Source organism: Calypte anna, chromosome 5A (genome assembly GCF_003957555.1).
Source record: "Calypte anna isolate BGI_N300 chromosome 5A, bCalAnn1_v1.p, whole genome shotgun sequence".
Taxonomy (NCBI): Eukaryota; Metazoa; Chordata; class Aves; order Apodiformes; family Trochilidae; genus Calypte; species Calypte anna.
Window position 1 is genome coordinate 2,793,711 of NC_044251.1, and position 287,575 is coordinate 3,081,285.

Sequence of the window (287,575 nt, forward strand, 5' to 3'; positions counted from 1 at the left end):
GCAATACTTTACTGATGGTTTTTGGATATCAAAACTGCCCAGTTCCAGTGAGTGAGTAGGAGGAGTGAGATTTTTATCTCACCTAAACATATCAAAGGCATGTGGAATCATTTTAATCAAGTTTCTCAATATACTTTTGAAGGCAGAAATCCTCCTCCATGTATGTCGTCATCAGAATAGTGCCTTAAGTAAAAATAAAGTCTCCCCCACCCTGATCAGCTGGTGTCATCTCTCTGACTGATTTTGCACCTCATTCTCAGGAATTGAAATTCAGATTCAGATTGAAGGTTTCTCTTGCTTACAAATGGATGATTCAAAAATGTTCATACTTTTTTCTTTAACCTATATTCCCTGCCACCTTCTGCAGGAGTGCATTCTCAGGCAGTCCTTTTTTTCTGTCTTTTGTGATTTTTTTTTTTTTAACTTTACACATGAAGTGTATCACATATGTGTTGTGTGTATACTTTGATGTGTTGTACGTATAAATATGGAAATGAAATGGCAACATATGAATATGAAATGCAGGGTTTTATTTTTGTTTTTTAAATTCCAGACAGTTGCTCTAAATTAGTGGCAGGCCAGTAAGTATCTAGCTAAAGCTGACTTCTTCAGAGACCAAAATCCATTGCCATGGGGAAAGAAGTGACACTTTCCATCCACAGTGCATCTTCTTGTGTGCAACAATTATTGAGTTTAGGTCTAGTGTGTAACTGGAATTTGTCTTGGACTTCTTGCTCTCTTCTTTGATTGGCAGGATTAGGCCTGTGGAGATTTTTGTAGCTAATGGAATATTGGTTTTTTAAATTAGAGAAAAGACAAAGGAAAACAAGCTGGAAGGCAAGAGCCAGGGAAAATCCCCAACTATAGATCTGACACTATACTGCTTTATTTGTTAACTTGCTCTGTTTTTTAATTCTGAATATTTATTTTCTCATGTGACATCTGGCCAATATTTTGCAACACCTCTAGCAAATTGTTCAGTATTTCCCCATCTTGTTACGTTCAAAGTGTTTAAATGATGATGAACACCCAAAGGTGGTAAAAGAATATTTTTCCCTTGCAACAATATTGAATGCCCCATTAGTCATCCATTTCTGTAATGCTGGATTAGCAGAAGGTGACAAAAAAAAAATAAAAATGAAGCAATTGTGGGGTATTGGATGCTGCCACCTACAACCTATTGCATACAGTTGTCTGAACATCATGTTGGGGAAACCAGTTCTAGCAATGGGGTAATTTAGATGAATTTGAGTGCCTCAGATCAGCAGGGTATTTATATTTGCTTCACTTTGTTTTAATTGAGACACAGATACAAGATTATGTACATGAAAATGTGCACAAAGTAGATGGAGAGCAGAAGAGAACGTCTTCCTTTTTACTTGTTGTTGCTCAGAGCTTTAAGAGATGCTGTGTGTTCCTTGAGTAACACAGTCTCTCTGGTCTTGAAAAAGCAGAGTCTAATTAGCATGTATATGAAGATCACTACCAGTTCTAAATGGTTTACATTGTGATTTACATTAAACTGTGACATCAGGAAATGTGATTCCTGAAAAGGGGAGTATATGGCTCTTTAGGTAACTTCACCCATGAATTTATTCACTGCATGCTTGATGTTGTATTTGAAATTCTCCTTGAAATAATAAGGAAAAATGTGAAAACCCCAACAAAATACTTCAAATACCTTTGAAGTAGTAATCTTTTTGAGATCATAATCCTGGAGACACATTTCTCCCTCTAGGAAGCCAGTGGGACAAACTGCAAAATAACAATTTGTTTTGAAGCAGATTGTGCAGACACCACTGAAGAAGCCATCAACAGGTAAAATTTTCTCTGTGATGAGAAGGTTTTACTGTTCTGGGATGTTATAAGCATTCAGTATTTAGTTGTAGCATTAATTTACTACATGGATAAAAGACTGTTGATATTGCACTTCTTGACTTGCACAAAGCTTTTTAGAGACTCTGTTCCAAAGCCTTCTTGTGTGGCTTGGACAAGACAGAAAGTGTCAGCTACAAAACCTGGTTGTTGTCATGAACAGGAGAGGAGGAATTCTTTAGGAGCCTGTTTTGGGTATGGCATTGATGACATTATTTTGACAAAGGGAAAACATAACCTGAACATTCAGCAATCAAGATGCACTGACTTGGAATACTCTTCTCAATTGTGATGTTATCTTATTTATGGAGCTTAAAAGGGATGTGGGTGTGAAAATGTAAAGTCAGGGAGTCTGGTGCTGATATGAAGCACCTGGGATGGTATAAATGTATAAAGGTCTATCTGTCTGCTGGGACAAGTTGGGGAAGTGGAGCTGTTTTGAAAATGTTTTACAGATATATTTAATGAAAGCAAATTCCCACCTTAAATTTTAATAATGGAACTTTTGAAGGGAAGCATTTTTCTTTCAAAATCTGAAAAGACTGGTTTTGGGAGAGTGCAAATAAGTGATTATCAGCTGTTGCTTCACCACCTAAATTTATTCAGTTTAGAACAGATTTAAAGTAGTCAAGAGAGAATTTTGGTGACACATTATGTCTTTGAGGTAGAGATGTTTATGCTCATTGGAAATATCTTTTGGTCTGTCTTTCTAGGAGTGTTTCAGATACTGCAGGCTCCTACTTCTGAGCCATTTTCCTTTGCTCCTATATCTATTGAGAAGGCTGTGCAACATGTGACTACAGAGAGAGCAGCAAGTGAAGTGCTTTTGATGAAAGCCACCAGGTAGGACCACTGCACCTATTGAATAAAACCTTCTGAACAGTTGTCACATGTGCATTGCATGGACATCAACAGAGAATGAGTGTGTAAAAAGAGGATTTTACTCTGGCAATATTCCTTGGACAACACCACCTCTCTCCTCTGCACAATGGCTGTGATTCTGGACTCCATGGCACACATTTAGGTGGCATCCACTGCAGTTTGCGCAGTTACTTTCTTAACCTGCATCAAGTGAATTATTCACCAATATGATTCACCAGTTATTTACCCCTCCACCACCCTGCAGTATGGAGGTGGCAGTGTAGAGGATGCTCTGAGCTCTGTGATTTAGTCTTGAGGACTTTGCTTGGGGGTTAGAGCTGTTGTGTAAATGCAAAACCTTTTGTTAGCAGTGGTATTTCCAAGAATGCAATCCCTAGTTAGAAAAGGGGTTCACTTGCCACCCAAAACATCACAGTAGGTAGAAGAGAAATGGCTTTTCATTCCGCTGACTCAGTTGAGGTGCTCTAATAGGCTGCAGGAAGCAGGGAGGAGACTGCTTAATGACTGGAAATTACAAAGGGGTGGGGCAGGAGAGCCTGGTCATAAAATCCCTATTCCTCCACCCCTAATCTGCATGAGGAGTTCCTGTCCGTCGTACCACTCAGTATCCTTTGAACATTGGACTTATATGCAACTGGGGCTGCAATGGGATCAAATTTAAGTTCAAATGAGGTAAGAAAAAGAAGCCAATATCCAATATCAAGGTTAAAGTAGATAAAGTTGTGTGATTGGTCACAGAGGACAACAGGTTGTTTGAGGTGTATGGAGACCATGGAAAGCGAGTTTGCTTGGATCTTGTGGCTGTAAGCATGGTTTCCTAGTCTAGCCTTTTGTAGAACCTTATGGTATGTCTGCATTTTCAGACTATGGTTTAGGACTGTCACCATTCCTTATTGTGGTTCCTTAAACAAATCTTTATGTCAAGGACATAGGAAGCTGGCCCAGAGTTGATGGGTTTTGGTGGCTGCTAAAACACATGATGAGGGCGGCTCACGAGCACAGCTCTCAGTCTGGCTTTGAGTGTGAGATGTTTTTTGAAAGCCAGTCTGAAATAAGAGTTTAAAATGCAGTTTAGTTTTCTTAACCTTACCTTGTGTTGTTTTTCCTAGACTTTTACGGGCACCTCAGCACCAGCGGTGAGAACGGTAGGTAGTCATTAGCTGGTCCTTCATTAAATGCTCCCCAGTGATGAATGTAGAGCACTGGAAAAAATGTGAGGAATTCAATGGCTTGGAGGGAAACTACTGCAATATTTACTGAGCACTGTGAAGCTGAGCTGGGACTTCAGCTTTGTAGCTGAAAAATTGCCTGGGCTTTCAGGGATCTCTAAATCAGTCTGGCTTCTGTTGGTGTCTGATGCTCATGGTGCTGTGAGCAGGTGTTGCACTGTATCTGGGCTGGTTTGTATTCCATCTGTATTGATTTTTTAATTCTTCCAATTTTTTTGTGTGCTCTGGTTTCTTTGGATGAGACACTCCCTTGTCTTAGACATTATTCCTTCGTTGGAAGACTTGGTTTAAGCAGGTCTTTTGGTTATTCTCAGTGCTCTGATATTCCTTGTAGTCCTTTTTTGCTCTGGAACAACCTGTTGTAGAGCTTGCAATTCTCTGTTTAACCATGATGTTTAGAAACACAGTGTAGAACAGGTGAAACTGTGGAATAAATGTGTTCAGCCTCCTGACAAGCCCAATCTCATCAGCTTGGTAGGAGGGGGAGCAGTGCCCAAACTTTTCTGAATGTGAAAAAAGAGCAAGAAGGTGGTGTGGTAGGTCTGAACTGAGGGTGAATTCTTTGGACAGGCAAATGAAAAGCTTCCAGGACAATTAGCCAGCATTCATGTTGACAGGTACAAGCATAAAGGAAAATCTATCAGATAAGATGCTATGAGCCACTGAATGTGAACAATGACAGTGGCAGCAGGATGGGACTTTCTTCAGATGCTGGCAATGAGTTTGTGGCTGCCAATATCTGTTGCAATTCTCAGGAAATCTGTAGGTGGAAAGATGGTCTCTTGTCCCTGCTTCAGAGATGTGCAGTTTCCCAGCTGGTTTGTTTTGGGCTTTGGATCCAAATGGAGGACTGCAGTGATAGAGATTCTCCCAGGTGTTGGTAATTTTGGTCTCCCTCATGAAGGTTTGCTGCTACTGATACTATCTGATGCCTGATTGTGCCTAAGAGCCTCTTACAGTCTCTATTCAAAGTCTCCTAAAGCAAAGACTTTGCAGAATTTCTTAAAAAAAGTTGCTTTTAAAGTGATATTTAGTCCTCTGTGTACAGTCTGACAGCCTTAAAGAAGGATGCTAGGATCACAGTTGTTACTTTTAGTCCTGAAAGCAAAGCCTCTGCTCAGAGGCTAAAGCTGGGGTTTTGTGTTTGTTTGTTGTTTCTTTGTTTGTTTGCTTTTCTTTTTCTTTGCTTGAATTCTTAATGCTTTATACATTGTCAGTAGGTTTTTAGGTGTGAGGCCTGTATAGTTCAGTACAGGTGGCTTTAGATTGTGCCTCTTGTCTTTAGAGAATTTACTGTGGCAGAACTTACCTGAATGTAGTACATACAGTTTAGAGTAGGATCCAGATCCCCTTCTTTCTGCCCTGAATCTTTGATTCTTACAGAGCCAAAAATCAGCAGGAACCTGATGACTTTGCTACAAATTTTGATATCTGTGATGATAAATATATAACCACTCTGTATCTGAATTAGGTTTTGCCACTTAATGGCTCAGTTAGGGAAACCAGTTTTCATTATCAGTTTCAGTGCAGCCCATGGGGTGTATGTGAAATATTTAATGAGAAAATCTTGATGGTGCCCTTAAGGTGACAGGCAACAATGTAGTTGTTTTTAGATTACTCAAATGACTGCATTATATGAAAATAATATAGGCTATAGTCTTGAGGAAGAACTATGGAAGTGCTTGGCTTGGTTTCTCATCTAAGATTTGGGTTTATTCTGATGTTAAACTCCAGCTGTGAAGCTGCAAAGAGGAAGAGAAGAAAACTTGCATGAAAGTGGCAGGCTTTTGGAAGAAAAAGGTCTTCCATCACTGCTGCTCCCCTTGTTTTTATTTTGGAATAACCCTACTGACTTAGTAAGACCTGGCTATAGGATATTTTAAAATGGAAGGAATATGGAATACTAGGAAAAGTGTTTCTTATGCATTTGACCTTGCCTGAGGTGGCAGACATAGTAATGGAATGAAATCCTGCCTGCCCTTGAGGCTTCAGAACACTTTGAAGTTAAAAGGTGCCACATACCTGACCCGGGTCAGAAGCAAGGCAGTGATCTGTGTTTTAAAGTCCTGCCACTGTTTCTGACTGGGCTGAGTGGTTTCTTTGTTGGTCTTCATAGTTTTTAGAGTAGTGCTGAGATTTCTGTTCCTTGGTGAAGAGAATGCTAGGGGAAGAGTGCTCTGCTCTGAAGACCACACTGTTTGACTTTGGTTGTTGCCTTTTTGATGTGCAACTTGGGAAATGGTGTAGGTGTTTCGCTCAAGTCTCAACAACGACAAAAAAAAATCCTATAAAAGCTTTTAAAGCTTGGAATTTTACTGAAATAGAGCAGCCTTAGAGCCTGGTTATGCAACTCTATGGTCTCATGGGTCAGCACTCGCCTGTGTGAACACTCCCATGGAATTCCCTGGCACTAGATATGTATGGATTGCACAAGTGTGCCACAGGATTTAATTGAACTTTTATCTGACGTAGGCTAATGTCACCAAGGCCTGTGTTTGCAATCTTAAGTATTTAAGTAGTTACAAGAGTGATAATTAAAATGCCTGACTTGTGTTTCCGGTTTATGAAATAACAATCCTGGCTCAGACAAAATAAATACAGAAGCTGAAAGTCCAAGGGTAGGTAACAGCTGACCTGGGAGTCTTCTGGCCTCAGAATTTACCCAGCCACATGGACATCATCACATTAAGGGGAAAGATGTGGAAGTCGTGGTCTGTCACTAGCAGGTTATCCCATTTGAGATGTGCCCCTTGGTAGTTTTTCTGTCTGAATTTCAATCACTGACAGCTACACTTGACAAAGCCTTCAGGCACCTAAAAATCAGGATCTATAAAGTCTGACTTCCATCTCTCTACTCAGGGAATGGGTTCTACAACCTGTGAAGCCCTGAGCATAGATTTAATGTGTTTGGAAAATTATGCACACCAGGATGGGAATTGTAACAACTGAGCTGGTCACTGCATCAATTCCAGCTCTCAGGTACAGCTGAGCACAGAAACAGAGATCCTATTTCATAGAATCATAGAATTGGCTGGGTTGGAAGGGACCTCAGAGATCATCGAGTCCAACCCTTGAACCACCGTTGCAGTTGCTAGACCATGGCACTGAGTGCCACATCCAGTCTCTTTTGAAATATCTCCAGACACGGAGAATCCACTACTTCCCTGGGCAGCCCATTCCAATGGCTGATCACCCTCTCCAGAAAGAAATTCTTTCTAATCTCCAACCTAAACCTCCCCTGGCACAACTTGAGACCCTGCCCTCTTGTCTTGTTGAAAGTCGTCTGGCAAAAGAGCCCAACCCCCCCTGGCTCCAACCTCCTTTCAGGGAGTTGTAGAGAGTGATGAGGTCTCCCCTGAGCCTCCTCTTCTCCAGGCTGAACACCCCCAGCTCTCTCAGGCTCTCCTCATAGGATCTGTGCTGGATCCCTTCACCAGCCTCCTTGCCCTCCTTTGGACCTGCTCCAGGACCTCGATATCCTTCCTGAACTGAGGGGCCCAGAACTGGACACAGGACTCAAGCTGTGGCCTCACCAGGGCTGAGCACAGGGGCAGAATCCCTTCCCTGGACCTGCTGGCCACGCTGTTCCTGATACAGGCCAGGATGCCATTGGCCTTCTTGGCCACCTGGGCACACTGCTGGCTCATGTTCAGCTTCCTGGCAATCCAGACTCCCAGGTCCCTTTCTGCCTGGCTGCTCTCCAACCACTCTGTCCCCAGCCTGTAGCGCTGCTTGGGGTTGTTGTGGCCAAAGTGCAGGACCCGGCACTTGGCCACTTGAGATGCACAAAGCAGAGGTTTAGATGTTAGAGCAAAGGTTATTCCTTTAAAGGAAAAGTTATTCCTTTAAAATTATGTCCAGGCCAGTGGTTGTTGCACTGCTCTGGGACAGGGAACTTCTGCTCCAGTCTATTCTTCTGAATTCAAGGATTGCAAGCACCATCCTTCCCAGGTAGAGAAATTCCTCACCTCTTCTGCTGAAATAACACTGCTGAGAATGAAACATTTAGGATTTACTCTGTAGGAAAGCAGTGACCAAGCATAAATAGAGCACACATGTCAGTAGATTTGGCAGGGAGGGACAAGCCTTAGCTCTTGGTCCGTGTGCCAAGGAGTGCTTCTGTGTTTTACCCTTTTACCCTGTATTTTGCCCTGTTTTACCCTGGTTTTACCCTGTGTTTTACTGTGTTTTACAGTTCTATTTCATGTATATAGAAAAGTAGTTCTGGCAGTTCAACTATGTAGTCTGGGCATGGTGTCTCTTGGTTGCTTTTGATTGAGGACTGCAATTTTCAATTTTATTTTCCCCTAAATAATTTTTTTTTCTTCTTTTTTGGCATCTGTCCAAGTTCTCCTTTGTGGCCATATGTGGGATAATGGAGCAGGTAGAGGTGTGAAAATGTCCTACAGCTGGCAATTCATGTTCTTGCAATCTGTGCACCATAAAGATGTGCCCTGTGCTTGAGTCTGGGCAGGTAAAGATAATGCAGAACTCTCAGGCCGTTGCTGGCACCAAGGGAAGTGCAAGAGGATTTGCTGGGGGTTACAGAGGCTGTTCCTTGGAGACTGTTCTTAATTTCTGCTACATTTTCAGAGGTGCTGAAGTTTTCACTGGTGAGGACAAGCACCTGCTTCATTACATTTTGTTAGTGTCCAATGTCACATCATGGTCCCTGTTGCTTTTACCACTTGGTCAAAGCATTGTGGAACACAATGGAAAGACAAATGGTTGAGCAAAACGTATAAAATGGAGGATGGAAATAGTAACAAGGTAAATTTCATTAGCCAGCATCAGTACTTTTGCTACTTATGATCAATATTGGCACTGGATATGCAAAGTAATAAAACCCCATGTGGTTGTGCTAGGACACTGCATTAACTTTACCAGGGTATGGTGTGTCTGTGAATGCAGGACTGAGAGGATTTATGGATAGAGTTAATATCTGTTCTTATCAACTGGCATATAGAAAAGGATTAGAAAAGTTTTGGGCACAAAACACCCGTTTCAGTTCTAAACCAGAATTGGTTGACTCAGAGCTAAATGCCAGACTTAGCAAGTGTTGAGCCAAACAGTATCTATACATACCTGGGTCTTACAGGGAAGGATGGTACCTATGAAACAGAGGAGATGCTGATGTGGGGAAAGGAGAAAAAGATGTTAAACAGTTATCTCCAAGGTGAAGCAGAGAAAGAGTTAATTTATAGCCTGAGGAATATGAAACTGTGTTAGTACAAGCCATGGAAGTTATGATGTATTATAGAATTGATATTTATAGAATTGATATTTATAGAATTTATAATTATTTCTGAGCCTACCACGCCTGATGTATGATGGAGTTGTGAGTTTATTCTACATATCATCTCTGGAAGGAGTTTTGTAGCTTTCTGTTGGGGTACAGGGATGGAGATCAGAGTTGTTATGAGAAGTATCTCCTCACTACATTTCTGTCTTTTAAGCTGTGTGTGGGAGCTTGAGCTGGTGCAGGAGATTTTGCTGGTGCATGGTGGTTGCTAAGCTGTACTTGCACAGCTGCTGGAGCAGTGTTGGGTGTCCCAGAGACTGTTCTATTGTAGGGTATGGTGTGTAAGAGGCAAGGACACCTGAGTGTGTGCTTTGTAAGGGTGTTTATTATGGTGACAGTGGAACAGAGTTAGAAAGAAGTCATCTTTTTCCAAACTGAACTCTCAGCACCTTCTTCTCAATTTATGTGTGGTTTTGAAATCATAGAATCATAGAATCCTAGGGGCTAGAAGGGACCTCGAAAGATCATCTAGTCCAACCCCCCCTGCCAGAGCAGGGCCACCTAGAGTACATCGTGCAGGAACGTGTCCAGGCGGGTTTTGAATGTCTCCAGTGAAGGAGACTCCACGACCCCCCTGGGCAGCCTGTTCCAGGGCTCTGTCACCCTTACAGGAAAAAATTTTTCCGGATATTCAACTTGAACCTCCTGTGCTCCAATTTACACCCATTACCCCTTGTCCTATCACTGGTCACCATTGAGAAGAGCCTAACTCCATCTCCTTGACACTCACCCCTTACATATTTGAAAACATTGATGAGGTCACCCCTCAGTCTCCTTTTCTCCAAACTAAAGAGACCCAGCTCCCTCAGCCTTTCCTCATAAGGGAGATGTTCCACTCCCTTAATCATCTTAGTAGCTCTGCGCTGGACTCTTTCAAGCACTTCCCTGTCCTTCTTGAACTGAGGGGCAAATCTGTTACTTCAACTTCAGACCTGGAAGAGGGTTCTGTGCCAAAAATTTCTGGTTTTTTCCAACTCTTCCAGTAACCTTGATAAATAATACTGGCTCAACTTCAAAACCTTTGTTTCATTTACATCCTTAGAAATTTAAGGTTACAGTAGTCTGTGACTAGAGGCTATAATATTAATATAATCTTTTTGTTTGTTTGTTTTTTGTTTTTTTTTTTAATTTGGAACTGTCATGCAGAGACCAGTATCTCCTTTCAACTTGCTTACTGTAAAAATACTGCGGGTGAGGAATGCCCGGAAGGCAGACGTGCGTAAGTACTTCTATTTTTGGATTTTCCTTACAGCTCTTTAAAGTAAAAAAAAAAAATACTTGGTCAGTGTTATATTTATTAAATTGTGTATATTTATTAATTGTGTAGTTGTTGGAAGTTTGCACAAATTATTGTGACACTGAAGGGTTGCTTTCTGCTCTGTAGTGTAAAGAGGCTAACTCAAGCCTCAGGCAAGGTGATGCATTGGATCTTCTGCTTTCATACCTCCCTATATGAGACGCTTTCCTACCCTTGTGACATCAGACTTAGCTGCTGAATTGAGGGCTCATTTTTAAATGATGAAAATCCTTGTACCTTAAGTAAGAAACCTGATTATTCCCTAAGAATTTCTAGGTGGAAGGAAGGAGAGGGCTGGTGATACAAATCTGTAGTAGGGAAGCCTCTGAAAACAGCAGAAATACAAGCAGACACATTCTGTTAATTCTGCAGAATATATAAATATTTATAAATATGCCTGGGTGTTTATTTAAGCTACAGAAAAGAGCAATTTAAAAGTCAGAAAAAGTTAAACAAAGCACTACCGTGGGTTTTAAAGGAGTTTAAATGAGGGACAGTGAGAGGAAGCAAGAAAAAGATACCTAGAAGAGAGACTACAATAGAAAAAATGTCATTGCCCAATCACAGAACAAGAGTTAGCAGTGGGAAGAGCCCAAGACAAGATCTCTTCAGTAGGGAAGTTTACAGAGTCTGGTGATATCCAACTATGGAAGCCCTGTAATGATTCCCTCTCTCTGCCTCTGCAAACTGGTGAGCATCAGCTTGAACCCCACTGTGGCAGCAAATTTAAAATGAAAATCCTTGGTGGGAGAATGAGACTAGCAATAGGTGGAGAGAATGATTTGTTCACTAAATGGTTCTGACTCACCCAGGGAAGGATTGGTTTAATTCTGAATTTTCCAGGTCATTGAAGATCTTCCACACAGATTCTGTTCCATGCCCTGTTCTGTTCTGTTCCATGTGGGTCCTCAGTAGCCCACCCTCCTTGGTGGGCTGAGACTTGTTCAGGTCCCTTTCAAAATGCAGTTATGCCACTGAATTACTTTGGTGGGGGAACATGAGTGATGAAGCATCTGTTCAGAGATGTCAGACAGCTTGAAATAAAGACAGAGAATAAGAAAATCCAAATCTGAAAACCAGAAGAATAAAACAGAAAGATGTAAAACTAAGAGGAAAAATCCACAATATGCCCCCTAAAACCTTGCTGAACATGGCTCATAATTAATTTTCTTCAGATACACTCAGAACTGCATGCACATTGCAACAGCACCAAGGCCAGGTTGGATGGGGCTTTGAGCAACCTGCTCTCTGGTGGGATGTGTCCCTGCCCATGATAGTGGGGTGGGAACTGGGTGATCTTTATGGTCCCTTCCAAACCATTCTGTGGTTCAAATATATTTTCCAAGGAAACTAGATGCAAATTTTAGTTAATCTATGTATTTTGAGATGTGAACTAGAGTGATGCATCCAGAGTGGAGGGAAAACTTATTTGAGGTTGGATTTTGTGGTTTCTGGCAGGAGGGATGTGGTTGGAACATAAGGAAGTTCTGCTTAGCCACAGTTACTGAGTGGTTCCCTGACAGTAATCTCTCAATCTCTGTTGCACTTGTGGGATTCTGGGTTACTTCTGTTGCCTTCTGCAATGCCATACTACTGTGCTTATTTCTCTTTTTTCTTTTATTTTCCAACATTAAAAACATTTAGTTTCCAACATTGTAAAATTTGCTATGATTTAATGAATACCTTGTATCATAACATTTTTTACTCTAGAATGATCAAACCACTTTGTTTTATGATTTATGTCATTTTTAAAGGTTCATTAGACAAAACGAGAGCACCTTGTAAGATGTAAGGCTCTGGTTTTATGTACAGAAGCACAGACTTTGTGGGACTATAGTTGTGTGCATGACAATTTATTTAACAAAACCCAGATGCCTGAATGCCTAAGTGGTGATTTGTGTCAACCAAATACATGATCTGACCAGGCAGTCACTTCAATTGCATCTGCAAACCTGCAAGCACAATTGCCTGTGCAGTTTTTACTCCTGCAGCTCACCTGATTATCATAGAATCATAGAATTGGCTGGGTTGGAAGGGACCTCAGAGATCATCGAGTCCAACCCTTGAACCACCGTTGCGCTTGCTAGACCATGGCACTGAGTGCCACATCCAGTCTTTTTTTAAATATCTCCAGGGACGGAGAATCCACTACTTCCCTGGGCAGCCCATGCCAATGTCTGATCACTCTTTCCGTAAAGAAATTCTTTCTAATATCTAACCTAAACTTCCCCTGGCACAACTTAAGTCCATGCCCTCTTGTCTTGTTGAAAGTCGTTTGGTAAAAGAGCCCAACCCCCACCTGGCTCCAACCTCCTTTCAGGGAGTTGTAGAGAGCGATGAGGTCTCCCCTGAGCCGCCTCTTCTTTAGGCTGAACAACCCCAGTTCTCTCAGCCTCTCCTCGTAGGGTCTATGCTCGAGTCCCTTCACCAGCCTGGTTGCCCTCCTTTGGACCTGCTCCAGGACCTCGATATCCTTCCTGAACTGGGGGGCCCAGAACTGGACTGGGGGGCCCAGAACTGGAAATTATGTTTCAATTCATTGTGGCTGTCCCCAGGAATGAATTGCTCACAGTCACTCCTTCCCAAGGTGAATTGTGTGGTTTTTCTTCATGAAGCCTGTTGGCATGCCTGCCACATCAGATTTTTTTATTACTTTGTATTCTGGTCTTAAGAAGAGATGAATATCATGTCTTTATTGGCTTGAGTTGTCCTGAATTCAGAACTTGGGCATTCCAAGGATTTGTTTAAACATGGCTGACAAGAGAGATTGGAAAACTTTTCAGCCAAGAGATTTTTCTCAGCAGCAAATATGTTTTCTGAAGGAATTCAAGTTACTGGGGAAAACTTGTTTATTCATTGTCTACAGTGAGAAGGATTTTTCAGGCAGTCTTTGTATTTTCTGAGGCATTAAAAGGGCAATCGTTTCAGTTAGTTTTGCTTGAAACCTCAGTATTTTTAGCTATGGGGAAATATCCCTTTTCTACCTGTTTGTAATGATGAGAGTATGCTTTTTGTTGCAATTCTGAGTTAGCATTTGTTTCTTCCACTTTAGCTTTCCTGTTTTTCTGATTAAGCACTGGTTTTACCTATGTCTGCCTGTGAGTTTTTTGTTTCATAGTTTCTGATTAGCAAAGTGTTTGTGTTTAATTTACTGAAGTGAACCTTTTTTAATTGGTCTTTGATTCTCATGTTCCCATTTACTTTACCAGTGGAATAAGCAGACTTTAAAGGTATTTCTCCTTACTGTTGTTCCAGAGCAAGACAGTTTGAATAGATCTGGGTATGGGCCTGAAAATCTAGACTGTGTTTTGAACACTGATTGCATTGTGGGATCTTGGGCAAGTCATTCAAATTTTCTCAGTGTTCTTGCTTAATCCTGACGTTGCTGTAATTCACTGTAATTCACTGCTGTGTCTCAAGCCCTTTGAAAATGGAAGCTATGGCATTAATCACCATTAACCATTTACCTTTTCATCTGCCTACACTTGTGCCTCTGCTGAACATCTGATCAATCATGCTGCTCTGATGAGGTTTGGCTGAGGCCACTTGCTCCTTCCCCCAGTCATTATCAAGGTTTTGCTGTTTGTGATAGCACAGTTAAGAAGATGGCAAAGGAACAGCTTGGGAAACTTTGAATCTGTAGTTGTTTCTGAAAGATAGAGGAAATACTTCAAGAAAATTGTACTTAATATGATGTAATAACACAGTTACAGGTTTTGAGGATGCTGCAGGTGTCGACTATGAGTTGAATTATTTGGCCTCTTCTGACTCACAGGTTCACTTGCAAGAACCAGAGGACTGGTTAAGCATTGCTAATGTGAAGCAGGGAGACTGCACATGGCATTGCTTGTAGGAGAGAAAGGCAATCAGTGACTGTATCAAATTTCTCCAAGTCTCAGTCCCTGGCAGATCTTCCTCCAAACATTGGGGGTTCAAGATATAGAATGAACTGTTGCCTTTGATGATGCTCGTGGTTTCCTTGCCCAGACATGAGTGATAGCATGATTTGTCCAGTCTGAAGATAGATTAGCAGTAAGGAATATAGTGAAAAGTAAGTTAACCAAGTCCTGAAACTGACTGTTTTCCTATAAGGCTTACTGAGAAAGACACAGCTTCAGAAAATGTTATTCAATATATGAATGAATATGAAATTGGCACATTCTGGTTTGTGATAAGGAAATCAAACTTTTCAGCTTGATGGGGGAGCACTTTTTGGAAAAAAAATATATTGTTCTTCATTTCAGTCAGCATTTGGATAAGGCTTTCAATCAGTGAAGGTACAAAAAAAGGGGAGGAAATGCTAGATAAGAAATCTCTGCAGCTCAGATTGAAGGTTGTGAGGTGTATTGTCTGAGCAACAGAGGAGCCATCCTAGAACTGATGTGTGTGTGCATGGCAGAGGGTTTGCTGGTACAGATTCTACTGTTTGGACAGCATTCCCCTGCCCATTCCATTTGGATAATCATCCATATAATCTAACCACAGCACGGATAGATGTGCACTGACTGCATGTGAAGTGCAATGGATTTGAAATACAGCATAGTGCTTTAAAAGAAAAGTCTGACTGAAAGTTGTAAGGGAGAAATGAGCATGGCAAATGTGTGAGGATCTTCCTGTTCTGCTGTGAGTGCTTCATTGTGTTATTCACTCCTCATCCTGTATATTTTTGGAAGAAATCCCCTACCATGTTACCTTTGTCTTATTATGTTTAGATGTACATAGTACAGTAATTCTTTCTCTGGCTACTTTATCACTCTGCTCATCTTCTCCTTTCCCAGTCACCCTTTCAGACTGCTATGTGACATTGTGGTTACCTACTGCCTCAACTGAGAAGGTTCGGACCAGAACCATCAGGAACTCCAAAAACCCTGTTTGGAATGAAGCTTTCTGCTATAAGGTCGACCGCCGAGTCAAGGTAGTGAAAATAAATTGTTTTCACCATTTACTCACAGAATCAGAGAAAGTCAGGGGTTGGAAGGGACCTCAAAAGATCATCAAGTCCAGTCCCCCCTGCCAGAGCAGGGTCACCTACAGCAGGTCACACAGGAACCCATCCAGGTGGGCTTTGGATGTCTCCAGGGAAGGAGACTCCACAACCTCCCTGGGCAGCCTGTGCCAGGGCTCTGTCACCCTCACACTGAAAAAATTCTTCCTAATATTTATATGGAACCCCCTATGCTCCAGTTTATAACCACTGCCCCTTGTCCTGTTGTTGGTCACCCCTGAGAAAAGCTTTACTCTGTCCTCCTGGCACTCTCCCCTTACATATTGCTTACAGATTTATTATCTGCAGATAGTCAGTTGATTGTGCAAACCTACAATAAATCAATAACTGTCTATCTAGTTCCCAGACACTGGAGGTGTTAAAGATTTTGGGGAAAAAAAAAACTTTGTTGCTTACATCCTGCTTGGTATTGTGCTTTTCCAGCTGCTTGTTACTTAAACATGTACTATATTGAAGCACTGAGAAGCAATTAAATGACCTGCAGAACATGACCCGTTCCCCATTTTGACGTACAGAAGTGAGACCCAAGACAAAGGTCACATAAAAATAAGATCAGTTGGTTCTAGTTACTGTGGACAGGAAATCCTTTAAACATTTTTATGTGCCTGTAAAAGGCAAAGACCATAAAATAAATGTAAAACCATTTAATACAGTTATCTATGACAAATTCATGGATGTTCTGCATGACTTGATTTCATTCCCTGAGGCAGACAAACCTACTTCTTTGTGTATCTAGAGTTATCAGCAATATGAAGTGATATGCTCCCAAATCTCTTCCTCTTTTCTGTTTCTCTTTTTCCTTTTCCCTTCTGGCCCTAATGATGGACTGGGGAGGGAGAAAAACCCAGCATTGAGATCTTTCCTGCCTTATGGAGCTCTTAGCTACAGAACTAAGTCCACAATGCTCTTCATCTCTTTTTGCAGAATGTGCTGGAGCTGAAGGTCTGTGATGAAGACACAGTCACCAGGGATGATGAACTCTGCACAGTTCTCTTTGACATAGATAAACTCACTGTAGGTCGTACTGTTCGAGTGAAGTTTCAGCTGAATCCACAGGTGAGCAATGGAACTGCTGAGAACAAACTCTTCCATCTAAAGAAAGCCTTTTACAGTGTTTCATTATAGGTAAAAATCTTAAAATCCCTTTGGATTGATCCCTTTGGATGATATCTTTCGTTAAAGACAGATCTCAATGCTAAAAATCTACTAGAACTAGTTAGCCAGTGCCTTAATTCTGAAGTTTTCTGGTGTGTTTGTTGGTATAAGTTTTGTATTTTCAGCAACTTTAAACTGTAATAATATTACAGTAACTCATTCTTTTTGTGTTGGAAATAAAAAACTGAAAAATGGCTGTTTTAGTAGAGTAGCAATTCTTATTTAAATGGCATTTAGATTTCAAAACCCTAGATTTTTAAGTTTCTTAAAATTCAGTATTTTCAGTTGGCACTGCAGGGTTTTTTTTCAAATTATTCTTATGTTGTGTGAATTTTCCAAAGTGTTATTCTAAATACATATTTTACTATTTTTACTAAATGTAATGGATAGGATGAAATCCATGAAGAAAAAATATGTAATATCCCTGTATTTATTTTTCCACTCTCTTCAGGCACGTGAGGAGCTGGAGGTGGAGTTCACATTGCAGAACACGTGAGTAGAATCCTAAATTCTATATAAGCTGTTGTATTTAGTACCAAAATAGTCTCAAAACATGGTTCATACATGACAGTGCTTCTTAAACCTACAGTCTCTGAAAGCAGTATCTAGATATTTTCAGTCAAAATGAGAATTTCAGAATGTATATATTCACATTTTAAATATCTCAGATGTCATATTTGCCCTATTTGACTGCTGCATCTTGGGCACTGATTTCTTCCTGTGTGAGTACAATTCCAATATTCAGGAAGTTTTCACCCTTAGAAGGATTGTCAAGCCTAAATGTCTTATGACCACCCCCTTCTTGGGGAATCTGACTCTACAAATCCACAGCATGACAAAATGCTCTCTCATAAGTTGATTTGTTCAGCTCACCTGACTACACCTGCTGAGCTGTGATACTCTTGAGTGTTGTTTCTGGCAAGAGAGGAACTAAATATTTAATATACTGTATGAAGAAGGGAGCTAAGATCACTGTGGGAGGCTGAGGAACAAGGAAAACTGGTGTAACAGAGTGAGCTTCACTGGGTAGTCTCAGAAGGTGTTGGTGGAGTTTGGCTGTTCAGGAGAAGTGCTTGCATCATCTGTGAAGAAATCTCAGAGCCTCTCTCTCTAACTGGGGAAGGGATATGATCCAGGATCCTGTGTGTTATAGCTTGTGCCCATAATATGCTTTATCACTCTGTAGAGTTTACTTCAAAGGATTTCTGTTACCAGTTTGGTAACAGAACGTTATTGGTCTGACAGTGTTGTTAAAGTAATTTTAGAGAGGAAAAGGTGCCTTCTCAGGGCATTCAGGGCCCTTTAGGAGGCCTGTCAGGAGATGTTGTTGGAGATTTTGAATAATGTGTTTATTCCTGATAGAAGGGGAAACTGGGACTTGCTGGAGAAAGGGCAGTATCTCAGTTTTATGATGGGAGAAGAAAAGATCTCTGTGTTCACAACCAAAAAAAAACCAACCAACAAACCATCAGAGATAAAGCAGTCCCAGAATCATCTCCAATTCTAACTCATGGAAACTCAGGAGGGCAGATTGTGTGTTCTTTACTGGGCACAAGACTGACTGAAGGCCCAGCAGCAGCAGCAGACAAAGGGTTCCTATCACAGCTGAGGAGTGTCATGAATCAGTAATAGCCATGAGGAAGGGAGCTCTGGTATATGTTCCAAATGGTCTCCCTTCTTCTGCAAGTCAGGGGATGGCTTGTGGAGCTGGTACAGAGAATCATACCCTAGGTAATCCTCTTGTTTGGTGTGGGATAGTCAGGCAGGTTGTTATCTACTGGGGTGTTTTGCATGAGTAGATTTGTACGTGGTGATGGAGGCTGGAATTCATCTTGGAGAATGTGGCACTGGTTCTGTGTCAAACTCTTCTCTTGGACCTTGCAGGCAGTTGCTTTTTCCTGGATACATGTTCAACAGATCAATTCAGAAATTTAGCAGTTTCTGCACGTGCTGTCTGAGTAAGAATTCTACAGGTTGGAAGATGATGGTTGGGGCTATAGAAATAAAAATGACCCTTAGCAGCCCCAAGGAAGAGTGTTAAAAAAAGAATCATGGTCATGGCTCAGTTGCCACAGCATCAACACATCTGATCCACTTTTTTCATTCCTTGTGTAGTACCTGGGTGACCAATGTAATCGTTGTGGTCTGAAGAATTTCACACACAAAGGGAAGAAACTTCTGTGTCATAAATCAGGCAGGGAGGGGATGTCCCTGTGAGGTGCCAGCAAGCCTGGAAAAAGGGAAGACACTTCTCAGGGAAAATGGACGTTTTTTTGGAAGGCAGATGGAGATTTTTCTTACTATTCCTCATTTTCATTCATGAATACATGTTGTAGTCAATGCTGTTCTGGCCATCAGATGAGCCTGGAATAAAGGTGTTAGCACATGGAACTTGGTTAAATATTGTGATCTTGGTAGGATGTTGGGGTTGTTTTTTTTGCCCTCAACAGAGAAAAGTGTGATATTAGGAGTAAGTAATGAAAGGGTTTGTGCATTAAAATTGGATACAATGCACCACACTACAGATGATAAACTGAAGAGCCCCGACAAGGTTGGAAATACTGAACTGAAGCAGCTGAGATGGGTCACCAGAAAGCTATTGATCAAACCAGTATCTCCTGTGTTGAACAAGTTTAGCAGGTTTTGGCAAGGGTTTTTAGCATTACTGGATGGGAGAGGTGTGGACAGGGATGAGAGGGAATGTTCAGAGGGGGAGAACCAACCACAGTGGTAACAAGAAGTACAACTGGCCATGGGGGGCAGTTTCTACAAATCTGGTGTGATGGGAACAATGAGAACACTTTTTGGGGGTAAATATGGAAGTTTATCTCTGAAGTTAATTATTTCCACTGACACATTTTGTCTGACACTATTTATCTGAAGTAGTTTTTCATTCCTTCTCTATCTTCATTCCAGACTTTTACCAATTGCGAGATTTCCCTGTTGTTTCTTTCCAGAATTTCAGATGAATAATATCACATATGAAGTGCAACCCCAGGCCAAGAAAGTTTCCTGGTTTGCACCTACACTAGTGGCTTTGTCACTTCTGTTTTCATTTGCTTTCTGACTACAGTCCAAAAACTTTGCTTTTTGACTAAAGTCTGGTTTGCTACTTTGACAAAAAAACACAGTAAAAAATTCCTTTGCAATACACTGGAGGGGTGTATGAAATTGATTCCCACATTCATTCTCGTGGTCTTTTCTTTAAAATGGAAGAAAACCTTTTTTTGGTAGCTTGGTTTCCACTACTGGAAGATGAATACCCTCTCCAGTTTTGTCTCACTCTCACACCAACCACTGCAGTACCTCCAAGCGCTCTCCTCTCTGCTGCTGCTGCTGCTGCCTGTGGCGGGCACTGAGAGCCAAACCTTTGAGCCTAATGACACAGAGAGGAAGGCATGCTCCTTCCTCCAAGAGCCTTGTTTTTCACCAGCAACTGAGCCAAGGGATTGCAAACGCCTGCCCAGTGTTTTATGGGCCTGTAACACGAGCCCAGCTGGGATGGGAGCTGCTGCCCTCGAGCAGCGGTGACAGAAAAGGTAAGGTCGTTGTCCACAGGTTGCTGACTTGCCCTACTTCAGTGCTTTTCTTGTTGTTTTCTGGTGATTATCAACGGTAATGTGGGGTTTCTTCCTTGTGTTTCCACTGCTAGGGTGCAGCATGAGAATGAGCCTCTCCGGGTTGCTGCAGGGCCAGAGTCCCGCTGGACCAGGTGGCTTCGCTCGCTCAACATCCCCCTCCCCTCTGACTTCTAACGAAGCCCATGCCTGAATACTGAGGGGCACAAAGACTTCTGATGATCTAAAAGGTACTTTGAGTTTTCAAGGAGAGGTCTGAGGGCCCTGGGGGTGTTTGCTGGGTCTGCTGATCTTCTTTTTGGCCTCTTTCTCTCTTTCAGATGTCCTCTCTTGAAGAGTTGCATCTCAAACGAGTCTTGGAAGAATGAAGGACCACTCTCACACAAGCTTTCTTTTCATCTCCCTTTCCCTTTTCTTCTTCTTCAAATGTGAAAGATGATGTTTAAAACAAAGCCCACTTGAGACAAATAAGTGTAAATAGGTGTACAAAAAATGTATAAAAGCTAAGTATAAATTATTGAACTATGGCAAAATCATGATTTTTAGAAAATAAAAGTCTTTTTTTCTTTCTGTAGTTCTGCTGTGTTGTTTTGAGAAATTTGCCCCATGTTTGAGGGGACCAGCAGACCATGCTGGCCTTTTGGTTTGGGCACTGCTGAGGAAATTCTCAGAGCAGTCTGAATCTGCATCCACCTGGGGCCAAATATGTGTTTGTATTTGTGTGGCAGGAAGTCACAGGGCTTGAAGGAGCACTGAAGGCAAAAGTTTTAGAGTCAAGAAAGAAACCAGCCAAAGCACCTTTGAGGTGAATAACATTCTCTTTATTGAACTAGTGCCCATCCCCCATACTTCTTTTGGGAGATTGGGAAGCTCAGAAAAGTAACTTTACATTATGTGGAAGCTACTAAAAGCAGGGGAAGCTGGATCAGAAATGAAAGAACTAAAATCCTGTAGATAGGTTTCAAAAAAGCCAGATTCTCTTGTGGAATGAAGCACAGTACTCTACTCTAAATGCTAACTGTATTTATGAGAATTTGTGTGGCTGTAACTTCCTATACAATATTGCCTATTTCATTATAAGTCAGGCATGATCAGAAAAGGACGAGGTGGCAGTGTGATGCTTCCTGCACTCAAAGTCCACTGCAGTCTTAGGCAGCCCTTCAGAAGACAGTGAAGAAGGATGCCCAGGATGCTGTCTTTCTCTGCCAGAGTCCATAATATGCTCCCAGTTCTCACAGTAGAACTACATTAAAAAAGGCTATAGGCCACAAACTGTGATGGATGGGAGAGTTAGTATGTGTAACACAGGCTAATGTCTGGTTGGTTGTTGGGGAACCCACCAGCCAGTCCTGGGAAGATAGGCATCTCCAAAGATAGGCAAATTATGTTTTTAATGCTCCAAAGGTAGGCAAAATACTCAAAAGAACTGAGTATCAAGTGTATACTCAAACTTGAGTAGTAAGAGCTCTTCTGCACCCAGCTCAGCTGTATTTCTAGCCACAGCTTATCTCCAAAGCTGGTGTCTTTGCTCTTCTTAAAACAAATTAGAGACCACCAGGTTAAAAAAAAATAAAAATAAAAAAATCTTGTGTGGATTCTTCCACCCTAGCTGAAGGTCTTGCTTTGCCCCCCCCATCAGCCTAACTTTATACTTTATTGATACCAATACTTCAAATAATGCTACAGTCTTACTGTATATTTACTTCTATGAAGAGATCTTTTCCCATCTTTCCATCTTCATTTCACTAGGTTATGCAGGCTGAGGTCTTTTAATCTCTACCATGCTCTTTCTCTGCTTTCTTTAATTTTTTTAATAAAGTATTTGAGGGTAGTGACACTGCATGCTACATAACATTACAGCTATTTGATGTCAAAACAGTAATTAAGCACAAAATTTGTGTCTGAATAAAAACCTGAGTGGTGTGTAAACCCATTTCCCTGCATGCAGATAGAAACACTGATTGGTTTTTACCCATTCCTGACCAGTGTTCTTTGAACTCTTTTAAAATATTCTTTCAAAAAAAAAGATCCTACAGAATTCTTAAGTAAAATTCTCGTGTGTGTTTACTCTGAAACCTAACAGTTGTGATAAACCTTCTCTTAAAATACATGTAATTTGTCTGATTTTAAAGGGTAAGATATTGCCTGGTTTCAGCTGAGGTGTAATGCACATCTCAACTGGGTACCTATGTGAGAGTAGAGTGTGTAATCCATAGCTTGAAGTCTGAAGAAACTGTCTGCAGCAGTTATAGATGTGTTTCTATACATCTGTGTTATATATGTGTGTGCATTTCCTTTGGACTAATCTGGGTTGCGGAGTTACTCTTTGAGTTTACATCTGCAATTTAATGAAATAGATATCCTTATTAAGATATCCTAACAAGATATCCTTAATGAGCCACTGCCTGATTGTTCTGAGGGAAAAATATTTAATATTTATTGGTGTCTGAAGTACACGAACCCACTTCTGCCCCTAGGTGGGTAAGTGGAAACACATCTACACAAACTAAAATCATGGGGGTCTTGCAAATCATTTTATAAAGGTGAGTTCAGTTTCTTCCACTGTCATGGTAACTTCTGGAAAGCTGGAAATCTAGATGAGTGTATTGTTTTGGGGTTTTTTAGCAGAAAACTGTGGGTTGAGCTGTCTAATGCTCAAAACAATTAAAATGGATGCAACAGCTTCCAGCTCTCCTCAAACTCAGTTTGCTACAGATCACCCAAAATCATCACATGGTTAACTAAAGCAAGTATGAAAAACTACAGGAATAAAAGCCAATCTTCATATCCTATTGGTGGTGGATGGAAAAAACTTGCAACTCATGTCATCATCTAGAACTATGCTTGAAAAGAGCTTTAAAATATTGTTGAGTGAGAATGATGAAGTCAGAAATATCAAAGTTGTTGGGGCAAAATGAGTAGGGTGTTAACTCATTGACTTAAATATCTATCTGAGTTGTCCCACCCATAACATTTTACTTTCCCTTTTATTTTTCAGCCTGGATTATCCTGATAGCATTATTACCAATGGAGTATTAGTGGTAATGTATATTTCCTACAATCTTTTCCTTGTCTGCATAACAAGTCTTCATGTTTTCCACTCTGGAAGCTTTGAGCTGTGTCCCAAAGCCAGTACCATCAGCCACACTGTCCTACTGAGAAAAAGGATCTGTTGTTGGCACTATGTATCCCTGTTTTCCTATCATTGTGCCATCTGCTGCCAAGGCCTCTTGTGAAGTTGTTGTCAGCATGCATGTGCCACCTGCTTTCTTCTATAAACTTGAATTTCTTACCCATTATCTCCACATTACACCCAGGAATATCAGGGGTTAATGAAGAAAGTGATAAATACTTGAGGCCCACATCTCAGCAAACCTCTTATTTTCAATAGGTCTCATCTTCTTAACTGTCCCTCCGAGTTCAAGCAGCTCATGAATTATTCCTCTTTCAAACTTAGGAAAAATCCCTGGTCACCATTGCCCTCATGTTATCTGAAGGCCCAGTAATTGATAATAATTTTGTTGCTCATTAAAACAAGTGGAGGAGGGGGCTGAGAACAGTCTGAGTCACTTGCAATGACATTTGCACTTTTCCCCCTCTCTTGCTACAGGCACGGGAGGTTTCCTGTGTGGAGGTCAGAGTGGATATGGGGAAGCTGAAGCAGCAATCCACAAGTGAGGTTATTGCTTCATTAACCTATTGTTTTTGTGTTGTGATTCAGTTGTTGGAGCAGATGTTGAAAAATTAATAATCTGTTAGGCATGTGGCTCTGGCTGTGTCACATAATCCTTAGCTTCACCAGGACCCACCTTGCAGAAAGATTGTATCTGTCAAAATTCAGATTAGGCTGATTTTCTGAGGCAAATTTTTAGATTTATGCAAGCATAGAGCATATAGACCAAAATACAGAACTTAGGAAAAACAGCCTCTTTCTTTATTGCTTCTTCATCATGAAAATTATCAACTAAGTTGGAGCTTCTTTTAGAATTATCTTATTAAATTAATATGTAGAAATCTTCTGTATGTTTAATTTGGATTTGAGTATGTACAGTGTTTAGGGTTCTGAAAGAGATTTTTTGGGCTTGCTGAGCAAAAATAGTAAGCTTTTAAGTTTTAATGTAAAGTTTAATGTAAAGGGTTCTGCATAAAATGTGAACCACCACCAAATCAGGCCTTTGACTGTAAGTTGTAGCTCTAGTAAACATCTAGTAAATGTGGCAAGACTCTTCATTAGTCTTTGAGTTCATTCAAACAAGCAGCAGATTGTGTGCAGATAGTCCTGGGGCAAAACTCAAGAAAGCTGCAGCTGTTTTGAGACCATGAATGGAAAATTGACATTTAGGAAAAAAATTCTAGAAAAGGCTGGGTTGCATTATAGGAAGTTTCAGACCAAAATGTAACATAAGGAGGAGAGTTTAGTGACCTAAAATTCTGTATCTCTTGGCCCTGCTCTTACAGAAGAGTATACATTCTTTTCTGAAATGTAAAGCCTGTTCTGGGTAAGGAACACAACCTTGGAGTCACTGGGTTGTTTCAGTGCTGGTGACATGAGAATGCTTGGCAAGTAGTCTGCTTGATTTTTGAGTTTGAATCATTTGCTTATTGTAGCAGACACAACATACAATAAAAGGTACACAAGGAACCAGCACAAGCTGACATCAAATAGATGATGCTGTCATTTAATGTGAGTAATCCAAAAATGCCTTTAAACTGATAGTCCTTTAAATCTAAATCTTGAGTTGGTCTATTCATTCAGAGCACCTACCAGGTAACATGCTAGAGGACTTAAAAAATATTAAAATATTAATATTTCTCTATATTAATGAATTATATAGATCCAACAAGGTGGTTTATATCAGTTTTCAATATCTTTTGGCCAACCAAAGTCTACGTAATCATAGTGATGGAAGCAGAATTGGACAAAAAATGTGTGAGGAGTAGAAGATGATTTTATGTCTGTTTGCTGGGAATAGTAAAAATTCTCTTTCTTCCCTGCCTCTGTGTTTAGACCAGGAGCTTACATTTACAGTGAAAGGATCCCATGAAGGAAGCCAGAAGATTTTGCTGGATTCTGAGCCCAGCGTGAAGATCCTGGTATTTCACTGTGTCATCAATAACCAGACAAGACTGGATATCATGTTACCAGAAGAGGTTTGTTCTCTTTCTGAATATTGCCATTAATCTCAGTGAAATGAAAAGAAATTAATGTAACAAGTGAACTGAACTAGTGCTCTCAGAAGAAATTCTAGAGATGAGTTTTCATGTGCTTGTCCCTACCACTTTTGACATTGTTTCAGCTGGCAGATGAAAACCAAACAGAGAACCCTGCAGTCCTTTCATTCCCACTGAATTCACTGCCTCTGCAGAAGGAAATAATAGTAGAGGAGGTGAGTGCTGTGACCCTTTTGAAGTAAATATTTTCAAAATGTGCTTAATATTGTCTGTCTAGAAGTAATTACCAGGTGAACAAGATAACTGTGTAAAATTGTAAAGCTATTCATAGAAAATGTTGAAAAGATTAAGATTGTCATGGTCACTTATAAGGAATGCAGGGGTTAACAAAAATTATAAGAATATGAAAATCATTGTGAACCTGCATCCTATAATTAGAATTAAGTGTTTCAAGGAACAGAAATGACTGTCACATGCACATGCATTCCAAAGTTTCTTTTTGGGTATTGGGGTGATTCCAGAATGGTTAGTAATTGAAAACCCCAAATAATCTGGAATTAGACCTTAATTCAGATTTTAGCTTGTCAAAATACTGATATTGAGAGTAATTTTGTATGTATTTTTTTTCTTATCTTTTAATAAGTAACGTGTCCCATTCTTTTTGCTTCTTTTAAGTGTGTGCACACAGTGAGCTGGTGAATATGCAAGCTCGTGGCACACTGCTCTGAGCAGACAGGCTTGTTAGGTAAGGGAGAGTTTGATTCCAGAGCAGGGAGTGAGACTGCTGCTAATTATCCCAAAATAATGTCCTTAGCCATGTGAATTATCACTTCACAACCTCCTCTCTTACCAAACCAGTGTTGCCTGAGCTGGAGGGAAAGAAATGTTTAAAATGTGTGGTGGTAATTAGCTTTTATTTTCTGGATTTCTAGGGTCATTCCTTTCAATTGTGCTTGACAGCAAGAAAATGGTAAGATAGCTTCTTTTTGTCCTCTCATCCAGGATTACTGTAAACTGGTTATCTAGGTTTTTTTCTGTGATAGGTGGAGAGATGAACATGTGTTGTGTGAGTGCTTTGTCCTGCACTCACGTGGTACCCAAGGTAAGAGCAAGCCTGCTGCAGTTACAGGATCATGCAGTTCACTATGAGTTTATGAGCCTCAGTAGGTTTCTTCAGGGTAAATTACCTTGTTTTATGACTGTTCAGAGACACCAGTAAAGCCTCACAATTGATAAGGTGCAATGAGGCTTTAGGATACAGCTGAAAAATTGATAAGGTTTGCAGCGTCTTTATCACTGGGTGATGCACAGGAGGGAATCAAGCTGGGTTTTCAGAGTCTGTGTAAATGAAGTTTAGGGCACTGGAAGAACATCTACCTTGCTCAATCTCAGCCTGTAACAAAATATGTTGAAATATGAATCTAACAGATACTTATTTGTAGAGAGAGCAAGAGAAATTTTAATCAACCTATAAACAAGTTGTTTGGTTTTACACGGTCAACCAATTTGACCTTATTCTGTTTCACACTGTGATACACCAGGTTTTCTGGAGAATAGAAATTACTGACATTAACTCCTGAAACATTCATATTTGCAAAATATTGGTGAAAGCAATGTTCAGGGTAGAGTTTGCAGCCACCAGAGGGTGATGTGACTCAGGAGATTTGGTCAATCTTGACTGCTCTTCTCAGTAACTAGTGAATTTGTGTTGCTGAAGGAATGGTCAGCTGCCATTTCATTAGTTTTGTACCTTTTTCCCTGCAAATGTTTTTTTTTGGCTTATGCTTCACATCTCTCAAGGGAGAAAATACAGTGTGATTGCCTGTGTGGAAGAAATTATGGGTGGTTATTGTTAAATATTTGCAGGATGAAGCTTAAAAATGCTTCTCTAGAAATCTGTTCAGTGCACAGATGAAAGGCTGGATTTCAGGGGACAGAGGCTGAGCAAGGGGGTGTTGCTTCAGGACTTGCTTTGCAGTTCAAGCTTCATCACACAGCTGATTAGGACCCCCACTTGAAATGCTGCTAATGAGCTGTCAAAATCTGAGAACAGGTGGTGGTGGGTGGCATCACTTGAGTTTTCCAGATGTCAAGGTGACAAAAAAGATTGAATACAGACAAAATTGCTCCTGTAGTTGCCCCTCTTGATCTTTGCCTGGCTTGTGTCTTGTCTTTGTGCTTGCCTCTGCAAGAATTCTAAAGCATCTTGGAAACTCCTCTTCTTCCTCACTTGTAGTGAGGCAATAGAAATGCTCCTTTTCCTTCTGTTCCTTGATCAATGTGCAGACTTGGAAACAGCTTGTTTTACAGATGGTATGTGGAGTTCACTGACTACCTGCCCTAAAGGTCTTGAAATCGGGTGTAAGTAACAGGTTTGTTGGTTTGTCTGCTTGTTTATTCCAGTTTAGGAGATCTGGATGTGCGCCTGGGGTTTGGCCTGTGCAGAGAAGAGCAGGAATTTCTGTGGAAAAGGAAGAAATACGTTGCTGCTGCTCTGAAAAAGATTCTTCATTTGGAGGAGGATCTGAAAGAGCACGAGGCAAGCCAATACAGTGTCTGGTAGCAACTCCTCTCTGGAGATTTGGCTTATACAAAACCACAAATTAAAAACCCAGCTTAATTAATTCTGTTGTTCTGGGGCAGGCCTGGCCACCTAGGGCAGGGAAAGATGGGCAAGGGAAGCAGTAGCTGGTTCATGCAGCAGAGCAGGGAAAGCAGGATAAAGCCTTTATATCCCCCAGAACTTCTCAACATCTCAGCTCAAACCATTCCTGTGTATCTGTGATCTTCTTGATATTGCTCATGCATCATGGGAGGAAATTTTTCAGTGGTCAGACATGGAAGAGCTGGGAGGTGCTGCCTGGGAAATAGTGTTCCTTAACTCAGGAACAGAGGCAAGGTGGTGGTCAGGGCCATTTGTAAAGGCTTTTGAGGAAGGGAAGCAAAAATGTTCATACAGATATCTGAATAAAAAATACTGTGGGTATTTTTTGCAACAGAAAATGTGCATTATTGGGAAAATTGACCCCTAGAATAAAAAGATCAAGCTGAAAAAGAGTGAATCTTAAAGCACTGTTGGTTAAAAGTGTAGCTTTATCATTTTAGCCCTTGCTCCTGCCTCTGTAATTCAGTTGTAAGTTTTATAAGTTTGTACACATGGCAGGGTTGTTGAACATAGCAATAGCAAGAATCCTTTTTAACTGACAATGAAAATAAATAGTGCTGTGGATAGGGTTCTGATTAAAAAAAAAAAATAAAAAATTGTATTTCAGAGCAGAGAATAATGTAGGAAATACAGTTGTCAAGAAAGCTGGGAAGCAAATCTTCACATAGCTGGGTTACAGTTTCCTGACATGTAGAAAAGTGGTTGAGGTGATAAGACTAAAATGGTAAGACCAAAGCTGGTTGTTTTTAAAGATTTGATTACTCTCATGCTCCTATTAATGTAGTTAATTTCCTGCCTACCTGTTTACTGGTTGTGCTGGTTTGGGCAGGGAAAAAGAAAACTGGCTGAAAAAAGATTATCAGTAGAATTTTTTGATTCATTATGGAAAAAGTTCTAAAATGGAACCCCCAAAATATAACTTTATGAAATTATTCTAATTGTAGTTAAGATAAACAGGTTTTTCCTCACTATTATCCTGAAAAATTCCCTAACTTTTAATTTCTCACTGAGTTTAAGGTAGGAATAAGATCTTTTTTTTTTTTTTGGTGCTTTTAATTTCATAGAATAGGATAAATACTTTCTTCAAGCTCTCTTCATTGCCTTAAGAACAGCAGATTGCTTGATGTAATTAGAAACTAATACTTCAGAGGGATAAGTAGACATTTTCCATAGGGCATGTAAGCACATGACAAGATGGTAATGGAAGCAAAGGGTGTACTAAATCATGAAAAGATTTAGAGAAGAATAAATGTCTTTTCTGATTGTGGGGTTAGGGGGAAGTCCTATGATAGTTATGTTTCAGGACACAAAGTAATTAGTGGCCTGAGGGCAGGAAGGCTTTGGTTATGGTGAGGTCTGGCTGATGAGGGGGTTCTGCACCTTCCTCTGGGACACTGCTCGTTGTTAGGGGCAGAATCACAGATCCCTCATCTGCTCCGACATGGCAAATCCTGAGTGTTCTCTGACTGCTTCTAATAATACACTTTGAGAAGGATTCCAAGGTGATGACGTTGATTTCCAGCTGCATGTTAAGTAAACAGCCTCCCACCCACCCCATCTGAGTGCATAGGGCATAAGCCTTGCCTCTCCCATCAGCTGGGTGGTGGCAACAGAAGCCTTTTGCAATGTCACATCCTTTTTGCACCAAGTGACATCGCTCCTTGCATCAGTGTCAGTGCCCTGTTATCTGATTTTTGCAGTGAGGAGGAGTCCTTGTCTCTAATTCCTGCCTGGCTCTGTTGTACAGGTGCCAGTGGTGGCCATCACGACAACCGGGGGAGGGACGAGGTCGCTGACAGCGATGTACGGCAGCCTGCTGGGTCTCCAGAAACTCAATCTCTTGGACTGCTTTTCCTACATTGGTGGTTTATCGGGTACCACATGGTGAGAATGACCCAAACAAGGTTTATGTTTACGTTCTCTTTGCTTAACACTGCTGGGTGTTTGTACAGCTCCCTCAGCTTACGTGGCACTCAGTAAATCAAAAGCGTTCCCATTTTCCCCACAATCTCCTCTGTGTCCACCCAAAGCAAAGAAACAGCACACTGAATAAGAGATCACCTTCATCACCTTCATCAGCTGCTTTTGTCTCCACATTGACATAGTCTGTGCCTGATACTTTCATCAAATGCTCTATTACCTTTTAATATTTTATCAGTTATACCTTAGACTGAATGCAATGAATTTGTCTTTAGACTGGAAATTGAAGAAAGCTGGGAAGAAGAATTTATGCCTGCCATTTGCTGGTTATTCTCACTTCCATTTTGGATTTAGAGTGCATCTCCCTCTGGTAAAAGATGTATTTGGGGCTAGTGGAATTAATGCTGTGAAAGACAGTCCAACAAATGATGCCAAGTTACTGACTTTGGAGAAACTGCAGCTATGGTTGCTCACTATTTAGTGCTCTCTCTTCTCCCAGGAAGCATATTGCAGATGATAAATTATTTAATCATGTGGGCTCCAGGTAGCTCCACTCTTCTACACTTGATTGGAAGTGAAGGGTTTGGGTTTGGGTTTGGGTTTTTTTGCATTGAACTGTGTCAGTCTGGTACGTGAGTCCAAATCTCAATGGCACATTTCTCCTAGTATTTGCCAAAATTATTTAAATTCTCTGTATATGTTTGTGGAGATCTGGGTGTGTCTGTGTTAAGATTTCAAGGAGACTGATAGGAGTAGTCATATCAGGACCTGCCCAAGACACAAGAACTGCCCAGTTTTCTTGCTGGTAGGAGCCAGAAACTGATAGTGGCAACAAATATGAGAGTAGAGAGAACTGGTGGTGACTCTTCCCTAGAATACCTTCCAAGACATGGATTTTCTGAAGACATCTGGAGCCTTAGTATTTAATAGCCTTGAGCAGATTTTTTTTTTTTCCCCTTAAATTTCTCAGACCATTTTTGAGCCAACATAAACTTTTGTCATCAAAACAAGGAAAGCTCAGAGGTTTTGTTTACTCCTGAGATGAGAATAATTCAGATGTGTTTAATTTTCAGTTGTGAACCCCATATGAATTAAGTAACAGGCAAACAGGTTGCACAGACGTTCTTTGAAGCCAAATCACAGTGTTAGTTCTCTTTCATTATTTTCTTCTGACATTTCTTCAGGACAATGGGAAACTTGTATGAAGATGCTAATTGGTCCCAAAAGTATCTGGAGGATGCAATCAAGGAAGCTCGCAAACAAGTAACCAAATCCAAGATCTGCTGTTTTTCTTTGGATTGTCTTAAGTACTATTACAATGATCTGACAGAGAGGACTAAAGAAGGACATAAAACTTCTTTCATAGACCTTTGGGGGCTTGTCATTGAATCCATGCTACATGATAAGGTATTACTCCCTTTTTCCAGAAACCTGACGAACTTATATAGCTATAAAGAAGAAAATAAATCCTGGGATGCCATTCAGTACTACTAACACAAATAATTAGTGGTTGATTAAATCCTGTATATTCAGATCCATTAGTAAAACACTACTCTTGCTTTAAAGAGGGGCTGACCTTGAACTGAAGGAGCCACAGCATTGCAGGCAATGTTCGTTCTTCTTAAACAAAAATCCTGAGCAAAATATACTGTGAAATATAAAGTAGTCACTTTAGACTTGAAATATTCTGTCTAGAAGAGGCACTTAAAAGTTTGTAGTCATTTACTTCACTAGCATAAATGAATATGGTGACTTAGTTATAGACAGCATATGGAGATGATTCAAATAACAGGAAAGATCATTCTCTAAATGTGCTATCAGGTTTAAAGAAACAGTAATTGAAATGTTGGTACTTTGAAAGTAGTATTGTTTATGTTCTTGTTTATGTTTATATAGTGAAGTTTTAAACTGTCATGTGCAATAGAATACATTCTTGCAGATGTATATACTTGGGGAATATGATATATTAATAATATAATATAAACATGATAAACTCTGTCCTTGAGATACAGCCAAGGAAAACACCCTATCTTTAATTTAGCCACATAATTCTTCCTAGGAATGTTATTTTTTTTCTTTCCTTGATGAATCTGCAATCAACCTCTCCATATCTGAAAATCTGAGAACCCATATAGGGTGTAGCTGCTTCGTGTGGGATATTGCTGAGTTTGGAATATCCTATGGCATATACCTTTGCACAGTCCAGTGAGCTGAGGATGGGAAGGAGAACCTGGATAAAGCTCCTAATTCACACTATATTATTTGTTTTTCACTTCCATTAACCTTTTTTTTTTAATCAAAACCAGAAAGATGAGCATAGACTGACAGACCAACGCCAGGCTGTGAAAAATGGTCAGAATCCATTGCCCATCTATGTGGCCATCAACCTCAAGTCCAACTATAGTGCTCAGGCATTCAGAGGTAATGCTGATGATCTAGATTTCTAAACTAATTTTATAATTTAAGTAATTTGAACTAATACAAAAAACACAGAATCAGCTTTAATAATACAATAGTCCTTTCATTGTAATAGCAAAAAAATCCCCACCTTTTGAAATGTCACAGAATAGTGACTAACACTTAAAAAAAAATCCAAGCATATTTCATTTTTAGAATTTAAGTAGGATATGTTGCCAGAAGAAAAAAATATATTTATACCACTGAACATGCCAAACATACAATTGATCCTCATCACAAGAATCTTGTAACAAAAACTGTAACAAATGATCATTCTGTATGATCTTCTTTTGAACAGTTAAAGGGAGAACTTTCGATTTTTGGGTCCAGTGGCAGGAAAATCACTTTTATTTTCTCACAGTGTTTGTTTAATATGAGCAGCTGAGTACATGACACCAGGCTCTTTGCCACTGGTGCCCTTAAGAGGGAACAAGTTCTACCTGAGCAACACATACTTTTGGGTAAAATTATCTGCACAGAATGCTTCTGCTTTTGTTCAGACCAGGGCACTTCCACTGGAAATTGCTGTGTTCAATGATGTGTGTTCTCCCGGGGCAGTGGTGCCGTGAACTAGATGGTGTCTTCCTCGTGATCTGTTCCTGCTCTCTAATACTCCTCTGTTTAGCAGCAGTTAAGACATTTTTGCCTTCTCCTGACCTGTCTGCTCTCACCACAGAGTGGGTGGAGTTCACTCCCTATGAAGTCAGTCTCCCGAAATACGGAGCGTCTATTCGGGCGGAATGTTTTGGGAGTGAATTCTTTATGGGAAGGCTGGTGAAGAGGCTCTCAGAGACTCGCATCTGCTACATGCAAGGTGATTATTGCCTGGAGGGAAAGGTTACCTACCCGAGAGGCAGCTGGCATCAGTGAGCACATGGTCTGTGGTGAACAGCCTTGAGTAGACACCAGCAAACAGGTTGGACAAGTGTGGGCTTGCATTAGAGAGGAAATATCTGGGGAGTATGCCCACAAAGATAGCCATCCAAAACAGAAAGGAAGTATCCAAGGGCAAGGACAGAAGGTATGTATCAATTAAAATTCTTCCAGGACTGCTCCATCACTCAGTTTCTATTCCCTCTTTCACATTTCAGGCATGTGGAGTAGTATCTTTTCCATAGATGCAATGTATGTTTGGAATCTGGCTACTGATTCAGAGGACTTCTGGTTTAGATGGACCAGAGACAGAGTAAAAGATATTGGTGAGATGCCTGTTTTGTTTTTACCACCAGTGTATATTGCTTAAATTCTGTTCAGAGATCTAATGCCTAAAGAAAGAGTTGCTGTTGAAGTCATTGAGAGAGAGAAGGGAAGCAAAGCAGATATGTGACCTAGGGAATTTTTCTGCTTGATTTAGAGGGACTAAACTGTGCTTCTTTGGCCTTTTTCTAGAGCACATCCAGACACTAAAGCGGTCTGCAGCAAACATGTAAAAATATTGTATTAAGAACAAATATTAAGATCATTAAGTTAGGAGTGGATTCTCCGTGTCTGGAGATATTTAGAAAGAGACTGGATGTGGCACTCAGTGCCATGGTCTAGCAACCACAACAGTGGATCAAGGGTTGGACTTGATGATCTCTGAGGTCCCTTCCAACCCAGCCAATTCTATGATTCTATGATTCTATATGGTCCTGCTTGGACACTGATACTGTCAGTGGAGGAAACACCTCTTGCAGCAGGGGGCTGCTTTCTCCACTAAAGTGCCCATGGAGAAAGTTTGCTCTTGCTGTTAATTGCACAGGGAAGCTGTGCTGACTTTTCCCATGCTTCCTGAGAGAGTCCTGTTAAAACGCCTGTGGTCCCTTTCTGTGTGATTTAGGACTCAGCTGTCCCCTGCACCACACAGGGCATCACTCAAGGAAGCCAAGGGTGGGGGTTGGTCCTTACTGCCTGCAGGTTGCTGTCATTAGTAATTTATAGTTTGATTTGGTGGCACAGATCTCAAGGGATCACGACTATGTTTGATTTACCATTGGGGCAGAACATGGTGACAACTCTGGTTATGAGTTACTCCATTAAAAAAAAATAATTGATCGTTTTGTAAAGCTGTCCTAAACTCCAAACTTCTTTCCTTCTCACAGCTGAAGAACCCTTTCTGTCCATGAATCCCTATGAGGTGGACACCTGCCTGTTCACTCCCTCCAGTGTCTTCTCCTCTGCTCTACGAGATGTCCTCACGGGGCGCCCGACCATTGCTCAATATCCCAATTTTATCAGAGGCTTCCAGATGCACAGCAAATACCTGGAGAGTGAAGGATTTTCTACCTGGAAAGGCACAGTAACACAGAGTGTTTTTCAGTAACACTTTGAGGAGGTTTAGGCTTAGGAATCTATTTAGGATTTCCAGTAAAGAGGAAGAGATGTGACTGACTTCATCTGAAATTCTCCTTCTCCTTTCCCCAAATAGAAGACTTGGAAGCCAGATTTGAAACCTTTTTTTTGTTTGCTTTGTTTCCTTTTTTTTTTTCCTTTTATCTTTTTTTTCTTTCTTCTTTTTCTTCTTATTTTTTCTTTCTTCTTTCTTCTTTTTTCTTTTTTCTTCTTTCTTTTTTGTTTTTTTCTTTCTTTTTTCTTCTTTTTCTTTTTTCTTTTTCTTTTTACTTTTTTCTATTTTCTTTTTCTCCTTTTCTCCTTTTTCTCCTTTTTCTCCTTTTTCTCCTTTTTCTCCTTTTTCTCCTTTTCCTCCTTTTCCTCCTTTCCTCCTTTTCCTCCTTTTCCTCCTTTTCCTCCTTTTCCTCCTTCTCCTCCTTCTCCTTCTCCTCCTTCTCCTCCTTCTCCTCCTTCTCCTCCTTCTCCTCCTTCTCCTCCTTCTCCTCCTTCTCCTCCTTTTCCTCCTTTTCCTCCTTTTCCTCCTTTTCCTCCTTCTCCTCCTTCTCCTCCTTCTCCTCCTTCTCCTCCTTCTCCTCCTTCTCCTCCTTCTCCTCCTTTTCCTCCTTTTCCTTTTCCTCCTTTTCCTTTCCTCCTTTTTCTCCTTCTCCTCCTTTTCCTCCTTTTCCTCCTTTTCCTCCTTTTCCTCCTTTTCCTCCTTTTCCTCCTTTTCCTCCTTTTCCTCCTTTTCCTCCTTTTCCTCCTTTTCCTCCTTTTCCTCCTTTTCCTCCTTTTCCTCCTTTCCTCCTTTCCTCCTTTTCCTCCTTTTTCTCCTTTTTCTCCTTTTTCGCCTTTTTCGCCTTTTCCTCCTTTTCCTCCTTTTCCTCCTTTTCCTCCTTTTCCTCCTTTTCCTCCTTTTCCTCCTTTTTCTCCTTTTTCTCCTTTTTCTCCTTTTTCTCCTTTTCTCCTTTTCTCCTTTTTCTCCTTTTCCTCCTTTTCCTCCTTCTCCTCCTTCTCCTCCTTTTCCTCCTTTTCCTCCTTTTCCTCCTTTTCCTCCTTTTCCTCTTTTTCCTCCTTTCCTCCTTTTCCTCCTTTTCCTCCTTTTTCTCCTTTTTCTCCTTTTTCGCCTTTTTCTCCTTTTCCTCCTTTTCCTCCTTTTCCTCCTTTTCCTCCTTTTCCTCCTTTTCCTCCTTTTCCTCCTTTTCCTCCTTTTCCTCCTTTTCCTCCTTTTCCTCCTTTTTCTCCTTTTTCTCCTTTTCCTCCTTTTCCTCCTTTTCCTCCTTTTCCTCCTTTTCCTTTCCTCCTTTTTCTTTTTCTCCTTTTCCTCCTTTTTCTCCTTTTTCCTTTTTTTCCCTCTTTTTTTTTGTTTACTTTTTTCTATTTTTTTTTTTTTTTTTTTCTTTTTTTTTTGTGTGTGGGGTGGAGGTGGGGTCTGAGCAGTGAAATTAAATTTTGTTGTGTTCCAGTGGGCAAGGTGAGCTCAGCCTGAGGAGGCAAGAGAAATCTCCCCTTTAGGCCTAAAGCTGCTTGAGCTGTACAGGAATGAAAGAAGGGAAAAGCTGCAGTGTGCCATTTGCTTCTGGAAATCAGTGGTGCAGATCTCCATTCTTCCCTATTAACTTTCTGCAGAGGAGCAGTCAGTCTTGTTTATTTTAATTTGTATTTCAGACACAGTGATAGACTCCTTTCCAAATAAATTAATGGAAACAGCAGATGGTGACCTCTCCCTGGTTGATACTGGGTTCTTCATCAACACCAGCTACCCACCACTTCTGAGGTCTCAGAGGGAGGTGGATGTCATCCTGCATTTAAATTACAGTGGAGGGTCCCAAACACTGGTAAGAAAAGGCAAAGCAGAGATGATGATGGAAGAGCAGTAGATGTGGTTTATCTTGATTTCAGTAAAGCATTTGACACCGTCTCTCACAGCATCCTTGTAGATAAGTTGACCAAGTATGGGTTTGGTGATCAGGTAGTGAGGTGGATCAGGAACTGGTTGAAAGGAAGGAGTCAGAGAGTTGTAGTCAATGGGGCAGAATCTGGTTGGAGGTGTGTGACTAGTGGAGTCCCTCAGGGGTCGGTACTGGGACCGGTGTTGTTCAATATCTTCATCAATGACTTGGATGAGGGTATAGAGTGTACCCTCAGCAAGTTTGCTGATGACACTAAGCTGGGAGGAGTGGCTGACACACCAGAAGGCTGTGCTGCCATTCAGAGAGACTTAGACAGGCTGGAGAGTTAGGCAGAGAGAAACATGATGAAATTCAACAAGGGGAAGTGTAGAGTTTTGCATTTGGGGAAGAACAACCCGATGTCCCAGTATAGGTTGGGGGCTGACCTGCTGGGGAACAGTGTAGGTGAAAGAGACCTGGGGGTCCTGGTAGACAAGAAGATGACCATGAGCCAGCAATGTGCCCTTGTGGCCAAGAAGGCCAATGGCATCCTGGGGTGCATTAGAAAGGGTGTGGTTAGTAGGTCAAGAGAGGTTCTCCTCCCCCTCTATTCTGCATTGGTGAGGCCACACCTGGAGTATTGTGTCCAGTTCTGGGCCCCTCAGTTCAAGAAGGACAGGGAAGTGCTTGAAAGAGTCCAGCGCAGAGCTACTAAGATGATTAAGGGAGTGGAACATCTCCCTTATGAGGAAAGGCTGAGGGAGCTGGGTCTCTTTAGTTTGGAGAAAAGGAGACTGAGGGGTGAGCTCATCAATGTTTTCAAATATGTAAGGGGTGAGTGTCAGGGAGATGGAGTTAGGCTCTTCTCAGTGGTGACCAGTGATAGGACAAGGGGTAATGGGTGTAAATTGGAGCACAGGAGGTTCAAGTTGAATATCCAGAAAAATTGTTTTCCTGTAAGGGTGACAGAGCCCTGGAACAGGCTGCCCAGGGGGGTCGTGGAGTCTCCTTCACTGGAGACATTCAAAACCCGCCTGGACACGTTCCTATGCGAAGTGCTCTAGGTGGCCCTGCTCTGGCAGGGGGGGTTGGACTAGATGATCTTTCGAGGTCCCTTCCAACCCCTAGGATTCTGTGATTCTGTGTGATTCTGTGATTCCTTTCATGAAGGAAAGTGATCTCTAGCACCAGCTAACTTTCCAATACTCTTAGGGGAAAATCTAACTTATAAATGATACAACAGTAAATTATTAGGTGATTTATCTCTCAGTAACTAAGAAGAATATTAGCAGACAGTGATGGATGTAGGTATTTCAAAATCATCCAGGTCTTCACTGCAGTGGGTTTTGAAGAGGTGACTGAGGAATGTTCTGGAGCTGCTCTGATACTGTGCTTGGTTATTCTTGAACTGAACAAGTTTCAGAGGAAATTGAAAGTCCTGACAGTATTTTAACAGATTTAGTGGGAAAACCTGGGTGTCTCTGGGCCTGTTTATTTCATATTAAACTTAGGGAAATACACTTTCTGATGCCAGACTTATTTAATCATGAAAAATAATAAAGCTAGTGTTTCATACATAATGACAATAATATCAAAATAATCCTGGGTTTATAGTAACTATAGTTGTTAGAGGTTTTTTTTGTTTATTGTTTCTATATGAGAGCATGAGATGTGTTAATAACTGTTAATAGGGAGTCATTCTCAAACCAATCCCAAACTATGCAGAGGACAGAAAAACTGGGGAAGTGGGAAATAACGAAGAAGCCAAGACAATGACACTGAACAGTCTGGGCCAATCTGTTCTTTCTCCATTCTTGCTGTTTCTGTGCCTTTCCCTTCTGAATTTTTTTCACTGGAAAGGTAAAATTGTTGCTCTGGCTTTTGGCTCCATTTGCAAGCTGAAAGAAAGTGACTGTTTTCTAGTTTTTACCTAAAGTAAGGCAGAAAATAAGATAAACAGCAATGGTTTTTTTGGTATGGTTATGGCTGAAACCTGATGTCCACTTAGAGGGAGAGCCAAGCTGTAGAATATCCATGTTAGCTGCTGAAGTTTAAAATTATCCATTTATCTGCATCTTCTTTGAGTTTTGGTTGTTTGTATTAATCTTATTTTTATTCTTTCATCCAGCCTCTGGATCAGATTGCAAAATACATCTCAGGGCAAGGAATCCCCTTTCCCAAAATTGAGATAAGTGAGGAAGATAGGGAAAATTTGAAGGAGTGCTATGTGTTTGAGGATGCTGACAATCCACAGACTCCAACAGTGCTCTTTTTCCCCCTGGTAAATGACACCTTCAAGAAATATAAAGCTCCTGGTGAGTCCTCTGTGGCTGGTAGCCTTAATAAAAAGTCACTTGGCTAGTGTGTCCTCCCTATTTCATACCTAATCTGTTATCTCTGACCTTCTTTCCAATGTTTTTAGTCCCATCACTGTCCAAAATATGGTCTGTGTCATTATGTGTGAACTGTGAGAATTCAAGAAGCTTTGGTAACATATTTAATATTAAAATGAGCATTTAATCCACAGGATTTACTAGAGATAATATGAAGTTAAAACTCCCAGACTGCATATAGAGAGTGTGGCATTTCCTCAGCACAAGCTTTTATGCTCTATAAATACACACTTGTTAGGCATCCCTGCTGGCAAACAAAGATGGAAACAAAACCTTCTGGAGGTTTTGGTGGTAGCCCATTCATCTGGGTTTTGTTTACATGGTTAAAAGGAGTCTCCCAGGTTGAAGACCTAGTAGATAGAGACCTTGGGTTTTGGTATGAATTACATCTCTCTGAGTGCTGTAATTTCCCCTGAACTTTCAATGGGAGGGTTGTTGTTTCATCCGGTACAAGAGTGTTCTGGTTTCCTTTTCCTTGCACTTTTGTAGTTTGGAAAAAAAGGACTTAATGTTGCCCAACAAGAGCTGCTGATAGTCAGTGTTGTTCTCATTCCTAGCTGCTTGGGTTTGTATCATTTTTGGTTGGAGGCTTGATGAAGAATACAGTGCTACTGGAGTACTTCAAAGTCCCTCTGAGAAATCATGTTTCCCTCCAAATCCCCCTTTTCTACTTATAATTACTGAGATGAGCCACATATCACAATAAAACCCAATTGGTGTCTCCTTGTGGTTTGTCCCTCAGGTGTGGAAAGAACTCCTGAAAAGATGGCTGAAGGCAAAGTTGATGTCTCCAGTATCCTCTCCCCATTTACAACGAGGGAGGTGTGTTTCAGCGAAGAGAATTTTGACAAACTGGTGAAACTGACTGATTACAATGTCCTGAACAATGAGAAGCTGATAATTGAGGCCTTACGCTTGGCAGTGGCACGGAGGAAGCAGAGGAACCATCAGGCAGCACCTCCCACCTTTAACCATCCCCGTAGTATTTTTTGAGTTGTCTGTTCCCTGGTGTGATTTGATGGTGATTTGATCAAGGTGGTTGATGTTTGGCAGTGTCCCTTGGTATTTATGCTTTACAGTGTAAACTGCATCATCCTGAGAACACACTGGACTCCAATTAATCTTATTTAAGTGACCATTCAGACAAATATACTGGAATTTACCTGTGGTTTAATCCAAAACAAACTTCAAAGCAGCAAATTTGTGTTTAGTTTTGTTACTTTATGATTTGATATCTATATTCTGGATAAGTTAATTTAGTGTTGTGTAAGATATTAATGAATCATTGTCACACATTAAAATGTGAATCAAACCTGTATTTATATGTTTCTTTCCTGTCTGGCTGAGCAGCAATCTCTTGAACTGGAATTTTTCTGGTAAATAGCTAATTCATTGTGTTGGTCTTGCCTATCTTAATTATTAAGGGTGGCAGCTGGTCACAAGTGGAGTCTCCCAGGGTTTGATATTGGGCCTGATGCTGTTTAACATCTTCATAAGTGACCTGGATCTTGGGATCAAGAACACCCCGATGAAGTTCACTGATGACACCAAGATGGGTGGAAAGGTTGACACCCCAGAAGGGAAAGCCACCCTCCAGCATGACTTAGACTGGAGGAGTGGCCAACCAGAAACTTTATGAAATTCAGTGTGGAGAAGTGTATGTCTTGGAACACATAAGAGGAGTGCAGTTCAGATCCACTTTGTGAGAGAGCAGCTTTGTGGAAAGAGACCTGGGGGGGGTCTTGGTGGATAACAGGCCCAAGGTGAGCAAACAGTGTGCTGTGGCATCAAAGAAAGCCAACAGGATGCTGGGTGCATCAACAAGGGCATCACCAGCAGAGATAAAGAAGTCATCATCCCACTCTGCTCTGTGCTTGTCAGACCACACCTGCAGTATTGTGTTCAGTTCTGGTCCCTGCTGTACAAAAAGGATGTGCACAGGCTGGAGAGGGTCCAGAGAAAGACTATGAGGATGATCAGAGGACTGGAGCTGCTGCCACATGAGGAGAGGCTGAGAAAACTGGGTTTGTTCAGCTTTGAGAAGGCTTAGGAGAGACCTTGTTACAGTGTTCCAGTACTTAAAGGAGGCTACAAGGAAGATGGAGACTCCCTGTTTACAAGGAGTCACATGGACAAGACAGGGGGCAACAGGCACAAATTGCTCCTGGAGAGATTCTGTTTGAACACAAGAGGACAATTTTTCACTGTGAGGACATTCAGACGTTGGAATGGTCTCCCAGAGGAAGTGGTGGATTTCCCCATTTTGGAAAGTTTTAAGTCTGAGTTCAACAGGGTGCTGAGACATCTCATATTGCCAATAATATTAGAAGTGTTGGACCAGATGATCCTTGAGGTCCCTTCCAATCTGACATTCTGTGATTCTATTGGCCCACTGAAGGCTGTAATCTCTGATTTGATTATCTGTCCACTATTTACTTAGTGGGCTTTCTTCCCTGATCTTTGAGAAATAATTTTTTTAAGTCACTATCAGTGTTGTAAAAAATCTATACAGTTTTCACCATCAATAAAAAAATACCCCTGAGTTAGCTCATCTTTGTTTCAGCATCAAATGAATCCTCTGAACTGATATTCAAAAAAACACCCGTGTTCAGCATAAGTAGTAGCCCTGTTGCCTAATTTTCCTGTCATTTCCTCTTGGAGCTGCTGCTGACTGTCATGTGTTGCTCATCTTCACCTGCCTTGACTGTTCCTGAAGGGATTACTTTGGAATTTCTGCAAGGTAAGGTAAGATGGGAAGTGGCTGGCAGCTGTTTGCATGGAGCATGGCAATGCAGGAGGGCTTTTTTGGGCTCAGGTACAGCCAGATTTGCAGGTGCTGCCCTGAGAGAGTGGTTCCTCATCAAGAATCCCAGAAGTCTTCTGGGAAAGGTTGCTTCCAAACCCTCCCTTCTTACAGCTCTGCAATCAGTGGATCCCAAGCTCAGTCTCTCATGCCAGGAACCCTGCTCTGTGCATCCTTCATCCAGGATCCATCTGAGCTGGTGCCAGAAGCTGGGGAGATGCTTGGGATTGCTGTCCTTTTGAAAATAGAAGGCTCCTACTCTGTCTGCAATGAACTTCAGACTGAGTCACCAGGGCAGAACTGGAGTTGAGATCAGAGTTGTGATTATGCTCAGAACTGCCAAATTTATTTGCATGGAACGAAGTTCAAGGAATTGGGAGAAAAAGATTTCTCTGCTGTGGAAAACGGAGCTGGTGGGGACATCTTAGGGCAATTTGGGTGATGCAAGAGGAAGGGTGGACGTGTTTTTTACCTATGAGCATGTTCTTTGTGTTCCTTCACCTGAAAGACTTGGAAGGGCTTGGTATAGCCCTGTTTCCAGGTATAGGATTGCATGCTTAGATATTAGATATTTAGATTTTATTTAGATTTTTATGCTCCTCTCTGTCTGTGGCAGCTGCAGTTCTGGTTTAGCTCTAGAACAGGAGAACATCAGCTCATGGGATCCCTCTGTGTCTTTCCCAGAGATATCTTGGGATTTACTCCTATGCTTTCCAGACCTTTTTTACTGGAAATGTAGTAGCAGGATGGAAACAGTTTCAGTCTTTTTTATAGAGGATATTTACTCAACAACAGGACAGAAAAAAAAGAAGATAGGTGCATGACACAACCTGAGCCTAATTAACTTCTAACCATGACTAATTACTGTACGGATGCTTTGTTGCATCCCAAGCCAGCATTAGGGTCTCTTTGCACTGTGTCCTTCTGGCTATGAAACCTGTCTATCTCTCTGCAAGGGCATTCCTCCTACTTTCAATTCCCTCTGAATCTCTTTCCTTCAGCTTCCCCAGTATTTCAGGTTTCTGAAACAGGGTGTTTTGGGTTTGTTTTTTTTCCAGGTCACTGTTAAAAACTTGCAGTAGGCTTAAAACTGAGCTGTTTGTGATCTCCTCAGGAGTATTTCCCTTTGAGGGTACCTTCTTCTGACTACTGCATTGTGATATGTTGGTTATCCATCCTTAATCTGTTTAATGTCTGGGTGATGTTTTGTTTTGTCCAGTTATCTTAGAATGTCCTTAGATGCCAAATATTCTCTGAAATTTAAGTCATACAAAGTCTGTGAAGTTCTTGACTATCAGTCAGTTCTTACCTCATCACAAAATGAAATGCAATTTTTGAGTTTCATTTTTCTGTTTAATTTCATAGTAGCAATGATTTTTTTTTTTTTGAAGAGTCTTCCATTTTGTTACCTCTTGTGTACTGAATCTGAGTATGTATTCACTGAGACTGGGACCACCTTACAGGATGCTGGCAGTGCCCTGCACAGTGAGGCCTCATAAATGTGAGTCATGAAGAATAGTGTGAGAACATTAAGAATAATCAACATTAATTTCAACATTAATTCTACTCTCCTAAATATATCCTCTTAGAGGTTATTTGCCTAAGTACCTTACTTCAGGTGCACGAAGTAAAAATAAATAAATGAGAAAGTGAGCAAGCTTTTAAAGCTTTGCCTTCAAAATGGAAACTTAAGAGTTTCAACAGGTGGTTGGGGAATTATTTCCTGCAGTATTTGGCCTGCACTAATGGTTTGATAGGTGAGATAGGAAGAAAAAAATTCTTTCCAATGTGTCTTTAAGCACAGACACACCTACTACCTTCAGGCAATGAAATGCTATAAAAAAGTGTGGGGTTTTTTTGTGCTTTTGTTTGATTGGGTTTTGGGGTTTTTTTGTGTGTTTTTTTGTTTGTTTGGTTTGGTTTGGTTTGTTTGGTTTGGTTTGGTTTGGTTTGGTTTTTTTAATACACTACAGACTGTTAGGATGTGCTTGGCCACAGAAGTCCTTGTTGCCCACTCCTGGGCAGACAGATGTACCCTGGCTGGTGCCAGTCACCTCCATGCAAGGAGCACTCTGACCTTCTCAAGAAGTCAGGAGGATGCTCTAAAACTATTAAAAAAAAAAAAAAAATCTGCTCAGTGACCCTAAGAGTGAAGAGAAGATCCCTTTCAGATCTCTGTCCCTCTGACTCCAGCTGTAGAGTCCATCCTTCTGCAGTGCTGAGGCCTGGGTGTCTGCAGCACTCCCTGGGGCAGCCAGAAGGAGGAGGAAGAGGAAGAGGAGAAGAAGGAGGAGGAGGAGGAGAAGAAAGAGGAGGAGGAGGAGAAGGAGGAGTTGGAGATTGCTCAAGTGGTGGTGTTGGGTGAGGCACTGAGTCAGGCACTAAAACACCTTCCTGCTCCCTGTGACTTAAAGCAGGCGAAGCTGCCTGGCCAAGGCTCCTCTGTCCCCATCCACCACCACCTTGCACAGCTGGCTTGGACGTGGAGAAGGCCACCATGGGGCTGCTCTGCAGTAAGGCACAGGTAAGAAAAGGAAAGAGGAGGCCCTGTTATGAGCTGTGAAGGCAGAAACTTGGTGGCAGATAGGCTGTAGGAGGTGGTGTTCCTGTATCCTGTGTTCCACCTCCTGTATCTTCAGCTCCGAGCTTTCTTCACCAGCGCTGATGCTGGGAGCAAAGCTGGGCTTTTGCTTGGGGTTTGTGCCTAATTTTTGTTTTGGCCTTCAGGAATCTAAGGGCTTCACTGCTGTGTTAATTCACCTATTTTAAAAATCCCCAATTAAAAAAAAAAATCAAACACATGCAAAAAAAACCCAACCCAACAACCAACCAAAAAGAACCCAAATCTTTCTGTGCTGCCCTTTGCTTCCATCCAATTGGGTTAGGCAAAAAAAAAAAACAAACTACTAAGGAAAAATAAGGGGGTATCACTAGATAACTGATATTACATGAGGTCTTAAATACAGCTCTTTTAAAAATTGTGGGAGTTTTTGGGCATAAAGGGATTAGTGGTGGCACAGTTTGATCTATGTATTTGTCACAGTGATAAGCCCTGTACTATGGGTTGTGTGTATGAACTATTTCTTATGTGTGTGTTGCATCATTACATATTTTTTTTTCCTCTTTCTTTTTTATTCTTCTTATTTTTTTCATTTGTTTACAATTACATTTGGGTTTTTTGAAATATTTTGGTTGGTGCTGGTGGGAGGTTTTTTGACGTTTAGAACTTTAAAAGTGCAGTTTCTCCTCGTTTTATTTCTTCTAAAAAGACAATTATCTAGGGAAAAAAATACCTTTAGACCCCATACATCCTGTGAAGTACCATGTTTGTCTGAACCTTCCTTGGAATGAGGGGGGATGACAAAATCAAACCTCTTTCCTGGCAAGTTGGTTAAATGTCTTTTGATAACCACTTAGGCTTAGGTGGTTTCCCAAGATTTCCATTGATATTTTCTTGTCACCTTTCCTTAAAGGCTCTGAATTAGTCAGAGAGAAATAATTACAGGGCTGTCATTTTCACTCCCCACTTCTGGAAAGTTTGGGCCAGGTCTCTGGAAGATGCTTTTCAGGTCCTCATGGTTTGAGAACCAGCACTCTTCTGTGCCAAACCTAACAATGGAGTTCCAGATCTATAAACCAGCTGACAAAGAGCATCATTACACCATGATATCCTTACTAATTCCTGCCCTGGTGGATTGTCTGCAATTTGTTGTGAAATAGAGTGGATATATATGACAGCCTTTGAATCTGCACACACTGAGATGTGTGTCAGCTGTATTAGTAACACAGCAAATAACTCACTTCCATGATTTCTCTGTGATAGGGTTGTAAGAGTCAGACACCTCAAGCTGAGGGTTACCATAGAATGGAAAATGGAGAACATCAGTTCTACACCTGGCTGTAGGTTTTCTGGGAAGAAGTAGAAGTCAATTCATAAAGAACCTTGGTTCAAAAAAATGTTTGGATGGTCGGAATTGCACCACTTGCTGTTATCTCTGACTGTGCTTCTGGTTTTTTCTCTCTGCATGCTCATCTCACACATTTGGTGTGCTGTTCAATAGACAGAATCCTCTCCATGCAACTTGCTCACTGTAAAAGTCATCCGGATGAAAAATGCCAGGAAAGCAGATTTGTGTGAGTATCTGTGCTATCCCCCTGCACCATCCTCATCCTTGTAGAACTACTCAGAGCATAATCAAGTGTCACAAACATGACAGAGTGTTTATAACAGGAGAGAGAAGATGCTTGACTATGGTGTGCCAAAGATGAGGTAGCATAGAAAATATAATATTTTTTGGGGTCTTTGCCAGCCTGCTGAAGTCTAGTAACCAGGTCTAGTTCAGAAGATGTTGGCACAGGATGAATAAAATGTTTCATAGCCTAATCAGAAAAAAGATTTTTATTCACAGGGAAGGCTGAAGTAAGAAGTTTAGATGGAACACTTCTTTCCATGGTTTCTTCTTACAGTAATGTCTGCCCCGTGCATGCCTAGGCCTGACACAGAGTATTTTATGTGGGCTCAGGACTGGATACTTGACATCTCTCCTGGACTGTCAAATTAGCAACAGCCATGTTTCAAAACTCATTTGAGGGCCCACACTGTTTGCTTTTTCTATTCTAACTTAGTTTTATTCAGTGTCCAGGAATTACAGTCACATAAAAGTCTTTTCATCATCCATAACTGCAAAGCACTAGGAAAAAAAGGTGTGAATCACAATCACTTCCAATCTGAGGCTGATTGTCTTCCATATATTCATTTACACAAATAAGAAGAGCTGAATCAAAAAAGTCTCTATAGGAACCAGATCAAGTTAAATTAGGTTCAGTTGGTTATCCAAGACAAGATATTTGTTTGAGTCTTTCCACAGTGGATTGCTTTGAGTTCTGCTACAGTTTCTCTAGGGACCAAAGGTTTACAAAGAAGTGTTTCTCAGTCCAGTTTCTGTTGAAGTAGGGTATTTTCTTGTTGCTGTATGCATGGGAAAGAAGAGTCTGTATGAACCTTCCCACTAAAGTGAGAAAAGAAGAGCTGAAGTTCCTTTATAGGCTGGAGAGAAATCCCTTGGTACAGCTAAAACCTATTTGAAGGTACAAATGTGCACCCTGAAATGAAAGAAAGAGATGTGGATCCCTTAGATATCTCTCCATATAATCATGTTCTATGGAACTATCTGCATGATAATGACCTTACCAAACTTCCTCTCCACATTTTTCTCATCTAGATCAATGTGGTTTTTTGTTTTGTTTTGTTGGGGCTTTTTTTTTGGTGTGTGTGTGTCTTGAAACTTTTTTTTTCTTTATTCTTTTTTTTTTTTTTTTAAGGCAGTTTCCTATGGCTTGATACTATCTCCTCTAATACTAGAAAGTTTCTAGGACAAGGGGCAGGTGCTGCCATGCTCAGGAACTTCTGCTTCCCAGTCCAACAGCCCCTAAAGATGCTTGAGGGAGCAGCTGGAATGTCAGAGTGCAGCTCAGGCTCCAGAATAGCAGGAGGGGCACTCCATGGGTTCACTAGGCTGGGGCTGTTCTGTCCTACACTGTGAAACATATATTGCATCTTGCTTGCAAAGCAAAATGAGACATCCACCACCAGCATTGCCCAGGTATTACCTGTCTGAAATGGCAGCATCATTTAAAATACCAAGGGAAATAAAAATAAATAAATAAAATAAATAAAATAAATAAAACAGGAACAATATTTGAAAAAAGTGAGTGCTTTGCTTTTCAGGTACTTCCATCATGTAGGAAAAGAACATCATTCCAATCATGGCACTGCCTTCCTTCTGATTCATTGTTGAATCTAGTTTTGATCAACAGCTCTTTAATTCCAGTAATATTAGATTTTTGCCAAGTATAAAATTTCTTTGTTGTGTTTAGAAAAAGAGCCATTAAACCATTTCAGATGCAGTTTTCTGTGCATCCAGAATTATAGAATATATATTCCTGTATTTCAATGACACTTTCTTTATCATATAAAACATCCCTATTTTTCAAATGTTTTCCTAATTTAATTTAAACTCTGCTTCAACTCACTGGCAATGTAAAAGCTATTGCAGATTCCATGTCAGTACCTGGATGTGTCTTTCCCTGAGAAGCCACAGAATGTGAGGCTTAAGATGAAATTCAGCCACTTGCTCAAAATTTTGCTGGTTTGTGTAGAACTGGGGGAATATCACACAGAATCACAGAATCCTTGGGGTTGGAAGGGACCTCGAAAGATCATCTAGTCCAACCCCCCCTGCCAGAGCAGGGCCACCTAGAGCACTTCGCATAGGAACGTGTCCAGGCGGGTTTTGAATGTCTCCAGTGAAGGAGACTCCACGACCCCCCTGGGCAGCCTGTTCCAGGGCTCTGTCACCCTTACAGGAAAACAATTCCTCCGGATATTCAACTTGAACCTCCTATGCTCCAATTTACACCCATTACCCCTTGTCCTATCACTGGTCACCACTGAGAAGAGCCTAACTCCATCTCCCTGACACTCACCCCTTACATATTTGAAAACATTGATGAGGTCACCCCTCAGTCTCCTTTTCTCCAAACTAAAGAGACCCAGCTCCCTCAGCCTTTCCTCATAAGGGAGATGTTCCACTCCCTTAATCATCTTAGTAGCTCTGCGCTGGACTCTTTCAAGCACTTCCCTGCACTGTTTTGCTTGACAGAGCCATAGGAAACCCAGAAGTATGTGGCTGTCCATCACCAGAGATGTAAATTTCTTTACAGTACTGTTCTCCTAACACTGAATTTTTTTCCTTTGCCCAGCTCTGCTTCTGCCACTTTCCTTTAACAAATGTCACTAGATAAAACAAATTGGCAAGTGGCACTAATTCCTCTGTCACCTTATATATTTTTAACCTTTTAAATCAGCTCTTTCTATCTCATGCCAGTTGTGCCCACCCCGTTTTTTTCACAAGTGAATCCCAGTTTTTTTATTTTCTCCTTTCTAGGTCCCTTCTTGCATTTGGTTTCTGTGGAGTTTTGGCATCCCTGTTAAATGCTCATCTAGTGTTTAGAGGGTCTGCCAACCTGATGCTGCAGGTTATTGGTCTGTCTCCTCCATTCTCCAGGTAATGGAGATGGAAAAAACTAATCCATAACAATAGAGTCTCAAAACCACACTAACACCTCCCCCAGAATAGATAATGCAAGACTTGAATGGAAGCTCAGTGCATAATGTAGTATTTTGACCTAAGGCAACTTAAATTGTTTCATTATGCTTTTTAAATTCTGAATCATTTTAATGCACCCTTGCACTGTTCTCTCTCTTCTTCCCACTGATCCATCAGTGTGTAAATTAGATGAATAGTTTCCACTTGTGTATCACTGAATAGCTGATACCATTGATAGGACTTGTGAATTTAGTGCCTTGTTTGCCTCCTCCACATTCCCCCTTCCCACTGAGCACACCCACTTCCCCATCAGCCTCATTTGGGCTCTTGATATCCATGGACTAGTGAACCTTTGCCAGTTCCCAGATCTGGGTGTGTGTTCCATCTGCATCCTGACTCCCTGATGGGGTGAGCCTTGGATGTGCACCAACCCAACCCACCCTTAAAACCAGAGCTTTATCTGCAGAGAATTTCCAATTTTCAAGCTCAGCCTCTCAGAGCCCTTGGGCAACCACCATGGCTCCAATACAAACAGAAGGACGTGTGGTTCAGCTTGGGAATTCCCCACAGCAGGAGATCATGGATACCAAAAGTTTATGTGGGTTCCAGGCAGAGTCTGAGTATTTTCACAGAGGAAAAAGCCAGTGAATGTTGAGTTAGGAAGTCTTTGAATCTTATATTGTGAGATCTGAAAGAGCATCTTCCCCTCGTATACCCTTCCTTAGACACCCACTACCAGATGTGGGGCATATTCTCCTCTTGCACTGGTGTCCATCCCCAATGCATCCAAAGATCCTTCCCAAAAAAAGATAAGAGGGCCTAAAGTACAAAATATTGGAGAGAAACTAATTGTTAAGTGGAATTAACAAATGAAAAAAGAAGATAAAATAGTGTGCTAAACTTTAACAAAAAATTTAAAAATGTAACTGGATGGGAAACGGAGCTGACCAATTTTAAGTCATCGTTCCCCACTTCCTAAAATCATCCAGGAGTCCTCAGTGGATGCTGTCTGTGGGCCCTGGACTAAATGAACCTTGACTAGTGTAGAGTTAAAAATATTCTTCAGCATTTCCTTAGTAGGAAAACGGTATTTTTTTAAGCTTTTGCAGATTTATTTCCTTTTTTAATTTAAGTTAGACTTGCTGAGTTTGGCAACTTCAAATTTTGGGATTTTTTAATATATGACATATTTCAGGTACAATATTTTATAACATGTTTTATGTTTTTATAAGCTTTTTTTTTTACAGCATTGCAGTAACAGTTCGGACAGATACGAAATCAATTCATGGGAAAGCCCTTGAGATCCTGAAAAGAAATATAGCCAGTGAAATTCATTAGTGTTTGAGGAACTATGGTCCCATGTGATCCTTTTTTCAGGAAGCCCCAGACTTCCTCTGGTGTGATGTTCTTGAGCTGCTGTTATTGTTTCATTGTTATTTATTACTTACTTCACCATTTTAGCAGTTGCAGTTATGTACCAAGTGCCTATTGTTCCAGATGCAGCTTGAAATCTTATTATAAAATAAGAGGATGTGGACTGATAAAGCCTGAAAAGGGGAGAAAATGGGGGTGAGAGGGGAAGTAAAGGTTATTAAGCAACATTTTAGCAAAGTTTTTTGGTTTTTTTCTTATGGAGGGTTGTAAACGGGACAACGTGGTATTTGTAGGGTGCTCCACCTAATGTAATGAGAGGAGTGGGAGAAAGTGGGAAAGCTTCTTACTGAAGTTATTAATCTTGAATGCTCCCTGGAGGCAGGAACCGACCTCCCAGGGCTGAAGGAGAATTCTGATAATTTGGTTGTGAAGGGCCTTGAGAAGGAAGATGTTTACTTTCACAGGATTAATCCAGGTTCTCATTTAGAAAAGAATATAAAAAGTTCCTGTGCTCTAAATGAGCCAATATTCTGCACTCCAGAAACAGCAATGCCTGCCTGTCCATCTACCCTCAGCCAGACCTCTGCTCAGCTCCATGGTGTAGGAGAAAGAAGGAAAAAGCTTTTCTCACCCCGTGGTGGTAGTTTATATTTTGTAACATGGATGGAGCTGACTGAGGGGAGACATGATGAGGATCTGGGCAAAGTGTGTTTGAGACCACGGTCTTAGTTTGGATCCTTTTAGCATAATAAAACTGTGGTCTAACAGTCATGAAAAAAAATCTCCACCCTAGAAATAGCCTCAATGTGAGCACTTCATAGAATCATAGAATGGGCTGAGTTGGAAGGGACCTCAGAGATCATCAAGTCCAACCCTTGATCCACTCCCACTGCAGTTCCCAGCCCATGGCACTGAGTGCCACATCCAGTCTCTTTTGAAATATCTCCAGACACGGAGAATCCACTACTTCCCTGGGCAGCCCATTCCAGTGCTTGATCACCCTCTCCAGAAAGAAATTCTTTCTAATACCCAACCTAAACCTCCCCTGGCACAACTTAAGATCGTGCCCTCTTGTCTTGCTAGCTCTTGTCTTGCACTTAAGATATCCCAGGGTGAGGAGGATATCCAGGTTTCTGCCCATGTTATGTGTGGGTCGGAGATGGGTCTGCCAGCATCCAAAAAGGAGATAGAATGAAAACCTAAATCTGTTTGGTGTAGCCCTGTTTGAATTTGAGTTGTCTGTGAGATAAGTGAGATTTTAGCTCAAGTCAGAAGAGCTGGTGCCCTGCTCTCCTCTGGGATGCAGCATAGTGACATAGAGGCTGTGACGTTCCTGAGAATGGGTCATGTTGCTGTAATGCTTTCTAATGCCAAAGCACAATTAAGATCCAGTCCTGCTGCTCTCCTGGAAGATAATTAGAACCTTAGTGTAATAACTGGACCATGAGACCACGTTGTCATAAACACCTGTAGCCACACCTAGGTTGGCCAGGATATTGCCCCACAGTGATACCATGGCATATTTAGTGGCTGCTCACGTGTCATAGCCCAGGAGAGGGACAGAGCTGCTGTGAAGCTCCTCTGTGTGTGCCACACATGAGCAGAATCCCTGTGGTTAGGTTTACATCCCAGGGTAATGATTTGCTGGCACATGACTGGCAATGGGAGCCTCATCCATCTATGTGGAGAGGCACATGATACAAGGCAATGGGATACTGCTATTGTATTGCTGTTGTGTTGTTGTTGTTGTTATTATTATTATTATTATTATTATTATTATTATTATTATTGATTGGTTTGGGTACAAGATAAGTTCCAGTTCTCATGGTTTCTTGTGCCTGGAGCTAGTCAGGCAGAATAGGGGCCTGAGGTAGCTGAGATGTTCCTGAGTGTTTTAAATGCCTCTCTTGTAAAGCCTGGAAAATATTTCATAGACAAGAGGCAATTAAGTTTCAGAGGTCACCTCTGAAGGAGAAAAAGCATCACCAAACACATTTTTCAGATCATTTAGTGGCTCTGTGAGAAGTTCTTCAGAAAAAGTCTGAGGTCTGCTGTCTGGCAAGTAGTTATTTCTTAAAGAGGTACAAACCAGAGCAGTAGCAAGCAGTGATCACTTGCAGGGAAAAAAAAAAAAATGGATGGAATTTCAAAGTAATACTTTGCTCTTCATAACAGACGTAGTCAGAGTGGGTGTTGATATTTGGGAAATGCCAATGAGATAAACACTGGGTCACTCACAAGTTCTGGACTCAAGTCCTTCTGATTCTTCTAGTGGGGACAAGAACTGCCAGCAGTCTGGGCTAATAACAATCTCAGCTTCCCAAGAGCCAAAAATTTGCATACACACAAAAATTTTCTGCATACACACACGTTTAGGAGTGATTAGAACTGTTATAAACTTGTGTCATTTCTATGTATTTTGATTTCTATTGCTTTTTTAGAATTTCTATGTCATTGTGTATACCACAGCCTTCATCATATGCCTTCATCAGTCACTTACTTTTATTTATTTTAAAATTTTTTAATTTAGATAAATAAATATAATAATTTATATAAATTATAATATATAAAATATATAATTATATAATTACATATTTATATAAATTATTATATTTTGTATAATGATATAATATAAAATAATTTTTATTTATTTTTTATTTAGAGTTATTCAATCAAAGATAACTTAAATCTCAGGGAAAAAAAAAAAAAAAGGCTGTATTTGTTGCTTATTCAGTTACAAAGTGTGCTATAAGACTGAATGAATTACTCTGTTCCCTAAAGTCAGGTTTCATGGTAACACTAAATCATAGAATCATTCAGATTGGAAAAGACCTCAAAGATCAAGTACAACCATCAGCCCAGCACTAGACATGTCCCAAAGTGCCACATCTACACATTTTAAATGGGACAAAACCAAGCGTAGTCATCTGAAGGTGTGTCTGCTATGCAATGGCAGGAACACTCAAGTAGGTGTTGTTACAAATAGAGGAAATATGATGTTAATGATGGGATTAGTAATTATGGGCAATCCTCACCCATGCTATCTCTGGTGCTTGTGTGGGTTTTTGTCCCTAACCAGCAGATCATGTTCTGTTGGGTGATCATCCCTTGCTTTTGAGTGGGGGTCCACAGGATTGCTAATCTCAAATTAGGTTCATATTTGCCTTCTATTTCTTATTAACTACAAAACAAGGTATTTGCAAGCAGATTGTTTTGACCCCAGGGTGAAAGTGTTTGTTGCTGGTGTAGAGCACTGCAGATTGCTGCTAACCCCTGTTTCGGACTAAAGCCTTGATCCTGAACATCCCTCACTTAAGATGGAGCCCATGTGGGAAGCCAAACTTGACAGCTGGCTTCTTTATCTGGGAAAGGGAAAGTAGGTACTATATCTGCCCTCCCTACATCTGGACACATTACCTCAGTCTTTTCTAAGTCCTGTGTCACCAGGCCCCTGCCCCATTCAGCAGTGGGTCCATGTACTCCCTGGTCTTCCTGGTGCTGCTAACAGACTTGTAAATGACTTGACCACGTCCAGTGTCCATGCTGGAGAAGGGGAAGCCTGTGAGCAGTCCTCCCCTGAGGCAGAAACAACCTGTGAAGAACTGACCACCACCCCTTCTCCCCATCCCCTGCTGGAGGGGAGGAGGGAGAGAAATGGGGACCAACGTAATTTGGTTCTGAGACCAAAGAGGGATGGGGTAGGTATTTAAGATGGGGGTTTGTTTTCTCTTTGTCCTGCTTTGATTTGATTGGTGATAAATTCTTATTATTTCTATTTCTTATTAACTACAAAACAAGGTATTTGCAAGCAGATTGTTTTGACCCCAGGGTGAAAGTGCTTGTTGCTGGTGTAGAGCACTGCAGATTGCTGCTAACCCCTGTTTCGGACTAAAGCCTTGATCCTGAACATCCCTCACTTAAGATGGAGCCCATGTGGGAAGCCAAACTTGACAGCTGGCTTCTTTACATGGGAAAGGGAAAGTAGGTACTAAATCTACCCTCCCTACATCTGGACACATTGCAGTTCATGGCTGAACTGCATGACCTGAACACACCTCTGACTGAAACAGCAAGACTGAAGAAATGCAATCCTGTGCAAAGCAGCAATGTCACCTTGCTCTGTGCTGGGCAGCACAGACAAGCTTTCACCTGTCCATCAGCTGTTGCAAAACCCCTTATTCCTCTCTGGCTGAGGCACAGAGATGCAGGTGAAAACAGGGGTGTAAAGCAATATTTTTTACACAGCTTTACTGGCAAAAACTCTTCCTCAGGACAGCTGCTTCTGAAACCAAATGTTACACCATCAGACTGCTCAACATTTCCAAACCTTTCTAATACGTGTTCATTTTAATCCACTTCAGAGAGGATTAAATGCCATTCATCTTCTCCACAGACGACTGATTTATTTTTCTTGAAATATTTTTTTCTTTAAAAGCTCTGTTGTTGGCCTTGAAGTCTGATATAATATATAGATAGTCTGGCTGTGCATCTCTTTGAAAAGAGAGATGCAATTTAACTGTGTATTTTGAATCTTTATTGTTTTTCTAGCAATTAAAAGTAGTAGTTCCCAAGAAGAGCACTCTGCCAGGCTTTCACAGAGAACAAAGTAAGCTGGTTGTCGGGCACTGGCTCGATGGCACCTGGCCTGCTTTCTGCATGTTGTCCTGCGAGCAGATCTTAAACATTCATACAGCTCAACTACTTAAGGAGTAGTAGATGTCTTTCCTTAGTCATTGCTTTGATGTTTTCCCTCTCTTCCACAGTATCCCAGTCAGACCTCTACGTGAGCCTGAGCCTCCCAACAGCCTCGGTGCAGCATTTCCGCACCCAAACGGTCCAGAACACCAAGAACCCCACGTGGAATGAAACTTTCCACTTCACAGTTCAGAGTCAGGTTAAGGTAGGACTGGTCACTATCCCCAGCAGGTACTCTCCCCAGATATCCAACTTACCCCATAGCACTTCCATGCTGTGGGTCTCTATTTAGTTATCAGCTTCATCCGAGGAGCTTATGGCCTCACTGACACCAGGAACACCACTCATGGCTCAGATTCAGCAGCCTCTGCCAGCAGAGAAATTTTCTTCTTTTTCCCCGAGTTCAACGAGCACCTCTGGTACCAGCGGGAGAAGCCGCGGCTGTGCCAGGGTCCCGTCCACTACGACCCCAGGCAGAGAGTGCACTGCCTGCCCCCGGGGGAGGGCACAGGGATGACCTGAGACCCCCGGGTAGGGCGTGCTGAGCTGCACCACTGGGTGGGGCAGCCGATGAGGGGAGGGAGAAGCACTGTGTGTGGGTGTTCTTGACTTCCCAAGGGGCAGAGCTGCAGCTTGAGGGGGGGGTCTGGCCATGCAGTGTCCCTCGTGTTGGGGTGTGAGTGGTGCAGGTGGGTTCAGCAGAGGCTTGGGCGGAGAGGGGGCTGCTAGTTCTAGTTGGCTGTGCTGGTGGTGGGCCTTGGGTCCTGAATGTCTTCTCTGTTCCTTCAGGGAAACGAGAGGGGAAGAATAATGTGAATCTCTCTAGTGGTAAGCAGGGAACTTGCTGCATGTGAGAAGAAAATTCTTAACTGAAAGGGTTGTCAGGCCCTGGCCTCAGCTGCCCTGGGGGGTGGTTGAATCACTGTCCCTGGAGGGGTTTACACATTGTAGATCTGGTGCTAAGGGACCTGGGTCAGCACTGGACTCTGCAGAGCTGGGTTAACTGTCATACTCAATGACCTGAAAAGGTATTTTCTAACCAAAAGGATTGTCATTCTGCAGATCCCGTCCCTGCTCCCCTGGGCCCAAGCTGAGAATTGAGGTGTGCTCAGCTGTGGGTCACAATTCACACAGTCAGGAGCCATGTTTCCTGACCAGCCTGCAGCACAAGTTGTCAGGGAGGTTTCAGAAGGGTATGGACTGCTCCAGTGCCTGCCAAGTATCTGCTGTTCAGTGCCTGGGGCACAATATCAGTGTGTGAATGGAACCGTCACAAAAACCCCAGAGGAACTGGTTGGAAAATGACTATGGGGGTTCTGTGAGGAGCTCTTGACACTGAGACTTGTAACAAAACACTGCCACCTCAAAGACCTCGGGTACAGAGGAGGAGCCACAACAATGATCAGGGGGCTGGAGCAGCTCTGCTCTGGAGCCAGGCTGAGAGAGTTGGGGGTGTTGAGGCTGGAGAAGAGAAGGCTGCAACGGGGAGACCTTAGAACACCTTCCAGTGCCTGAAGGGGCTCCAGGAAAGCTGGGGAGGGACTTGGGACAAGGGCCTGGAGGGATGGGACCCTCCGAGGGGAAGGGTTTTAAATTAGAGAAAACTAGATTTAGATTGGATGTTAGGAAAAAATTCTTTGCCATGAGGGTAGTGGGAAAATGAAATGGGTTGCCCAGGGAGGTGTTTGAGGCTTCATCCCTGGGATGTGCAGGGTGGGGCTTTAAAAGGCTCTGAGTGACCTGGTCCAGTTGAGGGTGTCCCTGGTTGGACTAGATGACCTGTAGAGGTCCCTTCCAACCCAGATTATGGTTATGGTAAGACTGAATCTTCCTGCAGAGTCAGATGTCCCAAACATGCAGCTGCAGCATTTCTATTTCACTCTTGCCTTTGTTTTCGGCTTTGAATTTCTTCACCTGATTCCTGTAGCTAAGCCAAAACATCTGTGGCATCTTCTGTTTGCTAAACCTGATGCTCTCTCTTTTTCTTTTGATTCCAGAACATTCTGGAGCTGAAAGTTTGTGATGAGGACAATGTGACTCAAGATGACCATCTCCTCACTGTCTTCTTTGATGTTTCCAAAATCCAGCTTGGGGAAAACATTAAGCTGTGTTTTCAGCTGAATCCTCAGGTATGGATAAAACTCAAGGACAAAGCTGAGGGGATGTGGTCAGGTGAGAATGTAGTTAGCTCATCTTTCCTGTCACATGTCACATATGGAAGCCTTTCTTACTGTCCATTAAGCCGCCTGAGTATGTCTGTTTGTTCCAGGGGCTGACACTTTGTGCTATTTCTGTAATTACTGTAGATTTTGGGTGCTGCTTTGACAGGCAGAGTTAGTACACATTACTGAACTTGATTGTCTCATTGCAGTGCTTGATGTCAAAATACTGAGAGTTTACCACAGCAGTTTTGGGTGTCCTTTTGCAGCTGGAATTGGTGGCTCTGAGCTGTCCATTATTTTCTGCTAATATAAAAGGAGTGATCTGCAGCCATAAGCTGCCAAGACAATTTTCATTTAGTAAGTTTTTCAGCAGGTCTTGATTTCACAAGGTGGAGACAACTTTTTACTGAAGTTTTAAGCACAGTGTTGGTGCTCTAAGTGGTTAACTTCAGTGAGTGCTGGTTTGATTTGATCCCCGTTTTGGAGATGCTGTCTCTTCCTTATACAGGAGGAGGAAATTACAAAATATGAAGATGAAGACTGAGTACACAGTGAGTCTACATGAACAGACACTCCAGAACATCCTGGACTTCCTATGTCCAAGTCTGCCACTCTATAATTCTGCCACCAGGCCCATCTGCAGAGGCTGTGGGTGAGGGCTGGGAGAGGGGCAGGGTGATTGGGGAGCACTAAATCCAACCCTGCTCAGGCTAAGGATCAGTCAAGAGCAATTAGAGCCTGAGGAAGCCACAACTGCAAAAAAGTGCAGCCAAGAGGCCCTGGAGTATGAATTATATTTGGCCTGCAAGGTCTGAAGTAGGAGTCTGCTAAAATAATGGATATGATGTTAGAAGTAGGTGACACTAGAAGTACAGCAGATACAACATGAAGAAAATAAAAAATGTTGCATGCTCAGTAATGAAAGGTGGGCACTGGATCATGGAGTCCCCTGAAGAGCACGAATCCCTGTAGGGCATCTCTTCACAGGAAAATCAGTCACCTGCAAGTGACTGCATTCGTTTTCTTCCACAGGGAAAAGAGGAGCTGGAGGTGGAATTCACAATGGAGAGCAGGTGTGTAAGGCCAAATAGGTGGAAAATCATCAACTGATCCTTGTAGCCCCAGAACATGCTCATGATCTGAATACAGCAGAGGGGAACTTGAGTTGTGCAGCAAGTGCTTATGTAGGGCATGGAACAGAGAAGGGGTGCAGGACAGTGTAGGATAGGTGTGCACCCACACTGAGCATCCAAACACATGGAGAAGGTGCCACAGATGTTGATGGCAGCATGGAGATTCCCTGATGGCTGCTGCTCACTGGGCTGCAAGGGGCATTCTGCACAGGAGGAACTTTTAAGTTTCAAACCCTTTTTGCTCCTTCCTGTGAGATCCCAGGTGTTTGCTTTCTCAGTGTGAAAATGATGCTTGTGTTTTGTTTTAGATGTTGGAATAGATTAAAAATACTTTTTTTCATGTGTTTCTAAGTTGACTGTACAGCTTACAGAGAGAATGGGCATGTAAACCAATTCTAGTGGCGTTAGTTGATTTTTAAGGTAAATGTCAATATTTTCCCTCTTTTTCTGTTGGATGATGGATGAATTCACTGTTTTTTCAGCTCTGATCCCAGAGGTTTGAAGTGAGGAGTACAGGGCAATGGTGTAATTGTGCTATGCCTGTGTAAATTTGCTTCAGTGTGTCAGAAAATGATGCTGTCTGATAGAGTGAGGTGTTCCTCTGTGTATAAAGTTCAGACTCAAGCCTGTGAGAAGCAAATTGGCCTGAAAGTCCAGCTTGGATGCTTCTGCTGTCTGCCCATGATGCCTGTCCAAAGGCAGACTTTTGAAGATAAAGAACTAATGATTAAAGGTGATGGACAGTGCTGGTTTTGAACTGATTGGTTTCCATTTTGTCTTTTAGTCCGGATCCTCCCGAAATCATCACTACTAATGGAGTTTTAGTGGTAATTTTTATTCCATAATTCTTTCCCTGCCATTAGCAAAGCTTCTTGCAAAGCTGTTACTTAAGGTACTGAGCAGTACTCCACATGGGGGCATGGAGGGATGAGCTGAGATGCAGGCTGCACCTGATGTCTGTCTTGGCTTTCCTACATGGTCCCTGTTGGTGGGAAGATGCTGCAAAAGCTGTGAGCTGCTGCCAGCATTAACCTCTGCCCAAACCCAGCTCAGGGGGACAGCATCCCTCCTTCTGCCCAGGAAGAGGGGACTGAGCACCCAGTCCAAGGGACATTCCCCTGCAGTCAGTCCTCCCCCAGGCCCCTGCAGGGCTGCAGGTGGGGATGAGCAGCCCCCTCCTCTTTCCTCACCTCTCCATGTTCTCTCAATTCCCATATGGAAGCCAAATGCCACCTCCCTATACCTGGTAGGGGTTTTGCAGGCTGGCACTGTCCCCCAAGGTTTATGCCCCAAGCCTCCTCACCCCACACTTGTCCAAGGCAGAACTGGGCTGACAGTGAACACCTTCTTCTCTTTCCCTGGTTGTCTCTTACAGTCTCGTGAAGTTGCCTGTTTGGAAGTGCAGGTGAATGGTGGGAGGCTGAGGAGGGACAATACAGGTGAGCTGACTTACAGAGCAACTCTGGGTGCCAGTTTGTGGCTAAAGCACTCAGTTTTCTGTGCTTAAACATCCTGGTTTGAAGGATAATATAATATATATTATATATATATATATATATCTCCTCTATAATAATATCATGTCAGATGCTTAGAATTTCCCCAAGTATTTGTGCAGAGAAATGATTTTATTCATTTAGTTACTTAGTTCTAAACTGGAGTTAATTCCTACTCTTTCTGGATTCAGAGACAAAGAAAATTAGCAGAATGAGGACTAGGCTTCTTATCAGTTTAACTTCTTAAAATCTATTTGGACGTAACAATATGAAATATGCCACTAGGTGAAACACAAGACACTTGGTATAATAACAAACACATTTGTTGCACATTTTAAGCAGCATATCACTACCATGTTGAGTCCATGTTCATGGACCTGTGTATCATCCACACAATTTTTCAAACATCTCACTCTGACATCTCCTGATGGCCCCGATCCAACTGTTTCAAGCACGAGGATGATCCAGCTGAGCTCAGTGGTCACAGTGAAGAAGTTTGCTAGATGTGGCTGAAAATGCTTGAGTAGCATAATTCTTTTGAAAGCTGATTATATCCCTTTGAGTGTGGATTTACTGAGTATATTTCACCTTGAACCTAGGATGAGTCCATCCTATATAAAGACTATTTTTCAATTACTTGAAGAGGCATATCTGAGCCTTATTATAGGGAGGCCAAAACCCACTGGATGTCATTTTCTCAAATGTTATAAAGTGTTTCAAAAGAAATATTACACATTGAAGTTAAAGGGAAAGGGGATAGAGGGACTGAGATTTTACTAGTTTCAAAGAGAACTATGCTCTCCTACAGAAAAAGAAAAGCTTCTCCCAAGAGTCTGCAATTTTCAAAATACATTACTATTATTGTATCAGACTACTATTTTAGTGCCATGTACTGTCTTACCACTGAAGTACTTGGCAAATTTCAGACTTTCAGGAGAGAGCACTTTTTTTCCCCACCAAAACCCATTAGCATCTGTGAACCATTATCTAATGAGTAGGGAGGTATTCTCAACAATCACTGTATATATGGGAGTGCAGTAGTACTATAGCAGCGCTTACTGTATGGCACGATTTGTAGACGAGCTCTGAAGTTGAAACCCAAAAGCTTGAAGGGTTCTGTTAATTTAAGGTTCTAAAGGGTTCTAATAATCTATCCTATAATCCAGGTATCAAAATTCAATGCTTAAGAAAAACATGTATGGCTGTGCAAACAAATTATCCACATTTTTTTTGAAGAGCTTAAACCTGAAACTCCCTTGTTTCAGAAAGGAAGTTTGCGTTGACTGTGGATGGGTCATTTGAAGGAACCCAAACCCACACACTGAGCTCCTGCATCTGTCCAACCTCCCCAGCTAGGTTCCACTACATCAAGTACAATCAGTCAGCTCTCACCGTGGCTCTGCCACAGCGGAGGACGCTCAGCAGGGTATGTGATCCCCTCTAATGTGAAGCTGGTTCTTTGCTGTCTATTTCCTTGGGGACCTCTAAGACCTCTCAGTGTGTGTGCAGATCTGTGTATGCAGGGAATCAGTAGGTGCATGTATGTCACTGAGGTAGGGGACACTGCTTTAATCTTTTTTTCCTTAGTTTTTGAGTAGTACATAACTGTCTGTCTTTTTTTTACTCTCTTTTTCCAGTCTCTATCGGGTCAAAATGAAATAAATATGGATGAGTCTGTGACTCTGCCTCTGAACTTGCTTCCTATACAAGAGAAAATAACCATAGCAGAGGTAAGAACAAGTTTTTCTCAAAAAACCAGCCCAGCTCATGTTCACTTTGGTACATGATGAAGAGTCTTGCATGTCAGTGATTCAGTTCCTGTCAGACATGCCATGTGTTACAGTGTAATGTGTGAATTACAGTCACTCTGCAATTATGCAAAATTTTGTTTTTCTTTTGTTCCGCATGTGGTCCCAGGCATGCCTTTCAACCCTGTTCTGAGTTTAAAGTAATTTCCTCAGGACATATCAAATGCATTTATCAACATGGCATGCGAGCTAACAGTAGTGGGGATGACAATTAAAACATTTGCAAAGGGAAAGCCTGAAGCAGATGATAAACCAAAGAACATCCCATCCATATGCCTGTGGTTCAGATACTGAGCTTTTTCAGTGACTTTCCTGGAAAACTGAGGTGTTCACCTATGAAAAGCTGAGGGGCCCTAAGCCCACCTGGCTCGGGTGGATGGTCCTCTTGTGTTCAGCCCTGTACAGTCTATTTGGACCATACTAGAGCCTGTTATATCTCTCACAACCCAGACTAGGGCTGGCAACATTCTGCCCCTGAATTGTGACAGCAAAGAGTAAAATTCAGCCTGTAGATGGAATGGGGGAGGAAGGCACAGGATTAATGACCTGAGCATGCTTACACTCTTTGTATTGCGATTTTCAGGACAGGACAATTGACTTGTACACAAAGGCAAATGAATGGTAAGTGTGTCTCCAGCAAGACCTGATCCTGTCACTGGAAGACATTTGCACCTACACAAAGCTCATTTGAAATCAACAGGGGTCCATACAGGCTGGGTTGTAAGCAGAGGTGTGTTCATCTTGCGGTTGCAGGCTTTTGTTTGCCAGGCTCTCCTTTTACAGTGCAGGCTTTTGTTTGCCAGGTTCTCCTTTTACAGTGCTGGAAAATTAAATCATGGGTCCCCTTTTCTTCAAGTTTCCAAGCTGTTTGTGCAGCTCTGTAAGCAGAGCTAGATATGTGTGCACTGTTATGCCCACAGATGGAGACAGCAGCTCCACAAAGAAATTATATTTCTGTATTATACAAACAAAATAACAGCAAGGCAATGGCAGCTTTTTCCCTGCAGGGCCTGTTGGCAGCAGTTACAGACCTGTCTGGCAGGGACTACTGAAACTTGAACAGTGAATTATATGGGCAAATAAAGCCAGAAGTGTGTTGTAGGAATCTTGTTTCCATACCAGGACCACCACGTTATATCCTGCTCTGCCTTCCCATTTGCATTCTTGTCAGCAACTACAGCAATTAGCAGAGGCCTGTTTGTGGTCTTGCTCTTTCTCAATAGTTAATTACATGATACTGCCCACAAGCTGGCCTGTAACCACAGACAAGTATGGCTGGAGCTGACAACTGTGAATAATAATACAAGAATATTTGTACCCTGGTCTCAGGACTCAGGGTATGTGTTTCAGGCCAAGAAGCCTTGACACCCGCCTGGGGTTTGACCTGTGCATTGATGAGCAGAATTTCCTGCAGAACAGGAAGAAAGTGGTTGCTGCTGCACTGAAGGAGGTTCTTCATCTAGGCGAAGATCTGCAAGACCATGAGGTGATGAGGAAAAGCATTGGTGCACAATTTTTCTCTCTCCTTTCCCTCAAGCCTGGATTTCTCCCCTCCATCTGGATGAGGAGAGAGGAGCTGTGGGAGCAGGTCCAGCACACTGTCTGCCCTGTCAGGGTCACCTCAGCCAGAGAGCTCAGCAGTCTATCTGGATGAGCAAAGTCTCTAATTCCACTTGGCTTTCAAGTAAATCATTTGAAGGGGTTTAAAACCAATGAGTTTGCTCCACGGTTCTCAAAAATCCTTCTCAAAGTGTCAGGATCTTCTTGTATACCCCACAGGTCTGCCCAGCAACTTGTGTTATTTATAACCCATGGAGGGATGTTTATTTATCTCTAATCCATGTTTTATTTTGCTATCTTGTGGATGTTGCTTTTGCATCTCTGTCATCTTTTGTCATGGTGTCCCAGTTTACACCCAGTGGGTACAAACCCAGCCTCTGCTCACCAACCCCCCTTACACACTGTGGGACAGGGGGGAGAAACCCACTGAAGGGCTCTTTAATCCGGACAAGAACAGGGACGTTTACACTCTGCAGCTACAGTAACAGGCAAACCCAGACAGACTCAATTGGGGAAGAAAAAGTTCCTAATTTAATCTCCCAGGAGCAGAGTAAACATGAGCAAATCTTAGTACCTTCCCCACAGCCCTCCCATCTTCCCCATCCCCAAACTGCTTCACTCCTGCTTTCCCCTCAGCAGCAAAGGAGGTAGGGAATGGGGATTTGGGGTCAGTTCACCACACGGTGTTTCTGCCTCTCCTTCAGTCTCAGAAGGGAATTCTTCCCTTGCTCCAACGCGGGGTCCCTCTGAGGGGACAGAGTCCTTCAGGAACCCCTGGGACATGAGTCCCTCCCATGGGGTGCACTCCCTCAGGAACTGCTCCATCCCGAGCTGCCCACAGAGTCACGGCTGCTGCGGGAACAGTCACCTCCCCTGCCATGGGCTCCTCCATGGCTGCAGAGCCACATCTGCCCCTCTCTGCCATCCTGCACAGGCTGCAGCTCCACATCTGCCCATCTGTGACACTTCAGGGGCTACAAATCCACTTTTACCCTACTGTGCTCCTTCAGGGACTGCTCCACCGCGCTCCTCCATGGCTGCAGGGGCACAGCCTCCATCTCACCATTGGCTGGGGTGGAACCTTTGCTCGAGCACCTTTTCCCCTCCTTCTTCACTGACCTTGGTGTCTTCTCTTTGGCCTTGCTCTTTCACTTCATCCTCTACTCTGCTCTGAGGGTCCTTTTAAAAATTATTTTTTCAGTTTTGTTTCCCTTTTCTGGAATGTGTTACTCACAGAGGCACATCCAGCTTCCCACATCTGCTGGGCCTTGGGCAAGGACAGAATTTGAGCCAGGGGAGCTTCCAGCAGCTTCTCCCAGGAGCCACCCCTGTGGCCCCCCCAATTCCTGGCAGAAGCCCCTTCAGTAGCTGCAAATCCAGGTCCATGGGTTGCAGGGCACAGCTGCCATCTCATCATGGGGTGTGGGGAAATCTTTTCTTGAGCACCTTCTCCCTCTCTTTCCTCATTGACTTTGGTGTCTTTGCTCTGGAATTCCTGTTACCTCTTCCTCCCTTCTGCTCTGCAGGTCTTTTTTTTTTTCCAGTTTTGTTTACCCTTTTTTGAATATGTTTCTTACAGAGTTGCACCTATCTTCCCATATTTGCTTGGCTTTGGGCAGAGGTGGGGCAGGGATTGGAACTGGGGGAGCTTTCAGCAGCTTCTCACAGGAGACACCCCTGTGGCCCCTCCTGCTTCCAAACACCGTGGCACTTACCCAAGACACATGGATGTGCCTTAATAACATTTATACACATATGTTTTCCATATTTTTTTTTTTCTTGCTGAACAGGTGCCTATAGTGGCTGTGACCACAACGGGATGTGGGATAAGAGCACTGACTGCCATGTATGGCAGCATTTTGGGTCTTCAAAAGTTGCGTCTTCTGGATTGCATTTCGTACATCAGTGGCTCATCTGGCACAACTTGGTGAGGAGTCATTTTGATACTGTTGTTTGGATTTTGTTCTGTCAAGCAAAACTGATGCTTTGTCTAGGCTTGACATTTCTGCAAGGGTAAAAGGGGTTTGTTGAGTTATTACTTCCATCTTTGGTCTATGAAAGCCAGAGTCACCCACAAAGGTCTGTTGTGCATGACACATTTAGTGTCACTGAAATAACTTAGCCAGAACCAGAAAAGGAGACTTTACTGGAAGTCCAAACATCCTTAATCTGATGCAAAATGATCCGTTATGGTTATTTAATGTAGGAGAGAAACAACATAGAGAGTTGTAGCTGCTTGTGTTGGATCACAGATCAAGTGATTTTTGACTTTTGCCTTTAGACTTCCATTTCTGCTCAAAGCTCAGAGGAGAGTAACCTTAAGATAAAACACCACTTGCCCAAAGCTATGTGAAGTGTATTTCAAAAGTGTCTTCTTCATTTCTTTTCTTTTCACTTTCCATCATGTTTCTTGTCTGCAGGACAATGACAAAACTGTATGAAGATGCTGAGTGGTCACGTAACGATCTTGGAGAAATAATTATCGAAGCTCGGAAGCAAGCAGCCAAGTGCAAGAAGGGGGCTTTTTCCTTAAGAAGTCTGAGAAATTATTACAGAGAGCTGAGCCAAAGGACCCAAGCAGGACATAAAACATCTTTTATTGATCTCTGGGGGCTCATGATTGAATCCATGTTAAATGATGGGGTAATGTCTACATATATCTTTTTTTTTCAAAAATTTGGTGACTTGATATTTATGACCATTAACAAGACATTAAAACCTTAGGAAGAAACACCAGGCCTATAGCACTGAACTTGGAATGTAGGTAGAAGACCACTTATATACTTTAAATACTTGGATTCAAAGCATGTATCTACACTGAAACACAAAGTCACAGAAATGCTGGGACTGTCTCTAAGGGAACCAGCATGCTAGTTATCTTGATAGCTGTCCAAGAAATTTTTGAGGTTCTTAGGTGCTTTTTATGGTCCATTTATGTCTACACTGCTACAATATTTACATAAGCTGCAGTCATACCTTGAATGCACCAGGTCTACCCCATGTGTAGTTACTGCACTTTACTGATGAGAAAGATCCAAAGCTCCTGAGACATCTTAGCTACAGAAATTGTGATTTTGCAGGTGCATTTCAGCTGCTTTGGATTTTATTTCTCATGGCCTCCTGTTCCTAATTTTGATGTAATGGCATAAACAAAACTTTCAGTGTGATCTAGCAGACTGATGATGGCTGGAGGAAAAGTTATTTTATTTTAGATCCTGTAAGCTTGGTATATATTTTGTCTAGGTCAAACAGATAAAATGAAACACGCTCATTTCATATCCTATTTCAGAATGTGCATAGGAGAATTAGCTAGGATTTAATTTAGATTAAGAATACTAAAAATCTCCATTTTATGTATAAGATAAATTGTTAGCATTGGACAGCTCATGCATTTTTCTTGGTGCATGTGAACTTTAAATTTAAACTTTGAAAAGTTAAAAAAAAATATTGTTTAGATGGGTCATTAACATGCTGCCTTCAAGAACTTAAATGTTCAACATATGAAGTATGTGCTAACAGCTCAATTACCCAGATCTAACTGTCACTATTTTTTTTCACTTACTTATAGCAATGTAAGGTTAGAATAGCACCTGAAGTAACTCATTACTATCATTGTATAGTGACTGTGGAACACTGCTGCTTGTCTTAAATATTATTCCTTATCCCATGGTTTTGCTTCCCTTTGTTATTAAAGCATATGGAAATAATTTTACAAGGAAATTCTGGAAAATTACATCCCATATTCAGACTTTATAAGCTGATGTCTATAAGGAACTAATTATCAGCTGGTTTTGTTTGGTTTATTTTTCCCTCCCATATCCAGAAATGCCACCACAGACTTTCTGATCAACGTCGATCAGTGAATCGGGGTCAGAACCCACTGCCCATCTACCTTGCCCTCAATGTCAAGGACAAAGTTGCCACCAAGGATTTTAGAGGTAATGTTTCAATTCTGACAAAGACCTATATTTTTAGCCAGGGAGACAAACCATGGGGATAGTGTGAATAATGATGAATTGTTTTAAATTCTCACTGCAAGCCAGGAGAAGACCTGTTCAAAGATGTAAAGAGTAACTGGGCAGCCACAGGTCAGACAGCAAGAGTTCAGTATATTGTAAGACCTCCTGGTATGTAAGTGTGAGTGGTCAGATATTAACTTCAGACTAACAATGCATTATAGAGCTGTGGCACTGTCTCAGAAACACAATGAATTCTTAAGGAATGTTATTCACTGGAGTTTTGAATTTCCTTAAGGTGTGTTTTTCATGGTTGATTAAAGGCAATTGAAATAGCAGACAACCACTGTTCTTGTCCACTACCCTTAAAAAACTTTCCACTAGCTAGATGGAAAGGAAAGGAAAGGAAAGGAAAGGAAAGGAAAGGAAAGGAAAGGAAAGGAAAGGGAAGGGAAGGGAAGGGAAGGGAAGGGAAGGAAAGGAAAGGAAAGGAAAGGAAAGGAAAGGAAAGGAAAGGAAAGGAAAGGAAAGGAAAGGAAAGGAAAGGAAAGGAAAGGAAAGGAAAGGAAAGGAAAGGAAAGGAAAAGGAAAAGGAAAAGGAAAGGAAAAGGAAAAGGAAAGGAAAAGGAAAAGGAAAGGAAAAGGAAAGGAAAGGGAAAAGGAAAAAGGGAAGGAGAAAGGAAAGGAAAGGGAAAAGGAAAGGAAAGGGAAAAGGGAAGGGAAGGAAAAGAAGAAAAGAAAAGAGAAAAGAAAAAAGAAAGAAAAAGAAAAGAAAAGAAAAGAAAAGAAAAGAAAAGAAAAGAAAAGAAAAGAAAAGAAAAGAAAAGAAAAGAAAAGAAAAGAGAACAGAGCCTAATGTGCAGGCAGTGTGACAGCTGGTTCAGTGGCAGCTGTCAGCAGGGTTTGCTTAGTACAGGTGCTAAGCCAGCTTGCCTGCGAGGGCAAAGAAAAGTTTATTCCATGTCTGTTGACTTGACTGTTTTTTAGTATGGAATCTAACATTGCTGGTGTGTGTGTTGGCAGAGTGGGTGGAGTTCACCCCCTATGAGGTGGGGTTCCTGAAGTACGGAGCCTTCATCCGTTCAGAGAATTTTGGAAGTGAGTTCTTCATGGGTCGCCTGATGAAGAAGCTCCCTGAGTCCCGGATCTGCTTCATGCAAGGTGACTCCCCAGCCTAGGGGACAGACAAGATTTTATTAAATAGACTCATGATTCTGGAAAGTAGTCCTTAGAAACCTGTTCTGCATGTGGCAGCAGAGGTACTGGGTCAGTCAGATGAAATCCAAGCCTGTCTCCTGAGACTCTCTCAAACGAGGTTTTATAATTTCATAGAATCATAGACTGGCTAGGGCTGGAAGGGATCATTTAGTTCCAAACCCCCTGCTATGGGCAGGGACATCTACCACTAGGTTGCTAAAGGCCCCATCCAGCCTGGCCTTGAACACTTCAATGCAGGGGGCATCCACAACTTCACTGGGCAACTTGTTCCACTGTCGAGCCACCCTCAAAGTAAAGATTTTCCTCCTAATATCTAATCTAAATCTCCCCTCCTCAGGTTTTAAACCATTGCCCCTTAAAATTAAACTAAAATGACAAATATGTTGTGATGAACCCCTGCTTTTGTGATGAACCCACTATTTCTTATAGCTTAGAAAACATTTTGAAAGTTTGAAATCCATGCCACTTTGTGGAAGTTGAATGAAATGCTGAGCAGAAATTAATAGGGGAAGAAAGAGGGGAAATTGTGGAAGAAAGAGAGGAATATAATTGAAAATATTTCTTCATCAAAGGAAAAAGGAAAGAAAATGAGGAAAACGGCAATGTAAAATTAAAAAAAAAAGAACATATCCCAAAAACTAAAAAAAACCAAACAAACCTGTTCCAGGTAAAACATGGCAGAAGGGGAATTGTTTTGAAATTCCTTCTGAAATAAGGTTGCCTTCTGAATCAGCTATACTATTGAAATAGATGTATGGACTTCTGCAAACAAATTGATAAAAACACTATAAAGTTAGAGAAGAGCTGCAGAAGGAGCAGAAAGCAGTTTTCAAAAGAGCTTCCTCTGTGCGTTTACCTCAGCACTACTCACAATATCTCTCCCACATCCTAGGAATGTGGAGTAGTATCTTCTCCAAAAACCTCTTGGATGCCTGGCATGCAGCTGACAATTCAGAGGACTTCTGGCACAGGTGGACTCAAGACAGAGTGACCGAAATAGGTAAATTTCAAGTAGATTTTGACTTATGGCCTCATTCCCCCAGGGCTCTGTGACAGGAGAACTCTGCTCACATTTCTCATCTTTTGAGTTTTTCTGTCATCCTGGTGGTCTTTGCTTCAGGGTACACACTGGGAAAATCAAATTGTCTGATTTTACTGAGTAGCCAGTGCTCTGCTTAAATGGTGAGATTTTTATAAGAAGGAAACTGGGAAAGGGTACATAAAGTAGTCCCTAAAGGATTGTGTTTAAAAGGCTTGGAAAGAACTTCTTTCTATGAAAAACTATGTCAACTATTTGTTATCCAGAGAGAAAACTGAGTCTTTCCATTCCAATATCTATTCACACAATATCTTGTTCAATGCCTCCCCCCTTCAAAATCTGACTGAACTGAAGGATTTAGTAGAGGTCAAAAGAGGTCAATGTATTGGAGCTCTGTTACACCATCTGAGAGAAGCAGCTCCTTACTGAAAGATCATTCCTTGAAAATTCTCATGAGTATCTTCATGTTAAAATTCAAGCAAAGCCAGATTTCATAGTGAACAGACCTGGGTTATAAGTGGACTGTGTTAAACAGAAAGATACCACAAACTCTTATATTTGGATTTATACAAATTACTTGCAAATTTGTGTTTAATTTGGTTGACTACACCCAAACCAAGCTAAACAAACTTAAAAAAAAAAAAAAATTATAAAATATTTAGTTTAAAAATAAAATGTTCAATTTTTTCTACTCTTTTAAAAATAAGATTTGAATTTCACATTTAGCCTGAATGGAATCTAACAGAAGGAATCCCATCAAATGTATAAATAAAATTATTGTCCCTATTGGTTTGGTTTTTTTTTTTTCACTTGGAGAAGTGAATTACTTTAATGTGTACCAAAACCATGTTGTTTTATGAGAAAAATACTCCTTTAGTCATACAGGTTTTAGAAAACAAAAATAGGTGTCAGGGTTTAACACTGGCCCGGTGATTAAACCGAATAACAGACGCTCTCTATTAATCTCTCTCTCCTTGATAGAGAAAGGAGAGAGAATAAGGGAGAGAGACTGATGGGTTGGAAACTAAACTACACAACTTTAATGAAACAGTAATGATAAATAGGTAAAATTACTAAATATATACAAATATACAGGAAAATGGAAACCACATTCCTCCCCCCTCTCCCCCAATAACTCTCACGTCACCACCGAGGCTGCAGGGCAGCCCTGGGGAAGTCCAGGCTGGAATCCTGGAGTCGGCAGCAGTCGGGAACTGGAGGCAGGAACACACAGATATGGGCTGGGATGGATCAGGAGCACAGGCAGACGAACGGACGGGATCCTTCCAGGATGCCGGGTGAAGGAAGGGAAGCAGGAAATCAGGAAAAGATCTGGCTCGGCCCTCGTGATGCCTCAAATTTATACTGAGTGTGACGTATATGGGATGGAATACTCTGTTTGGTCAGTTCTGGCATCTATCTTGTCTGTTCAAGACAAGAACAAGCCTCCCCAAAGGAGGGCTCAGGTGGGACTTCTGTATCCTCCTGGACGGTAAAATGTTTTCCTCAGAGCTGAGCAGTGCCCTTGGCTCTGCACACCAGTCTCTAGCAGTAACTATAAACATCAAGTGTTATCAGTCCTAGAAACACACACTGACTGAGAAACTTGCTGTTAATTTCAGCAAGTGCAACTACTTACAAGAGATTTAGCTAAAAGCAAAAGTACAAGACAGAAAATCACCTTTATCCTGGTCCAAACCAGGACAATAAGTTCCTATATTATTTAAAAAAAAATTAGTGAGAATTCACAGCAGACCACAGGGAAAAAATAGCACAATGCTGAGAGCTTTAAACACATGATTATGATTGGTACAACAGAGTCACTGACCCTTTTTCCTCTTTGTGCTGAGCCTCTTCTTAGTTGTTATAATTAATTCTTATTAATTATTAATTCTTATAATTCAGCTGCCATATCTGTAGAGGAAGAATCCGACTTGCCGGAGAAGCCTCACGAGATGCCCACGTGCATGTCCACCCCTACCAGCAGCATCTCCACGGCTCTCCGGGATATCCTGACGGATCGCCCTGCTGTCTCCAAGTACCACAGCTTCCTGAGGGGCTTCCAGATGCACAACGAGTACATCCAGCAGGGGCATTTCACAAAATGGAAAGGTGTGGGCAGTGCTCCTGCCTCGGTGATCGTGGGAGCTGGAGCGGGGACTAGGATGGGGTGGGGCTCTGCACACGTGGAACATCATCTGCTGAGCTTTTGGTGCAGTTCATGGGTTTGGAAGACAAAAAAACCCAACAAAAACATGAGTGGAGAGGCTGAAGGGAACTTCAGGATTTCTGCACCCTATCCTAAAGGAAAGGGAAAATCCTAGGTGGAGGGGCACTTGTGTTCCCTTTGCTTCCTAAGTTGACAAATGCCTTTCTGCAGTTTGCTAACAGCTCTGAATCTTTTACCCTTTAGACACTTCCCTAGACGCCTCTCCTAATGAGCTGAGAAACAACTCAGAGCATCTGGAGATGGTGGATGCAGCTTTTTTCTTTGAAACCAGCTGCCCACCCCTTATGAGACCAGAGCGGAAAGTGGACGTCATCATACACTTAAATTACACTGGTGGATCACAGATCTTGGTGAGAAGTCTGAAAACTGTCTGCTTAGTAACAGCTTTTCCTTTGCTTTCCACAACATTCAGACAGGTGCCTGTAAAATATGGAACTTAGTGGAATTTAGTAACATGGTGTTTCCAAACCTTAGAAGAATGGAAGTTCCCAGAGGGGAAGATATCTCTATTTTTCTCCAACTATTTTTGAAATAGCTGTAAGTGCTTCACCAATGAAATACAGAACAGCACAGTTAACTTCTGTTACAGCTATATATTAGGTTTAATAGCACAGATATACCAGGGAAAACTTTGTCTGTGGTTCAGATACTGAATTTAATCTGAGTTTTACCTAAACATATAAGGTTTTATTTGTCTTTCTACTTTATATGTGATTTTCTAGCTGTCTAAGAACAACCTAGTGAGTGAAGAATTGTTTTCTCTTTACTTTAATCTCTTTTAATAAATACAAATTTTCTCCTTAAATAGTGGGCTTGCAGCAAGGTATCAAATGCATTTACTATGTGTGCAGAAATCAGCTTGGTTAAAATGGTTATACAGATTTTGAAAGTGATGTTCACCACATAAAAAGACAGGTTTAGACTTCCAAATAAAACTTGTAGTTCTAAGATGTCACTGCAAGGCACCACAGAAAACACAAGGTTCACTGATTAAGGCTTTGAAACTTTTTCAAGTGGAGGAGATTCTCATGCTGTTCTTACATGCAACATTAAAAATATTTGTCTCTGTAATGTAGCTGAGAAAGAACATATGTAATAGCATAAGCTACTTTTCTTTCTTGTTCTCTGAGGTCTTTTGGAAACAATTAATTCAGTGTTTTGTTAGATAATTTAACAGAGTTGGTTATCCACAAATGAGCTTTCTGATAAATGATTTTAGTGTTACATTTTGAGGTCTAAAATTTGTTATCTTGCAAGAACACTTGATTTCTAAAATTCAAAGTTATAGAAATCGTGAAGTTGATCTCAAAGCCTTTCTAAAGTCTGTTGCAGTCAACTCACAAGTTAAACTGCTCTGCAGACAAATAATCTGACTGTGAATCTTACAGACTGGGACCACAAATTTAGGGGGTTTTATGTCTACATTTTTCTGACTTAGTTCTTTAATTAATGATGCTCTAGAACATGCTTTGAATTAATATTAATCTGTTCCTAAGTTATGTTCCCATTTTAGGGATGTGCCTTGGTACATATTTAAACCTTTTTGCCATCTTGATATTGAATGTTCTCCTTTAAGACAGTTTCCAAACAGCTCTTCAGGCAAGAGAAAAACAGTCCCTGGGGCTACAGGTCTTGGCATTATTGCTGACTGTCCAGCACTACCAGTTTGTTATGTGCAACTTGGCTTCACTTGCATCCTGATTTTGGGTCTCTTTTCTTCATTCCTTATGCTGTTGCTGTTGGGCATCACCAGCCCCTGAAGCAGGCTGCCAGATACTTCTCACAACAGGAAATTCCATTTCCCAGCATTGGACTGAAGGATGATGAGAAGAACCTGGAAGAGTGCTACGTGTTTGATGGCACAGACACCCCAGGAGCTCCTGTGCTGCTTTATTTTCCATTAGTGAATGATACTTTCCAAAAATATGTAGAGCCTGGTAAGTTACAGTACCCAGATAATTCTGTTGATCAAATGAACTTTCTCACAGCCTGGGTATTTTTCCCTCATCCCAGTACAAAAATCCTTTGTTTGCTTATTCCTAGAAGAGAACGTACTGCAAAATGCAATGACAAAAACTGCAAAATCAGGTGGAATCCTGTGCATAATATTAGTTTGAGTCTTGGGGCAATTCAGTGAAAGAAGTGACATGTTCCTCAAGTAGAAGAATGGGAATTAATTTCTCCTTGTGATCTCTAAAAGTTTATTTTAGAGTGTAGAACAAAGCATATTTTTCAGGTTATGTGTTTTTATGACAGTCAGATCAGGACAGAATTAGCTGTACAGTACAGCATGGTTCTATGAAGGGCCACTCTGCTTTCTATTTGGGCTATTTAATGTGTTGTTGGAAAATCAAAGCACTGGTAGGTAAAGTCATACAGCTGCTGTGTCTTTGTGGGCTAGTATTTGAGATGCAGACTTTGAAATTCTGTTTTCCAAGGCTACTCATATTCTACTTCCTTGTGTCCTTTATATTGTTCTATTCCTTTTACCTTTACTATTTTTACTTTTAACTTTACTTTTAGCTTTACATCTACTAGCTTTACCTTTACTATTTTTACTTTTAACTTTACTTTTAGCTTTACATCTACTACCTTTACCTTTACTACTGAAGAACCAGCAGACTTGAGCATCTGTAACCACACAAAGTGACATGCCAAGAGCAGGCCAGTAGAAGGTGCTGGTTGCAATGGAATGGAGGTTTAGTGACAGGTTTCCAAAATCCATTTTCCAGACTTTATAGCACTGCTCTTCATAGCAATTACATCTCTCTGAAATATTTTTGTCACTGTCTTTCAGAGTACTGTAATTCCCTGGGGCTGCACAAACATTGTTGGTTTTTTTTTTCCCCCTTGACAGGCATGGCACGTAGTGCAGATGAAATGGAGCAGGGCAAGGTTGATATCTCCGGTTTCTACTCCCCGTACTCAACGAAGGAAGTGTCACTGAAAGCTGAAGATTTCAACAAGCTCCTGAAGCTGACAAACTACAACATCATGAACAATGAGAACAAGATTCTCTACGCTTTGCGCACGGCTGTGGCACGGAAGAAGCAAGCTCTGAGCCAGCCAGCATGAGCACATTGCTGTGCTTAAACAGCATTTTATTCTCCCTCACCAACTATTTACCACAACAGCACATATGTGATATTCTTGGCAGATGCTCTCTCTTTCTAGCTCAGTAGCCCTCTCAGAAAAGACAACTTGAAGTATTTGTTTTGGAGCCATGTGGTTTGTTTTACTAAGCAGTAGCTGGTTTTTTGACTCAGAGTTGTGATATCCAGCACAGTAATCTGTGTTGTTAACACAATCTCAATAGGAGCTTAAGAGGTGAAGATTCAGCTTTGTGTGATGGGGTAGCAGTTTTAGCTCTAGGTCCCTGCAATCTCCTATTGTTTTGGTAGCTAGTCACTAGTATTTTTCATCTGCAAAATGAAATATTTTTTCAGGACCATCAGTAGCAAATCCATAAAGCTTTCTTCTGACACAGGTAGTGACCAAGTAGTAGTAGCAATTTAAACAATTTACTTTGTTTTACTACCTTCAATTAAATGATATTTTGCCTTATAAGAATTTTGTTTCCCAGGTGTTTGTTTTGGTTTTTTTTTTTTTGGTCATGAACTGTGGTGAAATATATATATTTTACAAAAGATAATTAGTTTTTGTTGGATATGCTTGAGTAGCCTTTTAGGTCTTTGATAACATCTATTCTTATCAATTAAATCAGACATGAATTTGTTATGAAGTACCATTGCTCTTCTCTACTGTGTTACCTCTTAGATCATGTGTGTGCACTGCACTTGTCTCCCTAAAGTGCCATTTAATTCAGCATCATCTCAAGCTTCTTTAATGTAGTGAATTAAAATATTATTGAAAAAGAAAGCATGTGAAGGGGACTGCAAGATATAAGGTAAGTGCCCACACGGAATCATACCAGAGAAGTGGGATAAGATACCAATGTCCTATTTGCATCACAGTTGTTAAAAAAACAGGACATGAAAAATACAGCTGCTAGGTATGGGAGTATAAATTAAGATTGTATGATTGCCATAGTCCAACCAGTAATTTGAAAAGTGCATTGAAGTGCAGTAGCTGAGGTGGAAAAGCTCATTTATACACACATAGCATAGGACAGTAACAGCTCTCAAACACCAGTGCAGTTGCCAAACAACAGAAGGAGAAAAGCCCATCCTGGGAATGCACTAAATGATGCATGCACACAGCTGATAAAGGACTTAATGACAAATATATTAACAAAAAGAAGCACTTCTCTTCAAGCTGTACAGGAGAGAGGTTTGTAATGCAAGAAACAATTGAGTATAATTTCCAAGAAGCAAGAGTCTTGTCCACCGAAGCAGGGAACTTGATCAACCATCATACCTAAATGTGGGTATATAGCAAAATAAATATCTTGTATTTCTTCCTCTTCAGCTAATGAGACATTTCATAAGTAAATCCATACTGTAAATCCATAAGTAAATCCATAATGCCCCTCTGGAAAGTTTTACTGATGTTATAAAAAAGATATTAAAAAAAAAATTTAAAAAAAAATGACTGAGGGAGGTGTTTTGAGGAAAAAGGAACCTACTCAAACACACTAAAAGCCAAGAAAGGTGCAGCAGGGAGACGTATGTAATTTCTGTTTCTAGTGTCAGTCCTTCCACATAGGCAAGTTACCACAGAAAGACAAGTTTCTTTCCTACAACCTGAGCTGGTTATGAAGTTGGGTTTTGCTCTCTTTTTGGTCACAGTGCCAGAGAACTATTCTGAAGGAAAGGCAGGCACTGGCACCTGTTGAGTTTGTCAAAGGCCAGCTAGGATGTTCCTCACCTCATTGTGTAGCCTGGTATAAAAGAGGTAGCCAAGAGCTATAGAGGAGTCTTTTGTATGGAAGGTGCATACAAAATTTCAACCTTATATTCTGAAATCCTGTTCACTGTTTTATCTGAGAAGCCAGTGATTGCCTCAAAATACTAAGGTACCTGAACTGTCAAAATGGTGACAGAATCCCTAATGCCTGGCAGAGAGGGTGTCATTATATTTGTCCAAGGCCTCCTGTGTGCAAAGACCTGACTGTTGCATCACCTTCTCAAAGTCTTTAGGCTCCTGAGTCTGAGGTCTGTTGCTTTTCACTTTTTAGCTCTTGGCCCTTGTTTGTGATTTTTAGGTCAGGATTGGGAACTCTGCTTGATTTTGCCTGTAGACTTTTTGATGGTAAATTGTCTACACCTGATCCTGGCTTTACCAACCTCAGGATGCTCAGAAGACAAATATTCCTGAGAAAACAAAACCACTTCTCCCAAAATCCCTCCATCAGCCTGCTCCACCTTCCATATGCCCCTTGTCAAAGTTTGTGAGGCACCCTGATATCCCAGCTAATCTGAACTGAAACAGAAACAGTAGTTTCCCAGACATTGGCACTGAGTTTTGGGGTAGTGGTTCCTTCATTTGCTGTACATTCACACTTGATGTCTTGTCCCAGATGCCTGTGCAGAGACAACTGCACATTATTATGTCCACTTGGCAGCCAGTGTCTGGGATGGAGCTCCCTGCAGCTCCATAACTCTGCAGAGGGAATCCCTGCAGCCTGCACCCCTTGGGCAGGAGGGGCAGTAGATACCTAGAGATTGCTCCCCTGTTTTTTTTCTTTGAGTTATTCAACAAGCATTTTTTTCACAGCTGTTCTGGTGTCAGCCAGTCATTCCCTGCCTGCTTTTCTATCTCAAAGGAACACTACTCAGGGCTTTTTGGAGTTGCATTTTGTTGATGTTTGCAGTTTTAGTTGTGGGGTTTTTGGTGGTGGGGTGTTTTTTTTTGTTTGGTTTGTTTTTTGGGGATTTTTGTTTGGTTTTTTGGTGGGTTTTTTGTTTTTGTTTTTGTTTTTTCTTTACCTGTGAACAGACATCATTCTTCATAGTCTTGGTGCTACCACAGCCCTTCATCCCCAAACCAGACTTTTCCAGGGAATGGCTCAGGAAAAACAGTTCAGCTGCTGCAGAAGCTAAAATCCAATTCAGGTTCATCTACTTTCTGATCAGTTTTTCTCAGTTTTGGCATAAATAACTATCAGTTATTTGTCTGATGGAAAGTTTGCTTTGGCAGACACAATGGGAATGTTATCTTCTGTTTTTTCCTACCTCTTTCATTGGAGGTGAGGGGTATTTTGTCCACACTACTTTTGGTTGTTTATTGGGGTGCTGTGTGTTTTCCTCCAGCCTCCATGGAGCTGCTGTGATGTTCTCTGATCCGTGCATTGCTTTGGCTGCCAGGTCATAGGTATCCATGCACAAGAACTGTGTGTCATTGATCGCTTATCTTGAACTTGATAATAACTCTTGGCATCTTTGTGTGTACAGCCTTACCCCAACACACACCTCTGGTGTTGGCAAATTCCCTCCCCTTCTCTCTCTTCATGCTTTCCCTTTCAGGCAAGGAGGAAGGTGGGGCATGGGTAAGCCACTTGCTCCTCAGCAGGTCCCTCCTTAAAGTTTGCAGAGGTGCTTCATGAGTCAGTAGCAGCTTTTGCCTCTAACACTGAAGTGCCATTCACACCATCTGACTTGTATGCAGCTGGAAGCAGGATGGGCTCATACTGGAGTTCTCAGGAGGTAAGGTTGTGACAATTCAGGCCATAATTCATCAGGAGATGAAGATGACTGAGGTAGGTTTCTCACTGGGATTCTGGTGCCTGGAAAAGGACTTGGGAGCTGCTAGTCCAAATTTCTGTGAGCATTTGCTTGCTTATGTCAGAAGGGCTGAGAGCTTTGCTGATATATCCTGGGGAGGCATTTTTGGTAGTGGAGGGAGGTTCAGCCACAGTGCATGATCCACACAGAAGGTGGGAAACAGTCTGAGGTGTCTCACAGGAGCTTGCTGTGGGCTTGGGGATGAATCTGTGGTTTAATGAAAGCATTTGATAAAGCTGGGCTCTTCCACAGTGCAGAATCCAGGACACTGACTAAAAATAGTGATTAATGATGCACACAAAGATGGTCCTAGTTTGATATTTGTGCGTGACTGACACCCAAGAAAATCTTGATCTGTCTTTTTCCATAGTATCTGAGACTAATTTTTCTTCCTGTTACTTTTTTTGTGGATCATAACATGCAGGGAAAGCCCTAAAACTTCTTGTTGGGCTCCAGAGTGTCAACATACTCTGTTCTCTGCTCTGAATTTAACCTTCTGCTTGAGTATAAGCAAGTTATTTAATCATTCTGTGCCCTACTTTCCCTCTGTAAAACTGAGATTATAGAGCCTCTCTCTATAACATGGATGTATGTACCTCAAAGGTAGGATCCCCATGGCTGAACAAATAAAAAGCATGAATATCTAAGAAAACTGTTTAAAGAAAGACTAAGAATCTGCAGGTTTATCCTTTTGAAAGGAAGGGAGAGTAATGAACACATTCTGGCAATAGGCTCTGTGTGGAAAGTATGGAGCAAGGAATGGGATTGTCCTCTGTGCTCTCCTGCCCTAAACCACTGGGACAGCCTCATGAGGAACAGTAAAAGTTGAGGCTTTTGTGTGTGTTGGAAAGAGCTGGGGAGCGTGGACAGAAGAATTATTCTGTCTAGAACCTGAATCCAAGTAGAAGACATTAAAACAGGCCCTTCTGTTTTGGAGTGAGATGTAAAATATCGACCAAGGTCAGCTTACTCTGATTGAAGAGTGGTAAGGGAGTTTCTACACAACTTCTCAGCTGGGTCACTTCCTAACTGGAAAAGGAAGAGGAGAGACATAATCCAGCTGAAGGGATTTAACCTAGTCATTTTGCTAACAGAAACTGAGAGAGGGATTGAGTAATGACTTCAGTGAAGCAATAGCTAAAGGTTCAGGTAGTAAAAACCTGCAAGAACTTATAAATTTTTTTAGCTTGCCTTTTTTTTGTCTTCTGTGCTTGGCATTTTTCCTTTTTGCCATTGTTCAGCACCTGGATGGGGTGGGGAAGGTTCTTTAACATCTCTTCCCAAGGTGTAGTTCCTGCTGCATTTGTGCTGGTGGCATCTCTGTCACTGGGCAGTCCCGTTCTCTTCTGGGATCGTGGTGCTTTTCCACACAGGTCTGCAGCACTGTGATTACAGGATTTACCATAGATTAATTCTGTTTTATAGCAGCTCCTCAGATCTTCTCACTCTCCTCTTCCTGACCACAATAGATAAACACCTCATAATCCTTCATGTATTTGCTCTTCACCATTTCTGGGAAAAGTCCTGATAAAGATTTTAAATGGAAAGTTTGAATTTTTATTAAACAGAAATAACTGTTTAATGAAAGAAACATCTGCCTTCTGTGTGAAAATTCACTGTTCAAGAGAGCTAAACTTATTTTCTCTCTGTCTACAGATGTTCATGGGAGGTGCTTCTCAGGCTAGCTCCATCTTTGCTAGCTTATTTTCCCAGTTTAATTGTTATTAATATTTCTATTTTAACATTCTGTCATGGAATGCAAGCATTAATTGTATTTAAAACCATTTTACTATTGTTATCCATTTTACTGTTATTTATTCCATCAATGCCATATATACACTGAGAAATATTTCATCTTTTTCTTAATTTGTTTTTTTTTTTTTTAAATCTGCATGGTAATGATTTTAATTTCCAAAGCAGGGCAAGTAGTTTATCACCCAATTCTTTTGCTGCACAGCTTTGAAAATTGCAACATGCAGTTATGGGAGGGCATGTTTTTTTTTTATGAAGCATAAGCAATTTAAAATTCATGTAGGTAATAACTTCTTTTTCTGCAGAATGAAGAATGCCCATGCTGCTCTCTCTCTGTGAAAATCGTAAGAATGAGAAATCTGAGAAAGGCAGATTTATGTGAGTATCAGAGATTTCTTTCCAGTTCCCAGTAACTCAGTTCTGAAAGCAGAGAATATAAGCAAGAACTGTAAATTATGGCTGTGTATGAAGTGTCACCATGGTTTCAAATATTGATGCATATTGGACTATTCTTAGAATACACTTTTGTATAAACAACATCTTTCTGTTTATAAAACTCTTCCTATTAGTATAAATATCAAAGGTCTCCTGTGTGGTACTGCAAAGTATCTTAACTGCTCACAAGCTTCAGAGAGAGTTTTGCTGAACAAATTCACCTGTTAATTCTCAGATGCAGTTTTAGATGCACTGAGGTAGAGTCTGCACATCTGTTTCTGGACAAAAAATGCCAGTACTGATGCTGAGTGCCTGCCAGAGCCTGGGGGGTAAAGTGGAAACTTTGATCACACCTTCTAGATGTGGCTTCTGTTTTACAGTCAGCAGAAATACATGCAGATCATATCATAGAATCATAGAATTGGCTGGGTTGGAAGGGACCTCAGAGATCATCGAGTCCAACCCTTGAACCACCGTTGTGGTTGCTAGACCATGGCACTGAGTGCCACATCCAGTCTCTTTTGAAATATCTCCAGGGATGGAGAATCCACTACTTCCCTGGGCAGCCCATTCCAATGGCTGATCACCCTCTCCGTAAAGAAATTCTTTCTAATATCTAACCTAAACTTCCCCTGGCACAACTTAAGACCCTGCCCTCTTGTCTTGTTGAAAGTCATCTGGGAAAAGAGCCCAACGTCCACTCGGTTACAACCTCCTTTGAGGGAGTTGTAGACAGATATATCTGGATTCCTATTAACATTAAAAAAATAAAAAAATAAAAAAAGATTTTACATCTTATTATCAATCAACATTTTTTTGTCTGTCAAATGTTTTCTGAAATGTATTAGAACACCAGATTTTCAAGGAAAAACTATTACCATTGAAATGCTCCATTGGTTGAATGGCTGGAAGTGGAAGTAAAGGGAAAATAAGCTCATCAGTACCTCAGGCAGGAGAAAGTGAGCTGCAGGGTGACCAAAATACCTGCCTCAGAGAGAAAGAATAAGGCAGAAACAGAATGTAAAGGAAGTAAATAGGAACCTTTGCATCTTAAGTAAGACTAAATGAACTTAGGAAGAGGAGATTACTGTTCAGTTCTCGTTTTTCTGCTGTGGAGCCCAGCATAGGATATTGCCTTTCTTGAAAACAGCACATCTTGCACAGCTTCAGTTTCCTCTTTGTTCAGCTCAGTTTCCCTTTGTCTTTTTGATCTCAGCTGAGCTCTTTTCTGGCATAAATGACACCAGCTTAAAGCAATGCTGAATCTTACCTGACAGCCAATAACATCAAGATAACCACCCACAGAGTTGATAACCAAACATCTGTTTCTGTCCTTTAAATCAGTGATTCTTTTTTTCCATTTCTCAGGATTTTATAACAACTGGAAATCACAGCCTTTTCATTCCTTAGGCCCAGAGAACTCCCAGAAATTCATAACTATTTACATTAGCTGCTTACCTTTTATTAGTCTTCATCCTGTGGATTCATTTTGAGCTGATTATTGACTGCCTGAGCGCAGGACTGGAGCTGGATCAGTGGAGATTTGTTTCCCAAGCCAGATGGCTTTGCTAGCAAGAGCCAGAAGAAGCAGTGCTAGGTGCAAGGGTCTGAAAGGAGCAGCTTTGTCCATTCCTCATCTTACTTCTCTGTCTTTATTGTGCAACAGGGCACCACATTTTTATTTTCCATCTGAGAATCAGAGCAAGCTACCTGTGGCACGGCAGATGGGCAGTGAGGTTTTATCTGCACAGTCCCTGTATTCTCTCTCAGAGCACTTAATTTAGTCAATGGAGCCATGCCAAGTGGTGTGATACACACCAGAAGAAGTGAGACTTCATTAAAAAGCATTAAATTGAATTAGAAAAACAGTGTGAGAGTGTAGTAGGAACCTTCAGATGACCCTTCTATTTTTGACAAAATGTTATGCAGAGAGGTTTTAACACCTGAACAGTGAGAGGAGTCTAAAGAGGAAGAGATCCAAAGGCACCTGTTCAAAAACTCTGTCATTGAGGAGAGAGGTTTTGACATTTATATCAAAGTTCACTGTGTAGTCTGTACCAAGTTCAGAGTGATTTAGGGTGAAATGCATTTATGGGTAGTGAGACAGCTGGAGACTTGGCTGCTTTGGCAGGGGGGTTGGGCTCAATGCTCTTCCAATCCCTAACATTCTGTGATTCTGTGATAGTACTTGCTACTTGAACGTAGCAAAAGTAATTTAAGAAGAAAGTAGAGATAATTATTTAGGCCTAGGTATCTGTATTTCTGTAGATATTTGCTTTTCCAGGATAAGTCTTGCCTCAGAACTGATTTCATTTTGTTATATTTTTGTGGGGATGTATTTTTCATGTAATTACTGTATTTATACAAATATTTGTAACATTTAAAATGTATTAGGCTCAAAATATATTTTTATTTTCCAGTCACATTTGTTTCAGTTGCTATTTCTGTACCTTTCAGCTGTTAAGAGAGACAGAGATGAGAACAAGGAGGTGAAAGATGGCACAGAAATAATTCAAACTGCAAGAGCCAGCTGTGTTGTTTTGGTGGAGTAAAATTGGATCATTTTTCTTCAACTCTGGCACTGCACAGCTAAAATGTTCTCCTGGTGCAAAGGGACTGCTACCCACAGTGTCCATGCCTCCTTAGATCTTGCACAGGTCATGTAATATATGACTCAGTTTCTTATTATAGGATAGCTCTGGTAATCATCTATAAGCATCATCTCCTGACCTTTCTCCTTTGTATTAGACAAAGGGTTGTATTTAAACATGGTGTGAGCATAATAAGAAGAATCAGACTGCTAATGTTTGTTGAAATCTGATAGGAATAAGGCTTACTCATGAAGCAGAATAATTTGTTCCTACATTGTATAGGTTATCAGGCAACTACAATCTGAGTAGTACCTATCATTCCCAAGACAGCAGCAATTTCTCTTTCCATTTCTGAACATGTTTGAATCCCTCTTAATTTCCCCTGTCTAAAGTTTTAAGAATAGTGACACCAGACCAGTACTAGGTTACCAGTACCAGGATATCCAGGTCCTGGAGCAGGTCCAAAGGAGGGCAACCAGGCTGGTGAAGGGACTCGAGCACAGACCCTATGAGGAGAGGCTGAGAGAACTGGGGGTGTTCAGTCTGGAGAAGAGGAGGCTCAGGGGAGACCTCATCACTCTCTACGACTCCCTGAAAGGAGGCTGGAGCCAGGGGGGGGGTGGGCTCTTTTCCCAGGCAACTCTCAGCAAGACAAGAGGGCAGGGTCTCAAGTTGTGCCAGGGGAGGTTTAGGTTGGAGATTAGAAAGAATTTCTTTCTGGAGAGGGTGATCAGGCATTGGAATGGGCTGCCCAGGGAAGTAGTGGATTCTCCGTGTCTGGAGATATTTCAAAAGAGCCTGGATGTGGCACTCAGTGCCATGGTCTAGCAACTGCAACGGCGGTAAAAGGGTTGGACTTGATGATCTCTGAGGTCCCTTCCAACCCAGCCAATTCTATGATTCTATGATTCATCTGGATTGACAGTAATACCCCCAGGATTGCCCTATAATAAATGTTTTTGGAGTAGGACAAACACTGGAGTATGCTTTTCCCCCCCTCACTCCTTGTCCCCCAGTTCCTTTAGATGCTCCCTATAAGATTTTTTCTCCAGACCTTTCACCAGCTTCTTTGGACTCTTTCCAGAACCATAATGTCTTCCTTGTAATGAGGGGCCCTAAATTGGGCACAGTACTCAAGGTGCAGCTTCACCAGTGCCAACCACAGGGAAACAATCAGCTCCCCAGTCCTGCTGGTCACACTGTTCCTCTTACAAGCCAGGATGCCATTGGCCTTCTTGGCCACCTGGGCACACTCCTGGCTCATATTCAGCTGCTGTCAACCAGCACCCCAGGTTCATTTTTGCCAGGCAACTTTCCAGCTACTCTCCCCCAAGCCTTAGCATTGCATGGGGCTGTTGTGACCCAGTTTTTTATAGAAGCCTTTGAAGGCCCCTTGAAGCCACCTTTATACAGGGGCCTGTGTTTCATAAAATCACAGAATCATAAAATTTTCAGAGTTGGAAAGGGCCAGTTCTATCCCCCCTGCCAGTGGGACACCTCCCACCAGATCAGGTTGCTCAAAGCCCTGTCCATCCTGGCCTTAAAATCTTCCAGGGATGGGGCTTCCACCACCTCTCTGGGCAACCTGTGCCAGTGTCTCGCCACCCTCAGGGTGAAAAACTTCTAAATTCCAATCTAAATCTCCCCTCCTCCAGTTTGAACCTATTCCCCCAGTCCTATCACTACTGACATCCTAAAAAGTCCCTCCCCAGCTTTCCTGTAGCCCCTTCAGATACTTCAAGGCTGCAATAAGGTCTCCTCAGAGCCTTCTCCTCTCCAGACTGAATAACCCCAACTCTCAAACTTTCTTCTGTTTAACCATGGAGGTTTCTTGCTGGAGAGACTTCTCTGCTGACCAAGTATCATTGCATTTCACTCCCTGCATGCAGATTATCCCAGGAATTAGGAACATGCTGTGGAAATCTTCCCTTCAGTCTGGCTGCCCAGACCTGCCTTGCTGAGAATGGTCCCTTCCTTGCACACCCAGTCCTTGCTGTTCCTGGTTGTTTCATGGGCTTTTGGGTGAAATATAAAATAGTATCCCTTATATACATGAATTTCATGGAAATATTCCCTTTAGGAGTAAAGAAAAGAATTTAAAGATGCTGTTTTGACCTACTTTGTATCTAGCAAAACCCAAGGCTCCAGCAAGCTTTTCCTGGAATGGTATAGAGCTGCTTTTTTAGTTTTGAAAATGCTCAGCCAGCATTCTCATGAGATAAAGCCTTAAGCCAACCTTGAAGTTTTGCTAGTGTTATATCTGGGACTTGTTAAATCTGAGTCTTGCTGTTGTGTAACAACAACACTTGGGAGTTATAGCAAACTCCCAATACTACACTGGCCATTGATTTTGAAAGTTGGAAAGCAGGTCTGTTCCTTTGTTTTCCTTATATCCCCTAAATCCTCTGTAATATCATCACAATAACCAATTCCCTTTCCTTGCCGAGTTCTCCAAAGGGAATTTTTGTGTGTGGAGAGGTTGGATTGAAGATGTGCAAGCAAGATGCTGCCTGTACCTCTTCTGACCTTCATCTGTGACTGCAGGAGTGGTGTGAGGGGCAGCAGCATCCTTCTTGCAAATAGGGCAGAGAGGAAGCATGGGCAGTACCAGCAGGCAGCTGGCACTGGTGCTTTAGATCCCTGAAACAGGAATATTGTCACTGATTTTGCCATAGTTGAGAGAAATCCTCTAGCAAAAGAGGACTTGAGGGCATCTCATCTGAGTTCCTGATGTTGTTGGCTGCCAATCCAGGCTCCGTTTGCACTGGTGGAGGGAAATCCTAAAAGCAGCCCAAGACAAATGTCTGGCAATAGGAATCTGAACAAAGCCAGGGAAGTGGTGATGTGGATAGATGCCAAGTTGCGACAAGGCCTGTAAACAAGGATGTCCTGACTGGTTAAGAAACTGAAACAAACAAGTATAAAAGCATCTGTTAATTACCAGAAGCTCCTCCCTGTGATGTCATGTCCTGAAGAGGGTCTTTTCTTACTGTAATTGTACAGTGATTAAATCAATATCAAGATCTAACTGCAGAACTACTTAGGCACCTGTCAGAATGGAGCCTTGGTCCTGACTGATGTTTGCATTCATAAAGTTATAACCACAGTTATTAATCTGAGTAACAAATTAACAGATAATCTCAGTTAATACGATGTGAATCAACAGTTGCAATTGCTAACAACCTCTTTCCATTCAATCTGCTATTTGCTTTTATCCACTCATGTTACCTAACCCTGCTCTTACTCTTCTTAGTTCATTGCTACTCTCTAAATACAAACAAAATCCACTTTCCTTCAGATTACCCATTTTGTCTTCTCTAGTCTGAGAGTTTATTCTCAGGTTTTTCCCTTCCTCAAGTGTTTCATGTATTGTTGGCAGAAATGCCCAGATGGGGTGCATTGTATAGAATGCAGTACGTACTGAATGGTACACAACTGCACTGCACTGTGTACATGATACAAGTGTGGAGATTAAAAGCCTCCACTGTGTGTTCATAGCAGCACAAGCTGCAACTAAAAAGGCCAATGCTATCTATAATCAGGGAGCTCATGAATATTTTCCTTGTATAGGGATCTTGGTCAGGGCACCGCCTTACAGGTGTGGAAATAATTGCATCTCTGCTGCTGGGTTGTGTGTAGGTACAAATGCATCTTCTTGCAGCCCTGCTGGCATCTGTGTCCTTCTGTGTACAAGAACAGAAAGCTGCTCTGGAGGTTACAGATGTTGTATGATGTGTATGAGTTCCTCCAGAATTCTAGCATAACTTTGAAGAAGATGAGTTTCCTCAAAGTTTAGTTCCTTGTCTAAAAAAAACAAAACCCAAAAAGGATTCAGGAAAGAGATAAGGAGCCCCACAGGGGCATTAGGAGCCTCACAGGAAGATTGAGAGGATGATGTGATTAGTGGCTGGAGGGTGGTGAAAGGAGTCAGTGGCCTTAGTTGGGTGTTGGGCTCATCTCTGTTTCTAAGGCAAAGATGAGAAGGTGCTCGACTATTGTGCAAGCACAGGTGGTATTGCAGGAGTTGTCCTTCACTGAACAGGGATGATCTTAAAAACCTTTTGTTATTGTACTGCAGGTTCCTAGTAGGCTTCATTATTGTCTTGTTTGGAGGAGGCTTCTAGCTAATATAGGGTTGAAAGAGGCTTTTAAATGTTTTCTAATATTTTTATGTGTCTAAACTTGTTTTAAAACAGGTTTGGAAAGGGTGGAGGCAATGGAAATGAACAAGGGAGAGGCTTGGGTGGAGAAAAGAGTTTGGAATGAGTGGGTGATGATGGCAGCAATCTAGAACCACACAGTCATTTGAGAGGACACAGGGCCATGAAGCAATTTGTGACTCTTCTCTGCAGTTTGGCTTTCAGATCAAAGGCAGTGGCAGACTCTGCTCAGGTTTCCCAGTTTTCACTCAAAGTTTCAGCAGGCTTGGACGGATAGATGTGCAAGAGCTGAGGCACATTTCATGAAGTTCTATGCTAATAAACAGGACAAGATTAGCAGACAGTTTCTTTCAAAGAAACACATAAGTAAGTTCAGCAGTTGTCAGCAGATAATGAAGTCTATGCTTTGATTTCTGAACAGCTTTTCTCCATTTTCAAATGTGTAACACCTCAGCACATAGAAAACTAAGCTAAACAGTGTCTTTTCCCATGCCTACAGTCTCTCAGGTCTTCTTTGATGTTAATGAACCTTGGCATTTTTTGTCATCCTTGATAAAGACCACATTTTATGCTATATCCTGATGAATATTGCACAAAGATGTATCGAGTTTAAGCCCAAAGTATATTTCACTTGACACAGAAGAGAGACCACGAAGTGAATAGCAGCAGGTCTGTGTTTACAGCACTACTAATTTTTGTGTGAGACTTTCAAAGAAGTTGATAAATAATATGAAGATTGATACAGACATTCAGTTACTGCAGGACTTGCTTCAGAGTTTTGGAGGCTTTCCTTTGATGAGAAGGCAGCACAATTTCTCATCTTCAGTATTTTATGGTGAAAAATACATTTAAGTGCATTTTTATTCATTGATTCCCAAAAGATTTTTCTTATGCACTGTTAAAGAATGTGCAGAAAATTGCTCTAGTTCTGTCCCAGTTGTCCCTGTTTCATCAAGCCAGCAGTATCTGCAGATCATCCAGATACCTGTGGCACTGCTTAATGTTTACTTGTAACCAGGGATTCATTCTTTCCCTTGCCCTCTGAGCAGGGACCTGCCGTGTTTTATAAATCTGTTCTCTCTCAGTGCTCTTTCCCACTTCTAGCTGAGATGAAATGTGATGTTGGCATGAGCTGGATGCTAAAAGCACATTATGATAAGGCTTGTGGTATTTTTGAGTCCCCCTATAGGTTTACTCTGAAGACTCAGAGCAGAGGAAAGCATTGCCCACAGGGGAGATGTGCAGAGGCTGTGGCCTTTTATCAGCAATGGTGTCCAGAGAGGTGCTTCAGGCAACCTTTTTGCTGAACTGAAGACATTGATCACCTTGTACATAAGGACTCAGAAGTGGTTTACCATTATGTGCGAGGCCAAGTAGAGAGCCTAGATTTAGGCTCTCTAGGGCTGGGGTAGCCCACATGGCTGAAAGGAGAGGTGAGAATTTCCATGTGTGAACCTTGTGTGCCTGTAGCTACAGCAGGAGCCACAAAGGCAGTGAGTGCTGCAGTAGTAGCCAGTGGAAGCTGAAAGAAAGATTCAGTCACAAATGTTGGTGCTGGTGCTTCCATTGTGTTCTGCTATTAAATTGAATATTAATTCAGCTTTTTGACTTGGCATTCGAATTTGATTTGGACTGGAAAAGGTATTGATCTTTTCCCGTTTCCTGAGGGCCAGTCTTGGCCACTGTTTTTGAGTTTCCTTTCAATACAAGAATGAAAACTGGACAGGATGGGTCTTGCATATCGTCAGGGTTTAACACTGGCCCAGCAATTAACCCGAGTAACAGATGCTCCCTATTAATCTCTCTCTCCTCCGTGATAAAGAGAGAGAATAAGGGAGAGAGACTGATGGGTTGGAAACTAAACTACACAGCTTTAATGAAACAGTAATGATAAATAGGAAAAATTACTAAATATATACAAATATACAGGAAAATTGATGCCACGTTCCTTCCTCCTCTTTCCCCCAATAACTCTCACGTCACCACCGAGGCTGCAGGGCAGCCCTGGGAAAGTCCAGGCTGGAATCCTGGGGTCAGCAGCAGTCAGGAGCTGGAGGCAGGAACACACAGATATGGGCTGGCACGGATCAGGACCACAGGCAGAGGAATGCTGAAGGGAACAGGGAGCAGGTGAAGAAAGGGAAGCAGGAAAGGCAGGAAGGGCAGGAAGCCAGAAAGCTGGAAGCTGGCTTGACCCTTGTGGTCCCTCAAATTTATCCTGAGTATGAGGTGTATGGGATGGAATCCTCTGTTTGGTCAATTCTGGCATCTATCTTGTCTGTTCCTCCTCAAAGGAGGCTGCAGGTGGGACCTCCTTATTCCTCCTGGAGGGTAAAATGTTCCTCAGAGCTGAGCAGTGCCCTTGGCTCTGCACACCAGTCTCTAGCAGTAACTATAAACATCGAGTGTTATCAGTCCTAGGAGCAGACTCTGACTGAGAAACTTGCTGTTAATTTCAGCAAGTGCAGCTACTTACAAGAGACTGAGCTGAAAGCAAAAGTACAAGACAGAAAATCACCTTTATCCTGGCCCAAACCAGGACACATATAAATGTTCTTCAAAAGTCAGATACATCTATTCCTAAGGCTTCCATTCATACTCACAGGAAAGCTGCTGTAGACTGCTAGAGCAGTTGGGAATCCCAGAGGACTCCAGCTAGGATATGAGCTCACTTAATTTCACTGTGAGAATAGGATTAGCTATAGTCTTGTGATAAAAAACAGTCTGGAGGCTGTGTGTTTATGTGTGGCTTATTTTGATGTGAAAGAAACTGATGGTGACATCTTTGTAGAAAAGATGTATAAAATGTGAAGTCTTGGCTGCCAAAGGCAAGTGTGTGTTGGCAATGCATCCCAAAGGATGAACCATTGCTGCAATGTAAGCTTTTAATCCAGGCTGAATGAAGTTCATTCTTATAAACCAAACAAATAATCTGTAATCTTCACCTTTCTGTTATGCCCTGTAGGTCCAAAATTTAGTTCACAAAATGGTGAGTGACATTTCCAGGCTTCGGGTTGAATTCTCAGGCACAGAAAGACTTATTTACAGTTTGAATGAAACACCCTTTTGCTTCCAGTAATTTGCTGCAGTGGGTAATGGAACTTTTCTTGCCAAATAAACTCATCAACATCAATGTCTTGACCCTAAGTGACTGCTCCATCATGTGAGGGACAGGAGGACTCATTGTACTTCCATAACTGGGTTATAATGATGTGTCTTGTTATTTCCATGCTGTTTCTATAAGCATGACTCTTCTATCCTCACTGTAAAAACCAAAGAACATCTACAGGTATCCATTTTTTTACAAAGTGTACAGGAATTACAGTAAATTCCCATGAATCATCATTGAGAGATGGTTCATCATATTTGCAATTACTTTCTGATTTTGAGCCAGCAAAAGAGGAATACATCATGTTGGAAAGCTGACCTTGTCCTCACTGTTAAACTGAGATAAAGTTTTTTTGTAGTTTCCTATGCTGTAGAGAAACAAGATAAACCAGGTGCCTCGAGTTGCCAGAGAGTGGGTGGGATTCCACCTGTGCCTGGTTAGGGCAGGACCCCTATTACCAGGGGGCCAATAAAGGTGGGACACACACCCACAGAGAGAAGCTCACTCTGGTGTGAGGTGATGGAGAGGTCAGCAGCTCCTTGAGCCTCAGGAGCAAGAAAGGCTCTTCCCGCTATACTATGCAGTGTAAAATTTTGTTTGAAAGAAAAGCTACACAGGAGAAGTGTCTCTGCCACAAAGAACATTTTAATTTTCAAATTTAATCTTTTTTAAATTGAAAATTCTTTTTTTCTATATTCCCCTAGTGAATGAATAACATTCTTGGGAACATCTTCTCAGTAAATAAAATTTGTGAATGTTTATTTGTCAGATCAGCTGCTTCAGTTCCATTTTCTTTGGGGCACTTTGGTGCACTGCTTACAGACTATTTTCAAGTCTGTTTCCATGATGTTTCCCTCTGGCAATGTTTTTTTTTTTAGATGCTCAGCAATTCTAACTACCCACAGGGTCTGCATCAACAGTGTTGATATGTGGCAAAGACCTAAATTTCAGCTGGATGAATTTAAAATGGAAATGAAATAGCTTTCTAAAAGACACTTACTAGTGATAGAGGTGAAACTCTCAAATCATTGCAAGAGGGTCTGAAGTGGAATGAAGGAAGTCTGACTTCTTCATAATACCTCTTGGCCAAAAATGAAGGGCTTGTTGTTTCCTGCTGAAAGTGGGAACAGCAAATTAGTGTCAGTAGTTATGAAAAGTCAAAAAAATTGATATACCTATGGAAATAATACCTTATTTGTGCTTCCACTTTGCCAAAAGAGAACAGAGGGAAGGGTGACCTAATGAAATCTGTGCCTCTTTTAGCATGTACAAAAACCACAAGAACATTTACCCAGATCCAAAATACCAGCTAGGTGATAAAATTTATTTGCTGTTGCTCCACAGGAGATGGAGGGGAGAAGTTGTAGCATGGCTCTCTGTGGGATTCTCTGTATTATTGTGTTGGGGAAACAGTTCAGAAATATCCAGGTTGTGAGCAATCCTGACTTACTTCAATTTAGGCCACATTGGGTTAATGGCTATTGAGGCCTAGTTAGAGGCTTTCTGAGAATGAGCTAATGGGAAAGAGATAACTTAATTGGCAACAGAAGAAGAAAATAATTATGTGAGAAGAAGGTTCCATGAGAATGGGATGTGTAATTGGAATACAAAGCCACCTGCTTGATAAGATGGTGTAAACAAGGCTTCTCTATATAAAGTGAGTGCAAGTTGTTAATAAAGGATTTCTTACAATATTGATATGCATATGGACATATTGATGCATATGGATGCACATCATATTGATGTGCATATGGAATCCTTAAGGCTCCACAGACTGTTTTCCCACATTATTGTATTGCTTTTTGTATTGTTTCCTTTTGACAATTATATCAGGATGGTACACAGAAGCTCTAGAGAGGGATTTAGGCTTTGTTACTTGGACTCTCGATATGTATGGCAAGGAAAAGTGTCAACTTTCCTAATGAATTTCCAGCCTTACTTTACACTTGCCAAAGAAGGAGGTTTGGAGTTGTTTTGGAGGCAGCACCAAGATATCTGGGAATCAATTTCTTGAGCTGGTGCAAAGTGTAAGGATGTCCTATCACTTCCTTCCCGGTCCAGGCTGACAGGAAGACTGGTTAGTTCACTTCCATGTAATCTAATTGGTGTGCCATGATTATCCTGTTTATTGCCTTCCAGCATAAACACAGGCATCATGCGGCAGCAATTCCATATGACACCTTTGTGGGTTCACTGGGGCTGCTGTTCTTCATCTGAAGCAGGATCAAGTTCACCTTCTCTACCATCCTAATCCACATCTGGGTACAAATCCCCTCTGAAATGAGTTGCCTAGAAAATGTATGAAATTTCTCTTGCTACTGCTTACTGCCCTAGAGGTAGAACAGTTTTCCTAATACTTGTGCTTGTTTATTTCCCTCTGACCATTCAGGGTCACTGCTCACTGTCCTCTCTCTTCTCTCTTTTTTCTCATTTGGACATCACAGAACTATTACCATGTTCTTTGTCAAGTCTTTGGTATTGATGTTGTTGCTGTTGATACAGCAAACTGAGTTCTCTCAGCATTTTCTCACATGCCAGGCTATTTATGTCTTCCCTGTTTAACTTGAACATGCTTAATTTTAATAGCTGGCCACACTTCAAGTCTTTTATGGAGAAGGGAGGAAGAGAGTGGGAGAGCTGTAACATGGAAGACACTGAACACCTACTTGTTCTTGTATGGGAGTGTATTCAAGGAGATTTCCGTGATAAATCTCACTCCCTGAACTTGTGCTTAACGTTATGTGTTGGGGTTTTGATCCAAAATTATCTAAATCATAGAATTAGCCGGGTTGGAAGGGACCTCAGAGATCATCGAGTCCAACCCTTGACCCACCGGAGCAGTTGCTAGACCATGGCACTGAGTGCCACATCCAGTCTTTTTTTAAATGTCTCCAGGGATGGAGAATCTACCACCTCACCGGGCAGTCCATTCCATAGCCTAATCACCCTCTCCGTGAAGAAATTCTTTCTAATATCTAACCTAAACCTCCCCTGGCACAACTTAAGACTGTGTCCTCTTGTCTTGTTGAAGGTCGTCTGTGAAAAGAGTCCAGTTCCCACCTCGCTACAGCCTCCTTTCAGGGAGTTGTAGGCAGCAATGAGGTCTCCCCTGAGCCTCCTCTTCTTCAGGCTGAACCGCCCCAGCTCTCTCAGCCTCTCCTCATAGGGCCTGTGCTCGAGTCCCTTCACCAGCCTGGTTGCCCTCCTTTGGACCTGTTCCAGGACCTCACTCTCCTTCCTGAACTGGGGGGCCCAGAACTGGAAACAGGACTCAAGCTGTGGCCTCACCAGCGCTGAGTATAGGGGCAGAATCACCTCCCTGGACCTGCTGGTGACGCTGTTCCTGATCCAGGCCAGGATGCCATTGGCCTTCTTGGCCACCTGGGCACACTGTTGGCTCATGTTCAGTTTCTTGTCAATCCAGACTCCCAGGTCCCTTTCTGCCTGGCTGCTCTCCAGCCACTCTGTCCCCAGCCTGGAGCTCCCCATGGGGTTGTTGTGGCCAAAGTGCAGGACCCGGCACTTGGCCTTGTTGAACCTCATCCCATTGGAATCAGCCCAGCTCTCTAGTCTGTCCAGGTCCCTCTGCAGAGCCCTCCTGCCTTCCAGCTGATCCACACTTCCCCCCATCTTAGTGTCATCTGCGAATTTGCTGATGATGGACTCAATCCCTTCGTCTAAGTCGTCGATAAAGATATTAAACAGCACTGGGCCCAACACTGATCCCTGGGGGACACCACTAGTGACCGGCCGCCATTTTGATGCAGCCCCGTTCAGCACCACTCTCTGGGCCCGGCCCTCCAGCCAGTTCCTAACCCAGCACAGGGTGCTCCTGTCCAAGCTGTGGGCTGACAGCTTTTTCAGGAGGATGCTGTGGGAGACGGTGTCAAAGGCTTTGCTGAAATCCAGGTAGACAAATCTGTGTTGTATACATAAACTATCAGATAAATCTTGTAAGAGTATAGTTCTGGGGCATGATTTGTTATTCTCCATGCAGTGGCCTGGTTGCAATTGCTTGTTTCCAGATTCAAATATCTTTGTTTCTATCTACATTCTTGTCTTGAGCTTTGTTGAGATGGAGGCCTCACTGGTTACTAACTGAACTGGTATTACATGTGAATTATCAGGTTGTTGGACTTTGTTTTTACTCTTATTAATGGGCAACAGCCTTGTTAAAGGCTGGAGTAACTTTTAAAATTTGCTGTAGGTCTATTGCATCCAGAGAGGATGAAGGACTGAACACAGATCCTATCACAACTCTAGATGGATAGAAGATTTTAAGTCTCAAATTCCTTGATACTCTGAAAATATCAAATGCCTGTCTTCTAAATCAAGATTCATAGTTGGATGCACAACAAAGAAATATCCCAGACCATAAATGAACAAATTCTCTATGACCCCCCACGTATCTGTGTGTAGTCTGTAACTGACAGGTACAGTTGCTGAAGAAACAAATTCTCACTCTTATCTTGCTACTCTGGCACCATCTGAGGAAGTGACCAGGCAAAGTTAATATTATCTTTTTCAGTCATTAAAAATCAGTTAAATAATTGTAGAAAATATCCTGGGGGAGAGAGCTAAAGAAATTATTCTATAAGTTTCTTGACCAATAATTTTTTTTCTAGAAGTACATTGCTCATAGTCTGCATTTCAAAATTGCAGTAATAAGTCTAAAAATATCCTAATACTACTTAAAAAATTAGAAACATCTGCATTTAAGGTGCTAAAGTAATTTCTTCCCTGCTATGGATGATGAGAGGGAAACATACTGAAAAACTGGAAGATATTTCGTGTTCAAATTATACCAGAAGACTTGAAAGATAAATCATACATCACCTGATTGCATAAATTGCTTTAAGCAATACCTATTCATTGCCACATGGATAACAACACAAGCTTACAGAAAGTGTGGAATGAGAACCAAGAGACTGGTAGAGAAAGAAAAACATGATTAGTGATAAGGCACCCTCTTCTTGTGGGTCATGTGGAAATATTAATAATGGTAGTTATTTATTCTATGTTCTTAATCATGGGATGACAAAGCAGGTTACAGAGGAAAGGATCATTATTAGTGCTTTATGGATGGAGAAATGCTGATAGAGAAGCAAGATAAGTTTAAATGGAAGCAATTGCCCACAGTGACTTAGGTTAGAACAGAGCTGGGATCAGAGCCAAGACATCAGGAGACCTTTTCCAGCAGGTTACCCACTTACAGTCATGCTGCCTCCCTGCATGTATCCCACAGCATCAAACTGCCTGTTACTACCCCCAAATCTGAACTGTGAATGTGGTTCCTAAAGAAGTTCTTAGAGGTGGAGACATGAGAGGCAGCTGTAGTTACCCAGCAGATTTTAAAAAGTTTGTTATTTAAAATGAGTGCAAACAGTGTACGGAGCTGAAGGACAGCAGATGTGTTCCAAAAGGGAGGGATGACAGTATAGAGAGTAAGTCCCACTACACTTCACTGCTACTGTCAGGCTCTCAGTTTCTTACCACAGGCTCATGAGACATCCATCAGCTCTTTGGTGCACTTAGAAGATACTCAGCACTGCTTTCTACCAAAAGCCCTATCATACTCTGTTCCTACCAAAAACCCCATCATCTTAGAAGTAACAGGGAGAATACAAACCCCCAAGCATCTCCACACATCAGGTCAGTGCAAGAAAGGAAAGTTAGTTGCACAGACACACAAATACCCAACCTACCCCTCCCTGGGAAACTCAGCAATCCCTGAGACAGAACCTGCCAACATTCAGTGGCAGTGCCTAACCCCAACCCTAACCCTAATCCAAACCCAAACCCAAACCTGTGGGAAAACAGTCTGAGGAGGCTTAAGGATTCCATGTGCACATCAATATGATTGTATGAAATCCTTTATTAACAACTTGCACTCACTTTATATAGAGAAGTCTTGTTTACACCATCTTATCATGCAGGTGGCTTTGTATTCCAATTACACATCCCATTCTCATGGAACCTTCTTCTCACATAATTATTTTCCTCTTCTGTTGCCAATTAAGTTATCTCTTTCCCATTAGCTCATTCTCAGAAAGCCTCTAACTAGGCCTCAATAGCCATTAACCCAATGTGGCCTAAATTGAAGTAAGTCAGGATTGCTCACAACCTGGATATTTCTGAACTGTTTCCCCAACACAAACCCAAACCCTAACCCTTTATTTTTTATTTTTTTTTGCCCATCATGGCTGAGCTCACCTGGCTGGGGGGCTCTTTGCCCAAGCTGGGAACCCACCCCAAAGCAGTCTCGGTGTATTACATAGGTATAATGCCATCCTTGTAACTAACCATGTAACCTTGTGCTCTAACATACATTAAGATAACATATATACATTAAGATAACACCTTTTTAAGGAACTAGATTTCTCCCTATCAAGGCTCAGAGTTGAAATCAGTAAGATAAAATTGCATTGTTGCTTTTGCATACTTGTTGATGGTGAAGGGATGCAATCCCATGTTGTGTTAGACAGTCTGCTCCTTTGCTATATGGGCTGGACTACAGTTTCTTGGGGACAGCAGACCAGAAGGGTCAGATCTTTTATCTCCACACCCTTTTTAGCTCTTCTGTTCCCCTCTCATGAGGCAAGGACAAAGTCCTTGTCTAAGTGCTCAAAGTGTCACCTATTTTGCCTTTCAAAAACTTTCTTTTAATCACAGAATTTTGTTGATTTCCAACACAAAGGGGACATACCAACAGTGGATTTTGCTAAGTAAAACTACCTCTGCACATTTTTTTCTTCCCAGTTTCTCCTCACTCGAGTACTTCTCTCAATCTCTGTTAATGACCAGAGCTTCTGCTCACAGGAGGAAAAATATAGTACTGAATGCTGTTGAAGAAGGACCTGTAAGAAGAGGTCCAGAAACAGTATCTCCTTTTTGTAGCTTGCTGACTACACAGTGCTATAAGGCTCTTCTCTGAGATGTTTCTAATAATTAGTCAATTCCAATTTCTTTTTTCAAATACAGTCAGCCAAACTGATTGCTATGTAAACCTGTCCCTGCCCACTGCTTCCCCTGATACTGTCCGGACCAGAACCATCAAGAACTGCAAAGATCCAGTGTGGAATGAAACATTTAACTTCAGGATCCAAAGCCAAGTAAAGGTAAGATGAAAAGAGCATTTGTTTTTCTGCTGGATTGGAGATCTCATTTTGTGATCAGTATGTTGGGTACTATGAGAACAAATGTGAGAGGTACTACAAGAATGCAGGGAAAGGGATATGGAGTGGCATGCAGCAAGAAAATTAGATTTTATGTTTTTATTTATGAAATATAGCCAAGATATTTCACAACTGTTTCTATAATGCTCTGTCAGTTTTTTGGTTTTTGTTTTTTCTATCCTTTTTTTTTTTTTTAAGCACTGCTTTTCAAGAGTAAAGGTAAGAATTTCAGAGTAAATTGAATAGTATAAAAGACATGTATAAGCTAAGTAGTGGAATCACCACAATGGAATCATCAAAGGCAAGTGATAGGCCAAGTAAGACAGGCTTACTTCATACCTGGAGAAATAAAACCCCTTTTTACAGCTTGCACCCTTCATTTCCTAAGCATCCTGGCAGTAGGTGCCAAATTTGCCTGGCAGTTCCCTGGATGTCTTGAGCACCAATAAACTTCTCCATCAGAAAAGTTCCACACTTGTTTGGTACTGCTTTCAGCTTTAATATGTCTACAGTTTTGCACCCTATGTCCAGTGATTTTGGGGAAGATGTAAAAAGATTCTGACTTGTTTTGAAACCCCAGCGAGGCACAGTGAGCCCTGCAGATTTAATGGGAAGGTGAAAGGCAGGGAGCAAACATTACAGAATGGAAATAAACACCCCCTGATCTGCAACCCTTGCAGCAGAATCCCTGCTCCCTGTGATGATTTGTGGCTGACAGGTCTTTCAAAATTGCAATACCACACGTAACACCTGAAAGAAATATCTTGACTACATGGAGGTGCTTGAACTAGTTCTTCATGGAGTAGTATTTGGAAGACTTGGCATTTAATTTGCATTGAGTTTGCAGCAGGAGACAAGCCATGTGGCTTTAGCCTCAATAATTTGCAGTATGTGGCATCAGGACCCTGGTGGTGGCTTTTGTGACTTCAGTGTGGGCTGCACAAAATATGTCCTGGGGATCTGGGACAACCAAACTGCTCTGGCATCTCTAGCACTGCTGCTTCTCTGCTTTCTGGGCTCAAAAGACTAAACTAAGGCTCTCACAGGTTCCTCTGCATACATTGCAGAGCCAGAGCCTCCTGGTCTGGTTATTTTCTCCTTGCTTGTCTTGTGTACAGTTGATATTCATCTTGCCAAATCATGGGAGCCAGAGCTCAGTCAGATCATATTAATACACTGCAACTGTGGAGCTGAAAAACTTGTTTGGCTATGTTAGGCTGATTCCCATTAGGAGCAGAACATCCAGACAAGCATCTGTCTTGGTTAACATCTGACAAAGCTCAGTTGGTGAGGAAGGGCACCCTGAGAGGAGGGTGACAGTACCAGGAGCTGGCAGCATCCAGCCCTGCTGAAGGCTGGCTCTGCTCAGAGCCTGGCTCCTGGCCACGCTGCCCTCATGTCCTCTGTCAGGAGTGAATAGAAATGGTTGAACAGATACATAGGAGTGAATAGAAATGGTTGAACAGATCCCAACTTCTTCCCACATTGCAGCCAGCACCCTGTGCATCCTGCTCCTGGCAAAATGGGAGTAACTGAGGGGCTTCAAGCCAGTCTGTCAGTCAGATTTCAGCTTTTTTTGCCAAATAAGGACTGTCTGTTAAAGCCCCACAGCCAGGAAAACTGTCATGCTCTTCAGTGTAAACCTTCCTTCTCCAGATTGCAGATAAATTTTGAAGTTTATCCCCTCCATCACCTTCTGTAATCCTTCACAGGCTATTTATGGCTGGCCTATAAACCTGAATGCTGGAGCTGCTTCTTTCTGTCTCTTGTCAGTATGTTTCTCTTGGCAAGGATGGTGTGCAGGAACCCCCAGCTGGCCTTGTCAGCCCCAAACAGAATTATTTTTCTGTCTGAAGCACAGAATAATACATTTAGATATCTGGCCTTAAAGGGCAGCAGGCTTTCTGCCTTGCCAGCAAGCTGCAAACTCAAGTCCACACCACCTTCCCCTCTCACACCAATTTCTCACAGCAATGATAGATGTCAAAATTGAATATTTGGATTCGAGATCATCTTCCTCCCTGCATATTTGTATATTCATTCACCTACCAGATTTAATGTTGGACTTACCTATGAATGTTTAAGGCAGCATAGCAAATGGGCTCACTCTTTTTTTGTGCATTTATTTGTGAGACCACATGCCTATCCCTGGGTCTTTAATAGCATCAAACTTCTTAGCAAGTTGCAGTGAAATCTGATGGATAACTAGGAATCTCTGAGATAAGAGGTCTCTCTAATTTACATGAAAATGGGCTACTGAACATTTAGAGAAAGGCCTGAGAAAACTGAGAAAAGAGAAGTTAATGTTAATTTGCTCAACACTCTTGGGGGCATCTCTCAGCCAGCCCATGTGCAGCTACCAACAAAGCAGAGCAGGGGCTGTTCCACCTCCTGTCCATCCAAACTTATAATTATTTTCCTATAAAGTAGTTATATGGAACTTCCTTATATTAATCACTGCTTATATCCAAGGATCTAATTTTTTTCACAAATAGCAATAAAGTCCTGACCACTAGATGGTTTCCTACAATTCAGGGAAATGTGGTGTAGAGAAACGAGATAAACCAGGTGCCTCGAATTGCCAGTGAGTGGGTGTGAGTCCACCTGTGCCTGGTTAGGACAGGCCCCTGTTGGGCATGAGCAAGACCAGGGGGCCAATAAAGGTGGGACACACACCCACAGAGGCAAGCTCAGCTCACTCTGGTGTGAGGCATGGAGAGGCCAGCAGCTCGTCGAGCCTCTGGAGCAAGAAAGGCTCCTCCTGCTACACTTCTACCCTGGAAGCGCTGTGTGGTGGCTGGAGTCCTGGAAGAGACCAGCAGCTCGTCGAGCTTCAGGAGCAAGAATGGCTCCGTCCCGCTACAATGTGGTGTCCTCAAACTATCAGAGGTCAAACATGCCTTTCAGTATGGAGCTACATATTCAGCTATTCTACTAGTCTTTGTCATCTAAATTACTCTGCAGGGAAAATAAGTACCAAACCCTCTGAGCTAGATTCAGAAAAGCTTTCTTCAGCCCTGTGTAGATGAAAAGTTTGTTCATGCCCTTCCCATCCTTTCTTTGTCTTTCCTAACGTGCTGAGCACATCATCTTCTGCCTCTATAAGGTCTCAAAACAGAGATGTTCCTAATCCTGTAACTCTGTTCACAGAATATTCTTGAGATGAAAGTTTATGATGAAAATGCAGTCATTGAAGACAACCTCCTCTTCACTGTCCTCTTTGATGTTGCTAAAATCCAGCTTGGAGAAACTGTTCGCTTGTTTTTTCAGCTGGATCCAAAGGTGAGGAATAAAACTGCCTTGCTCACAGGTAGGAAATACATTTTGGTGTTACCTCCTCAATCATGTCTTGAATACAACTGTAGGTGGGAGTCCTTGGTTTGTACTTTATGTGCCCTTCCAAACCTTGTTTAGAAAAGTGGACAAGCCTTACCTTGCTACTTTGGACATAATCCTGAAGATTTTTCCAAGATTCTCAATCCTTTTAGCAGGGCATGTCTGGCACCAGAATTTCCATTTTAAATCTTTCTTCACTTGCTCAAATAGGTTTTGAAGGACAGAAAAGGCTTCATTACCATTGCACAAGGTTTCTCTGTTAGAATTTCTTTTCCTGTGACCAGAATCTGTCACTTTGGGCATCCTCTGGCACAGGTGTTGGAGTATTCACTCAAAAACTTGATACCTTGCCTTGCAAGTCTTTTGTGTATACCTGAATATAACACAAAGGTTCATGCTGATGTGCTGAAACCCATTGATGGCCAATTACTGAAACTATCTTCTTACTTCAAGGTGCCTAATTTCATACCTGATGACTTCAACATGGGATCTGGGTGTCTGATTTAGGCACTTATATACATATGCTAATTTCAATGACTTTTCTTATAGCTTATGTGCTGGTATTCAGCTCTGTGATCATATTGGCAGGCAGTCTATGGTCTTCTGGTAATGTTACCTAGAAAAAAACCAAGGCTTTAGACAGTTTTAAGAATAATAATTGAAAACCATAGCTAGTGAAAAAGAAAATGCTTGATAATTAATTGATCTTTTACAGACACAAGAGGTGCTGGAGGTTGAGTTTGCATCAGAGAGCATGTGAGTAAAGCCCATAAAGGACTGAGGAAATCTGCTTTGCAAAAGCAAGAAAACACATGCTAAAATTTTGGAATAATGTAGTTTAAAACACTCAGCATCACAGCAGCAGCTGGTGCTTATCAAGCTAGTTGCATATTGGTTAAAACACACTCTGTTCCTTATCTATCATTAATTTATTAATTTATCCCATTAATAGCTGGAAGAGGAAGAAGGATAATAAGAACCATTGTGCTTATTACTGCTGCTGTTCACCATTATCACTAAAAAAAATTAGGAAGCCACATTTCAGATGCCTCCCAAAATTAAAAATCAGTGACATATTTGATACCATGCTGGACATGGCAACCTTCAAGGGAAGCATTATTCATTGCTGTTCACTTAGGGATACATCTAGGTCATATCAGTTCTAATTGCATTTTTTTTTTCCCTCTCTTTCAGTCCAGTCCCTCCTGAAAAGCTTGTCACTAATGGTGTATTAGTGGTAATTTCAAACTATTTCCTTCTATGTTTTCATGTTAGTGATGGGAGTGGTGAACCTGGCAGATGCCCCAACACCTCACTGCAGGCAGGGCTGAAGGGAAAGGAGATGGGGGGTTGGACACTGTTGGACACTGTCCCCAACAGTCCCTGGGGATCCTCAGAGACCTCTCCACCAGCCACTTGGCAAAGCCTGAATTTCTCTTTAATTGACTTATTGCCTCTGCATCATTCCCTCAGGGGACTTCTCTTAAGGCCCTTTCCTGGCCATCCTATTTTCCCAGGCTCTATAGGATGACATGAAAGTGGCTTTCTCAGCTGTCCCCTGGTTAGTGGAGGTAGCACTCCACTTGGCTGTGCAGCAGCCCTATGATTTGATCAACCCACCACCTACTCTTGGGGGGCATCAGCAAACTCCTTTTCCCTCCCTGGTTATTTCCCCTCCCAGTCCTGCTCCCAAGGATGGAACAAAGAACCTCAGCCATTTTTTTCCTGAAACCTGGCACATCTTCAGAATACCAAGTTTTTTCTCTTATTAGTGTAGCAAACATAGGGTAGTCACTTTTCCAGACCCCAGGGACACAGGTGACCAGAGATAGGTAGTAGAGAAGTGACTCAGATTTGACATGTGTTGTGTATTTGATTCCCCTCTTGTTCATTCTTGCTACAGTCTCGTGAAATTTCCTGCTTGGAAGTCCTAGTGGACAATAGGAAGATGAAGAAAGAACCTTCAGGTTAGACTTTAAACCAGAAACAAACATTTTACTCTATGATAAACTAAATATTTCTCTTTTTTTTTGTCATTTTCTTATACATAGATCCAATAACTATAGTGTGCCTATGCTTGCTAACTATAAAACCTGGACTTAAAAATTAAAGTGGATTATTAGAGTGCTAATGAGAATGATTAGTGCTGTGATATAGAAGCAAACATGTATTTCTATCACAGCAATTTGCATTTTGCCCGATTTGCCTATATGTCTGAGTTTTAAAAACAACTACTGCTGTTTTATAAGCTTATAAGCTCTTTGTTTTGTTTCTTCTTCCTGTAATGTTTGGATAAATAAAGCCTGAGAGCATTGCTTTAAAGGATGGTTAAATGCTCTGTATATTAAAATGGTAATTTTTGAATGAGTGTTTAACTTCTCTGTGTGCATTTGTGCATTTTTTTTTTTAATTTTAGAGAAGGATTTTGTATTTTCTGTGAAGGGATCTTATGAAGAGAGCCAGACCCTGTCACTGGGCTCTTCCCAGGTACCTGTGGAGCCCCTGCACTTCCATTACATCAAGTACAGCCCATCAGATCTGCAGCTGGCTCTAGCAGAGCAGCAGCCTCACTCCTGCTCGGTATGTGATTATCAGGTTGAGGGAGGGCAGTAAGCTCATGGTTTTCCATAATTAACTGAGGCAGATGGAAAAAAATTTGTATTTTTAATTAAAAGCCATCTTTGGTGATCTTCTCCAGAAGAGAACTGTACCTCCTAAGATGCCTAAACGTTGGATGCCAACTTGGAAACTTCTGGATGTGTACATTAAGTATTTTTCTACATTATAATTTGCTTTTCAGTGTCCCTCTGGTAAAGAGAAAACAGATTGCCATGCATCCCTCACTATTCCACTGGATTCACTTCCCTTCAAGGAGAAAGTAACAGTTGCAAAGGTGATTGATCCCAGCTTTTTAGAATAAATGAGAATTTATGGACCAAAGGTCAGTGGACACAAGTAAACCAGATCATTGTGAAGATATATACATATATATCTATATACACATACACACACACACACATATATATGTATATATACAACTGCTAGTGCCCTTACATTCCCAGCAAGGAGGGTTATGGATCTGTACATTTTCATATGAACAGAGTAGGACTGAAAACCAAAGCCAGATTTTTGGGCAACTAATGTGGGTCAGAGCAAATGAAAATGATGAGGCAAGTCAGGGCATGCTGGCAGAACTAGTGTTTACAGTATACTGCTCTGTGCATCTTTAGTATAACACAATTTAAAGAAAATAAAGTGGATTTGTGGAAGTTTTAAAAGGTTGATGGGTTTTCTGATTGTTATGGCTTTGTGGCTCCTACATCACTCTTAGAAAAGCTGAATGACTTGAAAGCTGATGGAAAAGAGAGGACCTAAAATTACCTCCAGGGTTTATACTGTGATTTTCTTTCCTAGGATGAAACAATCAATTTACTTGTGAAGTCAAATGACTGGTAAGAAATTATGTATTTGGCTTTTGTGGTTGTTAGAAAAAAAATGTTGTCTAGTTTTTTGCCCTCCTATCTTTCACTGTAACTAAGGGAGAAAGTATTTATTAATCAATTAATCAAAGTATTATTAATCAATGATTACTTTTATCCCTATTTACTCTCTGTTAGTTACCCATGCCCAGAGGGTGAATTTTGTTAGCAGTGCTGGGTGAAACTTTGTGTTATGACATTAGGCAGGAGTTCAGTTTGGATGGGGAGAATAATCTTTTCTGGCTGCAAAAATCCATAGAGCTACAAGTTTAGAAAGAGGTGGTTATCCCTCACTTTCCTTACTTGTAAGGAATGCCACATATTGGTATTTATTAAACCTGGAGGTCTCCAGACATCAAATCCTAAATATTCCACTGGTTATGGAATTTACATATTTACAGTATTTACATATGGACTGCAGTATTTATGTTAGACACTTCTTGAAAGTCAGTGTAGTAATAAATATTTTGGTCTTTTTGTTTTGTTGAGGTTTTTGTTTGGGTTTTTTTATATATATATATAAGATTTTACAACTTTTTAACTTTCTCAACCTTTTCTCTACCTTCTCTATGCTATCTGTGATATGCTCTTGTGAGGCCATAATAGCAGGTTTTCTAAGCCTAATATTAGAGGTTTGAAGCTTGTCAGCATGAGTCCAGACATTATTTATAAGTGATTGTGCATATCCTATTTAACCCTGGACTTTGTTTGAGGTCAAAAAATTTAGATGTCCGCTTGGAGTTTGATCTTTGTATGGAGGAGAAAAATTTTCTACAGAAACGGAGGAAGTTTGTGGCCTCTGCTCTGAAAAAAGCCCTTAATTTAAAGAAGGACCTACAAGACCATGAGGTATGTGGAACCCCGCAGGGACTGGAATGTGTTGTGTTATGCTTGTAGCTGTTCACATATTTTTCTTTAACTTGCCCTGATATACCCAGTGCCTCATATAAAGCATTAAGAAATGTTTAGATCAGAGTTTAGATCAGAATTGGCTGGGTTGGAAGGGACCTCAGAGATCATCAAGTCCAACCCTTGATCCACTCCTGCTGTAGTTCCCAGCCCATGGCACTGAGTGCCACATCCAGTCTCTTTTGAAATATCTCCAGACACGGAGAATCCACTACTTCCCTGGGCAGCCCATTCCAATGTCTGATCACCCTCTCCATAAAGAAATTCTTTCTAATCTCCAACCTAAACCTCCCCTGGCACAACTTGAGACCCTGCCCTCTTGTCTTGCTGAGAGTTGCCTGGGAAAAGAGCCCAACCCCCCCCTGGCTCCAACCTCCTTTCAGGGAGTTGTAGAGAGTGATGAGGTCTCCCCTGAGCCTCCTCTTCTCCAGCCTCAACACCCCCAGCTCCCTCAGCCTCTCCTCATAGGGTCTGTGCTCGAGTCCCTTCACCAGCTTGGTTGCCCTCCTTTGGACCTGCTCCAGGACCTTGATATCCTTCCTGAACTGAGGGGCCCAGAACTGGACACAGGACTCAAGCTGTGGCCTCACCAGGGCTGAGCAGAGGGGCAGAATCCCTTCCCTGGACCTGCTGGCCACACTGTTCCTGATCCAGGCCAGGATGCCATTGGCCTTCTTGGCCACCTGGGCACACTGCTGGCTCATGTTCAGCTTCCTGGCAATCCAGACTCCCAGCTCCCTTTCTGCCACTCTGTGCCCAGCCTGGAGCTCCCCATGGGGTTGTTGTGTTAAACCTCATCCCGTTGGAATCAGCCCAACTCTCCAGTCTGTCCAGGTCCCTCTGCAGGGCCCTCCTGCCTTCCAGCTGATCCACACTCCCCCTCAGCTTAGTGTCATCTGCAAATTGGCTGATGATGGACTCAATCCATCCAAATGGTGATGATGGACTCAATCCAAACAATGGAAGAGCCTGGGTAGTATCAAACACACTTCCTACATATACTTCCTCAGAAAACAGAATGCCATAAATCCATAAAGCAATTTCCCTGCCTTTTTTTTTTTTTTTTTTTTTTTTTTTTTTTTTTTTTTTTTTTTTTCATATGGGAATTACAGACCTGGATAGTCCTACTCTCTTACCCAAGCATTCATTCACCAATGTTTCCTTGATGCAATTGCCTGGAAATATGTTTGGGAAATGTCATTTGATTCCTCTCAGTAGGTTTCTTGAAGGAATTTGTCTTCCTTTACACTATTTAGATTTCCAGGAAATTGGGCTTTGTGGTTCATCACTGCAATTATATTCCCTGGGTACTTTATAGAAAATGTAATCTAGTTATTATATTTGACTTAAAAAAGAGGATGAGCTCTGCTCATTCTCAAATTAGAGCTCTCAGAAGATGATATGCCACTAAGGCAAATGCAGTCTGATAGAATGCAGTCTGATATGGCCTGAAACAACTTATTTTGAGCTTTTTTGGTAAGCCAGCATGTAAAAATCTGGAAGAAAAATTGACTGATTTTGATTTAAAAAGTAAAAAATAATTAACAGTTTTTAATTTTTTTTAATTATTATCTTTCTGTGCTAAATACCAGCTTCTCACCTTTTTCTCCTCTGCCTGGGAAAATGGTGAAGTTCTGGAATTTCCTGTGGGACCAAAATGCTTCAATGCACTCAGATCTGATTAAGTGTGCTGATAAACTAAGGTGTTGATTATCACTGCTGTGTTGACATTTGAACAGGTACCAGTTGTAGCAGTCATGACAACAGGAGGTGGCACCCGAGCACTGACATCTCTGCTGGGCAACCTGTTGGGTCTTCAGAAGCTGGACCTCTTAGATGCTGTTTCATACATCACTGGGTCATCTGGCTCAACATGGTAAGAAGACCCTGAACAAAGACAATTCCTCACCTTGATAGTCTGGTATGTGAGGAGATTCATCCTCTTAGTTTTCATAAAGAAATGCTTTAGACTTGAGTATTTTTATTGCTGCACTAGGAACACATTGCCTGAGCCTCATAACTGCTCAGGGGGAACACTATTTTCTGTGACCTTTTTTTTCAGCTCTAGGATCTTGCCTACTAAATAACCCCAGCGCAAATCACAGCCTTGTACAGAAAGCACAGAGATGCTTTTAGCAAGTCCTCATGTTTCTCTAGGGACTTGAGGGGTCCTTTATTAAAAAAAAAAATTTTTTTCTCTTACCTAGAAATCCACACAAAGATGTTTTAAACGAATATAGAATCATAGAATCATAGAATCGTCTGGGTTGGAAGGGACCCCAGAGATCATTAAGTCCAACCCTTGATCCACTCCTGCTGCAGTTCCCAGCCCATGGCACTGAGTGCCACATCCAGTCTCTTTTGAAATATCTCCAGGGACAGAGAATCCACTACTTCCCTGGGCAGCCCATTCCAATGGCTGATCACCCTCTCCAGAAAGAAATTCTTTCTAATCTCCAACCTAAACCTCCCCTGGCACAACTTGAGACCCTGCCCTCTTGTCTTGCTGAGAGTTGCCTGGGAAAAGAGCCCTGACCCCCCCCGGCTCCAACCTCCTTTCAGGGAGTTGTAGAGAGTGATGAGGTCTCCCCTGAGCCACCTCTTCTTCAGGCTGAACACCCCCAGCTCCCTCAGCCTCTCCTCATAGGATCTGTGCTCGAGTCCCTTCACCAGCCCAGTTGCCCTCCTTTGGACCTGTTCCAGCACCTCAATCTCCTTCCTGAGCTGAGGGGCCCAGAACTGGACACAGGACTCAAGCTGTGGCCTCACCAGGGCTGAGCACAGGGGCAGAATCCCTTCCCTGGACCTGCTGGCCACGCTGTTCCTGATATAGGCCAGGATGCCATTGGCCTTCTTGGCCACCTGGGCACACTGCTGGCTCATGTTCACCTTCCTGTCAATCCAGAGCTGAACCTCAGTTTATTTATGTGACGCAGTCCTTAAATCCAAGTGGAAAAATTGAAACCATGGACTTTCTTGTACTTCCTATGTACTTTCAATGTACTTCTTTTCTTTCCCCCAGGGCCATGTCACATTTGTATCAGAGTACTGACTGGTCACAAAAAAACCTGTCTGGACCAATTGGTGAAGTCCGCAGACATATGACCAAGAGCAAGCTGAGCTGCTTTTCCTTGGAGAGCTTCAAGTACTATGACAAAGAGCTAAAGCTCCGGAAGCAAGAGGGATACCAGATCTCTAGTGTTGATCTTTGGGGGCTTCTGCTGGAAAAAGCATTAAGTGATGGGGTAGTGTGTCTGTCTTTTCCCTAACAGCTGATGAATACTATAGTATGGCAAATGAAACTCCAGGGACTGGTGCTAGCCTGAGAGTGTGCCAGCAGATGATCTAGCAGATGATTTCTGCTGACTAACAAAGGGGATCTGTCCCCGTGTATCACTCAACAAATAATTAGCAGCCCAAGAGGTATTTTGTAGAGCAGGAAACCTGTGTCTCCTACCAGTATGGCTATCTGAACATCTAACAACAGAATCCTACTCTTGGTTTCTTTTGCTCTGTTCCTTTATGTGAGAACTTAAGTAATACATGTAAAGTGGTTGCATTCACTGGGAAGAATGAGAGATCACTGTACCACAAAGTGTCCTACAGCTCACTGGTAATTCAATAAGCTTATGTGGATGTCTAGATGTTCAGATCACTCCCTGCATAAAAAAAATATCTGGACACAAAATGAGTGGAGAGAATAAGAAAATGATGATGAAAACTGGTATATAATTTGCTGTAATCTTGCAAGCCCATACACCATGCCAAAACTGTCCCTTGGTTTACTCTTTCTGGTCAATTCACAGAGAAATAACCACAAACTCTCAGATGAACGACATGCATTGAATCAGGGCCAGAATCCTTTACCTATCTACATGATCCTCAACATGAAAGAAGACTACAGCCTTTCAGAATTCAAAGGTGATGGCAAAAGTGGGCTTTATCTGGGCTTTCTTGGTGTTCAGATGATCTGCATTATCAGTTTCTGCATTACCCACATCCCCTTGCACTACTGAGCCATAGCATTCATAAGTAGTTCCTCTTCCTCTTTAACTTCCACTTCATCTTCCATTTCTAGACTCTGTGCCCAGGATCTGAGAGGAACCCATCTTCCATGGGGCAAGAATATTTTGGGGGGTTGTGCTTAAGGGCAGCCAAGGTACTGCCGAGTCAGAGCCCTGGGTCAACATGTAGGGTTACTTAGGGTGACTTCTTTTGATATAAACCTCATTTATGTCCTCTCTGAAGAGGCTCACTGGAAAACACAAGTTTGGGTAACATTACTGAGTGGCTGAAACCAGATGAATAATGATTCCTTACTCTGAGGAAGGCCAGTTTGTGTTCACCCAGCTGATAGAGTTTGCCCTGCAACTGCTTCCGAGTCATTTCAGAGCCCTTCGTGCAAGAAGATGGGCTAGGACTGAGATTTTAAAATCCTTTTTGTGCCTCTGCAGAATGGGTGGAGTTTACCCCTTATGAGGTTGGGTTTTTAAAATACGGAGCCTTCATCCGTGCAGAGGATTTTGGCAGCAAGTTCTTCATGGGTCGCCTGGTGAAGAAACTCCCTGAATCCCGCATCTGCTTCATGAAAGGTGATGTGCTCCATCAGGAATTGCTTTGAAATACGCTGTATTCTTAATATAAAACAGGTTCTGCATATTTCTACCAGTGTCCTGCAACACAGGAGGCTGAAGCAAAATGCCCAATACGTTGTTCTTCCCTCTGGCTGAGTTCCTTGAACACTAGAGATGTGCTTAAAAATACTTGGGGGAAATTTCCAATAACATTATTCACTGTTGCTTTTGTCTTGAATGGTCACTCACCTGCCTGAAGTTTCAGGGCTCTTTAAAGAGGCTAAGTTTATTTTGAACGCTCCAGCAGCAGAACTGAGAGAGAAACATGATTGGTAGTATTCTAAACAATGTGTATTTTTGCTAGCATGATTAAATTGGTGAGTTTTGGAATTCTTGCTACCAGTAAGCCATGAAAGACAGAAATTTTTATGTACTTCTTGTTTTAGCTTTGCATGATGACAGAATTCTCTACCATGCTCCTTTGTGCACTGGCTCGCTGGGGTGAAGTTGCCTCCAAAAGAGTCCATTTGCCCTTAGAATCTTGAACAAGAGATTTATTACACATAAATAAGCACAACACACAACAGGACACCCAGGATACCAGTAAGAACATGTACTTACATACTGAAAAATCCATATAAGCAGCAACACCATATCTTATCCCTCATTTGTTGTGCAAAGGAGTTGCACACCTCAGTGTGTAGTGCAGAAGGAGTCCAGATTTGTAAATTTGTGAGAAAAAACTGGGCATGAGGGCAACCAATTGTGCTTAGCCTCCTTAGCTTAGTCATCTCATAGCTTTCATGACTATGTCTGGAGATTTTAGTGATGTTACGAATTAAGAATAAGGTGTCTGAGGGAGAAGACTCAGAAGATACCACAGGATCCAAGATGATAAAATAGGTCTAAAAGTGGAAGTACAAATTAATGGGAGATTTTGCCACCGGTGACTCTGGAACACAATAGTTCAGGTGCAGCCACCAGCACTGGATGTACCAAATGAAGTACATTGCAGAAGAAACCTATTTTCTTGTAGTCTTGTGTTAAAGCATCCTGTGCTGAATGCCAGAAGTAGGAGGTAGCTCGCAGAGCTAGATGGGACTTTGGAGCCTTCTTCTGAGAACTCCAGGCCTCCATTGCAGCTTTGCAATGGTAGTGATGTGGTGTGGTCATTCCTGAGGTGGCCAGGCAGCCAACATAGCCATTCTGGGCTGAGGTCAGTGTTCTTACCTGTCCATCTCCAGTACCTGGGTCTATCTTTAGAAAGCACCTAGTGGAGAGTTACAGCGATGTTGCCATCTAGTGATAGGACATGTCATGCCCTCTTGCGTTGCAATAAGATGTACTATTTTTTTACCATGTTGTGGCATAAGCATAAAAGCTTTTCTGCTATTTCCAGCTCTGGGAGCCTAGTAAAAAAAAATCTCTCTTTCCTCATAATACTTATTTCAGGCACCATGAAAATTCAGTGCAAGAGGGTAGGGAAACATTGCTGTGCAGTTACAACTAAGTCCTTGGAGGTAATAGAGATAATAGAGGACATGAGTAGTGTGGAACTCCTGGGGCATGGGGAGACAGAAGAGTTATTGAATGAGGGCACACCAAGTGAAGGCAGCAGGAATGAGAGGAGCTTCCTTCTCACAGCAGGACTGCACGGAGGATTCTCAAGCTGCAGGGAGATGAGGTTGTGCTGATGGAAACTGGCCAGGAACTATCTGCAAAGGAACTCTGGTTTCCAGACGAGTGCAGAGGCAGAGAGCCCCTATGTAATTTCTTAATTATGTATTTCTAACATTTCTCAAGTGAGTTCTGTTCTTATTACTGTGAAGCAGAAGACCTTTAGCTGCTTGTGTCATTCCACAAATAAGCCAGGTTTAAAAGGGAATTGTATTTCTCTCACTAATTTAATGACTGCAAATTCATTGAACTGTGGAACTCAGCATTTTGCACACTATATGATGTAGGGCCTTTGCAAAGCTTTCACTGCTAGAGATTTTCAAGGCAAAGCTCAGCACTGCCTTCCCTGGCAGAATTGTTCTCAGAGCCTGCAACAGATTTATGGAGGAAGAAATGCTTCAAGACCAAGAGAGTTTTGGAGATTTCTGCCCTGAGGAGACATTTTTGGATGCTCTTTTAAGTGAGAAGGCAGAAGTGGATGAAGGACTATGGGAATTTCCCAGCTGTCACAAGGAACACAGAAGATGTCTTGTTTTAGAGGATCTCAAATTGTGCCCTAACCATTTGGGGACTGGCTGTTCAGAAGCAGCCTGCAACACTTTAACTAAGTGTGCTGTTGCTTATGACATAATTTGTAGACCAAATCCTTACTTGATGTGAAATGGCAATTTTTTTACTCTCTGTTGCTTGTTACAGAGCAGGAATTTGCAGGCTGGAAAATGCTGGTTTGCAGTGTGTTGGCAATAGCTGTATGAGATAATGAATTTCAGTGGCTGAAGGACTGGCAAAATGTTTAAAACTGTTTAGTTTCCTCTTTGAGAGCAGAATATGAGTTGCTACACAAGAACCTGATAATTGGTTTTGGAGACCTTGAATTGTTCCAATACTTCCAAATACTCCTTGGAAAACTGAATGGTTGTTTTTTTTAAAGGGATATTTTCTATTGAAATATTTCTGTAGAGAAACAAGATAAACCAGGTGCCTCGAGTTGCCAAAGAGTGGGTGTGAGTCCACCTGTGCCTGGTTAGGGCAGGGCCCCTATTGGGCATGAGCAAGATCAGGGGGCCAATAAAGGTGGGACACACACCCACAGAGCCAGCTCAGCTCACTCTTGCAAGAGGCAATGGAGAGGCCAGCAGCTCGTTGAGCCTCAGGAGCAAGAAAGGCTCTTTCTGCTACATTTGGTGGAGAATGTAGGCAACATACAGATGTCTAAAGAAGCAGCAGTGTGAGGAGCTGGCAACAGGAACATTCTCCCTGATTTGAAAAAGTGCCTGGGCTAACATTCTCCCTGAAAGGTATGACCAGCAAGCTCTTTGGATTGGAAACCCCTGAGCAGAGGGAAGCCAAGATAAGGATTCTCTCTTTGGAAACCCCTGAGCAGAGGGAAGCCAGGAGGATGGAATCCCATGAGGAAGGGTTAAAACCCGTGTATGGAATCCCATGAGGAAGGGTTAAATCCCGTAATCCCATGAGGAACCAGAAACCCATGAGGAACCAGCAAGCTCTTTGGAAACCCCTGAGCAGAGGGAAGCCAAGATAAGGATTCTCTCTTTGGAAACCCCTGAGCAGAGGGAAGCCAAGAGAAGAGCAGATACAGGAGGGAGAAGAACAACTCAAGTCGGAAAGGCAGAGACTTTGTGAAAAGTATTTGTAAGCTAGGGTTAAATCCCGTAAGCTATAAGTGTAAAATGTTTGTAAAAATCCTGTAATCAGTGTTAAATGTTTGTAAAAATCCTGTAATCCTGTAAGTGTTGGGGAAAAAAAAAAACGAAAAAGGGGGAAATGTAGAGAAACAAGATAAACCAGGTGCCTCGAGTTGCCAGTGAGTGGGTGTGAGTCCACCTGTGCCTGGTTAGGACAGGCCCCTATTGGGCATGAGCAAGACCAGGGGGCCAATAAAGGTGGGACTCACACCCACAGAGGCAGCTCAGCTCACTCTTGCAAGAGGCAATGGAGAAGCCAGCAGCTCGTTGAGCCTCAGGAGCAAGAAAGGCTCATCCTGCTACATATTTCCAATGCAGTTTCCCTCTTCTCTGCCATGGCACAGGTCTGTGGAGCAATGTCTTTTCCTACAACCTGCTGGATGCTTGGCATTCATCAAATCCTACAGAAAGGCGCTCACTGAGATGTACCCAGCACAGGAGTGTTGATGTTGGTTGGTTGCATTTCTGTTTCTACTTGTTGTCTAATTAATGTTTAAATGATTTAAATGTTGAAATACTTTCAGATGCATATAGTGTGAAACCTTTATGAAGCTTTTTTAAATGAAAATTGAGGCAAGTGCTACACTGTTTGTTGTTTTGTTTTGTTTTTTCCCTGAGGTGTCATATTGCCAGTGATATCTAATTAGATTTCCTGCCCTGAATTAAATTATAGCAGCATTATTTCCATTAGTGTCACTTGCACTGAGTTTATGCAAGTGGTGATGAGCCACCAATTATAGAGCTACTGAAGTTTTTTAACAGATCCCCTTTGCCAGGGGCCTTTCAGTGAACCTGAGTGTTGTAACAAATATCTCAGTGCTGTGTTTTCTGTCTACCTTGGCAGATCATACTTCATGTATGTTGCTGCTGAAGATATATCAGTTCTGTAGAACTCCATTTCAGTTTTATTTGATCTCTTTGTAAAGCTGTGTGCTCCTTTGAGGTGCTGGTTGTCCTCCCTCTGTTAACCAGATTTGGTTAGTGAGTTTGGTTTATGGGTTTTTCATCACTTTCTCTAGGGACGTGTTGCAGAGCCCTGAGCACAATAAATGTGCTGTTATAAAAAGCCATTGGTCCTCTTTCCCAATCTCATGAGGTGTCATTTAGCACAAACCTTCTCCTCTTCTCTTTTCTGGGTGTCTAAGTCTCCTGACACCATTTTTTTTTTCCCACTAAGCTGGTTAGGACCAATTTTGAAAGAAGTTAGTCCTTAATTCTCAGTTTCCACTGACATCTACATAGGCAACCCACCTAAAACTTCTATGAAACAGTAAATCACTTCTCCCAGCTTTAAAAAGTGTGTTGTGAGTCTGACTGGTTTCCATGGAATACACTTTACTGAACACTGATTTTCCTCTTGTTCCTGCTTTGATATTGATTTGATTGTGCATTGCCATCTCTTACTAGGAGCTTCTTTCCTCTAGCTAATATTAGATGCCTTTTAGTGATTCAAGTATTGCAAATAACTGTATCAAAACATCCACTTCTTAATTTCTTCTACTTTTCAGAAGGAGATGAGTCTTCCCAACCAGCCAGGAGCCATGAACTGGAGACTTACTTTGTCACCCCTGAATGTGGAATCATGGGCATCATTCGGAAATTCCTGACGGAGCGGGTGATGGTTTCAAAGTTCTACAACTTCCTGAAAGGGTTCCAGATGCACAATGAATACCTCCAGAACAAAAACTTCCGTATATGGAAAGGTACATGTCCTTGAATATAAAGTTTTATCTGCTTAGATGGGTGATGTTTTTGTTAGTGAAGAGAAGGCAGAGGTTGAACAGGCTTTATTCTTCCCTTTATAAATCAAAATTTCAAGATACCTTGTTCAATTCCATCCAGTTGGATCAGCTGAGCAGAGCTGAGTATCTTTAAGAGGAATTACTGGTTAGATAACAGCTCTTTTTTTGAAGTGAAATTGCAAAACAGATTGAATTGTGACACAGCTATAGTTTACTGAATTTGAAGTGTTAACAGATACTCCAGGTAGTTCCTTGAGTCCAGGGAAAGGCAACTACTGCTCAGAAGGGGCAGAAGGAAGAGTAGAAGGTGAAGAGAAGGAGCTCTGTCTTTTTACCTTGGAGAAGTTTTGCTTTTCTGTTTCATGGCTGAGCTTTGATAGTGTGGCAGATTCTTGGAGAGCAAAAACTTATAGGGAGACAAGAGGCATTTTTTCCTCCATTTTTAGCAAAAAAACCCAGATAAACTCAATGAATCAGTCTTCATAAGAAATATTTCCTTTTAGATACTGTACTAGAGAATTTTCCCAACCAGCTGACAGAAACAGCAGAGTTCATGTGCCTGGCAGACACAGCAGGATACATTGATATCAGTTACCCACCACTCATGAGGCCACAGAGGAAAGTGGATGTTGTCCTGCATTTGAACTATTCTTCTGGATCACAGACATGGGTGAGATGACCACACTATTTTCTTCAATAAAAGCCACTGTCTTTTAGCTCTTTTAGTACTTTAACTTCTAAGGAGTCCCAATAAATTATACAGGAGAAACAGTATCTGGGATAAAAGGATTCTTGGCATACAGCTCCTGTTTTGTAGATGTATAGATCTTTCAGTGATGCTGGTTTACCATGACAAATCCCCTAAGGAGAAAAGAAGTGGTATCAGTTTTCTAAATATTTTATTTTAATTAACCCTGGGATATGTTGGATCAGGAACTGGTTGAAAGGAAGGAGTCAGAGAGTTGTAGTCAATGGGGCAGAATCTGGTTGGAGGTGTGTGACTAGTGGAGTCCCTCAGGGGTCAGTACTGGGACCGGTGTTGTTCAATATCTTCATCAACGACTTGGATGAGGGTATAGAATGTACCCTCAGCAAGTTTGCTGATGACACTAAGCTGGGAGGAGTGGCTGACACACCAGAAGGCCGTGCTGCCATTCAGAGAGACTTAGACAGGCTGGAGAGTTGGGCAGGGAGAAACATGATGAAATTCAACAAGGGGAAGTGTAGAGTTTTGCATTTGGGGAAGAACAACCCGATGGCCCAGTATAGGTTGGGGGCTGACCTGCTGGAGAGCAGTGTAGGTGAAAGAGACCTGGGGGTCCTGGTTGACAAGAAGATGACCATGAGCCAGCAATGTGCCCTTGTGGCCAAGAAGGCCAATGGCATCCTGGGGTGCATTAGAAAGGGTGTGGTTAGTAGGTCAAGAGAGGTTCTCCTCCCCCTCTATTCTGCATTGGTGAGGCCGCACCTGGAGTATTGTGTCCAGTTCTGGGCCCCTCAGTTCAAGAAGGACAGGGAAGTGCTTGAAAGAGTCCAGCGCAGAGCTACTAAGATGATTAAGGGAGTGGAACATCTCCCTTATGAGGAAAGGCTGAGGGAGCTGGGTCTCTTTAGTTTGGAGAAAAGGAGACTGAGGGGTGAGCTCATCAATGTTTTCAAATATGTAAGGGGTGAGTGTCAGGGAGATGGAGTTAGGCTCTTCTCAGTGGTGACCAGTGATAGGACAAGGGGTAATGGGTGTAAATTGGAGCACAGGAGGTTCAAGTTGAATATTCGGAAAAATTTTTTTCCTGTAAGGGTGACAGAGCCCTGGAACAGGCTGCCCAGGGGGGTCGTGGAGTCTCCTTCACTGGAGACATTCAAAACCCGCCTGGACACGTTCCTATGCGAAGTGCTCTAGGTGGCCCTGCTCTGGCAGGGGGGGTTGGACTAGATGATCTTTCGAGGTCCCTTCCAACCCCAAGGATTCTATGATGTAAAAGCTATCTTCTAGACCTGTGTGCTACTGGGATCTTGATATGGCTGTCAAGACTGCATGGAGTATTTATCTTGAACAAGTATCACTACTGATGCACTCATTTCTGTTCTGGTATCCACCTAAAGATACCCCCATGCAGTTGAATTAGAAGTAATTTGCCCGGTTGTCTTTGGAACAGGAACTGGATTTTTTTATTTTGTTCTAAATTGTAGAGAAGAATTGTTTTCTCATGCCATATTTGTTGTTTACAAATACCAGCTCACAGCTCAGCCTATAATTCCTGTTACTATATGTGGATAAGGCAGAAGTTTTAAACCATGTCAACCAGACTCAGCAACAAAAATCCTATTTTCAAAAATTACTTCTGCACCTGCAAGATTAAATTAACCTTTCTGTCAGGATGACTGTTTGCTCCTATATAATTTTTTACAACCATCTAAGGGGGCTTCTATTTCATGCAAGTCAGAAAGTATTTGTACCTTTATAAATCCATATTTTAAAACTTCCAGTTCCTCTACATTCTGCTCATTTCAGGATTTTTCTCCCATAAAGGGCACCATGCTTCTGTAGCCTAAGTGGCTAGGTCACCCCTGCAGCTATGAACATCTTATTTATCTTGCAGATAAAGGCTGATGAGGAGGTAGGACAACAAGGAGTGCAAGTTGAAGGCTAGGTCTTGAAATGCTGCTTTGTCAATAACTAGCACTTAATATCTCATGCAAGAGACAAAGGCCAGAAGAAACACTCACAGTGAATGATGCTCCCTGATGGATGTGTTGTGCATTTGGAAAAGCTGAGAGGTTGGCAGAATTTCTGACTTCTTTTTCTATCTGACTGCAGCCTTTGGAAGAAGCTTCCAAGTACTTCCTAAAGCAGGGAATCCCATTTCCCAAAATCCACCTGAGTGAAGAAGAAAAGAAAAACCTAAAGGAGTGCTACATCTTTGAAGATGCAGAGACCTCAGAGGCACCAACAGTGGTGTTTTTCCCACTGGTGAATGACACCTTCAAAAAATACAAAGAACCTGGTAAGCTATGGGACAGAGACAGTGCTCCCACCACCTTGTCAGGATGGGAGGCATGGTCTGGTGTGATCCTCTGCCTCCCCTGCTGAGGCTCCCATGGGAGAGAAATGTGGGTAGCAAGGAGCAATGCTGTGATCCATGTGGAAAGTGGGACCACATCAACCACCCCCCAGACAACCTTTCTTTATTTATCAGGTGTGGAGCGCCGTCCCGCTGAGATGGCACAGGGCAACGTGGACGTTTCCACCGTTTTTTCCCCCTACTGCTTAAACAGCTTTACCTACACAGAGGAGGCATTTGACAAACTAGTAGAACTGACCAGCTACAACATTCAGAACAACAAACAGATGATCCTTCAGGCTTTGAAGTCAGCTATAGAGCGGAAACGGAGGTGCCAAAAAGCAACACCATCCTGAGTTTCAGAAAGACACCCAAATAATGGGGTTTTTTTCCAGTAGAATGATCAAGACCTGTTTGTGAGTGAACATGAAAAGCTTGGGAAAGTAGAAAGACTTGTCTCAGCTCCTCTTCACCTTGTGGTGATCCTAGATAAAAGGATTAAACAAAATAATTAGTTTCATGCTTTATGTTGTATTTAACTGCTAGTGAACGTTTTTTTCATGTACATTCATGTAGTCCACGTGCATTTACATGTAGTAAATCAAAGATTAGAAAATATGAGGTTTATTGATGGGTATTTAAAATGATGACTGTGAGGCAGCAATATCAATTATTTCAAACTTTACTGGAGTAGTTGAAGTTATAACTTAAAGTGAAAACAAATTAGCTACAGATATTAATTTATTCCAAACCTAGTGCAACAGAAAAATACGTAACTCTGGATGATTTCAAAGAGAAAACAGTGTTTTCCTGTAGTGTCAGGAAGAAATTTTATTGGAAAAACCATTTGAAACTAAACCAAAATACAGAAAATCTGAGATTTCACATGGAAAACACATTTTTTTCTAGCATTCTGAATTTACAAGTTTTATCACAACAGGAATACTTAGGTTTGGAACATCCCTTGGAAGCAACTTTTCCAAACCCCACTGCCAGCCAGGTCAGCTCTTCTGGTGCGTGTGTAAGTAGCTAACCTGGGGTTGTGTTTTTCACTGAACACCCATGGGATTTAGAGGATCCAGCTCAGCATCTGCATCCTACTAATTTCAACTGGTTTAATCATATTTCTCATTAGTATAGGATGGGATATTGTGACAATAAGAGCATGAAAACCTGAGAGGCATTCAGATTTTGTGGTAAGAAGGCAAGCTAAGTGCTTTACACTGATACGCTTGGGTAACCCATGAGTAATTGCACAACTTTGTCAGTCTGACTGTATCCAATCAACACATGGCCCATGCAACAACTATAAATAGCATGAGGCAATTTGTTGAAACTGTTTATTTTTGAGATGGAGACCAAAATAATTATTTGCTTTATGAAGGATTTTAATAATGCAAATGCTCTGTAAACCTGTTTCACTACAACAGAGATGCTAATCTAAAAAAAAAAAAAAAAAGATAAAATGCTTCAGTCAGTATCAGCTGCCCTTAATTACTTCAGGTTAAAACGAAACACAATAATTTGTCTGTGCTGCAGCAACATGTATCAGCACCCACAGAGCTAGGCAATCACAGCCAAACAGAAAACAAATCCTTAGTTAAAAATTAAATATGAACCTCTGAAAGGCTGAAAATTTCTCTCCCCTCTTGCTCTGATAGTTTGTCTCTCTTCCTTCAAGCATTCCTTGCTGGCTTGAAGCCATTGTTTGTCTTCAGTCTCCCACACTCACCTCCAATGACCTCAGCCCCCTTAGGGATATGGTGTGTTCCTGCCCCAGATGCTTTTCCAGGCCCTCACACCTCCATCCAATTTGCAGCCCTGGTTCAAACCTCAAACCTTTCAGTGTGCTGAAATGGCTGTTTACCTGCCAGTGCTCACCAAGGGCTCCTCTTTGTGATCTCTGCTGCTGAATCACACCATCCCTTCTGGCATTGCCTCTGCCCCAGCTCTAACTCCCTCTCAGCCTGTCCTGATTATCGTTGCTGCAACCCCATTTGAGATGACACGCACGTTTGCTACTTCTCCCCCAAACCAGCTGGGGTTTGGGCATCCTCAAGAGCTGCAAATCTCTTGATTTCCCATCAGAGTTCCCATCTCTGCCATCCAAGGCCTTTGATGACATCACATTTCAAGAATCCTGTCTCTCTCTTCTCATCCCTGCCTCTAACTATGCATATTTACTTCCTTTGCTATATTTTTGTTTATTAAACGGAGGGGAGCCCCATTTATTCCCAGTGTTCCACTGAGTCATGCTCTGCTGTACCTTCCAGGGGCTGGATCCATCCCATCTCCCAGCAGTCTGGCCAGATCCACACAATAACTCCTAGTGGCACTTTCAAATGGGTAAAGCTATTGGACAAGAACTTGATCATCTTGTCAATTCTTCTCTTTTCTCCCTCAAACATCCCTGACTTCCTTCTTTCAGATACCCTCACAGCTGCCTGAGTCCCACAGTCAGGTCCTTGCTCTTACCCTGAACATACCTAAACATCCTGTATCCCTGCAGCCCCTGAAAAAGGTCTGGCTTAGTCATCCATCCATCCATCCATCCATCCATCCTCCTCCTGGGGCACTGAGGGCCTCAACCCACAGATATGTGGCAACCCCATAGGTAGGAGGGGGAGGATGTCAGCCCCATCGTGCCATCTGCAGTTGGTTTCTTCCTCTGAGCTCCTGCAGAGGTCTGTCCAGGTGACTGCTTTTCAGCAGAGCCTGTTCTCATGAATCCCACCTCGTCAGCATTCCTGGTCTGTGTTTAGTAGAGGTGGTTTCTTTGTGACTGAGAGGGCTGGTTAATTTGTTTGGCTCAGTTGGTGTTTTATAATTCAATTAATTAATTAATTAACTGTGCAGAAGATCCTGGTTGTCAGTTCTTGCAGGTCAGTGTGGAGGCTTTGTGTGGCTTTGTCTATTTTTATTTCAGCTGCTAATGAGGCATTTTCCACTCTCAGCCTCTGGGCTTTACTGAGGCATGGAAAGAATGCAGATAACAGATGCAGACGTGGCATTTAAAAGCTCTTCTGTTTTTCAGGTTGGCAGCGTCCCTTTTTACAGGAAATAGGAGTAATTTCATGGCATTATCCCTTCAGGGGAGGAAACAAACTAGGAGAGGAGAAGCCCTGCAAAAATCCAGGCCCATGCTGTACCACAGTGTTAGCACTGACAGGAGTTAGCATGATTTTTCCTAAATGTTTTCAAAGACAGGACTCTAGCTGTGGAAATAGGAACTCCAAACACTGACATGGTGACCTCCTTAATTGTAATGAATACGTTCTGAATATTTTCTGTGCCTGGCTTTTCCTTCTTACCCATTCATTATCTGCAGGTAAGTGAAGGGATTAGCATGGAATTGCACCTTTGCCTCAGCCCTTCTGATTATCACAAAGGTACAGTGAGAATTGGGCAGCTCCGTGGGGTGAGTCAGCCCATAGGAACCTAAGGAAAGCAGCAGTGGGATTTCTGAACCCCTTTTGAGGCATTTGAGTTCTCTGAAAGTCCTGTCTGGTGAGTGCCACTGAGGCAGCAGAAGCTAATGGGCTGGTTGGCAGCACCATTTTACACTGGTCTGAAGTGATCAGACAAAAGATTATTGCAAGTAGGCTGAGTGAAGTGAGCTATTCACTTGTGGGACTACAGATTGCACCACACGAGTGACAGGAAATGTGCCTGCCACAGTGACTACAGAACGTGGGTGGTAGAGCAGGACAACCTTCTGAGAAACCCCAGGCCAAAACCTGTTCACAGGTAAAGCTCTGCTGGGTATGTGCAATATCCAGCCATCTTACTGGAGTGATAATACTGCAGAGGAGGTGATCAGGGCTTCATTTCCAGCAGGACTGGTTTCCTTGTGCCCTGGTAATGGTATAGTGGTCAATGGATGAGAGCTGTGTGTCTTTCATGACACTGAAATTTGTATCTTTGAGCTCTTCCTTGCAGAGTTCTCACAAAGTCAGCTCTCACCAGCTGCAGCATTCACAAAGCACTTCCCCAGCACTCCTCCCCCCTTCATATCAAAACTCTGGGATGTCTTGTCATGTCTCCAGATTCTTTCTCCTTGTGTTTTGAGGTCTCCTTTGCACTCCCTTCAGCCCACTATTGTTTGTCTCCATTTCTCCATGCAGCTTGGTGTCTCACCAGATGTCATGGCTTGATCCCAGCTGCCTTAATGACCAAGTGTGTTCCAAATATGATCAGGTTTCCATCATTCAGACACATGAGAAAAAGGGAAAAATTTAAGAAAACATTGTATAAAAGCAAGGGAGGGAGGAAGGGGTGAAAAAAAAATAGAGGTGGTATAGTTATGATACTGAGACGCTTCATCCAAAAGAAGGAAATGGATATTCTGGAAGTCATTCTTGAGGGTACACTCAATCCCACTGTCTGTAGCACTGACAAAGATGTCAAACAGTGCTGATCCCAATATTGACCCCTGAAGAATGCCATTCATCACGATCCCTGCTTGGAGATTGACAGCAACTCTTTGAGTGTGATCATCCAGGCAGTTCCTCATCTACCAAATGGTCCATCTGTCAAGTCTATGTCTTTACCATTTAGACACAAGGATGCCATGTGGGACAGTGTCAAATGCTTTCCACAAATCGAGGTAGTTGATGTTGGTTGCTCTTCCCTTATCCACTAGCTCTGTAACTCTGTAGAAAGCCACCATTTGTCAGGTGTCATTTGCCCTTAGTGCAACCATTCTGGCTGTCACAAATCACCACCTTATTTTCCATGTACCTTAGAAAAGTTCCTAGGAAGATCTGTTCCATGATCTTGCTGGGCATAGAGGTTAAAACTGACCAGCTTGTAGTTCCTTGGGTCTTCTTTGTTTCCCTTTTAGAAAATGGGGGTAATGTTTCCCCTTTTCCAGGCAGTGGGCACTGGCTGCCACAACTTCTCAAATATGATGATCAGTGGCTTAGAAACACTGTCCACTAATTCTCTCAGGACCCATGGATGTATCTCATGAGGTACCATGTACTTGTGCACTTTAACATTCCTTAGATGGCTTTAAACCTACTCTTGTCTTATCATGGGTGGTTATTTATGCTCTCAGTTCCTGTTTTTGCTTTCTCTGGCCTTGTGTTGTGTGCCTTGAACACTTGCAGGTGAAGACTGAAGCAAAAAACATCGTTGAGTACCTCAGCCTTTTCCATATCCCATTTAATCAGGTCATCCACATACTTCCAAGGAAGGATCAGATTTTTCTTAGTCTTTTTTTTATCACCAACATTACTATAGAACCTTTTCTTGTAGCCTTTGATGTCCCTGGCCAGACTTAATTCTATCTGGGCTTCGGCTTTCCTAACCTGATCCCTGGCTGCTTGGACATTTTCTCTGTATTTCTCCCAGGCAACCTGTCCTTCTGTCAGCTACCTCTTTGTGTTTGAGTTTGGAAAAGAAGTTATCACCAATGCATTCTGAGAACTTTTTGAATTGCTTATGCTTTGCTGTGTTGTCCCTCCAACAGATGTCAGGGTGGTTGAAGTCCTCCATGAGGACCAGGGCTCATGGATGTGAGGCTACTCCTGCCTGTCTACAAACAGCCTTATCACAAAGGGCCTTATCTGCACATCTTGGTCAGGTGCCTGGCAGTAGACCTCCACTATCATGTTCCCTGTCTCTGCCTTTCCTTTTAATCCTGAGCCATATCCCTTCTCTAGTTTCTTCAAAGCAGCTTTGATGGGCTGTTCTATTACAAAAAAAAATAACAATTAAAAAACCCTAATCTGGAAAACATGATGGCATTAAATCCTCCTGCTGAGATTCTGACCACTCTGAGCTTACAAACTGCCTTGGGTTAGTGCAGTGGTGTTTTGGAAGTAGGGGGGCCACAGGGGTGGCTCCTGGGAGAAGCTGCTGAAAGCTCCCCTGGCTCAAATTCTGTCCCTGCCCAAAGCCCAGCAGATGTGGGAAGCTGGATGTGCCTCTGTAACACATTCCAGAAAAGGGAAACAAAACTGAAAAAATAACTTTTAAAAGGACCCTTGGAGCAGAGCACAGGATGAAGTGATCAAGGCCAAAGAGAAGACACCGAGATCAGTGAAGAAGGAGGGGGAAAGGTGCCTGAGCAGAGGTTCCCCCCCAGCCCATGGTAAGATGGCGGCTGTGCCCCTGCAGCCATGGAGGCGCACAGTGGAGCAGTCCCTGAAGGAGCACAGTGGGGTAAATGTGGATTTGTAGCCCCTGAAGCGTCACAAATGGGCAGATGTGGAGCTGCAGCCTGTGCAGGATGGCAGAGAGGGGCAGATGTGGCTCTGCAGCCATGGAGGAGCCCATGGCAGGGGAGGTGAGAGCCGTGACTCTGTGGGCAGCCCGGGATGGAGCAGTTCCTGAGGGACTGCACCCCATGGGAGGGACTCATGTCCCAGGGGTTCCTGAAGGACTCTGTCCCCTCAGAGGGACTCCGCGTTGGAGCAGGGGAAGAACGTGAGGAGTCCTCCCCTGAGGAGGAAAAGTGGCAGAAACAGCGTGTGGGGAACTGACCCTGAACCCCCCTTGTGTCCCCTGTGCCCTGAGGGGAGGCGGCAGTGAAGTGATCCGGGACGGGGAGAGGGAAGGTGTGGGGGGACAAGGCATTAAGGTCTAGCCCTGTTTTCTCTTCCTCCTCATAGATTATATTATGGGTTTTTTTCCTGTTGAACCAGTCTGGTTTTTTGCCTTTCACTGTAACTGGGCAGTGCAAACCTCCCTGTCCTTGTCTGGATTAAGGACCCTTGGGTGGATTTTCTCCTCCCTGTCCCACAGTGGGGTGGGGGGTGAGTGAGCAGAGGCCCAGTTGGTACCAGCTGGGCCCAAACTCTGACACAAATGCCTGATACTCGTCTTCTGAGTGCCTTCAGGCTTCCATCTCAGTCTATTCTTGGCCTTTAAACACTGGGAAAAGATGGCCCTTTGGTCCCTAGCAGTGTGGCTCTTCCTGCCAGCTGCTGCTTATTGCATCCCCCTCTCATTCAGCTAATAATTTGTAGGTTAGTTGTGAATATATTAAATGTTTCCTCCCCTCCTACTTCCTTTTCTCTGCTGAGGCAAGGAAGCATCCTTAGATGCTGATAACAACCAGGTAAGGAGCCGCAAGTGTCTACATATATTAATATGTGCTTTTAAATCTTGAGCAATTGATAGTTATTTCTTTAATTTTGCAATTTCTGCTATTCAACTGGCTGACATCCAGACTGTTCCAATCAGTCCCGACAGCAAGCTGTGCTCCAAATGCCTCCTTGAGCTGCAGTTGTTTTGGTTTGGTATCTTCTTTGTAAATATTTGATGAAGTATATTTTTGAGATTTAACAGATGAAGTGATAACCTATTTGATAGAGATTAAATGTTTTAGTCCCATGAGCGGGAGAGTTAGCAGAAAATCCTTTAGGACTTTAAACAAATACCTTCCCTGGTCACTCTGTGGGCCATGATCACTGCTGGTACAGAAGCTGGTGGCCTGTAACCCACAACTGGTTTGGAGCCCAGGAGAAAGTGCCATGCTGGTCATACTGTCCTTGTGCTGGTTTCCAGCTTTTGTGAAGATGATAGGCTTGCATGCAGTCTGCAGAAATGTGGAGAATTCACAGAACTTGAAGAAGCATTCTGTATTCCTGGGAAAAAGATCACACAGTGAGACAGCTCCAGGCACAAAGGAGCTTCTCGCTGTAAAGGTAAGCACTGAGGACTGCAACATGGATAAAAACTGAGAGGCATAATGGAGCATAAATGTCCATGTTGTTTAGGCTGCTCTGAGACCAGTATGGTAATTGCTGGTTTTATCTGGTGTATCAGTGACTGTAACATGAAAGAAACACAGACAAGCATTTATCTGTGAGTTCAGTGATGTAAAAGTGATGCCAGTCTCCCTCGTGGGAAAGTAATACCTTTCAGTGTCAGAGCTGTGCAGTAGTTACATGCCACATGCATACAAGTGCTGATGCATATATGTAATGTATAGAAAGCGCCATAGTTTTCTCAGTGTGACTGTCATGTTTTAGCATGAATATATTCCTGTGCTTTTAAACTCTGGTTAAAGACTTGCTTTAAACTTAATTTACCAGATGGTTCCTTCTTACCTGTGGCAGGGTTAACATGACAGACAGCAATAATACCCTGTCCCCTGTGAGTTTCCTGCTCCACATTGCCTTCATGAGATGGTTAAGGGAGTGGAACATCTCCCTTATGAGGAAAGGCTGAGTGAGCTGGGTCTCTTTAGTTTGGAGAAAAGGAGACTGAGGGGTGACCTCATCAATGTTTTCAAATATGTAAGGGGTGAGTGTCAAGGAGATGGAGTTAGGCTCTTCTCAGTGGTGACCAGTGATAGGACAAGGGGTAATGGGTGTAAATTGGAGCACAGGAGGTTCAAGTTGAATATCCGGAAAAATTTTTTTCCTGTAAGGGTGACAGAGCCCTGGAACAGGCTGCCCAGGGGGGTCGTGGAGTCTCCTTCACTGGAGACATTCAAAACCCGCCTGGACACGTTCCTATGCGAAGTGCTCTAGGTGGCCCTGCTCTGGCAGGGGGGGTTGGACTAGATGATCTTTCGAGGTCCCTTCCAACCCCTAGGATTCTATGATTCTGTGATTCATTCACTAACTGCACAAGTGATGGTCTGAGACACTGCTCCTCGTGCTGGAAGAGAACATAGCTGTGCCAGAACACCCACCTGACTGTGCTCCAGTGCTGGGGTTTTTTTGCACAGAAGTATCTGCATGTCTGAGAGCAGTGAGGCAGTCACAGGCAATCCTGGTTGTGTTTGCAACTTTCCAGAATAACCCCAGGCTCATCTTGCATGGCCTGTTCAAAGGCTAGGCAAGAATATACTGCATTTAGAGGGACACTGGCTATCAGCAATGTGAGTATAGTCCAAGACAGTGATAAAAGAAATCACAATGTTTCAAAGTTAAAAATATTAGGCTTGTCACAGAGCTCCATTTCCCCACAGCCTGTCTCTGCAGTCAAATGTAATACCATTACCTATGCTTCTGTAAAATGTGTTAATGTGTTTTAGTGTGAACAAGAAACCTAAGTATTAGAGGAAGTATGAGGTCTAGCAAGTACTGAGGGATGAGAGTAGTGTGATCCCATGGCAACCAGGGTTAGATCTTTGAAGCAGATAGGTTATTTTGCTTCATCTATCCTTAAATTACTGAAATACAAAATGTAAAGGAATATAATCATTCCACTTGGAGCCTTTGCTTTTCATTTCACAAACTGAGACCCCCTCTCCAGCTTTCTGCATTCAAATTTTAAATTTGATAACACTGTTTCAGTTGCTAATGAGAGCTTTGGAGTTGTTTTTTTTTTTCTTTATGGTGCTCCCTTCAGAGTCTCCCAGGTGGGAGCAGAATATACAAATTTAGCTGAAGATCATTCCAACCATTCCAGATAGCTGACTGTGCATCTAATGGGGAGTTAACTACACATACTGGGAAGTCTGATTGCAGATTCAACCTGTTCTTCTTCACAAGCTTCCTTGAGGACAGGGAATCTCAATTTTCTTACAATTTGTCACCTTTAGAGAGGTTGGATGAGACTTCGAGCAATCTGATCATGTGGTAGGTGTCCCTGCCCATGGCAGGAGGGTTGAGTCTAGATGATTTTCAAGGTCCCATTCTATGATTCTAGGTGAATATCATCACTTATGCTACTGGTCCTCTGAACACCTTTGGGAAAGCTGACCTGCTCTAATAGCAAGTATTTTGATATTTTTAATGTCCTATGGCAGGTCTTCCAAGGTCAGGTAAGTCTTCTCTTCTGGTGAGGCTAAAAAAAAAAAAAAGAAAATATGCATGATTGTTCTCTGAATGAAGCTGCAAGAGGCGTTCTCCAGGATGCAGCTCAGAGTGTCTGTGACCTGAGGCCAAAGATGTTCTTGTACTTCAGGTGTGGGCAGAGCTACTTTTCATGCTGGAAATGCAGATCCTATGACACAGCCTACTGTTACTGGAGCTGCTAGTTTGTTATTCTTTTCTTTTTTTTTTCTGTGAGTGAAGATGGTAATTTTCACTGAGTATGGCTGGAGATGTCCATGCGCTCTTTTGTTCCAGCTCTTTGGCTGAGTAAGATCTCTGTAAAATAAAACTAATAAAACTAAACCACTGGATAGCATATTCCATTCATCTTGACACGAGTTTCCTGTGGGTGCTGTGTAAAGTTCTATTGCCTGGCTCTGGAAAATGTGCCAAAACATAACTGGTTTGCAGAGCTTATTTATTTTCTTGCTTCTTTTGTGAAGTTCAAGGTAGTAGTAGTAGTAGGAGTAGCCATAGGTATTGGCCATTGAGGTCTCTGCTTCCCCCTGCAAATGTCCTCCTCCTTCTCCATGCCCCTCACTCACCTCTTCTACCTCCTGCTCACCTCTGCAAAACAAAGACCCAGCCCCATGCTTTGGCCTTGCTCCACCCAGAGAAGAAGAAATGGGAGCAGCCCAGTAGGAGCTGGGAGCTGCTGGTCCAGGCAGTGCCCTGCCCAGGGTGGGTGGCCCTTTCCAGGGGGGTTACTGCTGAGTGCAGGGGACCCAAACATTTTAGGTCCCCCTGCCCACATGGGTGCTTTGACCAGGGTGAAGAGGTGTGTGCTTGCACCCAGGCTTGTAGGTATTTACACACAGGGGCTTTTCCTGGGGCTCAGTTTCCCCCAGACAGGAGCTGTTGTCACTCCCTGTGCTGCAGGTGGGGAAGAGCTGGGTTTGCTGGAGCTGGCTGTGTTTCTCTGTGCCCTTTGTGCTTCTTTGCTCAGCAGGATTGTTGGGGACCCTGCTCACCACAGAAGAAGGGGGGGCACCAGTCCAGGACCTAAGGAGCAAGCACAGGGTGGGAGAGATTCCCAGCCAGAGAGAAGGCACCATGTCCCTTTTGGCTGTAAGATCCTTCCCTGGAGCAGCCATCCTTGGTGCTCCACCACCTTTGGCAGTGGGAGGGCAGTCCTTTGCTTATAGAGATGAGGTGGGTGGGGCCTCAGGTAATTTTATAAAATAACTTGTCATTGACTCCTACAGGAGTAAATCCTGCAAACATGGCTCAGGAACTGCTGCCTGTGGAGGTCCCAGAAATGCTCTATGGCAAGAATTCAGGGAAGACCATGGTGCCACCAAATACAAAAGCAAAGGTAAGAGAAAAGCTTAAAAAAATGTTTAGTGCTCACTGCACTTGACAGAAAAAGAAGTCTTGCTTTGTAAGCATGATTATATACAAGCTACTGTGCTAACTTACTATCTGGTGGGACCTGGTGTCAGTGTCTGCCTGAAGGAGTTGAAGGTGAAATGCTCTTTTCATGGCTGTCAGTGGCAAAAGTCCTCTTGATTAAGATAAAGTCAGTATAACAAGGGGACATAAAAAAGACAAAGTGAAAAAAAATGATCAGGGAAGGAAACAAGTTTAGGGGAATTCATTATGACATTGAATCCAGAACCATACCTAAAAAAATCTCTTCCATAATTAAATGCTACTTCTATTAAAAACTTAGTATTTCTGTATCAGTGACAAAATTCTGACATGTGCATTAATGTGACAACTCAGGGTTTTGTTATTGGAAAAGATAGAAGGACAGGATAGAGAATAGGAATAGAGAATTTTGTTACCACAGTTCCATTTTTATTCTGGATTTTCCGTTTTGCTTTGCATTCTTTGGATCATTTCAAGTTTTTATTTAATCCTAACTGTAGTATATTATACATTGTTCTGTGTGCTCTTTGACTGGATGAAGGCATATCACTTCAGGAAATACTTTTGACATTTTTTTTTTAATAGGAACTGTCCTCTAATGATGTTTTCTTACAAATCTTTTCAAGAGGGGGCACCCAGCATTGTAAGAAATATTTTGGAACTTCCATTTCCTGAAAAAAAAATTGAATTTTTTTTTATTTGGGAAAATAAATTTTATACATTTTAAATTTTGGAAATAGCAATGTGTTTCACACTCTGGGTTCAAGCCCAGAGAAGAGATTCTGGGACTTCAAAACTCAAGATCTAACACTCCTAAAGACCACATTTGAAACAAAAAGTAAATCTTTATTCACAAAATAAATACAGAGGAATGCTTTGGGTATCTCCCAGCTGAAAAAACTTTTCCTTCAGTGACTGGTTGAAAGGGTACCCCTGACACAGATTTGGTACCAGCATGTGCTGAACCACATGGTGGTTTGTTCATTATGCTGAGCACTGTGACATGGCTGGGTGTAACCAACAACTTTTCTAATTGGGGTTTCAGCATAAGTTATTGTGAGTAGGAATTAATTATCTTCCTTGATAATGCTGCTGTTGTTGTTTTCATGTTATCATTTATCATTTCTTTCTTTCTTTCTTCAGGGTAAAGGTTCAGACATCAATTCTTCAGGAAATGGTGAAAAGCAAGTACCAGACAAAGGTGATTTCCAGGTATTATGAACACAAGAATTTTGAACCAAAACGGGCTGAGGGCTTTGTTTTGCTCAAAAGGGGAGAATGCTCTAGTAGGTAAATAATCATGGCAGCAGTCTGAGTGTTACAAGGGAAACACCCATGGATCATTTTGTTTCACTTATATTTATGATTAACAGCATCACTTTTTGTGTTTCTTTGTTATGTTTTATTGGGAGCATTCTGGAGATTTACTGTTTTAACTCATCACATTCTTGTAAAAGAAATGCACTGGTGAGTTTTCTATCCCACAATGCTTTTTCAACTGGAAGGGCCAAAAGTAATAGAGATGTATGTATTGCTCTAATGGCTTTGGCAGAGTAATCTTTCTCATAGGAGTTTGTGTTCCATCAGAAAAACACTGTAACAGTGAAAAGAGTGATGCCTGAATGTGCTAAAGCTACTTCTTGTGTTTGAAGATCAGTCACAGGTGTATTTTTGTTAGAAATCACTGATTTTTGGTAGGACTTATTCTCTTACTTTGCTACCCCTGCAGTATATAAAGGCATTGTTTCCTATCTGTCAGGATTAGAGAAATGTAAATGTGATTCATGTAACAAAGTTGTCCTGAGCAGTGTCTGCTTCTGATCCAGATAATTCTATGCAAATGTGCATTATAATCCATGCAGACAAGCTACACTGAGACACTGAAGCTGAAAAGGAGCCTTATATGAAAGCTGAAGGGATGTAAGCAGGCAGACGTGGGTTTTGTGATAAGTTAGTTACCAGGTAGTCTGGCATTGAGAAATTAAAAAAAAAATCTCATCACATTCACAGCTTTTTCACAACTTTTTTACTTTTTCACATGTGTGTTTCAAAGTTTAGCTTTTGGTTTTTGTTTTGGGTTTTTTGGGGTTTTTTTTTGTTTGTTTTTTTGTGTGATCAGTATTGGGATTTTCATTTAAAAAGGAAAAAGAAAAAAAGATAAGTGACATTAAATATTATACTGCATTTCCTCAGCATATATTTTGTTAGTCTGGTGTCTTTATGGCATTTCATGTTGCAAATATTTAGTTTACAATGTCTGTTATCTCCAGCCTGTGGAGATACTGAAATGCTGAACCATGTGTAGGACAAAGAATTTCATAAGTAATAAAATCAGGCTGAAAAACAGAGACTTGTTCAGTGTTTGATGTAACGTGCTCCTTACAAGGGGTAAGGAACCTAAAATCATGATGAGGGAAAGGAAAAGGTTTTGAACTCCTGAGTTACAATTTCCTATGATAATTATATATATGACAGGTAACTATTTGTCTCCATTTCTTAATCCTATGCAGTGATGTGTTTGTTTTTCCATTTTCTGCTCAGGATTATAGTCCTAGATAAAGACATTTGGTGGCAGTGGTGTGACTGTAGTGTACCAAAGGAATCTAACTTCTGTTTATGGGACCATAACTTTCTTCTAGACCACTATACTACCCCTGTCTCTAACTGAAGGATTATTTTTCACATTTCAGAATTCCAAAAATTCATGACAAACCACTGGTGGTGGGATGAGTTCATGCATCTGGTTATATAGTCACTGTTTTTAATTCTATGACCAGAACATAGCACTTTCTCCTATTTACTTGCATGATCATGACTTGGTTACAGCAGCATATTGCATGTTAAGGTGAAGGATACATACATGCTCTAATCTTCTGCTCAGTTTTGCTCAAATACAAGTTTTTCATCACTGAAACTACCAGAAGACTTAACTATTAGGGCTCTGCCTGTTGAGAGAAATCATCTGCTAGAAGCACATCACAACATATTCCAGCAACTGCATGTACTTTTATGCCAACATGCTGATTTTTATCTGCATCATTAAGAAATGCACATCATTTGAGCTTTGGATAATGCTTTGTCCTATGCTAAAGCAGCAGGCAAAGCCAGCTCTGGTATTTTAGACATCAGTGTTTGTATTTAAATATTTAAGGCCTGCAGCAGGTCTCACACAATAATTAATGTGAGGAAAGGGGAGGGTAAAAATTGGATGCATACTTCTGATTTCAGCATGAGCCATGTCTTAACTAAGGTGCCTCATACCTCAGGTCAAATGGTACCTCATTTCCTTGCCAGGCAAGGGCTTCTTGTTCTTGCAGTGTTTGTGCAGATGGGAGAAGAGCAGCCCTTTAACAGTGGAGGGGCAGGTTAAACCCTCAGTTTTGTGCAAAGCACAAGCTTTGGCTTCTGCTGGGTTTTGGAAGCTGGAAACATTTCCTGAGAACATGGAAAGAGTGGGGAACTTCCACACTGCATGGTGAGGTTAGGAGAACGTTGCAAGTGCTGCCTCTGCTAGAGAATCTCTAGCATGAGAGCCAGGACCTGAGGCAGGCAGGAGAGCTTGGTCCCTACTGGTGTGTAGGTTCTTTTTCTACCACAAGGGCAAGAGACTGCAGGTCCTGCCCTGGTCTGAACAGCAACTGGAAAGGCAGGAGGCAACAACTGAGCAACCCCCAACCATATGGTGCTTGCAGGATCATGGCACCAGCAGCGGTTCTACTCAACTGCAGAATCATAGAATCATAGAATTGGCTGGGTTGGAAGAGACCTCAGAGATCATCAAGTCCAACCCTTGATCCACTCCCACTGCAGTACCCAGCCCATGGCACTGAGTGCCACATCCAGTCTCTTTTTAAACATCTCCAGACACGGAGAATCCACTACTTCCCTGGGCAGCCCATTCCAATGTCTGATCACCCTCTCCATAAAGAAATTCTTTCTAATATCCAGCCTAAACCTCCCCTGGCACAACTTGAGACCCTGCCCTCTTGTCTTGCTGAGAGTTCCCTGGGAAAAGAGACCAAATCCTCCCTGGCTCCAACCTCCTTTCAGGGAGTTGTAGAGAGTGATGAGGTCTCCCCTGAGCCTCCTCTTCTCCAGGCTGAACATCCCCAGTTCCCTCAGCCTCACCTCACAGGACTTGTGCTGGATCCCTTCACCAGCCTAGTGGCCCTCCTTTGGACCCACTCCAGGACCTCAATCTCCTTCCTGAGCTGAGGGGCCCAGAACTGGACACAGGACTCAAGGTGTGGCTGTTAGGAGCCCAAGTGCCTCCCCTGCCCCCCTGAGTGGTGGAATGGGGATGCCTAAAATAGAAACTGCTGAAATGACATCCTCCATTATGCCTCCCACTTCAAAAATGAACCTCACAAAGTCAAAGAAGGCTACTTCTCATCAGCTCATAACTTTGAAGTGTTGTTTGTCTTATCCATATTTGACATCAAAAATGTAAAACCTGTGTGTCTGAGATAGACCTCTAGAATCCTTTGAGAATCAGTCCTAATGAAACAGAGATTTTCAGGGTGTGATGCATGTGCTGTGGTAATGTCTACCTTAGGATAAGACTCAGAAATTCCTAACAGCTGTCAAATGTAAACACCTAATTTACAGCTATCTGGAATTAGGTGTGATGACTCTCAACCCTCAGATGGTGAATGCTCAGCCTAGTTTCTTTCTCTCATCTTGTTCTTTTTGGGAAGGGCAAAGCAGCATAAGAGGGGTTTGTTTTTTCATGGGGGGGACCATCCTATTTCCCTGCCTACAGCTCTGCATATGAAAAGAAACATACAGTTGAATCCTCTATGTTTTCAAAATCAGGAAAATCCTGTTGTCAGACATCTGGAAACAGTAAAATATGGAGGACTAGGTTACTAATAGTGAACGGGCCATGCAACAAGCCTGAGTTATCAGTCTAAGAACAAATCTCTGCAGAGCTGGTATCAGGCACTGTGCACTAAGAGTATCCATGTCTGAAGTTCTGCTTTTTGGAAATGTGTTTCAAGTAGAGTATCACGTACAGAGTTTTATTCAGCAAAAGTGTTTGGAGTCCCATGATGGGTAAATGGATGAGGAAGCAGTGATCTGAAGGACACAATTCTTCTGGCCTTGCATATTCCCATAGCTGTCCTGAGGAAACCAACAAATTTTTCCTGCTGAAATCAGTGATTCTGTGACTATAGGCATGAAAAGGGTGTTTCCATCCAGCTGTGCAATTTTTTAATTCACCAATATCCAACCAAGACTCCTGCTAATTCTGGTGAGAAGGCCACCTGACTAGAACTTAGGTTATTAACAAAACCCATGAAATAAATGGCTTGTGAAAACTGGCCTGTAGCAGTGGTGATCCCCTTGCCCCACACAGTCTGACAGCCTTCAATGGAGGTGCTGCAGCCCCAGTGCCTGGAGGAGGTTCAGGAAGGAAGGAAACCATGAGAGCTGCTGCTTTTCTGACATGCAAATCATGTTTGTCAAGAAGGAGGAAGAGCTTCAGAGAGGTGGCCAGCTGTAGCACCTGACAGCACTTAGCCAAGGCAGAGTGGGGTCCCCTGGCACATCCAACCACAGTGGGAGATAGGCTGGGGCAGGGCTGGGCAGAGGGGTGTTCATGGCCTGAAGCATCCTGATTACAACTCTAAAAAAACCCTCAGGATGCACATTCTTTAAAGAGACCTAACTCTCAGTCAGCTCAAGACAGGCATTTCTTCACACACCACCAGCTTTGCTGGTCATCAGCAAAGCATTTTAGTTCTCTTGGTTTGGTCCCTGGCTACCATCTAGGTAAATTAGCACCTGGAGAAGAAGAAAGGAGTGCCCAGGTGACATCCTGTGAGTGACTTCATCTCAGCAGAATGCTTCTCTGGGCAAGGAATGAAGAGGGACCTTAGCCAAGGCAGGGAAGGTATCTTTGTCAGCAAAGGCTGCTGTGCCAGTAGATGACTTAGAAAAAGGCATTATTGGGTGACTTCAGGAAAAATGTGAATGGAGAGGAAGCAGTTCTCATGGTTTTCATCGATAACACTTTTTTTCCAGGTTATTATGTCAAAATGGTTGTTTTCAACCACTGGAAAAGGTATTTTTAAATCTCTTCTGACCTTTGCAGAATAGTTTGTGGAATATCATGCAGTTGCACTGAAATAGGTATTGGTACCAGCACACTGTGGCACATAATTTCCTCTGCTTCCTCATTGCAACTTTTCCTCTAGCATGACAAAGTCCTCCCACTCACAAGACTTGATGGAAGGCATTCCACATTTATTTTAGAAAAGCAACAGCTAAGCACCTGCTTGGAGGACAGCTGCTTTTTGGTAGATTTCATCACATACTGAAGACAAATTTCAGGATCTCAGCATTATTTTTCTGTTAGTTTAAGACTGTTTAGAATGAAATATCTAAAAAGTGCAAAACCCAAGACTGGGATGGCTGCCCTTGTAGGTTCATGAGTAAATTCGTCTCTCTAGATCAGTGTTCTTGGATGATTGTTCTCTTATTTTGGGAGGGCAGCTACAGTACTCAATTAAGTGATTGAATATCTGTAGTAAAGCAAAATATGATTTGACCCAGCATACTTTCTACTGTTCTGCTGTGGAATTGCAGGACTGGAGTAATGTACAGTAGACATGGTGGAGTGGTGAACATCCATAGCATTGATATTGCAAACTGGGAAGATGCTGCTAGAAATAGAGAATGCTGGAAGGGTCTGTTAGATGAGAAATCACAGGGGCTGAGGAAAGGTATTGAGAGAAACACTATTAAAAAAAGGTACAGAGGAATAGCCGTGCTCTGGCCTCATGAAGGAGTACTGTCATTTTGTTGCTCCACTTGTGATTTGACAGGATGTATTATACAGCTGAACCAGTGGAGTAATTTGCAGCAGCTCTTCTCTCCAGATGGATGCATGCCACACATACCTACATCTGAATATGAGTGTGACTTTAAAGAGGCCTGGGATAGACCTTCCAAAGCACAAATCTGCCAGGAATGCAGGCAGTCTGCATTCCCAGAGTTCTCACTCCAGAGAAATTTCTGTTTTCAAATTCTTACTCACCTGAGTGGGAGAAAGTTGGACTTGTTCACATGACAGAGGAATCCTTTACTTCTGCCAATGCAGTAACTTGGTGCCAAGTACTGTCTATACAATCTTACCACTTCTTTAGGGGAAGTGGTGGAAAAGTGGAAGGGACTATGTTGCCCGTAACCAAAACACAAACCAACAGAGTCAGTTTATGCGGTGCTTTATTCAGGGCCCGGGAAGCCTGAGGACTAGCGTCCAAAGTCAGGGTTCCGAAGACCCTCATTTTTGGTTCAGCTTTTATACTTTTTTCATTACAGGCCACGTATAGAGTTACATAAATTTTAGTCACAAACTGTCACATAGATCATGCAGATAACAATAGACAAACAGTCACATAGATCTTACAAATAACAATAGATAGTCATCTCTTAAAATGTAAATGCATGGTTTACCATTTCAGCTGTCATTACCACCTGGCCCACCACCTGGATACAATATTTTATCTTGATCTTTGGTATATGGCATCAGTTTGCTTAACTATTCTCCTTTTAATTAATGTTTTTGCTGATGGGGTCAACACACTTCTTATTCTCCTTTGATCATTGTTCTTGTAAGGGTTAGCTCATTCTTAACTAGTTACTTATTTCCAGAGTTTTAGTCTACCCGAGCCCCTTCTAACTCTTAATTTGTCCACTTTTAAAATTTTACAACCAATATTATTTTATTTCTACTATAAACTGTAACACTATGAGCTCTGCTCTGTGACTGAGGGAGCTGTTGTTTGGAAAATTTGGGTAAAATTCTGCTTCCCTGGAAACAGAGGAGCCAGCAGTGTACATAGTGCTCAGTGATTGCAGTGTGAGATCCTCAGCTGTGTTCCATGAAACACACACGAGCACAGCTTGGGAAGCACCAAGCTGAAGACAGGCCAATAGATTGACAGCCAGTGAAACAGGCACAGATTGACTACATCAATCATGATTTAATCGAAAGCATTTAATATCTTAAATTTAATTTTAGATTTAATCTCTTGATTTCATCAAAAGCAAAGCTACAACATGTCCATGCTAGCCCCAGGGCAGGGTAATGCTTTGGGTCTTCCATCACTGAAGGCTCTTTGTCTCTTTATTTATTTGTTCTGTTTGTTTTTTGGCTTTGTTTGCTTGTTTGTTAGAGATCATAACAGGTCTTGAGTAAACAGAATAACAGATCTTTTAATCTTTCCTTTATGCCTATACAGCTGCTATTTTCTTTGTTTCTTTAACTAGACCCTAGTACATCATGCTATGGTTGTCCCAGTTGCTATGTAAATAAATTTCTTTTGTTTAGTACATTACTGGAATTAATTAAAATAGCAAATCCTCCTGGGAGCAGCAGAACTGGAGAGGTCTAATCACTGGGTGACTTCTGCTGCCCCCTCCGGCAGGTACCGGGCTGCCCGGGTGATGGTGATGCTCAGCTGCTGCCTCTTTCTCCGGTGACCGGGTGGTGGCAAATGCCTCTTCTGCAGTGCAAGCACAGGTCCCGATTTCTGTTGCTTCTGTGTAAGCCACCAATTTATTTTTTGGGGGTGAAACTTAAGTCTTTTTGTGAAACCTGCATCTCTGAGATCTAATTTCTCCAAGCAGGCTGGGGAAATCTGGCTTACTCGTTAGGAAGTCATTGCATGGGAACTGGGAGACAAATGATCAGATGGCAGAAACTGTAACAATCATTAAAACCCCCCAGCCCTCCACATTTCCTTAAGGACTCCTATCTAAGAATCTCAGCCTGCTTTGCAAACACTGGCTCCATGGTTTCTCACTCAGGAAACACCATTTGCCTGCGGAAGCAGAGCTGGAGCTGGGCCAGGAGCTGGCAGCACCTTATGCAATCTCCAGAGATAAATGGCTGCAAGAATTGCCCCCTGCTTATGCAGATCCTGCTGAACAATGAGTTTCTGCCTTCTAGGGCATATGCTGATGTGCCCAAGCTCATTCTCAATATGTGACTCTGGTGATCCACCTTTGCTAATTACCCAGCTTAGAAGAAGGGTTCATTAACTGGGTGGAGAACTGCATTAACATAGGCTCTACTCTTCTGGAAATGTCCTTGCATGGGGTAGCTCTGAGGCCATACCCCTCCATCAGTTGTTGTTTGTAGATTTTGCATCTTCTGCTAGGCTTTGTCTCCTTTGAGAACTCCTGAAATAGAAGGTGAATGGGTAGCTGACAATTAATTTAATGAATAAATACTAAAAAAAGGAAGAAAACAAAGAATCCTTGAGGCACATAGAAGAGGGGTGATAGCACAAAATCTCAGTGAAAACAGGTTAACATAACATGATGTGCTAGGAGAGAGAAGATATTAAACATAGTGAAAATGGAAAAAGTAGTTTGTTGTGACAAAGGAAGCCTGATTGTCTTTCCATTGGAAAACCTGGTCCCTTTTTGCTCTGTTATCCTAAAAAAAAAATTAAAATTGGCAACACTATACATATTGTTTTAAGTCAGGGTCTTCCAGCTTTTCCTTATCTTCCTTAACATCTATTTTGTCTCTGTGTTTATAGTGATTCTAGGAAGTCTCTGAGGTGCTATATAAATAGAAGGATTCTCCTAAATGAGAGGAAATCATTTGATTAAAATAGCAGTTGTCAAAAAGAATGATTTGGAGGGCTCTGCTTTAAGCACCTATGCAGGTGGAAATGTTTCTAGGAGTGTGAGGAAGTGGCTGGATGTCATAGCCACAGGAAGTGCTGATTTATTTATTGGCTTTGTCAAAGTTGCCTTTTGCAGATAGGTCTGAGCCAGAGAGAGTTCTATGGAATGGGCCAGCAGGAAATCACCTTCCTTAGAAGAAGGAAATCACATTATCCTTTAATAATAAATAGGAAGGTGTCCCTGCAGTCACAAAATCTGGGGAGGCATGTTTTATAAAAGGTTATGGCTGAGACATTTAAAGGGACCAATGAAAGTTGAGCACTTTGAATCTTAAGTATTTTTGGAGTTTGGTTACTGTTCCTCATTTTCCCGCAGAGGAAATCCATACCAAATTCTTTATTATCTCTGGAAACATTTGACAGCCATTGGTTTAACACATTGTTGTGATTTAAAAAGCCTCAGATAATTGTTACTATTTTCCCCATACAGCTGTAAAGGAGAAAAAGAGAAATCTGGTTTTTAAGCAGAAAGAAAAAACCCCCCTCATAGAATCATAGAATAGGCTGGGTTGGAAGGGACCTCAGAGATCATCGAGTCCAACCCTTGATCAACTACCGCCACAGTCACTAGACCATGGCACTGAGTGCCATATCGAGTCGCTTTTTAAATGTCTCCAGGGACGAAGAGTCCACCACCTCCCCAGGCAGCCCGTTCCAATGCCTGATCACCCTTTCCGTGAAAAAATTCTTTCTAATATCCAATCTGAACTTCCCCCGGCACAATTTAAGACCCTGCCCTCTTGTCTTGCTGAGAGTTGCCTGGGAAAAGAGCCCAACCCCCCCCTGGCTCCAACCTCCTTTCAGGTAGTTGTAGAGAGCAATGAGGTCTCCCCTGAGCCTCCTCTTCCTCAGGCTGAACAGCCCCAGCTCCCTCAGCCTCTCCTCATAGGATCTGTGTTCGAGTCCCTTCACCAGCTTGGTTGCCCTCCTTTGGACCTGTTCAAGGACCTCAATATCCTTCTTGAACTGAGGGGCCCAAAACTGAACACAGTACTCAAGGTGCGGCCTTACCAGGGCTGAGTATAGGGGCAATGTTTATCCTGTGTGAGTCAGCAAGGACAGATATTCTCCACAGTGCTCCTTTCAATGCAAGGGGACCTCATGGTTGGTTACTAAGGGGATTGGTTGTAACTTTGAATAAGACTGCTGCTATTTTGACAGCTCCACCATGATGCTCACCAATGCATTTACTCTCTTCAAGAAACTTATTGTAGCTGAGTTGTGGAGCTAAACCCCACAATTTCAGAACAAGGGGTTTTGCAAGTGTCTCACAGACAGCATCAGCTGACAGGGATTTATCCCTTTCTTTTCTTCTGTGGTGAGCAAGCCAGACTCTCAAGAGTAACAGAGCAAAAAGACAGTGACATCCATAAAATGTTAAACCAGGATTTTCATAGCAGAAGCTTATGTTGCAGATTTTCATCTGCAGACTACTAAGAAGGCTGACAATTTTTACCTTGTATTACTCTTTTGTATATGCAAACACTATTAACAATGCAGTTGCATTATTGTTTTGTAGCACTTGGTTATTATGCACATTTAAAGCTTTTTCCCACCAAAGACTTATTCATACTCCATTTTGTGCTGCTCTTCTCCAGATAGAATCCTCTCCCTGCTACCTGCTGACTGTAAGGATCATCCGGATGAGAAATCTCCAGCGAGTGGATGCCTGTAAGTGTCTCCAGTCTTAGTGGTATCTCAGGATATAGGCAACAAATTTTCTTTTATAAATGGATTACAATCTTTTCCAAGTTTTTCTGAAGTAAATCAGTGTTTCTGTAAGCTAGTTGTTATAAACCATGTCAGTCCTTGCTGCTGGCTGATGCTTTGTTGAATGTTATTCCTCTGCTTTCTGGTTGGTTGTGAGACTTTAATGTGTTTTTAAAGATAAATACTTTCTCCAAAAGAAAGGAGACTTTCTGACACAGGTAGATGAAGAAGACCACATCTGTGTTTTTCAAAAGAGAGGGGTAATTTTGCCATTGGATTTTAGCACCTTAGGAACAGTGGCTGTCAGGAGCAAACTTTTTCATCCCCCCAGTCTTGGTTCTGACATGGAAGAAAGGAGCAAGAAAAAACTTTCTAAACCCGTTACCACCAGGCTAATTGCATTATTAATTACCCCAAGATGACTGTCAAAAATGTGTTGACTGACAGCTGGATGCCTTGTCCCTTCTAACGTTCATAAAGCAGTCTTGCATTTGTGACAGTGTGTGTTGAGTCACATGGCAGGAAAGTGGTGGGAAGTGGAGGAGCAGGAAAGGAAAATAGTTCTGTTTTGTTGAAGAACATGGACTACCCACATGCACAGTGAGCAGGGGCATGTCACACCAATAACAGTTTGTTTGGATTGATTCAATACATGACCACCAGTGAAAGGATGTCAAAACTAGCTCAAGGGTGAGAGTGGAAGGGAAATGGCGTAACTTTGCCATCTTTCTTGATTTTCCTGTTTCACTGTGAGTGCCAGCAATTGGTGCTACAGTCTCGTGGACAGGAAGAGCCAGGGAAGATGTTATGAAAGGCAAAGATCTGGATTTACCATGCGGTACCATTCCCATCCCACATCCCTGTGGTTGTCACTTGTTTTTCTGGAAATGATATCAGAGGACTTCCCTGTGTCACAACTCCAAGTGAGGGATATATTAGCCATATCTTAGGTCATATCATTAGGTGGCACTCTGCACCTGCACCTCCCTTCTGGTCCGTGGCTGTGGCACACATGTGATGATGCAGTAACACAGAAAGGTTTCATCAAGGACTCAGAGATCTTCTCAGGCAACAAGACAAAATCATAAATAACTAGGTTGTAGAAAGATTGTGCAAGCAAGACTGAAGCAATATTTTACATTAAATACACAGCTGACTAGCTTGCCTGCATTTACTCATGTAATTAAGGATGTTTGATATGCTTTGTATCTCAAAGTATAGTTTAGATACAAGAATGATGAATCACATCAGTAGAACAGAGTGCTTTGCCAGCCAAACAGCCAACAGTCATTGATCTCCCATGATAAACCTAATGTCATGCAGTAGTCATAGACAATTACTTTTAAAACATTTTAAAAACAATATCATTACTCCTAGGATCTCCAGACATATATGAATACCCATTTTTGCAATTTCAAAATTCTTCCAAGTGTTATTATCTGCATAGAACTTTCCAAATTAAAAAAAGAAATTAAGAGACTTTGAGTCATAATACTAAAACTTCTGCATTATTTGATCTCTGTGACAAATAAAATGCTCATAGAGTTCTATGAGGGGGATTTATTCTGTAGATCCACTGCAGAAGCCTCTGACACTGAAGGAAAAGGAGTAACAAAAGAACCTATGGAAGGGCACAAACTATGATGACAGATTTGAACCAGATTTTACATCCAGAGGAACTGAATAGGCAACAGGTATTAAAAGTGGAAGGGAAATTATTCATGCCAACATAGAAGCTGTCCCTACAATAAGGAATAGAGGGAGAAGGTGAATAAAGAGTAGTTTTTTACTGTTTCTCACAGTACCAGAATGAAGGAGCACCTAATAAGATTATGAAACAAGAGGTTTAAAACTAAAGGAATTAATATACAAATAAACTATGGTTCCAGGCATGCATGAATGTTAAAATATAGCTGTTCAAAATAGAAATTATTCATGGAGTGTAAGTCTAGCAAGGGTCCTTAAACATGGTATTCCCAGTGGAAACTCAGATTTAGGGGATCCTTATTCTATCGTTGTCTGAAGGATGCATGGTGGACATGTGCAGTACTGTTCTAGAATTAGTTTGTTTCTTCTGCTTTGGAGCAGGGTGTAAAAGGGCTATTATCTGACAGTGAAATTATTCATAGAATCATATAATCATCTAGGTTGAAAGGGACCTCTGAGATCATCAAGTCTAACCCTTGCAATTAAGAGAATATATTTTAACTTGAAAACTTGTAATGTTTTTTCTTCTACCTTGGAAAAAAAATCTAAACTCTTCAGATGAGACTTTCCCAAAATACCAAGTCCAAGACAGATATACTTCATGGAAACACACAGACTGAAAATGTTGGAAAGTTCTTGGTGTCTTAAGATGGAAGGAGGGCAGCCTTGAACCTCCTTCTTAAATCATCTCTGTCTATACATTTTAGAAGGAAAAGATGCAGATGAGACATTTTGTTCCTCCTTCAGGGGCATCCTGATGCAGCTAAGCAAGGCAAAACGTGTATGGCAGCCAGACTGGCCAGGCTGACTCGACCTGCCCCTCCTGGGAAGACATTTGGAATGAGCAGCCAATGTTTCAGGGTTAGCAGTCAGGCTCCTTGCAGCCTGCAGCAAAATTCATAATCTCTGCACTGTTTAGGAATGGAATAGCTTAGCAGAATAGAATATTTCAGTTGGAAGGAACCATCAATTATTTTCTAGTCCAACTGCCTGGCTCAGGGCTGCGCATGTTACATTGTGTTTGTGAAGGTCATTAGCCAAATGCCTCCTACACACTGGTGGGCTTAGGGCATTGGCTACGTCTCTAGGAATCCTGTTCCAGGGTTTGACCACCCTCTTGGTGAAGACATTCTTCCAAATGTCCAGGCTAAACAGCCCCTGTCATAGTTTTGAATCATTCCCCCTTGTTCTATCACTGGATATCAGGGAGAAAAACTCAGTAACTCCCTCTCCACTTCCACTCCTAAAGAAGCTGTGAAGAGCCTCTCAAAACTCCTTCTCTCCAAACTAGACCAGCCCAAAGTACTCAGTCACTCCTCACTATGCATGTCTTACATCCCTTTTCAACTTTTACCTGCTTTGTTGCCCTCCTCTGGATCCATTCAAGGACCTTCACATCATTCTTAAATTACAGGTTTTTTGATGCTGCTTGTTGTTTATCTGTACCCAAGGAGATGGTTAAAGATCATATGTCACCCAGGCCTTAATGCCATGTGGATATGGGTATGAGGAGAGCAGGAGGTGAAGAGGTGTGGGATGTAAATAAAACATCTGAAGTGAAAAGACATCCCTAAGAATCAGCTCTCAGAGTCATTGGTCTGCAAAGTCATCTGTGTGAGGGAAACAGATTCTACTGGGTAACTTTCTGTTGTTTCCATGTGTGATCTTGAACACTGAGCAGAAAGGCAGCATGTAGCAACCCTTTTCCTTCCATTTGGGACTTTACTGGGGAAGAGGGAAAGGAAGGAAAATCGCTGTGTCCCCTCAACCCAGGAAGAAAGTACATGGAAGGAGGCAAAGAGATAATGGTGGTGGAAAGGTGGAAGTGAATTAAAGCAGAATATACCACACCAGACAACTAGTTTCTTTTCCTTTCTCCTTTCTCCTTTCTCCTTTCTCCTTTCTCCTTTCTCCTTTCTCCTTTCTCCTTTCTCCTTTCTCCTTTCTCCTTTCTCCTTTCTCCTTTCTCCTTTCTCCTTTCTCCTTTCTCCTTTCTCCTTTCTCCTTTCTCCTTTCTCCTTTCTCCTTTCTCCTTTCTCCTTTCTCCTTTCTCCTTTCTCCTTTCTCCTTTCTCCTTTCTCCTTTCTCCTTTCTCCTTTCTCCTTTCTCCTTTCTCCTTTCTCCTTTCTCCTTTCCTCCTTCCCTTCCCTTCCCTTCCCTTCCCTTCCCTTCCCTTCCCTTCCCTTCCCTTCCTTCCCTTCCCTTCCCTTCCCTTCCCCTTCCCTTCCCTTCCCTTCCCTTCCCTTCCCTTCCCTTCCCTTCCCTTCCCTTCCCTTCCCTTCCCTTCCCTTCCCTTCCCTTCCTTCCCTTCCCTTCCTTCCCTTCCCTTCCCTCCTTCCCTTCCCTTCCCTTCCTTCCTCTTACTAAATGTTTCCCAAAGTCTTTTTCAGAGGAATGTTGTTTTTTTTCTCTGAAGGAATATGTTGATTTCTCCACAAGGTTTTATGAAAAACTTGACAGAACTAAAAGACTTTTCTATTTCTACATTATAACATTAAAAAGTAGGAAGCTAATGTGTCAGTTGAGGTAACAGATTGCATTATGCCCTTTTTTCTGAATTTCAGTTTTTTAATTCTGGCTTGGATGAAAAAGCAGCAAGCTTTTTTGAACAAATACACTTTCAAAACCACAAAATGTAGCCTCCACCCAGTTTGAGACAAAGCCAATTGCTGTAGGGAAAAATCTGGTGGAGAAGGAAAGAAAAGAAGACAAGAAAAAACTCTTGTTGAAGCCAGACAAGTTTTTGCCTTTCCCTGTTAGCTGATTTACAAGCTCTTGTTCCCCTAATATACCTACAGAGTCCTTATAAGATGCTGAAGGGCCCCTCCATTTACTGCTGCCATCACTTGTCTCAAAAAGCCCATATCAAAGGACATCCATTCTCAAAGTTAGTTACATTTTGCATGATGTGATATCTAATAATTTTACTTTTAACTGTGTAAGAGAGAGTTTCAAGGCACGGAAGTATTTTTCATAACCTCTGTGAAGAAAAGTTGCTTTCCTCCAAGATCACACAGTGCATCACATTTTTGGCTGTAGCCATTTCAGATGTATTTTAATTTAGGTGCCTTTGTGAAATGGAATGGAATATCCTTTGCTTATGTTCTCTTGGTGTATTTCTGGAGAGAGCCTTGGCATGTCTCTGTCTGCCTGGAGGTGGCAATTAGTCAAGATCAAAGATCTAATTCAAGGAGCTCCTTCTGGAGGAAGCCTCTGCTGGCTCCTACAATAGGGGCAGTTCACCAGCTGCTTTCACAAACGCTCACCAAGAAAATCACTGAAGGCAAGGCAGAGATAAAAAACTATTGCAGCTGTTCTCAAAAGGTGGAGGAAGCAGCCAGGCCCCTCTCAACAGACAGGAGCTGAAGGGTAGTGTGTGCATGCATGCAGGAGCACAGGAAAGCTTCTTGGTTGAGAAACCGAAGCAAGTGGCTGACTGAGAGAGGCAATTCTCATCCCCTCCTTTTCTATACAGCATTACTGTTGTTTGTAATGCACACAAGGAAGAATAGAAACCACCTCATGTTCTAGGTCATCTTATGGTCCATGCTTTTTCCCTCTCAGAAGGACACCTTGAAAAGAGTTACACTACTTCAGGCATTTCTTCCTTTAAATAAATCCTATTGGTCGTTGGGACCCTCTGGGCCCCTCAGTTTAGGAAGGATATCGAGGTCCTGGAGCAGGTCCAAAAGTGGCCACTAGGCTGGTGAAAGGACTCGAGCACAGATCTTATGAGGAGAGGCTGAGGGAACTGTGGATGTTCAGCCTGGAGAAGAGGAGGCTCAGGGGAGACCTCATCACTCTCTACAACTCCCTGAAAGGAGGTTGGAGCCAGGGGGGGGTTGGGCTCTTTTCCCAGGCAACTCTCAGCAAGACAAGAGGGCAGGGTCTTAAGTTGTGCCAGGGGAGGTTTAGGTTGGATATTAGAAAGAATTTCTTTCTGGAGAGGGTGATCAGACACTGGAATGGGCTGCCCAGGGAAGTAGTGGATTCTCCGTGTCTGGAGATATTTCAAAAGAGCCTGGATGTGGCACTCAGTGCCATGGGCTGGGAACTGCAGTGGGAGTGGATCAAGGGTTGGACTTGATGATCTCTGAGGTCCCTTCCAACCCAGCCAATTCTATGATTCTATGACCATGTAGTAACTTCTCCAGTGACATCCAGCACCACTGGCTTTGCCACATGAAATTGTTTTCCCTCTTTCCCTCCCCAGTGAGCCAGGCTGACTGCTACGTCTCCTTGTGGCTGCCAACTGCCACCTCTGAAAGGTCCCGCACTAAAACAGTGAGAAACTCAAACAACCCAGTGTGGAATGAAACCTTCTACTTCAGGATCCAGAGTCAGGTGAAGGTAAGGAGCCAAAGCTCTCTGCTTGAAGCAGTCTGAATATCTTGTCTTTGGGGGGTCCTAGATATCTTCTGAACTATGGCCAGGAATTGTTGAAGGGATAGAACATGACTGTTCAGATTGTTTCACATCAGAGATGACTGAGTTAGATGGTGCTGTTTAGGAGGGCCAGAATCTGAACTTGGTATTGAGGCTTTAGGATAACTAGAGTCACATATAATTCAGTGTAAGATGGGTACGGATTCTGAGAGTTAACTGAGCTGTTGTGTAGGCATAGCTGATGCATTTCTCATGTTAAAACACTTAAACTGAACTAGGAAAGAATGAATATCTGATTTACATGTTTTTCCAGAGGGGGATGATTACTAATTTATCCCCTTTGCTTCTCAAGCACATCCCCAACACTCCTCCTTCCTGAGAGCTAATGATATCCAGGCTGTAGAAACTATAAAAACTACTTCTCCCCTTTTATTTTCTTTTTTTCAGAATGTGCTGGAGTTGACAGTGTATGATGAGGATTTTGCTACTCCAGATGACCATCTCCTCTGTACACTCTTTGATGTTGCTAAACTTCCAATTGAAAGAACAGTGATCTTGTATTTTAAGCCCAGCCCAGAGGTGAGAGCAAAAAGTAAAGCAAGTAAGAAACCAGTGGATAGTTATACAACACTCTCAAAATCTTGGGGTGAGCTTTCTAAATTCACCCTGGCTGACTTATCCCAGTAATGGGTACAGGAACTGGTATCCAAAATACAAGAAAAAGAAATGTGGCATAGAAATCTGGATTTGAGAGCCTGAGACCCTCCTTCTAGTACTTTTATAAATTACTGAAGGAGGGATCTGATTGTGAGCTATCTCAGAGACACCAAGGCTTGTTGCATGGTCAGTAATCTGTACATTTTTTCCCCCATGTAATTCACAGCCACTGTGCCCTTCCCCAAAGCTGAAGTTGCCCCTATGTGTATCCCCAACACTGTCCTCTGCAGTTCTATGTCACCTGAGGCTGAGACTGCTGACACAAGTGTCAAAACTAGTGTGATTTTGGAGCCCTGAGTGACTGATTTACTCATTTTCTCAATTTTCAGTCTCTAAAATGGGAAAAACAGCCTTAATCCCCTTGGAGATTTATGGATGAGATCTGTGAAGTATCTCACATGCAACTTGTTGCTGCCATAGGCAGATTGCTTCTGGTACCCAAACTAGGCCACTCACAACCAGCACATCCATATCAACACTGCTTTGCAGAGGACTGCAAAGCTGTAACTCTGAATCACTTAGTAATAACATTCTCTGTTTACTGTGCTAAAGCAATGGGTCCAAAGTATCTTTAAAGTTAATAGGAAAGACAGTAAGTCATGGCAGGACAGTGCTAGGAAGAATTAGGAGAAAAAAAAGGCAGAATTCAGGTGACAAAGCAAGTTGCAAATTGTCTTTCTGGAGCAACTTCCCACTAAGAGACAAAATTACAGATTGTTTTGATGATAACTTGAAGAAGGAAGTGAGGAAAGAGGATGGATGCTATCTGATTTGAAATATTGTCTCAGACCTTCCAGTCTGAAGTGTTTATCACAGGTTGTGCACTGCAAGCAACTACTTCAATATTGCATACCAGGGACCTGTATTTAGACAATGGATGAAGTATTATGTAACTAATTCATTTAATTTCTTGTTGCTTTCAGGCCAAGGAGGAGCTAGAGGTTGAATTCAAACTGGAGGCTGCGTAAGTGAAATGCAGATTATTTCTAAAAGGCACAAAGCATTCCATGCTTAAACAAAGAAATAGTGTTAGAAGTCAAGATTTGTGGGGTTTCTGTAGAAAATTGCCAGTCTTCTACATCATCATCACTGCCATCTTCAGACACCCAGCTAATCCTTCCAGTCAGTTTGTTCTGTAGTTTAGTTGTTTTCAAAGATGCACCCTCCAACATTTTATCTGCTGTCCACAATATCAGATTTGTCTGCCTGGTGATATTTCAGAAGCCTTTCTGAGGGTATGTGAGTGTGCTTGTGTGTGTATCCATGTCTATCAATCTTTCCATGCCTGTCTCAGGTTGATCACTGGACAGACTCCTAATGTTGAACCATCCTGGTCAGTTCTCCAGTGCCTTCAGTTTTCCCCTGCAGCACTGTTTTGGTCTTCTGATATTTCTATTTTCTCTCTGGCCAGCACAATGAAAATGTGTTGGAAGCCTTTCCAGTTTTCCAGTGCCTTCACTTTTCCAGTGCCTTCAGTTTTCCCTTGCAGCACTGTTTTGGTCTTTTGATATTGATATTGATATTTGGTCTTTTTGATATTTTGATATTGATCAAATATTTGATATTTGATATTTGATATTGATATGTGTGGCCAGCACAATGAAAATGTGTTGGAAGCTCTAATGCAGGGATTTTCCTTCTGTGTGGTCAGCCTGTGGTCCATTTGAATCAGTGGGGGGTTTTTTTGCCACAAGGTAAATAAATAAAGTGACCAGCCTAAGGTCAGGCCTAGTGAGGAGCCAAGACCAGAATTCAAGTCACTTTTCACCATCTCCTGACTTCACCTGAATGAGCTGAAAAGCCTTTTTTTTCTTCTTTTTTCTCCCATGTAGTTGGTACCCACTGTTCTGTGCCCCTTTGATTGTATTTGCATTCCAACAAGTACACAGAACTGGGCTTCCCAATGGGGATATGCTGGCATATTGACATGTTACCTCTGAAATACACATATTTTACATGTAAGGAGAAAAATTTGGCTGCCTAACCTCAGATTCCATTTTAGATGAGCATGAGATTGCTCTGCAAAAAAGTAGCCATGATACACATTGCTTAGCTTTGGTACAGAGGCAAGTCCCCTGGGAGCAGTGCTCAGTCCAAGGAATCATGCAACTTGAACCTGCTGGGGACCCTCTGGTCACTGTTCTTCTAAATGGGGAGAAAGAGCAAAGTCCTGGGCAAAAATAAGTGGGCATTTGTTTGATCTAAAAAATATATGTTTTGTTTTTCATTTTATTTCCCAGTCCTGGTCCTGATGAAGCAATTGCTACCAATGGAGTACTGGTGGTATGTATCTTTTTTTCAATAAATTCTCTTTAAGTGTTTCCTTAATATAAAGGGGAAGAGAGGGAGGGGATTGGAGAAGCCAATAGGCCAGTTTTTCCTCTTTCTCCCCTCTTTCCTATTTAGATGCTTTGAGAATAGTATATTTTATTACCCTATTAATTGTTGATATCCCATTATTTCCCATTATTTTGATACACCACACAGCCAAGCACACACAGACATACAGAGCTTTCCTCTGGTACTGGTATTCTATCAAAGCACAGTAGCAAAAAGACTGAGAAGCAACTTACTAATAACCTGCTCAGCCCTTTTACCCCTGTGGGAGATGAGCCATGCCTAGTGGGTAAGCTCATCACTGATTATTGAACTCTTGTAATTGCATTATGTGAAAGAGTGAGTGCCATAAAATCAATCAAACAAACAAAAAAAACCCCAAGAAAACAAACAAACAACCCCAATAAAACAAAAATAAAAGATAAAAACAAACCCAAAAGTTAACAGCACTTCTCCTTCAGAAAACCTTTTCTGCTACTGAGTCTTGACCTCTCTGTTATTTATGTTTCTCCAAGTTTAACCCTTTGTATCTATGCTGCTATCCTGAAAATGGTCCTGATTTCCTTCCTTTCTCTTCTCCTCTTGCTGTGCCCAATCCTGTGTCATTGTCACCAGAGGATGCTCTACATGTCCTTCCAAAGCTTTTCCTGCTTCTTAGTCAATAATGGGCAAAAGCCCAGAAATGCCAGGGAATTTGATACTTCAGGTAACTAGACATGTTCCAAGGCTGAGTGATTCAGTTCTTTGTAATCAAGTTGGGATGTGACCATCTCACTCACAGATCTGTGTTCTTTGTCTTTTACAGTGTCGTGAACTTTGCTGTTTGGAAGTTGAAGTGGCAGAGAAGATGCAGCAAAAATCAAGTAAAGTTATTTCTTTGCTGTGTATTTACCAATAATGACATGCTTACTGGTGAGAGGATGCCCCTTTCCTGTAATGTATTAGTGGAATAAATAGTATTTACACTATTCAGTGGGTTTATCATCATATAAAGACATAAGGTTTTTATAGACTTTAATGACTGAATCTTCTCCTCCCTTAAGGATATGTAAATAAGGTATATTAGACCAGTATTAAAGTTGAAATCCCAGTTCTATGTAACAGTAAGAATATTTAGAGTTCTCCTTTCTATGAAAATAGCACCTGCTTTGTTTCCTCCCCTTTGCTGCACTAGACAAAGCTGTGCTCCAAACTCTACAGCTCTGCTGCCCTCACCCCTCTTGTAATCAAGCCAGTGCAGTTTTCTGGTTAAATCCCTGTGACATGTCTCACGACCTCTGGTGGGGTTTTTTTGTTGTTTTTTTTGGTTTTTTGTAGAGAAAGAGCTTTCCCTTACAGTGAAGGGCTCCTTTGAGGGGACACAGGACATCACACTGGAGCCCAATGGAGTGGACACCCCTTCGTGCCCCACCAAGTTCCACTACATCAAGTATGCAGAGCCAACCCTGGATGTCATGCTGCCCAAGAAGAGGCGGTACCACCCTGTAGGTTGGAAGTGACATTACTGATGAACTGACCACTGTAAGGGGTAGGAGGGGGAGAGGGTAAAACCCATTAGTGGTTTTGTTCTAAAGCTTGTTGTTTTCCCAGTGGACCTGTAAGTACCGTACAGAGACGGGGTCCCCAGTGGTGATGCTGAATTCCCTGCCCATGGGAGAGAAAACCACCATTGCAGAGGTAAGCATCACTTCACAGGATCACAGGAAGTTAGGGGTTGGAAGGGACCTTGAAAGATCATCAAGTCCAACCCGCCCTGCTAGAGCAGAGTCACTTACAGGAGGTCATGTAGGAACATGTCCAGGGTGGTTTTGAATGTCTCCAGAAAAGGAGACTCCACAACTTTCAACTGTTAGGAATAAAAGGTCACTCAAATAGAAACCGTTCCTGTAATATTGTCCCAGATGGCTTCTAAGAGGGTCAGAAATGTTCCTTTTTTTTTCTCAGACCATGAAAAAACAGGAGCTTCATTTCTTCAGCTGTGTTCTCCACAGAACCAGGTTATCCTTCCATTAGTCTGCATTATGTGCTATCAGTAGATACAGAGACCAATATGTAATATGTCATAATGTCATAAAATATGTCATAAAACTATATAGTTTATGTAATTTCATCAAATTATGTCATTCAATGTCATAAAATACAGTGATTCCTTTCAGTACTTCCCATCCTGATTACCCAAAGACTCAGTGACCCCTCCTTTGTTTAGGGTACAAACTGAATGTTGCTCCTTGGACACAAGCAAAGAAAAAGACAATAAACCAGCCTTCAGTAAACTATATGCTTCAAAGGATGATATATTAAATTTTGTTGAAAATAAATAGGCTATTTCTAAATAGCCTATTTAGAAAATAAATAGGCTAATAAAATTTATTAGCCTAAATAAATAGGCTAATATTTATTAGCCAATAAATATTGGCTAATATTTATTAGCCAAAATAAATATGGCTTTTTAAGAATATTGCTTTAAATAAATATAAACTGTATATTTTTAGTGAAATTAATAGAAAGATCCTTTGTATAAAAAAGATGCTTGCTAAGAAAAATCTACACATGTCTAGTTTAATAGGAACAACCTTGTTCAGTTATAAATTATGTTGTGAAGAAGTAGGAGAACATTAGTTTTCAGGGACATTAAAACAACCCCTCAGAGGAGAGTGCTTTTTGTCAGATAAAATGAAGGTTGCAATAAGAGCTTAAAGACAGATGAAGTCTTTGTAGAAGCAAATGCAGACTTTCAGCACCTTCACTGCAAGACCATGTCCAGAATGTGAAAGATCTGCTGCCTGTTAGAGAAACGTATAAAAAAAGTATTTCAGGATGCTACAGAAAGCTTGGAAATAACACAGGAAGTGGGGTCTATTCTGTGAGTCTCAGGAACTGCCTGGATCAAGGTTGTCAGTGGTTTCTGCAGCCTGGAAGCCTTTGGAACCTGTGAGTAGGGATATTCCACTAAAGATAAGTGAATGCTTTTGGAAATACATGACAAGATCTCAGGCATCCAACTTTTTGATTGTCAGACCTTGCTGGCATCTAAATCAAGCTCTGAGCCTGAGCCAGAAAGGGGAAAAAGAATTTTTAAAATGAAAATGAAATATTACAGTACATATTCTTGTTTTCTAGGAGAAAAGATTCGACTTGAATGTGACAGCACAAAGCTGGTAAGAGATCTTCAGTTCCTAAGGACTTGGGTTATTGATTTTGATGTTGTTTTAGCCACGTGGAAATGACACAAGCAGGCATTCTCAGCTTGAAAGCTAGAATGTGCTTTTAATAAAATATAAAATACACACACAGTATATTATATGAATTTAGTCTCAGAAAGATTGTGGTTCAGTCAATAAATGTTAACAAACTTGTATATGTATTTACTTTAGCATTATTGCTTCCCTTCTAACCACAGAATCTTATTTTTGATCAGTGTCAGTCTTTGATATTCACAAAAAGAACAAAGCTGACTGAAAAACCAGAATGGACAGGAATAAACATAAAGATTGGTCACAATTTAGAAACTTTTTTCCTCAACTGTCAATATTCAATAGCAATAACCTTTGTATTCTGTTAAGTCCAGTTCCACTCTATATTGAGTAGATCTGACATCTTTAGGCATGATCAGTAAACATGAAGAAGCTTCATGTTATCCGTAACCATATGTAACACACAGAACTGGGCAAACTGACCCATTTGTGTGTGTGTGCCCAACAAGGAAATAAAAGGGGAAAATATATTTATTTGAAATTCAAACAGAATTTTCAGTCATTCGTTTCAGAAAGGCAAGTAATCAAAACCATCAGGAAAACCAGAGTTATTCTAGAACAGGAAAAATGCTTCCCATTTATTTATTTTACTCTCCAAGAACTCTAAAACCAGTTTGTTTATATATTGATTTACAAAGGAAACTGGGTTTTGTAGCTCCACTCAGTTCAGTTCCTCTTATGTATCTTAATTTACAAATACAGTTGTAATAATTATGCTGATTCTATCCAAATCTGATGGTGGAGAAATCTCATGAATTTCATAACTAGTTTCATTAAAATTACAGACCCAGTAGGAGAGGGAAGTTCTGCCATGGAAATAAAATGGAAATAAAAAGAAAACCCTTCCATTTTCCAGTGCCTGGTATCCACAGGTAGCTCTGGCCTGAAGACACCATGCCAGGTCTCTTACCCACTGATGTCTTGCAGGTGCCAGGGAAGGAAGAGATAGGAGTGAGGTTTGTGAGTGGAAGAGCACAAAATACCCAGGGAAATAAGCTGCAGCAGTGGGGTTTTAAGGAATGACTTTTGGCATTTCATAACTGATGCAAATTAAATCTCCTGCTGAGGAATCATAGAATCATAGAATCCTGATAGGACAAGGGGTAATGGGTGTAAATTGGAGCATAGGAGGTTCAAGTTGAATATTCGAAAAAATTGTTTTCCTGTAAGGGTGACAGAGCCCTGGAACAGGCTGCCCAGGGGGGTCGTGGAGTCTCCTTCACTGGAGACATTCAAAACCCGCCTGGACACGTTCCTATGCGAGGTACTCTAGGTGGCCCTGCTCTGGCAGGGGGGGTTGGACTAGATGATCTTTCGAGGTCCCTTCCAACCCCTAGGATTCTATGATTCTATGATTCTATGATTCTATGATTCTATGATTCTATGATTCTATGATTCTATGATTCTATGATTCTATGAATCCTAGGGGTTGGAAGGGACCTGAAAAGATCATCTAGTCCAACCCCCCCTGCCAGAGCAGGGCCACCTAGAGTACCTCGCATAGGAACGTGTCCAGGCGGGTTTTGAATGTCTCCAGTGAAGGAGACTCCACGACCCCCCTGGGCAGCCTGTTCCAGGGCTCTGTCATCCTTACAGGAAAAAAATTTTTCTGGATATTCAACTTGAACCTCCTGTGCTCCAATTTACACCCATTACCCCTTGTCCTATCACTGGTCACCACTGAGAAGAGCCTAACTCCATCTCCTTGACACTCACCCCTTACATATTTGAAAACATTGATGAGGTCACCCCTCAGTCTCCTTTTCTCCAAACTAAAGAGACCCAGCTCCCTCAGCCTTTCCTCATAAGGGAGATGTTCCACTCCCTTAATCATCTTAGTAGCTCTGCGCTGGACTCTTTCAAGCACTTCCCTGTCCTTCTTGAACTGAGGGGCCCAACATAAAGCTTTACAATTTTTGAGTGATGTGAAATACAGCTGACCGTGAGACAGCTTGTGCAACTGCAGACAGACCAGGGCAGTAGTTGGGTGGTGAAATCCTGCCCCACTGAATTTAGTGACCCATCCCCATCTAAGGGGGATGTCACCCAGGTCATACCTCCAGCCAGCAGGTGGATGTGGCACCCGTGTCCTGCAGGCAGGTGGATGGATTTCCTCCCCAGTGAGAGCCACCGCTAGAGGGGGGTGCGTCCCCAATGCTCAAAATGGGAGGTTCCCTTCATGTTGGGAATGCCAACATCTGAGAATTGGGTTTTATTTTAGATTTAGGATTTTTAAAATGCCAGTGAAATGCGAATCAATATGCTCCCTTTTGAACATTTAATCTGTTTTTCTACATTTTGTAATTCTTTCAGTTTTTGAGCTTTCAAATAATTTCTTTCATATGTAAGAACTGTACACTGTCTCTTCATTAATTAGTAATAACAGGATATAATGCCACTGGTTAAGCTCACTAATTGAAATAACTTTTTTTCCTTTTAAAAATTAAATAGTTAGAATAGAATATTCTCTCTTGCACTTGTCATTTTGCATCTCCCTACTAGAAAAGAAGGGTGCCATGGATTATCTTTAATCAAAGTCCTAATATTGATATGGGTGTATTAATATATGTGTCTCTTTTCCCCTTAGTAACTGTTCATGCCAACAAGACCTGGACATGCGTTTTGGGTTCAACTTATGTTCAGAGGAGATGACTTTCCTGGGGAAAAGGAAGAAATATGTAGCAAGTGCTCTGAAAAATGTTTTTCACCTACAACAGGATCTGCAGGATTGTGAAGTACGTTTGTCTGTGGGGGTGGATCCTGAGTTTTCAGTGTCTTTATGTATTGGAGATGAGTGGTCAGATATAACTGTTGGGGGGGTACCAGTTAGTGCATGTGTCTTAAGTACATTTGCTTCTGCTGCCAAGTTAGTTTTGTTATTGCAAGAATGATTAGTTACAGTAGTTTTATACTTCACAGTTTTCAATCTGGAATTTATCAGATTTTAGGTGTGTTCATCCCTGCCACACGATGCTGTAACTGCTTGGTTCAAAAATACTGTGTGTATATTAAATATGTTGCTCAGAAAAGATCTCTTCCTTTATTTAAATATTATTATTTTGTGATAATGTAGGAGAAAAATCTCTTGGTGCTTCTTATAGTGTCTTCCCTTTCGTGCAGTTTCACAAGTGCTTGAAATAAACGTAATTTATTTTAAAGTAACTTCATAGTACTGAAGAATAACAAGGATGGCTTAACAACACTGGCTGTGAACTGAGCATATTTCAACATGGGATTGGCCTGTAGATTTTGAATCAGTAGTAGCAGATGTGTGAAATAAGAAAAAAATGGCAAAGGAGTGGAAGACATAGAGAAAATATGTTGTTGCCTCCGTAGGAGAGCAGCCTCTTGTTCATCTGTGCTCCTATTTGTGCTAGAGATGGACAAGAATCCAGGTTTGGGGTAATTTTGGAACCCATGCTTACCCAAAGGGAAGCAGCAGCAACAGTCATTGCTTGGTTTCAGAACCTTTCCTTACAAGAGGGGACACGGGGGCTGAGCTCATGACCTGGGCTGGGTGTATTGACCAGACCTCATGGCACTCTAGGGAACCACCTTGAATGGTGTCAATGTCAATGTCTCATCCTCTTCTGCCCAACAGGTTCCTGTGGTGGCCATCATCACCACTGGTGGAGGACTGAAGTCAATGACAGGACTGTATGGAAGCCTCATGGGACTCAAAAAATTAAATCTCCTGGACTGTGTAACATACATCAGTGGGCTGTCCGGCACCACGTGGTAAGACCAGAACCTTGGGCAGGCCTTTTGAGGGGGCTACTGCTGCAGGAACCAACTTCCCACAGCAAATAAGATCAGGAGACTTCTTTTAAACAGCATAGAAAGAAGCTGCTTCTCAGTCACAGACCATTAAATATTAACTTGGTTTGATGATCATCAGGCACTGGAATGGACTGCCCAGGGAAGTAGTGGATTCTCCATCCCTGGAGATATTTAAAAAGAGCCTGGATGTGGCACTCGGTGCCATGGTCTAGTGACTTGCAGCGAGAGTGGGGATCAAGGGTTGGACTTGGTGATCTTTGAGGTCCCTTCCAACCCAGCCAATTCTATGATTCTATGAACTGATTTTTGAATGGCAGTTCTCTGCTGTGCTTTTCAACTTCACATTTACACCAGTTAAATATATACTGGGCAATTACGCTTGATCAAAGTCATTTCAAAGTAAGTAGTTCTGGATGTAAGACTGCCCATAGCATCACACCTCTCTCCACTGATGTCCCAGCTGTTGCTGTTCCCAGTAATTTCTGCAGCTGGCTCTGCCTTCAGACTGGTCACACAGAAAAAACTGCTGGGCAGTGTACACTTACCCCTGCAATCTATCAGTTATGGAAGGGACTGAGTTCCCTATGGCAGTGCTATTCCCTGCTCAGAGGACCTACAACTTCCCAACATCTAATGATTCAATGGAGGGAAGGCTGGTAAAATAGAGGGTGGTATTAAAAGAAAGCATAGTGATACCATAATATTAACAGAAGTGTTACAAAACCAACAGGTGGCCTCTTGTGAACTGTAGCATGATTCTAGAAAGCAAACAGGGAAAAATGTATGATAATTTTGTGCATAATTCTTGCTTCGGAAATGTATTGGTGTTCACAGGTGCCATTTATACCTTAAGCTGCTGCCAGTTCTGCATATATAAAAAAGTAACATTAAAAAAACCCCACAACACCTAATTCTTGAGGGCCATCTTTGAAACAGTCACAGAAAATCTTAAGTGTTCATTCTGCTGGATGGAGCAGCAAAACCAAAGCATGTGTGAGCAGAAGTGAATCTCTAAATGTAAACTTCTGTCCCCAAACCCAGGATATCTCAAGTCTTTTTTTTTTTTTTTTTCCTGCTTTTCATTTTTGCTATCTCTACTACCTTTCTCCAGGACCATGGCCAACTTATACAGGGATGCCTACTGGTCACAGAAGGACCTAGAATCACATATTGTTGAAGCCCAGAAACAAGCAACCAAGTGCAAAATGGGCTGTTTCTCCATGGATCGCATGAAGTACTACAATAAGCAGCTTTGCCAGAGGAAAGAAGAGGGCTACAGGACATCATTTATAGACCTCTGGGGGCTCATGATTGAGTACTTGCTAAATGATGGGGTATGGCATATATGAAATTTCGTAGAGAACCACAGATTTTTCTTTCAGTGAGTGAAGAGGAAAATAGCCCATCAGTGCTGAGAATATTCCTCAAACTAGAGTGGAGTTCCCCATGTCAGCAAACACTCAAGCTCTATTTAGTTTCTTCAGGAGTTTGCCTAGAAAGAAATGCATTCCGTATGTTAATGAATTAGGCTGTGGATGCAGCCATTTGAACTCTGGACCACAGTCTCACATCCAAAAAGAGTTCAAGATGCAAAGCAGAGTAATCTCAACAGTCTGAAAACTATGCAAAGCAAACAAAATAGTGCTTGGTGATTTGTGTCTACTGAGAGGTAATTTGATCTGCAAGTGCCATTACCTAGGAGGCAAATACATATTTTTATTTTGTTGGCAAGGACTTCTCAGGCAGTAGTTGGTCTACATGGTGTTAATTTCTGCAAGCAATAACGAATTTGCTTGTCTATTATTTGAAGTGTTTTCTACCCCTACAGTACAGCTGTCTATTCTCTTTTCTCTCCAGCTGGGCCACAGTTCAAGGCTGAGTGCTTTGGCACTTGGGAAGTGGGAAGGGAGGAGTGACTGAGGATTGAACAGAGGTATCCTCCAGTGGTGACAGAAATGCTGCAGTCACTCAGCCATTAATTCAGTCAGCAATCAACATTTGCATTTATTTATTTATACGTATATCTAGTATCATACACATGTAAACAGAAAATAAATCCATACAGAGAGGAATACTACACATTAAACAAAGATAGAAGATGAATACCTGCCTCTCATTTAATTTCATTGATGTGTCCCTGTCACAGTCTAATCAAGCATCTTGCACTCTGAGCAATGCTGATTATTGCTATGGAACCATTAACCCCTCCCTGATCTGCCAGAACCAGCTGCTCTTAAATTTGTCAGCAGTTCATAAGATTTTTTGTTTCTTACAAACCTCTCCAAGGGGAATATATTTTTCCAGAAAAGTAGCTAGGTGGAATGCAAATAATTTGCTGGCAAATTCCAATCTCTGTGACTGCTGCTGTGCACTAAGGAGGGAAACTTGATGACAATTTGCTCAAAGGCTTCCTTCAGTCACAGGGAAGCAAGGGCTGCTCTCTGTGTTCCTCATCCTAAGGGGAAGTTCACCCTTTCTCCTACCTGTCAGGGAAATATTTTTCAGTATGTAGAGACATCCATGCATCCCCTCTCCTAGTCTCTTTGTGAACCTGTGCACAAAATCAGGCCAGACCTTGGCCTCTCACCAGTTTGGGGGCACCCCCCATGCTCTGTGCAATGGAGCCATCATGGTATGCCCTGCCCAGCTCCTCCAGCACTGGGGCCATTGACCTCACCTTGTGTTATTTCCATCTCTTCTCACATATTTATTTCTCTTGAAAATCAGAAAGACCCCCACAGACTTTCAGACCAGCAAGAAGCAGTGTGTGATGGCCAGAACCCACTCCCCATCTATGTGTCAGTCAGTGTCCGGGACAACTACAGCACCAATGATTTCAAAGGTAAGGATGATGTTTCAGGTCCTGCAGGGCTAAAACTGGCAATTGCATTCCTGGGATTTGCTCTTCTCTTCTTAGCAGCACTTGGAGAAAACAACCCTGTGATGTTAGTAGCTTTTTTGAGACATGACAATACCTCCATGCATTACAATGTCAATAAAAGAGGTTTTTTGAGATCAGCGTCTCACCGTCTAGACACAGGCAATCAAAATCCTGCCAGAAAGGCCATTTTTGAAATATTATCTGATCCACCTGAAAGAACCATTGGAATTGTCTGAGAATTAAACATTCTTTTTCCTCCATGCCCAGTTACAATTTCAGTGTGAAGTAAGGCCACATAGATATGGCAGAGGTTGGGAAGGCATCCAAACTCCTCCCAACTGAATCTTTTGCTTTACTTGTTTTTCTTAATTTTTTCCATGGAGAAAAGAAACTGGAGAAAAAGAGAAATAGAGAAGAAATTCAGAACAAATTTTTATAGTGAAAAAACAAACCACCTCTCAACAGAAAGAAAATTATGGTCTATGACCCTTCTGTCTTTGCTCACACTGCAGTTATATCAAGCACCTGCACTTCACTTGGAGAGGACATCTGAGAAAGTTGAGGACTTGTTCTGTCTTCCTTAGTACCACCCTTAGAGAGTATAATTGGTCTCTTACAAAAAAAAAAAAACACCCTGATTTCTGAAGAGCTGAGTACCTGTCTTTGTTCATAACAACATTATTCAAGGAAAATTAAATTGATTACTACATTGATTAGCTGCATTGCCCAAAGAAATTCAATGAAGCTGGTGAAAGGTCTAGAGAAAAATTCTTATGAAGGGAACTCCGGGAACTGAGGTTATTTAGTCTGGAGAAAAGGAGGCTGAGGGGAGACTTTACAGCTCTCTACGACTATCCGAAGGGAGGTTGTAGTGAGGTGGGGGTTGGTCTCTTCTCCCAAGTAACCAACAAGAGGATGAGAGGAAATGGCCTCAAGTTGTGCCAAGGGAAGCTTAGGTTGGATATTAGGAAAAATTTCTTTCCCACAAGGATTGTCTAGGCACTGGAACAGTCTGCCCAGGAAGTGGTGGAGTCACCATCCCTGGAGGTATTTAAAAGACATAGATCTAGTGCTTAGGGACATGGCTTAGTGATTGACTTGGCAGTGTTAGGTTAACTGTTGGACTTGATGGACTGAAAGGTCTTTTCCAACTAAAATGATTCCATGATTCTACACCAGTGGAAATCCTTTCTGTTTGGTGTGGTGTATGCAAGGGCGGAGTGAAACCTGGTGCATGCTGGAGAGCCCTGGACTGGTGTGTGTGCACATAGGGTGTGTAGGAGCTGGAGAATATAAACCAGCCTGGACTTTCCCAGGGCTGCCCTGCAGCCTCGGTGGTGATGTGAGAGTTATTGGGGGAAAAGGGGGGAGGAATGTGGTATCCATTTTCCTGTATATTTGTATATATTTAGTAATTTTTCCTATTTATCATTACTGTTTCATTAAAGTTGTGTAGTTTAGTTTCTAACCCATCAGTATCTCCCCCTTATTCTCTCTCCTTACTTTATCAAGGAGGAGACATTAATAGAGAGCGTCTGTTATTTGGTTTAATTGCCGGGCCAGTGTTAAACCCTGACAGATTTATTATCAGTTTTGGAAGGGACTGAGTTCCCTATGGCCATGCTCCTGGTGTTCACCTCGTGCCACAGGCAACACCACTCTTAGACACATATCTGATCTTGCCTTCCCACTGCCAAAGTCTGAGTTCAGCTGCCTGGCCCTGCAGGTGTCGTTTAGAAGCAAGGCTTTGCCAATGCAGCCTAGCAAGCAGAGCTCTGATCGGGTTATGCCCTCATCTCCCCTCTCTCCACACCCTGCTGAGAGGCTGGGAACCCTCTAAAGTGTCTCCTTGTGTCTGTGTTGCAGAGTGGGTGGAGTTCACCCCCTACGAGGTGGGGCTGCTGAAGTACGGAGCCTTCGTTCGCACGGAGAATTTTGGCAGCGAGTTCTTCATGGGACGCCTGTTAAAAAAGCTCCCTGAGTCCCGGATCTGCTACCTTCAAGGTCATGTGTTGAGTTGTCCTGGCACAGAGGCACTTTGGAGCAGTACACTGCTGTTAATCAAAGGGGGGATTTTTCAGGTCTAACAGACTGAATGCTGCCATGATATTGCCTGCCAAGAAATGAGGGGGGTGTAGTTGTTTGTACTAGTCGTAAAAAATCCTGCATCTTTTTTCAGCTTCTTGTCTCCATATGTATGAACTTTGTAACATTATAGATGGTAGAGATGAAGCACTTTAACTCTAACCATAGGGAGCATTTCCCAGTGCTTTCCTTATTCAGATTCCTCTCTGAGTGCACTCCAATGTATGAAAATTTTGACACTGCTTCAGCTGTGAGGTTTAACTTCATGCAGAGAATCCCAGCTACAAAATATGTGGAATGCCCAGGATGAAAAGCAAAGGGTCTAGAACAAAAGCAAAGGGTCTCTAAACCTCTCTAGTCAGTCCCTGGCTTACACTGATGTGTTGTATGTAAAAGTAGTAATATCCCTTCACAGAGGAGTTAAAATTACTGAAAGGTGAACACAGAGCTGTGGAAGTTCAGTTTCTGTAATCTCTCCCTGGTGTGTTGCTCCTTGGTTTCAGTAAACATGCTATGATATTCAATAGTCCATAATCCTCAGGAATAAATTTAAAATACTGTCTCTCAAGCTGGTCCTTTTTATCTGGCTCACTACTGGGAAATTAATTTTCTCCTTACTATGTATTGGTTTCTGTGTCCCACTGAAAGTCCATTTTTGGTAGACTAATGAGAATGTGTATTTAGATTTGCAATGGTAGATTAAATGGCAGCATTGTGTTTTTTCAAAAGAGCCACTACCCTGTGTGGAGGCAGAGAGGGGCAATCCTGGACAAAGAAAAGAGCACAGTGGGGCAGGACCCCACTGCATCTGTGACCCTTTACTTGCTGCAGTGGGAGATCTCTTACAAATCAAATAGCAGAATAGCCACTTCACCCATCTGCATTACCTGAGCTCTTATTTTCTTCTCAGTGACTATTTTTTCTCCTTTGCTTCTCTCTCATTCTTCTCTCTCTTCACTGTGCAGCAGAGCCATGGAGTAGTTTAGGCATAGAACTCATGGCAGCATAACTTGAGCCAATGCTGTATAAAGAGGAACTTAAAAGCAAAAAAATTTAGAAATACCTGAACTGAGCCTGTAGTGAAATGAGGCAACCAGGTGCCACTAATTGCCAGGGAGTGAACATGAGCTTGTGTCAAGCCCACCTGTGCCTAATTAGGGTGGGCCTCCACTGCGCATGAGCAGGACCAGGGGGGCAATAAACTCACTCCCTGACAATTGGTGGCACCTGGTTGCCTCATTTCACTACATTGCCTATTACAAAATTAATCTAATAGATTTAAAGAGGAGGAGAAAAAACAGTTTCTTGTTAAAATGAGCCCTTGTGTTCACCAATTTCCTTTGCAGGTATGTGGAGCAGTATATTTTCCGTGAACCTGTTACAAATATGGGGACTGTCCCACAGTTCAGAGGACTTCTGGAAGAGATGGACACAAGACCGAATAGAAGAAGTTGGTGAGAAATTACTAAGCCTTTCATTTGTGGTCACTTAGTCTTCTGGATGCCTTTTGGCATTGTCCTGTCAACTACATTGAAGACAGCAACATGGGATCCTCCTAAGAGATAGCAACTTCCCCTCCCACCTAAGACTAAGAGGAAGAGAGTAATCAGGAAAACTGCTGTAATTACTGGGCTTACTAAGCCCCTACTGATTAAAAGGCTCTGTCCTTAAAGGAATCTTTAGAGGGCTCACACATTCCTAGTCAGTGTTTTGACAGGTCACACTCTTACTCAGTTGTACAGACCCAAGAACCAGTTGTTGAGAATAAAATTATTTCTGCCACCTGTGCGGAGAATAAACCTGAACTGGCTAATCAATATTTCCTGGGGTTTAATTTTGTTATTCAGTACAGTAATTACTGCACTGGATTCACCCTGGCACAAAGATAAATGAGGCCCAGAGGGTGTTTTCTGAAGCAATACAGAAACCGTGGTTTTATTGCTAAACTAGTTAATGTAATAGTAACTATTATGACAAACATCCTGAAAACAAAGAACTACATCGGTGCAATCATGGAAACCACTAAGTCTTTCTTGCTGCACTGTCAGCAACTTGGTCTGGCAAAGCAGGTTATGATTTCGAGAAACCACACCTTGTGCCATTTCTACTTTCCACCCACATATGCTGCCATGTATTCACCCAGGAAACTACCTGGACTGCCTAAATGTGAACGTATGTCTTAATTTTTCCTGGGATGCTTTCATTCAGCTCAAGTAGCCATGGGCAATTATCAGGTAGAAGCTGCCAGTGTTGCAGTTAAATCCCATGATGTCCTGTTGTTACCATCCTGACTGAGCGGGACCGTGTTTTTCAGCCACGTTTTCTCCATGCTTGCCTCTACTTCATGATAGCTTCTGGAGAGTATATATAACATTCTGTTAGGACATTCTCTGTTCCCCTAAGGTGTCCCCTTTCCAGCTTCTGTTGAACTGTTTTGAAATCTCAAGACCATCAGCAGAGCTTTGTCCAGCAGCCACTCCTCTCCTTCAGAGTAGTTTTTGTATGCTTAGTGAACCACCACAGAACAACCCCCGAAAACTCCACCACACCAGGAAAGCCACAAATTAACATCAATTAACTAACAATTCACCAATTTTTCTCCTCTAGATGAAGACCCAATGCTGCCTACAAGACCCCACGAGCTGAGGACTCGGATGTACACTCCTCCTGGCCCCCTCTCCAGTGCCCTCCGGGGAGCACTGACTGACCGCTTCTCCGTTGCCCAGCACCACAATTTCATGAAGGGCTACCAGCTGCATAACAACTACCTGGAGAATGAGCACTTCTGTACCTGGAAAGGTAATGGGGTCTAATATTTCACAGGCTTCATTTTCAGGTTGTTTTGGGATGAGGAATTTAGGAAAGAACACTGTCATCAGGGGAAAAAAACCCAACTCTCCTGAAAGAACATTTTTTTCCTGAGCAGAGAGGAGAGAATAAGACTTCAGTGTTGCAAGGTATTTAAGTAAATATAATCATGTGTTGATGTGCTTTAGCTGAGATCTTTTTTGTCCAGACTAAGAGGGTTCCTAAAAAAACTAAATTTAAAGTAGCAAAGAACAGAATGAACATGGTAGAAAAGTGGCAGGACTGTGTCTCTAACTTCAGATGCAAATGGAGTATCCCAGAAAATATGACCTATGAGTGAAAGCTGGACAGGAGTAGGGCTATGTAGTCCAAAGTAGACTGGAAGGGAGACACATCGGAAAGTCAAAAGTGGTTGGGCTAGTTCATTGTCTAAATTTATTAATGAATAAAAGGTGAAAAAATGATCAAAATCAATCAAGGGAGATTTAGGTTAAGTATGAGGAATAGTTTGCTACCACTAATGAGTATGACAAGTTGTTGGAATAAATTGCTTTGAAATCTCAACACAGAAGATTTTTCAGAACAGGAACTTAGGTGGCATTTTGCAGTCCTTCCCACACCTATTTGACAATTGGCTATTGTGCCAATTAAATTAAACTAAGTCTCTGGGATGATCAGTTTCACCTCACATTTCTTTTTCCACTCAAATTACCTCCAGATAATTTCTCACCCCAATAAATATTTGTCTTTTAGACACTGTGTTAGACTCACGTCCCAACCAGCTGATGGAAAATCCCGATCACCTGGGCATGATAGATGCTGGATTTTTCATCAATACCAGCAGCCCACCACTTCTAAGGCCACAGAGGGAAGTGGATGTTATCATATATTTAAGTTATACTACTGGATCACATACCTCGGTGAGGAGCATCTTGTAACCATGTCTTGCCTCTCTTCTTGCTTGTAAACGTCTAACCTGGAGCAGCTAGAACTGCTGGTTATTCCAGCTGTTTAATTTTTAACTACTGCAGTTCCCAATGTTTTTTCGTTGGTGATTAATATTGTTACTGTTTCTTCCTGCTACTCCTGTAATCTCTCTTGCTGGTTTATGAGCATGTTGAGTTTTTCAAGAGGACAGCAACACAGTCCCTGCCAGAATCATGGGAAGTGCCTCTTCTGCTTTATGCAGAATCAAGCAGGTTTCTTGTCCCTGTGCGGGAATAAGCATGAAGATGAGGGAGCAATATCTCCTGAATGAAATGAGAATGCAAAAGGGGTTGGGTGACAGACTAGATGACCTTTAAGGGTCCCTTCTAACCCAGCTCATTCTATGATTCTATGATTAAGTGGATAGTCAGGGGCAGATCACTTCTAGACTGACTAATAACATGCTTCTAGGTAAATTCATCAATGAGCATCTTCCTGCAGAAACTAATTTTCATGGAAATAAAGTTAATTAGCCTTACAGAAAAGTAGTTTGCCTCTTTATATCTCAGAGACTGAGGTTAAGTAGAAATTCACTATGAAGCATCTTGGCCTGCTTAAGTGTTATTTTTGTGAATGAGAACAGCTGTGCTACTGTTAATAGAGATGTACATGTAATGAAGTTTCATTTCAGCCTCATACATTGTCTAGATTAATTTTATGAAGAAAGGCTGAAGCAATTCTAAGTACTTCAGTAGAAAAAAATTCCTAATTGATACTGTCTACTATTAAATGGTGCAAAGTTACATAGTAAGACATAGAATCATAGAATCATAGAATTGGCTGGGTTGGAAGGGACCTCAGAGATCATCGAGTCCAACCCTTTTACCACTATTGTGGTTGCTAGACCATGGCACTGAGTGCCACATCCAGTCTCTTTTGAAATATCTCCAGACACGGACAATCCACTACTTCCCTGGGCAGCCCATTCCAATGCCTGATCACTCTCTCAGGAAAGAAATTCTTTCTAATATCTAACCTAAATTTCCCCTGGCACAACTTGAGACCCTGCCCTCTTGTCTTGTTGAAAGTCATCTGGCAAAAGAGCCCAACCCCCCCCTGGCTCCAACCTCCTTTCAGGGAGTTGTAGAGAGTGATGAGGTCTCCCCTGAGCCTCCTCTTCTCCAGCCTCAACACCCCCAGCTCCCTCAGCCTCTCCTCATAGGGTCTGTGCTCAAGTCCCTTCACCAGCCTGGCTGCCCTCCTTTGGACCTGCTCCAGCACCTCAATATCCTTCCTGAACTGGGGGGCCCAGAACTGGACACAGGACTGGAGGTGTGGCCTCACCAGGGCTGAGTACAGGGGCAGAATCACTTCCTTGGACATGCTGGCCACGCTGTTCCGGATACAGGCCAGGATGCCATTGGCCTTCTTGGCCACATGGTACTATACTTAACATTTCAGGGAAAAAAATTATAGTGCTGCAGACTTTCTCAGTAAAGTGTCAGTCTCAATTAACACTGGGCTGTAATGACTGCACAGGCAAAGACATAATTGCCCAATTAAACTTAAATTTTTTATCTCCTGGCTTCTAAGCAAGTAATGAGATACCTCAAACGTTTTCATGCCACGGCTTTCTTTTCTAATTAACTCTATACAATATATTTAATACAGGTTATTTCCTTTACTAAAACTACGTGCTTTAAAGTATGACATACTTGAGTTATCCTAAACTTCTGCAAATTGCTTCCATTTTTTAAAAAGCAGGGTCCTTCATGAATTCTTTAACTCTGAAATAGTGTTTATAGCTTGTGATTAGTATTCTGGCTATTGTGCATGCTAATTATCTCTAGAGTAATCATTGATAAGAAGGAACCCACCCTACAGAGCTGAGTCACTAAACCTTAATACTAGATGACATTTTTGTGCTTTAACATAATGAATTCCAATGCTGACCATTTCTGTGATACTCCAGTCTCTAGATAAGACATGCAAATACTACTCAGAGCAGAAAATCCCATTCCCCAAAGTTTCTTTGACTGATGAAGATAAGAAAAACCTGAAGGAGTGCTACATCTTCCAAGATTCAGATTTGCCAGGATGTCCAATTGTGATTTTTCTTCCTCTTGTGAATGATACCTTCCGAGACTACAAAGCACCAGGTAAGTTACAAGTATTAATCAAAAGCCATCACAAATTGCTTCCCTGACTCAAATGGAGCCTTTTTCTCTTCTGCTGGCTGTCTTTCCTGGATGGGTTTGTGGGGTGCATTTTAGCTAATTAAACCTGGTTTTCCCCATCTCTGACAAAACCAGTTTGTTCATTCATGTCATCTTTGTGACCTTTAGAGAACAGACACTGCCTTTGTCTTGTGAATGGTGTTTACCTTCATCTTTCTCCCATTTGTAACATTAGATGTTGCTAGCTAATTGCATTTTTTTTTCTGGGAAGAATATTGCTCGCTCAGCTTATGTTTTCCTACATCCATTGTCTGTTGTCCAGGGATTTAATTCTATGCTTCACAAGGCACAGCATCCTGTATGAGTTGTGGGAGAGCAAGAATCTGGCTTTCAGGCTGAACTGCAGTGTCAAGATCAATGTGTCAAGATCATTGTACAACATCAGCCCAGGGGTCATTTTGCTCACAGTGCTGTACTCAGGGCCTGTCACTCTTTTTCTGCCAGGCCACTTCCTTTGTATTCCTCTCATTTACTGCCAGTTACTAGGATGTATTTTCTTTGCTCCTCAGTAGCAGGCAGATAAAGCCTAAATTCTGTTTCTGTGGAATCTGAGAGACACAAAAGCTGGAGATGGCAGAGATGCATCCTGGTGCCAGGCTCCCTGAGGCTGCATTTGGGATTGCTGGAATGTAGTTTCTGTATGTTTCTGCTACTCCTTTCTCACTTAAATTCTATTCTCTTACTAGCAACTCCCCTATTCACTCTCTACAACTCCCTGAAAGGAGGTTGGAGCCAGAGGAGGGTTGGGCTCTTTTCCCAGGCAACTCTCAGCAAGACAAGAGGGCAGGGTCTCAAGTTGTGCCAGGGGAGGTTTAGGTTGGAGATTAGAAAGAATTTCTTTCTGGAGAGAGTGATCAGCAATTGGAATGGGCTGCCCAGGGAAGTAGTGGATTCTCTGTGTCTGGAGATATTTCAAAAGAGACTGGATATGGCACTCAGTGCCATGGTCTAGCAACCGCAGCGGGAGTGGATCAAGGGTTGGACTTGATGATCTCAGAGGTCTCTTCCAACCCAGCCAATTCTATGATTCTATTCTGGGGTTCGTTGCAGTCCCCGCTGCTCAGGACAAGACCTGCAGTCTTGGAGTGCCCAAGGAGGCTAATATCCTTGACTGATCCATGGCTTTAGTGAAACAGATGCTTATAAGTAAGCTGTAGATGACCATTGCAATGTTGTCCCTCACTTCTCCCTTCTGTCCTCAACACTTCAGGCACACGGCATTCCGTTTGACTAGGAGCAGGGTCACACAATCTGCATTATTTGTCCCTTTAAATCCTGTGAATTTTCTTCTGGAGAAAAGTTCCCCTCTTTGGGCTGCTGTGGACAGCTTGTCACCGGCTGAGACGACCACCATGTCACACTTCTCTTCCTCTCCAGGTGTCAAACGCTGTTGCTCAGAGATGGAGGGAGGACAACTGGACCTGACCAGTCACTGTTCCCCATACTGCATGTTTGCTGTCAGGTATACTGACGAGAACTACCGCCGGCTGCTGAACCTCAGTGAATACAACATCCTCAACAACTCAGAGATGATTATGCAGGCCTTGCAGACAGCAATGCAAAGGAGAAGGCAAAAGATGTGTTGATCACCCTGTCCAACTGCCTCGATCTTCTCAAAGGAGTTTTTCATGCTCTGGGACCACAGAGGGCACATAGCTTTTTGAACACTGGCTGCTCTGCACTCCAGAAAGAAACTACCACAGGTGGCTTAGTGGTTTCTTGGGTTTTTTCCATTCCCAAGAAGTGGCCTCTATAGGCAAAGACATTGCCTGGGGAATTTTTACCTATTATTAGTTCCCTAAATTAAGGTTGTCTGTAGAACAACACTTTGTACTTAAAATCCTTGTTAGATATTTAAAATAGTGTGATTATAATCCTAACTGATTATAATGTATGGCATATAGGAAAACCATTTTTTACCATCACACTACTACAGTGATACAACCCAGACCTACAGGCCATAAGAAGGGGGTGTACACAGCACCCCACTATTCTTCTGTGTGGAACACCAAGTGCATCCAACCCTAGAAAATGGACAAAAAACTAAGACTCATCTGAAAGCTGGCATTGGATCCCTGGGTCAAATCTGTTTTGCAGGTGTCCTGAATTACAGCCAAAGAAGTTGGAAATGCAAAAGGGACAAGTGTGTGCACAGAGTCAGCCCTGTGAATTGTGTCCACCTTTTGGGATCTCAGGCTGTGAATGAATCACATGTAGATGGGAAAGAACAACTTTGGAGGAAGTGGCATAAGATTTTTCCTGTAAACATTTTTTTTCCAGTGAAAGGTGTCATTTGAGCACATCAAAATTTCCTGTGGATTTCTGTTAGTTTGGATTGTTTTGTGTTAAGACAGTATATAAAAAAGCCAAAATTTTCTTTTGAAGCTTTTGAAATAAAACACCCTGGGATTGTATGAGTTACATCTCATATTAAACATTCTTTCCTAAATTGAAAAGTGCTTGAAATGAAAAAAAAAAATTACTTCCAGTAGAAAATTACAACCTTGCTTTACTTAAGGCAATTTGTTTAAGTAGTTAAGGACATATGCTCATCAACAAAAATGCTTATGTGTTTAGTTCTGCCTATTCAATCTGCACAGAAGCAGGAGAGAGTTAGTAGCCTGCAACAGCAAGGCCATCTTAGAACAATCTTAACAGACTCTCCATGGCATCTAGCCCAAAACCATAACATTTGTTGTGGTTTTTAATTTTTAATCTCTTCATTTTCCGTTTTGTGCAAAGTGTAATTTTTGGACTGTTGAAGGTGATGAGGATGAGCTCTAAAAATAATAAATCCATAACAACTTTTTGCATTCCAGGAGCAAGTCAAATTGAAAATACACTTTTCTATTAATAAAGTTTGAGTCCTAATGCAAACTGGGAAAATTTTGAACAAAAAATCCTACTCAGTGAAAAAAAAAAATTGATCACCTAGATGTCAAAATCAAGGGCTAAAATAAACCAGGTGAAATGCTTGGGTAAGTTGAAACATTTCATGTTCATGTTTTACAAAATGTCTTTGTTTTGAAACATTGCTTCTTTTTAATAGACTGCCTACCTCTTCAGCCCAGGAAACCCAACCTGAAAATAACAGGTTTCATTTACAGTCAAATAACATCTTTGGCTTAGTGCAAAATGACACTCTGAGGATTTTCATTTTTGGCAAGAAATGGTGACAAATTTTGACATCATGTTTTTTTACTGAAAAATGATTTTGACAAAGTGGTTCACAATGACTTTTGACAACACCTTTGTCATTTATGATGTCAAACCAAACCTTACTTTTTCAATGCAACTGTCGCATAATGGTTTGTTTGTTTATTTTTTTTCTTCTATGGTAGCTTCAGTAGTCATAGTCAGAAATATGGTGCTATGTGCTCTGCATGTGCCTCCATCCCTCAAACCCTGGTGTGGAAAACTAAAGATGGTTTTTAGCCATAAATTCATGCCACCTCCAGCTCTGAAGAAATGTTATTTCCACCCAAGTATTTCGTGTATACAATACTGGACAATAAAGGCTTGTTTGCAAAATGAAAGTTATCTGCCTTGCTCCCCATATTTAGGCATTTCAGTAATATGCTCCAGGTTCACAGTGTGTTCTTTGTTCCAGGAAAACAAAACTGTTGTTATCTCTGCAAAGAGCACCAGAGCATACCAACTATTCTCTGCAAGGATTGTGGATAAAGGAATGTTTCAGAGATGGATTGCAGGGGTACAAAGCGAGCCACAGTCATTCCCTCCAGCCAGGGCGGTCTCTGATGTGGATTGGAAATATTATTTGTGAAAATGAGAGCTTCTTGGTCACCTTCTTGGTGAGCTTCTTGGTCTCAGAGACCCAGTCCTGGTAGGCAGTGTGGTGTCTAGCTAAGCCTTCCCAGGAGATGGCGTAATAAAACATTGCCTTTAACTATGACTGAAAGATGCTGATGTTGCTGAGGGTTTTTCTGTGACCTAATGAAAAATGCATTTCACCAAGCTACATAATTGCAGCTGGCACATGGAAGAAATATGTCTGTAGATGCAACTCTTCTCTGCATTGTGAAATGACATAGCCTATAGCAAAAATTTATTGTATGGACTCTGATGACTTTTCTGCATGGGAAGTGCAAAGGGGAACTGTGCTGCCTGGCAACAGTATTTAACCAGTAAGCTCAAGGTTTCTCAGGGAATGGCTAACTTCTTGTAGACAGTATATCAGGAGAGCAGGGAAGCCAAAGTACTCCCTTTCCCCAGTGGTTTTGATCTGTTTTGATGTGTTAAGGTCTTTGATGGCCCTTTTTTTGTCCTGTTCCAGTGAGCTGGGAGCTGTGCTGGTTTTGAAAAGATTAGGGGTTAGCTAGGTGCTCTCAGGAGCAGGCACAGGGGCAGTGGAGCCTTTGGAGGTCTTCTGAGGTCAGTGTAAGTGTTTCCTCTGGCTGGCAGGGTTCACTGGGTCAAACATGGGTGCTGAAATGCTGCCAGACTACAGCCAGAGTCAGTCTGAGCCGGAAAGTGGTGCAGAAGGATTCCCAGGGGGTGGAGCTGAACTAAGGAAAGTCATTGCTTCAGGAGTCTTCATCCTGAAATAAAAATAATAATGAGGCATAGGAAAGGAGGGATCTCTCTACAGTGATTTGATGAGACTTAGAAACACTTAAACTGGCTTTTTCAAGAGCCAGTTTAGTCTGAGAGCAAGTATTGTAGCATTTGTTTGTTTTGTGTTTTTTTTTCCTTTAGCTGTTTTATCCTTTTTACTATTAGAGGTAACCAAAATCCAACTAATGCATTGCTGCTGGGCTCTGTACTTCTGTAGGCTTTGAGGTCCTGCTAAGTGGCAAGTTCAATGCTCAGATAAAAGGGCATCCTTGTCTTACCGTTAGCCATTGGTCACTCTTGGGCAAACAGCATAATTCCAGCTATTGTACAGGGCAAAGGTGTTTTTTTCATAATTTGACAACCGGATTCTGTTTCCTACCATAAGAAAATGGGAGGGGAATAACTGGGTGTAGAGGTGGGGCTCTGAGTCAGTTTATAAAACAGTTGCTCACCTGCATATGAGACATTTAAGCTATTGTCTGTGGAAGCTGGAAGATGTGAAAAAGCACTGCCACAGCTGATACAGGACGTGTGTGTGACAGAGACCACAATGGAGCAAAATCATATTTTGCCTCAGGTAAGCAGGGTGCAGAGCAAAGCAAGGTGTCTGGGATCTCAGGCAGTTCTGGTGTACTTGGTGCAAAGATAGCACCACTTGTCATTGACTGTAAATGCACAGGGAGAAAAAGACTGTGCTTTGAGAACTCCTTATCAAAATTTTAAAAAAATTAAAACAAGCCATAAGAAGGAAGGAGAGACTACTTGGGAAGTAAGACTTTATTTACAAGGGGAGCAGAGTGTATATCTGGGGGGTTTCTTCAGTTAGAAACGCCATGTATGCGACCTAAGGATTAAATAGTGCGGAGCTGTGCATCGAGGTGAAACAGTAATGACAGGCTGTGTTTATGGGAGACAGGTTTGCTGTTCCTTTAATAGTTGGGGCCAGGAGCTGCCTTCCTTCCCCTTGTGTCATGCAGAGGGTGGGCCTCACCCTGGCTGCTACGCCTCTGTGGGTGCAGGCAGGGTTCAGGCAGGCACAGCAGCAAATGCCGGCACCTGCCCGGGCTCTGCCCCCAGCGCTGGCCATGGGTTCCCCTTTGCTGCTGTTGTGCAGGGCCATGAGAATGGCTTTTAAGAGGCAGGGTGGCTTTTCCAGGGGTAACGTGTTCCCTTCTTCTTGTTGCAGGAGCTGATCCCTCAAACTAGTGAGCTAGCAGAAGTAATTATGCAGCCAGACGCTGATGGGGACCAGCGGACTCCTGTTACAAAGGTACCCGAAAGGAGAAGTAAGAAAAATAAAACTGTAAGAGACTTTTCTTCTGGGTGGAGCCTGGGTGTGAGCAGACAGGGTTCAGCATTTGCCAAGCAGTCTAATTAGCTGCCAGAGCAGCTCCTTCTGTGAAACTCTGAAGCTTACTTCACTTAGGTAGTCTTGCTTCATGTTAAAGCCTTAATGCTGTTTTCTAACCTTGGCATGTGGGAAATGACTCCTGTTTTAACCAGACTAATATCATTCAGAGGGTAGGTTTGCGTAGGCTTTCTGCTACATATGCCTTGCTAAAGCATGAGGGCAAGTTTACTGCCAGTGTAGGTAAGGAATATCTGAAATTGTGCCATTAACTCCCACGTAAGAGTAGGGCACAATCTTGAAGTGGGATTTCAGCACCTGATTTCCTGGACAAATTCTTCTTCTTCTTCTGAAAGGCCCTAATAGTTTTCCAGGAGACTTCAGTCACATGATATGAATTTTTCCTCTAGGAAATGAGAAGGCTATAGATGTTCTGAATAAGATTTATTTATTTTTTTTTAACCTTGTTCTCTCTAGTTTGAGGCTTTTAAGTAATAATTAGGAATTTTCACTCATTCTGTTTGGAGCTATGTTGCTAAGTGGTAATTGTTGTGCCTCCAGATTAAGGCAGAGCCATCCCTTTCTGTTGATTAGTTGAATGGAAAATGTAAAGATGAGAAAACACTCCCTACAACAGTTCCCTACACTGCAGGGACCACAGCAGGTTCAGAAGAACAAACCAACCCTCACACATTTTTTTTAGGCAAAACTCATGCTTTTAGTGGGATTTAGGCCATTTATTTATACTTCTGTGATGTCTAAGCCAAGGTTCCCTGGCTATGACAAGGCACATCCACATGCCTGAGGTCTTCGCTCAACCTGCACTATCTCCCTGGTGCTTCGGGATCATCACAAGCCCCATCCAGGGGACCCAATCCCCTAAACTGAGTTGAGCCTTTCCAGGAAAGTGCCCTCTCCAAAGCCAGCCACTGGCACTTACCAGTTCTGCAGTTCCTGAATACTTTCCACCTGAACCTGGGTCATTTCTGTGCCTCAGGAGTTGGATTTTAGACAATGAATACAAATGCCTTTGAGGGTCTCACCCACAGCTACTCTTTGTACTCCTAGCAGTGGTTTGACACCCTTGATTTTCACCCCTAGTCACCTGCTGTGCTGCTGAACACCACAAATATCACAGGTGCCTTTTCCTAGTGGAGTGTTTTGGTGACCTGATGGCTAATTTTCCCTGTTTCTTCATTAGCCTGTTTGCTAAATACTCTCAGTCTCAACAACATATACTCATTAGCCCCAGCTGCATGCATTAATACACTCAGGTTGAAGCTTAGGAGAGACATCACATGGATTTATGTTCCATATCTGAATACAGATGCACTTTTTATGGGCACTAAGCATGGCACATTATTGGTACAGTCCATGATAGATTGCTTTGCTTAGACAGGCCAACCAGAATAAAAGCCCTGATCCTGCAAGTGCCTGTGTCACATCCCAGTTGGATTGACAAAATCAGTCACTCCAGGTCTGACAATGGTCTTTTTATAGCAATTTTTTTTCCAGTTTATGTGGGGTAAGCAGGTGGCATTGGTACTTGTTCAAGGCTCTGTAGTTGCTTTAAAGACCTTTTCTATTTTAATGCTTCTGGAGCAATTTACAGCAATTTTGCTGCTGATTTCTGTGTCTTTTCCCCCTTTGTGGGACAGTAGACATAAAAGGTAACAGATAAAAGGAAATTGGTAATAATGTTATTTCATTGATTATTTTATGGTGAAAGGAGAAAGCATATGTTGGGCTCCAACATCAGGCTGGAACAGCAATGTGAGAAACTAAGAAGTCAAACATGAGGCCTTAATGTCAGAGGCATGGGCTGATAGGAAAGAGGGAAGCCAAAAGGCACAGACAAGAGTTTCTTATCAGGCATAAAATGGTTTGTTTGTACTTCTTATGCAAAACAGTCCAAAGAAACTCCCCACATGAAGAGTTTACTTGGTTTATAAGTAAATATTCTCCCAAACTGTATCTTACCATTTTGCACAGCTTGATTTTAATCAGGTAGCAAATATAATAATAATATAATAATACAATTATAATAATACAATACAATAATACAAATTCACATATCATGCTATAAAAGCAGAGAAGTCTGACAGCACTTGATTTAGGTATTAGTAGGAAAATAAATGTACTGCTTATTTCATAGTCACAGAAAATTGAAATATGTTGTTTGTGACCTGCTTATTTCTGTTTTCCAAAATGATATCTGCCTTTAGCATTAATTCCTATTTTTTGCATGATTTGTTTGGTTTTTGTTTGGTTTTTTTTTTTTGTCCTTGCAGATAGAATCATCTCTGTGTTATTTACTGACTATAAGAGTCATAAGAGCAAGAAATATTCACCAGGCAGATGTTTGTAAGTATTTGTAATGTTCTGTATGGTCCCCTTAACCTTCATGGGGTGCTAGTTAGTCCTACTCCAAGTCCTTCCCCTTCCTAGATTTCTTCCATGGATGGAGAAAGTCCTCTCCCTGGCATGCTTGTTCCAGCAATGAACACAGCATTTTGCTCTTCTTTGCATCATCTCAGTTATGGGCAGAGATAACTCTGTAAGGTCACAGCTATACCAATTGCACAGTTCCCTGTGTAACACCTTTCACAGATAAAAGGCCATTAAATGATACTTTTTGTAGGTTCAATTCTGATGGTCTGCAATTGAAATAGAATAGAAGATTCTAGGTTTACTTATGCAGAAATCGAATTTCTTTTTTTTTTTTTTTATATATATATCTTGTTCAGTATTCTGTCAGGCTAAAATAGAAGCTATCACTTTGCTTCCTGAATCCTGGGCTAAAACATTTGCTTGATAACACAGAAGGAGGAGCTATCACTTTGGCTTTAGTGCTTTTGTTATATCTCTAATTGCTTTTATTCAGAGAAGACTCATGTCCTTTTTTTTTTTTTCTCCATTCCCATTATGTAATTTAGAATGTTTGTGTAGGACTGACATGTCATCATGTATCATGTTGTCTCTCTTTGAAAGCAAAGCTTCGTGTCATTCAATACTTTCTTTCTTCTAAAGCATACCCCCATTTTAGATGTTTTCTTTTTTAACATACAGTAACTCAGACTGATTGCTACGTGAGCCTATGGTTGCCAACTGCTTCAGCTGACAAATTTCAGACTAAAATAATCAAGAATTGCAAAGATCCAGTCTGGAATGAGACTTTCTACTTCAGGATCCAGAGTAAGGTCAAGGTACTGAGCTGAGACTTCCCTGTTAACCATGACCCAAGGAGAAACTGCCAGGCTTTATCCTTTTGCAAAGGAAAAAGTAATTTTCTGAAGAGGCGAGGAAAGATGAAGGAAGATGCAAGAATAACACATATCCTTACAATGGTTTTCCCTGTCATGAAAGACACTTATCTTTCTTGGCCACAGGTAGAATGTGACCTTGGAGATGTCTGTGATTTCCTCTCATTCCTCCTTGTAGGCAGATGCCTGCATAGAGTTGATTTCCCCTTTCCTTCCCTTGCTGCTCTTTTCTTTACTTCCTCCCACTCCTCACAGCAGCTGGCTGAGACAGCTGTCCTCAGGATTGCTTTAAATAAAACCTGAAACATTTCTAAAGTCCTTCCCTTCCCAGAATGTGCTGGAGCTGGCACTCTATGACAAGGATGTGATTACTCAAGATGACCACCTCTTCACAGTGTGCTTTGATATAGCCAGACTTTCCCTAGGAGAGCAAGTCTTCATGCACTTCAAGTGTGATTCACAGGTGAGATCTGAAATAAGAAATGGAATAGATTGGCAGAAATGTGTTTGTCTTTTTTTCTAAAATGTTACTGGCCAAATCTTTGTTTTCCCTCCTACATACAAACTGTCCATCCATGTAAAAAGTTGTTGTTTTTCACTCTGACATGGGAAAGCCTCTTCACACCTGGATCTGTAGGGATACTGGAGTGTTTGGTGTTGGCCACAGAGGCCCCCAAGCTTTAGGTGTCTTTACAAAATTGTCACTTTGCTGAGCCTGCCCCCATCAAGGATCAAGGATTGTATCCACACCAGTGCATGGTACATTTTGTCATAGCTTGTTACTTAACCTAGTAATTAGGAACTATTAACTCTGTGATCATAACCAAGTGTTGAACCAGACTGGTTGCTAATTATGGACTGTGGTGTGGGTGTTTAAATAAGGTGTCTAAGTCATGCCACTCAGCTGTGCAACCTGAAATATTTCTATTTTGAACACCCAGGGAGGCTCTGAAAGTCACACATCCCACCTCCCAGTATGTCCCTCTTTTTTTCCAGTTCCCTCCAGTTCCCTTGGTTGATTAATTACCTTATCTACACACACCCCAACTCCACTCTGCAGTTTATTAGCTTTAAATGCCTTATTTGAACATTTCTTCATCTGCAATTGAGGAGGAGCAGTGTGTGGTCTTCCACTAGGCCCTGGTAAAATAACAACATTCAGCTCATTATAATTCACTATTAAGACTTTTCTGGTGTTTTTAATGTAATATGTAATTTGAGCAACTAAGTAACCTACAGCATGATATCTCTTCTCTGTTCATCATTCCTTTTGTCCCCACCTTTGTTTTCCTCCCTCCTGTGTTTCCTTCCATTAGGGATTATATTTTCTACACCAGCCCACAGACCAGGCCTTAATGTCAGATTTATCTCTACCCCAAAGCCCTCAACACCTTGCCAGAGAGGTTGTCCTCCTCCACAGATGCTTTGCCTCTAACAGATTTCCCCCTCCTTGCACCAGAGGGCTCGGGCTGCTCCCTGCAGCAGAACCTCTCTCTGCTGGGTCAGGAAGAGGCAGCACCTCTGCCTGGCTCTGTGCCTTGTGCTCCAGCAGAACTAGAGAAGTCAATTACTTTCTTTGTTGAAAACTTCTATCCAGAAGCTTCCTCTCAATAAAGAATCTTGAGGCTCAAGACACACAGATGGAAGGTGCTGGGTGCATTTATTTTAAATTCTCTGCCAGTCACAAGTTGTGCATATGTAGCTGTATTGCCAGAATCAGAGCTTCCATCATGGGAACTGCCAGTAGACTGGTGCCATTTTCCTTTCTTTGTTTTCCAGAGACAACAGGAGCTAGAGGTGGGATTTGCATTGGATAATATGTGAGTAAACATGAAATGCAACATAATCTGCAGAAAAAATCCCCAGCAATTCACAGGTGTGAATAAACTAGTCTAATTGTCCAGAGTGGATCATCCTTAATGCTGATGATGAATTCTGTTTCCCAAGGAATCTGGACTATGAGCTGTTGGATAAATGGAGTGTTCCTGGATGACCCACTGTGAACTTTAGGCAGGCAGAGAGAACATACTAAAACATTTTTTTTGTCAAGTGCAATGACTACTTTTGAAGGCCAGAACACAGGGACTGCTCTTCTGTCATATTTTAGAGATCAGAGGGGAGTTTGCCTCCTTTCAAAGTATAACGTGGAATAACACACTGACTTTCTGACCCCGAGTCCTTTAGCAGTCCTGGATTTGGAGAAAGGATCTGCTGTCTCCATTTAAGGCTCAGGATAAGCTCACTACATGATTTGGCCCTTGGCCCTGCAGTACTTTTTTCTGAGCTGCAGGACTGGACAAGCTAGTAGGATGATGATTGTGCCTTGCCAGAGTAAAGTGAGAAAACCTGTACCAAAAGACTCCTGGCACTTTTCTTCAAATCCAATACAGAGCTAAAAATATGCAAGAGGAAAATTAGGAGTAGGGGTGTGGCTTACAAATTATACTGTAATTATACTGAGTTATAAAAAAAATTATTCTTCTTTCTGTTTCCTAGTTCAGGTCCTCCTGAAACCATCATTACTAATGGAGTGCTAGTGGTGAGTGTTATGTGTCATCATCTTTCTTGTCCTCTTGCCACATTTTTTTCACTTGTCTCACAGCCATCAGGCCATTAGACACTTTGAACAACCAAAGCCAGCACTGAAACTCTGTGATTTCCCTCTTCATCATCTGTCTCACAGAACATCCTCATGGATGGCATTGGTGGAGAGGCTGTGCCTGGAACTGCAGGGAGATCCCCCATACTAGTATCATTCTGGTGTTGCAAAATCAACAGATGGCAGAGGTTTAGGTCTGAGACATCAGTGGGGCAGTGAACTCTCCCTGGGACATCACTCCTTCCAAATTCCTATATTGCCAAAGCAACAAGATTTGTCCTGTCCCAGGCACACATCATGTCCTGCATTCCTAACTCTGCTTTTTACAGAGGGACTTTCTGACCTTGCCATTTTCTCTTTTATTACCTCTGTTTCCTCTTATTACTTATTTATAAATCAGATTCTGCTGGGATCCTGAGACTGCTGATTTTCACTTTGTCCTTACCTTCTCCCTTCTGCAAGCCCTGTTCATCCAGGGCTCACTCCCAGCCTTGCCCTGGCTGTGTCCAGTTTCTCAAAGACTCCTCCTGTTCCAGCCAGCATCTGGTATCCAGGTTGCTGTGGAGATAAAATGTTCTCCTTGGGACAAAGTCCACTGCCTGTGGAGCATTTGTATCCCTACCAGCAGGAGTTTAAATTAGGAGAGAGAATCTCAGGGTGGAAAATACCCTGATATGAGCCATTTTATTTTTATGTCTCCTACAGTCTCGCAAAATCTGCTCCTTGGAAGTCCAGGTGGTTGAGAAGAAGAAGAAAAAGAAGAAGAAATCTTCCTCAAGTGAGATTATTTCTCCTTCAGCTGTTTTTAAATAATGACAGGCTAATATTTTGAAGGCAATTGGCTTAACTGGCTTAGTGTACAAATGATGAAACCCCACATCCCCAAACATGAGAACAGCACTGTGATAGACTTCATAAGAACTTTCATTTCCAGTTTTGATAAAAATTTGTTGTTGTCTGCTTTTATGTCACTTTCATAGAGAAAGAATTCTCCTTTAAAGTACAAGGCTCTTATGAGGGCACCCAAGAAATTATGCTGCGATCTGATCTGATTTTTAGCTCCTTGTCTCCTGCCAAATTCCACTATGCCAGGTACAGGCAGCCAAAGCTGGATGTTATGCTACCAGGGAAGAAACCATCTCCATCCTTGGTATGTTAAAACCAAACTTTATAAAGCATAATAATGTCATGTAAAGAAACATGCGTCATAAATAGTAATATTAATTTGTATTGTGGGAAGAAAGTAGCACTCCCTACAATATAAACTGAGGTATATTTGTATTTTTTCAGTGCTCACATATGTATGGTACAGGCTCTCCAAATATGGAGCTTCATTCCCTCCTAAATGGAAAAAAAATTATCTTAGCAGAGGTAAGTGTCTGCTCTTTTGTGGGAAAGGCTGAGAAACCTGAGGGTGGAAGTCTGCATCACTCTGATTATCAGGGGGGTAATCATCTGACGATGAAAACCTGCAGACAAAAATGCCACAATCTTACAGTAGTGGGTATTTAAGTGAAAAGGCCAGGTTGTGCCTTGTTCTGTTTGAATGGGTGTGGGAATATGGGAAATCATGTTACTCCATCCTGATCTTACTTCATGCTAAATTTAGAGGCTCTTCTTTTCTCCATCTCACACACCAGTAGAGCACCTGAACTAACTGAGGTAGTGCCAGTCTCTTGCTGATGGTGACTGTGCTTTGCAAAGCACCTTTAGATTCATGGATTAAAAAGAATAAATTATCCATCTAGATTGAAAGAACACAGATGATGGCTGGTGTGGGGTACAAGGGACAGAAAGGGAGGAGCAAATGGTGCTGTAGTAGAGTGACTGTAGCCTGGCTACCTGCCTAAGAGAGGTAATGTTGGTGGGGATAGATAAGGTGTACATTATCATTACTTTTTTCTGGACTCAGTTGTCCTCAGGAATTACATTCACTGGAAGCCATTGGGAATTACAGAAACATTTCCCTGACAATAAGCCAATGTGGTCAGCTCATGTCTTCTGCTGGATATCAGAGCTCCCAATGTGTAGTTGTATTGCTAGGACTGAACAAGCTGAAATTCATCCCAGAGGTGTGAGGAGGAGTGTTAAGGCAGGCTGTCATACTTACACTCTTTGCATTCTTGCTTTACAGGATAAAGGATTTGATTTATATGCAAAGGCTGAAGACTGGTAAGAGCCTTGGCCAGTCTTGGAGGCTAATTCATCCTTAGCTAAACTCATCTCCCCTCTTGCTCTTTACTGGACAGAAGGACAACAGGGCAGTAGGTTGTGTGAGCAGGTGATGTGGAATTAACATGAGCTGAAAGAAAACTACATGTGTAAAATCAACAATACATGTAGATAATCTATATTAGTGCTACAGTCTAGCAACTGCAACGATGTTTCAAGGGTTGGACTCGATGATCTCTGAGGTCCCTTCCAACCCAGCCAATTCTATGATTCTATATTAAAGACACAAATCATGAAAAAAAATGCATGAGATAGTAGAAATATTATTACTAGCTAATTATCTTAGCACAGCTATGTCAGTTTTATGTTCAGAGCAGACTTTAACCATTTCTTTAAAGCTGTATAAAAGTGCAGCTGATCACCTGGTGCTACTGGTCATGAAGTAGGTAAACTTTGCTACCCACTTCAAGACAAATGTGAGAAGATTTTCCACACAGCTCTCAGTGCAGGCTAAAGTATGAGAGAAACCAGACAGCAGATGTCTCAGAAACTATCTGGAATAAGACAGGAATGTCTTTTTTGTCTTTTTTGTCTTTTTTTTTTTTTTTTTTTTTTTTTTTTGATAATCACTCAGAAATTTAGCAGTTTCTTTTTCCATCATCCTGCTGGGGAGTGTGGGGAAAGCTCCTCCTGTAAATGCAGTACTTTGTAGATCTTGTTTATTTCCTTGTATTGGAAAATGAGTTTGTCTACCAATAATAAAAGAGAATATTCTTCTTTTCCTGATCTCTGCTCCAGCCCAGACCACCTTGATGTGCGTTTAGGGTTTGACCTTTGTGTGCAAGAGCAGGAATTTCTACGCAAAAGACAGAAGTGCATTGCTCCTGCTCTGAAGAAGATCCTGCAGCTGGAAGAGGATCTGCTGGACCACCAGGTCTGTAGGTCAAACATTCAAAGCAGCTCATGAGAGCTTAGCCATGGGGAGCTAACAGCATAATATGACCTCTTTTTCTTCCCAGTTTTCTGGTCTTATCTTTAGACTTATGTATCCTTCCAATACCGCCCATATGTCTCATTTTACTCTTCTGTTCATGCCATTTGCAGGTGCTATCCTGAGTTCGAGTCAGGCTAGATATACCTTATATAGAAATGGCATCTTCTACAGACTTTACCCTACTACTGTTATCTTTGTTGATAATCCTTCCTCCTTTCCCTGACCCACGAGATTTCCTTTTAAATCCTGTCTTCACAACTGATGTTTTCTCTTACTGTTATCTTTGGTTTGAATTAATGTGTTTTTGTTCGGTTGGTTGGTTTGTTTTTTACCAAATATCTGTGTTGAACACATTGGAGACAAGTGTCACCTATCTAAGCAAAAACTGTCATCACTTTTATTCCTGTCATGCTTTACAAAACAAACAGTAGCTTACGTTTCAGTAGAAATCACTTGGAAAGAAGTCTGTATCTGGGCACTTGTGATGTTTATCAGGCTTTGTGAAGCAGAAGGTCTCTGCTGAAACCCACTGTCTCACACCTCACTCTTTGCATGTTGCCCAGACCCCAGTGGTGGCCATCATGACCACGGGAGGAGGGATGAGATCTTTGACAGCGCTCTACGGCAGTTTGCGGGGACTCCAGAAACTCAACTTCTTGGATTGTGCCACGTACCTGACTGGCTTGTCTGGGACTACCTGGTAACTACAACTCTCTGCTGGAGTCTTCCTGATGACACTGATGCACTGAAGTAGGCTGGGTCTGATGTGGAGTAGTCCTGTGATACCTTTGCAGCAGTCCTGTTTTTCTGATCATCTTGCAAAACTGTCAGGCTGAAGTCTTTCCATTAGGGATGTAACAAAGTTTGCATGAAAATAAGTGGTTTTATAAGAGCAGCTTCTGGAAAATTCCTCAAGCCATTTTGACAGGGGTAATAACTCTGATTTCAAAGGGAAAATGTGATAGTTTCTTAGGGACCATGATTTCAAAATACCTTAAAAGAAAACATAAAATGTAGCCATTACCTCCTTCAAATCCTGGTGCATTTATTCCCTTCTTCAATATATATTTCCTCTTTCTAGGACCATGTCAAACTTGTACCGAGATGCTGACTGGTCACAAAATGATCTTGACAAGCAAATCAGCGAGGCTCGAAAACATATGACAAAATGCAAAATAAATTCCCTTTCCTTCCATTACCTGAAGTATTACAAAAAGCAGCTATATCAACGGAAAAAAGAGGGCCGCAAAACATCTTTTATAGATCTCTGGGGGCTTGTCCTGGAATCTTTGCTGCATGATGGGGTATAGTATGTCATAGACCTGCATTTACAGTGGCTTACAACTTCCTGAAAATTAATTTCTGGAGAAAATGTTTTTCTGTTTGTTATGAGACTGTGAGTATGCAAATTCACAGCTGATTTCAGAACATTTGGTGGCAGTGCTTTAAATACTTAACCACGTTGGAAATAAGCATTGTTGCTTGTGGAAATAAACATTCTTTTGGATATGTTTTGTAGTGGAACAAAGCAATCAGACACCTCTGATTACCGAGAAGTGGGTGTGAGCCGGTATCAAATCCACCTGTGCCCAATTAGGGCAGGCCCCCTATTGAGCATGTGCAAGACCAGGGGGCCAATAAAAGGTGAAACTCATAGCCACAGACTAGCTCACTCCTGAGCACTGTATTACCTTTATTCCACCACTAGTGCTCATTGCCTCCAAGGTGAGGCTCTCGTGGTGCAGCTGGTTCAGACCCAGTACTGCAATGCCGAAAGCCCCGGGTTTGAGTCTCCACAGAGAGCCTCACCTTGGAGGCGATGAGCACTAGTGGCACAATGAGGGTAATACAGTGCTCAAAGAGCTACCAGCCTCTCTCGTGACTAGCCCAGCAGTGAGCCAGTCTGTGGCTGTGAATCTCACCTTGGAGGCGATGAGCGCTAGTGGTGCAATAAAGCTAATACAGTGCTCGGGAGTGAGCTAGTCTGTGGCTGTGAGTTTCACCTTTTATTGGCCCCCTGGTCTTGCACATGCTAAATAGGGGACCTGCCCTAATTGGGCACAGGTGGATTTGATACCGGCTCACACCCACTTCTTGGTAATCAGAGGCGTCTGATTGCTTTGTTCCACTACAACGTTTTTTCTGAGAAAACTACAATAACAACATTTTGAACAAAATATTATATTTTAAGATTTTTTTTTGCATGTTATACATTTTATTTAGAAATAGGAAACTTCTAGACGTTACCTTAATGAATCAGATGTCTGCAGGTATTTCAATAACAGAATGCTTACAGGAATCTGGAAAAAATGGAACATTTCAGAATTTAAGCCTAGCACCCTTTATACCATAAAGGCAGAAATTTTTCTGCCCCACATGCTTAGATGCAGACCTTCCTGTGCTAATTTTCATCTTGGTGTAACCTTATTTCTGGGATCACAGAAAGACAACCACAGACTCTCTGATCAGCAACGGGCCCTGGATCGTGGTCAGAACCCATTGCCCATCTATACTGCAGTCAATGTCAAGAACAACTATAGCACTCTGGATTTCAAAGGTAGTTGTGAGACTTAGACTCATATGTGTTTATAGTGAAGCTGATAAATCCTGGGACAGTATTGTCAGATGAAAAGTCCTCTTATTTAAAGCTCAGAACTTCAGCTGTGTGTCCATGGAATGTCCCTGTGGTCAGGTAAAGGTTTGACTGTCTATTCAGCAGTCAAAAATATCCCAAAGACTTTTCATGCTCATTAGTTTCCATTTGTACCATGCTTATAACTGATTGCTACAGGTCTAGACTGAAATGCAGAAATTATTTTAATTTTTCACTCCTTTCATTCCCATGATAGCAACTTCGTTTTTATCTACAGCTAAGGGGCTGTATGAAAACTTTTTCCAATCCTTTTCACAGAATGGGTGGAGTTCACCCCTTATGAGGTGGGGTTGCAAAAATATGGAGCTTTTGTTCGCACTGAGGATTTTGGCAGTGAGTTCTTCATGGGTCGGCTGATGAAGAAGGTCCCCGAGTCCAGGATCTGCTTCTTAGAAGGTTAACAATTGTCTTAAAAATACCTGAAGGATTTTTATTTTACTTGTGATCTATATAAACTAAGCAGCAAGAAAGTACTGGGTCAGACCTCTCAGACTGCAAATTTTCATCCTTTCTTTCTGTACAGGCCTTGTGATATTGGTCGTTTGGTTTTGTTTTCTGAAAACCCAAGATCTTAAAATCATATCAATTCACATAAATCTGACAATCCATTAAAATAAGTATCCAGCCCAAAGTACCATAGGACAAAATCTCAATACCAACCTATTGTTTAAAAACACAGAAGCCAAATAAAAGTAGCACCACATCCATTTAAAACAAACTAAAGAAAAGTGTAAACCCTGAATTTCTTCTCACAGTAACAGTTTGTAATATGTGATGTGTGAATCTTTTAGTTAGAAATCTTTTCCTTTACAGGTGTGTGGAGCAGTTTATTTTCACTGAATGTGTTATACATATGGAATTTATCCCACTCATCAGAAGATTTCTGGCACAGGTGGACCCGGGACAAAATTAACAATATAGGTAAATTATCATACTTCCTTTGGGTGTATTCACTATTAGATAGACTTAATCGTTAGATGAATGCTCACAACCTTCTGCTATGTGAGATGTGCATCATACATTTGGTATTTTTTTGGAGTTTTTATTCAAAGGCCACATTGCCTTTCTGGAAGACATTGGATTCTAAGTTTCATACTGCAAAGCATGATCCAGTCCCGTGAGCTATACGTTCACTGAAGGCTCAGTGCTGATGTTTGCAGATGGGTGAAATGTTCAAGAATAGTAAGATTGGTGTGTAAATCATTGATAAAGCAAAAACCATTTGACTGCTCCAAGTATGAGCTACTGTAATACAGATATGGACAAAAATTCCCCTTTTCCAAAGCCTGAATTCAGTCTGTTGCATAAGTGTGCGTGTATCTGGTGTACACAGATGTTTATTGCTGCCTGATAATGGGTCTTGTTTTTCATCCAAGTTTGGCCTGTGTGAGGAAGTGGTATTTGGTTGTCAAGAAACAAGTAGCATTTTATTTTCTTTTTCATTTGGTCACTTGTGATTACTGCTGAGTCTTTTCATCCTAGGCCTTTTAAATAAAGACCGATTTTTTTTTAATTATTATTTTATTTTTATTTATTTTTTTACTTACCTTGAATCTTGGGGGATGACTTTGCTCTAGGCAGGTAGAAATTAACAGCTTTTCCCTGTGCAGAGGAGGAACCACTCCTACCCCTGAAGCCTCATGAGCTGAGGACTCGGCTGTTCACCCCTCCTGGCCCCCTGGGCAGCGCTCTGCGCTCCGCTCTCACCGACCGCCTCTGCCTTGCCCAGGAGCACAACTTCCTAAAAGGGTTCCAGATGCACAATGACTACCTGGAAAACAAGCACTTCTGCAGATGGAAAGGTGAGAGGAGATCTGTGTGCCTGAGGAGAGAATAAACACACAGAACAAAATGAAAACACAGAGCTGATATTAAACTTCAAGGTCAGAGGCCGTGTTTGGGCAGAACCACACTAGCATTGTCAATCATTGGTGGCACACTGGGATGGAGGATGGAGTGGTGTTGAGCTCCAAGCCTGTGGTTTGCTGGTGGCACACATCTGCTGAGCCAGGGGCACCAGGTCCTGTCTGTAGTCCACCATTTCTGTAAGACACAGTCAGTGCGTAGGCACAAGAAAACCCTTTCATGAATGTCACAGCGGGTCCAAAACTGTGTGACTGGAGCTGGGAGGGCAGAAGAGGAGGGGTACATTGAATCTCCCTTCCCCAAAGTTTATAATCTTAGGGCTCTGTGGTCATGGTGTAAGAGTGGAATTGAGGCTAAGCAGTTTTTGCACTATTGCACTTACAGAAAGAAGTATCTTTCCTTTCAGATACTGTGTTGGACACATTTCCTAATGAGCTGACACAATCAGAGGAATTCCTGTCTCTGGTAGATACAGGATTTTTCATCAATACAAGTGTCATGCCACTGTTAAAGCCAGAGAGAAAGGTGGATGTTATCCTGCATTTAAACTACAGTGCAGGATCCCAGACACAGGTGAGAGGAATTAAAACCATCTCTGTTTCTTCAGGAGCTGCATGCCTCTCAGTTTTTAACACTTAAGCATTTTCAATATTAACCCTACTAAATGTCTTAACAATTAGCATTTTTAGCTTAATGCCACGGTGTGATATTTTGTTTATAGGCTGTGCATGTTCTCATTTGGTTTTGTTGTCTGATACAACTGTTTTGTGTTCAGGGAACACAAGAAGTCTTTTCTCCACTGATGCAGTGCTTTCCAGTGAGGGTTACAGAGCTTTCACACAGCTAGCTTGGAAAACTCTCTCTTTTTTACTGGACTTCAAGAAATCTTGAGTCCTGAAATCCTCTTTAAGTCTTAGTACTGTTCTATCCATTGACCCAGGCTCTGGACCAGACCTGCAAGTATTGTTCGGAGCAGGGAATCCTTTTTCCCAAGGTGGACTTGAGTGAAGAAGATAGGAAAAACCTGAAGGAATGTTACCTCTTTGATGGTGCTGAGACTCCAGGAGCACCAGTGCTGATATTTTTCCCATTAATTAATGATACCTTCAAAAAATACAAAGCACCAGGTAAGTACTCAGGCATATAAGAAAAGGTTGACATTTCAGACAACCTATTAAAGGGAATCTATTTAATATTCCAACACCTAAAGTTCACTGTTTACCCATTTAATACATCAAATCTCTCTCTTGCTTCAAGTTACTGTCAGATTTGCTGGCATGGTGGTCCTGTTTCAGTCCCCAAGCTCGGGGGGTCAGTCTCTTTTCCTAGGCAACTCTCAGCAAGACAAGAGGGCAGGGTCTCAAGTTGTGCCAGGGGAGGTTTAGGTTGGAGATTAGAAAGAATTTCTTTACGGAGAGAGTGATCAGCCATTGGAATGGGCTGCCCAGGGAAGTAGTGGATTCTCCGTGTCTGGAGATATTTCAAAAGAGCCTGGATGTGGCACTCAGTGCCATGGTCTAGTAACTGCAGCGACAGTGGATCAAGGGTTGGACTTGATGATCTCAGAGGTCCCTTCCAATCCAGATGGTTCTATGATTTTATTATTCTAAGCTAGTTAGCTTGCAGGTAACTTTTTACCTCTAAGAGCAACAGACACAGCTCAGAACTTCAGTGTAGACACATCTAAACAGAGTAATCAGCATTTTTCTCCCCACTTCATGTGAAGCAGCTGCTTTCTAACTGAGCTCTAAGTTTGAAAAAGAATTATTTGTTTGAAAAATTATTTTAAAAATCCTGAGGAGTGGTTTAGATTATGAACTCTCTCTGTGGAGAGGCATCTCTTTCCCCTGATCTGTTAAGAGATTGCTTGCTTATGACTGGAGTAAGTCCCACCTCAAAGCACTCATTTGTCTCTCTTCTCTCCTAGGCCAGAAGCGCTCAGAGTCAGAGATGGAAGATGGCAATGTTGATCTCTATGGCTGCTGTTCCCCTTATTCAACATATTCAGTCCAATACACTGAGAAGGCATTTGACCATCTGGTTCAGCTGGGTGAATACAACATCCTGAACAATGCAGATCTCATTATGCAGGCCCTGCACACAGCAGTGGCACGGAAAAGGCAGAAAAGGAAATAATGTCAGATGAAGGAGGATGCTCTTGTGTCCCTTTGCCCGCCGAGAGGTTGAAGCTCCCTTACAATTGGCCAGCAGATTTCAAAGGATTCCTGCTCAACCTCATTGAATGGCAGTCTCAGGTGAATGAAGACACTGACTGAATAAAGAAACTTTTTTTTCCAGAGAATTTCACTGCAGCAATTCATTGCAATTCAGCTACAACAGCAGAGTGCAATTCGTTGTTTGGAACAGAGGGTGGACAGACATAAGGAAGAAAGTGCTAAGATGATCATGGTGCTACTTGCCTCGAGAAGGAGTTAGAAATATTTAAGTCTAAAATGCTCAGACAACATTAAAAGAATATTTTATTAGCATGACTTGTACTTTGTGTTTGTAAGCTGGTGCTGAGGCAGGCAGCAGCCTGGGGGCCTTATTCATGACTGGGTCTGCAGCACATTGTAGGCAAGTGTTTAAAGAACAAAAGGCACATGTCATATGGCATCCTGTGGGTGCAGATCACCTTCAACAGTGGCTTTGGACAGAGGAGGGCACAAGGCATGGGTACCAGATCAACCAAGTAAACAAGAGTGCTGATGAAGTTCTCCACTGCTTGGCCACCAAACTTCTCTGTGAACTTCTTCACTGCTTCCTGGCCCCCTTCCCACTCTTGGAGTGAGAGGCAGTACCTAGAAATATAAACTGAACAGAACAACATTCTACTGGCTTTAGTGCCCCTCCAAACAAGAGCAAAGATGTGCAGGTCTTTGAATTTGCCTGCCCTTGCTGTTGGCCCTGTCTCAAATGAGCTCAGCAGCTGCAGAATTAGGAGACATCTGCATGGCAGGGAAAGGGCTTTCCATGGTCTCTGTGCAAGAAGGAAGATGATGATTTTTGCTGCTAGGAACCTGTAGGGGCTATACCACTCCAGGAATGCCAGTTTTTTTCCTCTTGAGTATTTATTTGATCTATACTATTGCTGTGAGCCTCTTGCCATCTGTGAAGAAAACAAGAAAGATGCAGACCTCTAGAGATCTCTGGAAGTTCCATGAAGTTTTGCAGCAGCAAGTAAATACATCCTTCTGGAGGGCAAGATGCTTCAGGAGGATCTTTGCCTCCTGAGCTGCAATTTCTCTTGCACTGGCTCTGCCCCAAACCTGGCACCACCATGCACATAGAGTGGGTGTAATTTGCTCACTTGGACCAAATATACTGTGATGAGAGGCTGCCTAACCTGGGCTTCCATCACTGTTCTTTGGAGGGAAGACACAGAGGACTTTGCTTAAACCCATGGCAAAGGTGCTCCAGCTTTTCTTGCAGGCCTCTCACTGCCTGGTGTGCTCCCTAGGGTTAAGATGCTTTGCTTGTTCATTTGAAAAACAAAAACAAAACTACAAAAAAACCCCCAAAATAGTAGAGAAATAGCCCCATGAATTTAAAAGCCATGCAAACCTGGATCACATAGTCATAGCAATGTATATGGGAGAGTATTTCTTTCTAGTCACAAAAATCATCTTATTTTAGTGAAGTTTGTTGTAGGTAATCCATTTTCTACACTGAATTAATAACAGAAAACACATTAATACTTTACAGACCCTAATTTTTAATAGGTATCTATTTTATTAACGAAAGTAATACTGAAAATATTAATTTAAAATAGGACAAATAGGTGATGTTTACAGCACTTGATAAATCTCTCAAAATAAGTAAAGCCTACTCAACCTTTGCATGCATTTATTTTTTTTGTATTCTGTAGTAAACTCAGAAGGTTAAGTTGGAAGATAAGAATACAAATTCTTAATATAAGATTTTGATTGTCCCAGACTGCCTATTATGAATTATCAGTGACTTTCCAAGAATACTGATTTTTAATATGTAAACCAAGAAGTGAAAAAAGTGCATTATGTGTTTAATCAGCTTCCACCGTCGTTTATCCATGGTTTCTATTTTGCCCCTTCTCTGTCTAATTTTAACATGCTGAATAATGCAAAGTTGGGTTGAGTTTCTCATTGTATGTAATAGTAGAGTATCTACAGTTTGTAGCCTAGTAAAACCACCTGTGGTAACATGTCAGTGTTAAAATTCTTTGGATCATAGAAGGACCCACTGTATGTGCATTGGGTTTCCAGGGCAAGGTTTTGGTAGCAGGGTTGGGTGTTGCTGGGTGTCTTGTGTGGCTTCCAGCCACATTTCAAGGTTCACGTGTGGGATTTAATCTCTACTTTCCAAAAGCTGCTGAAGGTATCTCCGGGATGCTTGGCTGAGTCATGGCACTCTGAAGCTTTAAATAGCATCAGCAGAGCCTGATAGAAGCAGCAGAACACTGTGTTTCTGTTCTCACACCCCAGCCACCCAAGGACAAAAGTGCTCCCTGTGTTAAATTATAGGGAACAAGGGGTGTCAGTGACTGGGAGGGGTGTCTGAAATGCCTGGCTTGTTCCTGGGAGGGAGCTCTCTGGATACAGACAAGCTTGTTTCAGTACTGCTGAAAAGCTGCAGCTTTAACAGCATTGTTTGTCCAGGGGAGATTCTCAGACAGGATTTCTGGGGGTATTATGGACGGGTTCTGGCTCTCAGCTCTCATTCACTTTGCCATATATCCCTCCAGAATGAAACTCTGAGAGTCTGGGCTTCTTGTCAGCCTGGGTCTGGTTTTCTCATGATCAATTCACTTTCTTTGTGCAGTGTGAATCTCTGAACTGATCTTTCTTAAGGCCACGGACAGGTCAGAAATTATTTCCTTTCCAAAATATCCCAAGTGCCTCCAGCTTCAATTGTTCAGACATCACTGTGGAGCTGGTCTGTGCCCCATGTGGACTTGTCCTTGACTTTTCTTCTAGGATGCCCCTCAGACAGGTAGGCTCTTGTAAACTGTGGTGGTTTATAAAATATCTCATTTTAGACACTTTCTGGGGGATGGTTTTGTTCAGATGGGCCTAATTTAAGATTCAGCAAGCCTGGAGGATGCTTTTTCCACCTTTCATGTGTGAAACTAAGATCAGAGGCTCAGCAGGGAGCAGCAGTGGGCTGCAAAAAATAGGACTGGGAGGCTTCAAGTAAGGGGGGCAAGGACTGCAAAGTTCTGGAGGCTAAAGCTGAGTCTGGAGGGACAGTCAGGTTGTTTGGATCCTTTGTCTTTGCAGTCCCTGTTGGCAAGTACATAATGATCAGTCTTTAGCCAGACATTGAGGGACAGTTTTCTAGGGCATGGTTTGCCTGTTGTTGCTTGCTCAATGGGCCTCCCAGCTTTCACTTCTTTCAACGTTGCATTTTATAATGATTTACAGTCCTTTGGAATTGCTGAGCTCTGATTAGCTCCTAGTAGCCTGTGGAAGAATGAAGTAAAGCACTGAATACAGTTTTGTATTTGTATTAGATTATTGGTCTTATTTCTTCCTGTAGACTTACAAATGCCAGAAGCACAATCAGATCTTCTTGTTTGACTTGCAAGATGTCAGACCTGCCATGTAGTTACTTAAATGTTAATCCTGATCACCTGTGGCTGACCAAAGGCTACCTTGAAGACAAATGACCCCTCTTCTTTTCAAGATACCAGGAATGCTGAAGTCACATTGCATAGAAGTATGTTCTAGTGGGTGATCATCTTCCAGCAATAAGTATGCACCTTGTATGCAGTCTTATTTAAGACTGAGACATTAGTTAAGACTGAGCCCAGACATTAGTTCTTGTTAAAGCTTTTCCTATTAACTTAAAATCCATTGCATCACCACTGTCTCTTCACTGGTCAGTTTTATAAAGTACACCACAATTGCATCACAGTCATCTTTCCATCAAACCTGTAGATTCAGCTCTTCAAGTTCTCATTATATATATAAAAAAATCTTTATTTTCTAGATCCAGCTGCAGCTTTGTTCACATGCTCCTTCAAGCTCTTTACCATCCCTTTATAAAATGGAGACTCCACTACATTTCCCTATATTGCTCTATACAGAGATGAACATTGCCTCCTTATTCTTATATTCTCACATATAAACTTCTTGCCAGTTTCTTTATACAGAATCCAGTTGTTCTCATTCACCATAAGAGACTTTTGTTGAGCTGCTTGTCTCCTAAAAGCTGCTGAGTTCCAGATTTCCACACTGCAATCTGCCCCTTCATAAAGGGCAATAAACTGTAATACAATTCTTTCATTCCTTTAATCATAACTCCAATCGTGTTGAAATTAATTGTGCATAATTAGACCAGTTTATCAAACAGGTCAGATTCTTCTTTTGATTGCCCTGTCCTCAGTATTACTCAGAACTTCATCAATCTTTGTTCTACTGCAAAAATCTTCTGGCTAGCCATGATATCATGCTTAGAGCCAAATCACTCCTCAAAATGTTGGGCAGAGTTCAAGACCAGTAAACTCTTTAAAATTCCTCAGAAGAGACCTTTCTGCATTTCTCACTGAGGACTAATCCTGAAAGAAGTTAGCTAACAAATCCTTAACCTTACTAATATATAGTTTTTTTTTTCATTTCTTGTCTAACAAAACCTTGCCACCTTTGAAAAGAAAGTATAAATTTAAAAACTGCAGTTGAAAGATAGACCAAAATCTGCCTTATTAAAAAATGGATTGTGTTCTACTGAATGGCTTCCAGAAGGTAGCTCAGGGCTTACCCAAACTGCTCATCACCTTACAGGTAACCTCATGTTAACCCCAGATTTATTTTGCTGTCACATGCTGTCACGTTGCATCACCATTGTACTGTCCTATGCACCCTGCTGGTGGAATGTGTTGTAGTTGCTTGAAAGTCTTTTCAAGATTTATTGCATTCTGATCACTGAAAGACAGCTCCAGTACCTGGCTTGCAAGATCTGTGCATCCGTAGGAACAGCACACTTCTGTTTTCATAGAATCATAGAATTGGCTGGGTTGGAAGGGACCTCAGAGATCATCGAGTCCAACCCTTGAACCACCGTTGTGGTTGCTAGACCATGGCACTGAGTGCCACATCCAGTCTCTTTTTAAATGTCTCCAGGGACGGAGAATCTACCACCTCACCGGGCAGTCCATTCCATAGCCTAATCACCCTCTCCGTAAAGAAATTCTTTCTAATCTCCAACCTAAACCTCCCCTGGCACAACTTGAGACCCTGCCCTCTTGTCTTGCTGAGAGTTGCCTGGGAAAAGAGCCCAACCCCCCCCCTGGCTCCAACCTCCTTTCAGGGAGTTGTAGAGAGTGATGAGGTCTCCCCTGAGCCTCCTCTTCTCCAGCCTCAACACCCCCAGCTCCCTCAGCCTCTCCTCATAGGGTCTGTGCTCGAGTCCCTTCACCAGCCTGGTTGCCTCCTTTGGACCTGCTCCAGGACCTCAATCTCCTTCCTGAACTCAATATCCTTCCTGCCAATATAATGCCAGTATATTGGCATTATATCTATTACATTAGAAAACTAGATTAGAAAAGATTAGAAAATTAGAGCAAAATTTCAGTGAATAATCAAAATACAAGCAACACTTTTACAAAGCTTAACAGAAAGACACTTGGAAAACATATAAAATGAAATGCCCTACCTTTTTTAAGATCAACTCCAAACAGCTTTTCTGTCCTTTTGTTTCCCAGCTAATAGAGTTCTTAATCTCTTCATTAAACCATATTGGTGGGCAAGCAATTCTTACACAGTCCAGGTAGGTCCCTTATTTCTGGCTTTACAGAAAGGATTGGTGACATCATTTTTACTCTAAATATCACCAGGTGTTTCTCTACATATATCTACACACACAGCAGATAAACACACATACATTTGGGATTGGACTGGGTGGAACCATCTACTGTCCAGACAGTAAATTGTACTACTTAATGACTGTCCTAAGACTAATTACATGTCATCAATCTTTTTTTTTGGGAAAACACTCCTTTGTGTGACAGAGTGAAGCGTAACTGCTTTGCATGCTGAATGTTGCATTTCATATAAACATGAATGCATTAACAAAAGCTGTACAAAACATATGAAACATAATTGAGAATAAAGTATGTCTCTTGGAACTAACTCCTGACTCAAAACAGGCTTCAGGGATGATGGAGCATTTGGTGTGTATGACTGCCAGCCTGTATTTTGAGGAACAGCAAGAGAACCAAGAGTGGTAATATATGATAATAGATTTTCAGTTAACCCACCCCTTATCACAACCTTCTTGCTACTTTACAGAATTGACACAATATTATCTTTTAATCTGCAGCATGCCAGGAATTAACAGAGCTGAACTGCAGGCAGCCAAGAATCATCCCAGGCAACACTTTAGGAACTAACTGGTAAGATTATCTCCATGCTGTCTTAGTATGTGTTGTCTGGGTAATGTAGTGAAGCAATTCCTAATATTCATTGATGAAGCATGAAGTTTCCTCTTTCTCAACATAGAACACAAGGGTTTTATTGGCTCTCCTGATTTAGTGATTATTTTGCTCTTTCTATGAAGTCATATGTTTAGACCTTTAACAGGAGTTTGCTTTCTCCTCAGACACATTTTATTATTTGTGTATATGCATATACATAGATATGTTTCCTAATGCCTCCCTTGGAAATCATGTTTATTCCTCTGTTCTCTCTGTTATGATTTCCTTTGAAAGCTTTCTATGTGTAGTGCTTTTTCACATCCAGCTGCTGCCTTGTTATCACCTCTGGAAGAGGTCAGGCCATTAGCCAAAGCTGTAAAACTGGGATAGCTCCTACACAGCTCATACTGCTGAGTTTTCCTCAGCTGCAACAGAACAGATATTTATGCAAGCAGAGACATCTTTTAGCCTACCCTGACCTTCCCCTCGTTTATTAACACGAAACTGCAATACTGAGCCTCCAAAGTAATACAGATTCCTCGTTGTCAAGCACAGAAGTTTTTTTTTACTGACAGCTGGTCTGACCTTATCTTTGTCTTGGACTTGTGGGAATAGAAGGAATAATTAATTTTATTTTCATGTCATATCTGGGCAATGTGATCTAATTGAGTAGGTTGCAGTCATGACAGCAGACACAGGGTCAAAATATCAAAACCATGGGACCAAAATATCAGAACCATGGGAGTGCTGCATGCAATAGCTGTTTAGATAGGTTTCCACATGCTTTAGTAACATATTCATCCTTAGTAACATATTCATGCCTTCCATTTGCTATAATGGATATTCAGCAACGTTTGCCAGGACAAATTCATCTTTCTTTAATGTGTGCTTTCTTGACCTGGCCCAAGAGTCACACTTGTCTTTGATGTCTGGGAGTTTTAGTACAGGGTGATGTTGCAATGGTGATTTAATTTAGTGTGTAATGGGATGTACTTACACAGCTGCCTATCACGATCTGCTGGAGAATGCTGCTTTCCTCATGCATTTCTGAAACACTTCCTGAAGATGTTTTGCAATTGTCTCTTTAAAGTCTTTCCATGTGGAGCTAATGTAGTTTTATCTCTGTGATCAGCCCTTTTGTGAGTAAGTGGCCACACTAGATTCCTGCACAGGTTTGTACTTTGCTCAGAGGAGCAGGCAGAATGATGGCTGGATTCTTTTGCCTACCAACCCCAAATATTCCCAACTGCAAAGACTTTTAAGATTCCCTGAAAAAATGGCTTTGTTTTGTGACCTTGTAGAGTCACATCTAGCATCACTGAGACCACACCTCATGGGTAGCTGGCATGAGGCATGGGTGATAGCTCAGTCTCAGATGGCACAGAATGCCACCTCCAGGTTTGTGGAGTGTCAGTGTGACTCCCCTCAGAGCCTGGGTTATTTAAAGACTGCTTACAAATCCTACCAGGTGCCCTGGAAAGGCTGGCACTCCATCTTCCCTGTGACAACACATGGTATATAGGGCAAAATCCACTTCCATGCACACCTCTTCAGACTGCACAATGGGTAACAAGGCTTGAAGTCAACATGTCAATGGAAACATGGCTTCTGCAGATGTGGAGAGATAGTGGATACAAGAGCTTCTGCAAAAGCCAGGCCTTTCTGCCTCTGATGGTTTAACTCCAGCACCAAATAACCCTCTCAAAGCTGCTTATTCACTCCCCTCCAGTGAGATGGGGAAGAGAATCAGAAGGGTAAAAGTGAAAAACTCATGGGTTGAGATAAAGACTGTTTAATAGGTAAAGCAAAAGCCACACATGCAGGCAAAGCCAAACAAGGAATTAATTCAGTGCTTCCCAACAGCAGGCAGGTGCTCAGCCATCTCCAGGGCAGCAGGGCTTAATCAATAGTTATTTGGTCTTGGGAAGACAAATGACATAAAGCAAACATCCCCCATTTTCTTCTTCTTCTGCCAGCTTCACAGACTGAGCATGACTTCATATGGTGTAGAATATCCCCTTAGTAAACTGGGGTCAACTCTCCCAGCTGTGTCTCCTCCTGACTCCTTGTGTACTCCCAGCTTGCTCACTGGTGGGATGGAGTGAGAAGCAGAGAAGGCTTTGACTGTGTGAGCACTGCTGAGCAATAACCAAAATGTCTCTGCATTAATCAACATTTTCAGCACGAATCCAAAGCATTGCCCCATAGAAGCTGCTACAAAGAAAATCAACCCTATCCCAGCTGCAACCAGCACACTCATGCAAGAAAAAGCCACCAGGATTTCACCACTGCAAGATTAGGTGGAGTGAGGGCACCTAATCCTGGGCTGCTTCTTCCTCTTCAGCCTCCAAGTGGGTTGGGAAGTGTCCCCATTGCCTGGCAGCCTTTCCACAACTGGGTACAACCATCCAAAGCATCTCCTTTTCCCATTTCCTGTGTTTTCTCATCAGCCACCTGCCCTGAGTTTTGGAGAAGAAGGGGGCTGTGTCTTTTAGGGCAGAATCTCCAAGCTGTTTCTGTCCCTCTCAGTTAATTAGGAAGAGAGGGACTTCATTCTCTTGCAGTATTGTATCATCTCTGGGCTCTGGACTCACAGCAAACTTTGTCCTCAAAGAATATGAAAAAAACCAAAGAAAACGAGAGAAATTTTTTTTAATTTCATCATATCAAAACCTGAGCCATTGCCATATTGCCACACTGACCATGCTGAAAAGGCAATGTCCTCAGAGGTGCCATGGTCACCTTCACACTGAGGATCCATTTGGAAGACTTGGAGGAACTGCCAGAATCAGTGGCAAACCTGTCACCTGTGTTGGGGTCCCCTGATCCTGCCTGGGACTCTCAAATTACAGGGTTTCCTCCCAGGAAACCATAGTCAAAAAATGCATTCTGGTGACCAACAGTTTTATGCATGGACCAGATTCTTGTAAAACACTTTGTTCCTTGGGGTTAACTGCAATTAAATTTAAATTTAAAGGTGACAGTAGCAAATGATGTCCCATGCTTTAGACCAGAAAAGGAAAGTCAAAGGCATATCCTACGAGCACTTGCTGATTTTATCAAGATAAAGATACCATTAACTTACTAGCTCAAAAGGTTTAGAATGCAGTTATTTCAGAATAAGTTGCTTCAGCAGTCTCACTGTCTCTTAGTGTTTGATGGAAGACTATGGTGATGCTGATAAGAAGCAGGATCCTGTGCAGGGCATGCTTTACAAATAGAAAGACTAATTTAGGAGCTTAATATATAAGCTCAGTAGTAAAAAAAGTAAAGCACTTATGTACATGCACAGGTCTCCTCCAAGTCAGATGTATCAGAAGAGAGGTTATGTTCTGTGAAAGAATAACCAGGCCAAATAACAAGTCTGAGCTACTGTCAGTATTTGTCCAGGACAGGAAGTACTTTTCAGACTGTTTCTGAAATATTTTCTGAATTTAAGTTATTTCTTAGTATACATGTAACAACAAATTTCTCTACCTGTATTTGTCACAGAGAGAAGCATACAGAGCCCTCCTAAAAGCAGTATAATGCTCCTGGTGGACAGAAACACCCCTTTTTCTGTTGTTATAGCCCAATTTTTCTCAATCCATTCAGCTTCTTCTGTCCTGATGTGCTCATATTTGAATTATGAGTGAATAGATGTACACCTTTCTCATTGTGATCAGTGTATTTATCCTACTAAAACAGAGGACGTATGGGTCACCAGCAGCAACAGTGTGGCTCAGGAGAAGTTTCACAGCCATACTAAAGCCTGACTCTTAGGAATTATATTCACTGTTGTTGTCATGGGCTTTGTGATGGTGTCACGGTTTAACACTGGCCCAGCAATTAAACCGAATAACAGACGCTCTCTATTAATCTCTCTCTCCTTGATAGAGAAAGGAGAGAGAATAAGGGAGAGAGACTTATGGGTTGGAAACTAAACTACACAACTTTAATGAAACAGTAATGATAAATAGGAAAAATTACTAAATATATACAAATATACAGGAAAATGGATACCACATTCCTCTCCCCTTTCCTCCAATAACTCTCACATCACCACCGAGGCTGCAGGGCAGCCCTGGGAAAGTCCAGGCTGGAATCCTGGAGTCAGCAGCAGTCGGGAACTGGAGGCAGGAACACACAGATATGGGCTGGCACGGATCAGGACCACAGGCAAACGAACGGACGGGATCCTTCCAGGATGCCGAGAAGGAAGGGAAGCAGGAAATGAGGAAATCCGGCTTGGCCCTCGTGATGTCTCAAATTTATACTGAGTGTGACGTATATGGGATGGAATACTCTGTTTGGTCACTTCTGGCATCTATCTTGTCTGTTCCTCCCCAAATGAGGGCTCAGGTGGGACCTCTTTATCCTCCTGGAGGGTAAAATGTTTTCCTCAGAGCTGAGCAGTGTCCTTGGCTCTGCACACCAGTCTCTAGCAGTAACTATAAACATCAAGTGTTATCAGTCCTAGAAGCACACATTGTCTGAGAAACTTGCTGTTAATTTCAGCAAGTGCAGCTACTTACAAGAGACTTAGCTGAAAGCAAAAGTACAAGACAGAAAATCACCTTTATCCTGGCCCAAACTAGGACAGATGGTCTCTCAATTGCTGAGGTGAACTAGAACGTTTTTTTACTTCTGTTCAGATGGGCCATGATGTGTTATAACTTTTAATATGCCTGAAGCAGCATATGGCTCTGAGTCACATCAGCTACATATTCCTGTAGCTCTGGGGAGTAGAAGATGGCTGCTTCTAGTAAAGATACTAACCAAGAGTAAACCAGAAGGGCTTTCAGGGAAGCAGGACCTTCCTTTTGTCCTATGTTCAGGAAGGTGGTCTGGGAAATCTGAGGGAAAGGTGTCCTGAAGCATGGGGGGCTCATGGCATTGCTAGGGAGTGAGGAAAAAAACCCCATGATATCCATGAGACAAAAAGGAAAGTCTGTAGGCTGCAGAGGAGCTGGGAAGGATGGGAAAGAGGCTGGAAAGGATCATCATTGAGAATGGTTGAGAAGGGTCAAAAGAAAACATAAAATCTAGCTGATATTTTATTTAATAAACCTTTGAGCCATTAACTCTGATCCAGCCCATGTCTTTGAGCATCACTCTCAACATTTTAGACCATGCTGATTGTAGTTTTAGACATCAGACTTGTCAGGAAGAAGAAAAAATATTAGAGAAAAAAAGCCTCAAATGGCACCATTTCAAGACTGAGCAACTTTGGGTGATCTGCATCTCACTACTAGCCTACCAGCTGACAGACAGGCCCCAAAATTGCTTTAAATGTGGGTATCTAAGGGTGGGCCAGCATAGCTTTTGTGCTTCTTTGGCTGCACTAAATGTCTTGTTTGACCTGTGGGGAGTGCATAATCTTCAGAAAGTTGTAACTCTCTTCTCCTCTCTGTCCTTCCCTCAGATCACAGAATGATTTGGGATGGAAGGGATCTTAAACATAATCTATTTCTAACCCCTTTTCATGGGCAGGCACACCTCCCACTAAATCAGGCTGCTCAAAGCCCCATCCAACCCGAGCTTGATGAGGCAACAACAGCCTCTCTGGGCAACTTGTTCCAATGTGTCACCATGCTCCCAGTAAAGAATTTCTTCCTAATACCTAACCTAAAACTGCCTTCTTCTAGTTCAAAGCCATTGCCCCTTGTCCTTCTATCACTACCTACCCTTGCATGAAGTCCCTCTCCAGCTTTCTTGTAGGACACCTGCAGGTGCTGGAAGGCACTGATGTGCCAAATACATCCCAGATGCTTATGAAGCAGCTGCTGAACTTCCAGAGATTGCAGTCTGAGGTTTCATAGCATCAGAAAATCTTTCAGATTGGAAAAGACCCTTGGGATCATCAAGTCCAACCATCATCCCTACTCTACAAAAATATCCCCTAAACCATATCCCCCAACACCACATCTATACGAGCCTTAAACACATCTAGAGGTGGTGACCCAACCACCTCCCTGGCCAGCCTATTCCAGTGTCTGACCACTGACCAGTTTTTTTCCTAATGTCCAGTCTAAACCTGCCCTGATGCCTTTTGAAGCCATTTCCCTCTTGTTCTGTTGCCAATTACCCGTAAGAAGAGACCAGCACCAACCTCCCTACAGCGTCCTTTCAGGTAGTTATAGAAAGCAATCAGGTCTCTCCATGGAAGACCCAACTTCATATTTCTCTCTATTATTTCTCTCTTAATACTCCAGGGCACAACTTGTGCTTTATTAACAGCAATCCAGAACCGTTCTGTTCATGATCACTGGAGCTCAAGGTGACCCCAAACTGGAATATGTCAGGAAGTACTGGTGCAATTGCAGCATTGTATTTTGCATTCTCTGCCACCCTTGTTATCACAAAGTCTCTACTTTAGTAATTGAAAGAATCCATGAGAAGATTTTTTTTATATATATGCTAATGGATCTTTTGCCCAAGGGTGTTTTGCAGCTTCACATTGTGACAGAGTGAATCACATGTTAACCACAGAACCAAGTTCCTCCATGTCAACTTCCCTCAGCATCAGAAACTTTGGAAACAAGTGATTAAAGAGGATATGTATACTCATTACTCAGAGTGGGATTTGCCTCACCTACTTTCAGCCATTCAGAATTTAGGTGTCAAATATGACCTGGACATTTAGGCTTCTCCAGAACAATCCAATATAGAAGGGACTAGTTACTACTTGCTCTTGTTCTGCTGGCTTTTTCCTCCAGTTAGTACCTAGGGCATGCAGGCAATGAGCTTTGTCAAGAAGTCTACACTTTAGATTATTTAATTTAGATTACTTAATTTATCACAGATTCATAAAAATGGGTTGGGTTGGAAGGGACCACTTAGTTCCAACCTCCCTGCTATGCAGAGGGACACTTTCCACTAGACCAGGTTGTTCAAAGCCCCATCCAACTTGGCCTCAAACACTTCCAGGGAGGAGGCATCCACAGTCTCCCAGGGCAACCTGTTCCAGCCTGTATTTGTGACTGGAATTGCCCCAACCCTGGTGTAGGACCTTCCTGAGCTTCATGAGGTTGGCATGGGGCCACCTCTCAAGCCTGTCAAGGTCCCTCTTGATGGCCACCCCTTCGGCTGCTGTGTTGACTGCACCCCACAGCTGGGTATCACTGGAAAACTTCCTGAGGGTGCACCCAATTCCATCACCCATGTTGCCAACAAGGATGCTATAGAGCACTGGTCCCAGTACTGACCCCTCAGAAATGCCACTTGGGTAAGGCCAAGCCAAAGTTAAGTGCATGCCATGCGAAGAGGCCATGTTTGCCTCAAAGAGAACAGTGGTTCAGAGTGAAAAGCAACTTGAACTTGGAACTAATTTAGGGAATTCAATACCAGTGCCAGCTTTGGGTCAAAGGTACCTTTGGCTCTAGACTAAGGAACAGATATTTCATACTGGGAAGGCTGGAGTCAGGAATGAAGAGTTAGTTGTTGGGCAACAGGCAACTCTTAGTCACCCTAAGGTCACGTCTAAGGGATGCTGGTGGCTTCTTCCCCCCCTTCTCATTTCCTTTAGTCTTGAAACCAAAGATGCAATATGAGACACGTAAATGAAACCTGACTCTCATGCAAAAACCTATTAGATACCTGTTAGCTTCTGTAGATTTCAGAGATAAGACCTGGAGCTGATATCTTTTTGTGGGGCTCAATTGCAACTAAAAAGTTCTTATTCCTCTGTCGTGGTGCTTCACCTCTAGCAGGCACTTCAGCCAAGGAGACAGATAGGCTGTAAAAAAAGAAATGGAGAATAAGTGTGGTTTTATATGTACAGTTACTTTTCTCTAAACTGTTTCTAGTCACCCTTTTGTACAGAAAAAAATAAGGTTAGGATATATATATATATCTATATATAAGGATTATAAACATTTATATATTTATATGCATATATAAATTGATATTTTTATATATAAGGATTATAAACATTTTTATTTTGCAAAAGTGCAAGTGCTCATTTAAAACCAAACATCAGCCAAAGAGGGGGAGAGGCTTGAGACTATCCTTTGGCCATTGCTGTAGTTTATCTAATTCTAGTTCCAGTTAAGTAGTTCCCATTCCAACAAAAAACTGCAATACAGTGAAGGTGAGAAAACAGCAAACCTTTCACTTTCACAAAGCAATAAACAAATGGGCTTATTTAATTTAAAAAAAAAAAAATCAGAAATATGTAGGCATAAAATTCAACCTAAGAAATCCAACTTTTGAAATGCTGGAATATTCATGTGAGTTAGGGAAACTATCTTAACTTCTTCGCCTTGTAACACCAGCTTTTCATATTGATTCCCCTGTGCATGGAAGAAAAGTATGGAATGAGACTGCTGGAAGTGATTGGGTTTGTGTCTGGTTTCTGTCAGTCAAGGTGCAACACTCATTGCCACAGACTGGCTGTGATTTCATATTCATGCAGATCTCTCATAGGAAGCACCATGCTTTGTCATCCTGTTAATCTCAAGTCCTTTCATGAGCACTACTTTTAATCATTTGGGAGGACTTTCAATACAGATGGATATGTGCCTAGTAATGCTTGCATAAGAGATTGGAAAATTAAATCATTTAGCTTCCTAGAGATGTGCTGGACAAAGGAAGATCCTCATGAGATTAAAAAGAAGTCCTGAAATGTCCACTAAATTACAATAATCTGCTAGGAATGTCCAGCCAGCTGGTGATTTGAATAAAGTTTCTCAGACATCTAAATGGTTTTACAACAGAAACTGTCAGTTCTAAACCAGAGGATACAGAAGTAAAGAACTAAAATCTCTTAAAACATTGTTATTTTCATTGGCTGAAATGTTTCACAGGTTTTTTCCGGGTGAAAGGTTTGTTTATCATTAAAATTTGTTAAGATGGATACTGTATTAAATGTAAATTCCAGAAATCAGTAAAACATTTTAAATGGAGAAGTGATATGTTGTGGTTTAGAGAGCACAGAAATTGTGTTTATTGAATTCCTCCCTGGTTTCATTTCTTTTGAAGTAGAGCACTAGAATGAAAACACACACAGGTGCCCAAATTATGATGCAACAGCACTTTTTAGGGAAAAATATTCCTTTAGTCCTCATTTTTTATTATTATTTTATATCATGAAAGCCATTGTGCATGGGATCTGGGGAGTTTGCATGGAGACAATACGAAGATTGGGCTATTTTTACCATTAATTTAGATTATTACTGTAGGGGTACCTTTCATAGATTACTTCTATCAGCTCATCAGTGATGTTACCCCTGTTATTACATTTCGAGGAGTCCTCAGGTGGGCACAATTTGGTTTCTCACATTCTGCCCTGTCACAAGACCTGCAGATATGAACCTTCTCATCTTACATCAGACGTGCTCTTTGGAAAAGTGGGTGGGAAATTTTCCTGTTTCAGAAATCACGGAGGGGTGGAGCTCTGACTCAAGGTAACAAAACACCTGTTCAGCAACTTCTGACACTCTTCAAGGCTGTAAATATGTTTCAGGAGGCACCAGCAACTGTGGAGCCCAATATCCAGGTGCCATCCACAGCACCTGCTTTCAATGCAGCAGCAGTTCCAATGGCATCAAGCTCTGCCTTCCCTCAGGTAAGTGGAAAACAGAGTCAGCCTGGCAGAAACCTTCCTTTGATTTGGACTTGTCCCCAGACTTTAAACAGGTCAAGTCCACCCTTGCCTGTTGGACATAAACCTCCAAGAAAACAAGGATGTCCTTCCTTGGCTATTCACAGAAATGAGAACATGGAGTAAACACCTTTCCATATGGCACAGGAACAGCTGCCACTTTATTAACCACTCACAGTCAGGAGGTGTGAATTGCCTATTTCCACAATATCAAGTTGAGGAGTGGAAATAAGTAGAAAATGTGGTTTTCACTCTCTTTTTTCTTCCTTGTTCTGCCTTTATCAACAGTGTTTGAGCAGCAAAGGAAGCCCCTTGGAAAATGAAGAAAGAAAACAGATGATGGGCTCTGTAGCCCCAAGCAACACTGATGCTAAGGTACCAGTTTCAGAAAACTAAAAATAGGGGGGGACTAAATCAATATTTTTGTGGGGGGAAGAGTAGGAATTTTTTTTTAAACTTGGTTACTAAAAATTCACGTGCTTCTTTAGAAACAGGAACACTTATTAAAAGAAAATTTTCTTTAGGTGAAATGTCTGCATTCCATTTGTTTTTTTTATTCTGTTCCTTTATATATTTACACAGTGGTTTATTTTCATGGGTTTATTTCTTATTAAAATTCTTTAGGGAAAAATGTTCTTAACTTACTGATAAAATGGGATTACTTTGGCCTTCTTTTAATGCTATCTATCTTTTCTGACTTTAGTGGAGTTTTAGGCCAGCATGAATGGGCAACTCTGTCAGTGTTGCAAAGTTAAAACACAGTGGTTGGCAGTCTTTTGAGTTTTGGTCATTAATGCCAGTTTCCAGCACAAATGCCCATTTTGAGCATGGTACAACTAATCCCAGCAAAAGAACAACTCTAGCAATATTTACAGGGACTGTGACAGAAATATATTTGCATTAAAACCCTATCAGCTGTATCAGAGATGAGTTTTGTCTTCACGGCTGCTGAGCTTGTGGCCAACTCCACTTTGTGTCAATCGTCCTCAAAGTAAAACTTGGTGGCTCCAAAGAAAAAGCTGTCCTTCCTTTGGTGATATATCTTAAATGATGTGTGATTCAAGTGTTTGTAGCTCACAGGGAACCTCCATGTTCAATTCCTTGTTTGTGCAACCAGCCTTCCAAAGCAATAGAAAACTACAAAGGGAATTTTACTTACATGCGGCACAATCTTATCAAACAGATTGATCAAACTGATCTCTTGTCAGTAGCATTCTGGCAGTTCCTACAGATGGAAATTAGTGACAAACTGCCAGTGGGGTGTGAACTTGATGTAAAGTAGCAAAACAAAGCCTGACATGGCATTTAGGTGTCAGTAATTTGCTCTACGCATACGCCCTAAAGTTCCATATGGGAATGCACTAAAGCAGGAAAAAAGACTCCTGGGCAATGCAATGAACTGAACTCTGTAACATTTTAAAAATTATTTGCTGCATTTATATGGAACTTGTGTTTTGGTTTAGAATACTCCTGGCTAAAAGCATCCAACCTTTCTTTGCCACTAAGGTGGTTACTTGTGTATAGAGATTATTAGAATTGAGCACGTGTTTTTGAATGGGCATAAAGTAAGATACAAAAAATCCTGTGACCATAAACCTCTGCATATGGGGACTATGGGACCTTCTCTCTTAGAGCTACTAAGATGATTAAGGGAGTGGAACATCTCCCTTATGAGGAAAGGCTGAGGGAGCTGGGTCTCTTTAGTCTGGAGAAAAGGAGACTGAGGGGTGACCTCATCAATGTTTTCAAATATGTAAGGGGTGAGTGTCAGGGAGATGGAGTTAGGCTTTTCTCAGTGATGACCAGTGATAGGACAAGGGGTAATGGGTGTAAATTGGAGCATAGGAGGTTCAAGTTGAATATTTGAAAAAATTTTTTTCCTGTAAGGGTGACAGAGCCCTGGAACAGGCTGCCCAGGGGGGTCGTGGAGTCTCCTTCACTGGAGACATTCAAAACCCGCCTGGACACGTTCCTGCACGAGGTACTCTAGGTGGCCCTGCTCTGGCAGGGGGGGTTGGACTAGATGATCTTTCGAGGTCCCTTCTAACCCCTAGGATTCTATGATTCTATGATTCTACTGTTTTAATTTGTCATTCTTGTCATTTTTTCTCCCTACCAAACAAACCTCCAAAAGATTTGTTTGCCATCCACTGGTGTTTGACAACCAAGACATTCTCAGACACTATTTGCCTCTTGGCTTTTGAATCTCTCTTCACTCCTCTGTAATAAAGCTTGGCAGAAAACTGGCATTAAATGTACAGACTTGTGCAAGCTGGCCAATTGCTCTCATTGGCACTGGGTTTCCTGGGCAGCTTCAGTAACTCCCTTGATGTCTGCAAGCCATAACTTGCCATATGCAACAGGACAATATTCATTAGGAGAGAGGAGTTACAAAGGATAACATGCTCATAGCTGATCTTGAGTCCCTTAATGCTAATGCTCAAATACTTCCCCAAGTACTTGCTTCAGTTTGGGAGGATTTTGTGGAGCTGTCTCATAAACTGAATCGTCACTGGACTGGCTTTAGAAAAACATGTCCAGGGGCTGCACCTGGAATTTAGCTGTGCTGCCTACTTGTGGTGCAAACCCAAGTATGCTACATTTTCAGGAAAATAAAAACCTTGTGAAACCTCCTTCATATTTTAAAATGGACAAGAGCATCTAGAGAGTGTATCTATAGCTGTTTCAGGGAGCCCCAGATTGAGAGTTTGCCTTCTAGCACCTTACACATGAGTACAGGAAAGATGAAACATACTAAAGGAAGATTACAAATAGTCGTGAGCAAGGTAGTCCATAATTAAGTAAATTTAGAAAATTCATCACTGGATATTATCTGTAACTGTATTACTGTCAGGGTTTAACACTGGCCCGGCAATTAAACCGAATAACAGACGCTCTCTATTAATGTCTCTCTCCTCCTTGATAAAGAAAGGAGAGAGAATAAGGGAGAGAGACTGATGGGTTGGAAACTAAACTGCACAACTTTAATGAAACAGTAATGATAAATAGGTAAAATTACTAAATATATACAAATATACAGGAAAATGGAAACCACATTCCTCCCTCCTTTTCCCCAATAACTCTCACGTCACCACCGAGGCTGCAGGGCAGCCCTGGGAAAGTCCAGGCTGGAATCCTGGAGTCAGCAGCAGTCGGGAACTGGAGGCAGGAACACACAGATATGGGCTGGCACGGATCAGGAGCACAGGCAGAGGAATGGATGGGATCCTTCCAGGATGCCAGGTGAAGGAAGGGAAGCAGGGAAATCAGGAAATCCAGAAGTCTGGAAATCTGGAAAAGATCTGGCTCGGCCCTCGTGATGCCTCAAATTTATACTGAGTGTGATGTATATGGGATGGAATACTCTGTTTGGTCAATTCTGGCATCTATCTTGTCTGTTCCTCCCCAAAGGAGGGCTCAGGTGGGACCTCTTTATCCTCCTGGAGGGTAAAATGTTTTCCTCAGAGCTGAGCAGTGTCCTTGGCTCTGCACACCAGTCTCTAGCAGTAACTATAAACATCAAGTGTTATCAGTCCTAGGAGCAGACACTGTCTGAGAAACTTGCTGTTAATTTCAGCAAGTGCAACTACTTACAAGAGACTGAGCTAAAAGCAAAAGTACAAGACAGAAAATCACCTTTATACTGGCCCAGACCAGGACAATTACCTTATGAAGGATAATTTGTTACTTCCCAAAATGAAAAAAAAAAAAAAATGGTCTTTTCCCTGGCAGATTGTTAGCTAAAAATAATTAGTTGTTGTTTCATCATCTCTGAATACACTGAGAACTTACACACACTCATGCAAAGAGCAAGAAACTAGGAAGCATACAAGATTAGTAGCACTAGTATAGGGCAGGGATGCACAACAAAGGATTCTGCTGGACAAAAATATCAAAAACCAGAGAAGGTCTGGGAGAAATTCAATCGTTTTTTTTTTTAATCCATTTAAGCCATACATGTGAAGAGATGCACATTCCTTTAAATTTTTCCACAAAACTAGAAAAAGCCATGATGTTACCAAGGGCCCTCTCAGCCTTCCCTCTAGAAAAGGTCCCTGTGGTTGAGGTGTCTCATGCAAGGTTACCTTTGGTGGGGGAAATAGTGAATCTTGAAGGAAGGATGCTCGCTCTGACCACCCCTCTGTCTGTACAGCTGGGACCTGACTGGCTCCACCTTTTATAGCACCAGATACTTTTGCTGAATGCATCTCCCAGCTTCACTTCCCTCTCTTGTTAATTCCTTGACTCTCTTTTTCCATTCTTGCTCTTGTGGTCTTTGTTCCAATGATGACAGCTCTAGTTTGCTGCCTGGCAGAACTTGGACTTCTTGGGCAACCTTTTGGTGAGGTTTTCTCCTGGCACACAGTTCCTATGCACATTGTAGTGGCTTTTCCCTTACACACCTCCTCCTAAAAGTGAGAAATGATCCTTGCTTCTCAATCAAATTTCTAATCTGTACATTACAGCTGATCGGGTACATTGCCCCATTTTTCCCTTAGCAAGCCTTCCAATTTAAATAATAAACTCCTGGTCTTTGCACCAAGCCATCTTCCTGTGACACCAAGTATTTTAATCTGCTTTCTCATTGTGATTCCACTTGAAATTAAGTGCTTCAGCCCTGGCATAATCTTTGACACTATCTAATCTGTGTAATACCTCGCTATTCTTTATGGAAACACCAGGTATGTTCTATTGTCTGGGATGGGTTTTTTCCTTCCTAACATAGCCCTCCCATACTCAAAGTCTCTTATCAGTTTGTCTACATTTTCATGCAAAGTATAAAGTTCTTCTGATGTATTTTTCACATAATCTCTACTCCAGTGGGCTTCAGTGCCTCTCAGGAGTGTGCTTGGACACAGCCAGTGCTTGGATTTCTGGCTGAAGGACTGGGACCATTAAATAATTCTAAAAGAGCAACAGCACTATATTCAATTCCTTTAACTCTTCCCTTACCAGCACTATATGCAATTCCTTTAACTCTTCCCTTTCTTTCTCCTGAATTTTTGCTGAGGTTTTTATGTTTTTCTCTACTTTTGAGTACTGCTATTAAGAAAGGTATAGAAACAAATGGGCAAACACAAAGACTGTTTGCTCTTGAATAACAAAAGAAGGTTGAGGAATGAAGAAATAGAGTTATAATGGGGTGGTCTAAGAATAATGGTTGAAATGGTTGTCTGGAGCTGGCTCAGCCTGGATTCATACTGCTGAGATTTTACCTCCTCTTTTTAGAACAAACAGACCTATAAAATATCCTGTTTCCTACATATGACTTTAAGCAGCAGTGATTGACTTCTTATTTAGTTTTGGAATCCACTCACCCAGCAACCAAGATTTCTACTCCTCATAGCCCAGTGAAGAGGATGCTTTTGTTCAGCACTTGGCAGCCCTCTTGTTGTTTTGTGTCTGCTGCTTTTGTACCTCCCAGCAAAAAGTGTCAGTATTTAGCTGGACAACTTACAGAAAACATCCTGCCATTACAATTCCTTGTTATAAGCTTGAACTCAAAGCTTTATGGTTATTTTAGGCACTGGTTCACTTTAATATGTTTTTAAATTACCCAGCATTTTCTCCAAAATCCATTCTTGTAATTTCATTGGATAACTTCATTTCCTGAGAATTACTGCAGTTTTTTCAAATTCCCTTCGTGACCTTCGGGTCTTTCATCCTCATAGAGATGGAAATTATCTGGGAGGTTGCTGCAAATTTTGTCATGATGAGTTCCCTGTGGTCCAATGCTTTACACATCAGCTGTCATTCTGTCTTGACTCACTGTTTTCTTCTGCTTTTACCTTTTTAGCAGTCTTTGACTTTTTTCCCAGTAGCAGCATCTGTGAATGTGTTTTCTTTTATTTCATTTGAGAGTTTCTCCCAATTATTTTAATTGAAGTTGCTCAGAAAATAGATAACATCTCCCAGTTATTTCATCATCCTCCACCACCAACACTCCTCCATTTTCACTTCAGATGATCTTTCCAAACTTTTTGGTCATCAGCTTTCACAACACCTTCTGACTTTAGCTGCCTGTTGGGGTTGTTTTTGTTTTGTGAGGTGACTTTACTAAGAATTACTGATCTATTTGCCTTCTGTCATTATCTCAACGCATAATCAAGCTCTTCCTGAACATCAGAGGCCACTATCAGGCCTCCACATCACTGAATTGATACAAACTGTCCCTGATATGTACTTTACCTTCAGTATTATTTGGCTGAATACCTTTCTGCAAATCTCCATCATCATTCCACAGACCCTTGCTATAGAACTGCAAACTAAATCTCTTTTATTCCCAAATCTACCTCATTTTAATGCTGTAACATTTGGGTTTTATTGATGCTTTACTCAGAAGTTCTTTAAAAAATCATTACTACTCCATAACCTGACTACCTCAGAGTCTCATTTTAACATATATTTTAAATAATTTATGTCTTCCCCTCTTTTTAGAGGTAGCCAACTCAAATCTGCTGATAACATCTGTGAATGCAGTCAGCCCTTAGGATTTGATAGACTTTGAAACAGTATTTTCTTTCCTGTGCAGATTGCTGTGATCTGGTATTCACTGCAGTCTCACTGTGTTATCCCAACTGTCTAATAAGACCTGTTCCTATTATAATCATACATTGGTTTGGGAATTTATTACTCAATATAGCCTGAAATTTCTGAAATTCCTCCTTTTCTTCTGCTTCTCTTCCTAAACTATGATACAGGAAGCCAATCCCAGTGCTTATTCACCCTTAATATTCTGTCACTTATGACAGAACCACAGTGCCCTCCCCTTCCTTTTTATAAGCTTCATGTATTTTGACAAGTTTTCCACAACTTCTCCCCCAGTCAAGGAATCCAGACAGCCATCTGTCCTGAGGCCATAACAACCTTTGCCCATTTTCTGTATCTCTGGTTGGTTTTCCTGTTGCTGCTGGACATGATGGAAATATTCTTTGAAGATGTAAAATCCCTAAACACATGAAATTGGTGTTGGTCAGGCATGGTATCTCCAAGGAATTGGGCACAGTTTTCTTTCATATAGATTGTAGTCAATGCCATGCAGTTTGTTATACTGGTCCATGTCAGATATTTGTGTTTTTTAAGGAAAATGCCTTCTCCCACAAAGCAAGCTGGTTTTGCAGAATTGTGTATTGCCCTGTTAGCCTGAGACATTCCCTAATATTAACCCTTGGATACTTCTCCATCATGAAAAGTACTCTTTTAAAAACAAGTGGAAAACCTAAAAAGATTTTTCTTTTCTTTTCAACCAAAAGTGGAACTCTTCTGATTGGTGATTAACTGAATTTTTTTATTGTGGTATTGGATGCTGAGTATCTCGTGTTATTTCATCAGCAAGTTTGCAGATGTCACTAAGCTGGGGGGAAGTGTCAATCAACTGGAAGGCAGGAGGGCTCTGCAGAGGGACCTGGACAGACTGGAGAGTTGGGCTGATTCCAATGAGATGAGGTTTAACACGGCCAAGTGCCGGGTCCTGCACTTTGGCCACAACAACCCCATGCAGCGCTACAGGCTGGGGACAGAGTGGCTGGAGAGCAGCCAGGCAGAGAGGGACCTGGGAGTCTGGATTGCCAGGAAGCTGAACATGAGCCAGCAGTGTGCCCAGGTGGCCAAGAAGGCCAATGGCATCCTGGGCTGGATCAGGAACAGCGTGGCCAGCAGGTCCAGGGAAGGGATTCTGCCCCTGTGCTCAGCCCTGGTGAGGCCACACCTCGAGTCCTGTGTCCAGTTCTGGGCCCCCCAGTTCAGGGAGGATATCAAGGTCCTGGAGCAGGTCCAAAGGAGGGCAGCCAGGCTGGTGAAGGGACTTGAGCACAGACCCTATGAGGAGAGGCTGAGAGAGCTGGGGGTGTTGAGGCTGGAGAAGAGGAGGCTCAGGGGAGACCTCATCACTCTCTACAACTCCCTGAAAGGAGGTTGGAGCCAGGGGGGGGTTGGGCTCTTTTCCCAGGCAACTCTCAGCAAGACAAGAGGGCAGGGTCTCAAGTTGTGCCAGGGGAAGTTTAGGTTAGATATTAGAAAGAATTTCTTTATGGAGAGGGTGATCAGACATTGGAATGGGCTGCCCAGGGAAGTAGTGGATTCTCCGTGTCTGGAGATATTTCAAAAGAGACTGGATGTGGCACTCAGTGCCATGGTCTAGCAACCACAACGGTGGTTCAAGGGTTGGACTCGATGATCTCTGAGGTCCCTTCCAACCCAGCCAATTCTATGATTCTATGATTCTATGATTTAATGTACCTGACAAACTGAACTTCCTCAGCGTATTTACCTCCAATATTCACCTTCCTGGTTTATCCTCTCCATATTTTGTTTTTTGCTTTCATTCTGAGATGACTGGAGGCTTTATGGGTTGATGAAATTCGTGGAGAAAGTGCACTTTGTTATCTATGGTATTTTTGCTCTGATGCCATCTACAGGGGATGGCTTCAGCAGAATGTGGATTTCTTTCAGGGTTTGGTTCTCATTACAACAAATACATGTATCCCAAATTTTAAGGTCTACCTCTGTCATTTTTTTTTTTTTCAGCAGGAAGAAATGTTACCATACCACCTGCTCACTGTAAGAATCATAAAGTTGAGAAATGCTCATCAATCAGACTTTTGTAAGTACCAGATTTTCTTACTGACACTATAGAGTTCTAAAATTACCTGATTAACCCCTGTTTGTATTACCCACAGCAGAAAGTCAAAATACAGAAATCATACCAGCCAAGAAATGGCAAACAGAGCCAATTTCTGCCACAAGATATCTCATTACAGTTTCAGTGGGATTTTGCTGTTGAACTGCACTACACAGTGCATTACAGCTTACATGCAAAATATTCTAAAAATGTGTTGAATTTGGCCAGTCCTTACCCCATGTTCCAGGTTCCCCAAGGGACGTGTTACATCACTCCTTCTGTCTTCTCACTTTTTTCTTGCTTGAGGACCGAGCAAAGTGAAGGCTCATTTCCAATTGCTCTTTGCACAGACTGAGGGTCAATATTTAGCTCTGCTCTTCCAAAATGTGGTGGTGACAGTGATTAATAAAGCTGTCAGAGAAAAGGGCTACACCTCACATGTCAAGGTTTCTCAGGTTGTCTTGATACACTGAAATTAGAAACTCAGACAATATCATAGAATCATAGAATTGACTGGGTTGGAAGGGACCTCAGAGACCATCAAGTCCAGAGATCATCCATTCCCGCTGCGGTTCCTAGACCATGGCACTGAGTGCCACATCCAGGCTCTTTTGAAATATCTCCAGGGACGGAGAATCCACTACTTCCCTGGGCAGCCCATTCCAATGCCTGATCACCCTCTCCATAAAGAAATTCTTTCTAATCTCCAACCTAAACCTCCCCTGGCACAACTTGAGACCCTGCCCTCTTGTCTTGCTGAGAGTTGCCTGGGAAAAGAGCCCAACCCCCCCCTGGCTCCAACCTCCTTTCAGGGAGTTGTAGAGAGTGATGAGGTCTCCCCTGAGCCTCCTCTTCTCCAGGCTGAACACCCCCAGCTCCTTCAGCCTCTCCTCATAGGGTCTGTGCTCGAGTCTCTTCACCAGCCTGGTTGCCCTCCTTTGGACCTGCTCCAGGACCTCGATATCCTTCCTAAACTGAGGGGCAGTTTATCTGACATACCTTTTCCAAAGAAATAAGATGAGGCACCTCATGCTGCCACTAAACCAGTTGCTCTCCTCCAGATTATTTGGCCTGGAAGCCGTAACAGGTTTTTTTTTCAGAAAATTAATTTGGGCCAGGCTCTCCACCAGTGAACTGCTGCACATCACCAGATAAGATTTGAGAAAGGCTGAGGACATGGCAGAAGCCCTTCTTGTTTTCTTTAAACAAACACTACTTGCCTTTCACTGGATAATTCAGAGAACAACATTTTCACCCCAAACGCTACCATTTTTTTTATCTTCTTCTCCTGAAGGAATATTCTACAAAGCCATTTTCTTACCACTTCCTTGTGTACTACTCACTTTGGTGTTTCCAGAACATGTATGTCACCAGTGTTGATTTTCCAGCCAAAATTGAGTTGTGTGTTCAGTTCACACATTCTGTAATACTGGGTTGAGAAGAACAAAAGACATTTCATATGATAACAAAGAAGGTCACATTAATTTCTGCTCCTTTTTACGGCTGTGAAACATCATGCATATGTGCAAGACTTCACGTTCATTCCTTTGAAATGCCAATTTAATTTCTTTTAGTATCACCTTTCATCTTGAATAGAAATTGAATGACAAGATAAGGGCTATGATTCACCAACTTATGCAAAGTGATTGCACAAAGTAAAATGATGCTGCATTCTCAGAAAACAGTGGTGATGTTACAGTCTTTTCCTGCAGCCTGAGGGATTTCAGAAGTCTTGCATAAGGAAAAAGACATCCAGAAAAATCCTTTTATTACCAAAATCTGCATCCCTGGAGTAGGGATCAAGTGTGTGGGCTCAGCTTTTAGCGCTGCCAACAGACTTGTATGAGTTTAGGCATGTTGTCTGAGCACTCTGTGCCTCTATTGCCCTAGCTATAAAACATGGAAAACACAAATCTTCTCCCAGATTTTCTCTCTCTCTTCTCTATTTAGATGAAATGCTCCTTTTAAAAGGAGCTATCTCTTATTTTATGTAGACAGAGCCTAATTTAAGATGCTAGTCCTAGAAATGGTGAGAATGGTATCTTCAGATTCTTAATTATCAGTAAACAAGATCTGGGCACCAGCAAGTGAAGAGAGGGATGTCTTTCCTTTCTGTCAGTAACTCCCCAGATCCTCTGACTTTTGGCCTGTTTCTTAAGGATGTCATAACTTAATGGAGCACTGAAACCCAGCATGCTATTAAACAAGGAAGATTAACAAATACTAAAGAGCTCTTTGTTGATGGAGCAGCAACCTGCCTGTGCTCTCAAAGAAGCTGAAATCTCCCAGGAAAAATGGTGTGATACCATCTGATTTAAATACCTCACTACACTGCAAAAGGCATTTCTAAGTGGTTGATTTTGCACTGCTACTGATGTTCTTCGAGCTTAATGGTTTGGTTTTAAAATATTTGAATGTATTTGAAGTATCAGCAAACTTAAATAGCTACATATGTGTGCTGATGAGAATTAGAAAATTATGTTTGCCTAGTTTTGTCTCAGCAATATGATCTTTCCCCCTGTTACAGTTGCCATCTGTCTGCAGGATATCAGTGGAAGGCCAAACATCTTTGTGATAGCATTTTTTATAGAATCATAGAATAGGCTGGGTTGGAAGGGACCTCAGAGATCATCGAGTCCAACCCTTGATCAACTACCGCCACAGTCACTAGACTATGGCACTGAGTCCCATATCGAGTCGCTTTTTAAATGTCTCCAGGGACGAAGAGTCCACCACCTCCCCAGGCAGCCCGTTCCAATGTCTGATCACCCTTTCCGTGAAAAAATTCTTTCTAATATCCAATCTGAACTTCCCCTGGCACAACTTGAGACCCTGCCCTCTTGTCTTACTGAGAGTTGCCTGGGAAAAGAGCCCAACCCCCGCCTGGCTCCAACCTCCTTTCAGGGAGTTGTAGAGAGTGATGAGGTCTCCCCTGAGCCTCCTCTTCTTCAGGCTGAACAGCCCCAGTTCCCTCAGTCTCTCCTCATAGGGTCTGTGCTCAAGTCCCTTCACCAGCCTGGTTGCCCTCCTTTGGACCTGTTCGAGGACCTCAATCTCCTTCCTGAACTGAGGGGCCCAGAACTGGACACAGGACTCAAGCTGTGGCCTCACCAGCGCTGAGTACAGGGGCAGAATCACCTCCTTGGACCTGCTGGTGACGCTGTTTCTGATCCAGGCCAGGATGCCATTGGCCTTCTTGGCCACCTGGGCACACTGCTGGCTCATGTTCAGCTTCCTGGCAATCCAGACTCCCAGGTCCCTTTCTGCCTGGCTGCTCTCCAGCCACTCTGTCCCCAGCCTGGAGCTCCCCATGGGGTTGTTGTGGCCAAAGTGCAGGACCCGGCACTTGGCCTTGTTGAAGCTCATCCCATTGGAGTCAGCCCATCTCTCCAGTCTGTCCAGGTCCCTCTGCAGAATCCTCCTGCCTTCCAGCTGATCAACACTTCTCCCCAGCTTGGTGTCATCAGCAAACTTGCTGATGATGGACTCAATCCCCTCATCCAAGTCATCAATGAAGATATTGAACAGGACTGGGCCCAGCACTGATCCCTGGGGGACACCGCTGGTGACCGGCCGCCAACTGGAAGCAGCCCCGTTCAGCACCACTCTCTGGGCCCGGCCCTCCAGCCAATTCTTAACCCAGTGCAGAGTATGCTTGTACTTATATTCTGCTCCATCTCAATTTTCATCTTCCTAGTACCAAATCCAGGAACAAGTTGCCTTTTCAGCAAGTACAGTTGCTTTTATGTCTTGGTTTTTCTGCCCATGTGCTGGCTTCAGTTATCTGCTTACTCAAGTCTGTGTTTATCTCCACTTAGCCAAACCATGCTCCATTTCCCTGATTTTCTCTCAGTTCATTGCAAGTGCAGTAACATCAGTTTTTTCAGCCATTAAAGTTTATATTTTTCCTTGGCTTACTTGGCAAGCCCTGGCTTCACAAAACACCACTTTCTGTATACTTCCACTGACATTCCTCAACATGACATTTATCTCAGATTCATGCTTACTGGTTTGTTTTTTAACATGAACTTCAAGATCCGTAGGATGTACTCTTTGCAAGCCTGGGATGGAGTCCAGCTTATCCTGAAATCTTGTGTTACACCTTTGCCTGTAGACAAAACAGGGAGACTGGCAATGATTGCATCTGTTTGCAGAGAAAGGAAAAAAATTAAAACCAAAAGAAAGCTCCCTGCTCCTCCTCAATGGGTCAACTGCCCATTTTCATGTGTCTACAGTTACTCCACCACTTTTGAGGCTCCTCTATGCTTAAAATCATATCAATGTAAAATGGTGTGGGTTTGGAAGGATCCTTAAAAATCAACTTCTTTGTTAGACAAGCCAGCTTTGAGTAAAAAGTGACTTTTTCAGTCACTGATGCCTTCATTTGCTCCTCCTCAGCTCCATGTTAGTGCCAGAGGCTTTTAAAAAATCTTTTGTTTCTTGACTCTGTTAATGGCATCACTTAGGAGTAAGATGCCACTCTCAGTACTTTTAACAGTGTAGGAGGAAATATCAGGCCAGGTGGTGTGGTGGGAACAGTGTATTAGCTCTTTCCTTGCAGCTAACACCCCTTCTGGTGGCTCTGTTTCCCAAAAGGAAGAAGGAAACCAGGAAATAGGGTGGCACAGGCTCTCCAACATTTTCCAGCTGCTCTCCTTAAACAAAGGAGTTATTGGGTGGCCACACAAAGCTCCTGGCCCAGCCCAGCTTTGCCATTACTCTTTACTTGCTGGTTTATGGCAGCCCCTAAAGGCCACAGCTGCAGATGGACAAACAGATGGCCAGGGATGGGATCTGGAATGAGGGGAATTGCCATGGATGGAATCTGCCCCCTTGGACAGGTCCTTGGCCAACACCAGTGACCCAGATCTGTGTCACAGCTCTCCCCACTCCAATTTGGTGCAAGGTGGCAGTGGGAAACCCTCTCACACTCCTCTGGGTCTTGCATAAAAACCTGAAGAAGTGTTCTCTGTGAAAGGCTGATGTTGAAGCCATGGCAGCCCACTTGAGTTCCTGATGATCCACACACCCAGAGCTGCCCTTTGCTGCTGGAAAGGGTCTTGGGACCCATGAACATAGCAGGAGTGAAGAGGTGGGTGTCAGGTCTGGCTTGACATCCTCAGCCTCACTGGGACTGAGTGTCTGCAAAGCTCTGTCTGACCTGCAGAGGTGAATTTGACCTTTGTGTCCCAGTAGCAAAGAACTTAGAATGAGTTTCAGGCTTGCAGGTGATTTCCTTTCAGAGGCAGAAACTTCTTTGCTGAGTCTTGTCCTGCCTGTTTAAGAGGCTGTGGGATCCATGGGATGCAGCTGTCAGAGGTCAGGGAGCACAAGGTTGAAATCTTAGGGCTGAAATGTGGATGAATATCAGGTATGTTGTCTAACCACAGAAAGCAAGTTCATGGGGAAGCTGTGGAAGGAAACTTGATGCTCTTAGCTGGGATGTCAGAAAACCCACACCACTCCCTTCACCCTTCTTTTTGTTTTCAGATCTTAATTTTGGTTTTCATTTTTGGGTTAAGAAAGACATCGCTTATTTATAAAAGGTGAACTTGAGACCTTTCTCCATAGAATTACTTATACAATTACTTTGTGGAAGCTCTTCTTCTATCTGTTCAGAAGAAACAACAACCCCATGCAGCGCTACAGGCTGGGGACAGAGTGGCTGGAGAGCAGCCAGGCAGAAAGGGACCTGGGAGTCTGCATTGACAAGAAACTGAACATGAGCCAGCAGTGTGCCCAGGTAGCCAAGAAGGCCAATGGCATCCTGGCCTGGATCAGAAACAGCATCACCAGCAGGTCCAGGGAGGTGATTCTTCCCCTGTACTCAGCGCTGGTTAGGCCACACCTCGAGTACTGTGTCCAGTTCTGGGCCCCTCAGTTTAAGAAGGATGTAGAGGTCCTGGAACAGGTCCAAAGGAGGGCAACCAGGCTGGTGAAGGGACTCGAGCACAGACCCTGTGAGGAGAGGCTGAGAGAGCTGGGGCTGTTCAGCCTGAAGAAGAGGAGGCTCAGGGGAGACCTCATTGCTGCCTACAACTACCTGAAAGGAGGGTGTAGCGAGGTGGGAACTGGACTCTTTTCACAGACGACCTTCAACAAGACAAGAGGGCAGGGTCTTAAGTTGTGCCAGGGGAAGTTTAGGTTAGATATTAGAAAGAATTTCTTTACGGAGAGGGTGATTAGGCTATGGAATGGACTGCCCGGTGAGGTGGTAGATTCTCCATCCCTGGAGACATTTAAAAAAAGACTGGATGTGGCACTCAGTGCCATGGTCTAGCAACCGCAATGGTGGTTCAAGGGTTGGACTAGATGATCTCTGAGGTCCCTTCCAACCCGGCTAATTCTATGATTCTATGATTCTATGAAATGTGTCAGTTCTTGGAGCCCTGGCAAATCAGAGTGGTTCTACAGATAGCAGGGGTGATTTTTCTATGCAAAACACTTCCAAGCAGATTAGTGGGAATAGACCTAGTGCAGGTGATCCTTATAGTCCTGCCTCAAAAATACAAGTGATGCCATTTGCAAAGAAGGTGGAGGCAACCTAACATGCAAAAGCTTTCTTTGCATCATCATTGAGTCTGTGCTCCAGGGAGAGAATTTTACTTTACCATTCAACCTAAATGGATGGATGGGGTTGAGGGCTCATTCCCACAAGACTACTAGGTCTTGGAAAAGAACATCTCTGTTTAAGTACAGTAGATTTGTGAACCTTTATTATTTGAGCAAGCTACAGAAAGTAATATTAGACCTACAGATGAGCCTTGCATCTGGATATGTGAAAGGAGTTCAGGTCAAATCAGCTCTCAGCTAAACAAAAGTGTTAACTTCTTTGCATCATACTATGCTAGTGCAGGAAAATGTTCCCAGAAACCACATCAGATGACTGAGAAATGGTAGAGTCTCTCCTCCTTTTAGGTGAACTGGAGTAAACTTAGGTGCAAAGGGAACCTGTCTGTGCAGGTAGAGAGGAATTCATTAGAAGAAAATTATTCCTTCTTTTTGGCATTATAAATGCAGCAAGAGGACAGATGGGATTTATAGCTTACATTCCATTCAGTGATCTTATGAGGCAAGCTTTTCTTGTATGTTTTGATTTTCAGTGTTGTAATCTTCTTGTGTCTGATGGAGATAAATTATTTTAGCATGTGATGGTTCAGTTGAAGAACAGGTCACGGGACTCAGCTCTCACAGAGCAGAAGGCAGCTGGCTGGAATTCTGAACTTCTCAGTCCAATCCTAGATTTTTAGGTCATCTGTGAGAAATATTCCCCCCACACACAAATGCAATTGAATCCAAATAACTTAAAAATCAGCAAAGGATACCAAGGGATTTAGTGATGGCTTCCAGAGAGTTCATATGCCTCAACTTCCATATGTGGTGGTATCATCTCATCAGGGAATGAAGTTGAGACATGTGCACTGAGGTTAGGGCCTAGCATGGCATGAAACTGCTAAAGATGCCCAGCAATTGCATTAAAATTAGAGCACCAAGAAAATGCAAATATACATATATATATTTTACATATATTATTAGCTCACAGGTAGCAATGAAGAAAATAAATTATTTTCAGTAGTTCTCTTGTACACTTTTTTTTTCAGGAATAAGAAGGGACAAAAAAGAGCAGATTAGTCTTTTCAAATGCTCTTATATAATGAGGATATCATAGTCTTTATACTATTCACCAAGCATCCAACTATCCTGTTACCTTTCCCTTTCTCCTTCCTTCCTTATCCCTTCCTTCCCTTCCTTTCCCTTCCCTTCCCTTTCCTTTCCCTTCCTTTCCCTTTCCTTTCCCTTCCTTTCCCTTCCTTTCCCTTCCTTTCCCTTCCTTTCCCTTCCTTTCCCTTCCTTTCCCTTCCTTTCCCTTCCTTTCCCTTCCTTTCCCTTCCTTTCCCTTCCTTTCCCTTCCTTTCCCTTCCTTTCCCTTCCTTTCCCTTCCTTTCCCTTCCTTTCCTTCCTTTCCCTTCTCTTCCTCTCTTCTCTCTCTCTCTCTCTTCTCTCTCTCTCTCTCTTCTCTCTCTTTCTCTCTGTCTCTCTCTTTCTCTCTCTTTCTCTCTCTTTCTCTCTCTTTCTCTCTCTTCTCTCTCTTTCTCTCTCTTCTTCTCTCTTCTCTCTCTTCCTCTCTCTTCCTCTCTCTTCCTCTCTCTTCCTCTCTCTTCCTCTCTCTTCCTCTCTCTTCCTCTCTCTTCCTCTCTCTTCCTCTCTCTTCTCTCTCTTCCTCTCTCTTCCTCTCTCTTCCTCTCTCTTCCTCTCTCTTCCTCTCTCTTCCTCTCTCTTCCTCTCTCTTCCTCTCTCTTCCTCTCTCTTTCCTCTCTCTTCCTCTCTCTTCCTCTCTCTTCCTCTCTCTTCTCTCTCTTCCTCTCTCTTCCTCTCTCTTCCTCTCTCTTCCTCTCTCTTCCTCTCTCTTCCTCTCTTCCTCTCTCTTCCTCTCTCTTCCTTTCTCTTCCTTTCTTCCTTTCTCTTCCTTTCTCTTCCTTTCATCATCTTTTTCTCTATCATCTTTTTCTCTCTATCTTTTTCTTTTTTTTCCTTTTTTTTCTTTTTTTTTTTTTTTTTTCCTGTTCTGTTTTTTGTTTTTTTGTTTTAATGGGACTTTCTATATTTTGGGTTGTCTCCACTTCTGGGCACCACTGAGAAAGCCTGACTTTGACTTTATTTCCCTCTCCCCTCCCCAAATCAGTTATTTCCATACATTGAGTAGCTGGTGCTGCACCTTCTCTGCTCTGGGCTAAGGAGCCCAAGCTCTCTCAGCCTTTCTCCATCTTCTTTATGGACTTTTGCTAGGCTCACTCCAGTATTTTCTTACCTCTCATACTGAGAAACCCAAAAATGTGGGTTTTGCTGAGCATCACCCTTCACCTGCTACCAACACTCCTCCCAATGTAGCCCAGGGGGTTGTTTGCCTTGTTTGCCATAAGGACATATTGCTGGCTCATGTTCAACCTGTTGTCCCCCAAAATGCCCATTCTGCTTCCCAGGCTGTCAGCCTCCAGCCTGTTTTGATGCATGGGGTTTATTCCTCCTCGTCTGCAGAACTTTGCATTTCCCCTGCTGAATTTCATGAAGGTCCCAGCTGATCCCTGGGGGGTAGGACTAGAGACTGCCCTAGAGCTGGGCTTTGTGCTGCCAACACAAGTCTTTGAACCTGGTAGTTCAGACAGTTCTTAATGCACCTCACTGTCCATTTAGCCCTCCTGTACTTTTTGGTTCTTTAGCAAATGTGTTGCTAAAGAAAACATCCCAGCAAATCAGTAAATTCCAGATCATAGAATCATAGAATCATAGAATTAGCCGGGTTGGAAGGGACCTCAGAGATCATCTAGTCCAACCCTTGACCCACCGGAGCAGTTGCTAGACCATGGCACTGAGTGCCACATCCAGTCTTTTTTTTAATGTCTCCAGGGACGGAGAATCTACCACCTCACCGGGCAGTCCATTCCATAGCCTAATCACCCTCTCTGTGAAGAAATTCTTTCTAATATCTAACCTAAACCTCCCCTGGCACAACTTAAGACTGTGTCCTCTTGTCTTGTTGAAGGTCGTCTGTGAAAAGAGTCCATTTCCCACCTCGCTACAGCCTCCTTTCAGGTAGTTGTAGACAGCAATGAGGTCTCCCCTGAGCCTCCTCTTCTTCAGGCTGAAAAACAGTAAAAAAAAAAAAACAGTAAAAAACCCCCACATTCTGAAATGCTGCTGCTGTTTATCCATGTGTGGCTCACAGCTTTAGCACTGCCAGCTTTCTCAGCTACACCATGAGCCTTGTTTTATACATCTGTGGGGTTGAAAGCTGGGATTTAAAAAAGGGTGAGCATCTCGGTTTTCATTATGAAGAAATGAAAATCAAATTGGCCTTTGCAGCTACAAGAAAAATATAGAGATGTGTCCTCCTATGATGGCCAGAAACCAAAAAGGACAGAAATTATTTCTCAGCTCAGTTTAACATTGCTGAAGTTCCTATCTCAGCCACTTTGGTGTTTATGGCACACTCAAGATTTGCAGTGATAAGTGAGTTGAGATGAGGGATGGTCTGGATGGCCTTAAGGTGCATTTGGGTCTTGGCTTTTGTATAGGACTCCTGTGTGTTCTTGAGAAACTGTAGCTCAGAGGCAGAAATAGCACTGACCAGATGAGGACATCCCAGCCTGTCAGGCTGTCAGAGAGCACAGTGAGGGGAGATGTTTGTTATCAGACTGATCAGTAATCACAGCCCTTGCAAATTGAATCTTACACTGGTAATTGCCAAAGTCAACAGATTATCCTGTCACCTTGATTATGTAAAAATTTGAGGTGCTGAAATGTTGCCTGTGGAAATAATTTCAAAGGCAGAAAGCTAACCTACATCCTTTGGGAGGGAAAGCTCCCAACAGTGTCAAGAAATTCCTTCAGGTTCGGGGTGAAGAGTTATCCAGGGATCTCCCTGATCAACAGGCATCATCATCCAGGGATGTCATGTCACAGGGCTGCTGGATTTCAGGCAACACCTTGTATTTAGGCAAAATATCCCAAAGCAATATATTGGATATTCTTAAAAATGCTCCAGAACAAAAACTCTCTTTTAACCATGAGGAACTGACTCAAGAGTTGTGGTCATGCTTATGGATAGAGAGTGTTCATCTCTCTGCTCATCATGTAGTTATCTTCATTGTCATGGGACCAGACTTTTTGCCTTTGCTCTTCCCTTTTCCCTCACCAAAGCTCAGTATACACAGCAGGATGGATGGGCCCTTCCAGTTGCCTCGGGAATCATTCCTGTCAAAGGTCTGGCAATCTCTTTGGTGTTCAACTCATGATCTATGGGAAGTAACCCCTTATAGGGGGACAGAGTGGCTGGAGACCTGGGAGTCTAGATTGCCAGGAAGCTGAACAGGAGCCAGCAGTGTGCCCAGGTGGCCAAGAAGGCCAATGGCATCCTGGGCTGTATCCGGAACAGCGTCACCAGCAGGTCCAGGGAAGGGATTCTGCCCCTGTACTCAGCCCTGGTGAGGCCACAGCTTGAGTCCTGTGTCCAGTTCTGGGCCCCCCAGTTCAGGAAGGATATCGAAGTCCTGGAGCAGGTCCAAAGGAGGGCAACCAGGCTGGTGAAGGGACTCGAGCACAGACCCTATGAGGAGAGGCTGAGAGAGCTGGGGCTGTTCAGCCTCGAGAAGAGGAGGCTCAGGGGAGAACTCATCACTCTCTACAACTCCCTGAAAGGAGGTTGGAGCCAGGGGGGGTTGGGCTCTTTTGCCAGACGACATTCAACAAGACAAGAGGGCAGGGTCTCAAGTTGTGCCAGGGGAGGTTTAGGTTGGATATTAGAAAGAATTTCTTTACGGAGAGGGTGATCAGACATTGGAATGGGCAGCCCAGGGAAGTAGTGGATTCTCCGTGTCTGGAGTTATTTCAAAAGAGACTGGATGTGGCACTCAGTGCCATGGGCTGGGAACCGCAATGGTGGTTCAAGGGTTGGACTTGATGATCTCTGAGGTCCCTTCCAACCCAGCCAATTCTATGATTCTAAGATAGTAACTGCAGGCTCCAGGATCCAAATGCTTTCTGTCACTTCATTTTTCCCGAGAAGAGATGCCCAGTAGGAAATAACTTTCACATCTTTCAGGCGTTAAAAAACACCAGGAAAAAAAGCTCCAGCACCCTACTGACCTCCTGGAGAAGCAATTGTACTGCTGGTAGACCTCTCCCTTCCTACCCCACCTAAGGACACAATGTTCTAGGCAGATGTAGTAACTCATTTTCCATTGTGAAGGGCTAATAACTAGGTACACCAGCCATTTATTATCTGAATCAGATTCAAACCTGATTCTTTTTAAGATTTCTCATGAAGCTGAAATGCTACAGAAAGAACTTGCACACAGGCTCTCTCAAGAGTCCGTGGCTCACTCCCTGCTGCCTTGGGCAGAGTTTCTCCTCCTGCCAAATTTGCAGAGAGCTAAAACAAGGTTGATAAGGGTCAATATAAAACTCCTGGCTCTTCACACTGTTCTATCCAATAGGACTGTGTTTTGTTTTGTTTTTTTTAAACTGTGTAGGATTTCCTGTAACTATTTTATTAGTTTCCTCATTAAAAATAGCCCCATGGAGAATAACAAATTCATTTTACCCCCCTGTGTGATTTCTGCCTCCCTTGTTTGGCCAATGTATATTGGAAAGAACTGGACAACTCTCATCATGTTCAAGCTCCAGAGCATTTAAACTTCTTGTGTTGTGCTTCCACTGCCAGATATTTTGTGCCTCTGTTTCTATAGTAAGCCAATCTGATTGCTATGTGAGCCTCTGGTTGCCAACTGCTTCAGATGAAAAATTACACACCAAAACCATCAAAAACTGTAGAAATCCTGTGTGGAATGAAACCTTCTACTTTCGGATACAGAGGCAAGTCAAGGTACAAACCCTAAAAGCTTTCTTCCTCATTTCACATTTTATCTCATCTTTTTTAATCTCACCTCTTGACAGCTTCTTTCAGTTTAGCCCAAAACAGGTTGTCACGTCTTCTAGCTCCTTTTTGAGCTTTCTTTAAATTCCCTTGGCAAGGTGGGACAAAAACATTTTGGCTTTTGCTGCAATCCACTTCTCCCTTAACAGCTAATTATTATTTATATATAATATATTTTTATATAATGTGAGGTCAGGCTCAGTAATGTGAGCCTGACCTCCTTGGAGAAGGCTGATGGGACCAGTGACAGCATGAGAACAGAGAAGGTATGAAATGAAAATATAAAGCAACACTATAATAGAAAACCATATTTCCCTGAGAAGCCATGAAACAGTGGCATTTCAAGGCCAAGAAGATGCAAAATTCGGGTATGATTCAGAACTTTACTCATTTTGCTGCTGATAATTCCCTGACCCTTATACCTATGACATAGGTATAATACCAAGGACATAGATTAGGACATTAGTTATTGATTTGAAGTGATTTCTGTTGCCCTTGCTGACAAGAGGCAGTGTAGGAATTCTGGCTATCCATATACCTTGCTAATAAATTGCTTTTTTTTTTGGTGAGAGCTGCTTAAAAGCATAAAAGGTGATCTGAGAGCAATCTCAGTTTGGCTTTAACTGAAGAGATGAGAAGCTGTTTCTAATAAAGAAATTATACTCCTGTTACCATTTCTTGTGACTCCTTCTCATCCATACTTTTTTATTTCCTTCCTGCAAAGGAGGCACTGAACTTCAGTGGAAGGGTTATGGAATGTCATATTTCTTGGTATTTTTCATTTGTTTTCCCAGAATGTTCTGGAAATTACTGTTTCTGATGCTGACCTAATTCGTGATGATGACCAAGCAATTGTGCTTTTTGATGTAGCTAAAATCCCCCTTGGGGAAAGAGTGTTCACAGCATTCCCACTAAATCCACAGGTAAGAGCTCAATCAGAGATATATTGAGATCCATTCTCTCCCTTCTGCTTAAAGAGGAATTCTGCTACTTCTGCCTTTTACTATCAGGTAGTAAAAATGTAACAAAACTTATTAAAAGATTGCAAATTACACACGAGTGACAAAATAGATGGACTGCCCAGATTCTTGTTGGTTTTCTCTGGCACAGACTAAAGCCAAATTCCCAAGTTCCCCAGAGCAGATGCAATTTTAGAGAAGCTTTGCTCTTCTAATAAGAGGGACCTGGGAGTCTGCATCGACAAGAAACTGAACATGAGCCAGCAGTGTGCCCAGGTGGCCAAGAAGGCCAATGGCATCCTGGCCTGTATCAGAAACAGCGTGGCCAGCAGGTCCAGGGAGGTGATTCTTCCCCTGTACTCAGCGCTGGTTAGGCCACACCTCGAGTACTGTGTCCAGTTCTGGGCCCCTCAGTTTAAGAAGGATGTAGAGGTCCTGGAACAGGTCCAAAGGAGGGCAACCAGGCTGGTGAAGGGACTCGAGCACAGGCCCTATGAGGAGAGGCTGAGAGAGCTGGGGCTGTTCAGCCTGAAGAAGAGGAGGCTCAGGGGAGACCTCATTGCTGTCTACAACTCCCTGAAAGGAGGCTGTAGCGAGGTGGGAACTGGACTCTTTTCACAGACGACCTTCAACAAGACAAGAGGACACAGTCTTAAGTTGTGCCAGGGGAGGTTTAGGTTAGATATTAGAAAGAATTTCTTCACGGAGAGGGTGATTAGGCTATGGAATGGACTGCCCGGTGAGGTGGTAGATTCTCCGTCCCTGGAGACATTTAAAAAAAGACTGGATGTGGCACTCAGTGCCATGGTCTAGCAACTGCTCCGGTGGGTCAAGGGTTGGACTAGATGATCTCTGAGGTCCCTTCCAACCCGGCTAATTCTATGATTCTATGATAATCTGACAGAAAGTGACAGAATTAATCTAATCCTCCCAACTATTATATAAAAAACAATAGAAGGACAGGGAAATGGAATATTTCCACATGATTTTATGAAACACTTAATCTTAGCATATTGTGTTCAGCTCATGGAAGCCTGAAGGGAAGAAAGTGTGAAAAAGAAAGGTTTACTAGGGAGACTTCCAAGCACCAAACACCGTTTGTTCTTCTAGAACAGTTGAGATCCTTTTCTTTGGGAAGAAAAAGCTGCTTTTGCCTCTAATGTTGACAATAGCAGCAAGAAACAGAAGACTGACACTTGTTAGACCATAAAGGAAATGATATTTGCAAAAATGAAGGTCACTTTGCAAATCTCTGTACAAGCTAATTGAGATTGCTTCTTTTTTCCTTTTTCTTTTAATTTTTTTTTTTTTTTTTAATTTACAGAGGAGGGAAGAGCTGGAGGTTGAGTTTGAATTGGAGAAAATGTGAGTAAAACCCCCTTACTTTGGCAGCAGGAGTTTAGAGGGGTGTCTCAGTGCAGGAAAACTTCCTGACCACCCAGGATCATTTTAAAGGACAGCTTCACACTTCTTCCAAACTTAATATGCACATCAACAAGCCGTTGAGAAAGAAAAATGCCATGATATTGAAAATAGATCAGAATTTTGAATTCTGTGACTCTCTCCTAACATTTACATGGTACTTATGTTGTTCAGGGTTGGTTTACTGTAAATTGGGCTGCAGCAAATCTACAGATTTTCTGGACATGATTCTCTGGGTAGTTATATATATAACTGTGACATAGCAGTGCTATTAAGGTTGTTACAAGCACTTTCCAGTACTTTATTGCAATTGAAGAGTTTCTGCTTGGTAGTTATGTAGTGTCTAGTGAAAAGGGAACAAACTTCTACACACAACAGGAAGGAGCAAGTTAAAAAAAAAATTAAGAGAATAATGTGTCTTGTTCAGGACAGTATTCAGATTAAATTTTTTATAAAATACATAATATTTGTTCTTGTTTTCTAGCCGGGGTCCTCCTGAAGCCATCCTCACAAATGGGGCAATAGTGGTAAAATATTATTTGCTTTGTTCTCTTCTGTTCTTTCCCACATCATTCCTTACCTTAGCTGTTTACAATGGCAATGAAGGAAACATTGCAATTCTTTATCTTATAGTGATCCTACTTCTCTCTGAAGCTTTATCTTTCAGGAGGCCAGCATGATACTAGAAGAGCCTTCATACTGCTATTTTTTCCCCTCTTTTCTCTGCATCCATTGAAAAATCAGTGTGTTTAGCAGAGCACCTCTTTCCACATGAACTTAATTCTCACTTTCACTGGATCCAGCAGAAGTCTCCAACACAGCTGACCCCCACATTCAATCAGTGACAATGATCCTTCCAACATCTGGCAGCACTGATGCTGAGGTGGCTGGATAAATAATTTAAGTTTTCTGTCCTCTCCCTGTCTGTTCTAGTGTCGTGAAGTAGCCTGCTTGGAAGTGTACTTGGAGAGCAGGATGAAAAAGAAGCACTTTTCAGGTAAGTTTCTTCATTCTTTAACTGAAGATTTGTCGCAGGATGAGGAGCCACTTGTCGCAAGAAGGGGATGACACACGATCAATATGATCAGTCAGAGCCAACTTTATTGTCTCTAAGATGTTCTTTTATACATTTGTGATTATATAACACTTACATAACATATGATTACTTTTGTTACAATTGGTTAATTGCTTTAATTAGCTCATGCATATTACTAAAACTAAGCTTATAGTTGGTTGGCATAAAACAAGTGAATCCTCCTTCGATAATCCCGAGAGATTCTCACATGTGGATTGCATCCTCATTTTTCTGACCACAATGTCCTGTTTACTTGCTTTTTCTGTGGATCAAGGACAGTGCAGACTCGATATATGACTATATATGGCTTTAATTCTAGTTAGCCTTTATATTGCTAACAGTTAGCCTTAGTATTGCTAACAGTAAGGCCTTGCATAGGCAATGCCCAATCATCGACAAAGATTAGTGATTTAACCCTCTGTGACAATGCCTGGAAATTGCATCACCCTAATACTAAGGCCACTGACCACACTGAAGGCATTTTGTAAAAACTTTGCAGTAGGAAATGCCCCCCATTCTGCAGCAGGTGTAGGTTCTGATTTCATGAGGAGCTTCGTGCCAGCCTAGAAACAACATCAGATGTGGGTACAGAAGGTATCTAAATCCCAAACTGAGATCCTGAAAGCCTCTGCTGTAGTACTGATAAACCCTGGAGAATCTTCAAGCACAGCACTCAATGACCTTCACGTCCCTCACAAGTTTTGGCATTTTGGCTTCTGCATGTGCACAGAAACAACTCATTTTTTGCAGGGTGAGCCACTCCTCAGCTGGCTCCTGCCTGACCCTGATCAAGATTCAGAATCTAGAAGTTCCTCTGCTCACATCCCCTGAGGAACTGGACCTGGTAGGCAATCTCAGAGAATGCACAACACACAGCAGCAGGGTTAGCTGACCTCTTTATACAGACAGGCTCATCTGCTGCAGTCAGATCTTATTTTAGGGGACTAAGAGCTTCTGTTGCTCATTATAGGTCCTGGAATTAGGATGATTTACAATGCAAAGGACCTGGTTGCACTCCTTGCATCATGATGCAACTGCAATAAAAATGCTGAAATCTAAAATTGAGTGCCATTTGCATCACTTTTCCATCTGGCTTCTTGTTCAGCCATTCCAAAGAGGGAACTAGCAGTAATGTTTGGGTCTTGAATGAATTTTTGAGGATAGCTTTCCAAACACAAAGGAGTAGGAGAAGGGGTTTGTTCAAAGCTACCTTTTGCTTCTTTTTTTCCTTTCTCTTTGTTTTTCTTTTTTCTTTAAAATTAGAAGTAACTTTGTGTTTGTGTTTTATCTTGTTTTAGAGAATGAGCTGACATTGACACTGAGAGGATCATTTGAAGAAACTCAGAGAGTTCCACTGGGCTGTGACTCCCATCTTCCAGATGCTGCTTGCTTCCACTATGCCAAATACAAGCAACCATCCCTGGATGTTGTGCTCACAAAGAGCAGGAGACTTCCCAGCTGTGTAGGTTACCCCAGAACATGGGCCCACAGTTGGTCCTCTGATCTAATCTGATCTTTACATGAGTAGGCAGCAAAAAAGGGGAAAATTTCTATCTTTAACAAAAATCCCTCTGACTCCTTTTTAGTGTTCTTGTGTGTCATGTGGAGCAAGAAGGAGCAGAGGCATCCCCCTGACTCTCCCTCTGAAGTCCCTGCCCTGGGAGCAGGAGGTGGTTGGTCAGGTAAGGTGTCTGCTGGCCGCAGGGAAGACTTTGCAAGCTTTTAAAAAGCAGTGCTAGTTGCCAAGAAGCAGAAACTCAAAGGCCACCTCTCTTTATACAGAGCCAGTTGTTTTCCAACCTGCCACTAACCTACAGCAGGACATAATGAAGTAAATTTTTTGCAGCAAAATCAAATTGAAAACCCAGGGGAGAAGGAGGACAAATCAAGATATCCAGGCTGTTGCTCATGCTCTTTCTGTTGTCCCTGTCCTTAGCCAGGCTGGAGGTCACTGGGTGCCACTGGGACAGATGGGTGATGCCACACTTATGGGGTGCTCAGCTTCTTTGGCTTCCCCTTGTATCTCACATAAGTGTGAGACTTAGTTTTAAGACCCATATTTAATAGTGGAGCAATTCTGGTTATGTTTATGATTACCCAAAAGAGCTCTGTTCCATTCTAAGTGGGGAAAAAAGTGGCTTTTTAAAACAAAATATTAATATTCCTTCATTTTACCTTTCTGATTTGCAGCACAGAAAATTTGATTTGCACTTTAAGGTGAAAAAATGGTAAGATACATTATTTGTCTTCCTTTTGTGTTTCTCCCCTTTATTCTTTGAATTGTCAATCAAGTTCTTGCCCCTTTCTTACTGCCTGCTTCCTGAATGCTGGCTCATCCTCATTTCAAACTATAAAATAAAATGGACTCAGTTCACTACCCAGAGATTTTCAGTGGCCATGGGTTTCTGTAATGGGACTATGCAGTGAGCTGTGCAAAGGTTTTATAAAGAACATGCCAATTTCCTATTGATATTTTGCTGCAATCAAAATTAGGTGCTAACGACCACTGTAGACACTCTTTGATACCTCTTTAAATTATTATCAGATGTTTATTTTCTACTAAAAAGCAGAATTTCAAAACTAATTGAAAGAAACCTTTCTGTTTCCCAAGCTCAGAGAACGAAAAAAAAAAAATAATAGAAGACCAAAGTTCTACTGCCTGGTCACTCTAGGATATGAAATACATTGAAATAATAAATATACCTGCATTTATTTTTCAATGTCTTCTTAAAGAAAGAAATGCTCATTAACTCAGTCAAGTGATTGCTTATTTCTAAAGCAAGAAACACATTGTGTGTTTTGTGATATGCTTAAGGACTGGGTAAAATTTAGAAGATGAATATGTTAGATTATCATAGAATCATAGAATCCTTGGGGTTGGAAGGGACCTCGAAAGATCATCTAGTCCAACCCCCCCTGCCAGAGCAGGGCCACCTAGAGCACTTCGCATAGGAACGTGTCCAGGCGGGTTTTGAATGTCTCCAGTGAAGGAGACTCCACGACCCCCCTGGGCAGCCTGTTCCAGGGCTCTGTCACCCTTACAGGAAAAAAATTTTTCCAGATATTCAATTTGAACCTCCTGTGCTCCAATTTACACCCATTACCCCTTGTCCTATCACTGGTCACCACTGAGAAGAGCCTAACTCCACCTCCTTGACACTCACTCCTTACATATTTCATAGAATCATAGAATAGGCTGGGTTGGAAGGGACCTCAGAGATCATCAAGTCCAACCCTTGATCAACTACTGCCACAGTCACTAGACCATGGCACTGAGTGCCATATCGAGTCGCTTTTTAAATGTCTCCAGGGACGAAGAGTCCACCACCTCCCCAGGCAGCCCGTTCCAATGTCTGATCACCCTTTCCGTGAAAAAATTCTTTCTAATATCCAATCTGAACTTCCCCCGGCACAACTTGAGACCCTGCCCTCTTGTCTTGCTGAGAGTTGCCTGGGAAAAGAGCCCAACCCCCCCCGGCTCCATCTTCCTTTCAGGGAGTTGTAGAGAGTGATGAGGTCTCCCCTGAGCCTCCTCTTCTCCAGGCTGAACACCCCCAGCTCCCTCAGCCTCTCCTCATAGGATCTGTGTTCGAGTCCCTTCACCAGCCTGGTTGCCCTCCTTTGGACCTGTTCGAGGACCTCAATATCCTTCTTGAACTGAGGGGCTCAGAACTGAACACAGTACTCGAGGTGTGGCCTTACCAGGGCTGAGTATAGGGGCAGAAAATTTGAAAACATTGAGGTCACCCCTCAGTCTCCTTTTCTCCAAACTAAAGAGACCCAGCTCCCTCAGCCTTTCCTCATAAGGGAGATGTTCCACTCCCTTAATCATCTTAGTAGCTCTGCGCTGGACTCTTTCAAGCACTTCCCTGTCCTTCTTGAACTGAGGGGCCCAGAACTGGACACAATACTCCAGGTGCGGCCTCACCAATGCAGAATAGAGGGGGAGGAGAACCTCTCTTGACCTACTAACCACACCCTTTCTAATGCACCCCAGGATGCCATTGGCCTTCTTGGCCACAAGGGCACATTGCTGGCTCATGGTCATCCTCTTGTCTACCAGGACCCCCAGGTCTCTTTCACCTACACTGCTCTCCAGCAGGTCAGCCCCCAAACTATACTGGGACATCATGTTGTTGATTTATGTAGGACTTTCCCTTCCCTTACAATGGCAGCTGCATCTCCTCTTGTGCTTTATTTCCAGTAAATGACTTTCCCAGCAGCTTCCAAACCATAGTGCTTATAAGTACCCATAGATGACTATATCATCCACTCCCCCCCCCAAAAAAAAAGCATTCAAACACGGGTCAGTGTTAGTCCAGGTAACTCTTTAAGGTGAGTTTAAAAGCCACCTGTAAACCACTGCCCTCTGCAGGCTTTTGGCTTTAAGTCTGAAAAGGAGCAATGCTGTTACTTGGAGCTGTGTTTAATTTCGGGCATCTTTGGCAAGAAAACAAAGAAACAAAATGAAAAGCAAAAACAAAAAACCAAAGGAATAAAAAAGAAAAACAAAAAAACCCCCACAACCCATCTTGGGGCTGCGTTTAATTTTGGGCATCTTTAGCAAGAAAACAACAACAAAAACACCAAAAAACCCCACAAACAAACAAAAAACCAAAAAACCAAAAAAACCCCGAAAAACCAAAAAAAAAACCCACCAACCCACAACCCATCTTAGTCCAAAGGCAGATTCAGTGTTCTCCAGGAACAAACTGAAACCCTTCATTCCTTCCTGTTTTGCTGTACATGATCTGATGGTGAATGTGTCTGTTCATGAAGCAAATGAAATTAAGAAGCTGAATTAGACTCTAAACATGATGTAAGAGACCTGATCCTTTTTTCCAGCCAGGAAGACCTCGATGTCCGCCTGGGGTTTGAGCTGTGTGCCCAGGAACAGGATTTCATTCTCAAGAGGAAGAAGGTGGCTGCAGCTGCTCTGAAGGACATTCTGCATCTGGAGGAGGACTTGGAGGACCAGGAGGTATCTGAGACAGAATTGTTCTCTGCTTTCTCTGCAGCTGAGTTTTAATATTTAGCACTTGTGTTCAGCTCTCATTTTCCAGAGTAAAGTTCCTTCTGCAAGCCCTGGCTGACATCTTTTCTCTATTCTAGGGAAGAAAAGGAGGTTTCATGGGAAACACTAAAAAAAGCTGTAGCCCTGCTGCTACAGAATCAAGCTTTTTGTCAACTAGCAGTCTGCACAATCACTTAGAGAAGGGCCAGGTCCTCTCAGGACCAAAGACAAAGCTTATTTTAGGCCTCATAGTCATCTGCACCAGATCTAAACCATTGATTCTGCTCTTCTTGCCCTCACTGTTTAAATAGGACTTGAGTTTGTTTTGCCTGGTGAAGCCAGGATTGATGGCTCAGTGAGCTCAGCACTCTGGCAGCCTGACTTCACCTGCTGCTGATCATGATCATGAGCTTGCTTGGCAAATGGGACTGATAGTGGGTCTAAATCAGGGAAAAATCAGGTTTATCTACTTTCACTTTAGTCCCACAACTGCAGCATAAAACTTGAATGCAGATGAGATGACAAGTTGGCCTTAACTGAGCTCAGCAGCTTTTTTGCATGGCTGGACCCTTCACATATGAGACCTTGTCTTTAAATGCCAGCACTCTGAGGTTTGGGCCATTTCCTTCCCCTCAGCTGTAGAGGCACCCACATTTCCATGCTGAACAACCTCCCAAGATTCCTCTGATGATTTGAGTTGAACTGTAAAGGCAACACTTAAGGTTTTTTTGCCTTAAGTTTTTTTTTTTTGTTCCTGGAGAACACTGAATCTTCCTTTGGACTAAGATGAGTTGTGGGTTGGTTTTTTTTTGTTTGTTTTGTTCTGTTTTTTTGCCATCTGATCAAAATCTGGTTCAGATGGCAAGAGGTACCATTCCCTTTTTAATTTTTAATTTGTTTTTTGCTTCTCCATGTTATTTGTTTCACAACAGAGCACTGAAAATGTGATGTAGGAGATGCTGGATCTCATGCTAATTCAAAGCTGCTTGGCAGAGGAAACATGAAGTATTTTGTACTCCACCTGTGATTCATTATTAGTTCAGGCTTTTCTTCTCCTTGCAGACAGGTGGCATGCATCATCTTTATTACCTTACCAGTGCTGTAACTTTCTCTTTTCTCATCCACAATGTCCCTTTCCCTTCTCATCCCATTTCACTAAATATGTATTTTGGGTTTGAACAGGTACCTGTGGTGGCAATCATGACAACAGGTGGTGGAACCAGAGCTCTGACAGCCATGTATGCTCACCTGCTCAGTGTGCAGGAACTGAATGTCTTGGACTGTGTCTCATACATCACTGGTTTATCTGGCACAACATGGTAAGAATAAAAAAAAAAGCAATGTTTTCCTAGGAATTTTCTATATGGGATGTCAAAAAACTGATCAGAAGTGTTGCAGCATCTTTACTCTCAATGGAGGGCTTTCTTCTTCTGCTGTGGTTTTTTTCTTGTTTTCTTTGGTGGGTATTTGCCAGCATTTGGGATTAATTCAGTCCTGACAAAACATGTGGATGGTACCATGCACATGTGCATTGCATGTAAATCAAAGCATGGTAGCTTCCCAAAGCTCTGCTTCAGAACTCACAATTTCCTCGGGTTTCTTTTCTTTTTTGACTTAGGACCATGTCAAACTTGTATGAAGATCCTGACTGGTCCCAGAAGGACCTCAAGGAAACACTCAAAGATGCCCGAAAGCATGTGCTAAAAAATAAATTCCTCACTTGTTTTGCCCCTGATCGTCTGAAATACTATTTGAAAGAGTTGTTCCAGAGGAAACAGGAGGGACATCAGATGTGTTTCACAGATCTCTGGGGACTCATCATTGAAACCATGTTACATGAAAAGGTATGAGAGCAGCACCTTTCTCTTCATCCTTGAGTATTTAATGAATATAGAGCTGAGGGCAGACAGTAAATAAAAAATGGGATGAGACTGGGAGGGACCTCTGGAGATCTTCTTGTCCAACAGCAGTGCTCAAGCAACATCAGTGAGAGCTGTCTGCCCTTAACCACAGGGGTTTTTTAGCATCTCCACAGGGGAAGACCACACAGCTTCTCAGGGCAATGCCAGTGTTTCATCACCCTTACAGAACATGTTTTTTTGCATGTTTGTTTGTTTTTCAGATGGATGCCTAAAGCTTGTGCCTTGGTTGTATCATTCATTGTGGGGTTTTGGGTGTATTATGCGGATTTTAGCATCACACCTGGTGCAGAAAGGGTGGTGGAGAAACAGTGATAAGTTTATAGTATGAACAACTTTAAAACAAACTCACATGCAAATATTTAAATGAGAATCCTGCTGTCCTTTTAAGAGAGATGCACAGCAAAAGAAAAAAAATATTACAAACACAAAGACAAACTTTGGCCTCCTCAATCAACTGTTAAGAGAAATCCCATGGGTGTTAGAAGATAAAGGGGCTCAAGACAGCTGGTCAGTATTCAAGGACCACTATTTGCAAGCACAGAATCAGAGTGTCCCTATGGTTAGGAAATCTAGTAAGGGAGCTAGGAGACCAGCATGGTTAAAAAAGGAACTGCTAGGAAAACTTAAGTGGAAAAGGAAAATCTACAGATCATGGAAGGGGGGGCTGGTCACTTGGGAGGAATATAGGACTGTTGTCAGAGGATGTAGGGAGGCAATTAGGAAAGCTAAGGCCTCCTTGGAACTTAACCTTGCAAGTCAGGTTAAGGATAATAGAAAGGGCTTTTTCAAATACATAGCTAGCAAAACTAACACTAGAGGCAATATTGGCCCACTAAGGAATGAGCTGGGAGCCCTGGTGACAGAGGATATAAAGAAGGCAGAGGTGCTGAACGCCTTCTTTGCCTCTGTCTTTACTCCTGCAGGGTTTCCGCATGAGCCCCAGATTCATTTAGCCCCAGAAGTAGTCAAGATAGATGAGGAGTTTGACATAGTAGATGAGGATTGGGTTAGGGATCAGCTGAGTAATCTGGACATCCATAAGTCGATGGGTCCAGATGGAATGCATCCAAGGGTGCTGAGGGAGCTGGCGGAGGTCATTGCTAGGCCACTCTCCATCATCTTCAGTAAGTCATGGGTAACAGGAGAGGTGCCTGAGGACTGGAGAAGTGGTGACCAGTGATAGGACAAGGGGTAATGGGTGTAAATTGGAGCATAGGAGGTTCAAGTTGAATATCCGGAAAAATTTTTTTCCTGTAAGGGTGACAGAGCCCTGGAACAGGCTGCCCAGGGGGGTCGTGGAGTCTCCTTCACTGGAGACATTCAAAACCCACCTGGACACGTTCCTATGCGAAGTGCTCTAGGTGGCCCTGCTCTGGCAGGGGGGGTTGGACTAGATGATCTTTCGAGGTCCCTTCCAACCCCAAGGATTCTATGATTCTATGATTCTATGACAGCCTCTCCAACTTGCTGATGGGATTCTGTCACCCTGTAAACATTTCCACCCAAAGGCAAGGTTCAGGCTTTATTTTAGCATTTGTGAATATTTCCTTCCCAGTAGGTCATTTCTACTCAAGAAAGAGAAAACATTCCCCCGTACTCCAAATAACTCCACACACATCCAGATTTGCACTGGAGGCTCCCTGGGTGTGGCTCAGCAGGGTGCTGGGGTTATCCCTGCAGTGCCACAGCCCTGTTCCCTGGATTGACACCATCCAAAGGAAGCACAGTGACACAGTGGCATAGCCACCCCTCCAAGGGCTGTTCCAGAAAGGGGGAGCAGCTGCAGCTCTCCTTCCAGCAGGATCTGAAGTCAGAACTCTCTCATGCTTGGGCAGAGCTCCCAAACTATCCCTTCCTTTCCACCCTGCCTGACTATGTATGATGCTCTGTCACATGAAGAAGAGAGTCAAGCCTCACTGAAATTAACTCTGTCTGAGGCTTGGCTCAGTCACAGAGCTGAGAAAAATGTGATTTTCTAGTCACCAAGGACAGGGCTTACTCTTTCAGAATGAAATATGCCGTGCCAAGAGTGCCTTTCAAATATTTTCAGTTTCCTGAACTAAATCATGTGAATAAGAATATTTTCTTCCTACCATCAAAATATCAGAATTTTTTTTTTTTTTTTTGTCATATGAACTTAACTTAGGACTATGTGTATGCTGAAGTGCTGGATCTGGGGAGGGTCACAGACAGGAGTGATAGAACCTCTCTGAACTAAACTGGTGTGAAACATCCTGGCTGGAGTCAAGGATGCATTGTGTTGGCAAAGCCCAGGATTAGATGAAGTGGGAGGCCCTTTGTGTCATCTAACTTATCTCAACTACTTTTCTTTTCCAAATCAGGAGGACTGCCATAAGCTCACGGATCAGCAGCTGGCACTCAGCCAGGGTCAGAATCCCCTGCCCATCTACCTCTCTCTCAATGTGAAGGATAAAATCAGCGACCAGGATTTTAGAGGTAAAACCAGAATTGTTTAACAGTTAAACCCAATATGGGTCAGTTTAGGACCTGATAAAGAAATCAGTTCAATGCACAAATCCTCTAAAGGGCCAGGATGCCTTCTACTTTTAAGTAGAATTTTGATAGTTAATTTTTTTAACATCTTAGTATATGCAACTGTATTCAGGTTCAGAAACAGTATGATGAGAGACATCATCATGAAATCATCTGTTCATTTACCTCAGAAACATAAAGTCTGTAGTGAAATTTAAATATAACAGGACAATTCACTAGACATGTTCCACACTCTGAAATATATGGTGAATAAATGTCTATTTGCAAAGTGTGTCAGTTAGAAACAAGTGTGCTATAACCTGGCCAATATCATACATTTTATTCAACTAATTCTGCCTTCTGCTGCTGTCATCAGTCTATCTTCTGCTTTTTCTTTCAGAATGGGTGGAATTCACCCCTTATGAGGTAGGATTTCCAAAATACGGTGCCTATATTCGTGCAGAAGATTTTGGTAGTGAGTTCTTCATGGGTCGCCTGATGAAGAAAGTTCCAGAATCCAGAATCTGCTTTTTAGAAGGTGATTTGTTGCTCCATGGAAGTGTAGTGTAATATGATCCACTGCTATCATAGAATCATAGAATCATAGAATTAGCCGGGTTGGAAGGGACCTCAGAGATCATCTAGTCCAACCCTTGACCCACCGGAGCAGTTGCTAGACCATGGCACTGAGTGCCACATCCAGTCTCTTTTTAAATGTCTCTAGGGACGGAGAATCTACCACCTCACCGGGCAGTCCATTCCATAGCCTGATCACCCTCTCCATGAAGAAATTCTTTCTAATATCTAACCTAAACCTCCCCTGACACAACTTAAGACTGTGTCCTCTTGTCTTGTTGAAGGTCGTCTGTGAAAAGAGTCCAGTTCCCACCTCGCTACAGCCTCCTTTCAGGGAGTTGTAGACAGCAATGAGGTCTCCCCTGAGCCTCCTCTTCTTCAGGCTGAACACCCCCAGCTCTCTCAGCCTCTCCTCATAGGGCCTGTGCTCGAGTCCCTTCACCAGCCTGGTTGCCCTCCTTTGGACCTGTTCCAGGACCTCTACATCCTTCTTAAACTGAGGGGCCCAGAACTGGACACAGTACTCGAGGTGTGGCCTAACCACACAAACCTGCACAAACCTCTCTTTTTAAATGAAATAGCATATTTTTTTTTTTACCTACCAGTATACAGTAAAATATTAGAACTGATAACAGATCACAATCTGTAAGATTTTTCATTTTCGCTGCAATTTTATTCAGCTGAACATATTTATTTTTACTTGATATGTGGTTATGCTTACTGACACGAGGCCTTCACAATACTCACAGATCTTTGTGAGCAAAAAAAAAGCTGTGTAAGATTGCTGCGAAGTTAAATCATGAGGCTCTTCTGCACCCCCAGTCTCCAAAGAGCTGTTAATATACAATGTTCCTTCTGCAGCTAACCCTGATTAATCCAGCAGGATAAAACTTCCCTTCCAAAGTGCAACAAACACATAACAATATTTAACGTGCTTCCCTCCTGCGTAAGAACAGCAAAAGCAGTAAGGAAATCTTTTTTTCCCTTTTGTGAAAGCAATCTCTTGCCTCATTGTTCTTCCTGCTTCCACCAATTGCAGAAAGGAAGTTTCAGGGGGGTTCTGAGCAGGCTCTTTGCCTGTGTGGAGATTTCTCTACAGCCTGGGGTGAGGTGGGAGCTGTCAATCTCCCCATCCCCAGCTGCAATATTAACTTGATACCCCCTTGGATTCCCCTTTTGGGGTTATAAATGTCAGTAGGTGACCAGCCCCCTCCCTACACCTCCCACCCTGACTTTCCTCTTCTCTAGAGCAATGCTGAGATATTTTTATCCCTTCTCCCTGCCAATGACCCAGAGTTGTCTCATTCAGGCAATGTTGCTTAATTTGGTGACACAGTTATTTGACAGGTTTGCAGAAACTTCTGTTCTGTTTAATATCTTTATAGATGATTTAGATGAGGGGATTGAGTCCATCATCAGCAAATTCACAGATGACACTAAGCTGGGGGGGAGTGTGGATCAGCTGGAAGGCAGGAGGGCTCTGCAGAGGGACCTGGACAGACTGGAGAGTTGGGCTGATTCCAACGGGATGAGGTTCAACACAACAACCCCATGGGGAGCTCCAGGCTGGGCACAGAGTGGCAGAAAGGGAGCTGGGAGTCTGGATTGACAGGAAGCTGAACATGAGCCAGCAGTGTGCCCAGGTAGCCAAGAAGGCCAATGGCATCCTGGGCTGGATCAGGAACAGCATGGCCAGCAGGTCCAGGGAAGGGATTCTGCCCCTGTGCTCAGCCCTGGTGAGGCCACAGCTTGAGTCCTGTGTCCAGTTCTGGGCCTCTCAGGAAGTTCAGGAAGGAGATTGAGGTGCTGGAGCAGGTCCAGAGAAGAGCAAGGAGGCTGTGAAGGGATCCAGCACAAGTCCTGTGAGGAAGGGCTGAGGGAGCTGGGAGTGTTCAGCCTGGAGAAGAGGAGGCTCAGGGGAGACCTCATCACTCTCTACAACTCCCTGAAAGGAGGTTGGAGCCAGGGGGGGGTTGGGCTCTTTTCCCAGGCAACTCTCAGCAAGACAAGAGGGCAGGGTCTCAAGTTGTGCCAGGGGAGGTTTAGGTTGGAGATTAGAAAGAATTTCTTTCTGGAGAGGGTGATCAGACATTGGAATGGGCTGCCCAGGGAAGTAGTGGATTCTCCGTGTCTGGAGATATTTCCAAAGAGCCTGGATGTGGCACTCAGTGCCATGGGCTGGGAACCTCAGCGGGAGTGGATCAAGGGTTGGACCTGATGATCTCTGAGGTCCCTTCCAACCCAGCCAATTCTATTCTATGATTCTATGAAAATTCCTTTTCACTCCTGCCCTGAACAGAGCTGAGACTGAATACATGGGTCTTTCCTGCAGCTCTTTCCTGGCCAGGTCCATCCCAGGCCATCACCAGGCTCCTCAAGCCCACCCAGCCTCTTCTCTCCATCACTCAGTTTCCCTCCAGAGCAGGAGTTTTAGTTCTGCACTTTGGAGGGTTCATTGCATGTGAGAGGATTGCAGGGAGTTGGCAGTCTGAGCCACATCAACTTTGTTTCATCTGTTACTAGAGGGAATTGAAACTGTAACCCAGGTATGCCTCAAACCCTCAAAAATCAGAAGGCAAATCAAAAGACTCAATATATTTATACTTTACATTTTCAAAACTTGAGAGTCAGCTCCCTCTTTCTAAGAGATATTAGGAGATGAATCCTCAGTGTTCCGGGGTTGGCAGTTCTGCACAATAACTTCATATCTGTCTGTAACAGGCTTATGCTAGAAAAAACTGAAAGGTTTAAAACCACGAATACTGAGAACTTGTGGAATAAAAAATGTTGAGGAAATCCAGGAAATATTAAGGTGTACTTGACAAGAGTTATTTGCCATGTAACAATAGTGAATGTGTTTGCAGCTATACTGAAAATGCTACGAGCACTCTTCATATACCCCAATAAAGTATCTTATTTATATACATTATGGATTCAGATATAAAATCATAAATACATTTCTGTTTATTTGTGCATTAAGATAATATAATGAATAAAGTGTGCTGGACAACACAGAAGGCACTGAAGGTCATTGGGAATGAAAAATGCTTCCATGTCTTTACCAGTTTACTTTCTGTCCAATCTATCCTGTGCCACAGGGATCTGGAGCAGTGTGTTTTCCTTGAATCTTATGGATGCTTGGTATATATCTGTTAATTCAGAAGAGTTCTGGCACAAGTGGACTCGAGACAAAATTACTGAAATAGGTAGGTTATTCTTATGGTATAATGCGATTTAATTGTCTGTTTATTAATTAATTTAGTTATTTAGTTATTTTCCCTCTGTACTGCTACTCACTGAATTTTTTTGAAGCCATTTTGGAGTTCCTTCTTTAGGGCTTCCTGTAATTCACGTGGAAACCAGAAGGGAAATTCATGCCATGAATTACAACATGGCAATCATAATAAAGAAAAGAATCCATGGGATCTACCACAGGGGAGAAAAATAAAAAGAGAGAATGGTTCTCATATTAGCTGTTTTAGTAAAATTGGGGAAAAATATCCATGTAGACCAGTTCCTTTCTTGGAATTTGGTGAATGATGTGAGTTTTCACAGAAACAAGGACAATCACCATCCTTTCCTTCCTGGAGTCTGCAAAGCACATACACAAGCTTCAGTACTATTGCAGGTCATTCCAAACAAGTCCTAAGGATAAGATTTGTAAAGCACACTACCAAATTAAAAAAGATCTGCAGAGTGGGATTTCAAGGAGAAACACACCAGACTTCAGAGAGAAAAAATAAAAAATAAAAAAAAATGAGAAGGAATAGACAAGAGGGCAGGGTCTCAAGTTGTGCCAGGGGAGGTTTAGGTTGGAGATGAGAAAGAATTTCTTTACGGAGAGGGTGATCAGGCATTGGAATGGGCTGCCCAGGGAAGTAGTGGATTCTCTGTGTCTGGAGATATTTCAAAAGAGACTGGATCATAGAATCATAGAATCATAGAATTAGCCAGGTTGGAAGGGACCTCAGAGATCATCTAGTCCAACCCTTGACCCACTGGAGCAGTTGCTAGACCATGGCACTGAGTGCCACATCCAGTCTTTTTTTAAATGTCTCCAGGGATGGAGAATCTACCACCTCACCGGGCAGTCCATTCCATAGCCTAATCACCCTCTCTGTGAAGAAATTCTTTCTAATATCTAACCTAAACCTCCCCTGGCACAACTTAAGACTGTGTCCTCTTGTCTTGTTGAAGGTCGTCTGTGAAAAGAGTCCAGTTCCCACCTCGCTACAGCCTCCTTTCAGGTAGTTGTAGACAGCAATGAGGTCTCCCCTGAGCCTCCTCTTCTTCAGGCTGAACAGCCCCAGCTCCCTCAGCCTCTCCTCATAGGGCCTGTGCTCGAGTCACTCAGTGCCATGGGCTGGGAACCACGGGGGGAGTGGATCAAGGGTTGGACTTGATGATCTCTGAGGTCCCTTCCAACCCAGACAATTCTATGATTCTATGAATAGAAATGTAGTAAAAAGACTGACTTATTTTTTATTCTTCCAGGGGGTAGTTTTTGGTTGTTAAAATGAGCTTCTATTTACTAAGAAGGAGCATTAATTGTGTTTGTGTAGCTGAGAGATTGTGATTGAGTGGGGTTTTTATGTGTGAGGCTGAGAGATAAATTATAACCCTGAGTATCAGAGGAAGGCAGGGTAAGTGCAGGATGTCACAGTGGATAAAATCATAGAAAAACAAGGAAAGTTATGGTAGATGGATCATTTCACAGTGCAAAGAAGGCCTTTATCACTGTGGACTGAGAAGAAGAAATGAATGTTTTTCAAAGCTTAGCTGAAAAACTGTGAGATTTGTGGAGATCCTGGAAATAGAAAGACAAACAGGTACAAGTTTTGCCCAACGTGTTAAAAAAAAATAAATTATGATTGCATAGATTAACCTAAGCAATGAGGAAATATACAAGAACTGTTTTCTTTCTTCTTAAGATGATGAAACCTTATTTCCTGCAAGACCAAGTGAGCTGGACACTCGAATGGTTTGTCCCACTGACAGCTTTTCAGACATTTTCCGAGATGTTGCCATGTTACGTCCAGCAGCTTCAGAAATCCATAACTTCCTGAAGGGCTTTCAGATGGACAACAACTACCTAGAGAGCAAGTTTTCCAAATGGAAAGGTATGGAAATAGTTCCCTGGCTTCCATTAGATTTCTAACCATCCTTGTGAAAAAGAAACCACGCTTAAAAGGTTATCAAGCTGACTGCTTTTTCATTCTGCTCCTTTCTTCTGATAATATTGGAAATCATTTGTTACCAAAAGCTGAAACTAGATAGCTAGAGACTTCAAAAACATCCTCATAAAACTTTAATGAAGACTGGCAACAGATAGATGAGAAAGAATCTGATTAATTAACCAACTTATAACAGCTGATGTGCCAGCCTGCATGCCTCTGGCAGGGCATTGGCATCTTATCTCTTGCCCTGTTTCATGTTCTACTTAGTTACACTACAAGTTAGTTCTACAAAAGTTACAACCTTTGTATCAGCATTCCTTTTAAACAGTTTGGTAATTAGTGCTCAGTCTGGCACCAAGTCTTCCATCTTGTATAAGGAGTATTTTTATAAGTTGTATTTTGCCTGCCTTGGTAGCTCTCTGCCTCTTCTCATAGCATGCAAGGCACTGGATGTCTTTAATCTTTAATATGCTGAGACAATGAGGTGCCATTTTAATTTTTTCCATATTAAAAAATAAAAAAAAAGTTGACCTGATCAAAGTCACTCAAAAGAACTCTGTCCTCCTGAGCACCAAGTTAATCCCTCTTAATAAGAGGAAAGCCAAAGACTCTGTAAACAGTGAAAAGAGGAAGACAAACAAGGAACTGAGAGACGACTGAACTGCAGCTGTCGGCTACATAGGTAGGTCTAAGACCCAAGAAATGACAGATTTTCTTTTAGTTAACAATTCACTCTCCTCAACATATCTCTCATTCTGAGCACCACTGCTGGGGAAAAAAAAATAAATTAAAAATGCTTCTTTTCTAGACTGTGAGATGGACTCTCAGCCCAACCACCTGACAGCAGCAACAGACTCCCTCATCCTGATTGACACAGCATTTGCTTTTGCTACCAGTTACCCACCCCTCATGAGGCCAGAAAGGAAAGTGGATGTCATTTTGCATTTCAACTACAGTTCAGGTTCCCAAACAGGGGTGAGGCTTGTATATTCTTCTTTACTGGTATAGCTGTTTCATTCCCAGAATGGCTGATCCTCCACTCACAGAAACTCTTTTCTTCCCAGCATCTGGGAATTGTAAATAAGGTAACAGTGCACCAGGGTTACACATCTTTATTGAACAGTACAAGTGTTATCAGTAGGTAAGCATTTAGTAAACTGAATCTGCCCATTTATAGGAGTAAATGTGCTTTAGCTGATTTGAAGGGAATGACTGAAGTTAAATGTACTGAAAATTGTTTAAGAATTTTCAGTCCAGTTATACAGATTCTTATGCATGCAAAAATACACACTCAGGACAATATAATAACCATAGAAGGGTCTGATGCATCTGATATATTTTGTATTTAGGAACTTTAAATTCATCGAAATTAAGACTCCTCTAAAGGCAGCATCTTTAATGTCCAAACGAGGAATTTAGATTTACACAGCCAGGCATGTGGACCCAGATCCATCCCATTTCATTCTGGCCATATATTTAATCCTGGCTCCATACACAGTCTAACACCTAATTTAGGTACATGCTGGTATCTGTCAGAACTCAGTCCTTACCCCTAAAACATTCCCAGTGAAATTTGGTTTTAGTCAAATGCAGTCCAAAATGCTTCTCATATGTTCTGATGGGGTTTTGTTTTGTTTTGTTTTGTTTACCTGTTGTGGCAACCAGCCCCTGAAAGAAGCTTCTAAATACTTTGCAAAACAGGGAATTCCTTTCCCTACAAAGGTGCCAGATGATCAGGAAACTCCAAATCTGAAGGAATGTTACATCGTTGGTGACAAGGAGAGTCCAGAAACACCTATTGTGGTATTTTTCCCTCTAGTAAATGACACCTTCAGGAACTACAAAGCACCTGGTAAGTTTAAAGCTACCCCTCACATTCACAGAGGCAGTGGCTGCCCCTTCTCTTTTACACTGTGCAGTATCTCTTCTTTTTGGTCATCTTGTAAACAAAGATTTAGACTCCTTTTGCTTAAATCTGATCCATACCAAGAAGCCTCAAATTAATTTTCTTGGAGAGCAGCAGCTGAGATCAGTCCTTGACACATACATCAGCCCCCCTCTTCAGATGGTTTGGAGGCTTTTATTAGGTAGATTGTACAGTTTACTGATGAAAAGTATATTCTGTTTATCTGCAGTGGCAGGCATTAGCAGGGTTATTTCCTCTCATACTTGTCATCCTTTCCTGTTAGAGGATGCTCTGGGAAATCTAAGGATTTCATTGTTTAAAATAATTTCCAGGCTTGCAGCTAAGCAGATAATCTTGAAAACAAAAGTGTGAACTAGCAAAGTGATGAAAACATAACACTGAAATATGTTGACAGCTTCTGTTCACTTCAGGGAGCCCTACATTGAAATTTAAGAAGAGTTTCAATAGCAACATTGCAGTCACTTCAAAACAGATGGTTTCTAAGACCTGGTACCATGTTCCATAATCCCTTTTACCTCAGTTGCTGCCAAAAGTCTCAGTTACTCCTACAGATTATAAAATACCAAAACAAAAGCAGAAACCACTGCCCCAATTGGGGTTTTTTTGGTTTTTTTTTTTAGCAAGCCATAAAAATCATTCAGTACTTTTGTATTCATTCTGCATTGAATTCACTGAACATTTGAAGTATGCAACTGGGGTTTTTAACAGGATTCAAATAGTCTAAGAATATTTATGCACCTAGACACAGCACTCTGCTCCAGCTCTTAACACAGGTCAGATAACTGAAAGGTTGTTTTTTTGTAGCTGCCCTTTGTAGAGAGAACTGGAGAAAGGAGACAAGGAGAACGAACTAGAACAGGAACTGAGAGTTAGGTTCTGTACTGCTCCATGAAGGAATTTGCCTCCCCTCTCCCCCTTAATAATTTCCAGAACCTAGGGATGTTATTCCTAACTCAGGTACCTAATATCAGGTGAACATCAGGTGATGTGCAGATGCTGCATGTCCACATAAATTATCAGGGAATCTAAAGAGGGGTGTTATTAGGTATGCAGAAAATGTATATGAAGACCTGGATGATATTCTGCATATTGAGGCAAGCCTGAGCTGCCTGACAGGTTCAGGTGGCAGCTACAACCTGAGACTGAACAGTCCTCCTTGCCCTCCCCCTCCAGGTGAAGTCCCAGATGAGCTTTCATAGAAGGGCTTTGCCTGTGCAGTTTTCTGGGAATGCTCCCTCCTCTCAGCCACCAGTGTCACAGAAAGATGTCACAGACAGATGTCACAGGAAGGCCTGGGGGCTGGGTATGGTTGTCTGTGCCCTTTGTCAGTGTCAGACAAAGAGGAGCTTAATTTCTAGTGCTCTACTACCATGCCCTAGCCCAGCTCTGGATTGTACAACATGTGAAGTATTACTTCATTTCCATGAATGGGGAGGGGTCGAGCATTATACTTCCTGTCAGTGTCATCTTAGCATTGAATTATTTTGGAGGGAAAACCATGTCCTTAAGCACCACATCTGCACGTGGTGCTTTTAAAATACCTCCAGGGATGGTGACTCCACCACTTCCCTGGGGAGCCTGTTCCAGTGCCTGACAACCCTTCCAGTAAACCAGTTTTTCCTAATATCTAAACTAAACCTCCCCTAGCATAACTTGAAGACATTTCCTCTTCTCTTACTGTTTGTTAATCGGGAAATGAGCCCAACACCCACCTCACTACAACCTTGTTTCGTGTAGAGATTGATAAGGTCACCTCTCAGCCTCCTTCTCTCCAGACTAAACTGGCCCAGTTCCCTCAGCTCTTCCTCATACAACTTGTGCTCCAGACCCTTCACCAGCTTTATTGCACTTTCCTGGACATGCTCCAGCACCACAGTGTCTTTCCTATGGGATGAGGCCCAAAACTGAACACAGGGAACTGAGTACAGGGAGACTTGACCAACCCCTGACAGGTTATCTACCATCAGTGCCTATCTGGGGGCTGTTATTGCTCTCTTTCCCTCACACCACCTGTTAGAAAACTGAGATGTTTGTGGGGATGATGATGAAGGAAAAAACCATGTGTGAGCACTCGTGTCAGGTGTACAGGTTCATGCACAGCTCTACATCTTCAGGCCTCTGGCAGAGGAGTGGGAGCATCAGTTGTCCTTTCAGTCAAAGGCTGAAAACTGCAGCATCAAACCAAATTAATTTCCTTTTTTCCCTTCCAAGAACATGTTTATTCTATGTACTAACAGGTAGATATAAGTTCAGCCTGTCCACATGCTGTGTTCAATCAGCCTGCAAATGAACTTGTGCATCAGCTTTGGATCTGGCTGCTGCTGCTGCCCAAAGGAATTAAAATGAAGAAGTTAATTTAATTTGTCTTCAGATCATAAGATATGATGGATGTAATATTTTCAGAGATGACACTTGTGGGACTACCTGACTAATTATTTTGCCTTGATCTGTGATTAATATGTTAATTACCATGGGGGGATGAAATGGGCATGAGAAGATCTTTCAGTACCCCTGCCAAATCTTAGCAATTCAGGGAATATCAGGTTCACTCTCACTGTTGAGGTTATACAAAGCCTGTATTTTTTTTTTTAATAGTAGTAGGAGTTCAAGGAAATTATAGTGAATATTTACACTATCTGCTTCTGGGATGTGTCCAGATAACAGCTCTATGAAGGCTTTCATTTCAGATAATAGAATCTAGGGTTTTTTAGGTCTGTTTTCTGTATTTTTAAAATAATTCTTCCTAGCAAGAACCAAAAGCTGACATAGCAGATTGTGCAACGTGTCAGGTTGTGCTGGGTGCAAGAGTATCTGTCATGGCACTGAGAATATAGGCATGCTTTTGGAAAGTTTGAATATACTATTATATATACTATAATATTATATATATATATATAATATAGTATATAATATATACTATAATACAAGGCAAGGAGTCTCCCACTTCTGTGCTCAAAAGAGAATCCAATCTGCTTTGTTCAGCATTTCCAGGAGTACCCAGGACAACCTTGACTCCCCTCACCACTGCCAGCTTCTCCACCTCCTGCTGCCAACCAAATATTCCAGCACCAAAAGCCCTGTGAAAGGAAAATTTGTGGCTGTTACCCCCTGTGTATCTGTGCCTGAAAGACCCCAATCACAGCCTGCTAATTAACCAAATCATTGTTTCTCTCCCAGGTGTGAAACGCAGCCCCTCAGAGATGGCAGAGGGTGATGTTGATGTTGCCAATACCTGCGGTCCGTATTACATCAACAACCTGAGTTATTCAGAGGAAAATTTTGACAAACTGGTCAACCTGAGTTACTACAATGTCCATAATAATAAAGATCTGATTTTTCAGGCCTTGCGGACTGCTGTGGAGAGGAAAAAGCAACTTAAGAGTGAGCAACCACTGAGAAAACCACCCCATGGGGATGGGGTGTGTGTAGGTGATAGAGAGGGAACCCAGCATTTGGCCAACTGTACAGCACTGGGGCATATGAAATAAAGTATTTATGAATACTGTAAATGGAGGAAAAAAAAAAAAAAAGAATTTGATGAGTAAATGAAGAAAAGCCAAAGGATGCTAAGAATAGCACTTTGTCATCAAAAATGCTACAGCCTGTCTGTTAGTGAAGGGAATAAACAAGCAAACCAGAGCTCTTCCTTAGTGAATTCAAGTGCTTCCCTTGTTGACAGCATTCAGGAGTGTGGCTAAGGGGAGGCTCTGCTCTGCTTCTGCCTGCAGAAATGACCCTTCAGGCCAAGGCTGAGATGCATGGAAAAGGAAGCCTGAGGAAGTTTATGCTGACTGTATTTCTGCTCTACCTGAGCTATAAAAAGAGAGGGCTGACAGTCCAGAAATGCAGCAAAGAACAAAATCCATTGTCCCTAAAACAAAGCCAAGAAGCCCATTTGTGACTTTTGAGTCTATGTGATTTAAACATTTTTTTTTTATATATATTAAACTTTGTATAATAAAACATTTTTTTTTGGAGTCAGTTACAGCAAATAAACATTTTTCATAGTAAATACATGTTATAAGCCATTTCTTTTAGGTGTTTCTCCCTCTACTAGCAAGATAATTAAAGGAAACATGTACACTAATTTCATAGCTGCTGAAAAATACCAGCAGAAAAAACTATGCCTGCTCCAGATGTATCTGTGAACTGCCCCAAAATCCTGGGACCCCATGAGTTTAGGATCACATTCAAGACACATCTCTAAAAACTGACTCATGATAACTTATTGTATTAGGCTGGATTTAAATTCTTGACATATACCAAAGGTTTATAGGTTGGATTTAAATTATTGATATATACCAAAGGTTTAAAGCTTTAATTTTTTGGAGAATGTTACACCTGAAATGACCCAAGAAGAGGCAGATCTAAAGCTTTATAACCAATATCACTCACCCAAATGCCAATATTTTTTTTATTTGTTGTAGAGTATTGAACCTGAGGTTAAAAGAAGATTAACTTTCAATTTTCTGTAGCTTTGGTCTTCCATTAATGTGGCTCCTTTCAAGCAAGCAGTCTGGTTTTTTTGACAGATGGAATCCCAGGTATCTTTTTCTTCTTTTTCTAATTTAATTTTTAAGAAAAGTTATGAATAACTTGTATTAATTTTTATTTATTTGACATCTTGTAGCTACAAGCCTGTGTTTCTTAAAGGCTTCCCTGTTCAACAGTAGTACTTTTTGCCTAGAGATCCTGTTATTGTGGTCCAAAAATGGAAGACTTACAAATTCCTTTTTACCCTTAAGGTTGAGAAACATAATTCTTCTGTTTATCACTTGATTCACTGAATATTTACTTACCTGTGGTACATGCTACAGCTACTATAGACCCAGGGTTTACCTCCCATGGAAAATCATAGAATCATAGAATAATAGAATCATAGAATCCTAGGGGTTGGAAGGGACCTCGAAAGATCATCTAGTCCAACCCCCCCTGCCAGAGCAGGGCCACCTAGAGCACTTCGCATAGGAACGTGTCCAGGCGGGTTTTGAATGTCTCCAGTGAAGGAGACTCCACGACCCCCCTGGGCAGCCTGTTCCAGGGCTCTGTCACCCTTACAGGAAAAAAATTTTTCCGGATATTCAACTTGAACCTCCTGTGCTCCAATTTACACCCATTACCCCTTGTCCTATCACTGGTCACCACTGAGAAGAGCCTAACTCCATCTCCCTGACACTCACCCCTTACATATTTGAAAACATTGATGAGGTCACCCCTCAGTCTCCTTTTCTCCAAACTAAAGAGACCCAGCTCCCTCAGCCTTTCCTCATAAGGGAGATGTTCCACTCCCTTAATCATCTTAGTAGCTCTGCGCTGGACTCTTTCAAGCACTTCCCTGTCCTTCTTGAACTGAGGGGCCCAGAACTGGACACAATACTCCAGGTGCGGCCTCACCAATGCAGAATAGAGGGGGAGGAGAACCTCTCTTGACCTACTAACCACACCCTTTCTAATGCACCCCAGGATGCCATTGGCCTTCTTGGCCACAAGGGCACATTGCTGGCTCATGGTCATCCTCTTGTCTACCAGGACCCCCAGGTCTCTTTCACCTACACTGCTCTCCAGCAGGTCAGCCCCCAACCTATACTGGGACATTGTGTTGTTCTTCCCCAAAGAAAAGAGAGCAAAGACAGCAGTAGTGCTGATGCATGCAGGATCTCGTTGCTATATAGGATGGGATGTAGCCAGAGGGCACAACCAGACCTGAGATTCTGGAAGCACTCCCAGGTTCCCGAATACAGTTGAAGCTTTATTGTCTGAAGGGCAAAAATGATCCCACTGACAGCAGGAAGTGTCTAGGCAGGAAGTCTGAAGACAAGCAGAATGAGGTGTGCGAAGGCAAACACTTCCCTGCCCTTCCTGCAGTTTTCCAGCATCCCACAAAAGGGTCAGGGAGAACAATGAGCACTTTACCCCATTTCAAAAGGCGTCCAGTGAAACAGAAATCATTATTCTGTATCTCTGAGTTCTCCCTATTCTCCCTATGTCTCCGAATGCAGAGGAACACATCAGGGCTGATCAAAGAGGTGGAAGAGCTTCCACAAAATGGGAGAATAGATAAGGAATCTACAACCTAAAAAAAGATGACAAGAGTAAAAGGCAGAGAAGAAAGAGATTTCTGAAATCTGGAGTGCCCTGGGGGAGATGAACTGGGAGTGACTGTGAACCTTTCTTCTACCACAAGGCCTGGATGAGATCAGGCAAAAACAGCAAGACCCAGGTTCAAAGTTAACAAAGTAAAATACCCAAATTACAAAAGTTTATGAGTTTAAAAAACCTGATAAGTGCATTCACTGGAAAATTTTAAGGATTAAAAAGTACAAAGGCTCCACATCCCTCTCAGTCATGCACTGAATCCAGAGGCTGGGAGTACAGTCTGAGACAGCACTGTACCTGCCCTCTTCCTGTGATGTTCTCCAGTCACTAAATACTGGAGTCATCAAAAGGCAAGTGAAAAAGTTGGAGCACCCCAGTCTGCAGTCCTTAGGTTTCCCACAGCTCAGGTAATTTTCCAGATAATAAGCAACCAGGAGTAGTCAGAACTTCTAAAGATGTAGGGATACAAGACTGACTTGAAAGAAATTATTGAAATAACATGGGGAAGATGTAAGTAATTGCAAGAGCAACTTAATTATCTATGGATTAACCTATGGGGAAAGCGATGAAAATAACAGGAATGCAAAACTAAACTATAAAAAGAGGATTTAAAAAAAAATGAGGAAGCTGCTTAGCAAGACCCTACATGAAATGGTATAAAATCTTTAGACTCAGCATGGAAATTGCAACAAAAGGGTTGCAAAACACAGGCACAGCCTTAAATAAAATGTGAAGCAAGGAACCAGAAAAAGACCGAGGGGTTAAATGGTCAGGACTGAGCATTATTAAAGCCTGACATATGTTCTTTAGGGAACAGCATGGGGACAGAAGAAATGGAAATGGCACATCTAAATTTGCCAATGTATTTAGAAGAGCTGTAGCAGGGACCGAAAAGTTAGTGTTCAGGATGGAAACCTGAAGGAAGAAAGGTAGAAAGCTAAAACCTCAAACAGTAGATCTGCTGGACCAGTGAAGAGGGATTTAGATGCTAAGGAGTCAAGGCCATAAGAGTATAACACAGAAGATAACTTGTAATACTTCTAACAGAGATTTAGCAAAAAATCCCCCTCCTCCATTTTTTGTTTGTTTGTTTGTTGGGTTTTTTAACTGGAAGCCCAAGGTTTTGTTTTCTAAGATGTGAGCACAGATGAACTTTAATTAAAAAAAAAAAAAAATTATTTTACTGACTCCTTCAATGCTTCAGGGAATATGGGATTGCATTCCATTAAAATCTCTTATAAAATCAATGGAAAAAGTGATCCTCCCACTTAAGGTTAAAAGTAATGGCCATAGAACCTACACATGTCCCACTGCAAAATTCCACTGTTATATAAAGAATTTTCACTATGTTTAAAACAGTTGTCTAATGTCCTAGCTAACCCCCAGAGAGCTTAGTCATACACTTCTCTGGCATCCCAAGGCAGCAATCATCACCACAAAAACACGGAAAGCATTTGGGCCATTCTGTGTTCAGATCTGAACCGGTGAAGGGTTTCCAGCTTCCCTTTCAAGAGGCTGAAATTTTTAGTGTGCAGGGGGCAACAGGTACAACTAAACCTCCAGAGGTGGGTTTGTGGTTAAATAAATACATCAACAAAAATGTAATACATAAAATATAAATGTTCTGGGTCTAAAAAAAAAAAAAAAAACAACAAAAAAACCCCAAAACAACTATGGTCCCCTCATCCCCCATCCCCAAAGCAAAAATAAAATAAATAAAATAAATAAAATAAATAAAATAAAACAAAATAAAATAAAATAAAGCAAAACGAAATAAAATAAGATAAACCGAAAGAAAATAAAATAAAGTGAAACAAAACAAAATAAGATAAACCGAAATAAAATGAAACAAAACAAAACAAGATAAACCGAAATAAAATAAAATGAAACAAAATAAAATCAAATAAACCGAAATAAAATAAAATAAAATAAAATAAAATAAAATAAAATAAAATAAAATAAAATAAAATAAAATAAAATAAAATAAAATAAAATAAAATAAAATAAAATAAAACAAACAAAAAAAACCAATCGACACACCCACCCACCTCCCACCCCCCAGCCGTCTCGGACGTACGACGCAGGGAGGGGCCCACGGCCCAGCCCTGCAGCTCAGCTGGACCGGGGCCGCGCTGCTGGAACCGCCCCCGCGCCGGGGCCGCTTCTCTCGGCCCGCCCGCCCGCTGCTGCGTGCGCGGGGAGCGGCAGTGCGGTGGGGCTGCTGGTACCGGCGGGATGTTCAGCTGGATGGGCAAGCAGGGCGGCGGCCGGGAACGCGGCGGTGCCGGCGACGTGGTCCAGACGGTGACCGGGGGGCTGCGGGATCTCTACATCCGCAAGCTGCTGCCGCTGGAGGAGCACTACCGCTTCCATGAGTTCCACTCGCCCGCTCTGGAAGAGGCCGACTTCGAGAACAAGCCCATGGTGCTGCTGGTGGGGCAGTACAGCACCGGAAAAACCACCTTCATCCGGTAAGGTGACCCCCTCTGCTCCGCGATGCCTGCCCCGGGGATACGCCGCCGCGCCGGTCGCGCTCAGGGCCCGCTTCGTCGTCGTCCCCCCCTCCTTACTGCTCAGTAAATCCTCGCTCGCCTCCTGCTCCGGGCGTTTCTGCGGAGCGGTAAATCCGCCCTGCGCTCCGCACTCCGCGGCTCCGCACTCCTTTCCCTGGCCGCCCCCCCGGGAACCTTGCGCCTTTCTCGGGGAAGCGGCCGTCGGCTGAGAGTCCGGTGGCCCCTGTGCCTGCCCGGTGCCGGTCTCTCCCGAGCAGAAAAGGGACTCCCCCGAATGCCTCCCGTGTGTGAGGGTGGGTGCCCCACCCGAGACTGCTATGCGCTCTGTAAAGCTCCAGCCAACTTCCTTTTTAAGAATTTTATCTCGGTTTCTTGGTCTGCTGTGAACGTCTAACGTCGTTGACTACTCCCTTTTAACTTTTTCTGTTAATCTCTCGTTTATTTCAAAGGAAAAGCAGGCGCTTCGTGTTAAAATGGGATGACTTCATCAGCCACCACAGACCATTTAATCTCGTCTCCTTCCCCATCTTTCCCAAAAGTAGATTATTTAATAGATTGGATGTGAAGATAAGACAGAAACTGTACAGCAGTTTGGGGCAAAAAACCACATGGTATCTGTAAAGTCCTTTTTTTTTTTTTCTCTCCAATGCTTTTGATGAAGTGTTCAAGGCCAGGTTGGATGGCCTTGAGCAACCCAAAATAGTGGTAGATTTCCAAGGGAGGGGAGTGGAACTGGATGATCTTTAAGGACTTTTCCAACCCTGACCATTCTCTGATGCTAATTGCATTGAACAAGCAATATCACTAGTAAGGCAGCTTAACAATGTCACTGCTGTTGTAGTGTTTTCTGTCTTTTATGCCTGTCTTACTGCTGAGTTGGTGAGTAACCAGTGTTAGGAAGCTGATAGCAGTCTTCCAGTACTTGAGGAGAACCTACAGGAAAGCTACAAGGGTAGTGACAGAGAAAGGATTAATGGTTTCAAATTGAAAGAGGGGAGATTTAGATTTGATGTTAGGGTTATTTTGGGTTTGTTTTTTTTTACAATGAAGTAGGTGAGACACTGGAATGGGTGTCTTGTGTATGCCTCTTCCCTGGAAGTGTTCAAGACCAGGCTGGATGGGGCTCAAACCTGGTCTGATGGGAAGTGTCCGTGCCCCTGCAAGGGGGTTGGAACTAGGTGATCTTGAAGGGGTGATCTTGAAGGGCCCTTCCAACCAAACCATTCTAGGAGCCTGTGAATATTTTGCTTACATTTGAGTGTGTTTGCCTCTTAGGAATAAGTTAAGGTATACAAAACTTTGTCTTCTAGACACTGGGGTCAATTGGATCAAATTTTGACCTCTGCTTATTATATCTGAAGTTCCTTTTAGTCCTTCCCTGAATTTTACAAATGCCTTTTGATTCCAAAGGCTACAGGCATGCTTGCCATAACCCTGTTCTCTTTTGACAGTGCAAAAGCCCTACCTCCCTTCTCCATTGAGAAGCTGTGTTTACTGTTACTCACCTGAGAGCTTTGCAGATGTTTCCAGAGCTAATCATGTTTCTTTTCAGGTTTTACAGCTAGCTCGTTGGAAGCTTAAAGCTGAACTTGTTCCTTTACTCATTATTCCTGAATTCCTGCAAGCACACAGTGGGTGATTTCGGGTTTTTCTGCCACTTTTGCAGTGCTGATTCATTTTCTTTAAAAATTACATCTGCTTTGTTAGTCTGTATAAATTTCCAGAGAAGTGTTCTTACCTGATTTAAGGACAGGGGACTGTGAGGGCCTGGGTAGTATGGAGACACAACAGTCCCAAAAATGTATGCACCAGAATCTGCTCTACCTGTTAGCAAAGCTGCTGTGTCATTTGGGACTCAGGAAACTTTTTACCTTTTTACCCATCCCCTAAGAGTTTCCCTTGGATGAGAATGCACATTCTTGATATCTGGACATGCATCTTTTTTGTCCTTTATAGGTGTCTGTATATAACTGGATATGTCATATATACATATATGTTGCAGTCAATGTTGCCTTTGGAAATGCTTTGCAGTGCCTTAGATGGATTTTTGGTACTGTTGCTTTGTGAGTAACTTGTTATCACCTTAACCATAAAATACTGACCAGTAGGGTTGGCTGATACTCATGCAGTAAATGACAAAGAAGTATCATTTGTTACAGCTGTTTCCATGGAGCTTTAGCACTGGTCAGTGTTGGTAGAAGATGCCCAGACTAATTTGCAGAGATAAGTTTCAAAGATGTCCTCTCGTGCATTTTATTAAAATATCTGACTCAGTGGAGGAGGTGACTTCTACTGTGATGTGTCATTCCCTTCACCCACTTACCCCTTTCTCTTATCCCCTTTTTAAGTAGAGTGCAGAGTGGTTTAATCCCTTACTGGGGAGACTGGAGAAGGCAGAAGTTGAGCCTGAACCAGTCAGGGAACAGTTGTTTCTGCTTCTAAAGGATCACAGTCTGACCTCACCCTGATGAACACTCATTACATCAATGTTTGCTATATAATAATAATTGGCATAATCAGCATGAGAAAAGACTCCATTCAAGATGGACTGCAACTTAGACAATAGTGTCACAGTAACTGTTACTCAAAATTCAGCTTAGAGGAGGAAAAGCAAGAAAGAGAAGTGCTTGTGTGCTGAAGTCAAGACTGAGAAGAAGACATAGAAATATTATAGTGTGCAGGTCAGCCACATACTAATTTTCTGTCTAGTAGGCTAAATTCCAGTTTTATTATAGATAGGTTTTTTTAGAAAGAGGTAGTACTGTGCTTATTTTTTCAGGCTAGCCTTTTAACAAGCAAATATTATTTTAAATCTTAATTAAAACTGCTTTTTGATCCATATTTCTCCATTTTGTATTCAGGAAGGCACACTAGATGTACTTAAGTGTTTACTGCTGGGTTTATGTGTCAACATCACAGTTCATTTAGCTGTCAGACATTCATTTGGGGCTTGCTTTGATTTAGACATTATCGTGAGAACTTCACATTTTCATGCCTCTGACACATCCACCCAGTTCCTTCCACTGAGCCTTCATGGAAAACCCTGATCTAGCAATGACTGAAATGTCCCTGGGGAGTGAGATGTGCCAACAAACCCTCCCGGGTTTCCAGCAACTCTTCTGGTTTTTCACTTGATGCTGTTTGTCTTCTCTGCACTTGGAACAAAGCAGTGAAACCTCCCAGTTTCGCTCTCTAAGGTGTAGCTTGGTGATACTTGTCAGCATTGTCAGATAGTTTTAAAAACAATTCAAACAAACATATCCAGGTTCAACTGTTAGCACTTGTCTGATTGTTTTGAATGGGGTGGCAGGGTGGCTGAGAGCCAACTGCTTATCTTGCATGTGAGCTGCTTGACCTCTGCAGCTTCTGTACTTCTCTACATTTCTTTCTCCTGGCTGCTCCAGAGAAAGAAGTGGGGAAAGGGGTGACAGGAGAGGAGAATTGTTATGTATGGTAAGCTGGTCAGTGTGAGTTTGTTGTTGATGACATTTTCCTTTCCTTTTAGCAATGAATTAAACTTCTAGTCTAATAATGTTTAACTTTTCTATCTTCAAAGTGGAAGAGACTGGCTGTTTGTTTGTTTTTATAGAACTCATCAAGATGAGTAAAACCAGAAGTAAATTCCTCATCTTGCCAAGATGTGCTTTTACTTTGCTCAGAGGTATTTCTCAGAGGTTCAAGTGGTAAACTTCTTTCTATTTAGCTCAGCCAGGGCTGGGTTTTGTGAAAGCACCATTTTGTATGTGTAATATCTGGGGTCTGTGAGTAGTGTTGAGATGCTTGTGTGGCAAGGATGGGCTGCATCTATTCTGGGAAGAGCTCTTCATGCTCTTTGTGATTCTACACAAACCTTTTATTTGAGGTACTTGGAGCAGAAGTCTCACACTAAAGCAAGTATCTGCTGGTTTTGTTATGTTGAAAAAAGAAAGTATGGAGGATTTGGTGCAGGATGTATTTTATGAAAGGTTTGAGTTTGTCACCCCCCCATGGCACTGTGTCCCTGCCCACTGCTGCTCTGTCCAGCTCTCCTGTGTTCTGGTGTTACTCTGGCTTAGCTCAGGCATTTAGACTTCAGATGATTATCAGTATCTGAAACTGTGAGTAATCTTTGCTATCTGTGGAACGCTGTGAACCAGTTCCCCCCAGTCTGGCTATAGATCTTACAGAGGAACATAGATAAATGTTTGTTGGCAAAGCAGAAGGGTTATGGCCCAGGTAAAAACAAAGGGAGAAGAGTCAACAGGATGTCTGTTGTTTGATCCAGACTGTCTTTGGGACGTTTGCTATATTTAAGCATTCTTCCTGTGAAACCTTTCTGAACTCCCTCTCTGCTGAAAATTCATGAGTAGGGCATGCAGTTGCGGGTGCTAAATATCCAGGTATTTTCCTGTGTCAATACAGGATACTATGGAAATACATTCAAATCTTTTGAGTTTACAGAAGACTGCTCATCGTTTTTGTGTGGCTAAGTGAAACTGATATTTTCATACTCAGAGGAAGTGTGATACAGCTTGTACAGCCAGTGCTCAAGAACTAGGGTTAATTTTAGTCTGTACTGGTTCTTGATGTGCAACTGGGAGCCACTCTTAATAGCAAATACCTGCCTTGCAAAGTGTTTCCTGTGTCTGTTCAATAGTTCTACCAGGCTCAGCACGGTGACTCTTGGGTGGATCTCATTATCTGGAAGGAGATCTTGCCTTCCTGGATTGTTATCCCTATAAAAGCCTGACTTTTAAAGCTGTATCCGTGACATTTAACTTGATTGCAGTTCAGTAGCACTGCATTCTTATTTAGTCATTTCTGTAGGCAGCTTATTTTTGTTATTTGAGTTGCAAGCTGAAAATGCAGATGTTGGAAGTCCTGAAAGATGCTCCACAGGGCAAACTCTTTCTGATTCAGTGTTACATGTGCAGCAGGCCATGAGATTAGATTTTTTTTTTGCTGTCATCTAGAACACCACCACTGTTGAATGTCCATAACAATGCCTGGCAGGTTCATAAGCTTGCAATGGATAGCAGTTATCCTGGAGGTGTCTTATCCTGAATTCAGATCCCATCATCCAGTTTTCCTTGACGTGGAATCTGGGCCTCCTCTTGTATGCATTCAATGCAGTACAATGTTTTTTACTGCTGTAATGTTTTTTACAGCTGCCTCTTGTCCTATGTATTGCCAGCTTATGTATTTGCTGCCCCTCTGTGAATGACAGTTCATATCAAGAGAACTTAGTTACAAGTCTTACACCCCCAACTCATAGAAGGACAATGAGGAAGAGCTGAATCGAGATGCTTTAAAGTACAACTGTGGCAAGTTAAAAATCTGACTTTAGAAAAGCATAACTGATTTTTCAAAATTAATGCCATGGATAAGTCCAGCCTGGAAAATTAGTGTTTTTGTGGTGTTCATGAGGGTGCAGGAACACTTCTGTGTTTCAGTTGTTGTGCTGTTTGCTACAACCCTTCTAAATTCTGGATTTCCATGCATAAAGGGTTTAATTGCTGAATTATCACAGGACTTTTGCCTTCATTTTGTTACGTGACCCGCATCATAGGAGGAGCAATCTCTTGCACTGTATACTTGGTTGGGTTTTTTTTCATTTGAAGAGGGATTAGTTTTATTTTGCTGCTACTGTGCACTGGGCACAGCTTATTCTACAAGCAGAGCAAATTTGTTTTGGCAAGTTCTGGCATGCCTGTTCTTGTGTTCCTACTGTCCTTTTTAGCATCGTCCTTTTTTTTTTTATTTATTTGTTTCTTTGGAAGCAGAAAGCTATGGGAAAGCTCATGTAAATAACTGGTATGTTTTAAGCCTCACAGATCATAGGTTGAGCTGATTTGAAATTTGCTAAGACTGGTGAAAAAAAATCTTTCAAATGTGCATTGTTTCTTTAGTTCCTTAAGTTTGGCTTCTGTACTCTCAAATCAATATTTGTTTATGAAATTATAGTAGAACAGGCATAGTGCTGTTGGATTAAGTGTCAGAGCAAACCTATTTTTCAACAACCAATGTTCATCTAGAGGTGATCCAGGCGACTTAGTGCTGTTATTGGATGTGGGACCATCACCTTTGCTTGAAGAAGAATTCTTGTTTAAATTTAGCTTTGATTATATAAAAAGTTAAATAGTAGTTGATAAAAATTGTGTGGGTTTTGTTTCTTCAAGAACTCAAGGGTGACAGGGAACCCATCAAATTAATTCATAAGTACGAGATGACTTGGGTTGATTGGAGAATTTTACTGTTCCTTCAATGTCACATTACAGCATAACTGGAAAAAAAATTGTCTTAGTCTTGAGATGAACATTTTCAAGATGGTGCTGTTGTGAATGAGGACAATAGCACTCATAGTTTAAATTTAAGCAGGGTTCTCTGCTTCTGTTTCTGAAGAGTGACAGTTGCCATAGTGTAAGCTAAAGGCTTGCTCTGTAGGCTTGGGGCTTCCATGGCTTCCCACTTGCCATCCAGATACACAAACAACTTTTTCTTTAAATACATCCACCAGTTCCATCAAGTTTAAGCATTTAAATACACTTCCTTCATTTGAGACCTTGCTGACTGGAAGGTAAAGTCTTGGTGTATCAGAGTTGGTCCACTAAGGATGTGCCATCTGCATCTCTGAGTGGCCTGATCAGAGGGAGATGAAAGATGGTTTCTGTTGGTACAGCACTGCCTGATTTGATGCCTCTCGGAAGCAGCTTACAGTTAAACCTCAAATTCTGCAGGTCTGACTTAGTTCAGAATTTTCAAGTGAATTACAGGTATTTTGCCATAGTTCCCAGTCATTCATTGTGTTTCTTTATGTAACACATCTCTAGGTACCTGCTTGAACAAGACTTTCCAGGGATGCGGATTGGTCCAGAGCCTACCACGGATTCTTTTATTGCTGTGATGTATGGAGATTCAGAAGGAAACATTCCTGGGAATGCCCTGGTTGTTGATCCTAAGAAGCCATTCCGCAAGCTCAGCCGCTTTGGAAATGCTTTCCTCAACAGGTAAGATCTCTTTGCTTGCTGGCTTTATATTTTTGTTTAAATTTCTACTTAATACCATCCTCAGGTGTCACTTTTTTTATGAAGTTTCTGCTGCATTTGTTTTGAGAAGAATGGAAAAAATATTAAAGTACAAGCAAGAGTGGTGGCAGTTCAGGTGAATTAAAATAAAAGAGTACTAGGTAGCGTAGCACTAATGCAGATAGATGGAGTTGTCTGAACTAAAAATCATTGTTAAAACCAGTCCACAGAAAATTGCTGAAATGCTTTCCCAGCATTTGTAATGTTCACAAGGCAATAAGCCAGCTGGAACTTGGGATCACTTTGAGCACAAACACTCCTGGTCAGGAAAAATTGATAGACTAGCACTGTGGTTTAAAAACCACTATCCAAAAATAAAATTAAAAAACAAAAAAAAGAAAAAAAATATTCCCCTTTTGATGCTGTCTTGTTCCTTTCCACTTGTCTTACTTGTCTCGGTGTAGGTCTTTAAAATGGTGAATTGCTTGTAAAAAGGCCTACAGGAATAAATGGGATGAATGCATTTTCAGGTTGTTAAGTGTTTGATTTTGACCAGCTCATCCTCAAGCAGCCAAAGAATGGTAACATTGGCTTCTGGATGGTTTCTGTGTATTTGCAAAAGGGGGAAGTGTTGTTTAGGGGCTGTGACTGTTGGCGCCAGTCATTTAAGTAGCAGGCTAAATATTTCCAGTTAAAAGTTATTAATAACTTTATTCTCCTTGTGCGAGCAATCACCTTGTTTTCTTCCTGTACTTGATTGTAGCTTGACAGAGGCCTGGCTTTTCAAGCCAATTAATCTAAATTGGTTTTCTTGTAACAATAAACTTTCCTGTTTGGCTGATAAACACTGGCATATGTGTTAAAAGTTCGCTATGTACAGGCTTATCTCTTGCTGTGCTTATTCACAGAAAAAAGCTCATAACTAATACTTAGCTTGGCTCTCACTGCTGAGAGATAAGAAAGAGTATGTGCTGTGGGAAGCTGCACTCAGGTCCCACTTTAAATGATAGTTTCAGGATCCAAGACCCCTTTTAGGGAGATTATTGGCCAAGTCCTGCCTGTAATCATATTTTCCTTTGCCTTCCCTCATTTGACATACTTACATTCCTTTATATCCAGTGTTACATTTTTACCCCTGTCTTAATAGTGTCCTCTCCATTCCCTCTGCTTGCCCCCACTTTTTTTTTTTTATTATTATTATTATTATTATTATTATTATTATTATTATTATTATTTCCTAGTCCTAGTCTTTTGCTTTATGGAAGAACATAGGCTGCAAAGTGCCTTTTTAATCTAAGTGTAACATGGAAAGGAAACAGTGACTGAGGTAATGGAGAAACTAAACCCAAACAAGAACACAGAAGCACAATCAACCCTTGTACTTACTTTTTAGCTGTGTTAATTTATTTATATCACCTTGTCTCTTTTTTCCATGACCTCTTCTTACTCCCCTCTGACTGCCTGTGTCTGTAACACTGCTGATTGTAGAAAATTGTCTCATTTCTCCTGTGTATTTTTAGGGAAATTTGGGGGGAGAGGGGATGAGGACAGGACATAGTGTGTCCATGGATACTGGTTAAATTAAGTGAGGAGAGAATATTGCAGTATACCAGAGGATCACAGAAATAGATGGGTGCTGCTGAGAGGAAGGACATGGTCCTGTTCTATGCTAATGGATGTCTGGACACAAAAAGTGTGTAAATTCTTACTAGATTCTTTGACTCAGCCAAAGTTAATCTAAAAAACCAAAAGAATAAAATCAACCGAGATAATGAAAAGATGATCTTTTGATTTCATTTTGTTGATTTCATTTTTGCTGACAGTGCAACGTGGTTTTGCAAGGATAGTCTAATATTGCTGGGTTTCTTTAAAAAGTCTTATAATAATATGAAGTTCTGTTCAATATCTTCATTGATGATTTAGATGAGGGGATTGAGTCCATCATCAGCAAGTTTGCAGATGACACTAAGCTGGAGCGGAGTGTGGATCAGCTGGAAGGCAGGAGGGCTCTGCAGAGGGACCTGGACAGACTGGAGAGTTGGGCTGATTCCAATGGGATGAGGTTCAACACAGCCAAGTGCTGGGTCCTGCACTTTGGCCACAACAACCCCAAGCAGCGCTACAGGCTGGGGACAGAGTGGCTGGAGAGCAGCCAGGCAGAAAGGGACCTGGGAGTCTGGATCAACAGGAAGCTGAACATGAGCCAGCAGTGTGCCCAGGTGGCCAAGAAGGCCAATGGCATCCTGGCCTGTATCTGGAACAGTGTGGCCAGCAGGTCCAAGGAAGTGATTCTGCCCCTGTACTCAGCCCTGGTGAGGCCACAGCTTGAGTCCTGTGTCCAGTTCTGGGCCCCTCAGCTCAGGAAGGATATCAAGGTCCTGGAGCAGGTCCAAAGGAGGCAACCAGGCTGGTGAAGGGACTCGAGCACAGATCCTATGAGGAGAGGCTGAGAGAGCTGGGGGTTGTTCAGCCTGGAGAAGAGGAGGCTCAGGGGAGACCTCATCACTCTCTACAACTCCCTGAAAGGAGGTTGGAGCCAGGTGGGGGTTGGTCTCTTTTGCCAGACGACTTTCAACAAGACAAGAGGGCAGGGTCTTAAGTTGTGCCAGGGGAAGTTTAGGTTAGATATTAGAAAGAATTTCTTTATGGAGAGAGTGATCAGGCATTGGAATGGGCTGCCCAGGGAAGTAGTGGATTCTCCATGTCTGGAGATATTTCCAAAGAGACTGGATGTGGCACTCAGTGCCATGGGCTGGGAACCGCAACGGTGGTTCAAGGGTTGGACTCAATCTCTGAGGTCCCTTCCAACCCAGCCAATTCTATGATTCTATGAAAAACATGACAGTATCAAAGGTTGTGTCACAAGCATTACAGTCACTGTATTCAGACAGCTATTTCTGCAAAGCTTTTTTTTTTCTTTTTAGGAGTTCTATTGTCATTTGTATAGATAGTGTGTAGTTTACCTTTTTCTGATGAAGCCCTGAAAATCACACTTCATACAAATCATGTAAGAAATAAAGGTTCGCAGCCAGGTTTCAGTGTTGAAAAGAGATGCTGAAATAAAACTAGCATTATAGTATTAAGTTGCCTAAGTCTGATTTAAGATTTTTAACCCATCTTTTGTCATTACAATATTGTCATATTCTAAAAGCTACAACCAGCTAATTCCAAATTTATCCTTCTGTTTCATGTCTATTTCTTATTAATTTCCTGTTTCCTCTGCCACTAATGGTGTGAATACTGTGGTGTTTATACATTTCTGAGGCCTCTGGTTCTCTGTTTTTTTCCACAACCTTTTTCAGCTGGCCCAGTTTGCATGATGCTAAAATCAAAACGTTGCCACATTGTTCAGCTGTAATAAGGTTTCCTGTCCTGCTGTAATACAGATGTAGAAGCATCTTGCTGATATTAAACAAGTGCTGGGCTTTCTAAGGTTGAAGTAAAGTTATATGAAAATTCAGTCTTCATACTTCCGAATTTATGAAAGCTACTTCAAGTTGTTTGTATTAGTGATGTTTCTTTCTTTTAATGGTTGAGATGGTTAAATGGAATGTGGAACTTTGTGTCCCCTTTAGGTTTTGGAGAGTTCAAAAAATACCATTTTATTCATTAGTACCTCAGTGCTCTTTCAAAAATAGAAAATTAGCCTTAGGGAAAGGAGTTGCTTCACAGAAGCAGTATTTTCTAAAGCTGATGAGCCACTGAAAAAAAATAGCAAAAAGGGTAGTGCTGCTTACCTACCCTAAGGTTTTATCAGGCCAAGATGGCAGCTGTTTCCTTATTCCCTCTTGGTTTTGGGAAGAGGCATAGCTGGTGTTGCTCTTTCTATTGGACTCAAGAAAGGATGCTGAGTGCCTTTGTTACAGACTCACTACTACAAGGTAGCAGTTTTTTCTTTGAATTCTTTTGAACAGTCTGCATCATTACCTGCCCCATCAATACGTTTTACATTTTGCATCTTTTGCAACCTGAATTCTCCCTCAGTCCCATTATCTTTGGTCTCAAGTTTGACCCAGGCACAGTTAAAATGTGCTGTTGGGAATGCTCTGCTTCTGGAGGCAGCTGTGTGCCCTCTGCAGCAATGGGTTAACTCTGGGCAGGCATCTTGCAGCCTGAGCCTGGAGCTTGGAGCTGCTCCAGGCTTCCTCTGGACATCCTCACTGGACAAAGGTGAGTGACATGGTGTGCTTTCAGCTGCTAAGAAGATTAAAGTCTTATTCAAATCTCTTAAAGGCAGTTGATGATAAAGGGAAGTGACGTTCCTCAGTCATGATCTATCCCAGAAGCATCAGAGTGGCTTGGATTTACCACACATGTTGATGTTCTGTCTGATGCTCAGAAACCTGGTGAACTGTTGATTTTTCTTAGTGGCACCACTGAGTTTGTCCCCCATTGCAGAAGCAGGAGGTTACACAGTATGCTGTGTGTCATTTAAACTCATAGTTCTGACAGTGTGAAAGCTTTAGCTGGGTTTGTGGGAGAAACACCATTGTTTTCAGTCCTCTACAGCTCCACATAAGGAGGGTGGTGAGTTAGGGATGGGGACTCTGCAAATGCTCCCTGAGAAGATGAGGGGATGGCTTGGAATATAAACATACCATCAGTATGGTTTTCTCCCCTTTTCTTTTGAATCTCATTGAATTTGAGCAAAAGTTAGAATAGATGGACAATTATTTCCTGTGTATGCTAATTCTAGTCTTAGCAAAATGTTTGCTTTATGGAGCCCTTTTAATGTTGTGTATGTGGCCCGTGTTTTCAGCTCTTGGAGAATTTGGAATTTCATCAGCACTCAGACATGTTTTTACAAGGATTTCCTGTATTCTTTTTATGAGCAGCTTTCTGTTTATGTTTTCTTTTCTTAAATATGCATGTTTGCTAAACATAGGGGTTCATTAGGACTTCGGAAAGCTCTTCTTTAGTAGCTCAGTTAAGTCTTTCTAAAAGCAGATACATAAAGGAGAGCTCTCAAGGAACAGTCTACAAATGAGCTAGAGTTACTGTTAATGTTTTGGTTTGGTTTTTTTCCTTTTTCCTGCAGATTCATGTGTTCTCAGCTACCTAACCAGGTGCTGAAGAGCATCAGTATCATTGACAGCCCTGGCATTCTCTCTGGAGAGAAGCAGCGCATCAGCAGAGGTGAGGTGAAAATTACCTAGCATCCTAATTAATACTGTTGTATTGGACAAGTTGTCACTCTAATCTTTTGGAGGCCTGTTTGAATAGTACTGAGTGGTGATCTGTCCCAAACTTTCTTACTGGAAGGTCTAAGAACCTGTGTTTTATGGCTGGATGTAAGGTTTGGAATATTTAAAAAAAACTTGTGGGCTTCCAAAATATATATTCCAAAATATATATTCCAAAATAGTGGGGTCACTGCTGTGGCTACAAGTGGCTTTAGTTGAATGGTCTGTTGACTATTTAGTACTTTGGCACTCCTGAGAAAGTTTTATTTCCATCACTTCAATTGCTTTTCAATAAGTAGAAATCAAAACTTTATACTATTGAAGATGATGAATAAAAAGACATTTCTTAATAGCTGTAGCTGTTAAAGGTGATCACGTTTGAACACTGAGGGGATTATAAATGAGGTGCTTTTATTGTAGGCACAGCTACTGCTGTTGCTTCTTAAGGTTGCTCAGTCATACCATAAGAAGCTAAGGTAGCATGATTCTGCAAAAAGCTAAACCCTTTTTCAAAAAATGCTGTTTAAGAAATTCATCTGTCTTTGAGAAACTCTTAAAGCAATCCCCTGTAATTTAAATAACTTTCTTCCTTCTTCCCTTCAGCTGCATTTAAGTGCATGTCAGAAATTTCTGTGGAGCTCTAAATGGTTGTGGTCCAGTGCATGGCTCATGCTGCCCTCTATTTTCAGACCTTCTAATTAAGAAAGAGAAATTTATGTATTTCATGTGTATGGGAGGCAAAATAAATCAATTCTTTAACATCACACATGGGATTTTCTGAGAAAATCCTGCAGTGATCACAGTACAGCTTTGCAGCTGTAGTTCTTGCCTTTACATTGGAATGACAGAATAAGAGACTGGCTTCTGTAATCTAAACTATGCTTACTTAGTGAATTAGTTTAATGAATGTTTCTGGATTCTTTGTTCAGTGACGGGGTTGGTTTTGTCCTCTTTAATGCTCCTACAGTTGTGTAGACCACTTGCTGTGGGGAGAGACCTGTACATGATACATTGGTGAAGCAGTAGAAATTAAAAGCATGAGTGCTGTACCTCTGTGGAAGCAGAGGCTTGAATGTTATGAAATCAAATGTTGGCACTTTTTTTTCTAGGCAGAAGCAACCAAGTGATCTTTAATCCTGAAAAATCTTCTCATAATATTCAGGAAAATTTTTAAATTTAAAATTTTACACAGTGAGTGATAAAATCAAAGGTGGTCTGTCTGGATTGCCAGGAAGCTGAACATGAGCCAGCAGTATGCCCAGGAGGCCAAGAAGGCCAATGGCATCCTGGGCTGGATCAGGAACAGCGTGGCCAGCAGGTCCAGGGAAGGGATTCTGCCCCTGTGCTCAGCCCTGGTGAGGCCACAGCTTGAGTCCTGTGTCCAGTTCTGGGCCCCTCAGTTCAGGAAGGATATCGAGGTCCTGGAGCAGGTCCAAAGGAGGGCAACCAGGCTGGTGAAGGGACTCGAGCACAGACCCTATGAGGAGAGGCTGAGAGAGCTGGGGGTGTTGAGGCCGGAGAAGAGGAGGCTCAGGGGAGACCTCATCACTCTCTACAACTCCCTGAAAGGAGGTTGGAGCCAGGGAGGGGTTGGTCTCTTTTGCCAGACGACTTTCAACAAGACAAGCGGGCAGGGTCTTAAGTTGTGCCAGGGGAAGTTTAGGTTGGAGATTAGAAAGAATTTCTTTCTGGAGAGGGTGATCAGACATTGGAATGGGCTGCCCAGGGAAGTAGTGGATTCTCCATTCCTGGAGATATTTAAAAAGAGGCTGGATGTGGCACTCAGTGCCATGGGCTGGGAATCGCAACGGTGGTAAAAGGGTTGGACTCGATGATCTCTGAGGTCTCTTCCAACCCAGCCAATTCTATGATTCTTAATCTCCTACGTATGCCTCTCCATTGTGGATTCCAGCTCCCTTCTTCCTCCACCAAGAAAAATTAGGCTTATGTTTCTCTCTCTGCTTGTTACATCATGGGAAGGTGATGCTTGGCAGCATTCAAGTATCTGTTGGCCACTTTCATGAAAGTGAACATGAAATAGGCAGAAAACCAGAGCATTGTTTTAGTATGCCACTGAAAAAGGGAGCAATTCTGTGACAAAATTCCGTTCTAGGAAGGATTACTGTGAGAGTCCCAGGCTTCATGTTTGGTACAGTTGTGTTTCAGTGGTTATGTGTAGCAAGATGAACCTCTCTTAGGGAACAGCGCTTCAAGGTCCAACCAGGTGTTCCAGCAGAGACTCACAAGCAATGCTCTAAGCCTGTGACTCTCAGAGTTGACTAGCCCGGATAGGTGCTGTTGCTCCAAGAGCAACTGGCCTCTCTGCTGGCTAGCTCAGGACTGAGCTGAGCCTGTGCTTCAGGACTCACCTTTTATTGGCCCCCTGGTCCTGCTCATGCGCAGTGGGGGCCCGCCCTAATTAGGCACAGGTGGGCTTGACACAAGATCATGCCACTCCCTGGGAATTAGTGGCACCTGGTTGCCTCATTTCACTACAGTTATGTTTCACTGGTAGTCCTGCTATCTCCAATTGCAGTTGTGTGACTCTTGTTCTTTATTATTCAGAACCTGTTACTTGATGATTTATCAATTTTATGGCCTCATTGCCCTGCCCTATGACATTGTTGATAGTGTGCAGGGATAACCTCAAACACTTACCTGTTTCACAAGCTTTAACTTGACTAGTTTGCATTTCATGATTTCTTTTTCAATGTGTTAAGGGTTGTCTTGAATACATATCTTGGCATAGATCTTTTCCCACAAGTGTGGTTCTTCTGTACACTCTTTAGCTTTAACCTCTGTGGTTGTACCATAAATAAGTTCCAGGTACATAAATAAACTTTAGAGGACTGTTCTTGCAGGGCAACTGCTGCCAAGGTTTAAGGTTTCATATATTTAAGCAGCAGTTTACATGAAGTACATACAAGTCACTGTATGGACCTCTTGCATACACTTATTGCATGCTTTTATGGTAAGGCAATATTGTGGTCACCTGTGTCTGAAATACTTCATGGTTTGTTTCTGAGAGAGCTGGGGGTGTTCAGCCTGGAGAAGAGGAGGCTCAGGGGAGACCTCATCACTCTCTACAACTCCCTGAAAGGAGGGTGTAACCAGGTGGACGTTGGTCTCTTTTGCCAGACGACTTTCAACAAGACAAGAGGGCAGGGTCTTAAGTTGTGCCAGGGGAAATTTAGGTTAGATATTAGAAAGAATTTCTTTATGGAGAGAGTGATCAAGCATTGGAATGGGCTGCCCAGGGAAGTAGTGGATTCTCCGTGTCTGGAGATATTTCAAAAGAGACTGGATGTGGCACTCAGTGCCATGGTCTAGCAACCGCAATGGTGGTTCAAGGGTTGGACTCGATGATCTCTGAGGTCCCTTCCAACCCAGCCAATTCTATGATTCTGTGATCATCTGTTATATGATTTTTAGTCTGTTCATGCAGTTTCCATGCAGGAAGGCCTGTCTGACCAGCTGCTTGAAGGAGTAGAACTGACTTCAACATATTTATGCATATTTAATGCTAACTGAGCATGTTTTGAAGTTTGAGTTGCTCGGCCTGCTTTCTAAATCTCTGTGTGCAAATGTAAGCAGGAGTCTTCTACAAGATGTTTTCTGCTGTGCCTAAATGTGTGTCTGTCAGAGAAGGTTCTGTTTGTACATCTTCAGACCAACAAAGGGTTTTTTTCTTGCAAAATGTGTGGTGTTGCCCCTTAAAATCTCTGCTTCTCACTGGAAAAGGTTGCAGCTGGTGTGATCCAGTAGGGACACTGCCATTTCCTTCCTCTGTGAAGGTGTTCACAGACTTAAACATAGGAATGTTCTTCTGTGCTTCCCAGGAAACCTCTATATAGAGAGTGGTTCTTCAGAATTTCTTTTCTGATAATTTCACAGTTTTGTATTTCAGAATTTTACAGTTCAGCAAATGTTTTAAGCTTTTGATGTTTCTTAAACTTTTCTTTTTAGAATCAGAGAATGTTGAAAGAGATCAGAGGTTGGAAGATATCTCAAGGGTCATCTGGCCCAACCCTTCTAATGCTTTAGTTTGTATGAGATGTCTCAGCACCCTATTGAGCTGAGACTTAAAACTTTGCAAAGTGGGGGAATCCACCACTTTTCTTGGGAGACCATTCCAATGTTTGACTCTCATATTTTTCGTATGATAATTGTTTCAGTTTTCGTATCAGTCTTGATTATTCTCTAAGTAATGTATACAAGATGATATTTTTCTCAATTCAGTAATGGAATACAACATTTAATAATACCTGAAAATTATTCTAAGATGCTTTCTGTTCTGCACATTATTGGTATCTGTTCATATCTGAGTTTTTAAATTACCTTTCTAGAAGCTTAGCTTGTTTGTGAGCAGCGACTTTTCTTTTTGGTGGTATTTTAATGTATTTGATAGGACAATAACTTTACAAGACTTAAGTGTAAAACCTTTGCTCTTTTGTGTTGAGGTTTTTTTCCATCTTCCCATGAGCAAATGTTTAAATATTTACCTATGAATGGACATAACTGCTGTGTACCCATAGAATTTGACAGGTATCATTAGGGGTACAGTGAAGTCTTCTGAGACCAACTAAGCAATCAAATGTTAACTTTCCATTTTAAAATGATGGAAAAGAGTAAAGGAACTATGTAAAAATACAGGATATGCACTATTTCCATATGAAACAAATGAAACATACTGATGTTTCATTTATAACTCTGGAAAGTATCCAGGCGGTGGATGAAGGAGCTGATGACTGCTTTTTGAAGGGTCAAAAATATACACAGAATGTACCCTTCCAAGCTGCTCTCAACACACCTTCCCACCTCCTGTTGTCAAGGAGTATGTGCCAGAAGCTTCCTGCCTATCAGTTCAGGGGCTGCCTGGGTGGCAGGAGGAGAACGGGCAGACAAGTGTCACCATTGACCCCTGTCAAACAGTGTCCCATCCCTGTGCTGCTTCTGCAGGATTGCTGGTGATGTGCACGAAGACCACGTCAGACAGAAACATGTGTATGGTTTGCATGATTTGGAAGGAACAAAGAGTGTAGGGAGAGGAGGAAGGAGAAGCAACATCTGGCAGGGTGTGGGGAGGAACTTCTTTTAGAAAGGGTGAGGGGAGGGTTGGTTCATGAGTGACTGACATGAGGGCAAGGGTTTCAAAAATGGGGAAAGAACACAGAGGAAACTGAGGATATTAGCTAGCTTGCCTTTTTAGAGTTGAAGTGACGTGAATACAGGCTATTTTCTTGGTTCAGTCTGGCTTGTGAAAGTGTATGCATGGATTAAGTAAGGTGAAGTATACAGTTGCAGATTTGTCTCAGGCTTTCCCATGCAGTGATACACTCAGCATTCCCTGCAGGATAAATCCACCAAAAGGAGTGCAATAAGAGTGTTATCCAGGACTGAGAAAGATTTTCATTAACATAACACAACTTCCACCCTGGCTAGCAAAAAGTGCATCTTTCCCTGTGGGACTGAGCCCCATTTGAAAGACGGGGAAGTTTAGCTGCTCACCTGAGGCAAAGCTTTACACACACAGAATCACAGAATCCTAGGGGTTGGAAGGGACCTCGAAAGATCATCTAGTCCAACCCCCCCTGCCAGAGCAGGGCCACCTAGAGTACATCACATAGGAACGTGTCCAGGCGGGTTTTGAATGTCTCCAGTGAAGGAGACTCCACAACCTCCTTCTTCTTGTCCATATCCAAATTGGGTGTTATAGCCTTGGTTGTGTGGTACTTAGCAATAGCAGGTGGGACTGGGGGCAATCACACAGCACCTACAGGATGGACAGGAGATCAGACCCAGCCAGCACGGGGTTAGGAAGGGCAGGTCCTGTCTGACCAACCTGATCTCCTTTAATGATCAGGGGACTGCCTGTTGGAAGAGGGGAAGGCTGTGGATGTGGTCTACCTGGACTTCAGCAAAGCCTTTGACACCGTCTCCCACAGCATTCACCTGAAGAAGCTGTCAGCCCACAGCTTGGACAGGAGCACCCTGTGCTGGGTTAGGAACTGGCTGGAGGGCCGGGCCCAGAGAGTGGTGCTGAACGGGGCTCCATCAAAATGGCGGCTGTGGTGTCCCCCAGGGATCAGTGTTGGGCCCAGTGATGTTTAATATCTTCATTGATGATTTAGATGAGGGGATTGAGTCCATCATCAGCAAGTTTGCAGATGACACTAAGCTGGGGGGGAGTGTGGATCAGCTGGAAGGCAGGAGGGCTCTGCAGAAGGACCTGGACAGACTGGAGAGTTGGGCTGATTCCAATGGGATGAGGTTCAACACAACAACCCCATGGGGAGCTCCAGGCTGGGCACAGAGAGGCAGAAAGGGACCTGGGAGTCTGGATTGACAGGAAGCTGAACATGAGCCAGCAGTGTGCCCAGGTGGCCAAGAAGGCCAATGGCATCCTGGGCTGGATCAGGAACAGCGTGGCCAGCAGGTCCAGGGAAGGGATTCTGCCCCTGTGCTCAGCCCTGGTGAGGCCACAGCTTGAGTCCTGTGTCCAGTTCTGGGCCCCTCAGCTCAGGAAGGAGATTGAGGTGCTGGAGCAGGTCCAGAGAAGAGCAAGGAGGCTGTGAAGGGATCCAGCACAAGTCCTGTGAGGAAGGGCTGAGGGAGCTGGGAGTGTTCAGGCTGGAGAAGAGGAGGCTCAGGGGAGACCTCATCACTCTCTACAACTCCCTGAAAGGAGGTTGGAGCCAGGGGGGGGTTGGGCTCTTTTCCCAGGCAACTCTCAGCAAGACAAGAGGGCAGGGTCTTAAGTTGTGCCAGGGGAGGTTTAGGTTGGATATTAGGAAGAATTTCTTTACGGAGAGAGTGATCAGACATTGGAATGGGCTGCCCAGGGAAGTAGTGGATTCTCCGTGTCTGGAGATATTTCAAAAGAGCCTGGATGTGGCACTCAGTGCCATGGGCTGGGAACTGCAGTGGGAGTGGATCAAGGGTTGGACTCGATGATCTCTGAGGTCCCTTCCAACCCAGCCAATTCTATGATTCTATGATCATTCTGTTCATCAGTGTTTCCAGGGCTGGTAACCATGTCTCTACAGCTTTTTCATCTCTTCCACGTTATTTCATTTTGTTCTCCTTTGTGGTCTCTGCTCAGCCTGTTACTGATGCCCAGCAGTTGTGCCTCTTTTGGAGGTTCCTGCTCATTCCCTCCCTGCAGCTTGGATGAGCTCAGAAGTTCTGCAGTGCTGCTGGTGGATGGTGGCTTTCCTCTGGCCCTGAGGACAAGGGTGATTTGTGACTCTCCAGTCTGTATTTGCAAGTAGATGTTGTAGGTGAGACATAGATCCTCAGGCTGCGTGTAATTGCTGGTATCAGTCATTGGGAATGAACCTTTGAAGAAACAGCAACAACAGTGCAGCAGGGGGCTAAGGATCAACACCAGATTTTTTTAGTGAAATTTTCCAAACTGATCAGTATGGACTTAGTACTGCTCAACTTTGAAAGCTCTAACTACACACATGTACTATATGTGACAGTATCCTAAAGGTGGTGTGTCTCAGTGTGGAAATATTTAACCATATATCTGTGGTTCAAATATACTCTAAAGTGTGCCCACTGAATCTGTATATGAAATAGATTTACTTCTAATGACAAATTGTCATTAAAGTTCATAGATTTTTTTATAAGGCCTTATCTTTATCAACAAGCAGACTTTTTCTCTCTCAAAGCAAATACTTCATTAATACTTATTTAATCAGGCTTGTAAGTCACCCTTTCACATATCCACTGTGAAAAACCTGATAGTATTTAACTTGCTTCATTTTGCATGTTTTCTTCTACACAGTGTGATCAGCCCAGGTTATTGCACAAATAGGTTTGTGCCCTATTGCAACTATGTTGTAACATGCAAGTGACATAAAAGAGCTGACTTCTCCCTTTCCAGCTAAATTCTTATGCAGATAAAAAATTCATGCTGTTTTAAATTAGATTGTTAGTATAAAGTGAGTAGAGTTCTCTCCTTGCAGCTTTCCCCTTGCACTCAGCTATCTTCTCAGGTTCCTTCAGGAAGTGGTCCCAGGAAAGAAAATATGGAAACACCACAGCAATATTATCTGGAAGGGGGATGGATTTTGCATGCCTTCCAAAGTAATCTTTTTAATGGGAAAGGTTATCTTGGCTTTTTTTGTGTAGTCACTTAATGAGTCTGACCTGCATCCTTTTGGATTCTAATGAAACCTTTTTAACATCATGCCCTCTGCTTTGAGTTTGATTTGTCTGTGCTGGAATTTGTAGTGAAATTTAATGATCTCTTCTTTTGGAGGGGGTAGAGGGCAGGGGAGACTGGTAACTGGCATCTTTTTCTTGCTGTTAACTGGAATTGCTGGATTCCATTTCATCTGCTGTTACTAACTGTTAAGATCTGAGAGTTGTTTAATATCTTCATCAACGACTTGGATGAGGGTATAGAATGTACCCTCAGCAAGTTTGCTGATGACACTAAGCTGGGAGGAGTGGCTGACACACCAGAGGGCTGTGCTGCCATTCAGGGAGACTTGGACAGGTTGGAGAGTTGGGCAGGGAGAAACATGATGAAATTCAACAAGGGGAAGTGTAGAGTTTTGCATTTGGGGAAGAACAACACGATGTCCCAGTATAGGTTGGGGGCTGACCTGCTGGGGAGCAGTGTAGGTGAAAGAGACCTGGGGGTCCTGGTAGACAAGAAGATGACCATGAGCCAGCAATGTGCCCTTGTGGCCAAGAAGGCCAATGGCATCCTGGGGTGCATTAGAAAGGGTGTGGTTAGTAGGTCAAGAGAGGTTCTCCTCCCCCTCTATTCTGCATTGGTGAGGCCGCACCTGGAGTATTGTGTCCAGTTCTGGGCCCCTCAGTTCCAGAAGGACAGGGAAGTGCTTGAAAGAGTCCAGCACAGAGCTACTAAGATGATTAAGGGAGTGGAACATCTCCCTTATGAGGAAAGGCTGAGGGAGCTGGGTCTCTTTAGTTTGGAGAAAAGGAGACTGAGGGGTGACCTCATCAATGTTTTCAAATATGTAAGGAGTGAGTGTCAGGGAGATGGAGTTAGGCTCTTCTCAGTGGTGACCAGTGATAGGACAAGGGGTAATGGGTGTAATTTGGAGCACAGGAGGTTCAAGTTGAATATTCGGAAAAATTTTTTTCCTGTAAGGGTGACAGAGCCCTGGAACAGGCTGCCCAGGGGGGTCGTGGAGTCTCCTTCACTGGAGACATTCAAAACCCGCCTGGACACGTTCCTATGTGATGTACTCTAGGTGGCCCTGCTCTGGCAGGGGGGGTTGGACTAGATGATCTTTCGAGGTCCCTTCCAACCCCTAGGATTCTGTGATTCTGTGTTACCAAACATGCATAAGTATGATGTATGACAAATCTGGAGTTCAAAATTTGTTTCCTATTACTTTCAAATATGTCTGCTTTTCTTGATGTTGGTGCTCATCAGGTTCTACTGGAAATCAAAAAAAAGTGCATTTGCATTTGGGTTCCTTGTTAAAAGACCAATAGCTTGAATGCATAATGAATAATGTCTTAACTGAAGCAACATTATTTGAAGTAAAGCTAAGCAACTTCACAATATCTCCACAGTTTATTTATACAGTATAAATATATATATATACATATATAAATATATGTATATCTTTTAAACAGTTTAAAAGATGCTGGGGAGAATGAGGAGTGTTGAAGAGCCTTTTGCACCTGGTGCTGGTGCATGAAGTGTTTGGCTAACTGGCTCATGTCAGAGTTGTCTTAAGTGGGTTTTCTTTGCTGGGGGACAGGGGATTTAAAGGCTTAACTTGAACAGCTGAGAAATGACCCAAGACCCTGGTGAGCTCACTTGTGGTAAATGGGCTTACTTTGCTGTTGGCATTTAAATATATGCTGCTGGGAGCAAAACTGTTGGGTTTGTTTGGGTTACTTTACATCAGTCCTTTCATTTTGACTGCTCCCTCTTTTAGCTGATACTTGCTTCTGAGAGGAAATGGAGGAGTGGGGTGGCAGCTCCCAGCTCATATTTTGCTACCTTGCTGTTACTTACTGAAACAAGATGAGTCACATCCACACCAACCCAAATGCCACATCATTAGTGGTGACTCTGTGGATTAAATGTGTCACTTCTGAGTAAGGAGTTCCTGACTTGATGTGGGGGTTAGGTACCAGCTGTAGTCATGAAGACATTCAGGCCTGTGCTATGAATAGTCCTTCCTTTAAAACATCAAAAAGTTTGAGATAATCAGAGAAGGTCAGCACTCATGTTCTGTAACCTGTCCCCAAAGCTGTCAGCAATGCAGGTGCATGACTTTTAAGTCGGATCTCTGAGTCTGCTGTGGCAGAAATAACAGCCAAGTGTTGGCATTTCAAGGAGAGATGAGTTTGGAAATGTTTTTTAAATCCAAGTGTTTTCAGTTGCTGACTACTGCTGGAGTGCTGCATGTGTGTGGCTTTTCTTGTTAATAGAGATACAGAAAGTGCTAGCAAAATGGGCAGGGTTGGCAGTGGTGAAGGGAGGTGACAAGAGCCCCAAAACCTGCTGGGCTTGGGTGCTCTGCTGGAGCCAGGACTCTGGGAAGGAGCAAACATGGGAGTGACAGTGACTCACCAAAGAGAGTGATGTAAGAGAGATGGATGGCAAGGTTGAGGGAAGGGCAGGGATAAAAATGAAAAGTGGTAATAGTGAGATTGGTTTAAGAAAATGTAGGATACAGTTGTCCTGACCTCACTGTCCACAGTCTTCTCTGTGTGGTCCATCCCCTTTCTCCCAGGCAGATGCTATGATCCCCTTGTTCTGTATCCCCAGCCCTACATTTTCTGAGGCTTCCTTTTTCTGAATGGTACGAGTGTAACAGTGTGTTCTTCCTTCAGGCTACGACTTCTGCCAAGTTCTCCAGTGGTTTGCTGAGAGAGTCGACCGCATCATCCTCCTTTTTGATGCCCACAAACTGGACATATCAGATGAATTTTCAGAGGCTATCAAGTCATTCCGGGGCCAGGACGACAAGATTCGAGTGGTGCTTAATAAAGCTGACCAAGTGGACACACAGCAGCTGATGAGGGTCTATGGGGCACTCATGTGGTCTCTGGGAAAGGTGATCAACACTCCAGAGGTGCTGCGGGTCTACATTGGCTCCTTCTGGGCCCATCCTCTCCGAAACACAGAGAATCGAAGACTCTTTGAAGCTGAAGCACAGGATCTTTTCCAGGATATCCAGAGCCTCCCCCAGAAGGCTGCTGTGCGGAAGCTCAATGATCTCATTAAGAGGGCGAGGCTTGCAAAGGTAAGAAAAGATTAAAAATCTCACTTTAATGAATGAGCAGTCTCTTCTTTCTCTTTCGGTTTGGCCTTTCACACCCTTCCCAATCCTTCTCTACTGGATTTTCAGCAAATGGGTTGAATCGTTAGTTTTCATGGAAGACCCAACCTCTCAGGATAGGGAAACAGGTAGGACTTGTACTGGAAAGTATCCCTGACTTGAGAAGGGATTTAATGCTTTTTAGGCAGTTCAAGCTGTTGTTGGCTTCTTAGAGGAGTGTGGGGTGGGTTAGTTATTTGGTTTTTATGCTGCACAGTGACATGTTTGGTTTTGGAGATAAACCACTTTATTTAAAAAATCTAAAAAGTAAAAAAATGTTTTTAAAAAAAATTTAAAAAATTTATTATAAACCACTTTATATAAACTACACTTATATATAGACAACACATGAAAAAAAAGAAAAAAGGGGAGGGAGGGGCAAAAAAACTGCAACCAAAACTATTCACATGCAACCTTCCATATGCTTTTTTGCATTTCAGTGTCTTAATGCATACTGCCCATCAGCTACTGTGGAAAACACTTTGATTAAATGTGCTTATGTTATGCTCTGGAATATAAGATTGATGGAAATCTCAGTCTTGGTAGAGCACAGACACTGATGAATTGGAGAAGGTCTTGTGCATTAATCTTCATAGTTAAAAGTACTATCAAGCTTTTGTTTGTTGTTTTTTAGCTCAGAGCAAAAAAAACCCTGGTGATTTAGGAATTAGAATTTGTCATTAGGAAAAGTGGAAAAGAAGGAGAATTAACCTCAGAAATATTTTGGGAGAGAGCTGGTGCTACCACATGGAAATTCCTAATTTCCTATGTAGTTACCAAGCAGAATGTGAGCTGAGTTAATGCAGTTGTCTTTGAACACATCTTAACATGGACTTCTAAGCAAAACCAAAGAGGATTTGCCCTTACACTGATGTAAACATGATTGGGTGGAGATCTGTACCTCTTCCTATGTTGGCTTAATTAACTCTCTGAATATAATGATACAGTTAAAGTTTTTTGAGGCCTGAGCTTTAGGGTAACCTGTAGCAGGTGCTTTTTTGAAAACTCTCTTTAGAATCAGGATGTGTTATAAAGTTGCTGTGATCTCAGTCTGGTTGGTAGAAATTGTTGGGGCAGCTTTTTGCTATCATTTGTTACAATTGGTTTGGATGTGAGAAAGTGTCAGATGGGTTGTCTTGAATTGTTTCTCTGTAATGTAAAATAAAAATGGATAAAGATTAAGACAAAAAACACAGTGCTCATAGGGCTTGCTAATTAGGCAGCTGTGGAAGGGGAGTAAACTGTTTATCTGCTGGAAAGCAGCACTGGAATCTTTCTGACACTCAATTTTTTACAGCATTGGTATCTTTTTCTCTTTTTCTTTGGCTTTATTTCTGTGTCACGCTGTTCTTAATCTCATCTAAAACATACAGAGTAACCAAAAAATAAAAGGAAACCGTTAGCTTTCTGTCAAAATTGGGCATGAGGCTTTTAAGCTTTTTTTTTTTCTCCTTTGGAGTCCTGTGACTCACTATCCCGTTTTGAAGATGGTAACTGCTGTTCTTATCTGCAAGAAACACATGGACGTACTGGCAGACTTTATACCACTTAGCATAGACACGTGAAACTGTTAGTGCTTGTGTACTATAAACATGCTTTTCCGGATTTGCTAGAAGTTTTATTTTAAACATGCAATCCATTAAAATGCATCCACACTGAGAGATGAGGAAGTGATGCTGTGTGAAAGCTGTGACCTTACGATGTGTAGATAAAACCTGATTGTACCATTTTTCTTGGAAAAATAAAGAGACAGCTTCTTTTCCAGTTTCCACGAAGCCTTTTAAATAAGTAAGGAAAAGAATGGGAGATTACTTCCTTTGTATAGAATACTGTAAGGTACATTCCATTCAGGGATCAGTGTTGGGCCCAGTTCTGTTTAAAATCTTTATTGATGATTTAGATGAGGGGATTGAGTCCATCATCAGCAAATTTGCAGATGACACTAAGCTGGGGGGAGTGTGGATCAGCTGGAAGGCAGGAGGGCTCTGCAGAGGGACCTGGACAGACTGGAGAGTTGGGCTGATTCCAACGGGATGAGGTTCAACACAACAACCCCATGGGGAGCTCCAGGCTGGGCACAGAGTGGCAGAAAGGGAGCTGGGAGTCTGGATTGCCAGGAAGCTGAACATGAGCCAGCAGTGTGCCCAGGTGGCCAAGAAGGCCAATGGCATCCTGGGCTGGATCAGGAACAGCGTGGCCAGCAGGTCCAGGGAAGGGATTCTGCCCCTGTACTCAGCTCTGGTGAGGCCACAGCTTGAGTCCTGTTTCCAGTTCTGGGCCCCCCAGTTCAGGAAGGAGATTGAGGTGCTGGAGCAGGTCCAGAGAAGGGCAAGGAGGCTGTGAAGGGATCCAGCACAAGTCCTGTGAGGAAGGGCTGAGGGAGCTGGGGGTGTTGAGGCTGGGGAAGAGGAGGCTCAGGGGAGACCTCATCACTCTCTACAACTCCCTGAAAGGAGGATGGAGCCAGGGGGGGGTTGGTCTCTTTTCCCAGGCAACTCTCAGCAAGACAAGAGGGCAGGGTCTCAAGTTGTGCCAGGAGAGGTTTAGGTTGGAGATTAGAAAGAATTTCTTTACGGAGAGGGTGATCAGACATTGGAATGGGCTGCCCAGTGGATTCTCCGTGTCTGGAGATACTTAAAAAGAGCCTGGATGTGGCACTCAGTGCCATGGTCTGGGAACCTCAGCGGGAGTGGATCAAGGGTTGGACCTGATGATCTCAGAGGTCCCTTCCAACCCAGCCAGTTCTATGATTCTATGTTTTGGTAGGTTTGATCTGCTTCAGGAGGCTCAACAGAGGGTCCTGGAGAAGCTGGATCAATGGACCGAGGCCAGTTGTATGAGACTGAAAAGGGCCAAGTGCTGCTTTCTCTATTTTGGTCACAACAAACCCAAGCATCACTACAGACTTGGGGAAGAGTGGCTGGAAAGCTGCCCAGCAGAAAAGGACCTGGGGGTGGTGGTGGACAACTGGCTGAATATGAGCCAGCAATGTGCTCCGGTGGCCAAGAAGGCCACCAGCATCCTGGAATCCTGTCAGGAATAGCATAGCCAGGAGGAGGGAGGTGATCATTCTCCCCTGTACTCAGCACTTGTGAGTTCTCACCTCAAATATTGTGTTCAGTCCTGGGCCACCTCAGTGAAAGAAGGACATTGAGGTGCTGGGACAAGAACAAATCATCTCAACTGGAACTGGGAATGTTTAGTGTGAAGAAGAGGAAGCTGAGGGGAAACCTCATGGCCCTCTACAGCTACCTGAAAGGAGGTTGTATGGAGATGGGTGTGAGATGTGTGTTACTATTCCAAGTGAATAGTAACAGGACCAGAGAAAGTGGCCTGAAGTTGCAGGAGGGGAGGTTTAGATTAGGTACTAAGAAGAATTTATTCACTGAAACAGCCTGCCCAGGAGGTAGTTGAGTCACCATTCCTGGAGGTATTTAAGAAATGTGTAGATGTGGCACCTCAGGATATGCTCGAGTGGCTGAGATTGTAGGGGAGTTGTTTTGTGGGGTTTTTTTGGTTTTGTTTTTTTGTGTGTATATATATATATGCATGGTTGGTCTTTGTGATCTGAGAGGTCCTTTCCAATCCTGATTGTTCTGTGATTCTATTAATACTTTTAAGTATTATACTTACACCTCATCTAGGTAATAACATTTTTATATTAATGCTTTTTTTGTGATAGTCTACCTCCCTCCAGTCTTCTAAATTTCAGAGTTTCACTACTTAGTGGTTTGATAGACATTCTTATTTTTTTAATGTGCTTTTTTTTGTTTTGTTTGTTTGTTTTTTTCCACGTATGTGAAAATTGTAACTAACACTTAGGAACAACTGCATCTTTTTTAATGAAGAAGGGACCTGAGCTCTGTTAAGATTTATCCTTTTTTTGGAGGTCACTTGACTTCAGTGATTCTGGCTAGGTCAGAGCTGAGAAAAACTGTATTATTGTATCAATCTGTGATAGATTTGCATTGCTTATAAAAGAAGGCTGCCCTTGCACTTCCCTCTTGTGTGCAGAACCAGTGTTAGTGTCCACACAATGAGCTGGACTTTGGTTGAGAAGTGTAACCACCATTTCTGTACTGGGACAGATCACTCACAGTTCCTTTTGGTAGTGGGAGGGTGGTGAAGAGATGACTGGTTCAGGGTAAGGGTAGAAGGAAGGTGTATGGGCAGGATGGATGTTTTGATAGCAGAGCTGGATTATCTTGATCACAGCAGGTGGAAAAGATCTCTGCAAGTATAAATGTGCTTGAGGACTTGACATCCATTTCCTCAGAGATTGGAAAGGTTCTGCTTTTCTCTCTGACACTTCCCAAGGCAGCCATGAGGCCATGCTGTTCTTACAGAACACCAACTGCTCTGTCATCAGTGGATCAAGGGTTGGACTTGATGATCTCTGAGGTCCCTTCCAACCCAGCCAATTCTATGATTCTATGACCATGATTAGATAGCCCTGCCACTTGGCATACATAGGTTACTTGAAGCATTATCCCATAGCTTTCCTCAAAAACTGAAGAGGCAAACTGAATTACAAACCACTGCTACAGGTGGACAACTATGGCTGGTGTTCTGTGTATGGTCCATGTTTGTAGTGTCAGGACATAGTTTTTGAGTCTTGCTTTTTCTCTCTCTGTTGGTATTGATAGGATACTGTACCGTGCTGCTCCTTAAACTGCAAGTGTACATCTGTCTTTCTTTTAAATATCTTTTTCTCTCTGCCCCTCAGAGGAGTGCTGAAAACAGCAAAAGCACTTGATAGCTGCTCATGTAAACATGAAGTTCCAGGAGCACTTTGATAATATCTTATCCTTGAGCTGACTTACAGAAACATATTATTTTTGTTTCTTTTTATGACCTGAGTGAAGAGCTCTAATGTTAAATGTAGATAAACTGTAGCATTGATTTCAGTTTTGCTTCTTCTTAGGTTCATGCTTATATCATCAGCTATCTCAAAAAAGAAATGCCCTCTGTATTTGGGAAAGAGAATAAGAAGAAGGAACTGATCAACAAATTACCAGAGATCTACATCGAGCTGCAAAGGGAATACCATATCTCAGCAGGTGACTTCCCTGAAGTCAAGAAAATGCAGGTAAGGTGACATTACAGTTTCAGTGAAATAATAGTAACTTCACAACAGGATTACAAAATTGGAAAAGAAAGGACAGAGTATTGCAACATTAGCATTCAGAGCAGCTGAAGGGACTGTTAATCATGTGTCTCTTACAGAGTTAACATCACTTGAGATCAGTGCAGAAAAAATGGTAACTTGCTTAGTGTGCATCCACTGATGACGAACTATAGAAACTGCTGCAAATAACCAGACCTTCTGTCTTTTAATCAGTGTCTTTTGCCTATTGACAGATAGTACTAAAGGTTTGGTGCAAATAAAATGGCAGTGGACGCTTGCATGTTAAGCTGATTCTTGTTTTGTATCCTAAATGTGGATATTTGGATTGCTTTTGTGATGCTATCAGGTTAATATATACTTAGTCACACACTATTCATTTTTACCCTAGTCTGTTCTTGCTCTTATTGTTACTGTTTGCTGATAAGTAATAAAGACAGTGTGCTGTCTATCTATCTCTTCTGAAGATAGTGCTTCTCAGTTTTTTCCTGTCCTTTTGCACTTGCATTCTATGAGGAGAGATAGAAGTTCTCAATTTATACTCTTATTAATTTAAAAATACCTTTTGTCTCTTGTTCCTCTTCTGAACTTTACATAGTCTTACTATCAACTTTCTGTCACTTTCTCAGCTTTTTATTTCTGCCCTCTGATTCAAGGTGAGTTGTTCAGAGTATCCTAGGGAAGAGCAGCTGATATTGTGTTAGCACTACTTTTCAATTTATTCCTCAAGCCTCAATTTGCAGCTTTTGGATCTCAGGTCATAGGCTTCTTAAATGGCCTTTGAATTAGAAGGTAATAATAAATTGAATTAAAAGGTTATTCATAGAGTGATAACTGGCTAACTACCCTGTCTATAGGGATGCACAAGTTTCTTTTATGAACTAAAATATTTAACTTGGAAAACAATTACTGCCATGAGACAGTAAATTTCAGATGAAGCACAAGATCTGTTTAATCTAGGTTTTCCCTGGAAGGATTGTTGTAAGGGTTTCCTGAGTTAGCCTTTAAAAAAGGGGTTTGTGTGGAAGAATCTGACTCTCTTCCCTTGCCACTTTGAGAATGGTTACTTTTCAGTTTGAATACTGAAACAAAATTTAATGGAATTTTATCAAATTAGTAGTGCATGTTGCTAACCCTCAGCAGCAGGTGGCAGCAAATATATACATGTATATATATATGCATGAGTTATTTCTGTAAGAGGAGCTAAATTGTGAGAACACAAAATTGTGCCAAAACAGATAGCAGGCTTGACCTTTGCTTTTTAAGGTTCATTACATATAATAAATTTATACTGATCACTTGGCATAAATCAAGTGATTGCATAGAAATGTCACTTGAACAGAGTGGTTCTTGTTGGTTGGCAGCTTTCCTCCAAGAACTCCAGAGTTCTTTGTGCATGGGCCTTGCCTGTGCTTCAGGTTTCTTGGGTTGATACCGTTTTAATTCTGGTATGGATGGGAGCAGCTCCCTGAGGTGATAAATGTCTTTGTTAAAGTAGCTTAAGACCATTTTGAGAGAGGGGCTGGAGAAGGGAAGGGGGCAGGGGTTGTGTGTGGGGTTTCCACTGTAACTCCCTCTTCCTGGCCAGCATTTTGCATGTAGAAAGCATCTAATAATTACCTATAATTAGCATTTTTAATTTTCCAGCACTTTGGTGTAAAACATGCTTGGGCTTGTGTTGAAATAGCAGCTATCTTCTAGTTAACTGTTTCACTGAAGTTAGTAGGAATTTATGTACAAGATGAAAACTCAGCAGGCACCAAATGACTGAGTTGTGGCAGGACTTTATAGAAATGCTGCTTTTGTTATCCTAACTCAGTTTTTCTTTGTTGATAAGAGACACTTCTTGATGACCTAGCCACAAACAAGAAGATTAATCTATAAAATCTTTCTTTGATGCTTGGAAGTAAAGCACCAAGGGGAAGGGTTTTGGTTAACACTCAGCAAAACACATTGGCATTTTGACAATTGTACAGTAAATGGAATTTAATAGATAAACTCATACACCACTGCAAAATTGCCTTAGTGTGTTTGATCAATATATTGGGTGTATGTCACCTATCTGTGACCTCTTCAATGGACTGGAAAAGTTTCTAACTACTGTCGCTGAAACTTTTGTCATTGACAGGAGCTGTTGGAGAATTGTGACTTCACTAAGTTTCATTCTTTGAAACCAAAGCTGATTGAAGCTGTGGATAACATGCTGGCCAATAAAATTGCTTCACTGATGAGTCTGATTAGGCAGGAAGAGAGCAATATGCCCACAGAGATGGTACATGGTGGAGCATTTGATGGCACCATGGCAGGACCTTTTGGGCAAGGATACGGAGAAGGTGCCAAGGAAGGAGCTGATGAAGAGGAATGGGTTGTTGCCAAAGATAAGCCTGCTTATGATGAGATTTTCTACACCCTGTCACCAATCAATGGGAAAATATCAGGGATTAGTGCAAAGAAGGAGATGGTGACTTCTAAGCTACCCAACAGTGTTTTGGGGAAGATCTGGAAACTTGCAGACTGTGATGGCGATGGTATGCTGGATGATGAGGAGTTTGCTTTGGCAAAACATCTCATCAAGATTAAACTGGATGGGTATGAACTGCCTGGCACGCTACCTCCCCACCTGGTGCCACCATCTCATAGGAAACCTCTTCAGACAGCAGAGTGAAAAATACAAGAAGAATGAGGAGTTTGGGAATCTTTCACCAAATGCATTGAAGCCACCAACATTTGAAAATAGGCTTAGATCCTTAAACCTCACAGCACATTTCATGCAAGTTACTGAAATTAGAAGCATGGTAGCAGGGAAATACTCATTTAGATGTCCCTGCTGCCCTTCACCCAGACATGCTTATCTCAAGTGCCTTGTATTATTGTAAGGTGAAAATGTTTTTGTAGTCCTGCTTCCATGTCTTGCTGCCTTTGCAACCATAAAGCAGAAAAGGCCACGCATAAAAATCACTGACCTTCACCAAACCTCAATACTTAGCAACCATAAGTTTCTCTGGAGTATTTTAAATAGCCTAAGGAAGCTCTAAATATTTAATTCACCTCCCTATGCAGGGAAAATTTTCTGTGCTAAAAGCATAGTATAGGCATCGAGTGAATGTCAGCACATCTGTAGTCTAAGAAAAGGCCAATTATAAAAGGAATTTTTTTTTCTTTATTTAATAGGATGTTACAGAAATAGAGAAGAGTCATGAGGGAAGTCCTTTAAGTGGACAGAATACAAGCAGACTTGTTTTAAAACCTCACTGATTGTAGCTAGGACTGCAAAATATTAAAATGTTTCTTAAAGTTTGTCATTGTGTCTTGTTATCTGAAGATGTGCTTCTTCAGTTTTATACAGCACTATATAGTTAGTATTATCATTAGAAGAAATATATCTCCTCTGTTCCTTGGTGCTGAAGTTTCCTTTGTTTCTTTAGCTGCTCTGCAGGCAATGAATTCCTGAATTGTTCAAATTGACAGCAGAATGTTTTCAG

General features: G+C 42.2%; 7 protein-coding genes across 7 annotated transcripts in view; all 7 read left to right on the forward strand.

Moving 5' to 3' along the window:
- The first annotated feature begins 3,402 nt into the window (after window positions 1–3,402).
- Window positions 3,403–40,122, forward strand: LOC103534358 (cytosolic phospholipase A2 epsilon). Its single transcript, XM_030451657.1, has 21 exons — window positions 3,403–3,429; window positions 3,867–3,902; window positions 10,435–10,507; window positions 15,364–15,500; window positions 16,515–16,646; window positions 17,197–17,237; window positions 23,322–23,364; window positions 23,934–23,997; window positions 25,332–25,474; window positions 25,621–25,710; window positions 26,428–26,465; window positions 27,899–28,034; window positions 29,908–30,044; window positions 31,265–31,487; window positions 32,387–32,501; window positions 33,214–33,351; window positions 33,629–33,736; window positions 34,619–34,810; window positions 36,513–36,682; window positions 38,865–39,051; window positions 39,872–40,122. The coding sequence occupies exons 1-21, from the start codon at window positions 3,403–3,405 to the stop codon at window positions 40,120–40,122; spliced, it is 2,481 nt and encodes an 826-aa protein (XP_030307517.1).
- A 4,260-nt stretch (window positions 40,123–44,382) lies between these two features.
- Window positions 44,383–74,784, forward strand: LOC103534357 (cytosolic phospholipase A2 epsilon-like). Its single transcript, XM_030451812.1, has 20 exons — window positions 44,383–44,456; window positions 45,994–46,066; window positions 55,179–55,315; window positions 57,108–57,239; window positions 58,305–58,345; window positions 59,190–59,232; window positions 59,781–59,844; window positions 61,164–61,324; window positions 61,536–61,628; window positions 62,290–62,327; window positions 63,036–63,192; window positions 65,057–65,193; window positions 65,687–65,909; window positions 67,090–67,204; window positions 68,246–68,383; window positions 69,333–69,440; window positions 71,400–71,591; window positions 71,893–72,059; window positions 73,463–73,646; window positions 74,567–74,784. Exons 1-20 carry the CDS (start codon window positions 44,430–44,432, stop codon window positions 74,782–74,784), a joined length of 2,448 nt encoding a protein of 815 aa, XP_030307672.1. The 5' UTR covers window positions 44,383–44,429.
- Window positions 74,785–78,287: 3,503 nt separating this feature from the next.
- On the forward strand, window positions 78,288–118,455 carry LOC103534356 (cytosolic phospholipase A2 epsilon-like). The gene is made up of 20 exons (XM_008500301.2): window positions 78,288–78,314; window positions 80,450–80,522; window positions 97,421–97,557; window positions 100,765–100,896; window positions 101,666–101,706; window positions 102,145–102,187; window positions 102,854–102,917; window positions 103,367–103,530; window positions 103,751–103,843; window positions 104,365–104,402; window positions 105,143–105,278; window positions 107,078–107,214; window positions 108,361–108,583; window positions 109,145–109,259; window positions 109,793–109,930; window positions 113,640–113,747; window positions 114,804–114,998; window positions 115,541–115,707; window positions 117,856–118,042; window positions 118,235–118,455. Exons 1-20 carry the CDS (start codon window positions 78,288–78,290, stop codon window positions 118,453–118,455), a joined length of 2,439 nt encoding a protein of 812 aa, XP_008498523.2.
- An 11,991-nt stretch (window positions 118,456–130,446) lies between these two features.
- Window positions 130,447–169,371, forward strand: LOC103534355 (cytosolic phospholipase A2 epsilon). Its single transcript, XM_030451658.1, has 20 exons — window positions 130,447–130,461; window positions 140,555–140,627; window positions 146,587–146,723; window positions 147,207–147,338; window positions 148,400–148,440; window positions 149,717–149,759; window positions 150,619–150,676; window positions 151,131–151,297; window positions 151,404–151,490; window positions 152,934–152,971; window positions 155,655–155,802; window positions 156,669–156,805; window positions 157,959–158,181; window positions 159,575–159,689; window positions 161,595–161,732; window positions 163,160–163,267; window positions 164,421–164,612; window positions 165,375–165,541; window positions 167,521–167,707; window positions 169,163–169,371. Exons 2-20 carry the CDS (start codon window positions 140,600–140,602, stop codon window positions 169,369–169,371), a joined length of 2,355 nt encoding a protein of 784 aa, XP_030307518.1. The 5' UTR covers window positions 130,447–130,461; window positions 140,555–140,599.
- A 4,188-nt stretch (window positions 169,372–173,559) lies between these two features.
- LOC103534354 (cytosolic phospholipase A2 epsilon-like) lies at window positions 173,560–189,391 on the forward strand. The gene is made up of 20 exons (XM_030451656.1): window positions 173,560–173,630; window positions 176,000–176,072; window positions 176,778–176,914; window positions 177,303–177,434; window positions 178,751–178,791; window positions 179,468–179,510; window positions 180,276–180,348; window positions 180,551–180,720; window positions 180,861–180,941; window positions 181,705–181,742; window positions 182,541–182,676; window positions 183,300–183,436; window positions 183,818–184,040; window positions 185,179–185,293; window positions 185,648–185,785; window positions 186,203–186,310; window positions 187,000–187,191; window positions 187,662–187,828; window positions 188,196–188,382; window positions 189,183–189,391. Exons 1-20 carry the CDS (start codon window positions 173,586–173,588, stop codon window positions 189,389–189,391), a joined length of 2,445 nt encoding a protein of 814 aa, XP_030307516.1. The 5' UTR covers window positions 173,560–173,585.
- A 7,854-nt stretch (window positions 189,392–197,245) lies between these two features.
- Window positions 197,246–250,334, forward strand: LOC103534353 (cytosolic phospholipase A2 epsilon). Its single transcript, XM_030451813.1, is given in 22 exon segments — window positions 197,246–197,398; window positions 205,000–205,191; window positions 205,516–205,602; window positions 213,754–213,829; window positions 226,093–226,229; window positions 227,075–227,203; window positions 228,564–228,604; window positions 229,146–229,188; window positions 229,595–229,658; window positions 231,035–231,198; window positions 231,323–231,418; window positions 231,927–231,964; window positions 234,582–234,717; window positions 235,933–236,069; window positions 236,369–236,594; window positions 239,015–239,129; window positions 239,566–239,703; window positions 242,840–242,947; window positions 244,673–244,861; window positions 245,727–245,893; window positions 246,584–246,770; window positions 250,023–250,334. Coding segments are annotated over 22 exon segments (2,934 nt in total). The 3' UTR covers window position 250,334.
- A 4,691-nt stretch (window positions 250,335–255,025) lies between these two features.
- Window positions 255,026–287,575, forward strand: part of EHD4 (EH domain containing 4) — a 34,859-nt gene continuing 2,309 nt past the window's right edge. The window contains exons 1-6 of the mRNA XM_008500287.2: window positions 255,026–255,412; window positions 262,264–262,440; window positions 267,497–267,594; window positions 278,481–278,893; window positions 283,893–284,057; window positions 286,222–287,575. The exon at window positions 286,222–287,575 is cut by the window's right edge and continues 2,309 nt beyond it. Of these exons, the coding sequence (XP_008498509.2) occupies window positions 255,177–255,412; window positions 262,264–262,440; window positions 267,497–267,594; window positions 278,481–278,893; window positions 283,893–284,057; window positions 286,222–286,758 (1,626 nt within the window). The 5' untranslated portion in view covers window positions 255,026–255,176 and the 3' untranslated portion in view covers window positions 286,759–287,575. The remainder of the gene's footprint in view (window positions 255,413–262,263; window positions 262,441–267,496; window positions 267,595–278,480; window positions 278,894–283,892; window positions 284,058–286,221) is intronic.

Excerpts from the sequence above, each read along its gene's own strand:
- LOC103534358 (XM_030451657.1), top strand. The coding sequence starts at position 3,403 with ATGGGATCAAATTTAAGTTCAAATGAG. Across the intron at positions 23,365-23,933 it reads TTACCAATGGAGTATTAGTG|GCACGGGAGGTTTCCTGTGT; the intron begins GTAATGTATATT and ends CTCTTGCTACAG. Across the intron at positions 25,711-26,427 it reads AGGAAATAATAGTAGAGGAG|GGTCATTCCTTTCAATTGTG; the intron begins GTGAGTGCTGTG and ends CTGGATTTCTAG.
- LOC103534357 (XM_030451812.1), top strand. The coding sequence starts at position 44,430 with ATGGGGCTGCTCTGCAGTAAGGCACAG. Across the intron at positions 63,193-65,056 it reads AAGATCTGCAAGACCATGAG|GTGCCTATAGTGGCTGTGAC; the intron begins GTGATGAGGAAA and ends CTTGCTGAACAG. Across the intron at positions 65,194-65,686 it reads GGCTCATCTGGCACAACTTG|GACAATGACAAAACTGTATG; the intron begins GTGAGGAGTCAT and ends TCTTGTCTGCAG.
- LOC103534356 (XM_008500301.2), top strand. The coding sequence starts at position 78,288 with ATGGGCTCATACTGGAGTTCTCAGGAG. Across the intron at positions 78,315-80,449 it reads CATACTGGAGTTCTCAGGAG|AATGAAGAATGCCCATGCTG; the intron begins GTAAGGTTGTGA and ends CTTTTTCTGCAG. Across the intron at positions 109,260-109,792 it reads CAGCCTTTCAGAATTCAAAG|AATGGGTGGAGTTTACCCCT; the intron begins GTGATGGCAAAA and ends GTGCCTCTGCAG.
- LOC103534355 (XM_030451658.1), top strand. The coding sequence starts at position 140,600 with ATGAGAAATCTCCAGCGAGTGGATGCCT. Across the intron at positions 150,677-151,130 it reads GAAGATGCAGCAAAAATCAA|AGAAAGAGCTTTCCCTTACA; the intron begins GTAAAGTTATTT and ends GGTTTTTTGTAG. Across the intron at positions 159,690-161,594 it reads CAGCACCAATGATTTCAAAG|AGTGGGTGGAGTTCACCCCC; the intron begins GTAAGGATGATG and ends TCTGTGTTGCAG.
- LOC103534354 (XM_030451656.1), top strand. The coding sequence starts at position 173,586 with ATGCAGCCAGACGCTGATGGGGACCAGCGGACTCCTGTTACAAAG. Across the intron at positions 185,786-186,202 it reads CAGGATCTGCTTCTTAGAAG|GTGTGTGGAGCAGTTTATTT; the intron begins GTTAACAATTGT and ends TTTCCTTTACAG. Across the intron at positions 187,829-188,195 it reads GTGCAGGATCCCAGACACAG|GCTCTGGACCAGACCTGCAA; the intron begins GTGAGAGGAATT and ends CCATTGACCCAG.